Source organism: Euprymna scolopes, chromosome 18 (genome assembly GCF_053919585.1).
Source record: "Euprymna scolopes isolate OS-2025 chromosome 18, ASM5391958v1, whole genome shotgun sequence".
Lineage (NCBI taxonomy): Eukaryota > Metazoa > Mollusca > Cephalopoda > Sepiida > Sepiolidae > Euprymna > Euprymna scolopes.
In genome coordinates this window covers 31,919,867-32,197,366 of record NC_136499.1, presented here as the reverse complement: position 1 = coordinate 32,197,366, position 277,500 = coordinate 31,919,867, and the positions used below count along the sequence as shown (strand labels likewise).

Genomic DNA, 277,500 nt, shown 5'->3' with positions numbered 1-277,500 from the left:
GGGTTAATAACACATTTCGGAAAACCAAACAAAAATAAGATAAATTAATATAAAATAATGCAAGATAAAATATTTTTTTATAAGATTTCCTTCCTACTGACATTGAAGAACCAAATAAAAACTACATACCAGCATGACAGAGGCTCTAAGATAAAACAAGAAAGTGAGAAAAAAAAATAAAGTATTTACCACTCAATTGAACTTAGTAGTTCGATTTTATTTTTCATTTGACTTGATGTCGTGTTATTCTAAAAACGAAACTCGAATTTTCACTCGAAATGATTCATTATTTAATATTTATTAATAATAACATGAATCAGTAATATTTAACTAAATCAATAACATAAAACAGTTTTTAACGCCTATACTGAACTTTTATTGCAATCTTCAATCATTGCTCAAAACTGGAATAAAATATTCTCAGGCAACGCTAGTTAGACGTTTTTTTTGTTGTTGCTGTTGTTGTTGTTGTTGTTGCTGCTGCTGCTGCTGCTGCTGCTGCTACTGCTGCTGTTTTTTGGTTGGTTGTTTGTAACTCTGTTAATAACTAGGAATACTTTTGTTACATTAAAATACTTAAGCAGGAAGATTATTTCTTGTGACTCACTTCAGTTCATTTTATTTTATTTTTTATTTTTGTCTTGACATGATCTTGTTGTAAATACTTTGGGCCAGATGTTAATTTATCATACATCCTTGTTGCCAAGAGAAATGTTTTTTCTGGCCCAAATTGAAACTCAACCTTTTCTGGGAAAATAGAAAAATGAAAAGATAAAACAAGAAAATGAGAAAAAAATGAAAATGAAAGACTCCCGGGCAACGCTGGTTAGATGCAGCTTTTATTTTTATTCTTTTTAACGTTCGGTACATTAAACTATTTAAACAGGAAGAATTTCTTTATCATCTGGATTATTTCGAATACTGTTTTGATTTTGGAGATGACTGTGATTTAGTGGTTAACGACGTGGTCTGACGAGCTGGATGTTCCAAGTTCGTTCCACTTTTACTTAGGGTGTTGGCAACCTTCATGTGGTTCCTCTTGTAAGTGCTCGATGTTTTTTCTAGAAAGAATTCTGCATAGAAAGAATTCTGACTAGAAAAATGTTGAGAAAACCAATAATAGGATCTTCGGATACATACATGATGATGATGATGATGATGATGATGATGATGATGATGATGATTGTTAAGTTTGCAGGTTGAAACAAGTAACGTAGAAAGCAATACAAATGACGACCCAACAAACAAAGGTAGATCAAATAAGAAATGTATTAGGAAAAGGTATATTTACAGGATATTTACATAATGGTGTCAAATAAGAGAGTCTTTTCTGGAGAAACATATCTGCTCTCGGCGGCCTTCGGTGGCTTCTGGTGAACACACGCTCAAACTAACTGAGTCTTCCTATTTATGTGTAATTACTATCCACATATGCAAATGAATGTGTGCCACCACAACACCCTCCTACCAAGATTTGAAGTCGCACAGATTTCAATATCTTTTTCTCTTGGGATTTAACATTAATGGTTCATTAAACTTTCTTTTTCTACCTGATCTTCGGGGTTCAGGTGTATATTGAGGCGCTTCCAAATTAAAAGATTCGTATATGATGTCCATGGTTTCCTCCTCTTCGACTGCTGTTGTATAATCACCATCTTGAATGTGGCGTTTTTTATTTGGTTCAGGTGCCTTTTATGTATATTTTGTGGACCTTTAATCATGTGTGTACAATCACCAATGCGTTTATCCACTACGCCACATTCCCACTAAGAAGTGTTATTCCTGTAGCACTTGAAATATACTCGATCTCCCGAGTTATATTTCTTTCTTATCATGTGTGTATTGTTTCGGACAATTGCCTGTCTTGACAATAGTTTATCAAACGCTGATTTCACCTTTCTGGCAAACATTAAATCAGCTGGTGATATGTTTGACGGGGTATTAGGGTGCGGTGTTATCCTCTAGGTTTGCAAAAATTGTTGCAAAGCTTTTTCCGTTGGTATCCCAATGGATTTTTTTCAACGCTCGTTTTAACGTGTCCACGAACCTCTCCGCAAGGCCGTTCGATCTTGGATGATGCGGTGGAGTAGTGATATGCTTTACTTGGAACGTGTCACAAAATTCCTTAAAGTCTGTGGATGTGAATTGAGTTCCATTGTCAGTGAGTCTGGTACACCAAATCGTGCAAATAACTCGTGTAGGAATCCTATTGAGTTGTTCGTTGTTGGATTCCTGCAACGCATTACCTCAGGCCATTTTGTATAACTATCTACTACAATTAAGTAGTAATTTTTTCCTACTGGACCAGCGAAGTCTATGTGGATTCTCGACCATGGGTGGTCGGTTTTCAGCCAAGGTTTGTGTACTATAGGTGGGGATTTTGTCGCTAACTGGCATCCTTCACATCTATTTATTGTTGAAGCTATGTCGACGTCCATGTTACGCCAGTATACGTAGTTTCTCATTAAAGACTTCATCCAATTTATCCCCGGATGTCCTGTGTGGAAGTCTCTCAAAATCCTCTTCTGCAACGTTTTAGGTATTACTACTCTCTCGCTATATAATAACACATCGTTACATATGGAAAAAATTTCCTGAACCTTTTTGTCATTTATAATTTTTTCTTTTATATCATTTATATATTCATCTTTATCGGCTTCTCTTTTAATGTCCGACAATGTTACCGGTAGTTCTTTAATGATGTTTGATATCATATTTTTCACTTCGACGTTTGTTCGAATTGCTGCAATCACTGGTTCTTCCAAATTATGTTTCTGTGGTATCAGTCTTGAAAGTCCATCCGCATGGCAAATCTTTTTCGATGCTAGATGTTGTAGCTGGAAATCGTAATTCAGTAGGATCGTACCCCAGCGCAGCAATCTATTTGCGGCGTATACAGGCAATCCTTTTTTTTTTTTTTTTTTTTTGATCCGTAGATTGTGACTAGTGGTTTATGGTCGGTTTCAAGTATGAATTGTCTACCATATAAATATCGGTGGAATTTAGTCACTGCAAAGATTATATTCAACGCTTCTTTTTCAATCTGTGAATACGCCTTCTCTGCTGGAAGCAGCGTTCTTGAAGCGTAAGCTATTGGCTTTCTAGATCCATTAGGCATGATGTGTTGAATGCATGCTCCTATGCCGTAGGAACTAGCGTCACTAGCGACGACTATATTTAATTTTGTGTCATAGTGAGTTAGAAATAATTCAGATGTTAGTGCACTCTTTTTTGTCAAAAGCGGTTTAACATTCTTGCGTCCAGTTCCAAGGTGTGTCCTTTTTTAGCAGCTCATTTAAGGGAGCTCGCAAATTATGCATCCCTTCAATAAAAGATTGGTAAATTTGCGAGTCCTAAGAAACTCTGCAAGGTTGTTACGTTATTAAGTGCTGGCATGTTTTTTATTGCCGCAGATCTTTCTGGGTCTGGACGTCACCCATGTTTATTTATTATATGTCCAAGATACTTAATTTCGCTCATAAAAAAAGTCGCATTTATTTTCTTTTACTTTAAACTCGAATTCTTGTATTCGAGTGAATACTTGTTTTAAATGCTCTTTATGTTCTTCTAGGGATTTGCTCCTGATAACAATGTCGTCCAGGTATGCACATGCGCACTCAATACCACTTAGCATGGTGTCCATCGCTTGTTGAAAAATGGCAGGCGCTACTTTGATGCCAAAGGGCAACCGGTTGTATTTGTACAATCCCTTATGCGTGTTGATGCATAGTATTTTTGAGCAATTCTCCTCGACCGGTATTTGTAAATACCCGTCGCTCAAGTCTATCTTGGAGAAGATATTACCACCATTCAACTTTGTGAATATTTCCTCTGGGCTTGGTAGAGGGTAATGGTAATCTTGTAATATGGAGTTTAGACCTGTCGAAAAGTCTGCGCACACTCTGATTTCATCATTCTTTTTCTTTACATATACGGTGGGGGGGGGGCTGCCCAGTCGCTATGTTCTATTTTTGATAGTATTCCTGTCTGTTCCATCTGTCTAATTCTTTATTAATCTTTTCCAACCCAGCGAACGGAACGTTTCGCTTTTTTCTAAAAATTGGGCTGTTGTTTTCTTTAAGTTCAAACGAGGCCTTAAATTTATTGCAACGACCTAATTTAGTCATAAATACATCAGGGAATAATTTTTTAAGTCCTCTTTTATATTTTCTGTTGTTGGAGTAGTACATTCTATTTTTTTACAGAATGTATTAATTGGCTTATCCCAGAGTCCAAATGTCTCAATTAAATCTATTCCAAACAGGTTTTCGCTATTTTTCAATACGAACATTTTTAATTTCTTCGTAATCCCTTTCAATTTTATCGGAAGGATAACTTCTCCTTCAAATTTTATCTCGCCACCAGTTACCGTCCGAGCTGATTTACTTGTTTTCATCATGGTTGGTTTACCCAAATTTTTCCATGTATTCAAGTGTATTATAGAAATATCGGATCCTGAATCCAGTTGTAATTTTATTGGCGTTTTAAATATTTCTGCTTTTATGTATTTTCGCCGATTTTTGTCTAATTTTTCATTTGATTTTGTTTGCTGTACTCTCTTTCTGGTGAAATCTTTATATCTGCAACAATCGCTTTTGTGTCCGACTTTCTTGCAAATGTAGCATTTTTTCATCTTATAAGGGCAATACGATTCCCAATGTCTTTCTGCGCATCTCTTAGAGTTATATCTAGGAAGAGACTTGTTATATTCTTTACTATAATTATAAGTATTATATTTGGAATATATCGTTCCATTTTGACTGCTTTTATTCGTATAGTTCTTGGTTGGTGTGTATGGTTTTCTAACCTTTCTTACATATGCCACTCCGGATTCTTCTATCTTTTTTTGAATCTATTTTTAGTGTAATGGCCCTTTCACAATCCTCTGCTAATTTCTGAAGTGTTAAATCTTGCTCAGATTCCAGCTGACAACACTCGTCTGCGTATTTCTGCATTTTTCGTGGAGACAAACCCTTGTGCGAAGATTAGGCATTTGAAATCTTCTACTGTTTATTCCGCTAGCTTAAAATTATCACAGTTTTTATTGACAACTGATGCAAATAATCTTGGTTGTCCATCTTCCTTAGATTCATACACAACCATCTCTTATGAAAAAGAGATATATTCGGATTAAATAATTCTTTTAGTAATTTTACAGCTTCCATGAAATCTAATTCCGTAGTTTTTTTTAGGTAGTATATAATCTACGAACTTGCTGTGTTCTCTAACACCCAACTTCCTGAGTAAAAGGCTCACTTTCTGGCTATTTGGCCAACTTTTGTAGTCCAGTTGAAAGACATCTTCGTATCTTGTATAGTATGTTTCAAAAGTCTTTTCTTCCTCCGGCACATAATTAAATGTGTCCATGCTATTAAATATAGTTTATGCGAGAAATTAGTACTGTCGACATTTTCTCGATTAGTCTTTAATAGTTCCAGTGTTTTAGCAAAACGTTCATTTTGCCTTTCTTCATATTCAAATTGTAATTTCTTCTGCCTTTCTTCTTGTTCAAGTTGTAATTTCTTCTGCCTTCTTATTCAAATTGTAATTTCTTCTGCCTTTCTTGTTCCATTTGCCATTTCAATAATTTCTCCTCTCTAAGTGCATCTAGCTCGGATTGCGCCTTTTGTTGCGTCTGCAAAAATTACATTAACATTCTAGATAAATCTTCCATTTCTTTTGTATCCTTCAGTAGCAGTAATGCAGTTACGAAGAAAAATTGTACAGTTTCACATGCAACACAATACCCGTACGATATAAAATGGCTTGTGTTACAAAAAAAAAAAAAAAAAAATGTTCATAGTTCCTGTTTTCAATAGTAATATCGCTGCTCGAATAATATTTTTTCACTGCGCTAGCGAGTCAAGCTCATCCAACCACAACATAAGAACTGAGGCTTTTGCTGAAACCACAAAATACGATTTACTTTTCCGTTTTAGGCATTTCCTAATAAATAACAGCCGAACTTAAGTACAACTCTTTCCATAGGAAAATAAAAGTTTTTCAACTCGAGTCACAATTGAAAAAATAAAATGTATGGACTGCATTTAAATTTTTTTTTTTTTTTTTTTTGCGTGACGTTTTACTGTCTTATATCCGTTATCCCGTGACAACTTTAGTTTTAAAAAAAAATCTTTCCTTGATTTTAGTTTTAACTGTGGTATTTTTTTTTTAATACCGAAGAGAAAAATTTGGTTTACCAAAAAGTCTTTAGTTGGTATTTACAGCAATTTAGGAAATCCACTGGTGAACTTTTTTTTCTTCGTATGTTACTTCCTTGTAATTTAGTAATACGAATCTGTTCTTCGTAATTTATTAATACGAATCTGTTTGTCGTTTTACAAAAATTCACTTTTACAGTTTGTTATTTCTTTTTTTAAGATGGATTCCACTGGAAACGGCGTAAATCGTCGCTTTTTTTTTTTTTTTTTTTTGCTTTTTTCTTTGAGACTGCAATTAAAGGTTTTGGTTTGTCTCTTTTTTTTTCGACTAGTATTTTAGTAAATAAAATACTATTAATCGAGGTTACTTTTTTTTAACCTGAATGTAGTTTTTGTTCTTGGAATTTGGGAAACAACCGTTTCTTTCTTTTAGTGTTGTACTTCGCGAGGAAAATATTTTACAGCTTTCCAATGTTCGCTGAATTATTCATTTTTTTTTTCGCTTGAATCGAACGTCTCTTTAGCGTAAAATCCGTTTCTACGACTATTTCGTTTGTCAAAACTTGTATTCCTTAGAAATGTCAACCGTTGCGTTGTACTTTTTTTTTAGTGAGTTCTTTCCATTTCTTCGTCAAACTGTTATATTTGACGTCCATCCTCGTCGTCACTGTTAAGTTTGCAGGTTGAAACCAGTAACGTAGAAAGCAATACAAATGACGACCCAACAAACAAAGGTAGATCAAATAAGAAATGTATTAGGAAAAGGTATATTTACAGGATATTTACATAATGGTGTCAAATAAGAGAGTCTTTGCTGGAGAAACATATCTGCTCTCGGCGGCCTTCGGTGGCTTCTGGTGAACACACGCTCAGACTAACTGAGTATTCCTATTTATGTGTAATTACTATCCACATATGCAAATGAATGTGTGCCACCACAACAATGATGATGATGATGATGATGATGATGATGATGATGATGATGATGATGATTCTCACACAATTTCGACTGATGTTACCATCCGACCTTCTTCAAGTGTATCTTGTCGAACTCAGGAATCTTTGTGTTGAACTCGGGAATCTGTGTGGAATTTTTAACGATAACTTCATCTATATTTATTTTTATTTAATGTCACTTATAACTGAATTTTGCTTTAGTACTAGGCAAAATGCAATTCTAAGTGACGCTCTTCTGGGCGTTGAAGCTTTAATTTTCAGTGAGGGCTATACTAAGCATACAATTTCAGTGAGGGCTATACTAAGCATACAATTTTTAGTGAGAGCTATACTAAGCATACAATTTTTAGTGAGGGCTATACTAAGCATATAATTTTCAGTGAGGGCTATACTAAGCATATAATTTTCAGTGAGTGCTATACTAAGCATACAATTTTTAGTGAGAGCTATACTAAGCATACAATTTTTAGTGAGGGCTATACTAAGCATATAATTTCCAGTGAGGGCTATACTAAGCATACAATTTTCAGTGAGAGCTATACTAAGCATACAGTTTTCAGTGAGAGCTATACTAAGCATACAATTTCAGTGAGGGCTATACTAAGTATACAATTTTTAGTGAGGGCTATACTAAGCATACAATTTTCAGTGAGGGCTATACTAAGCATATAATTTCCAGTGAGGGCTATACTAAGCATACAATTTTCAGTGAGGGCTATACTAAGCATATAATTTTCAGTGAGGGCTATACTAAGCATATAATTTTCAGTGAGGGCTATACTAAGCATACAATTTTTAGTGAGAGCTATACTAAGCATACAATTTTTAGTGAGGGCTATACTAAGCATACAATTTTTAGTGAGAGCTATACTAAGCATACAATTTTTAGTGAGGGCTATACAAAGCATATAATTTTCAGTGAGGGCTATACTAAGCATATAATTTTCAGTGAGGGCTATACTAAGCATACAATTTTTAGTGAGAGCTATACTAAGCATACAATTTTTAGTGAGGGCTATACTAAGCATACAATTTTTAGTGAGGGCTATACTAAGCATACAATTTTCAGTGAGAGCTATACTAAGCATACAATTTTCAGTGAGAGCTATACTAAGCATACAATTTCAGTGAGGGCTATACTAAGTATACAATTTTTAGTGAGGGCTATACTAAGCATACAATTTTCAGTGAGGGCTATACTAAGCATATAATTTCCAGTGAGGGCTATACTAAGCATACAATTTTCAGTGAGGGCTATACTAAGCATACAATTTTTAGTGAGGGCTATACTAAGCATATAATTTTCAGTGAGGGCTATACTAAGCATATAATTTTCAGTGAGGGCTATACTAAGCATACAATTTTTAGTGAGGGCTATACTAAGCATATAATTTCCAGTGAGGGCTATACTAAGCATACAATTTTTAGTGAGAGCTATACTAAGCATACAATTTTTAGTGAGGGCTATACTAAGCATATAATTTTCAGTGAGGGCTATACTAAGCATATAATTTTCAGTGAGGGCTATACTAAGCATACAATTTTTAGTGAGAGCTATACTAAGCATACAATTTTCAGTGAGGGCTATACTAAGCATACAATTTTTAGTGAGGGCTATACTAAGCATACAATTTTCAGTGAGAGCTATACTAAGCATACAATTTTCAGTGAGAGCTATACTAAGCATACTATTTCAGTGAGGGCTATACTAAGTATACAATTTTTAGTGAGGGCTATACTAAGCATACAATTTTCAGTGAGAGCTATACTAAGCATATAATTTCCAGTGAGGGCTATACTAAGCATACAATTTTCAGTGAGGGCTATACTAAGCATATAATTTCCAGTGAGGGCTATACTAAGCATACAATTTTTAGTTAGGGCTATACTAAGCATATAATTTTCAGTGAGAGCTATACTAAGCATACAATTTTCAGTGAGAGCTATACTAAGCATACAATTTCAGTGAGGGCTATACTAAGTATACAATTTTAAGTGAGGGCTATACTAAGCATACAATTTCAGTGAGGGTTATACTAAGCATACAATTTTCAGTGAGAACTATACTAAGCATACAATTTTCAGTGAGAACTATACTAAGCATACAATTTTCAGTGAGAACTATACTAAGCATACAATTTTCAGTGAGGGCTATACTAAGCATACAATTGCGAATTATTTAATACCCAATGATGACTGTCAGAACACGAGCATGCTAATCCCATAGATTAAATAAAAGGTTCTTTGCGGGTATGTTTGAGGAGATAAGAGACAGAGGAAAGCCAAGGAGAAGGCAGAGAGAAAATGTTTTCGATTGAACATCTCTCAACAGTTGGGCGTCCATCAATCAACATGCCCTGGATCGGAAGGAATGGCGAAAAGTTAAGTCACGTTGGTTTGCAATCGGCACCAACCGGGAGATGTGACTTATGATAACTTATTTACAGGAATTTTTTTTTTTTAATAAGTAACGTTGGTTTGCAATCCGCACCAAGCAGAAGATGCGAATCATGATCTGTTTGAAATTCCCTGCAGATTCCCTAGTTCCACAGAGAGATTCCCAAGTTCGACAAGATACATCTGAAGTCGGAGGTTACATCGTTCGAAACGTTGTGATAATAACACTCAAGATGAGAACAATAGTCCAAATAATACAAATTTTCAATCTTTATTTCAACATTTCAGAAATATAGGACAATATTCCGTGAGACTTACTTCAGCATAACTGAAATATATTATAATCAATTGCTTTTTGTTTTGTTTTTTAAATTTTGTTATTTGTGGGTAGAAGTTCTCATATGCTGTCAGAAACCCACCCAGTAAATGTCACGGTAACATATATTGAGTGGGGTTTTAACAGTATTTTTTTTTTAAATTCTTAAGTAATTATTAAAACTTTAAATATTTAGGTGTCAATTCTTTTTTTTTTTGTTCTCATCTAATGCTCGACACTATATGTTTTTCGAACCGAATAAACGTTTTAACGCGAGTAAAATTACTAAAAAAACTTTTCCAGAGAGGTAGAAAAGTAACTTATCCTGTATTACATTGTGGGGGGGTATAATATGTACGTGTATATAAAGTAGGTTGGATATATGACGAGTTGTATACATAGTGAAGTTTCTTCGTATCCTCTAGTGTCCATAAATCCTTGTGGCTATGTGTTACATGTGTCATATGTGTTACAGGACATTTACAATACGGGTAACACAAAGGGGGTGAAATACAGTTCTGGGTGGTTATACATCTTGCCAATAAAGAAATCATTGTTCATTCGGATTTTGGTTGATGGATCTGCCAAAAGCTGAAATGAATATTTCTTCCAAAGAAACGGCCATAAGTAACCGAAGGTTATATTTTAGACAGATTTTATTTCACTGTGTTTCCTTGTTAGAAGAGATTGCAGGCTTGTATTAGACTTTGCTTCACCCCCGTACGGGGCCATTACGGCCCTGTCTCCAACCTCTTTTAGCTCATCTAGCCCTCTCTCTAGCTTTGTCTCCTCTTAACTCCTAACTCTCTTGTATATATGTAACTATTCCTTTGTGCTTACGTCACTCGACCAAACGAGGACCCAGCTCATGACCTTCGGTCATGTTTTCTGACCAAATTTATTGTTTTAAACTCACTCTACTTATGTCACCCACATTCTTTCTAAGTTTACCCAAATATTTTACTAAAATTTCCTTTGTTTCAATAACATTTTCTCTGCATACTTTTTTCAACATAACAATTACAAAACAATAATAATGTTCATTATCTAACATTTTACTTTTTTAATACTAAAAGTTGATGTTCGAAATCGACTATCAGCAAGGCCACCCCAGCATAACATAACACTTGCCTTTGATATCATTTATTTGTTATATTTGTTTTTGACCATTTTTTATTGTATCTCTGTGGATTGTAAAACAAACCCGACAAACAAGTATATGAACGTTACCGATTTAATATAATATCTCCCTTTTCTTTCTTTATTCGTTCGGCTTACTCTTTCTTCTTTTTTCCTTTTCACTTTTTTTCATAGCAACTTGACATCGGACTTTTATATAGAGATACTCTTTTTAGCATAACTTAGGGATAATATTATTATTATGTTTTGTTGTTGTTGTTGTTGTTGTTCCTGCTGCTGCTGCTGCTGCTGCTGCTGCTGCTGCTTCTGCTGCTTATTTTATTTTGTTTCTTACTTTTTCCTGGCATGGATTTTTTGTGAAGGTTTTGGCCAGATGTCAATTTAGCATACATCTTTGTTTTTCAAGGGACATTTTTTTTTGTTTGTTTGTTTCTGCCAAAAATTGGAACTCAACCTTTACTGGGAAAATCGTTTTAGCCAAATTGATGGGAATGGCAAGGAACTACTCTAAAACTTTAGTCATGGAAAATCATTTACAATCAAAACAACGGAGATTAACATTTAACATTGGCAGAATAGCAGCATATTTCAAAGACGTATCCTTCCGGTGTAATGAATAACCAATTTTCGTCCTACACAGTAATCAAAAACAATTTATCTCTTACTAGAAAAGCTAAGAAGACCTTAATCGGTGTCTTCTAGTATATATCGTAGGAGCGCAATTCGAAAATCGAAATATTGAATTTGAAACAAATGGTACCCACGTAATTGTCATGTCGCAAAATTACGCAAAACAATAAAGGTAGCAAAATAATCATTAATAAAAAACAGTTTTCGATTAAGGTTATATGGAAGAACAAATGTATCCGACATTTTGAATTGCGTCACATGACAAGAGCAAAAATGGAAGTAACTCTGTTGTAACTGAATTTGTCGACTCTTCTATTTATTTATTTTTTTTTTTTTTAGTTAGGGAAATGGAGTGATTTCGCTGGATTTCACAAATTTCTTTTTTCATTGATAATTATTTTTCTACCTTATCGTTTTTTGTAATTTTTTTATATGTTACTGTTTGCGACATGACAATTACATAGGTATCATTTGTTGTACTTGAAATTCAGTCTTTCGGGTTTCGAATTTCGCTCTTATGATAAAGAAGCATCGCGTAATCAAAAACAATTTATCTCTTACTAGAAACGTTAAGAAGCCACTTGTTCTCCGATGATTATATTTATAAACTAAATCATTTAGCTTCAGATAAGAAGAAAGGAGCGTTGACTTAATTCATAGGAAGAGAAGAGGGCGGGCACGATTTCCATAAGAACCTTGCATCATTATATCTACCAACTGGCGTATCTGTTGTGTATTAGTAGAAGAAAGGATGTTTGTCCGTCGGGACGTCGAAGACCATCAGATCATCCTAGGAATGATGGATGAAATGCGCTGGAAGTTTGTGTTTAAGTGGAACTGGTTTTCACAGAGCCAGCCTCACTCTCTCGCTCCAACCAGCCTGATCCAGTGGCAAGACAAGTGCTAGAAGTGTCGACGCCCTCCTACATAAAACGTCTGGTATTCCCAAATGATCACCCATTTGGTGTTGACTGGACTCAACGTTGCTTAACGTAAGTAATCTAATAAGAATAATGTGATTATGCCGCATATAATATATTTGCATTAGTAAATAGGTATGCAAGACAAGCGAATGTGAAAAAAATGCTAGTTTGTATAAGCTACTCACGTTCTTTCTCCATTCGTTCATCTGAATTTTTCCTTTCATAATGTACAAGTTTACATGGTTTTAATTTCCTTGGTGATTCTTTTTGATAACAGTTACATTTGAGGCCTATACTGAATACAGAAATAATCTAATATCGCAACATTGGTGACCCTGATGCGATGAATTCTTAAAGTGCAACTGATTAAGATGCCCCCCCCTAACTTTTTTATTATTATGTCTATCATTCAAAAAAATTTTTTATTATTCTGTTTATTATTGAAATTGTTTTATTATTCTGTTTATTATTTAAATAATTTATATTATTATGTCTATTATTCAAGTAATTATTATTGAATCACAAGGCGCTTTCACACAGATCTCATTGAATACAGCCTTTGGCGTTCTCTGGAAGCTGAGTGACAACAAGTCTCCCTAGATTTTCAAGTACTCTCAGCTATTTCGGTAACATTTGCAAATAAATTTGCATCATCGCAACAGCTGCTTGCCATTGATTTCTCGTTGGTAGCAGCCATTGGTCTTTACTGGAATTTAAGTGACAATAAGCCTCCCCACTTCTCTTCACACTTAGACAGTGAAGGTCTGGTCAGTGCTCACTCCTCAGTCTTTCCTTTCTCCTTGTCTACTTGGCTATTTAGTCTCACTTTTGGGGGGAGGGAAGAGGGCAGTGATGTGGTAAGAGGGTGGGGCTAGAGAATTTATAGTTATGCAGCTTCAATGTTCTTGGTTAAATGTAGCGCTTTTGTCTCTGCAGCAGTTTGTCTGGTCTGCGCTTGAGGTTCGTGTGTATTAGTCTCCACAATCAGGGGTTTCCTTAGTATTTCAACTATTTTCATTATTGTTGTTTGTTGTATTTTTCCAGTCATTCCTCTGATTCCAATTTCTCCCGTTCTTTTTTCAAATTTTTTCGAGATTGTTCCTTGTGCTCCTACTATTATAGATATTGTTTTGATTTTCTTTATCTTCCATATCCCTTCCAGCTCTCTGGCTCTGTGTATTTGCTCTGTTTCTCCTTTTCTTTGATATTCACCCTGTGGTCAGCTGGAAAAGCAAAGTTTACAATTTGACAGGATTTTTCAATCTTATTACGACATCTGTCCAAGTGTTTTCGTTGTTCTCATCTTTTGTAATCCTTATGAATCTTCCATGTAGTTGTTTTTCTTCCCATTTTTCTTTTCTCGTCTTATCCTTTATCTCTGTTTTCTGTTTTGTCGATTTTCTTAGTGTCCTTCGCTGCCATGATTATCCTTTCCTTATGTTCTGCGTTAAGTATTTTGCAAATTATTTTTGTGTCATGCACACAGTCTTTTATGCAAACTAGTCCTCTCCAGCTTTCTTTTCTTTCCACGTAGAGTCGGTCAACATCGTCTTTTGGGTGTAGTGCATTGTGCATAGTTATGAATTTCCTGGTCTTCTGATCGATGTGTCTCAGTTCTTTTTTGATCCATCCAATGAACGGTCCTGAGTATCTTATTAGTGATACTGCCCATGTATGTATACCTTTTATTAGGTTTCTGCTATATAATTTAGTTTCTAGAAGTTTTCTTGTTCTCCTTGTTTTCCAATTCTCTCTTTCATTTCTGTGGCTTTGATGGTGTCTGCTTTCAGATCTCCCAGGTATTTATAGGCGTCTTGTTCCCCTAGGGCCCTCATCTCCATTTTGTTGGGTAGTTCCATGCCCTCTGTTGTCTACAGTTTTCCCTTTCTTATAACTAGTAGTGCGCACTTTTCCATACCAAACTCCATTTGAATATCCTGGCTGAAGATCCTGGTAGTGTTTACTAGTGTCTCTAGTTCTTTTCATTATTTAAACAATTTTAATTATTAAAGTCTATTAATCAAGTAATTATTCTTATTATTTTGTCTACTATTTAAATAATTTTTATTATTATGTCTATTATTTTTATTTTTTATTATTATGTCTATAATTTAAATATTTTCTTTAATATAATGTCTATTATTTAAATATATTTTAATTGTCTATTATTTAAATTATTTTTTATTATTATGTCGTTTATTTGGATAATTTTTTTATTATTAAGTCTATTATTTAAATAATTCTTATTATGATGTCGATTATTCAAGTAACTTTTTTGTTATTATGGTTATTATTTAATAATTTTATTATTATTATTATTATTATTATTATTATTATTATTATTATTATTATTATTATGTCTATTATTATGTCTATAATTGAAATAATTTTTTATTCTGTTTATTATTTGAATAATTTATATTATTATGTCTATTATTCAAGTAATTATTATTATTATCATGTTTATTATTTAAATAATTTTTATTATTAAAGTCTATTATTTAAATATTTTTTATTATTATGTCTATTATTTAATTAATTTTCAAATATTTTTTATTATTATGGTTATTATTTGAAAATTTTTTATTATTATGTCTATTATTTAAATATTTTTATTATTATGTCTGTTATTTAAGTAATTTATATTATGTCCATTATTTACATTTTTTTATTATTTATGTCTATTACTTAAATATTTTTATTATTATGTCGTTTATTAAAGTAATTTTTTATTATTATGTTTATTGTTTAAATAATTCTTATTATAATATGTATTATTCAAGTAACTTTTTATTATTATGTCTATTATTGAAATATTTTTTTTATTATTTTGTCTATTATTTAAATAATTTTTTTATTATTATGTTTATTATTTGAATATTTTTTACAATTGTTTCTATTATTCAAATAATTTTTTATAATTGTTTTTATTATTCAAATAATTTTTATTATGATGTCTATTATTCAAATAAATTTCATCACATAGAATCCTAACTTTGCAATTTTAGGATTTTAAAGATTTTACACAGATACAGAATTTTATCATGTCCAGTTTGCCACTCACTGCTCCTAACAAAATCAGATGACATTGGGATTATACTATCAGCAGCAGCCGACCAATCAATACAAAACAAAGGTGTTTTCACTTAGGGTGTTCATTCCGGCGTCATTATCATATAACTTAATAGTTTACAATAAGAATGACAACAACGATTGAACATCCTCAGCATTTTTTCAACCCTGCACTCAGCATCTGACAACAAATCAACAGCAGAAGCAACTTTCTCCAGCTTGCTGTGACGTTATTACCTTGCACTGACCTGACAACTTGTTATCAGCTCCCATTTTATTAAAAACACAATTTAGCCACAGCTTTAATTGCTTGGAGACCCTGGACTGGAAGGTACCAATCAAAGATTCCCTCTCTTCAGTTTATCCAAGAGAAATGGGACCATTTTGGTGGCTTTTATCTTTCAGGCAGAGGTATTCATTCTAGGTAGTTTTAAAGATTCATTCACTTAGATCTTGCTTTCCTCTTTGGGTTTATTGCTTATTGCCTAGGGCGCCCTAACAGGGAAATGTCAACGGGGCTGCCCAAGCAAATTTTTAGTTGGTTCGGGTGCTCCTTCTTTAGGGGCACTAGCTTGATTCTTCCCACCTTCCAACCTTGTGTCACATGTTCCTATAGTTGGAAGAAAGTAAATACCCAGTCTAGCATCAAAGCTAATAATCTTAGCTAGATACCAAACAGCGCTGTATTCATCTTGTGATGAGCTAACATTTAATCCACTTCCATATAGCTGGCGACTTTTCAATGCTGCTATCATCACCATCATCCGTTTTCCTATCTACAACAAGCAGCAGCAATCCTACTCTCTATGACTAACAGCAGTTCCTGATTTTTCATGCATCTTTCTATTCCTATCTCCAAAATGGCAGCAGCAACAAGGATCCTACCATTTACGGCTAGCAGTAGTTCCTGATCCTATCCGCATCATCATCATCATCATCATCATCATCATCATCATCATCATCATTGTCGTCTTCATCATTCTTTCTGCCCCTATTTATAATTAGCAGCAGTGATCCTACCCTCTACGACTAGTAGCAGTTTCCGATCATGCCCATGACAATCATCATCATCATCATCATCATCATCATCATCATCATCATCATCATCACTATAACTAGGAGCAACAATCCTGTCCTTTATGACTAGCAGCAGTTTTCGACCCTGCTCTCGGCATCATCATCATCATCATCATCATCATCATCATCATCATTTGTCTGTTCCTTTCTACAACTACCAGCAGCGATCCTGCACTCTGCAACTAGCAGCAGTTTCTGTTCCTGCTCACATCATCATCATCATCATCATCATCATCATCATCATCATCATCTACTCCAACAGCTCTTTCCTAAAGACGTATTTTGTTTCTATGAAATAAAAGCACTCTATCTTCGTTGTACATCAGAGTTTGTTCACCTTTCTTTCTTGTCATGTTCATAACACATCTTTTATTTATTATTCTTTTCGCTTGTCAGCAGGAGTCGTCTGCTACACCAGACAACCGTCCATTGTCTATCTCATCCGGCCCACCGCAGTTTGGATTTATACGTACAAGTAATCACATTCCAGATTCAGTTTTCAACTAGATATTAACTGGCAAGAAATAACAGTGTTTTTTGTTTGTTGCAAACCACAACACAAATACGCATTTGTCACGAGCTTCGAGTCATTACTGTGGTTTTATATCCAAAGTTTGTCAGTGGGTCATGTTTAGTTATAAAAAAAAAATTTGTACCTATTTACAATGCCTCCCCACGGGACAGAGTTAGACACCAGGGTCGTTTTTTTAATGTGGAGAAAAGGAACAAAAAATAAAAATTGTCTCAGTCATAAAGGATTTCTTCTCCACTAACAGAGAACAAGAAATTGAAGTGTAGCATCTGAAGAACAGATACTACACTTTGATCTTGACCCAAACGCCAAGCAAATAATTTGTATGAACTAGAAAAATATTCAAAGCTATGGAAAATAGTAGTAGTAGCAGTAGAAGTACTTTTTTTTTTGTTGCTTATTTATGGCATATCAACCCATTTTATTATTAATATTTATTATATTTTGTATGTCGATTAGGATTAAACCTGAAGGAAACATTTCCAATTTATATGAGTACGAAACTAATCGTACATATGTCAGAAGTATTGCTTTCGTATTTTTGTGTAGTATCTATTCTGATGCTACACTATTAAGTTAATTTACCCTTAATCAATGTAGGAGTAACCCTTCTATACTTTGGCAATTTTTATTTTTGCCTACGGTCAAAGTGCCCCTTTTTGGGAAGCTGGTTCTCCCCCCCACATTAAAAACGACCTTGTGTCACATTTTGTTCTCATGGGGAAGCAAATAAAGAAAAAATCCTGCTTAAAAACTTACGTTAGTTACTCTACTGCTTAAATTGGGTTAAATTGTCTGACATATTTTGTTGCCAATATGAGAGGTTCATTTTTAAAGCATGCTTAGATTCTCCTTGTGGTTCGGTTTTTTTATAAATCACATTTTCCAGGAATCACCTCTCACAAATTTAATAATATCGACTATAACATGTGCATATTCATATTTGTTTATTTGTGTTATACTATTTATTTACTTCTAATTTTTAAAATTTCTATTCCCGTCTACTGAGATAGCGTTGAAATTTTAATAAAGAAATAATTTTTATTTATTCTTTATACACCCACATTCAACATTCGGCATTTAGGGAAAGGAACGCACTCTTTGACCGGCCGTTTGCAGGTCACTTTATCATCATCATCATCATCATCGTTATAATTCCCTTCCAGCAGTCTGTTACTCTCCCTCCCTCTAGAGAGGGGGATGAGGAAGGGAGGAAGAAAGGGCCTTTGCCCATTTTCATCTGTTCGAAGATCACCTGCCGGCGAGGAGGAGGTTTTATTTCGGGCTCCGTCAAAGAGATTTGACGTTAAATTCGTCACGGTTTTTTTTTCTTTCTCCTTTAGAAAGGCTTATGAAAGTTTCATTGTAATTTTGTTCCAGTTATTAAAAAGCAACAAGGTTTTATCTACTGGAAAATTAGTCGCAGTTATTAAAAAACACAATGTTTTATCGATTGAGACATTAGTCTCTAAAGTATTAACAGAAGAAACTGGCCGTGTTTTGAGGATTTCTTTTCTGTAAAGAACAGAAATTAATTTCGCCGTCAAATCGAGCAGATTATCGGCACATGTGACCTCCAGGAAAGATTATTCAACCTAAATTTCCTTCACAAAAAAAAATTCCATTAATACCAGAATTTATGCCGTGAATCGTTTTATTTGTGCACATAAAGCCTACAAAAGCGGCTTTATTGTTTTCGTTTCTTTCCTTTGAATTTAAAAGTATCTGAGCCTACATCAAGGAAAAATATTTTACCTCTTTCTCCCATTTAAGGTCAAAGAGACTTTATTTGTTTGTGATTCCTTTCGAAAAAAAAAAAACATTTTGTAGAAAGACTGAACATTTTGTTAAAAGAAAGACTGAATTTAAACAAGGGCTCAAAAGAACTGTTTTGTGTTTTTTTTTATATGTTCTTTTCTTTCAGCCTTTCTTACAAGTAAGAATTGTCGTCTTTTTTGTACTATTTTTTTAATTTATTTTAAAGGTTTCTTAAGGGGTTTTTTAACCCTAGCTTTTAGAAATAAAAGCAATTGATAACTCTTTGTTTTAATAAATTTGGATCATTTTAAACACATTCGGGTCTGTATTTCTTTTGCTCATTTCTATTAGTTTCCCATTTCCGAGAAATTTGCTTTATATGCTTTTTTCCTTTTTTTTTTTTTTTTGCTTTCATTTTTGTTACCATGAAAAACGGATTTTGGTAACGAAATCTAGATTCCGTTAATAGTTTAAACTTGAAGACCTGAAGATTTAGATATGCACAAACATTGCATGTTCACCATTACGTCGGGAGTCGCCAAACTGTTAAATAAGAAAACATGGTGTATCATTCTAACGTCTAAGGAATGGCTTTATTGGTTAACTTCGTTAGTAAGAATAATGAAACAGGTTGTATAGAGAAAGGGTTGATCGTTGAAAGTGTTCCTGTATGGAGACGTAGATTAAAGATTAGACAGGCATGTTGAAAGAGAGAAGAGTTCAGTGAATGCGTGTTAAAGCTGATAGTAGGAGCGTGCGTCCATGTATAGACGGGGCCAAAAGATTAGAGAGTCCTGTAGTAAAAAGAGAGTATGTGCGTGTCCCGCATGTGGAGATAGCCATGTTGGCTTGTTTGTATTCATGTTAGCCCGGGGCTCGAAAGGACCTGGGCGAAGTTGCACTCCAACAGAGGGGTGTGCTGTCAGCAAGAGCCGGGAAGAAAGATAGAGTGTGTTGCCAATGAACCCTTTTATAAACTCTGTCACATGACTGAGAGTTGGTTTCTAATTGGACAAGTCAGGAAAGAAGTGTATTTAAAAATCTCCAGTCGCGGGAATTCATCCCCGCTTGTACACACTGCCACTTTGGTGTAGGGGGCTACTATCAGGGGCAGCAACTACTGGGGCACTATGTTGGGATTTGGGCAGCAAGATGTCGGTTCACGTTGCACTTGAACTTCTGCATGTCAGTACAGTTAGGGAAGCAGGAACCTGGAATGGAATTCCAGAGTCTAGCGGTTCTGGGGAAGAAACTACTAGAGTAGAAAGATCTTTTACATCTAGGGATCCCTACTGTGTGGGGGTGGGATTTAGCTGCCTGTCGGGTTTGTCTTGTAGAACAGGCAGAGGGATGCAACGTTTCGTCGATGGGACAGAGGCTGAAGCTTAGATGCCAATTCAGGGCCTATCAGATTGGCGACTCTCTTTTGAACCTTGTCTAGGAGCGAGAGACTTTTAGCAGATGCACCAGCCCAAATGTGACAACAATACTCCATCCATGGGCGAATGGTGGCCTTATAGAGGTACAGGATACTTTCAGGTGTCAGACGTTTTCTAGCACGGTAGAGAGAGCCTACCTTTTTCGCAGCGGCCCTGGCAATGTTTTCAATATAATTGTTCCAACTCATGTTTCCTATGAACGTTAGGCCAAGCAGTTTGAAAGATGTATTCTCAGACAGGGAGTCACTGGCCATTACTATTGGTGGCAGAGAAGGTTTCTTGTAATTATTGAAGGAAACCAGTTTAGTCTTGGCAGCATTGAATGTGACCATCCATTTATGTCCCCATTCCACTACAGATTGGAGGTCATCCTCTAGTATTTTTGCCATTTCTTTAGATATGTGTTCATTTGTTTTCCTGTCATGCCTGTTATAGAGTGTAGTGTCATCAGCATATATACCCATCTCAGAGGCAGTTTTGTCGGGGAGGTCATTAATAAATATTAGGAACAATAGTGGTCCAAGAATAGACCCCTGAGGCACTCCCACATTTATATCACACTATTTAGATGTATGACCGTCGAGGACAACCTGGATTTTTCTCTTATCTAAGAAGGATTTAATTATATTAAGTATTCTACAAGTGATACCGTATGATTTAATTTTCCTGAGGAGGCCCTTGTGCCATACCCTGTCCAAAGCCTTAGATATATCTAGAGCTACCGCTCTGCCCTCCCCCGCTTTGTCCAGTGAATGGTATATACGTTCAGAGATTACAGTGAGGATGTCAGCTGTGGAACGGACTTGTCTAAATCCATATTGTTTGTCAGTCAGAAGTTTAGCATCTGTAAGGTGATGGACTAGAGCATGGTTAATTATGGTCTCAAATATTTTGGCGAAAAGTTGGAGGAGGCTACTGGGGCGATAATTTGATGGGTCAGCTCTTTCGCCAGAATTCTTGAATACTGGTACCAGATAAGCAGTTTTCCAACAGCCCAGAAAGCATGATTCATTAAGGCATTTGTTGTAGAGTTTGGAGAGAACTGGAGGTACTTCAGCTGAGCACTTTTTTAATAGCACAGCTGGGATGAGATCAGGTCCACATGCTTTTGAAGTGTCAAGGTTTTTTATGATATGTATCTGAGCAGGGGTGATTTTTAGATCGTCTAGCGTGGCGTCTGTCCGCAAAGGAAAGTCAGGCAGAGGGTGGTTGGAAGGTTCCAGTGTGGAGTTCGAGGCAAACTGGCTGGCAAGCATATTAGCCTTGTCAGTTGCTGAGCAAACAACCTCGTGATTGTTGGTTAGCGGGGGAATTGTTGATTGCCGATTATTTACTACACTGTTGTAGATTTTCCAGAAGTCACGATTTCCTATATATATATATATATATATAGTAATTTATAAAATATATATGGCGATTAAGCTACACTGAATATTCCGCGTTTCATCCACTCTAGGACTCTTCAGGCTTATGCGCATAAGCCTGAAGAATCCTAGAGTGGATGAAACGCAGAATATTCAGGGTAGCTTAATCGCCATATATATTTTATAAATTACTAACTAGCTCTACCTACGTATTGAGCACTTTTGAAGTACATACTTAAAGTTTACGCATAAATCTATACTTTTGTATATTAATTTCATTTAAGTAAATTAAGTAGTTATATATTTATAGAGAGAGAGATATATATATTTATATATATATATATATATATATTTATATATATATATTTATATAAATATATATATATATATATTTATATAAATATATATATATATACATATTTATATAAATATATATATATATATATATATATTTATATAAATATATATATATATATATTTATATAAATATATATATATATATTTATATAAATATATATATATATATTTATATATATATATATTTATATAAATATATATATATATTTATATAAATATATATATATATATTTATATAAATATATATATATATTTATATAAATATATATATATATATTTATATAAATATATATATATATATTTATATAAATATATATATATATATATTTATATAAATATATATATATATATTCATATAAATATATATATAAATATATATATATATATTTATATAAATATATATATATATATATATATATATTTATATAAATATATATATATATATATATATATATATTTATATAAATATATATATATATATATAGCTACTTGTATTTTCTCTACCGCTCTCCCTCAAACCAAGACTGTACCCTAATAAACAAAGTCTCAGACAGCATAGATATAGCACTCGCCCTCGATACTAGCGCACAAATACATGTATTTGGTGACTTCAATGTCCACCACAGTAACTGGCTAGGATTCTCAAGTCACACAGACGTAGCTGGTAGCGCAACTCATAACTTCTCTATATCTCATTCCCTATCTCAGTTGGTTACATTTCCGACACGTTTCCCAGACCAGCACGATCAACATGCCTCACTTCTAGATCTCTTTCTGACAACGGTTCCCAATGACTGTACAACAAATGCCCACAGCCCACTCGGGAATGCTGATCACGCTGTGATAATGGTAGAAATTAGCCTAAATTCTCGCCCTAAAACTGAAGACCCACTTCTCAAAACAACGAGGTATTAAGAAAAGGCTGATTGGGAAGCCATCAGGGAGCTAATCAGAGATGCCCCATGGCAAAATATCTTTACTCTTCCAGCGGAACAGTGCAAATGAGGCAACTGAATGGTTCAAAACTGCTATTGAAGCACATGTTCCCGCACGGAAATTCTATAGCAAGCCCCACTCTCCCCAATGGTTTACTTCTGCTTGTGCAGCTGCCATTTGTCAAAGGCAGCATGCGTTCCACAGATTCAACCGACATAAGTCCAGCTCAAATAAACAGAAGTTTATAGAAGCTAGAAATAATTGTAAGAGAGTGATAGACACAGCTAAAACAGATTACTCTGAAACCACCAGAAAGCGCATCGAAGCACAGAAATTAGGAACCCGGGATTTTTGGAAAATCTACAACAGCGTAGTTAATAATGGACAGTCAATTATTCCCCCACTAACAAACAATCATGAGGTTGCTTGCATGGCAACTGACAAGGCTAATCCGCTTGCCAGTCGGTTTGCCTCAAACTCCACACTGAACTCGGTACACCACTCACTCCCTGATTTTACTCTGCGAACAGACGCCACACTTGACGATTTTAAAATCACCCCTTCTCAGGTACATGCTATTATAAAAAACCTAGACACCTCAAAAGCATGTGGACCAGATCTCATCCCGGCTGTGCAATTAAAAAAATGCTCTGCCGAGGTTGCTCCAGTTCTGTCCAAACTTTACAATAAATGCCTTAACGAATCTTGTTTTCCCGACTGCTGGAAATCCGCCTCTGTGGTACCAATCTTCAAGAATTCTGGTGAAAGAACTGACCCACTAAATTATCGCCCCATTAGCCTCCTCCCGCTTTTCGCCAAAATATTTGAGTCCTTAGTTAATCAAGCCCTAGTCCAGCACCTAACAGCTGCTAAACTCTTGACTAACAAACAATATGGATTCAGGCAAGCCCGTTCAACAGCAGATATCTTAACTGTAGTTTCTGAACGTATATACCGTTCATTGGATAAAACAGGGGAGGGTAGAGCGGTGGCCCTTGATATATCTAAGGCTTTTGACAGGGTATGGCACGATGGTCTTCTAAGGAAAATTAGATCATATGGAATCACTGGAAGAATTCATAATGTAATTAAATCCTTCTTAAGTAATAGAAAAATCAAAGTTGTCCTCGACGGACATACATCCAAACAATATGACATAAATGCGGGAGTACCTCAGGGGTCTATCCTTGGACCTCTGTTATTCCTGATATTCATAAACGACCTCCCTGATAATATTGTTTCGGAGATGGGTATATTTGCCGATGACACCACTCTCTATAACAGATATGAGGGGAAAACAAATGAACACATATCCAAGGAAATGGCAGAAACACTAGAGGACGACCTCCAATCCGTAGTGGAATGGGGACAAAAATGGTTGGTCACATTCAATGCTGCTAAGACTAAGCTTGTTTCCTTCAATAACTACAAGAAACCTTCTCTGCCACCAATAGCAATGGCCAAGAACACATTGCCTGAAAGTACTTCTTTTAAACTCCTCGGCCTAACGTTTATAGGGAATATGAACTGGAATAGATACATTGAGAGCATTGCCAAGGCTGCTGCAAGGAAGGTTGGCTCCCTCTACCGTGCTAGAAAACTACTTACGCCTGACAGTATCCTATACCTCTATAAGGCAACCATTCGCCCATGTATGGAGTACTGTTGTCACATCTGGGCTGGTGCATCTGCTGCTTGTCTCTCGCTCCTGGACAGGGTTCAAAAAAGAGTCGCCAACCTGATAGGTCCTGAACTGTCATCTAGGCTTCAACCTCTGTCCCATCGACGAGATGTTGCACCCCTCTGCTTGTTCTACAAATACTTTAATGGTGAATGCTCTGACGAACTGCAAACACTTGTACCTCCCCGACGTAATTACCCCCGACAAACCCGACAAGCTACTAAGTCTCATCCCTTTACAGTAGAGATCCCTAGGTGCAAGAAAGCCTTTTACTCCAATAGTTTCTTCCCCAGAACTGCGGGTCTTTGGAACTCCCTTCCGGGATTCTGCTTTCCCAACTGCAATGATATACAGAAGTTCAAGTGTAATGTTAACAAACATCTTTCTACTCTTCTCCCTTCATAATGACCCCGCTAATTAATTCTCTAATAGTAGCCCCCTGCTTCAAAGTGGCACTGTGCCTTGTTTGGGGTGAAAATTGAATAAAAAAAATATATATATATATATATATATATATATATATATATATATAGTACAAAACTTAGTTAAAATTCAAAGACTTACATTTTTCTTTTTTATAACTTTTGTTTATTTCGTCTTGAATCTCTTTATTACAGCCGTTTCGTTAATTGGATGACAATTTTATGATTTTATGTGTTCATAAAAATCTCCTTTCTCATAAAAATCTCATAAAAATGTACATGATAAACCTGGTGCTTTCGTTTGGGGAAAAGAAATTCCATCCCCACGTTGTTACAGGTCGGCCATCGTGTACCGTGGCACGTGGGGATGAAATTTTTTTTCCCCAAAACTCATGCTCTCTACTGATCTAAATTATGACAACAGGATCATTGCCAGCACCCTCAAAATGCTGGATTGTCACGAATAATAGAGACGTGCCCAGGGTATGAAAACCAAGTTTCTGGCCACGGTTATGGTCTTTGGTGTAGTTTCAAGTTAGGGCCACATCCTGCTACCTCACATCTTCAAAGTCGGCTTGGAAGTCAACACCAAAGTGTACCTAGATGTGCTGAAGAGTGTGGTGATCCCCTGGTGCAATCAGGTAGCCGCTGGCAGACCCTGGGTGTGGTAGAAGGATTCGGCGCCGGCCCACAAGTTCAAAGAGACCCAGGCTTGGCTTCAGAAGGAGTGCTACGACTTTGTACCCTTCTCTCACTGCCCTCCTCCTCCACCGACTTGACCCGCTGGACTACTTCGTTTGATTATACATCAAGAACATCACCAACATGACCTCGCACAACACCAAAACCAGCCTGATCGCCGCCATCCGCCGAGTATTAGCCAACTGGAAAAGGCAGGCTCCCAGTTTTGGACTTGTATCGAGACGGTGATTGAGACTGAAGGCGGCTACATTGAATAGACATTAGCTTTATAATATAATCAAGTTACCTGGATTGATTTTTTCAATAAAAAATAAAGTTGTTGTTTTGTTTAGGGCGACACTTTTATCGTTCTACCCGGTACTTTGTTCAGACCACATCTAAAATTAACACTGTTTGCATAGATACACATCTATATATATAAAAGGCAAAATGTGTGTGATCATTTCGTGTATGTCTTCAAAAGGCTTCTTTCGCACGCGCACCCGGGGTCGTTACTATCGCTTAAAACTGTGTATATAGGTCCTATATCATAATATCTAGGAATTAGGAAAGCACGTAGCGTATAGATTTATTTACGTCGATTTTTACAAAATTATTGTTATTTTGGCTTCTCGCGTGTTGATTGGGCTTTTTAGTATAAATAAAATGAAACTAAACTCAAACGGACGTGTTCGCGGCAATGCGCCGGGAACAGACGCTTACGCTGCGTGACTTGTATTTGACCTTCTTAATTAGGTCAAATGGAAGCAGCAAAGTTAACTTTTATCACGCACGCCTGTTTTTATAGTTATAGTTAGATAAATAAATTCAAACATGTCTGCGCTGTATGTCGCGGTGGCCCAATGGTAACATCGCACGTTTTTTTTTTTTTTCACACATTAATTTCCAACTCAAGGGTACAGGTTCGATTCTCATACTCACCTACCAAAACATTTTTTTATTATTATTTAACCCCCCCCCCGGAGTTTTGATTTACCCCAAGACACCCGGGCATCGCCGGGTACCCCCCCGCTAGTCTATAATATAAATCTCACTTGTCTGTTTAAATTGTATGTATGTATGTATGTATGTATGTATGTATGTATGTATGTATGCTTAAAACTTTCTACAAAGGCAACGGATTTTCACGAAATCAGTATCCTTTTGAAACTCAACCCTTCGGATGACAAATATCAAAACATTGGCTAAAAACATTAATTTCTTCTCCCTCAACTGGGTAGTTTTCTACAGGGAGTGTGGCTTTTTCGCTGATATTTTTTACAAGTAATTCAAAGCTCGTGTAAACGACGTCACATAAAACGCGATATTTCTACCGTCCATGACGTCACACCCACGGTGGACTCATCGATAAGAGTGTTTGTTTGTTTGTTTGTTTGTTTTGTTTTGTTTTCACCTCTTTTTCTACTGGCGCATTATGGGTTCGAGCCTGCTTACTACTCCTATTTTTTATTTATTTATTTTTATTTTTTCTTTTGCACTCGCAATTTTCCTTCTTTTTTTTTTTTGCTCAACCAACACCCTTACACACACACACCTTTTTGCCTTCGCATCACGGGTTCGAGCCTTCCTACCTACTACAACTTTTTTTGTGCTGAACACATACATCCAAACACCCGGGCAACGCCGGGCAACGCCGGGCAACGCCGGGCACCCAGTCTAGTCTCACTACAAGACAATAAAAGGCAAAGGTAAGTTGATAGAATCTTATATATTATACTAGCGGGGGGTGCCCGCCGTTGCCCTGGAGCTTAGGTGGTGTAGTAAGGAACCCCAGGGAGGGGTAAAAAAAAAGTGTAAGTAGCGGGGGAATCAAAACAACAGTAGGCAGAGGTGTTAAAAAAGTGCTCGTAGCGGGGGATCAAAACAACAGTAGGTAGAGGTTTTAAAAAAGTGGTAGTAGCGGGGGATCAAAACAACAGTAGGCAGAGGTGTTAAAAAAGTGGTAGTAGCGGGGGATCAAAACAACAGTAGGCAGAGGTGTTAAAAAAGTGGTAGTAGCGGGGGATCAAAACAACAGTAGGCAGAGGTGTTAAAAAAGTGGTAGTAGCGGGGGAACAAAACAACAGTAGGCAGAGGTGTTAAAAAATGTGGTAGTAGCGGGGGATCAAAACAACAGTAGGCAGAGGTGTTAAAAAAGTGGTAGTAGCGGGGGATCAAAACAACAGTAGGCAGAGGTTTTAAAAAAGTGGTAGTAGCGGGGGATCAAAACAACAGTAGGCAGAGGTGTTAAAAAAGTGGTAGTAGCGGGGGATCAAAACAACAGTAGGCAGAGGTGTTAAAAAAGTGGTAGTAGCGGGGGATCAAAACAACAGTAGGCAGAGGTGTTAAAAAAGTGGTAGTAGCGGGGGATCAAAACAACAGTAGGCAGAGGTGTTAAAAAAGTGGTAGTAGCGGGGGATCAAAACAACAGTAGGCAGAGGTGTTAAAAAAGTGGTAGTAGCGGGGGATCAAAACAACAGTAGGCAGAGGTTTTAAAAAAGTGGTAGTAGCGGGGGATCAAAACAACAGTAGGCAGAGGTGTTAAAAAAGTGGTAGTAGCGGGGGATCAAAACAACAGTAGGCAGAGGTGTTAAAAAAGTGGTAGTAGCGGGGGATCAAAACAACAGTAGGCAGAGGTGTTAAAAAAGTGGTAGTAGCGGGGGATCAAAACAACAGTAGGCAGAGGTGTTAAAAAAGTGGTAGTAGCGGGGGATCAAAACAACAGTAGGCAGAGGTGTTAAAAAAGTGGTAGTAGCGGGGGATCAAAACAACAGTAGGCAGAGGTGTTAAAAAAGTGGTAGTAGCGGGGGATCAAAACAACAGTAGGCAGAGGTGTTAAAAAAGTGTAAGTAGCGGGGGAACAAAACAACAGTAGGCAGAGGTGTTAAAAAATGTGGTAGTAGCGGGGGATCAAAACAACAGTAAGCAGAGGTGTTAAAAAAGTGGTAGTAGCGGGGGATCAAAACAACAGTAGGCAGAGGTGTTAAAAAAGTGGTAGTAGCGGGGGATCAAAACAACAGTAGGCAGAGGTGTTAAAAAAGTGGTAGTAGCGGGGGATCAAAACAACAGTAGGCAGAGGTGTTAAAAAAGTGGTAGTAGCGGGGGATCAAAACAACAGTAGGCAGAGGTGTTAAAAAAGTGGTAGTAGCGGGGGATCAAAACAACAGTAGGCAGAGGTGTTAAAAAAGTGGTAGTAGCGGGGGATCAAAACAACAGTAGGCAGAGGTGTTAAAAAAGTGGTAGTAGCGGGGGATCAAAACAACAGTAGGCAGAGGTGTTAAAAAAGTGGTAGTAGCGGGGGATCAAAACAACAGTAGGCAGAGGTGTTAAAAAAGTGTAAGTAGCGGGGGAACAAAACAACAGTAGGCAGAGGTGTTAAAAAATGTGGTAGTAGCGGGGGAACAAAACAACAGTAGGCAGAGGTGTTAAAAAAGTGGTAGTAGCGGGGGATCAAAACAACAGTAGGCAGAGGTGTTAAAAAAGTGGTAGTAGCGGGGGATCAAAACAACAGTAGGCAGAGGTGTTAAAAAAGTGGTAGTAGCGGGGGATCAAAACAACAGTAGGCAGAGGTTTTAAAAAATGTGGTAGTAGCGGGGGAACAAAACAACAGTAGGCAGAGGTGTTAAAAAAGTGTAAGTAGCGGGGGAACAAAACAACAGTAGGCAGAGGTGTTAAAAAATGTGGTAGTAGCGGGGGAACAAAACAACAGTAGGCAGAGGTGTTAAAAAAGTGGTAGTAGTGGGGGATCAAAACAACAGTAGGCAGAGGTGTTAAAAAAGTGGTAGTAGCGGGGGATCAAAACAACAGTAGGCAGAGGTGTCAAAAAATGTGGTAGTAGCGGGGGACAAAACAACAGGAGTAGGCAGATGTGTTAAAAACAAAAGTGGTAGTAGGCAGGTAGGCTCAAACCCGTAACGCAAAGGAGAAAAAAAAAGTTTTTAGAAAACCTTACGTATTAGCCAATGTCTCTATTTCCCGACCGGGATTTCAGAATGTTGAAATTAAGTGTAGTCAATCTAATCGATGCGATGACTTGCGAAAATGGCGACGCAAAAATCGACCACTACTTGTAGAAAACTGGCGAGTTGAGGGTGAAGGAATTAATCAACAGTAGGTTCTTTTATAAAACAGGGCCACGTCTGAAATGAATTTAGAGCACAATTGAACCATGATACTTGACTTTTGTACATTGGTTCTTTGATAAGACACAGGCGCGTTCGAAATGAATGTTTCTGTTTAGAGCACAATTGAGACACGATACTTGACTTTTGCATTTTAAATTTTAAGTGAAGCCATTATTTACGGATAATTTTATTCTCTACAGTGCAATGTAGACTACAATGTATTGTGAACTAAGTCACTGCGGGTAAGCATGTGAAGCTTCTTCTTAGTACACTCCGGTGGAGGGTGGTCCCTAACTAGAGCAAACAATAAATCGATTTGATTAAAAAGTGGGCGCTTCATCGATTTTGCTGACAATAAAAGCATGGGAGGGAGGAATATTTGTTGATCCTCATTCAATCCCGAACAACGTCGAGATTCTATGCTAGTATATATATATATATATATATATATATATATATATATATATATATATATACTTTTCGCGTGTATAATCTATTATCTCTGAGCTGAAATCATGCACATAGCATTACACATGCACAAACACATGTGCACAAGTAGATGTCACTTGTTTTCGAAATCCACAGGAAATGGTATTTGTGAAATTGCAAGAAAATAAAACCATTTCAATAACACCAAAGAATTAACAACATTTCATCACATGCTCCCACCATAAAAAATAGTTCATGGGAACTCAATTTTTCCCCTTTCGTTCTTTGCTAAAGAGAGGATAAAGAGAAAATAGTTGCATGCAAAATAGTCATAAATTGGAACAGCGACAAACAAATGTGTGGGTGGGGCAGCGAAGGAGAGGAGGTAAAGGTTGCTCTTAAAACGAAATTCTGTTGCTGCGAAAAAAACATTTCGGCATAATGTATACAATTTTGGAGTTCCATTCATTCACTTTTGTCTTTGTCATTGCCTATCATCCCTCATCTTTATCTTCTTCATCGTGTAAACATGTAACTTTCTCAGTTCAATGTTTTCTACGATTTTTTTATCTTCATTTGAAAATATGACTTCTTGAAAGATGGATAAAACCTGTTCCTGTCGGCTGATATGAATCGGTTGGTTATTGTTATAACCAACTGGACCAAAACATAATTTTAATTGTGCAGCGACATTAAACTAATGTTTACTTGAATATAAATCAAGGTACACCTTGAATACTACTATATAAATCTCATTAAATTCATAATCTTTAAATATTATTAGCTTGTAATTATACATTATATACTAGCAGAACCCGTTAACCGGCGTTGCCCAGTGGAGCCTGCCCCTCCCCCTCGCAAAAAATGAAACTACAGTTGCTGGTGGTGACCACTGCCGTCCCTGAACAATTGCAGACATTGGCGGCCGTAGCCAAAATGAAATAATCTGGCTTTCATTGGCGATTAGTGCTGGTTTGGGGCGATAACATGCAGGTACTGTTTGAATTTTAAAAAAGCAATTAACGAAATGCGTAAATCAGTATGAATTAATAAAATTACGAAAAATGGTCCATTAGAATAATAATGGAAAGTACAAACAGAAGTTTTAGAAGTTAGGGATTCTTACTGTATATGAACTGTTTAGACTGATCGAAATCAGTGGTAGCAGTCCTAGTTGTTTCCGTTTGCCGTTCAATTCTTCCTTTTCTTTTCAACTCTTCCACTAATAGTATTAAAGTAAATTCCAGTTTTATGTCATCTTTTTTAATACAATTACGGCTTTTTTCACTTCACTTCTTTGAGTATTGTCATGTTAAGAACGGTGTTTGTAATAGACTTCCCAAACTCCTCATGTTAAGAACGGCTTTCGGAATAGATACTACCGACCTCCCAATCTTAAAAATGACGTTCGAAATATAATCCCATATAAAGAACGGCTTACAGAGTAGACAACTCCCTTGGTAGGGGGGGAATAGTTCCCCCAAATTTAACTATGATAATCATACATACCCACCCGCAAATGCTAAAAAAAAAAATTAAGATGGAGGCAGTGTCGGTAAGAGAGAAGTAGATCTGTGTGTACAAACCTGGTAGCCATTAAATTATAGGCCATAATACAGGTCTTTATATCTCTACAAGTACTTGTCTTCGTAAAACTTGAATAAGATTTTCTTAATCAACATAGTCGAAAACCAATAAAAGTCGTCATTTTAAAGAAAATTGTGGAGGTGGACCTAATATACAAATTAACCCCCACCCCCAAAAAACATAAGTTAACGTGTGCGCAATCTCGAGAATCAGTCAAAAAAGAAAATTAAATAAAATAATCCACAGAATTCAAAATTGGTGAAAACACAAGTCTTTGACAAATAATTGTTTCCTTATGTAATGAAATAAACTATTTTATGTTTTACATTAACCTTTTTGAAACTGCTAAAATTGTGAAAAAATGTAACACATTCATTGTTTTCTTTTCATGTTTCTGTAAATAAATATATTTTTAAAATATCTAAACAGTTTGAGAAAATATATAATATATTAACTTAGATAAACATAGTTATTTGAAAAGATATGCGATTAAAAAATAAAAAAATCAATTGATAAAAAAGGTTATGTATTTTTATATATTTTTATGATAAGAGGGGGGTGAAAAAATAAACATAAAATATAGTTAACTATAAAAATAATTTAAGAGTTTTAAAATATGAATATTTCACATATGTTAAAAAAAAGCATTAAATTCAAACAAGACAATAAGTACGAATCCATTAGATGATATTGCCCAAACATTTCTTTTTAAATCAGCGGCAATCGTAATATATTGCGCGGGTTTAAATAAAGTATATTTAAATAAAGTGCATTAAAAAAAAAGGTAACTATGTTTGAAAAAATATATTAACAAAAGTATCTTAATCTTTTGCCCAAATATATAAGTAAGCAGTTTTGAAGAATAACGCAAGTATTGTATTGATATGGTTCTTCCATGCCTCATGCGGCGTGTTTAAAAGTTAGGTCTAGTTTTATGCACAATTAACCAGCTTTTATTCTCTCTCTCTCTCTCTCTCTCTCTCTCTCTCTCTCTCTCTCTCTCTCTCTCTCTCTCTCTCTGTATATTCTTCCCAACTCTCCCTCTCGCTCGCTCTCTCTCTCTCTCAAAAACCTATGCAGACAGGATTAGTAACACGATTGAAATCTAGCTAATCGTAGAAACATATTTAAGTAATTTAAATCGCCTACATTAAAAGCAAATATAAATAAACGTATAAAAAGATATTTAAAAAAAAACGCCCCGTTATAAAATAAAGTAAAAGAAAACAAAACAATAGCATCGGGTAATGTTCGCTTAGTCGCCCCAAAATCGAAAAATCAACCATGGTACCTGTACATATATTTTTTTCAGGATTTATTTCTTTTTTAGTTGATAGTGGCGTGTTCTTAATGTGTGCATAGGTTAGTGTAAGGATATCTGTATTTAATTTTATGTTTATGAGCGGTTGTTATATTTGTATTTGGTTTATTTTTTTAAAACAATTTCCTCTTGTAGAAAGTTCCGCCATATTTGAAAATTTCTGTAGCGTTCGTTTATGTATTAAGAGGAATATTCTGGAATAATCGAATTGTCAGCTTTCAGCCAATGAGAATAGGCGGAATTTGAAAAAGGAGAATTTGTTATTTTTTAATCGGGAAATGGAAGGATTGTGTTATGTGAGTTACGAAGGGGGCAAGCAGAATATCTGTAGAATATGTATATTTCCTCCCGGTTTTGATGAGGGCGGTAGGAGGATTTAATATTTAGGGGAGAAATAGGAACTACTTCCTCTAGAGATTCTGCGATTGTGATGGTATTGCTCCTATGATGAAATGTAGGATTTGATTATAACGACTAAATGTGTATAAAATGGTGTTCTAAAGTTACATAAGATAGTGGTTAATAGTCTAGATATAATAAATTTGTATGTGGCATTTGTTGTTGCAAACCTATGGCACTTTAGTCCAGAGGGAAATTTATGCAATCAAAATATTGTAAAATACGCTTAAATATATTTTAATTTATGCAGATATCGTATTTATTCTCTATAGATTATTATATATTGGACCGAAACATTATATTAATTACGGGTCAGTGCATGCATCTCAGGTCAACATGGACGCCCGGTTCTATGACAAAGCATAAGAGTGAATCAGATGTGACACTCGGAATGCTATGACCTGACAAAAGTGGATGAAGATCACGACAGGACCAAAGTATCTACTGGACGAGAAGTGGGCAATCATTAGACGAGAATAGAGTAAGGGTATAACTTGCTGTAGCACACTAATATATTTATGGTAATATATGCTAGTGACACACTGCCTACTAAAATCCCATCACCACAATGTTGCATCCCTGTAAACAAGTACTTCAACAGAATGTGCTCAAACAAACTTGTGTTGTATAATAACCGCGCAGAAATTAGCTAATATATAGATTTAGGAACAGGCTCCATTTTAGTTTGACGAAGTTATTGAGTTCAAAACTTGTCGTAAAAACAGCCGCAAGTTTGCTTTAACAAGCTGTTACACTAAATATAGGTTGACCAGTACTTCGTACACATTTGACACATGGTGTGATTTAGTGATTTATCACCAGATTGTGACGTCACAGGATCAGGTAACTGAGAACGATTTTGGAAAGTTAGGGAGTCAATTTTGTTCTTACGAGTGAAAGAACGACACCATATTTTAAAAATGTAGCCTACCGAATTGCAAAATTTCCCGCAACCCAACCAAGGCGTAACAGCTAGCGAATAGAACTTGACAATGTGTTTCCAAACCAGTGTCTTGAAGTCCACAATGAACTCAACTGTTTCAAAAATACAGAAAGACTTATGTATTTCATTATTGCTTGTGCCTGAAGAACAATCCCTTGCAGATAAGAATCGGGTAGAAACAACCAGACAGAGCGATTCGGTCCAGTAAAAGGTGGTCCTCAAAGGTATGTGATTGAATGACTATGTACAAAAGAAAGACGATGACAGGTTAAGGGTTAAGTGAACTGTCTGTGAATTGGGTTACTGAAAATATGCCACTGTTGCTTAAATAACGTTTATAATTGAATGAAATATAAAGATGTTATGTAATACTTGTTGTGCTTGTGCCTCTCAATGTAAATACCCTAACAAACCCGACAAGCAGCAAAATCACACCCTTTCAGTGTAGAGATTTGTAGACGCCAGCGAGATTACTACTCTAACAGTTTCTTTCCTGAAACTGCTTGTCTTTGCAATTCACCCCCTGCTCCTTGTTTCCCAGACTGTACCAACATGCAGAAAAGTAAATGAGATGTGAACAAGCACCTTGCTGCACAACTTTCCGTTTAGTATGCCCCCTTATAAATCTGATCCCGAATTCACAGTAGCCCCTTACACCCCGATGGTACTATACCTGGTTTTGGGACGAATAAAAGTTTAAAAACACCCCTGGTATTATTCTTATCTTGATTGTTAAAATTTTGCCATTTAACCAACAGTAATTGTCAGCCATCTAATAGATATGTTGCCTTTCAGTGAATGTTAAACAGAATATGTTATTCAATCCAGATGGGCATAATTTAAGACGATTAACTCTTCCTAGATTTGTTTTCGTGATTTTCAAAGAATGCACAGATTTGGGTTTTACTAAAAAATGTGCGACCAAAATTATGCCCAATTAATGTACGACTGACTGCTCCTGTTGTTTGTCATATAGAAACAACGTGTAAAATTGCTTGAATCAGCAGGAGCTGAATCGGACATTTTAGTTGTGCCGAATTTTAATTGGACATAAAGAGCTTTATTAAAAATGTACGACTAAATAATTTACGAATATTTGCTCCTGCTGCTGATTTGCCATTAAAGCAACTTTGATGCGAATGAACTACTGGGTTTCTCAGTGTAAAATATTGTAAAAATCTGTTGTGGTATTATTAAAATAAACAATAAAATAAATTTTTTTAAAAGTATTCTCTCTCAAAGGAGAATGTAAATAGATGCATCGATATTTATTTACATAATGAACTCCTTAACGACTGAAACAAGTTTTTTCCAATTCTGTGTGCTATTTCTTTTTCGTTAAAAATCTTTGTTAAAAAAAAAATGTTAATTTTTTAAATCAGCCGTATTTTGATTTACTAATTATGCACGACTAAAAATTAAACACGATTTTATGCACGTCTAATTAAGATTAAAAAAAGATTGAGACAATTATTTGGCACGCTGTATTGGAAAAAACAATTCTCAGTCGTTAAGGGATTAATTAGTCAAAGCAACTTCGACGGTTTCAAGTTTAATTTAAAAAAACAAAACAAACAAAAACCAAACAATAGTCGATAATGATAACTTTTAAAAAATATTTGAGAAAACTTTAAAATGATTTTAAATAATTTTAAATTATTTAATTTTTTTCTTTTTAGAAATGTACCTGTTGTGCTCGGAGAAATGGGATGTCAGGATCATTGGATATTCTAATAACAAGTAAACCAGCTCATTTTATTTTTTAATACAATTTGCAGCAGAAACATTAAATTATTTACAGAACGATATTCAATGTCCAACAAAACCGTCACCTTGCTTTTTTCTCCTCTCTCGGAGGATGATAACTCTTTCTTTCTTTCGTTATTTATTCCTTCTTTTATCGCTATAGCAGAACCAAACTCACGTTATAATAAAACGGAACTTTATGCGATATTATTTCTAAAAAATGCGTAAGATATTTGATCTCACATGTTTTTGCTCAAAGACGGTCTCAAAATAAAACAAAATACAACAAAGGCCTACCGTAAAATTCAATACACATTTTATTAGTTCTTCGATTACAAAGAGGAATGTCCGTTTTGCCTCTGAAAAAGAGCTGTTAACAACCTCGAAATAAAAAGTCTTTTATCTTCAACAGGAACTGGATGCAGATTCATCTGTCTTCGAAGATCTGAGTTTACAGCCATTTGAAGGGGGTCGTTATGATGCCTTCTGATGAAAAGACACAATTCTCGCCTTGAGATGATATTACAGAAGTTCCTAATTAATGTTCATTGAAGGAAAAATCCTTAATAACAGGTCGACAATTCAGACCTCAAAGTCTCTGGGAGGCCCATATAATAATAATAATTGAGCCAAACTATTTAGGCTTAAAATAAAAGTTTCAAGGAGACACGCATAATATCTTAGCCTAATCATTTAGGCTTAAAGTTGAAGTCTCAAGAAGACGGAGGTTGGAGGCTCCAAAAATACCTTATATGCCGTGGGTGACTTCCATTGATCCTTCTCATACGGCTGTCTTGATCAGAACTGAAAAAGAAAGGAAGGCATGCAAAAAGCCCGCCAAGGTGAATTGCCCCGCAACAAATACAATCGCCCAATTTGATTGGTCTAAAACAAATACAATGGGAGGCATAATGTAATTGTCAAATGTCTGACAAAAGAAAGAAAAGAAAAAGAAGAGAAAAATAATAATTTTTAAAATAATTTTTAAAATAATTTTTAAAATAAGGCAGTTAGACACTAATGTGAAGAAAACTAGTTCCCTCAAAAGTGGAAACATTGACTTAGTCTTTAAAGATTTCTTCTACTTTTTACAAAGATTTTCTGGTGTTACATTGTTATTGTGTTAGAAAATTCAAATTTAATTTAATTTGCCCCCCAAAAATATTTCTGCTAAAAGTTGTGACTGTGCCTAATTTTTTTTTTTTGTAATAATAAATAAGTCAACTTGTTTATTTATTTTTTTATATTTTTTACAAAGATTAAAAAATTAAAAAAGTGGCACACTAGGTTGAGAAAAAGTTTCAGTCTTTAAGGATTTGCCAAAAATAATCGCGACTGTAACTAAAGTCATTTTATTGTTTATTTCAATAACATTTTTGGCGCTAACGAACACAGTAGATCGCCCGTGTAAGAGAGAATATTTAATATTCTCAGTACAGGCCAATAAGTCTCCTGTGCGTCATGAGTAAGTTGCTAGAATCTGTATTAAATACAGAAGTAATCAAACATCTCAACAAAAATAACCTTCTTAGTGACACTCAATATGGTTTCCGTTCTGCTAGATCTACAGCAGATGTCCTTACAGTTATATCGCATAGGATTAGCAAATCTCTCGACGGTGGCAATCTTTCTAGGGCAATTGCTCTTGACATATCTAAAGCCTTTGATAGGGTATGGCATAAAGGTTTACTTCATAAGATCGCTAGCTATGGTATAGCTGGAAAAGTCTTCTCAATTATTAAATCATTTCTTTCTGATAGGTTCATAAGAGTAGTAGTTGAGGGGCAAAAATCAGAAGCTCACAATATTAATGCCGGTGTCCCTCAGGGATCCATCCTGGGCCCAACTCTTTTCCTGATCTACATTAATGATCTTCCAAATCATATCCTTACATCATTTGTAGACATTTATGCTGACGACACTACCATTTATGGTACCACATCTAAGACAGTAAACGAGCAAGTTCTCTCCAATTCTCTCTCCTCTGATCTTGAGCACGTAGTACAATGGGGAAAGGAGTGGCTGGTTACTTTTAATGCATCTAAAACCAAGCTTCTCTCTTTACATCATCAACATTCTAATCCACATTTGTCATCAATTGAAATGAATGGCTCTCGTCTTCAGGAGGCCTCAAGTTTTGACAAGCTTCTGGGCTTGACCATTACTCCTGATCTTAAATGGAACACGTATATCAAATCTGTTGCCAAGGCCGCTGGAAAAATGGTGGGATCTTTCTATCGATCCAGTAGATATCTCACTGCTGATGCTATTCTCTATCTATATAAGAGCCAGGTACGTCCAAGGATGGAATACTGTTGCCACATCTGGGCAGGAGCTGCTAGAAAGAACTTGTCCTGCCTTGATAGAGTTCAAAATAGACTTCGTAGCCTCGTAGGAGATGTCCTTTTCTCCTCCTTGCAACCTCTATCTCACAGAAGAGATGTTGCGAGTTTGTCTCTGATGTATCGTTATTTTCATGGAAAGTGTTCAACTGAGCTTCAATCTATGGTCCCCCCTCGCCAAACTTTCACAAGAAACACTCGTCTAGCTGTAAACACTATCAATAATTTCCCCCACTCTTTATCTGTGCCTAAACCTAAACGTAGATTCCATGAACAAAGCTTCTTTCTTAGAACTGCACGCCTGTGGAATTGTCTTCCGTTTTCCTGCTTTCCGGCTGACTACAATATGGTTTTGTTCAAGTCTAAAGTAAATAAGTTCTTGATGAGCCGTTCCATATAAGTTATTAAATTTACCAAATTTTCATTACTAATGATTACTATATTGACCAACTTCTACTGTACACTCTTTAACCCTTATCCTTGAGTGGCCTCTGGGCCTTGATAATGTGGTGATGCCTTTGTAAAAAAAAAAAATAAATAAATAAATAAAAAAATAAAAATCGGGAGTTTTCTTTAGTAAATATATTTTTAGGTATGAACTTAAAAAGATATTTACCAAAAATAACCTCTCGAAACTTCTAAGTAAATTCATTTTATTGTTTACTAGCCTGGGTGCCCGGCGTTGCCCGGATGTTTGTAAGTGTGTGTTGAACAAAACAAAAAAGTTGTAGTAGACAGGCAGGCTCGAACCCGTGACGCGAAGGCAGAAAAGAAAATAGAGGTGTGTGTAGGGGTGTTGGTTGAGCAAAAAAAAAAAAAAAAAGGAAAATTGCGAGCGCAAAAAAAAAAAAAAAAAAAAGTGGTAGTAGGCAGGCAGGCAGGCTCGAACCCGTACCATGAAGGAGGAAAAAGTGAAAAAAAAAAAAAAAGTGACACATTAGCTGTTACGCCCATCGCCAAACCGGAAGTGACGTAGGTTTAATTAAAGCTAAACAATCGAAAAGAGGCGGTGACTTTTGAAAATATTGCCGCAAAAAAGCGACCTCTCCCTGTTAAACAGACAGGTGAGATTTATATATAGAAGATTACAATATTATTTTACGATAGTTTACGCTGACGGACCCAGTCGATCGCCTGTGTCAAAGTTGCTTTAATCAGCAGCAGCAGCAATTAGTCGTACATTGATCGTGCCTCATTTTTAGTCGTACATTTTTAGTAAAACCGTTAGTCTGTTAACAAAGTTACTAATGTGAAGTTACTACTCATTGTTAAGAACTCTGGTAATGTTTCTAGGATGAAAATCCAACCAAAAGAAACTCCTTAAAGGCCAACCTCCGCATCATTTGAAGAAACTGGAATTTCGGTAAATACAAAGATTTCTGTATATTTTCTCACTGACCAAAGAACTTTATTTTAATTTTTAAATTTTAGATTTACCCACACATAAAATGTTTGATTTGAAGTAAGTAGTTATTATCTTTCTTTCACCATCGACGCTAATAAACCTTCTAATTCCTTTCAAAGCTAGTAGCAATAGTACTTATAAATATTTTGTACTAGCAATGGGGGGGCATTTTCCGTTCGCAAAATCTGCTTAAATATGATATTTTAATTTTTTTTTAATTATTACAAAGGGGCGGTCGTTAAAAAAATACAAAAATGGGACTTGGGTGTCATCAGTCAGAAGCAAAACTGACAGCAAAATTTTGTAAGCAAAAGAAAAAGAAAAAATATGCCGTGTGCTGGGCACAAACGCAAATAATTTAAGTTAATAAGCGAACACTTTATCGATGGGCCGACATGCACACCGATGTTATAACATGTCAAATTTAGCTATTTAAAACGAAAGAACGTAACTAAAGGTTCGCACATGCACGGTTTGCAAACTATATCGTAAGCAAGGTTTTTATCTGACCCCCCCCCCCGCTTCAAAGAAAATGACATTTCAACATGAAATAATTGACGATTTTTTCCAATTATTTATATTTCGTGTCCAATAGATCGCTCTTTCTAATGATATTGCGTTTATGCCTGTACGATGTAGATGACAAAAGTTTTTAACAGATGTACAAACACACAAACACAGACGTTCGCCCTTTTTATAATAGACTAGCCTGGCTACCCGGTGTTGTCCAGGTGTGTCAAGGTGTGTGTAAGAGGGTTGGTTGAGTAACCAAAGCCCTAAAACAAAATGATTTAAAACAACTCAAAATAGTAGCAAGCTTCCATGCGAGCACAAAAAAAATAGGAGTAGTAGGCAGGCTCGAACCTGTAATGCAGAAGAGGAAAAGGAGGAGAAAAAAGCAAACGGTCTTATCACCACGTTCAAAATAACCTGTTTTATGCAGCGTCGTTCACGCGAGGCTTGAATGACTTCCAAAAATGTCGACAAAAAAATAACGGCCCAGTTGATGGTGAAAGAATTAATGTTTTAGGCCAATTTTTAGATATTATTCGGCCGAGAGACTGAGCTTTCAAATAATATCAATTTTGTCAGTGTTGGTGGTGTGTCGAAAGTTTTAGTGAGACATACAAACATACATACACATATATATTGAAATTTATATAATAGAAGATGTTTTGTTATGCATATTTCTTTATTTCAACTCTGAGTTTTATCAGTTTTTCCTTTTAATTTGTTGTGTGTTTATATCCCTAGACAGAAACATAACAATAACACTCTTCTGGAAATTGAAATTCAATCCTCAGTGCGGGTTATATGACGAATACAACAATGAATTGTTTAAGACTTCTACTTAAGACGGAGTAAGAGTATGCTACCATCATGGATTAAATAATAATAATTCCATACAGATTCAAGAATTTAACAGAAATATTCCAGAGTTCAACAAAATACACTTAAAGAAATTCAGAGGTTACATCGGCCAAAACATTGTGAGAATAACACTCAAGATGGCAACGGTAGTCTGAATAATTCAAATGGTACAAATTATCAATCCTCATCTCAAAAATTCAGAAATATTATTAACAATAATAAACAGTGACTTAATTCTCTTTTGATGGCCGCATGACAAAACCATCAAACAGAACAGGCGGCAGAGAACATCAGTTGAGGCATGGTCGACCTGCAAACAACACAAGATTTTATGGAAGCAGTCATCAAAAATTCCCAACTTTCGCTGATGGACCATCCTCATAGCCATGTTTTACAACCATAGAGGAAGATTGACTGGACGAAAGATTCTTAGATATGCTTCTTTAATGCAATCAAGATTCCTCGGGGCCCTCATAATAACTGTTGGAGGCGAACAAAGGTAGATTTAGTAATTTTGTGACATAATCCTTTTTATCTCTTTGACTGGGGATCAGCTGAGGATCTGGATAACAACTATCCAAGACTTGCCTAAGCTCTCAGATCACAGGTGGTCGGTCTTTGGCTATGGTATCATGATTGGTTAACCATCTTGTGCGACTTTGCTCAGGATTGTTGTGCATAGGATGTCATGGTATAATTGATTAATTGTACAAGGATTACTAATAAACTATGGTCTATTTATTATTACTGTGATATTATTATTGTTTTACAATTCTCCCTTGATACTGAAGAATTTTCCCTGGTAATATAGACTTCATGTAGTAGTAGTAGTAGTAGTAGTAGTAGTAGTAGTAGAGTTACACAAGACAATCAAATTTCGCTCCTCTTTGAATGTCTTGAACCAACTTGGGGCTAATGGGAGACAACTCTGTGTTCGCACCCAAAATAGAATTATATCCGACATTGAAAGAAGACCCTGTCAATGAAATTTCCTTTCACCTCTGCCGGCAGATTTTTTGTCAGTAACCCGAATCGTTCAATGTCTGAAGTATGCAAAGGTCAACTCACCTGCACCCTGACAGTTGTCGACAGTGAGGTGCGGGGGTCGGTGGATAAACTTTCTTTTTGTTGATCCTGTCTTTCTTTCTCTCTTTCTTTCTCTCTTTCTTTCTGCTGGACGCTTCTTTGTTTCTTTTTGTTGTAATAAGAAAGAAGATGTCATACAAGCAAGAAGCGCTTCTGCTCAGCACCAGCGATTTTAGTTTTGCAATTTTCAAAATGCAGCGATAAAAATAAATACTATTTTTATACAAAATTTTTATCTTTCTAATATTGTTTTATATACTAATTTTTAATACTATTCTTTTATATACTAATTTGTGTCAACGGTGTTTCCTACAAACAGCATTTATATAGTCTTCAAACACAGCTCATTTTTATATCTAAGTTGTTTTTTTTTTATCAAGTATTCAGTTTTCAGTTGCTATGATTCTGTTCCTAAAGTCAAAATAGTTAATTCTTTGCAAAGAATTAATGGCTAACCTTAATGTGGCTGACTATTATCCATTTAGCAAGGCAGCAGACTACAAACTGTTGAGGATTTTAAAACAACGTTGGCTCAAGACAATAGTCAACCGCTGCTCTAAACAGGGATATGACTATTGTATTCCAAGATCTTGTAGCACCGTGCCAGGATGATAAGAGTCCCCCAAAAAAATATCTCTGCCGGTGCATCCACACACATCACACCACAACAGTTTTACAGAAATAAGAATAATTAGTAAGTTTTTTTTTTTTTAAAGTTCTTTCAATAAAATTATTTTAAACTACAGTTTTTTTTTATTTCAAGCTGATTTTAAATTTCCAGCAAAAAAATTTTTTTTAAGTTTTCAATAATTCACAAGTAAATAATAAGTAATTCTGTCTTGAAGCAATCATCATCATCATCATCATCATCATCATCATCCATTTTATCGTCTTCTTTCCCTTGGTCAGGAGTCTGACGTTTTCTGGCCACCTGTAATTTCAGTCTCAAAGTTTGGGGTTCAAATTCCTCTGTCTAAGATCCTTGTCTGTTGGTTTGCATCCAAATTTTCCTGGGTCGCCCCACTTTCCCTTCCTATGTTGAATAAACGAAAAACACATCTATCTTCTTGGGTAATTGAATGCTTTCTCACCCTTAAAAGATGGAGTGGTTGCAGCTTTAGTTGTCACTGTAACAATCGCCACTTAAATGCGTTAAGTCAACCAAATAACATCAACTTACAAACATTTGTTTCTTAAACAATGGAATCACAGAATTTATATCTTTCTTCAAAATAAAAATATTCAGAAGTTTTCCTTAATTCCAGGTGGCTATCCATTCTCTATTCTATAGTGAAGCGCAGTATATATATATATATATATATATATATATATATATATATATATATATATATATATATATATATACTGCGCTTCATTATAGAATAGAGAATAAATAGCCACCTGGAATTAAAGAAAACCTCTGAATATTATATTTTAAAAACAATATGTATGCCGCTCCCCATGTGAGGGTACCAATTTGGTTAAAGAGAAAATTATTCCCAACTCGCATTTAGGTAAAAATGCACTTTCATAAATAATTGAATTCATTCAAAACGTATCGTAAAAACAAAAACAAATAACATCAATATATATATATATATATATATATATATATATATATATATATATATATATATATATAAGTGCGAAAGTGTGTATATGTGTGAGAACACTTCTCAACCTATATACACAAAGAATTTTTTTATCTACAGACTTGAAATTTGGTATACAGTATATTAAGATATGTGAAAAACTTTTTAATCTGTTTTCATCCGAAAAAAGAGTAAAAATTGAAAATTGAGTAGGTGGAGGCCGTCGGATTTTTATTTGTTTGCTAACTGTTTCACGACTGTACATGCACTAATCGTTCACATTATGCTAAGAATAAGAAGATTTGAAAACACTTTTTAGGGATCATGTTCAGTTGGGTTAATGATTATGGCACTTGACTCCCTGTCTTTAGGTTTTGATTTCAATCTCACCTCAAGTATTTTTACTTACAAGAAGTGAATTGTTTAGAAAAAACATCATATTTGCCTGACCATGCATCGGTTTTTTCCCCATTTTTTCTTTAAGCAATTTAATGTTGTGATTAATACTGGGCAACGCCAGGTACATCTGCTAGTATATATATAAAATCAAGAAGTAAAAAATTAAGTTTACAATATATATATTGTGAATATATTCTCTCTCTCTCTCTCTCTCTCTCTCTCTCTCTATATATATATATATATATATATATATATATATATATATATATATATATATATATCGTTTTTTCTTAAATTTAAATAGACATTGTTAAAGACGACAGAAAGCTTCTGTTTTGTAATTCCTTTTTTTTTTTTTTCAATTTTTCGTATTATCTTTTTGTATATACATCCAACATATGGATGTATAGTCCAAGCATTTTTCTTCTCAACCTGTCTGCGTTTTTTTAACTTAAATTTTTTTTTTTTTTTTGTGTAATCATTTACTTCAGGAATTTGTGAGAGGCTTGGAGGGAATTATGGATAGATTTTACCATTATTATTATTATTATTATTATTATTATTATTATTATTATTATTATTATTATTATTATTATTATTATTAGCATCATTATTATCTCCTTTTATTATTATTCATTTATTTATTTATTATTATTATTATTATTATTATTATTATTATTATTGATAACAGCAATATTATTATTATTATTATTATTATTATTATTATTATTATTATTATTATTGCTATTAAGATTATGTCTATATTAACGTCAATATTATTGAATCATTTTATCTGTATTCTGAAATCTATTAATATCTGTATCCCTCAGAATGCTTTTGAGGCCATCCTTGTAGCGCTTTCTGGGTTTGTGTTCTGGACGCTTACCACTCGCAAGTTCTCCATAGAAGAGTCGCTTCAGGATATAATCATCACCCATGCGTACAATGTGACCTACCCAGCACAACTATGCAGTGGTAACCATGATTTCAAGGCTCAGACACCATGCTTTTTCTAGTACCTCTGTGTTCCGTATGTCCATTTGCCACTTGATATTCAAAATTCTTCTCAGATACTTAAGATGGAAATGTTCTAGAATCTTAATGTGTCTCTGGTGGGTTGTCCATACTTCTGCAGCATATAGAAGCACTGTAACAACACACGCAATATACACATCCACCTTGGACTTAATGGTGAGTCCACGATCACTTCACACCCTCTTCTCTAGTTTCCCAAACACAACAGAAGCCTTTTGAATGCAGCTGTATATCTCAGCATCCAAGGAGCCATCCTGGATAATACACTTCCAACGTAGACAAAGACATCCACCACTTCAAGCCTGGTACCGTTAACCAAGATGTTTAGCTCAATGTACTCCTCTCCAGGGAGAGGCATGAACATCATTTCAGTTTTCTTCAAGCTGATTTGGAGCCCAAATGCATCACAGGTTTGAGAAAAGTCGTCCATAATCACCTGCATGTCATACACAGTGTGAGCGAGGAAGTCTGCATCATCTGCATAAAGAAGTTCACTGATCAGATCTTGGAACATTTTTGATTTTGCATTGAATCTCCTGAGATTAAAAACCTTTCCAAATATCCTGAAGAGTAATAGGACACCAACGTCACAATTTGAGAATGCATACCTCAACAGAACCGCAACATAGAAAAAAGAGTTGGGGCAGGAATTTCCCCTTGCTTTACATCGTTGTCAATAGATATTTCATCTGAGAGCTGACCATTGAATGCAACTCTAGCTTTCATATCCCATTGCAATTCCCTAAACATATGCACAAATGTCGGTGGACAACCAAGATTATCAAGCACCCTCCACAAAGCATCTCTATTAACTGCGTCAAACGCTTTTGTCAGGTCTACAAAGATCTGATACAAGGGCACTCATTGCTCAATACATTTCTCTTGTACCTGGAGAGCAGAAATTATCATATTCACATGGCCTCTTCCTGATTTAAAGCCGCACTGACTTTCAAACACAACCAATGGGCAGGTTTCCTCTTGCAATCAGTTAAATAAAACTCATACAAGAATTTTACCAACAGATTCAAGAAGAGTAATTCCACGGTGATTGTCACCGACCGATTTTTCTCCTTTATTCTTGTGTAGAGGCATCAGAATTCCATTAATCCAGTCTTGTGGAATGGTTTCACCTCAGTTCTTCACAATGAGGTCAAAAGTTGCCCAACGCACATTCTTACTACCAGTTTTTATGAGTTCCACAGTTATGTTTACTAGTATGTATGTATGTGTATGTATGTGTACTGGTATGTGTGTATGTGTATGTATGTGTATGTATGTGTACTGGTATGTATGTATGTGTATGTATGTGTATGTATGTGTAATCAATCACTGCCATCCGTAGTTGTTGTCGTCTCACCACGTTACAGACCCAACTATGGAAGATCAGATAATCTATAAATAATAATAAACGTGGATTTATAAGATCAAAGAATCCAACTTTGATCGCCCTTCAGGGCCCGTGGTGCAGTTGATAGAGACGTTGAATCTCTATGGTTCCAGATGAGCATTGTCTGAAGATAGCGGTTTCAATCCTACACAAAGCCGACCAGAGGTTTACATGGCCAAAACGCGGTGAGACGACAACAACTACGGATGGCAGTGATTGCTGAGAATGCAGTTAGGAGATTCGAAGTTCCTATCCATCGCGGTTACCACCTAACAAAGGTCAAACAAATAGTTGGCCAAAACGTCATGAAACAACAACTAATGAATATGAGAATAATAGTCCGAAATAAATAAATTAATATAAATAATACTCGTCTCAATAATGAATTCCAATTAAAATAATATATATGTCCAAGTAGTTTTGTGCTTATCTTTCTGATGGAAGAAAGTATTTCAGAGTACCAATGACTGCTCAGAATAAAATTCCAGCAACCTTAATCCACCGCTTTTAATTTTACCAGTCCCATGACGCTCCTGAGCATCCCATGTCTCCCAGTCCTTCCTGACCAGCTTAAGTTGACAGGCAATGTTTTATGCACCTTTTCTAGCATCTTCCTACAAGAGATAAGCAAGCGGTGCTCTCCCTGAACAGGGCTGCTCAGCCACAGAAATCTCCACCGAAATCTGTCTCTGTTAATGAAGACAAGATAGCTATGTTAAGATAAGACCCCTGCCGCCTACATGTAGATTTGTGGCTATGCACTCCCACCCTGTTAAGTCTGTGCACATCGCCACTCTTCCAACGCCATACGATTTTGAAAGGACAGCTTCAACAGCTGCAGAATCGAGACATCTGTACATGATTGGATTTGAGTGATTTCAGCTTGTACCACACTTACACCATTCTCTTAGCTTTAAAAATAATGATCCAGTGACAAGTAGAAGCAAAATGACTGGTAGTTATTTCAGCTGCAGGCTTTATATCAAAGTTTTCCTTCTTCTACATGAATTGCCTTCATTACAGCTAAAATTGTGGAAAGACTATCGCACATGCTGAGACTGTCCAGCACACCAGGCACTTGATGGGTTTGAAGTTAGAGTTTTCCTTCTCCTAGATGAAAGGCCGACCAAGGCTGACGAGTTCCATCTACCCTTGCTAGTTAACCCATAGTTACATACATACATATACATATATATATATATATATACATACATATACATATATACATATACATATATACATATACATATATACATATATACACATATATACATACATATGCATATACACATCTACATATATACATACATATATGTATACACACACATATATGCGTACATATACATATACACACACACACACACACACACACACACACACATATATAGGGGGGGGAGCAAGTGAATCTACTCCATTTTTTTTCTCCTTTCCATAACGATTCATACGTTTTTTCTTCTTTCTTTTTGCATAACTTTCCAGTTTTCTTTTGTTCATTCTTATTTCTTTTTTTTAACTTCATCTATTTATACGTTATTTTAGATAAATATGAATATTCCTACGAACATAAGTGAATGATAATTTTTCCCTTCATTTTTGACGGTAGCTGTACATTCGTTTTATTATAAACTAACTCTACATACTTACCTGGAGTTGCCCATTAGTATATTTACTTGCAGTTTGTTTTGCTTTACTGTTTTGGAAACTCTGTCTCTTTCTCTTTTTCTTTTCTCTTTTTTTTTCTTTTCTTTTTCTTTTTTTCCTAAATTTTCTAGTTGTTCTAAAGGAAAGGGAAATAAGTCTATATTGGATGAATACAGAGTTGCCTCCCTTGTTTTTCAACCTATTACTTTTCTCCTTTAAGAAAACAGAAAAAAATCTTTAAATGGACATCCACAGAGTTAACTTTATATTTAAAAAAAAAAAAAAAATAATAATAATAATAATAATAATAATAATAATAATAATAATAATAATGATATAATGGTGATTATCTACAATAAACATCATAATACTCAATTTAACGTCTGTTTAACTTGCTTTAAAACAAACTAACCTATCTCTGATCAGGTCTTTATTTATCCCTTTTTCTACATATATACATACATATACATATACACACACACACACACACATATATGCGTATATATACACACACATATATGCACACACACACACACACACACACACACACACACACACACACACACTGACCAGGTCTTTATTTATCCCTTTTTCTCTCGGATCCACGTTTATAACTTTCTTCCGTGTTTTTCCTGGCCTTCCTCCGCTACTTTACACTACTACTTCAATTCTGCTACATTTAATGACCCAAGAACTCTCATCCATTCTTTCTATGTGACTAAACCAACAAAGTCTCCTGATCTATACATATCTCCGTATACTATCCAGATTTAATCTTCCTCTGAGATCATCAGATCTAAGACTGTTTTTAAAACTCACATTCATCATTTCATTCTCATATTATTTCTCTGTATGCCCCACATGTCCTCAACACTCACTGGCCAAGTTTCACTTCTGTCGAAACTCGACTGAACACATGGAAATAAATAACTACAACACAAAAGTAAAATAGAACATATATATTGAAAGCAAGAAAGTATATACACTATTTACATAGAGTCCATTGGTATAGTCATGGGGAAACTGTCCCTGGAGAAGATGTCAGCTGGGTAGTCATCGACTCACGATCTTGTTGTCTTTCTGAGTCTCTTGTTGAGTCTCTTATTGGGTCTCTTCCGTCTTTATGGTACCAACCATATTTATATGGTTGACACTCCATGTATGCTAATTAGGTGAATCCTACCACAACAACTTCCATGCATCATCACACTGCATACACACGCCTGATAGATTCTTCCTTTGGTCGATAGTGATAATGCTCTGGTGGTTAGTTATGGCAGAATTTCCCTGAACTTACTTCATCCAATCTTAACTCTTTATAACCACACAAGCTCCTTGATGTGTGACAATAGTATCATGAAAGTAACAAAATTCTTAATAACTTCATCTTCCAAATATATATATATTTTTTTATGTTTGAGTTCTTATCCGTCTTCATGTCTTTACACTTCTTGTTATCATTTCTTAACCTACCAGTAATTTGGTGATACAGAAGAATAGACAACACTTGGTCTGCAGCAAACAGTGCCAGATATAAAAAATTATTTTTTTATTTTTTGAAATTTAATATTTGAAAGACCAGAAAAATGCAAAATTTATTTTAATAAACATATCTACTTATTAAAATTAAATTAAAATTTTTCCAACCTATGAGGATGTGACAGGCTTTACCACCAGCATGACACAAAAGAAAAAAAAACTGTCGAAAAATATTTTACTATTCGTAAATTTGAAAAATTTTAATTTAATTTTAATAAATAGATATGTTTGTTAAAATAAATTTTGCACTTGTCTGATTTTTTCAACAGTTACATTTTAAATTCTGAATATAAAATGCTTCTTAACAGTGTATTTCCCATTATTTTTTATATTTCGAAAAAAAAAAAAAAGATATAAAAAAATTAATAAATATTTCATAAAGTAATAAACATATTTTTAATAATACTAGAAACAAATTCAAAACAACGAAACAATAAAATTTTATCGTTTTATGTAAAAAAATAATTAAGTATATTGCAATTTTTTTTTTATCTGATATTGTTTGCTGTGGACTTTGAGTCAACTATTCTTCAACATCACCAGTAATACCACTGTACTTCTTGTAAAGCTAATGTTTACAAGTACGACAAGTAATTAAGTTGCTCTTAACTTTCTTTCCACAAATTGAGCAGTTTTCCTCTTTTCAACACTACAACCATTTATCATCATTTTGGCTTTGGCAACGTTCACTCTCAGATCTTTATTTTCCATATCATTCCTCCGGTTTTCTTCAAACAAATTCGCCCAACGGTTCCTTATGTCCCTATTCCGAATTTGTGTTTGTAGGACGCCATCAGTGGACTGTTTCTCACTGATATAAATGATTGCAAACTAAAAATAATTAATTTTTTTTTTTTAAATCAGCCTTTCTTCAAGCAAAGATGGTTGCTGAAAGTCTGTCAGACTAAATGGTAAAAAAATTAATTTCATGAACATATTTTTAAAGCCAAATAGTCTTTACCTGAATTTTTATAATAAATATGAAATGAGTTTTTTACTGCTTTTACTGATGACGTTCTAAAAACACAAATTCAGAATAGGGGCATTAACAACCGTCGGAGGGCGGGGTAGCTTGAAGAAAGCCCATTCCTCCAAGCTTTTAACTTAACATGTAGTCCTTCAATTGTTTCACAGGTTAACACTAAATTATTAACAAAACGCATAATAATAAGATCTCAATTTTTTTTTAACAATCCATTATTTTTATGATCTGATTGGTCAATGCCTATTTCACCCACTGCTTTCAACACTTCTGCAAGAAAATCTGGGGATTCTGCAGTTTTACATTTCTTCATCTTACTCACAGCTTCCGCTGTACAAAACTTTTCTCCAAAGCTACTAATATTGTAGATTGTGTGTTTACTGTCACACTGTGCTTAGGGTTTATGTTGGGTTTCATGAAGAGCATTTGTTTTTTGCTATAAACACACACACACACACACACACACACACACACACACACACACACACACACAAATATCGTCTATTTTGATCTTTACAAATGTATGTGTGTGTATTTTTTTTTATTTTGTTTATTTTATTTTTTGTTTTTGTTGAAATGCACTCTGTTTACACACTCATCATCATTTTTTGATGATATCGACTTTTAACGTTCCCTAAAAATTTAATGGTTTCCAACAATCTGTAGCTTAATGTTCTTGATCAAACTTTAGTATCAAAAGATTAGTCAATCTTGGAAAAAAAAAAAGTAAAGGATACGGTGTGTGCGTGAGTGTGTAGTGATTATAGATATTGTAGATTAACACACTCAGACCCAGAAAACCCCACACCACACTCAAAAATGAGATGCTACTTTTTTAGGCGATTAAATGTGAGCACCCTGAAAAACTTTACAGAAAAAAAATATTTTAGAATTTAGAATACAGGATTAATTTCACATATAAATCTAATATAAAATAATTCCTCATTTTCCGGCCATTCTTGCAGTTAACTTTCTATTTTCACTTTTGCTATGGGAGATAGCTGGGCAGACGTACTTTTTGGGGGGGAGGCGATTACATATGGTTTTACTCCAACTTAATGTTCCTATTTACTTGCCTCCCCATGAGGACAGAGTTTAATGTGAGCAAAATCCAGCGCCTCAAAACAGGCACTCTGGATAGGAACAAAAATTTAAATTGCCTCAGTCTAGAAGGATCGCTCGTCTACTGACCGAGGACAGAAAAAGTGAAGTGTAGTACAGATATTACACTTTGTTATAAGCCAAAAGGCCAAGGAGTGTTTAACTGCCCTAAAAAATAAGAATGATCTGGAAAGCCACCAAAGACATTGTTTGGTGACTTGTTCTCTTTTGGCTGACGTATGGTTCTGAACTGTTTTAGGAGCTCCACTCTCCCAGGTTTCGCCTTCTCACCCCTTGAGAAGGGATTAGTATAGTCATAATCGTCTAATGCGCCCTTACCGGCAAATGCCAATAGCTCTGTTTGGCTATTTTTTGTAGGCCAGTGCATCAGAATTTTTGTAGGAATGTTTGACACCCCTAACATGAAACTGCGAATAAAATATAAAAAAAACTCGTAATTTTTCTTTTAAAAGTTGGTTGTTTATTTTCTTTATGGATTATACTTCCAAAATAAACTATTAAAGTTGTATAAAAAGTAATAGAAATATTATTTTTTTATTTTTTTAAAAACAGTAATGAAATTAATTGAAATTTACGAATTCAGTATTTTTCAATTTTTAAACTTTAAAAATCTATAAAAAATTTTCTATTGATTCTATTTTTACGATATTTTTAGGGTCAATGTAAAATTTTATGCTCTTTCCAATAAACCGAATATAATATTTTAGTCAAACGTTTCTTTTTTAATTCATGCCTCCCCCCTATTTTGAAATGTCTATTAAAAAGTAAATAATTAATTTATGTACCAAAGTTTTATATATCACAAATTGAAGATAAAAGATCGATAAATAATATATTCTAATTTAAAACAAACAAAAAAGAATAGTTTTTTGGAAATTTACCTGTAAAGTCCGAAGTTTAAAACCTTTTCTTTTCTTTTTTTTTTTAACCACGTTGTTTGTATTTTTTTTTTAATGAAACTTTGGTCCTTGCTCGTTTAATTGAAAAAAAATTAGGATTTGAATTACATTTTTCGAGTAGTTATAAGCTTGGAAAGACAGGGACACGAATTAATTCACGCCCCACCCCCATTTTGAAATGTCTATTAAAAAGTAAATAATTAATTTATGTACCAAAGTTTTATATATCACAAATTGAAGATAAATGATCAATAAATAATATATTCAAATTTAAAACAAAAAAAAAGAATAGTTTTTTTAGAAATTTACCTGTAAAGTCCGAAGTTTAAAACCATCTTTTTTTAATCCCATTGTTTTTTTTGTTTTGTTTTGTTTTTTGTTTTTTAATAAAACCTTGGTTCTTGCTCCTTTAATTGAAAAAAAATTAGGGTTTGAACTACATTTTTCGAGTAGTTATAAGCTTGGAAAGACAGGGGGTAGAATAATTCAATATTTTTTCAGGAAGTTTCTGACACACCTACCAGTGCTCTTTGGGGACACTGACTTTCAAATTTCATGTCCCCGACCATGTGTCACATCTTTCCACTGTGAAGAGAGTTAAAAAAAAATATGTCAATCTTGAGAGAAAATGAAGCGAGATGTGATTATAAATTTCATGCCTTTAAAAACTCCTGGGCGGCGTCGATGACCACTTTATTTTATTTATTTTTATCGTATCAAGGGAGATAACTTATCTCAACTTAGATTTAGACATTATTTCAACAATTGGTTTTTATTTCGACTGGAGTTATGTTTCACAATATATTTTTAGTGGCATGAAGATGTTCATAATAAAAATATTAAATTTCAAAAGCCAATGAAAGTGCATTTTTAGCGATTTTTTTTTTTTAATTTTTACTTTCTACCAATGGAAAAATTGTTTTTATTTAACTACATCTCCCAAAAGAAAAAGGTACTTATGAAGAATATCGACCATGCTTTTTTTTTATTTTTTTACAAACGCATCACCACTTATCAAGGCCAAGAGGCTACTCTAGGTTAAAGAGTGTACAGTAGACAATTGGACCATAAAGTAATCGTTAGTAATGGAAATTCAGTAAATTTGTTAACTTATATGGAACAGCTCATCAAAAACTTGAAGACAATCATATTGTAGTCAGATGGAAAGCAGGAAAATGGAAGACAATTCCACAGGCGTGCAGTTCTAAGAAAGAAGCTTTGTTCATAGAATTTACGTTTAGGTTTAAGCACAGATAAAGAGTGGGGGAAATTATTGATAGTGTTTTCTGTTAGACGGGTGTTTCTTGTGAAAGTTTAGTGAGGGGGAACCATACATTGGAGCTCAGTCAAGCACTTTCCATGAAAATAATGATAAAGCAGAGACAAACTGACAACATCTCTTCTGTGAGAAAGAGGTTGCAGGGAAGAGAAAAGGACATCCCCTACGAGGCTACAAAGTCTATCAAGGCAGCATAAGTCCTTTCTAGCAGCTCCCGCCCAGATGTGGCAACAGTATTCCATCCTTCGATGTACCTGGCTCTTATATAGATAGAGAATTGCATCAGCAGTGAGATATCTACTGGATCGATAGAAGGATCCCACCATTGTTCCAGCGACCTTGGCAACGAATTTAATGTATGTGTTCCAGTTCAGATCAGGAGTAAAGGTCAAGCCCAGAAGCTTGTCAAAACATGAGGCCTCCCCAAGATGAGAGCCGTTCATTTCAATTGATGCCAAATGGGGATCAGAGCGTTGATGATGTAAAGATAGATGTTTGGTTTTAGATGCATTAAAAGTAACAAGCCACCTCTTTCCCCATTGTACCACTTGCTCAAGATCAGAGGAGAGAGAATCGTAGAGAACTTGGTCGTTTACGGTCTTAGATGTGCTACCAAGATAGTAGTGTCATCAGCATAAATGTCTATGAATGATGTAAGTATGTGATTTGGAAGATCATTAATGAATATCAGGAAGAGAGTTTGGCCCAGGTGGATCTCTGAGGGGCCATCATTAATACTGTTAGCTTCTGATTTCTGCCCATCAACCACTCCTCTTATGAATCTATTAGAGAGAAATGATTTAATAATGGAGAAGACATTTCCAGCTATACTGTAGCTGGAAATTTTGTGAAGCAAACCTTTATGCCATACTCTATCAAAGGCCTTTGATATGTCAAGAGCAATTACCCTAGAAAAGTAGCCTCCGTCGAGAGATTTGCTAATTCTATGTGATATAACTGTAAGCACATTTGCTGTAGATCTAGCAGAATGGAAACCATATTGCATGTCACTAAGAAGGTTATTTTTGCTGAGATGGTTGATTACTTCTCTATTTAACACAGATTCCAGCAACTTTCTCATGACACACAAGAGACCCATTGGCCTGTACTGAGAGGGAGATAAGCGATCACCTGAGTTTTTAAATACAGAGCATACTGATGAGATTTTTCAGAGTGATGGGAAGCAATTCTCCTTAAGACAACGTTTAAACAGTATTGTAAGTATGCGCGCTAGTTCTGGTTGAAGTTTTTTGAGTACTATAATTGGAATACCGTCAAGGCCGGTTGCTTTACTGGAATCAAGGTTTTTGATTAGCTTGGCAACATCACGTACAGATATATCACATAGCATGTTTTCTGATACAGGAGGAAATATTGGGAGTTGGTGGCATTGGTCGCAAAGGGTAGAATTAGCTGCAAAGTTCTTGGCAAAGAGTTGGTCCATCAACCGCTCAGCTTGGGAGCCGAATCGAAAAGAAGGAAATAGCTTAGGTCTCTTGCTTTTGTAGTTGTTTCCGGTGGTCTTTTGTGTATGTGTGGATTTCCTTTAAAGGGAAGTGATGTTGACCATGAGTGCGCATGTGTGTGCGTATGTGTGCGTACATGTGTGTACATTAGCATGTGTGTGTATGCACATGAATGTGAGTGTATACACGTGAACGTGAATATATGTACGTGTGTGTACGTGCGCACATATGTTTGTGTGCATGTATGTGTATGACAAGAAACGTGGTTTGAAATGTGCATGCATGTTTTTGTGTGAGACTAGAAAAGGCTCGCACAATACTCCCCTTCCCAGGAAAAAAAATATGCAGTGTATATATATATATATATATATATATATATATATATATATATATATATATATATATATATTTTTTTTTTTTTTTTTTCCTGGGAAAGGGGAGTATCGTGCGAGCCTTTTCTAGTCTCACACAAAAAACACGCGTTCACATCTCAAGGCATTTTTCTTGTCATACACATACACGCACACAAACATGTGCGCACGTACACACACGTACATATATTCACGTTAACGTACATACACTCACATTCATGTGCGCACACACACATATGCTAACGTACACACATGTACACACACATACGCGCACACGTACGCACACATGGACAACGTCACTTCCCCTTTAAAGGAAATCCACACATGCGCAAAAGACCACCGGTAACAACTACAAAAGCAAGAGACCTCAGCTGTTTCCTTCTTTTCGATTCGACTCCCAACCTAAGCAGTCGACAGACCAATCGCTCCTTTTCGGGGCGCGCGCACCCGCATGCGTCACGTCCCCTGCTACTATGTGTGGGGCAAGAGTCAACAGACAGTATGTACACCTTACACACTTTCTCTCGCCATGGCCAGGATTGACTTTCTCACTCTCTCTCTCTACAACAATAGACTTTCCTTCTCACCAGTTAACAGCGAGAGACGCACACCAAACTAAACACATGCTGCACCCTTTTCTTTCATTTGTTTCTTCATGAAATAAATTCTAGTTCATTTATTTCAATAAATGCGTTGTTCGTTCCTTTCTCAATTCAATTCATTTTTCCTATTTTGTACGACTGGGGGATATATATAATATATCCACCAGTCCACTACAGCTTTATCTGATGCTGACAAGATTACCTCAGGTCCATTGATGATAGTTGGGATAGAGCACACGCTTCTGTTCAGGATTCTGTTTGCTATTTGCCAAAACTGGTGGGAACCAAGCCACTGCTCAGCTACTTTGGACTTAACAGACTGAGCATACAGCTCTCTTGCATTCTTTATTACTTTTTTACAGTAATTGCTGGCAGTCCTGAAAGCGGCTTTAGTCTCAGTACATCTATTATGTTGGAAGCAATGGAAAAGGTGATTTGTGTGTGCAATGGCAGCAGCACATTCTGGGGAGAACCACGGTTGGCTATTAGGTTTTTGCTGGAACTTTTTTGAGGGTATGAAACGGTCTATACCTACAATTAACCATTCTGTCAGGTCTGATACTATAGAGCAGGGGTCGGCAACCTACGGCATGCGTGCCACAGGTGGCACGCCAAGCAATTCTAATGGCACGCCGAGCCTCCAAATCTTTTAAACTTCATACAGCCAAAAGGAAACAGTTCTCCTTGGAATTATGAGGATATCTGCGATCTCTTGCGTACTCTTGCCACCTAAGTGCATGCCCACAACAAGAAAACGCGTTTTATTTTTGTCCGTGCGAACCGTAGGCGTTAGATGCTCCATGCTCGTTCAAAGTATGTTCTGTCAGATACTATAATTTTGAAATGCGTTTTGAATTGAGTCTGGTGACTCAGTCTCACCGACCCAGATGAAATACAACGTAGCGTGAGAGAGTTGCAAATGTAAAATTTAGTCAAAAATCATAATAAAAAAATCTAATAAATATATAAAAAGTAACTTATCAGACGAAAATAAATGACCATTAAGTAAATGAATGATTCCTCTACAAAAATCAACAATAAAAATAATCAAGAATTCATAAATTTGGAAATTAAAGCAATATTTTCAGAGATAGGTTGATAAAATCCGCCCAAAATTTCAACGAATCGCCGGAAGTTTTGTTTACATCAGCAGCAGCGCTGACATTTGAAATCTACGGATGCCTTGAAGTGTATATAAAATTTAACTTGAAATTATAAAAAGTGTATATGTAAACCAAAAAATCTTTTGACTATGATTATCTTAATTAAAATAAAACACTTACCAGTGATAATAACAACACGTGTAACATGGAGTTTATTTGTTTTTGTTTAAATTTATTTTAATATTTATACAAATAAAAAAACAATGCCGGAAAAAAAGTTAAGAAAAGTATATAAATTTTTATTTGTAATTATAAAACTTTTGTTTTTAGCTTTTTATTATTATTTAAGTTTTGTAATGAAACTAAGTATATGCTACCATATTCAAAATATGATAAACCTTATTAGGAAACAAATTATTTTTTGGTAGTCATTTTTTTTTCAATATCTGTCTGGCTGTCTGTCTGTCGTTCGTTTAGCAGAAAGAGAGAGAAAGAGTGAGAAATGATTATAATGTTCTGGAACAATATGTAAAACCCCTCCTTTTTTCACACTAAATGACACTATTTACCATCCCTTGTGAAGAGACGATGACTGGCAATGGGTCATTTTGGGGTTAAAGCTTACCAAAACAAAACAAACTTCCATTTTTGTTATCTCCCTATACTGTAACTCTCTAACTTACCACTTACCCTTTCTTTCACTAAGCTTGTCATAAATCTGTCATCAGCTCTAAGAGAGATTAAAAACACGTGGACTCTATTTGAAAAAAGGAGAATGTTTGTTGTGAGTACTTTAAGCTTTAAATAATGATTATAAATAGAAGGGATAACTTTCAGTTTATATTTTTTTTTTGTTTTTAAATATTTTTACATGGTTTTTTTTTTTTCGTAACATTTACTAAGTGTTCCGATACAGATAAAATAGCTATTTTAGCAGATCTTCGAAAGAGCAAATTTAATTTTAAGGGAAAGACTAAAGAAACTTTAATTTTTTTAGCATGATAAAAATAAAAAAATTACACAGCTCATAAATCTTTTTTAAAAAATAAAAGAATGTACATATTTTAAACTTTAGCGTTTATTTTCAAAATGAAGGGATAAAGGTTTAAAAAAAAAACAACACATTATTTTATTCATTTTTTTATGATCTTTAAATAAAGATATAAATTAGAGTGTTCCGAGACGAATTTTTAATAGAAATTCATACTTTCATACTTTTAGACAGAGGGGGGGTAAAAATAAATAAAAGAAGTATGAAAATGAATTTTTCAGAAAATAATTTTATTTCCATTCGAAAGAGCGTAGAATTTTACATAAAATCTGAAAAAATGAAAAGGATTTGATGAATAGAAAAAAAATTATCGATTTTTAAAATCATAGAAAATTTTCAAGAATTTACAAATTTACAAATTGAAATTGAAACTATTACGTGAAAACGCTCACGCGCAGTAAGGAAGCTTTGACTTTTTTGTGATATTTTTTACGATAAAATTAATTATATGAGATTTTATTTTAAAAAGTTTTACTTTTCTTTAAGAAAAATCTTTCCTAAACACAATGAGCTAAAAAATTTTTGAAAATTATTAGTTTTAAACATTTTATTTGCTGTTTGAAATTGAGGGGTGTTAAATTTAGGAAGGGTGCTAGAGTTACAGAATTGTTCAGTGGTCAGAATATGAATACAAGATAAGGTATAATTGCCTTTCAAATTCTTGAAATTGTACTTTTAATTTTCAAGCTCGTAACTGGGATTAGAAGAGATGAGCAATTTCGATCATCTTCATACTAAACAAAATGGTATGATTGGAGGAATACGTGGATGAAATATTTTTTTAAAATTGTGAATGCCACGCACGAATAGGATCCTAGCTCGAGCTAATCAAAACCTTTAGACTTTTTCTGGGACACCCTGTACATAATTTTTCTCCACAATTTTTATTAAAATGTATCCTGGTTCTCCCACAGCAAAGGCAAGAATAATTTGTTTGGTATTTTATATATATCATAATTGATGTTTACGTAATTAGGCCTATTTATATTTTCAGAATACCCCTGCTGTTAGATATGACTGAAAAGAAAAGAAAACTTGATCATCGCCCATTTCAAGACAATTGGACAATAGAATATGGATTTGTGGAACAAAAGGATCGTGCTGTTTGTGCTTTCTGTTGCGAAAGTGTTGTGTGTCGCACATCTAGTGTACAAAGGCACTTTCAAACCAAACATCAATCTAAGTTTAAAACTTCAGAAGAAAAAGGTGAAGCCATCAAAAAAGCTATTTCTGGTTTCAAAAAACAAACTGTTATTTTGAGCCAAGCTGTTGGAATGAAGAGTAAAGCTACTGAATGTAGTTACAAAATAGCCCAGTGTGTGGCTTTAAATGGTAAACCTTTTACAGATGGTGAATACATCAAAGAAGCTTTTTTGAGTGGTGCTGAAGTTTTGTTTCGTGATTTAAAAAATAAGGACATTATACTCTCTCGAATTAGAGAAATACCAGTCTCTGCAAGATCAGTTGAGAGGCGCATATCTGACTTGGCTGAAAATGTGACAACTAAGCAAACAACTGGATTAAAGCAATCCCTTGTATTTAGTGTCGCTCTTGATGAAAGCACCGATGTAAACGATGCGTCTCGCCTAGCAGTGGTTGCAAGATATCTCGAGAATAATCACATTTATGAGGAGTTGTGTTGTTTATTACCCCTTCATGATACAACCAAAGCAGAAGATATTTTGTGTGCATTTACTGGTTATTTTTCTAAACAAGACATTAACTTGAACAAATTATTCTGCGTAACAACCGATGGTGCTGCTGCAATGGTTGGCAAGAAGAAAGGATTTGTAAAACTTCTGGAAAATCATGTTGGACGCAAACTGTTAAGTTTTCATTGTATTATACATCAGGAGGGCTTATGTGCAAAGACCTCGTCTTTGGATTTGGTCTCTGTGATGAAAACTGTTGTTGAGATAATCAACTTTCTTATTTCTCGCTCTTCATTGGTTCACAGGCAATTCAAATCGCTTCTACAAGAAGTTGAGTGTGAATTTGGAGATCTTCTGTTATACAACAATGTTCGCTGGCTTAGTCGAGGCAAAGTTTTAGCTAGATTTGTTTGTTGTCTTGAGGCTATTAAGATGTTTCTTGATGAAAAACAGAAACGATTCCCTCAGCTGAATGATGAAAGCTGGTTGTTGAAGTTGATGTTTATGACCGACATAAACACACATTTGAATGAGCTTAATTTGAAATTACAAGGACAGGGACAAACAGTCCTTGATCTTTTCAGCTATTGGAAAGCGTTTACAATGAAACTTGACATTTTTACCCGTGACATCAACATCAAAGCATTTAAGTACTTTCCAAATGTGAAAAATCATGCAAATCAATTCGAAGTGAACACAGATGAGCTTCAGGAGTACGTGAAAGCACTCAAAGCAGAATTCGAAAAACGAAGCCAGGACTTCTACATTCATAGATCCTTATTTTCATATCTGATTAAGCCCGACATGCTTGATTTGACAAATGCCCAACTGGAACTTTTTAGCTGGATGGACATTGATGATTTTGAAATGCAACAGATTGAATTTAGGTCTTCAGAAATATGGACATTAAAATTTGCTGAACTAAGAAAGTCTCTGGAAGATGAAAATTTTGAAAAGTCTGGTGCTATTCTGAACTGTTGGATCTCCCTCCCAAGCTCATTCATCTGTTTGAAGAAAATTGCTTTTGCTCTTCTCTCAGCTTTTGGTTCAACTTATTCTTGTGAGCAAATTTTCTCTCACATGAAAGCAGTGTTGTCTCCACGTCGAAGTCGTCTAACACCTGAACATTCAGAAAACTGTGTTAAGCTCAAAGTTACAAAGTATGTTCCCGACATTGAGGAATTGGCAAAGACCATGCAAGGACAAGGGTCCCATTAATAATAAAAACTTTTCAGAAACAGTTTTTTCACATTATTTATAAACTTTGACATTATTATATATTTTATGAAATAAATATAGAGAACAGGTATATTGACCTTGATCGTTATAAATAATAAATGTTGGCACGCTGAATAATTTGAAACCCTAAGTCGGCACACGCTAAACAAAAGGTTGCCGACCCCTGCTATAGAGGACACATACTTTTTAAACATGGAACGCAGAAGTAGATCTGATATAAATGTATGGAAGTTATCCCAGTCAGCCATAGAGTATCGATATACTGTACGATGGAGAGTTACATTTGAGGACTTATTACATTTCATTTTTATCTTAACTGATACAACAGAGTGGTCGGAAGATCCAAGTGGAGACAGAGCAGAAGCTGAACACAGTTTGGAGCAAGTTGTGAGAAAAAGGTCTAGGAGACTTGCATACAGGCACACGAGTAGGTTCATGAACAATCTGAGTGAGGTCATAAGCATAACCGTGCTGAAATAATAACCTTATCATTTAAAAACCTATTCTTAACATGAAAAGGGGGTGCATTTTGTAAGTATTCTGTACTTTCATGTAACACTTTAATAAACAAAAGATACCGTTAAAAAAAAATAATAATAATTAATTTAACCTGAAAATCCAGGCATTTTGTACTATAGCCAACAAAACTAAAAAGTGATCATAAACTAAATATATAACAAATAAATGTTAACAAATGCATGGTAAGTTATTTTTCTACCTAACTAGATAAGTCTTTAGTGCATTAATTTATTTTACAGTGTTTATTTAGTTTGAAAAACAGGTAGTGTCGTGTGTTACTTTAGAACGAGAAAAATCTTGCGGACATGAGACAGTTACATATTTAAAGTCTCGATAATCGCTCAAAAAATAAAAAATAAACAGGATACTGGTAGAAACTCACCCAACTTATCTTGTCTTTGATAACATTTATTTGTTATATATTTGTTATTTTTCAATCATTTTTTAGTTTTGCTGTCTGTAGTATAACATGCTTCAAAGTACTAGCTAAAATATAGCACGGTTCGTATCATACAAAAAAAAAGTTGATGTTTTAGTAAATTAAAATAAATTGTTGAAAAGGTTTTATTTAAAAAAAAAAAAGCAACTGGCCCTGACGGCATTCCAATCATTGTGCTGAAAAAGCTTCAACTAGAACTTTCTCCCATACTTACAAAACTCTTTAAGCGTTGCCTTAAAGAGAAGTGCTTCCCAACACCCTGGAAAACCTCATCAGTATACCCTGTATTTAAGAACTCAGGTGATAAGTCCTCTCCTTCTTAGTACAGACCAATAAGTCTCCTGTGTGTCATGAGTAAGCTGCTGGAATCCATATTAAATAGAGAAGTAGTCAACCACCTCAGCAGAAATAACCTTCTTAGTGACACGCAATATGGTTTCCGTTCTGCCAGGTCTACAGCAGATGTGCTAACTGTTATATTTCATAGGATTATCGAATCTCTTGACAAAGGCTTCCTCTCTAGGGCAATTGCTCTTGACATATCAAAGGCCTTCTATAAGGTATGGCATAAGGGCCTACTTCACAAGATGTCCAGCTATGGTATAACTGGAAATGTTTTCTCGATCATAAAATCATTTCTCTCCTATAGGCTCATAAGAGTAGTAGTTGATGGGCAGAAATCAGAGGCCATCAATATTAATGTTGGAGTCCCTCAGGGGTCCATCCTGGGCCCAACTCTCTTCCTGATCTACATCAATGATCTCCCGAAACACATACTTAAATCATTCGTTGGCATCTATGCTGATGACACGACCATCTATGGCAACACATCAAAGGCCGTAAATGACAAAGTTCTTTCTGATTCTCTCTCCTCTGATCTTGAGCGCGTGGTACAGTGGGCGAAGAGGTGGCTGGTTACTTTTAATGCATCTAAAACCAAGCTCCTATTTTTACATCATCAACGCTCTGATCCCCATCTGGCATCAATTGATATGGGTGGCTCTCGTCTAGGGGAAGCTCCATGTTTTGATAAGCTTCTGGGCTTGATCTTTACCCCTGACCTGAAATGGAATACGTACATCAAGTCAGTTGCCAAGATCGCTGGAAAAATGGTAGGATCCTTCTACCGCTCCAGAAGATATCTCACACCTGATGCAATTCTCTATCTGTATAAAAGCCAAGTACGTCCAAGGATGGAGTACTGCTGCCACATCTGGGCAGGAGCTGCTAAAAACAGCATATCCTGCCTTGACAGAGTACAAAATAGACTTCGTGGCTTAGTGGGTGATGCCCTTTTCTCTTCCCTGCAACCTCTCTCCCACAGGAGGGATGTTGCGAGCCTGTCTTTGTTTTATTGTTACTACCATGGCAGGTGCTCGTCTGAACTCTGTGGGGGTCGCCTGGCCTTTTTTGGGGAACTGACTTCCTCCACAAATAATAAAAATAAAAATAAGAAATCTTATGGGCAACACAAACGGAGGTTTATTTCCGGAATAGAAATAACAAATAATAACAAGTTAAAACATAGTTCTCAATATTTCAGAGTTCTTTTTTTTGAGTTCATATGAAAGGTGGAGAGTCTCTTTTTTTTTTTTGTGTTCTTTGAATGTTCAAATGTGTAACATAGACAATATTAATGTTCGTCTGTTAAAAGAGAGTATTAATGCGCGGAGCAGTGGAAATGAAATAATTGATGTTTGCACGCGTGGTAAGTCCTAATGAGAAAGCGTTGAATGAGTCGGAAGAGTTTAAAGAGACGAAAGAATGCTCGAAAGGCTAAGAGACTAAAGAGATAGATTTTGTGTTTGTGCATGTTTATATTTGGTTTGATTGGCTCCAAACGAGCTCTAGAAAATCAGTTTTAAAATGTGTCCTAGGAGGAATTCCATTGGACGGAAGACATCACATGGGGTGCTTTCAACTACGTACGCACCTTTGGTATATAAAGGTCACGCCGGAATTTGCGTGGGTGTCATTTTTCATTTTTTTAACGCGCCGAAACAATCAATTGCACTGCGCGCCTAAATTGTATTTAACGATTTTAAATTTGAATATTAAACTGTGCCAACTGGCACAACTCCAATCTCTGGTCCCCCCTCGCCAATCTTTCATGAAAAACACCCGTCTAGCTGAAACCACTCCTTATCTGTGCCAAAATCAAAACGTAGATTCCATGAACAAAGCTTCTTTCTTAGAAGTGCACGCCTGTGGAATTCTGTTCCGGTTGCCTGTTTCCCACCTGACTACAACCTGGATGTCTTCAAGTCCAATGTGAACAAATTCCTGATGAACCGCCTCCTTAAGTAAGACACCTTATCAGATCTCCAAAACTAACGTACTATACACACAATAACCCTTATCCCCAAGTGGCTTCCGGGCCTTGATAAGTGATGACTACCTTGTAAAAAAAACAAAAAAAAACAATTCTTGAAAATAAATAAATTAAGTTGAAACAAGTTATCTCCCTTGATATGATAAGCTACTACACTAAAGTAAAAAAGAAAAAGAAAAGAAAAAGTGTGGCTGATGAAACTCGACCGAGCTCGGTAGCCGTGATGAAACACGTTTCTACAGCTAAGGCGGATACTGGAAAGAATGCACGCAATGCGCATGTCTCTAACGTTGGACTTCCGGTGTAAACATCGACCACAACAATGAGTGTTCTCATCGGTAAATATTGTTTTCGTTAAAGTTCACGTTTTTCTAAAACTGTCATTGTCATATTGAATACGCCATCACATGCATGCGTATTCGTCTGCTATTTCAATTGCAATGATTTCTTTAAATGCTCAGTTTAACTTTTGTTGTCTGTTGAAACAAAATATGAAAATGTCATATTTTATTTATCGGGGTCGAAAAGGACATGACTCATAAAAATATTAAAAGGTTATGTTCGTTTGTAAAAATTTGATAAAAACTATCAGACAAGATTTCGTGTTTCTCGCCTACGCAACCTATTTCAACCAACACGTTGAATTATTTAGTATTTTTTACAACCTAATCCAGCGTAGTATAAACATCTCCAACCTCCCCATGTTAAGAATGGCTTTCGGAATAAGCATCCACCCCCAACCTCGAAAACCGTTCTTAACATAGGTAGGTTGGGGATGTTTATACTACGCTGGGTTAGGTCGTAAAAAAATACCAGTTATTTACTGTTTACTGCTATAATCAAATGTTGATTGAAATAAATAAATAAATAAATTTTAATAGGGAAAACTAACTTGAATGTTTTAAAATCCTAATTTAACAAAAAATATAAACACGACTAGCTTTGGAATTAGCAAACCACGTTGAAAATTGTTTAAGTTATGTAATATACATTATATAATATACTATACATTCTATTATATAATGTATATTATATAATATCTACATTATATAATGTATATTATGTAATATCTATATTATATAATGTAAATTAAACAAAAACAGTGGTCTGTCAATTCCAAAGCTAGTCAGTAGTCATGTTTATATTTTTACAATATAACTGCTATATTGTTCTAAAGTGAAGGTTTAAATGTTGCCGGTACTGTTATTATTATTATTATTATTATTATTATTATTATTTTACTGAGATACTTGCGAAATATTCAGCTCAAAGTAAAATAAAATAAAATCTTGGTAAAACCGCAGTTTAACGTCCTGAACATAAAGGCTATGAAAAAATTGGGTGCTTGTTAAGATATAGTCGACAGACCGATTTGTTTTTAAATATGCAGCTTTAAGCAAAAACAATATTACGTACTTAATTGCTATGCTGAAAATAGTAATATATCCAAAAAAATTACGAAAAATCAAGGAGTAGAAATTTATTTCTAGTTAAAAGTAATTTTTATTTTATTGGGCAAAATCGCATTTTCTTAGACGTTACAAAGTAGATAGTAGGAGGCTATACACAGGGGACATAATTCTGAAAATAATATTTTAGATTACTTGTGTCATGGCTGCAATATTTTCTTTCTAGCGATAGACTTTTTTTTCTTTTTTTTTACTAAAAACACAGCAATTGTTCTAATCGTGGAATTTTCGTAATTTTTGGATATATTACTATTTTCGACATGACAATTGTGCGGTTAAACACACTTAAAAATGCTTCCATTTCTTGTTTAAAAAAAAAAAATCTCTTTTTTTTTTTTTTTACTTTCAATCCAATGAACAGTCTAACTAACTTTTGCATTTATAAGAAACTGTCTATCAATGTACACTTTTTGGACATGGAAAAATGATTCGTTTTTACTTGTTATTTTTGTGTAAATAAACAAATTTTATTTCACGTATTTGATTTTTTTTTAATTATTTATTTATTTGTGGTGGAAAAGGGATCTAATCAGACCTATACAATTAATTATGTAATATTGTTTTTGCTTAAATATTTATAAATGAGAAACCATTTTGAGTTAAAATCTGATCTTGATCACGTGGTACAATGGGGAAAGGAGTGACTGGTTACTTTTAATGCATCTAAAACCAAACATCTATCTTTACATCATCAATGTTCTGATCCCCATCTGGCATCGATTGAAATGAATGGTTCTCGTCTTGGGGGGGGGGGGCTCAAGTTTTGATGACCTTTACTCCTGATCTGAAATAGAACACATACATTAAATCCGTTGCCAAGACCGCTGGAAAAATGGTGGGATCCTTCTATCGATCCAGTAGATATCTCACTACTGATGCAATTCTCTATCTATATAAGAGCCAAGTACGTCCAAGGATGGAGTACTGTTGCCACATCTGGGCAGGAGCTGCTAGAAAGGACGTATGCTGCCTTGATAGACTTTGTAGCCTCGTAGGGGATGTCCTTTTGTCTTCCCTGCAACCTCTATCTCACAGAAGAGATGTTGCGAGTTTGTCTCTGCTTTATCGTTATTTTCATGGAAAGTGTTCGACTGAGCTTCAATCTATGGTTCCCCCTCGCCAAACTTTCACAAGAAACACTCGTCTAGCTGAAAACACTATCAATAATCCCCCCCCCCCCACTGTGCATAAACCTAAACATAGATTCCATGATCAAAGCTTCTTTCTTAGAACTGCACGCCTGTGGAATTGTCTTCCGTTTTCCTACTTTCCAGCTGACTACAATATGGTTGTCTTCAAGTTCAACATAAACAAGTTCTTGATGAGCCGTTCCACTTGAGTTAAGAAATTTACCGAATTTCCATTACTAACGATTACTATATTGTCCAATTGACTACTGCACACTCTTAACCCTTATCCTCAAGTGGTCTCTGGGGCTTGATAAGTGGTTATTCCTATGTAAAAAAAAAATTTTTTTTTTAAATTCTACTTTGTATTACAAGGTGGACCTGAAGTAGCTTCCCTCCACCTCCATATATATTTTATTTTCGTCTTTGTTTTATTTTATTTATTTATTTTTTTTTTTCAATTTTTCTCAGCAGATGATTATCGAATGGACATTAGTCTACCAGATCATAAAAAAAATGAAAAAGAAATCAATATTTTAATATTTGTATGGAGTTTTCAGTTTCTAATGCAACGTTTTAGTAAATCGATCACCCATTTTAGACCCACAACGTTTTTAGGCGAAATTTCGCGAATTTAACCACTTTATAAATTGAAATATGTATATATGCTGAAATAATCAGCAGTGCTTGTTTGCGTATTTGTATGGAATGAGTATCTAGAGGATTTCAATACTTCTTGCATCCTGAGCGAGTACCAGGAATGGCCAAAGCAGCTGATGCTTTGAAAGCCACAAAAAAAATCGCATTTCTTAACCTCATGTTCTTAGGCCAAGTGCTGATAAAGACGGGCAGCTTGTTCCATGGTAGAATGCGATTTTAGAAAACCGAACTGAGATAGATGGATGAGCTTATTTCCAGTGAGATGTGAAGGAAAATGTTCACAATGTACTCTATGACCTTGTCAAGACAAGAGGTCAGAGAAATTGGACAGAGCTATTAGGTTGGTGCAAAAATAATGTCATTTTTGACGTTCAACTTCATGTCAAAAAACGACATTATTTTTGCTGATGCAAAAATAATGTCGTTTTTTGACATGATAACCTAATAAATAACTTTGATCTATCACTTTTGCACTTGAAGACCGGAACCACGGTGGAGGTCTTCCATAGAAGAGGCATGTGACCAGATACAAATGACAGATTAAACAAATAAGTCAGAGCTTCAATAATTCGTGAGCACACCACACACCAGTGTGCCACACCACCGATTGGGCAGAATATTGGGCATAATATTTGGGCTCCATACTCTTTTCAGTGTCAAGTTTATTCAGTTTTGCAAAAACAATATTTGGCATGAACTATATATCAGTAAGTTGTACCTGCATAGTGCCGATTAAGAAGCGTCACTTTATCAACATTGATGTACTGGTGGTAATTGTTCCATCAGACAAGTCAGGGATGGCATCAGGTGCCCAAAGAGAACTTATAGAGATTTTTGGCAAGCTGCCAATACTTGCATGACAAGGGATAATCAACGATATATCAAAAACGCCCAACAGAACATAAGACAAATAAATAAACAAAAAAAATGAGGCACAGTTTTTTTAATGAAAAAAAATTTCTCCGTCAGTCATACTAAAAATGTTTTTTTGTTGTTTTTTTTTTAATGTACCCAGTTTAATTTTTCAAAGATAATTTAACAATGCTGAAGTTTATTCAACCGAAAGTAGATAAAGCAAAGAACATATGAAAGTTTGAAAGAAGATATCGAAATAAACAACTGATATTATTTTTTAAATTGTAAATTTTCATTTCTTTTATTGACGTGCTTGTCGCACTAAAATATTATTTTAAACAATAACTTTCTATAACTTTTAAATAAACAAAAACAAATCCATAGTGAAACAAGTTGTTTACGTTTTCATTGGATTGTGTTGATTTTCGTGGTGATACTTCGTACTACTTCGGTCACTTGGCATTAAGTTGTAAATCTCCATGTGTAGGCACATTCACTTTTATTAGTGGCGCTCCTTGATTTATAAGCCTAGTAATATGACACCAACAGATTATTAAAGAGGAGATATTTCTCTACAAAACGGTGCGATTTTCGGAATTTTTTTCAATTGAATTTCTTTCATATTGCACGCACCAAAGTTGAAAAACACCAACATTTTTTTTGTGTGTAAAAAATAAAGCCGCGTTCACCAAAATTAGTGACATAACTTGAAGTAACCTGGAAAAAAAACTATTAAAGACACAAGAAAAAGAATTATATATCGATAAAGCAAAAAGATTAAATTTTATTTAACTCAAAACTTTATCAAAATAACCCAAAAAATAAACGAGATATCGCAAGTTGAAGTTAAGGGAAATTTAATTTTATTTACCAGTTTTCGTATCCTAAACTAGGCTAGTTTGGGATACCTATTAAAAATGGCATTGTTTTTAACATAGATCAGAAGACGCCCTGAGAGGCATTAACGTGTCGATCTCTGCATAAAATAATATATCCAGGAATATCCACTATACTAGAATTTAAGAACGTTTCAGAAATAAAGGCATACGGAGGAAAGCTAAACAAAGCACGTGACTTGAGTTCATAAATTACTAACCCGTGAATATTAGTCTGCCAAAGTTCAGATATTTCAAGCAGAGAATGTTGAATCTCTCAATGTAGCTGTATTGAGTGAGACAATGAAAACTCTAGCAAAACAAATTTGTTTTCTGTCATTTTTGACAAAGGTATACATGCATATATGTTTGTTTTATATATGTTCTTTATTTGTATATCATATATTGAGTACCAATGTACATGTTTTGTGTGTCCATTTTTTTGACAAACCCATTGATATGAGAATAAATGTGCATGTATGCAAATCCAATTATTTCTTTATTATCTTATATAAAAATAAGGAGTGTTTTTGTCTGCCTCTGCGTCCGTCTGACTCACATTTTTTTTTTTTTAAATTGAAGAATTTGTCTCACTTTGGAATATAATAAGGAGAGTAGAAATTATTTTGTCTGAACTCTGGAATTTGGACGGAATTTCAAATGGAACCCTTTATTTACTTAAATGGTGGTTCAAAATTCCATCCAAATTCCTGAGTTTGACAGAAACATTCTCGAGTTTGACAAGATACACCTTAAAAAAATCGAAGGTTACATCTACTGAAACGTTGGGAAAATAACACTCGAGATGAGAACAGTAGTCTGAAGAATCCAAATAATACGAATAACCAATCTTCATCTCAAAAATTCAGAAATTAAAAGATTCTCAAGTTCAAAAGCATTCACCTGAAGAAGGTCGGAGGTTACATCAACCAAAACGTTGTGAAAATCAGAACCAATATGAAAATATTAGCCTGAATAATACAATACATATTATATTTGAATATTAAATACCCTCTCTAAAAAGGTTGATATGCCATAAAATAGAAACACTAAAGTTGCAATAACCAAATTGTATTTTTTGCAGGAGGAGGAACTGGTTTTATTGGTCGAAACTTAAGTAAGCATCTGAAATCGATTGGTTATGATGTAATACTTGTTTCTAGACGACCGGGTCCTGGGATCATCACATGGGTAAGTATTAAAAAGGATTTAATGTTCATTTATCGCTGATAAAAAGAAGGCAAAAAGGGGCACTCGGGCAGAAAAATAATAATTGTCTCAGTTTAGAGGGTTTCCCCTCCATTGGCCGAGACAAATTAACTTAAGTGTAGCATCAGAACAGATACTACACTTTGAGATATTAAATCTTTTATTCACTAGAAAAAAGAAATACAAAATGGAAAAGGAACAAAAAATTTAGGCACAAGGCCAACTCAAAAAGAAGGGAGGGATGAGGTTGGTTGGTCCATCTCATCTCTGTTGGAAATTTAAAAGGATTTCTCTCCGCCAGCATCTTTTATCATAATTACCCTTTAAAAGTTTATTTGTGTGTGTGTGGGGTGGGGTGGGGCTACTTAATCCCAATTTTAAAACATTTTTTATTTATACAAAAAATCCCAAAAAGATAACAATATTAATAAAAATTTCATTTGTGTCGAGGGTGTGGGGAAAATAAAAAATAAAAATGTGGTTATACTACACTTTGATCCCAGCCCGAAGGCCAAGAACATTTTTCTATTTCATTTTTTTTTTTTTTTTTTTTTTTTTTTTTTTTTTTTTTTTTTTTTTTTTTTTTTTTTGGCCTGAAAGCCAAAAAAAGAAAATATAACTTTGTTATATATGGTTCATTGAATTGCATTTATCTGCAAAAGATCTAGTTTATTTGCATATATTTTTTAAACATCCATTTTAATTAATTCCTTATTAGTTGTTTTTGGTTTTCTTATGGGATGATTATCTTTAGTTAACTATTACGTGTAATTATATTCATGCAGATATTCTACATGATTTATACTTGTGTAAAAAGATTATAGTAAACACAAACCTCTTTCTATATATATATTTATGTATGTGTATATATATTTGTTTAAAAAAATTTGCCTACAAAACTCCTCTGTCAGTTTTTAGTCTACAGACATGAAACTTAATATATAGGGTATTCAAACCCATGCAAAACTTTGTTTGGTTTTAGCCGAGGGGAAAATCGTTACAAAAGTGTGAAAATTAAAGAAGTGGAATTTGCCAGGTGAAGGTCAAACAACGGCATTATGAATATGCATGCGTGATGTAAAAGCTATTGGTTCATGGCGAATTGGGTTGAGAATTTCATTTTTAATGCATTTGATATAAATTATGCATTTTCTTTTTTTTTTTTTTTTTTTTACGATTCTAGGCTTTTGCTTTTGTTTTAATTTGTTTTTTTATATAAAGTTTTAAAGACATTTCGAATTCTTTCGCAGAATTCCCCTTATATTAAAGATCAAAAATTAAGAAAAATCTGTATAATGTATTTACCCATCACGAAGCAAAAGTATATTCTAAAAATCACGTAAACTGGTTTTATTTTTAAATAAGAAAATCAAATTTTATGAATAACACAAGAGCAGTTGTCTTGTCCACTATTTTGAAACAATATAAAAAAAAACGGAGATAACTCAATAAGTCAAATTTGTGAGATTTATGTTGTAATGCCTATGAATTCCCATTAACCACCTAAAAATTATTTTCTTTATAAAAATAAAACTACTTGGTTAATTTACGTCATTTTTGGAATGCGATATTTTCATTCCATTACAGGTACATACATCATACTGATCTTTCTTTCTTTCTTTTTTTTTTAATATAGAGGAAATTCTGGATAAGAACCGAAGTGTCTTCACTATTTTCAGTTTATATATATATTATTTTTAGTATAAATCTAAATGTTTCTCTGCAGATCTTGATTTGAAATCGATTTGATAAATGAAATCGATTTCAAATCAGGATTTTTGCTTTTATGTTGTAAATGAAACTTGATGAGGGCACCACCTGCACCCTGAGTAGTAGTACAGCAAACACGACTCGCAAAAAGCCAAAGTTCTTTTGTAGGTTTGTCGAAATGTTAAGAGGAGGGGAAAAAAAGTTGACTGAAGAAAGCAACTTCTCCCAACTTACAGTCGATACAAATAGCAGAAGCAATGTTACACACATACACTGCAAAATAATTTTCCTTCAAACTCTGACTATGAAGTCCAGAAATCTAATGTCGAATGTTGAATTATTCCTTTTTTATTGAACTCAAAAATGACTTATTCATAAAAAATGTTCACAATTCAGTTTATGGCGCAGGATATTTGCATATCACTGCAAAACAAATTATTTGCATAAGGCTGTCCACGATGTTTGGAATGGTCAACGTCCTCATTACCAGACAGCACACAAGATGTGTAGGTGTCCATTATCATCGGGAAGATGTCTAAATCATCTCGTACCCGATCCCGGTAAAATATCTTCCTCATTTTCCACAATGAATGTTGCAAAAAGCATGCATTTTGTTGCTGGGCCACTCACGCTCACATTTGTTACAGTTTATTATTATAGAGTAGTGTATCAGATGTATTTTATGCAGGAATTTCCTTTGACCCAATACTCGTTCATTTTATATAAATCAGATGATTCCATTGTTAGCATTGGTTTTCCTGATATCTTTTCAGTTAGAATTCTTTCCAGAAAGTCATCTGGTATTTACAGGAGGGGCCATGTGAAGGTTTCCAATATCCAAAGTAAAAGTGTTTTTGGAGCAATTGGATTTTCATACACCCAGGTTGTCAGTCCATGTCGTAAATCACTGAGCCACTGTCATCAATTAATATCAATAACCCTTCAAAATTATTGGATTAATTGCTTCTCATTTCGTCCTTTAGTTTTCACATCCCATGAGAAGAAAGAATTGTTGTTTTCTGGTTCAGAGTCTATCAAGTGGCTTCATGTCCTGCCATGAGCGATTTTCATTTTTAAAAAAATCCATCCACATAATAATAATACTGACATAATTGTATACAATGCTCAGGTGTGCAAATTTCGGAAAGCATAAGAGTTTTAAAAGATGCACTATTTTACAAGTATTTTAATGGTGAATGCTCTGACGAATTACAAGCCCTTACACCCCCTCGACGTAAATACACCGACAAACCCGACAAGCAGCAAAATTCCATGCCTTCACAGTAGAGATCCCTCGATGTAAGAAAGCCTTCTACTTTAATAGTTTCTTCCCCAGAACTGCTAGATTTTGGAATTCCCTTCCGGGTTCCTGCTTTTCCAACTGTACTGACATGCAGAAGTTCAAGTGTAATGTAAACAAACATCTTGCTGCTCAACTCCCTACATAGTATCCCTGCAACTTATGTCTCTGATATTAGTCCCTTGCATCAAAGTGGCACTGTGCCTTGTTTGGGGTGAAAATGTAATAAAAGAATTTTTGTTAAGTATCTTGACAACCAACAAGTGATGCAGGCAATTAGTTTTATGCTTCAGCAGTTTTGAGTGTGAAAGAATGTTTCTGAAAGTCACAGAAGTTGTGCTGTTTTCTGACTTTCTAGACATGTCCACATATGTTAGACACATGGACATCAAAAAGGTGGCGATGAAATGGTTAATCATTTTTACTAAGCGCAACATTTTACAAAAGCTGATAAATGAGGTTTAAAGGTTAGAATATTTCTTAGCCTAATTCATCAAGATTAGCAGCACGTAGGTAGAGAATCAAAAATAATGGAATGTTGCTAAGAATGGTTGTGCATTACATTGACAGCAAGTACAAGGACATTTACTTACATTTCTTTGTGACTTTTATTCTGTTCAGGAAAACACTTCGAAGGCAATGTTGACAGTAGTACTTCTAAGTGGCAAATGAGGAAGAATTCTGATCTTAATTCATGATCACCTATTCATACAACAGTTCTAGACTCAAGGGGAGTAACTCTAGTCTCTATATAAATAAAATGAACTCATTTTTTCCCGTCTGATTTTGACATTAATAGGATTAAAAATCAAGATATTTCATGCAAATATAATATGCACAAACGGCAGAACAATATCTGAGGTGTGTTATAGGCTTATTATTTCTCAAATTCCTCGATAATCTTAGATTTCTATACTTTTTCTGCTGAGAAGTCACAGCCAAAATCGGTTAAGATCAATGGAAGTGGTAAAATATTTTCTCTCTAATAAATTCCTCCTCCCCCTGCCACCACTTAACACCGTTTGGGGATCGTTCACAAGGAACAGTTGAGAAGAGAACACCGGTTTGGCTTCGTAGTTCTTTCATGTGAAGTTATTTAAAATCACTAAACTAAGCTGCAGTGCTCTGTGGCGTAGTGGTTAGCATGCTGGACAATTCACATTATATTTTCACGTTCGCGCCGACCTACCATAGTCGTTTTTTTTTTGGTTTTTTTTCCTAAACAACTGGAATGGACTTTTCTTTTTTGTTTTTTTTTTCGCACTTTATTTTCCTACTTTTACTCATGACTCCGGGTTTGATCCTTCCTACTTACCTACCATAACATTTTTTAAAACTCCTCCCCCCGTCCCGGAAACAAACACTCGGGCAACGCCGGGTACCCCCGCTAGTCTATAAAATAATTTCTTCTTGAAGGAGCATAACTCTAGTTCCTTGATCTGTTCCATACAAACAACTGTAAACCTTCCTCTGTAAAACAATCTTAATTTATTATCTGAGAGAGGAACACTTTACACCTGTTCACTCTAACTGTACAGTTATCACATAAGTTTTTTTAAATATTTCTCTTTAGAATGTCCTTGCTGATAGATTCAATACATAGTGATAGCATAGACAGTAAAGATCTTTAAACTTTGTAATTTGTTTTATGGTCATCCTTTGTACTTCTCTTTAAAAAATCCAAATTAAGATGTTTTCTTTTTGTGACACAGTGATCATCTTCATGATCATGCACCGATAAGACAACAGAAGACGAGTACTTGATGTAAATCAATTAAGCTCTGTGTGTGCACGTGTCTCTGTGTGTGCCATACCGTCACATAGCATAGAAAATGTTATCCGTTGTTAACTAAAAAAAAAATTGTACAAAAACATAAAAACTTTAATTCTAAGATAAAATGAAAATTACAAAACTTTTTTCTTTTTAGAAAAATTTAAAGCAAAATGGATTACCCCCAAATTGTGAAGCTGTCGTTGGTTTGGCTGGTGAAAATCTCATGAACCCCCTAAAAAGGTTGGTGAAACTCTTTTTACTAAAGAATTATTGTATTTGAAAAAAGCCATAATTGCTGCAGTTCCTTTGTTTGAATTCACCACTCCTAAAAAGTTGAAGTTTCATTGTAAGCCTCACCCACAAACAAGCAACCTACCCTAACCCTAAGCCACACTCACAAACAGCCTACTCTAGCCTAAGTCACACCCACAAACCAGCAGCCTACCCCAACCTTAACCTACACCCACAAACAACCTCCCCTAACCCTAAGCCACATCCAGAAACCAATAACTTACCCTCATTCTAAGCCACACCCGTAAACAAGCAGCCTACCCTATCCCAAGCCACACTCACAAACAAACTCTAGTCCTAAGCCACACTCAGAAACCAGCAACTACTGTTGATAATGGTGGATATTTTTCTACCTGTCACCAATGATCCTCAAATAAGAATTTCAAACATTTTTATTCCACTCAATCGATACATAAAACTTGCCATATTCACTAATGGGCCAGGAGATCAGGGTTCAATTCTCGATCATAGTCATACCAAAGTCTTTAAAAAAATAGTCCTTGATAACCTCTTGCTAAATACTCAGCATTATAAGGAAAGGATCAAAGGCAAATGGAGTAATCCAGGGAATGGAGTAGCACTCTTCCCTACACCTTGATACAGCAGCTAATGAAAACAAAGCTTTCGGATCACTTTTGATTATTGTCAGCAATTTAGCTTGTCTTTTCATATTTATTGTAGTTCAGTTGCCTAATACTTCATGTAAAGTAGACCATATATCTGTGAACCAGGATTTTTTTATTGCATATTCACCCCAAATTAGACACAGTACCACTTTGATGTAGGGGATTACTATCTGGGACATAATTTGCAAGGGTACTATGTAGGGGTTTGAGCAGCAAGATGTCTGTTTACATTACACTTGAACTCCTGCATGTCAGTACAGTCAGGAAATCCCAAAGTCTAACAGTCCTAGGGAAGAAACTATTAGATTAGAAGGCTTTCTTACATCTAGGGATTTCTACTGTGTAGGAGTGGGATTTTGTACCTTGTCTGGTTTGTCGGGGGTATTTACGTCGAGTGGGTACAAGGGCTTGTAGTCCGTCAGAGCACCTACCATTAAAATATTTGTAAAACAGACAGAAGGATGCAACATTTCATCTATGAGTAAGCAGTTGACGTCTAGCTGTTAGTGCAGGACCTATTAGATTGGTGACTCTCTTTTGAACCCTGTCTAAGAGAGAGTGACTAGTAGCAGATGCACCAGCCCAAATGTAGTAATATGGAAGAATGGTGATCTTGTAGAGGTACAGGATACTCTCAGGTCTATGTAACTTTCTAGCATAGTAAAGAGAACCCACTTTCTTTGCAGCCTTGACAATGCCTCTAATGTATCTGTTCCCCATGAACGTTAAGCCGAGGATTTTGAATGAAATATTTTCAGGTAATGTATCATTAGCCATGGCTATTATGGTTGAGCAGGTTTCTTGTAATTATTAAAGGAAAGAAGCTTAGTCTTGGCAGCATTGAATGTGAACATCCATTTTTATCCCCATTCCACTTCAGACTGGAGGTCTTCTTCTAGGGTTTCCGCCATTGCCTTGGATACGTATTCACTCATTTTTTTCCCTCATGTCTGTTATAGAGCATGGTGTCATCAGCAAAAATATACCCATCTCAGAGACAATTTTATCAAGGAGATCATTTATGAATATCAGGAATAATAAAGGTCCAAGGATCGACCCCTGAGGTACATCCGCATTTATATCATTGTATTAACATATGACCATTAAGGACAACCTGGATTCTTCTAAGTAGGATTTAATTATATTATGTATTCATCCAGTAATACCATAGAATCTGATTTTCATGAAAAGACCATCGTACCATACCCTGTCAAAGGCCTTAGATATTTGTAGGGCTACTTCCCTAGCCTCCCCTGCTTTATCCAGTGCATGGTATATGCGTTCAGAGATTACAGTTAGGATATCTGCAGTAGAACGGGCTTACCTAAACCCATACTGTTAGTCGGGCAGAAGTTTAGCTGCTGTGAACTGGTGTACTAGAGCTTGGTTAATTATGGACTCGAATATTTAGTTAAAAAGAGGGAGGAGGCTAATGGGGTGATAATTTAATGGGTCAGTTCTTTCACCAGGATTCTTGTAAACTGGTACCACAAAAGCAGTTTTCCAGCAATCAGGGAAGCAAGTTTTGTTAAGGCATTTGTTGAAAAGTTTGGAGAGAACTGGAGCAATATCAGCGGGACATTTTTTAATAGTACAGCCAGAATGAGATCAGGTCCACATGCTTTTGAGATGTCTAGGTTTTTTATGATATCATGTACTTGAGAAGGAGTGATTTTCAGATCATCGTGTGGTTTCTATCCTCAGAGAAAAATCTGGGAGAGAGTGGTTTGCTGGATCCAATGTAGAGTTGGAGGCAAACTGACGGGCAAGCAGATTAGCCTTCTTGGTTGCCATGCAAACAACTTCAAGATTGTTGGATAGTGGGGGAATTGTTGATTGTCCATTATTTACTACACTGGATTTTCCAGAAATCACGAGTTCCTAATTTCTGCGTTTCAATGCGTTTTCTGGTGGTTTCAGTATATTCTCTCTTGGCTGTGGCTATTTCCTTCTTACAATTACTTCTAGCTTCTATAAACTTTTGTCTATTTGTATTGGATTTATGTCTGATAAATCTGTGGTATGCATGCTGCCATTGAGCAATGGCAGCTACGCAAGTAGAAGTAAACCATTGGGGAGTGGGGTTTGCTATAAAACTTACGTGTGGGAACATGTGCTCCAATTGTCGCTTTAAACCATTCAGTGATCTCATTTTTGCTATGTTCAGCAGGAAGAGAGAAGATATTTCCCCATGGATCATCTCTGATGTGATCCTTGATGACATCCCAGTCAGCCTTATTGTAGGACCTTGTCATTTTAAGCAGTGGCTCTTCGACTTTGGGTCAAGAGTTTATGGTGATGTTTACAATTATCACAACATGATCAGCATTTTCGAGAGGGTAATGGGCATTTGTTACACAATCCTCAGGAACTGTGGTCAGAATTATGTCCAGAAGTGATGCTTACTGATCCTGACAATGTGAGAGACGGGTCAGAAACATTACTCTGTGTCAAGGAATGGGATATAGAAAAGTTATGTGTGATGTTACCAGCTGTGTCAGTGTATTGCATCATTTAATAAGGAGAGGAGAAAGTATATCTTTTGGCAGCCGCATAACTCTCACTTCCCTTATTTTGTTCTTTAGTCCTCACATTCTATGAGCGTTTTTTTTTTTTTTTTGACAAAAAGAGAAGAATTGCTGTTTTTTTTTTACCATAAAGTAGTACTTTTTATTTTTAGCTCTTTACATCAAGTAGCTTCATGCCTTGTCTGGAGCGATTTAAATAATATATATCTGATGAGACCCACAACTGTTGTAAAGCATTTTGGAAATATAAGTAATCTTTAGAATAAGCCAGATGGATTAAAAACATTTCCCACCCCATCTTAGCTGATATCAACTCTTTGGATGGGACTGCATGAAGCGCACGCAATTGTGCTTTAAACAGAAACATTCATTTCGAACGCACCCCTGTCTCCTCAATTAACCGTTTATTTTATGAAATTATTTTCACATAATCACTTGAATTAAAGGTAAACATACAAAAGTTAAGTATCATGATTCAATTTTGCTCTGAAAAGAAACATTCATTTTGAACGCGTCCCTGTCTTCCAAAAGAATCTATATTTGATTTTGTAAACTGGTCCTTTCTGCTTGCGCAGTGATAAAATTCACAAATGCATTTCTGATGTTAGGCTGTATAAAAGTGTCAATTTTGGTCATCAAAATCAGACATTCTTCTTTAATTTAATTTTTTTGACGATTAATTTTTGATACTTACCAGACATATTCCGATACAAAACCTACATAATAACACTCCCAGACACATCAAGTACCTTTGTATGAAATTTAAAAATAATTGGCCCAGCCGTTTCAGAGTTCATAGGGAATGAATTCACACACATGCATACAAATTTTTTTATATAATGATACATATAGAGATAACTAAATTAAAATGTTGAAACATTCATCCCATCTATTTAAAATACTAGCATGGGTGCCCGGCGTTGCCCGGGTGTTTGAAGGTGTGTGTTGAGCAAAAAAAAAAAAAAAAGTGGTAATAGGAAGGCAGGCTCGAACCCGTACTGCGAAAGAGGAAAAGAATGTGAAAAAAAACTGACGTTTTTGCTGTTACGACCATCGCCAAACCAGAAGAGATGTAGGTTTAAATTAAGGCTAGACGGTCGAAACGATACTGATCTTGTGAAAATCCGTCGCCTCTGTCGAAAGTTTTAGACAGACATGCAAACATACATACATTTTTATATTGGTAGCTCAAATTTTCGACCCAAAGTGATTAAAAAGCTTGCCCTATCTCTGAATACCCTTTATGTCAAAACTTTTATGTTTAGAGATCGCAGAGGTCAATTTTTTTTAACTTTGACTCCTATTAATGACCCCTTAACATTTATTGTTTTGGGCTCAAATCAAGTTATTAAGTTAGATCCATGTCCAAGGAACCTATATCTAAAATTTCAATTGTTTATACCCAAAATTGTCGGAGGAGTTTGGTAGAGTTCTCAAAGGTCAAATTGTTGAACTTTGACCCCTTAGCAGCCAAATTTCTGGCCGAAAACGGATTACAAAGATTTCCCCAAATCTCAGTACCCTGTATATCAAATTTCGAGTCTGTAGACTTAAAATTGACAGTTATTGCATAGGGAAATGTACACAGACACACAGACACGTTCACTTTTATAAATATAAAGATTGTTTTAACACAAATAGATCTGAAATGGATAGGTAAAGCAATAAAAGAAAGAAATTTTTTTAATTATCCTTAGCGTATCTGCTTTAAAACAATGTATGTCATTAATAGTAATTTGTTTGATGAAATTGGTGGAGAAAATTTTATTAATGCTGATTATTTAGCATATATATATATACATACACACATATATATATATATATATATGTACATAATTTTTTTCTTTTTTGTAAATTTTTGTTCTTTCATTTTTATTAGAGTTTGTTTTCACCAAACAAAATTCAGATTAGTGGTCTACTTAAGAGAATTCGACAGCAGCTTTGTTGCTGTTGGCCTAAGGTATATTTCTGTTCCATTCTAGACGCCTACTCTTCCAGGCTGTACTTTATTATTGGTTTATAGCTGATCACTGCCGGGAAATGTGTAGTTGACCTTGTGTCTAACCTCCTGCAGAGTTAGCAAATAAACACACTAAAAAATAAACCCAATATTAATCTGCTTTTGAATATAGAAGATTGCAATAAGCATTATATTTTAAAATTGAGACAGATACTTGCTGATTGATACAACTTGATGGTTAATCATTAATGTTAGGAATCAAATAAAACATACCTTCTTTGTTTTAAGTAGGATTCACATTATGGAAGTCAATCCAATGTCAACAAAAGGGAAATTAACATGGAAGCATGCTTTGTGTTTAATACGCAGATAGGATACTGGAGAGAGAGACGTCTGTTTTTATTTACATTTCAAGACGAAAAGAAAGAAAAACATCAACTCGCTCATATACAGATCACCTAAAAAGTACGTCATCACAAATCCATACACAGACAAAGGGAAGCAACTCTTTACACGGTCCAACAGATCACTAATTTTTAATAAAAATAACTAAGATGAATATATTTTAATAATAATAATAAAACTTTTTAAATAATCGTGAATATGGCCCTACTTCTAAGAAAAGAAAGTCTTTGTCACCATGTATGGATAATAACTTTTTTTTTTTTTTTCTGTTCTAGAATAACAAAATACCATGTAACAAAACTAAAGTTCAACTCCCCCCCCCGTCTTCCTAAGACAAAAGAAGATGAGACTGAAAAAAGAAAGCAAATGAAGGAAAGAAAAAAAAAAGAAAGTGAAAAAGAAGGGAAACGTTACTGAATTGAAAACAGCACAGTTCATTGTAATAATTGCTATTACCGAATGGATTATTATGAGATGCCATGTTTAAATTTCAATGTTTGTTTAGTGTTTGGAAATCCTATTCGATTATTCCAGAATAGAATTACAATCAAGATGCTGTAAAAACAGAAAGTGTACACTGTAGAGAGTGGCCCATGTTTACTTAATAAAAGTATAATAGGTAAAAGACAATAACAAGAAATGAACAATTTATTCTAGGAAGAATATTTCCCTGATGTAAGGTGGTGGCAGTGGAAGTAAATTTCAGCATGTGAGTGAAAATTACTCCGACTTCTTGTATGTATGACTATTTTAGGAGTATTATTTTTTATTTATTTATTTATTTTTGCAGACTGTTTTCCTCATCTTCATAGTTGTTGTTTCATCACATTTTGGCCAACAAAAAAGAAAAAGAAAGAAAAAAATGAATACTCAAATTATGAAGCCTCATCTCAAAGGATTCAAAAAAATAAAATATTTTAGGAGTGTCAGGCAAGCTGGAAAAAAAATGTAGAAATGACTGAAAAAAAGTAAAACGGATGCATATTATCTGAAAACATGCATTAGTTCTTGGCAGAAAGCATGACCATAATAGAATTCTATATATATATATATATATATATATTGTTGGTGTTTACAGACCTATAATAACTGATGGAAAAGGAAAAAAATTGACTTTACTTATTATATAGATTATATTAGCTGATAATGACAATTATTTTTACATCAGAACAAAGAGACCTTTTTTTTAATATTAAATTTTAATTTATTATTTCATAGGAAATATTATCAACAATAAATTATGCAGATAAATGAAGAAATCCATTTTTTTATATTTTTCTTATCATTATTAGATGGGGACCAAGTTTTGAAAAAGAACTTTATGACAGCCGAATCAAAACAACTCGAACATTAGCCGAAGTTATTTCAAAAGCCGATAATCCACCAAAAGTGTTTGTGAGCACATCTGCTGTTGGTAAGTAATCTACGTATTCTCCAATTTTGTATCAAGAAGCTTTTTTTTTTACTTTCCTATTTTTATTTGATTGTAATCCTCTCAAGTTACAATGTATGTCATTCTAATATCAAATTTTCCTTTTCTTGTAAAACTTCTTTTCTATAATTTAATATAGACTATAATTTATTAAATTGATGATTTTAAAATTAATTTTATACCTATGTAGTAGGTAATCCTAACATAAACTGTATGATCAACTTGTATGATAATTTATATAAAAGGGCAGTTTTCTGGCTGTCTGTATAGTACAAAACAAGCAACTACAAAGTTGGTATATTCTTGATCGGTGTTATCCTGAATAAATGATTTATAAAATTAGGGAAAAAAAATTATTCACTTTTTTAGGGTCAACTGAGCTAGGTTTCATCAGAGTGTCATTTTTTTTCAGCCATTTCTAATGTTATCTATTATATAAATCTCAAACATCTGTTTGTTTGTGTGTTCGTATGTCTGCTAAAAACTTTCACCGGCCGCATCAGACCGAAACCGATACCATCTGAAAGAGTGGTCTCTCTGATGCATAATATGTGAAAATTAGAAAAAGATTAATTCTGTGGTGGTCAGCTGGACCACTTATTGCACTTTTCGCAATCCGATTTTTGCAAGTCACATATGCGTAGCAAATTGAAAGTATTTTAAAAATATTATTTTGCAGGATCATGATGTCATAAGTCGTCGTGGTCTGATAGGTAAGCCAAAGCATGTTCGTGCTAGGCTTGATTTTGCAAATGAGTATACAAGCAAGCCTCTAGAGTTTTAGCATAACGTGCTTTGGTCAGATGGGACCAAAATGACTTGTTTGGCACTCCAAAAACACATAAAATTTGGAGGAGGATCCATTATGATCTGGGATTGTTTTAGTGCAGGAGGTGTAGGAAAAGTGGAAATAATAAAAGGAAAAATGAATGGAGCAATTTATATGAGTATCTTGGAGAAAAACCTTAAAGAAAGTGTGAAGTTGCTCAAATTGAAATCAGACTGGATCTATCAACATGATAACGATCCAAAACACACTGCAAAACTCACAAAATTGATTTAATTCAAATAAAGTGAATGTTTTAAAGTGGCCTAGTCCATCTTTCGATCTCAACCCTATAGAGAATTTATGGGTACAATTTAAATTATGGGTCCATAGAAAAGAACCTTCAAATCTGCCAAAATTGGAGAGAATTTGTGTGGAAGAATGGAATAAAATAACACAAGACACATGTAAGAAGTTCATAGGAGATTACTCAAAACGTCTGCATGATGTAATCAACAATAATGGTTATGCTACAAAATACTAGATATTATTTTGTAAATGTTTTTAAACTTTTGTGTTGCTAATTACTAAGTTTTCTTTTCGCGTTGTGTTAAATTGTTATTTTTTATTTTTCCCACGGTTCCTATCTTAGTTTCAATACATTTTCTATGTTTATAAAAAAGTTTCATTACCATTTGGAAGCTAGAAATACAAAAACTGACAGTTTCAAATGTGTATTGTAAACTTTTGTAAATGCACTGTATATTATTATCTATATATTAATACCATAGTACTTTTAACGTACGTAGTACGTACATGTGTCACACTTTCCAGATTATGAATTATTCGATTGGAAGATCCTATTTATTAAAATGGAGGATAGAAGGTGATAACAAACTATGAACATTAAATTGGTATATAGATGCGCTAATTTAATATTCATAGTATGTTATCACCTTCTATCCTGCATTTTAATAAATAGGATCTCCCGATAGCACATCTCATGCTCAGGCATTCCTCAACTGGAAGGAGCTAGAAGATCCGACTTGTTGAACGAAAAGTAATTGACAAAGTAAAGCAAAATCTTATTGAGAAGGAAACTAAGAAGTGGTGGGAAATCCTAGTTAAATTGCTGGGCATCATCAGGTTTCTTGCCAAGCAGAACTTGGCACTATGATGAAAGAAGTCAAGAAAACAAGGAATTTTTTAGAATTAGTAAATTTATTGGCCAAGTATGACCCTGTGCTCCGTGAACATTCAGTAAAATTCAGCCTGGGAAAGAAATCGCTACTTCACCAGAAATTCAAAATGAATTTTTAAGCACTTTGGCAAAGCAGGTGAAAAAGAAAATCATTGATATTTTTGCATAATTTTTTATAGCACTCCTCATGTATCTCACACAGACCAGATGAGTGAGGTGTTGCGCTACGTAAAAATTAACGAAAATGAAGTGAAGGTGGAGGAGACAAAAGGTAAAAACATGGAGGAAATTTCTGAATTGATTTTGAGAGAACTCAAGAACGCTGGGATTCAGATTGGTGACTGTATTTGCCAGGCATTTGACAATGCCACTATTATGGCAGGCCACCAATTGAGTGTGCAGAAACGCGTCTCCAAAATCAACCCAAAAGCTATATTTGTGCCAGGCACAAACCATTCACTAAATCTGGCTTGTGTATATGCAGTGTCTGTAGTTTTTTGACACAATGGACCAGTCATTCTCATTCTTTTCTGCATCTATACATCGCTGTGACATCTTGATTCAGTTGACCGGTATCAAGCGGGCTATGGAAACTAGATTGAGTAATCAAGCAGACGCTGTAAATGTGATAAAAAAAATCATTGGAAGTTGCCATTACCATGGAACAGCTCACGGAAGAAGGAGAAAATGCAACCACAAGATCAGATGCATCTTTAATTCTCAACTCGGCAATGTTGTTTCCGTTTCTTTTATTTCTGAACCTTTGGAAAAATATTCTCCCAGAAATTAATGATGCTCAGAAGTATCTTCAACCAAAAGGGCTGGATCTGCAACAAAGTTCTGTCAGGCTGATGGCATTAAGAGATTGCCTTCTTCAGAATAGAGAAAAGATGGTGGACACTGCCATAGACAAGTCAAAAAACTCTGGTCTGAAATGGGGATAAGCATGGAGCATCATGTCTGCAAAAAGAAACAAATGGATGGTGAACGATTGACTGATGCAACGTTGGGATTTGATACTGAGTTGAGATGTGAAATGCTGTCTGTCATAGACAGTTTGACTGAAGAAATATCTTGCACATTTCAGCAAGTTCCCAATCTTGCAAGTAAATATGCTTTTTTTAGACTGTCAAATCTGCTTGATGATAATTATAATTATCAGCTTGGTGAAGTTGATGAAGATATAGAAAAAGAGGAATTCTTTGCCGAAAGAAGAGATTACAGTATTTTGTGAAAGCTTCAGTAAAAGATAAAATCAATGGACCTCTTGAACTTTCAAATTTCATACAGAGATACCACCCTGGGGACTTCATCCCTAAAATCGTGATCTTGCTGTGCATTTTCCTTATTCGAGCTATTAATGTTACCAGCTGTAAGCAGCACTCTTTCTCGAAACTGAAGCTCATAAAGAACTACCTTTGATCAACAATGAACTAGACAAGGCTTACAGACTTGGCAATCCTCTCCATAGACAGGGAACTTGTCGATGAAGTGAATTTTGATAAAGTTATTGATAACTTTGTTGAAAAAAGAGTGTGAAAAGTCTGTTTGTAAATTTTCAACCAACTTGATACCTTGTGGCAGTTTTTTTTTTTTACGCAATGGTCACCACTTATCAAGCCACTCAGGGATAAGGGTTATTGCAAGTACATTACGTTAGTGTGGAGATTTGATGAAGTGTTTATTTAAGGGGGCGGTTCATTAGGAATTTGTTAACGTTGGACTTGAAGACATCCAAGTTGTAGTCAGGTGGGAAGCAGGCAGACGGAACAGAGTTCCACAGGCGTGCAGTTCTAAGAAAGAAGCTTTGTTCATGGAATCTACGTTTTGATTTAGGCACAGATAAAGAGTGGGGGAAATTTTTCACAGTGGATTCAGCTAGACGGGTGTTTTTCATAAAAGATTGGTGAGGGGGGACCAGAGATTGGAGTTCAGACGAGCACCTGCCATGGAAATAACGATAAAACAAGGATAGGCTCGCAATGTCTCTTCTGTGAGAGAGATTGCAGGGTAGAGAAAAGGGCATCCCTCACTAAGCCACAAAGTCTATTTTGTACTCTGTCAAGGCAGGATAGGCTGTTTTTAGCAGCTCCTGCCCAGATATGGCAGCAGTATTCCATCCTTGGACGTACTTGGCTTTTATATAGATAGAGAATTGCATCAGTAGTGAGATATCTTCTGGAGCGGTAGAAGGATCCCACCATCTTTCCAGCAACGTTGGCAACAGACTTGATATACGTGTTCCATTTCAGATCAGGAGTAAAGGTCAAACTCAGAAGCTTGTCAAAACACGGGGCCTCTCCCAGACGAGAGCCATCCATCCCAATTGATGCCAGATGGGGATCAGAGCGTTGATGATGTAAGGATAGGAGTTTGGTTTTAGATGCATTAAAGGTAACCAACCACGTCTTCCCCCACTGAATCACGCGCTCGAGATCAGAGGAGAGAGAATCAGAGAGAACTTTATCATTTACAGCCTTTGATGTGTTGCCGTAGATGGTCGTGTCATCAGCATAGATGTCAACGAATGATTTAAGTATGTGTTTAGGGAGGTCATTGATGTAGATCAGGAAGAGAGTTGGGCCCAGCATTAATACTGCAGGCCTCTGATTTTTGTCCATCGACCACTACTCTTATGAGCCTATCGGAGAGAAATGATTTAATGATTGAGAAAACATTTCCAGTTATACCGTAGCTGGAAATCTTGTGAAGTAGACCCTTATGCCATACCTTGTCGAACGCTTTTGATATGTCAAGAGCAATTGCCCTAGAAAGGAAGCCTTTGTCAAGAGATTCACTAATCCTGTGAGATATAACCGTCAGCACATCTGCGGTAGATCTTGCAGAGCGGAAACCATATTGTGTGTCACTAAGAAGGTTGTTTCTGCTGAGGTGGTTGACTATTTCTCTATTTAATATGGATTCCAGCAACTTACTCATAATTGGTCTGTACTGAGAGGGAGATGACTTATTACCTGAGTTCTTAAATACAGGGCAAACTGATGAGGTCTTCCAGGGAGTCAGAAAGCACTTCTCCTTAAGGCAGCGCTTAAACAGTTTCGTAAGTATGGGAGCAAGTTCTGGTTGAAGCTTTTTTAACACTATAATTGGAATGCCGTCAGGGCCAGTTGCTTTACTGGAATAAAGGTTCTTGATTAGCTTGGCCACCTCATGCACGGATATTTGTATGTTACCTAGCATGTTCTGTGTTATAGGAGGAAATATGGGGAGTTGATGGCCTTCGTCGCATAGGGTAGAATTAGTTGCAAAGTTCTTTGCAAATAGTTTGGCCTTGTCTGATGCTGACGAGATGACCTCTGGTCCATTGACTAATTTTTTAGATGGTATGAATTGGTCTATACCTACAATTAACCATTTGGTCAGATCTGATACTATAGAGGACACTTCCTTTTTAAACATGGAGTGCAGAGGTAAATCAGATATGAATGTACGGAAGCTATCCCAGTCAGCCATAGAGTATCGGTATACAGTACGGTGGAGGGGTACATCTGGTGACTTATTACATTTCGTTTTTATCTGAAATGATACAACGGAGTGGTCGGAGGATCCTAGAGGAGAATGAACGGAACATGAACATAGCTCAGGGGAAGTTGAGAGAAAAAGGTCTAGGAGGCTTGCATATTGACCGGGTGTATCGGGCACACGGGTGGGTTCGCGAACAATCTGAGTGAGGTCATAAGCAATGGCAAAATCATGACAAAACCTCCCCTCATCGTCTGTCTTATTTGAATGGGTCAGCCATTCCACGTTATGGACGTTGAAGTCACCACAGATGTGGATGTTAGCCGAGGGATGTGCAGACAGGATGTGGTCTATTTTCTCAGATATGCTCTTAAAGATAATAACTCCGCTGTTGTGGGGCCGATAGAGGGCAAATATAAATGCAGTGGTGTTAGCAAGTGCAACCCAGAAGCACATATAGGGTAAGTTAGGATCTTCTCTAGAGATATCCCTACCACACGGGAAGCCATCTTTAATGTAGGCACATATTCCATGCCCATGGCGATCTTGGGGGTCAGATTTAGCTGTTAAGTTAGAGTATCCTTTAATTATGAACTCATCTAGGGAAGTGGTCGGCCCTATTCCAGTTTCGCTTAAAAATAATATGTTCAGTTTCATCTCCTGTAATTCGGTTTCAACCTCTGGAAGGTTGGAACGTAGACCCCTGATGTTGGAGAAGGAGACCTGGTAGTAGGGATCTACGTTGGAAGATTGGGTTCTAGGTTTATTCGAGTTTTTTTTTTCTGGAGATGTTTCATGTTGAGGTTTTGGGATTTGTGGAACAGGTCGGCATATTTGGTTAGAGCAGTACAGAGAGGGAAAGTAAGAGAGAAAAAGACAGGAATCTTTTTTTTTTTTTGTTGCACACGAAAAGGTAAAGCCGTAACAATTACCCACCAGTATAGCATCGAGAGGCCCCACCAGAGACTACTGCATGGTCCAGATCCACTCACCAAATGGCAATACAGCAGTCCCAGTACTTTGCGCCTGCTGATAGGACAGCCTCCTTAGTGGTTAATCCAAGGTTCGGGTCCCTGACTATCAGGCGGATAACGTCAGCCCAGACAAAACGTTTACCTCCAGCACCCTTACTAGTGACATGGCCACAAGGACAGACATAGAGACAGAAAAATTTCTGACATCTTAGATTACTGTTCACCAAGTACTACCGACCTTTAAGCAGCTTTTTCTTCACCCTTTGTCAGAAAAAACACTCATTGAATGAGGACTGAGGGACAAAAAAGGAGAAGCGAGAGTTACTGGAGCTGCCGATAACACATCCACTATATTATCTACTCTCTATTTAAAAAAAAAAGGGGGGGGTACAAGTGACTTATTTATATCTAAGTAGTAAGTCCGGTGCTAAGTTATCAATTCAGGATACTTTTGATGATAATCTTCCCCTCCCATATTAATGGGTGGAAGTTTGTCATTATCTATCTCGAGTTTGAATAATGGAGCTTCACCTTTATAATTAAAATCCAATAATTAACTTTTATCAATTTGTAAAGTCGGCTTAATATTAATTTACATTCGAGTTTAGATAATTATTCAAGGTTTTAATTTAGGAGGTTCGTTTTCATAAGTGACTTTTTCTTTGCTAATGTCACTGTATTATGTTTAGAATATAATAGAAAATAAGACTAACTATATTAGATGGTTTGATTGGCTAGCCAGGAAGCAAGCATTTTCAATATAGGCAAGCTTGCAGTAATAGTATATATTAAGTATATTACTTAAATAAAGTCCTAACTTTATCTACTCTAATAGAGAAAAATAATTCTCGGCATTTTGTTTTCTCACAAAAAATAAATTTATAGCATTATTTTATCATTTCATAACATTTTCAGGTTTTCAAATGTTCTTATTCAAATTTATAAAAAATGTTTTCTAACATTTGTGACTCTGCATTTCTTAAATTTTGTGCTTAAACTGAATGATTACACACATGGATTTCAGGCAGTACCGATACAAGATGTTTTTTTTTATCTCTTCAGGAGGCTCAACCTCTTAATAACATTATGAAGAAAAAGAAAAACTACATTGGACAATTTTCTCCTTGGCAAAAGTTTTGCCTTTAACAACAACAACAAAAAAAAATAAAGTAAATAAAAATGATTTTATCATTTCATAACATTTTCAGGTTTTCAATTTTATCATTTAAATTTATTATTATATTTGTTTGTGTAGCCAATTAATTTAATTTAACAATCTTTTTCTATAATTTGAATTATACGTTTTTGTTTTGAAAAATATTTGATTTCCTTTGTTTGCATATCCAGTCTTTATTTACTTGTTTACATAGCAAGTTAATTTAACAATTTTTTTATAATTTGAATATATTTTTGTTTTGAAAAATCTTTTGTTTTCTTTGACAACAACTGTATATGTATAGGAGTACTGTATATGTATAGGAGTGCTGTATATGTATAGGAGTACTGAAATAAGATGAAAGTCTGGGACTAATAGCAGATCCTTGATTGTAATTCCATGAAAAGAAATATTTGGAGGATTTTCTGGAAATTTGAAAGTTAACAAATTATCAACCGTCAGCAGGGGTGAAGGGTGGTGGCAAATCTTACGACCACCCTGGATGACAAAAATACAGGGTGGTCAAAAAGTCAGGTAACATGTTAAAGGTAGAAAAATTACACAATCAGTGGTTAATCGCTTCCAGCGATTGATAGAGAGAAATGGACGACAATTAACAAAATAAACATATTTCATGTTTGTTTCATTTTATATTTCAATGTATGGTACTTAAATATACGTGTATTGCTAATATCGTTCTTCTTTACAATGTTACCTGACTTTTTGACCACCCTGTAGTTGCTACGCCACTGTATCTAGGTGTGATTGCAACACAAATGTGCACATTTGCAGCATATATATTTAACAACAATAAAACAAAGACTGTTGGATATTCATGATATAGATTTCGTGGACAAGTCAGACATAGACTGAAGTTTATTTGTATCAAATATGGTTGGATTGAAGAAAGGATTGTGAATTTTATTGATGATTTCATTTTAGGTCACCGTGTAGACAAAAAAATTATTAAACTAGATTTTTAAAAAAATGAAACTATTCACTTATAGAAAATGTGAAACAAATAATTTGATGTAAAAATCATTCTTGTTTTTTTTTTATGTAAAGTATTTGATATTAATGCAGAAGTTGAAGCATTTAAAATTCGGGAATTGCAATATATAAATGATCATGTAGTATTCCTCAGGGAACCAATCTTGTGGTAGCGTGTTCCAGTGATGGGAAGTTCTGTTCATAGAAATTTTGGTTTAAATGTAAAGAATCCATTATCAACACAATGGTTGAAACTTTCAAAAAGACAGTTTCTCATTCTGGGAATGCAATGCAATCGCCAACATTTAGATTTCTTCCATGGTTCTATTTTAAAAGAAGGAAAAATGTTTTTGCTTTCCAGGTTATTATCCGCCTGATCCCGAGAAGGAATACACCGAAGAAAGTCCTGGCGGAAATCATGATTTTCTTGCACGCCTGGCAGCTGACTGGGAAGCAGCAACGAAATTGTCTCCAGGTGCAAAATCTGCAATACGCCATTCTATCGTCAGAGTGGGTAAGTGCAGTTGACCTACCTTGATAGATTCACACAGGAATCCAAGATTAAAAAATATGTATTTCCATTTTGAAATGTGTGAATAAGAAATAGTTTGAAAATAATCTAAATTTTTTTTTTTTTTTTTTTTTTTTTTTTGCTTTGTTTTCTCATTCAACTTTGAAGTTGTTCTTTAACAATTTTGGGCCAATCGATATATTATCTTAGATTATAATTGATAAATTTTAATATGCTGAGGAAAACAACTCCTTAGAATTTTACCTAAATGTAATTTTACTAATAAAAGTGTTTTTTTCCAAAAAGTGGGTACATATGAATCGTTGAATGTTTATGTCCCTAGTTGGATTCTAATATTTGAAATTATGATTAATGTCTTAAACTTTTTAAATCTACAGCATTAATATATATATATATATACACACGCTGTTATTACAACAAAATTATATTCATATATCAGTTCTAAACAGATTATGAAAGTTAAACATCATTGAAGCTGGTTCATATCCAAATGGGTAACCATTTGCGAACATCAGTTGCTATAAAAAAAACATTTCATATATTTCTTATAAAGAAATTTCTGCAAATAGAACTAGTGACAGATCAGCATTCTACCATCGAATGGTTGGGTATTGTTTATATGTATTGATTTTATTTTTTTATTATTAATTTTCTTATCAGTTTGCTCAAGCTGGGGATGGGGCATCCTACCAGATGCCAAACGTTCACCCGCTATCTTATAAATTCCAACCGAGAGATTTTTTTTAAATATTAACAATTAATATTTTGATTGGCCCTTTAAGTGCAATTGCTTGAATTACTCTTGCACTTGGTTCACTGGGTATATTTTCCAGGCAGTTTTTAAAATTAATTTTCATGGGTCCAATTGCTTCTATAATTATTGGAATAGTAGGGATCTTCCTAAGATTCCAGTTTCTTTTCATGTCATACATAAGACCTTGGTATTTATCTTTTCCCTCTCAGCTCTGTTGAACCCAGCATCACTGGGGACACTAACCTTTTTCTTTATCTCATACCACTATGTCAGCTTTAATAGTTCCGTTTGCAAACAGCTATTAAACCTGACATAATGGTATGAGATAAGAAAGCGAAAGAAGCAACCTTATTGATGTGTGTGTGTGTGTGTGCGTGCGTGCGATCCATCGTTTACTGTTGAAAAGAAATAAACAGCACTTGTTGCTGTTGTTATTACTTCATTTACATGGGAATGCGTGTTTTTGTTAGTTACAAAAAATAAATCTAAAAGCGTTTTGCATTTTGTAAATTCCAGGTGGTCACCCATCCTCCTGGCTAGGCTTAACCTCACTTAACTTCAGTGATCTTATAAAAACTAGTGTATCAGCATGATTGTGCTCAGTAAGGAAAACATACATCAAGATCAATAATTTTTAACTTTTTTTAGCCCGTGAACACTCTCATCATTTTTAAGAAAGATAATCATCCTTTTTCGGTAGTGATGGATGATGCAAAAAAATTTTTTTTATTTTTTATTTTTTTATTTATTTATTTTTTTTTTTTTTTAATTCAATTTTCACCCCAAACAAGGCACAGTGCCACTTTGAAGCAGGGGGCTACTATCAGGGACTTAATTAGCGGGGTCATTATGAAGGGAGATGAGTAGAAAGATGTTTGTTAACATTACACTTGAACTTCTGCATATCATTGCAGTTGGGAAAGTAGAATCCCGGAAGGGAGTTCCAAAGACCCGCAGTTCTGGGGAAGAAACTATTGGAGTAAAAGGCTTTCTTTCACCTAGGGATCTCTACTGTAAAGGGATGAGACTTAGTAGCTTGTTGGGTTTGTCGGGGGTAGTTACGTCGGGGAGGTACAAGTGTTTGCAGTTCGTCAGAGCATTCACCATTGAAGTATTTGTAGAACAGGCAGAGGGATGCAACATCTCGTCGATGGGACAGAGGCTGAAGCCTAGATGACAGTTCAGGACCTATCAGGTTGGCGACTCTCTTTTGAACCCTGTCCAGGAGCGAGAGACAAGAAGCAGATGCACCAGCCCAGATGTGACAACAGTACTCCATACATGGGCGAATGGTTGCCTTATAGAGGTATAGGATACTGTCAGGCATAAGTAGTTTTCTAGCACGGTAGAGGGAGCCAACCTTCCTTGCAGCAGCTTTGGCAATGCTCTCAATGTATCTATTCCAGCTCATATTCCCTGTAAACGTTAGGCCGAGGAGTTTAAAAGAAGTACTTTCAGGTAATGTGTTCTTGGCCATTGCTATTGGTGGTAGAGAAGGTTTCTTGTAGTTATTGAAGGAAACAAGCTTAGTCTTAGCAGCATTGAATGTGACCAACCATTTTTGTCCCCATTCCACTACGGATTGGAGGTCATCCTCTAGTGTTTCTGCCATTTCCTTGGATATGTGTTCATTTGTTTTCCCCTCATATCTGTTATAGAGAGTGGTGTCATCGGCAACAGTTTCTGTCTATTAATTGTGGTGCTAATTCTTCTCTTGAAGCCCTGAAATTCCTCTCTAAGGGAGAGGGGGGGGAAGTATCCCCAAATTAAGAACCACTGGTCTAGATAGTATAGTATGAGTATGTACTTCAGGTTATTAGGTGCAAGTATTACATACTACAGAAAGTAACCCAAGTATTTTTACTGACAAATAACTTGTTATGATGATATATTTTGTCTTCTAAATAAAACAAGAATTGAACTTGTTGGCACATGTCCCCCTATGACAGAAGATAAAATACAGTTTAAAAAGACAAATGGTGCTTCTATAGCTGGAGAGCCATACTGACCTGAATGTTTCTGATTGCAATTTACAGAACAAATCAAAAATGGTCAAAGCAGTTTACAATTTAAAAGCCATGAAAAAAAAAATGTAAGAAAGGCAGATGACAGTAAAACATACAAATATTAAGGTTTAAAATTTTTTTTTATCCCTCCTAAGAATTAAATAAAATTGAAAAAATGTCCTCAAAAATCACGTGAGAAAAAGAAATTGCTTAACTTACTGATTTGAAGAAAATTATTAAACCTGTTCTTAACTTAGGGGAGGGAGAGAGGGGAGTAGGGTAATTACATTGTTTCATTTAACATCGATACTGACTGACTATTGGGTGATAACTTGGCAATTTCTAGTTTGTTTCTGTAAATCACAATTGGAAACATTTGGGTTGCTATAAGTCCCCAGCTATAGAAGTGCTAGACAGTGCAAATATAAGAAGTCCAGAAGTTACTCAGACAAGATTGGAAAAAACCTATATGATGTATAATCCGTAATATCACTCGCACAATCCCAATCCAAACTAATAATAAAATAAACTTTAAGAGGTGAAACACACTACGCAACATACAAATATCTCTGCGTGAATCAATAACCTTGATTCCAGTAAAGCAACTGGCCCAGATGGCATTCCAATTATAGTGTTGAAAAAGCTTCGACCAGAACTTGCCCCCATACTTACAAAACTCTTTAAGCGTTGCCTTAAGGAGAAGTGCTTTCCAACCCCCTGGAAAACCTCATCAGTATGCCCTGTATTTAAGAACTCAGGTGATAAGTCATCTCCCTCTCAGTACAGACCAATAAGTCTCCTGTGTGTTAGTAAGTTGCTGGAATCCATATTAAATAAAGTAGTCAACCACCTTAGCAGAAATAACCTCCTTAGTGACATGCAATATGGTTTCCGTTCTACTAGATCTACAGCTGATGTGCTAACGGTTATCTCTCATAGGATTAGTGAATCTCTCGATAAAGGCTTCCTTTCTAGGGCAATTGCTCTTGACATATCAAAGGCCTTTGATAAGGTATGGCATAAGGGCCTACTTCGCAAGATTTCCAGCTACGGTATAACTGGAAATGTTTTCTCAATAATTAAATCATTTCTCTCTGATAGGCTCATAAGAGTAGTGGTTTATGGGCAGCAATCAGAGGACCACAGTATTAATGCTGGAGTCCCCCAGGGGTCCACCCTGGGCTCAACTCTCTTCCTGATCTACATCAATGATCTCCCAAAACACATATTTAAATCATTCATTGACATCTATGCTGATGACATGACCATCTATGGCAACACATCAAAGGCTGTAAATGACAAAGCTCTCTCTGATTCTCTCTTCTCTGATCTTGAGCGCGTGGAACAGTGGGGGAAGAGGTGGCTGTTTACTTTTAATGCAGCCAAAATCAAGCTTCTATCTTTACATCATCAACACTCTGATCCCCATCTAGCATCAATTGAAATCGATGGCTTTCGTTTTGGGGAGGTTTCATGTTTTGACAAGTTCCTGAGTTTGACCTTTACTCCTCATCTGAAATGGAACACGTATATCAAGTTTGTTGCCCGGGCTGCTGGGAAAATGGTAGGATCCTTCTACCGCTCCAGAAGATATCTCACTATTGATGCAATTCTTTATCTGTATAAAAGCCAAGTATGTCCAAAGATGGAGTACTGCTGCCATATCTTGGCTGGAGCTTCTAAAAACAGCCTATCCTGCCTTGACAAAGTACAAAATAGACTTTGTGGCTTAGTGGGGGATGCCCTTTTCTCTTCCCTGCAACCTCTTTCCCACAGAAGAGATGTTGCGAGCCTGTCTTTGTTTTATCATTTCCATGGTAAGTGTTCGCCCGAGCTCCAATCTCTGGTCCCCCCTCACCAATCTTTCACAATAAACACCCGTCTAGCTAAAACCACTGTCAGTAATTTCCCCCACTCTTTATCTGTGCCTAAATCAAAACGTAGATTCCATGAACAAAGCTTCTTTCTGAAAAGTGCACGCCTGTGGAATTCTCTTCCATTTACCTGCTACCCACCTGACTACAACTTGGATGTCTTCAAGTCCAATATAAACAAATTCCTGATTAATCGCCCCCTTAAATAGGACACTTTATCAAATCTCCAATACCAACTATTACTACAATATTATCCCATTGATTACTGTACACACAATAACCCTTATCCCTGAGTGGCTTCCAGGCCTTGATAAGTGGTGATCTCCCATGTAAAAAAAAAAATTAAATAATAAAGACGGATTTTGCCTTGCTGACAAAAGTAGAAATACTGATTTTTTTATTTATTTTTTTTTTCTGTAATGTAACGAATTGAGTCAATCCCCCCCCCCTCTCCCATCATAAGCAGTATAAAATTGTATTATACACAAAGAAAATCATGGGTATGACTATATCCGACATGCAAATATCTTTTATTTATTTATATATATATATATACTAGCATGGGTGCCCGGCGTTGCCCGGGTGTTTGGAGGTGTATGCTGAGCAAAAAAAAGGGAGTAATTTTTTAAACTTTGACCCCTATTATGACCCCTGAAAATTTATTGTTTTGGGCTCAAATCAAGTTATTAAGTTAGATCCATGTCCACGGAAGCTATATCTAAAATTTCAAGTGTGTAGACCCAAAATTGTCGGAGAAGTTTGGTAGAGTTCTCAAAGCTCAAATCGTTGAACTTTGACCCCTTAATCGCCAAATTTCTGGCTAAAAACCGATCACATAGATTTTTCCAAATCTCAGTACCCTGTATATCAAATTTCGAGTCTGTAGACTAAACATTGACAGAGTTATTTCGTAGGGAAATGTACACAGACACACACTTTCACTTTTATAGATATATAGATTTAGAATTTGAGTCTGACAGAATGACAAAATTATATTGCAAACCGATATATTAAACAAACGAACTTCAAAGAGACAAATGAACACATAAGTAAAAACAATTTGTATTAGAAAACATTTATTATTCCACGTCTTTTTTTACAGACCTGACGACTGAGGTTCGCTCTTAATAAAAATTGTTTTTTATAGTCTTAATTTTGACTTCCTTTTTCATAAAAAACTAAAAAAAAATCAAGAAAGAAAAGAAATTTAATTTTATTTTTTCATTAATTTCTTTCTGTGCAAAGCAATTCTTTCAAACTTACTCTGTTTCCAAAATGTTTTTATTTTATTCCCCTCCCCCTTCATTCATTTTCCTCCGCATCCTGGCAAGTATTAAAATAAACCATTTATAATATTTATTTATGGATTTATTTACTTATCATTTCTTTTGTATCGGTAAATGAATTCCATTTAAAAAAAAAACTGTAAAAGTCACGTTAAAGGTGATTAAGTTGGAAAGTAAGTAAAAATTTACCCTTTTTACTTTTATACGATTTCTGATCACTTTGAAAAAGGTGTGTGTGTGTTTTAAAAATGTTTTTTAACTGCTATAATCTCATTTATATATATATATATATATATATATATATATGTATATATATATATATAACAACGTGAGTATTCATATTGTGGGTTTGTATTACTGTACACATAGATTCGAAAAAATAGTCAAAAACAAATATATAAATAAATGTTATCAAAGGCAAGATAAGTTACTTTTCTACCTAACTGGATATATTTTTTGTGTTTTTATTCAATGTAATATATTTATTCAGCTCGAAAAACATACAGTGTTTACCGATGTGTTGGAAAATTCAAGATGGCGTCTCACACCCTCTTTAACACCGTAAGTTTGGGAAAAGGTGTTATAAATAAAAAACTATACAAAATACTATTAAAAACCCACCGAATATATGTCAACCTATGTCACGGTAACATATATTGAGCGAGTTTTTAACAGTATTTTAACAGGGCACATCGTAAAAACTGACCCATTAATTTTCCTTAAGTAAAAACTATATAGTTTTTAAACTTTTAAAACTGTACATTATAAAAAGAAAACTGTTCGAGTGATTTTTTTTTTTTTTTTTTACATGGGTGTCACCACTTATCAAGGCCCAGAGGCCACTCAAGGATAAGGGTTAATAGGTATACATTAGTCATTGTGATTTTAGTATAGTAAACAGTGAGAATTTTGTAACTTGGATTACTTGAAAAAGAAAACTGTTCGAATGATTGAAAATGAAAACAAAATAACAATGTAAATATATTGATAAGAAAAAAACAAAAACAAACGAAGTTTCCGTTTCAGGAACCCGAGTTTAATTTTATGTCGTAATCATTCAACTCGTTAGCAGTTTTATTCAGCGATTAGGGATAACCATACGACATATCTAATTACCAAAGCGATTTAAAAAAATTTTTTTTTTTTATTAAAACTAAACCTGTTTAGTTTTAATGAACCAATTTTTTTAAAGCCAACACTTTAGTTATTTTGAGAGCGTGCAACTGCACCCGAAAGGTTGATTAGGAAACTCCAAATCCTTTTATGACTCGAAAAAAAAAGGGCTTTTTATCGGCTTAAATGATAAACTAATGTTAAATATTAGTATTTAATATAATGAGATATCAATCTACACAATTTGCCATCGATTCTGAAATAAAATGAAATCCTGACATTGTGATCATTTTTGCAGGTGTTATGTGCCAAATATTGAAATAAGAATGTTTAAATTCAATTATTGTAATTTAAGTCTTTAATTTTAAAGTCGATTTTATTTATAAAATATCTTTTTAGAAATCAATCTCAAAAACAATCTGAACAATAAATCTCTTTTGTTATGGCTAAGTTTTTGTCAAGGGTAGAAATTATAATAGACAAGTATTCATCCATGATGACATTTTACCGATTTCCTGGTTTACAGGTATTCTTGCTAAATTTCTTCGAAAGAATTGACATAAACAATACTTCAACTAAATACGTATATTTCATGCAATAATGACTTTTGTTTCTTCTGACTTTTCCTAAACTAAACATAAAACATCGGTTAGGGTTAGTTTAACATTCTGTAAAAGTACCTTCCGTTTTTTTTTTGTTTTTTTTTTGTACTTCTGCAGAGAAGGTAAAAAACCGATAAAAACTGGATATATTTTTCGTGTTTTTATTCAATTTAACATGTTTATTCAGCTCGAAAAGAATACAGTGTTTACCGATGTGTTGGAAAATTCAAGATGGCGTCTCACACATTCTTTAACACCGTAAGTTTGGGAAAAGGTGTTATAAATAAAAAACTATACAAAATACTATTAAAAACCTGCCGAATATATGTCAACCTATGTCACGGTAACATATATTGAGCGAGTTTTTAACAGTATTTTAACCGGTTTTTTATTTATTACACCTTTTTCCAAACTTACTGTGTTAAAGAGAGAATCGGCCGCCATCTTGAATTTTCCAATACATCGGTAAACACTGTATGCTTTTCGAGCTGAATAAACATGTTAAATTGAATAAAAACACGAAAAATATATCCAGTTTGGTAGAAAAGTAATTTATCTTGCCTTTGATAACATTTATTTGTTTTTTGGCAACTTATTCGAATCTATGTGTACAGTAATACAAACCCGAAATGAATTTAAGACCACGAGTGAAATGAGAAAATGAAGAAAATCACATTTACTGTGTGTGTTTACTGTTTATGTAAGTCAGCGGGTTTGGTTGCCATAACAACGTGACGGTAGTGAACGTGTGTGTGTGTGTGTGCGCGTGTGCTTGCTAGTACTACTACTAAGTTTGTAGGAGCGTTTGATTTCGTGTAGTTTAGTTTCGTATAATAGTTTCGTATTTTTTTAATTTGTAAATAACAAGTTATTAAAAAATTAAACCCTTCCAAGATGGACAATAAATAAAGCCATAATATTTTATGGTAAAGGTAAGAGCGTAGAAACGATTGTTTTTTAGGAGATGTGATTATTGGATTAACCAATCAGAAATCGTCTGTGGCACACACATCTCTGTTTTTATAGAGATATAGATAGATATAGATAGATATATCAAGTTGAAGGTATTCAGGAGCTAAAACCCACAAATTAAAACGAGATCATTAAAAGTGCTCAATAAAAAGAGCAGAGTATAATATTTCTATTTATATAGACAAATATTACATAGTCGCTACACTGAACATGCTAATGTTTCGGAACGATTGGTTTATTATAAAACCAAAGGCTCTTCATCAGGCAACAGAATTAAATTTATCCGCTATTCATCACAGCTGATCCTTAAAATTTAATATAACTATATAATATATATATATATATATATATATATATATATATATATACACACACATATATTCAAAAAAACGTTATTATATAAAACAGTGTCTTTGTTTAATAATTTTTTTTTTTCTATCTTTCATATGATCCTTTGCACGTTTCTGTTAAATTGTTGTAGATAGAATCTGTAGGTGTCTTTTTTGTCTCAAGTAGAAAAATTAAAACAACGAATAATTAAACGGAGACACTGAGTGTTATATAGTGTTTGTTTGAATGAAAACATGTTGCTTAGATACACACACACACACTATATATATAAACTCCTCTGTTCCGTCCTAAAAGTCTATGGTTACACCCTGTAAGAAGTTGTTGAGCATGTAATTGTGAAGCAAGGGTTGCACAATCTTCAACCACACCTTTCTTGAATCGGCACTGCTTGAGTCCAGTAGCAAAGGAAAATCAAGGACAACTGGAAACGATGCAAAGATAAGCAGACAGCACCTGGAATTTCCAAATGGTCACCCATTTTAATACAGACCAGGCTCAACGTTGCTCGACTTCGGTAATCTAATAGGAACCGGTGTTTTACGTGACTATGTTGTGTGTGTATATATATATATATACATATATGTATAAGAAAACATACAGTTTATGTGTGTACTTTTAGTAAAAGTATTTATTTTTTTCATTTTTGATGGGTACTTTGCTAATTATTATTGTGTATAAATAAAATTTGTTTATTTCTAGGAGTTGTTCTTGGACGTGATGGCGGCATGATCCAGCAGTGCTACATTCCTTTCTCACTTGGTCTTGGAGGAAGAATTGGCTCGGGGAAGCAATGGTTCCCCTGGATCCACATTTCTGATATTGTTGGAATCTACAAACATGCGATCACTAATCCAAAAGTGTCTGGTGTCCTCAATGGGGTTGCACCTGAACATGCCACAAACAAGGATTTCACCTCTGCGTTTGCTAAGGCACTGCATCGTCCAGCAGTTTTGCCCGTTCCTGGTTTTATGATGAAGTTGGCACTTGGGGATGTACGAGCAAATGTAATTTTGGAAGGTCAAAAGGTCACACCTAAACAAACTTTAGATTCCGGCTATGAGTACGAGTTTCCGGATTTGCAATCTGCTTGTATTCAATTAGCCAGTTGAGGAAGATTATGATTTGCTTTTGTGTGATTTGCTTTAGTTTGGTGTTGTGCCCTTTACAAGCAAAATAAATAACGCTCAAAATACTGAAAAATATTTAAACACCTGTGAATAAATAAATAAAACTAGACGTTTTGACCATTAAAAACGCGCAAAAGTTATAAACTGTTGACTTAGAATGCTTTAATGCCAAATTGATGGTTGCATATGGTTAAATTTGTGTCCATTTTTGCATTAAATACTAATCCTTATTAATTCCTAACTGTGCATTGAATAGATACCATAATACTTTGTCTGCTACACCTAATCAGAACAAAGGTCCATACAAAATTTCAGCTAGATTGGCCTAGTAGTTTCTGAGAAAAAAGTAAAACGGACAGACAAAGAGAAATATAGTGTCTAAGCACAACAATAATCGAACAGGAAGTCAACTAACATTTCTCTTGATTTTTATAATTCTTAGTTTAATTTTATCTTTTTTTTTCATGGAAATTGCTCGATACAAGGCATGAAGCCACTTTATGTAAAGAGCCAATGAGAATGAAAAATGACTTGTCAAGGCAAGAGATGCTTATTAGCCAAAAGAGAACTAGTGGATGCAAAATATTTATTTCTATATATAAAGGCCAGTTGTCTGTGTGTGTGTACATCTGTAAGTCAGAAACTACACAAGACACACCTACAAAGCTGATATATTCTTTTTTTCAGTATTGCATCAGACATGATATGAGCACTTTTTTTGTAATATTTATTCTTTCGTGGTCAACAAACACAGTTAGTGATTTATATAGATTTTCCATCAACTTTTGGTGTGAAATCATACTTTTTGTTCAGATATTTAAAAACATAATATATTTCTGACCATATATAGATGTGAGGAGCTGAGATAGAAAAGGGGACATAGAGGAAAACAGAAGTTTTGGTTCTTGTCCAGAATTTTTTTTATATAGAAAATAATTTTTAAGCATTTAATAGTAAATCGTTGCCATTTCAAGCCTGAAAAAAAAAAAAAAAAAAAAAAATCTCAGTTCAAATTGAGTTATCTCTATTCAAGATAGTTGAGTGAGACACTCTGTCCTCGCTTTCTCATAAAATAATTTGTCTTAGTAAAAAAAACAAAAAAAAAAAACGCCTACTTGACAATTTATGTGAATTTGGGAATATGACATTTTCATTCCGTTACGGGTACGTATATCATACAGATTTTTCTTTAATTTTTTTTATGAGGGAGAATTCTGGACAAGAGCTGAAGTTGTAAAAGAAAATTGCTACATGCATATTTTAACGTTTTGTTGTCCATGTCCCCGAGCAACCATGCTAGTTAAAATGAACAAACATTGATATTGAAATTCGTTTTTGCTTATGAACCTTTTAATCCTCTTTCCCTGTTAAACTCGTTAACCATCAGAGAAAGTGGACATACCAGATGATCGTTGTGCGAACATTAAGCCGAACATTTTTTAATCTAGATTTTTTTTTTTTTTCTCTCAGATGAGAAATCTATTTTGAGTGTTAAAAAATGGTCACAGTTGGCAGGTCATGTTGAAGTGCTGTTGGTGGTGATGGTTCATATGCATTTGAGGAAAGGTTCAAATTCTGGTGGTGGTAAGTCATGTGCCGTTTGGAAAGGTATGAACTAGTGTTAGGATGATTCCAATATAATTACAGATTGTTCTAAAATCCCATTAGAATCTCTAAATATTTTAGCCACAGAGTTTTTATTTTTTTCAGATTACCGTAAAAACTCGTGACACAAACATTAAAAAAAAAATACTTGGTGATAATCTGTAGATGTTAATTTGACTGGTATTTTAAAATCAATAAATATTTATATTTATTACCAGTAATGTCAAATTAAGTTTGAAACAAAAAATAGAATCGTTTTTGGCATTGGAAAATAGTCACAAAAATTTTCTGAGTTCAATACCGATTCTGATGCCCCAAAATAATTTGAGTTTTATAATTTGAGATTCTGATTAATCGTCCCAACATTAGTATGAACCCATCTTTCCTCTCCTTAAGCTAAAGGTGGAATATTACAGCAACCAATCACAAGAAAACTCAAAACCTGCAATTGTAATAATGTTACACTGTGAGGTTGTCCGACCACATCAGACAAGTTTTCCTTTTTTATTGCGACACACAATTCATTTTTGTATTTTAAAATCATTTTGAGAAATAAAAAAAGTTTGAAAATAAAATAATCTTTATTTTATTTCATCTTTGACCTTTTATTCTAATGGCCATGTTGAAAGATCAGATGAGAATTCATTTTTGTTTTTTTTTTTACTCGAAATTGATCCAGATAAGGCATGAAGACACTTGATGTCAGAAGCTTACAAGAACGAAAGAGGACTTGAAAATATTAAAGCTATAGGTAGGAGGAAAACTGAGCAGGAAGAGAGTTCCACAACCTTGCAGTCCTTGGAAAGAAGCTACTGGAATAAGTTGTATTATAATGAGATATTAAAACAACGAATTGATGAAGAACACTAGACTAACAAAGTCAAACAAGCTGGAACAAAGGAAGCAGGAAATAGATCAGACAATTCTGAAGAACACATATCATGATAGTATTTATAAAAGAAGAAAAAAAAGATTGAAACTAACAACATTATGTATGTGAGAGAGATGTAGAGAAAAAGTAGATGTAACACAGTTGAGGTAGCAGGTTCAGTTCAGAGAAAGAACAATGAAAAAAATTATAAAAAAATGGATCTGATGGAAACAGATCGGTTATTTTGGAAGTCAATTTATCTAAAGCTGTCCAACACATGCCAGCATGTAAATCAGATGTTAAACTGACTATGATATTGATCAGTATTATCTGTTCTAATAAAACTACCATCTTGTGTGTCTCTCTTACCTATACATGACTTTGATAAAGGCATATTCAATTTTTATTATTTACTATTAATCAAATATTTATTGAAGAAAAAAAAAAAAAAAAATTTTTTTTTTTTTTTTAATAAGAGAAAACTAAAACATTTTGATGTCATCTTATAAAGATTTTGTTGGAGATGATAGTGGTTTAGTATTGTATAAAAGAATAACGACCCCCCCCCCCATTTTAAGACATTTTAAGATTAGACAGTTATCTAAAAACGAATTCCTTCCACGATTTTGAGGTTTTAAATAGAAAAATCTACAATTTATTATATAGTCAGGTTGTCAACACCAAATCATCTATATTTTTATAAAGTAATAGGGTTCGTGTGTTTCTGTCTGTGTGTACAGCTCTCCATCATCAACGAAATATAAAGGAGGTAAGAGGGTAGATCTCTCCTGGTAGAGAAACATTAGAACCCATTTTAGGATGTTTCTGTTATAGGAGACATAAGAATCTTTGCCTAATTTCTTTATATACTAGTCTACAAACCACCCCCATATCGAATGACTTATGCTCATTTGCATATCACATTATATTAAATCTCTTTAACTAATTACCTCGACCTTATTACATATTGGAAATATTCTAATCATTTCAACTGTACTATTTACAAAATCTATTTAACATTTAATTATTTAATATATTTTCATTTAATTTTATATTCGATTTATTTCACTTTACGTATATTATCAAAACAATTCATTGGCGAGGAAAGCTTTATGTTTTGGGATTGTATTGAAAATGTAATGGAAATTTCAATTTCGTTCCGTTTTAATCGTTTATATTTTACTTGCCAATATAATTGAAAGAATACAATTCAACTATCGTAATTTTAAAAAAGAAATAATTTTATTTTTAAATGAAAAAAATCAATTTAGTAAAATAATTGTATTAAACACCCCCAGCCTTGTCAGCAAACCTGTAAACCTATAAAAGTTAACATTTCGAATGTAAACAGTGATTTTTCGATTTTGTTAGCGCTTGCCGCAATTAAAGACAATTAAAACGGAACTAACTTTATTTCCATTCTATTTTTTAAACAACCCCCAAAACATAACGCTCTCTTCCAGTTATAGCCAATTTTTTTTTTTATTAAATAAAACAGGTCAAAATAAACAGATAAGCGCATTTTCTTTTACATTTTTCTTACAATCATTGTCATTTAACCAACTGCAGGATACCGTTACTTTTGTGGGGTTGTTTTGAAAATGGCACGGAGATTATAATTTCGTTCCAATTTAATCTTTCTGGTCGAGCCTATTTCGAAAGCCTGTCTTATCATAGATTTGAACTACAAATAATTTATTACATTTTGATTATTACTATCTTAAGACTTAAAGCTTATATTTATTTCATTTTTCTATTTATATATTGAATTAGTTATTTCCAGACTTATTTAAACTTAGTGCTTTCTTTAAACCGGATGAACCTTTTATAAAAATATGAGTTTAACGTAAAGAACACGAACAAGGTTTTATTCAACTGAATTTCTTCCAGTTTACTAACAAAATATATAAATTTAAAAGAGATATAAATAATAAAATAAAAAGGTTATGTAATTTAAAAGAAATACACGTACTCACAAAAGCAGAACTTTTTTTACACATTTTTTTCTTTAAAACCATAACAATGAGACTAACAATTACCTAGATCTTAGTAATTATTTGTTTTAATAGAACTGTTTTAATTGTACTGTTTACTTAGTTAACCTAAGTTGGTATCACATTTATTTTACATTTACTTTTTTTTTTTAATTATTACTTTTAGACTGTGACGTTTACACCCGGAAGTAATGAGTCACACGTAGGTCGCTTTTATTCATTCCTTTTGGTCAAGATCAAAGTGTAGTATCTGTTCCTCAGATGCTGCACTTCATTTTCTTGTTCTCTTTCGGTGGAGGAGAAATCCTTCACGACTGAGACAATTTTTATTTTTGTACCTTTTCTCCACGTTAAAAAACGACCCTGGTGTCTAACTCTGTCCCGTGGGAAGGCATAGTAAATAGGTACAATATAATTGTTTATAATTGTACTATTCAGAAATATTATTTATAGTTCGTCCATTTCAGTTAGTATACATTTCCTTTACGCTTAATTAATTTACAATCATTAATATCGTTAAACAATTCCGTTTAAAACCGAAATTATGCCACCCAAACGAAGTAGAAACGAAAGTGAGGAAGAAAGAATGGAAAGATTGGAAGCTAATAGACTAAGAGTTGCTGCAATTCGCTCCAATGAAAACAATTCAGATAGAGAAAGACGTCTAGAACTTAACAGGATACGTCAAAGAGAAAGAAGAGCAAGACTGTCAGATTTGGAAAGAGAAACCCAACGTGAAGCTAACAGAACTAGACATGCTGTAAGGCGGTTAAATTCATCACAAGATGAAATTCAAGAAAGGCAAAGATATGCACTGGAAAGAGAAGCAATATTACGATCGAATGAATTATATGAGGTAAGTAGACGTACACAAGGTCAGTTGAGAGTGGCTCAACGACATCAGAATGAATCGGAAACCCAACGAAGCTTTCGCCTATACCAAGGGCAACAACGAGAGGCTGCATGGAGAGAGAGTATGACTTTGCCCCAGCAATTGACAGAAAACGAGGCAGCTAGACAACGAATGACTGCTTTGAGACACCATGAAATAGAACACTGCAATAGAAAAGGATTGCTCTACAACAAAAATGACTCTCTCACTACAGCTGATATAGGAAAAATGGACAAAGTATGTCAACATTGCTCAGCTGTAAAATTTAAAGGAGAAACGCCTGGTTGTTGTTGTTCTTCTGGCAAAGTTGTGCTTGATAGCTTTCTACCACTGCCTCAGTTGCTTCAAGATTTGCTCTCCGGCAATGGTCCCATCTCTAAAGATTTTCTGCAAAATCTACGCAGTTATAACAATTGTTTTGCAATGACATCATTTGGTCACAAAATTGCGGCAGTACATGGGTGGAATCCTTCTTTTAGAATTCGAGGCCAGGTTTGCCACCAGATTGGGAGTCTTTTACCACCTGAAGATGAAACAGCAAAGTTTATTCAAGTCTACTTCTTGGATAGTCTGGAAGAGGAACTACATAATCGGGGACGTGACAGTAGACTCAATAGAGACATTCTCCAAAGTCTGACTGAATTTTTACATGAGAACAACAGCTTTATTTGTCAGCTGAAAACAACAAAGGAGAGGATTGAAGAAGAACACTTGGTAGAACATAAAGTTGTCATAAGGGAAGACCGAAGGCCGCAAGAAGAGCATCCACGGCGATTCAATGCTCCAACAACAACGTATGAGATTGGAATATTAATGGGGAATGAACCAACAGCTAACCGGGATATTGTCTTGCGTTTTAGAAATGATACATTAAAATGGATCTCCGAACTACATCCCCTCTACGATACTTTAATGTACCCGTTAATGTACCCCTATGGTTCTCCATCTTACAACATCTACATGAAGGCATCCAATGGGCGAAAAGTTACCCAACAGCAATTTTATTCGTACCATTTAATGACTCGGCCTGGAAACTATTTTCTCTGGTACCGAAGGCTATTTCAACAATGGCTGGTGGATGTGTACTGCAAGATTGAAACAGAACGTTTGCAGTTCCTGAGGCGTGAGCAACAGACCCTGAGAGCTGACAATTATAGCAACTTGAGAGATTCAATTCTTAGGGAGGATGGGAATCCAGAACAGTTTGGTCAACGAGTTGTACTTCCGGCAACTTATACAGGAGGCCCTCGATACATGTTTGAGCGTCAAAGTGATGCCATGGCATATGTTCGGCGAATGGGCCGAGCCGACCTCTCCATCACGTTCACAACAAATCCAAAGTGGACAGAAATTACAGAAAATTGTCTTCAAGGGCAAGACCCTCAGGATCGTCCAGATATTGTTGCCAGGGTTTTCAGGCAGAAGCTAAAAAAGTTACTTGAATTTATTAAAAAGGGAGGATTTGGCAGGTTGAGGGCTTTCCTGTACAGTATTGAATATCAAAAAAGAGGACTGCCGCATGCACACATCCTCACCTGGCAGGCCCCAGAGGACAAACTTCTACCAGAAAAAAATGGATCTCTGCATATCTGATCTTCATGCTAAAGTGATGGCACATATGGTGCATGGACCTTGTGGACCATTTAATCCAAATTGTCCATGTATGATTGACAACAAATGTTCCAAAAAATACCCAAAAGAATTTCTTCAGTGTACCGAGCAAGGCCAAGACTCTTACCCCAAGTACAGGCGAAGAAAACCAGAAGATGGAGGCCAGACTGGTACAATAAGGATGAAGAGAAATGGTCGGTATGTTAATCAAGAAATAACAAACCAGTGGATTGTTCCGTACAACAAGGTCCTCCTTCAGCAGTTCAACGCTCACATTAACGTAGAAATGGTCGGTATGTTAATCAAGAAATAACAAACCAGTGGATTGTTCCGTACAACAAGGTCCTCCTTCAGCAGTTCAACGCTCACATTAACGTAGAAATTTGCAGCTCGATCCAAAGCATCAAATATGTCCTCAAATACGTGAATAAAGGATGTGATCAAGCAGTGTTTGAACTACAAAGAACTGATGGAGCAGCTAACCAACAAGGCCAAGTACAAAGTCACATTGTGGATGATATCCAGCAGTTCCAGAATGCAAGGTATGTCGGCAGTTCAGAGGCGGCCTGGAGGATATTGGAACATCCCATCCATGAACATTTCCCCCCAATTGTACAACTTTCTGTTCATCTTGAAAATGGGCAGCGTGTCATGTTCTCAGCTGATACTGCTCTGGAACGAGCCCAAGGTCCACCGCCTGCCACAACTTTGACAGCATTTTTTCAACTCTGCCATGAGGATGACTTTGCAAGGGGTCTCAAATACGTAGAAGTCCCTGAGTTTTACACTTGGAACAAATCGACAAAGAAATAGATGAGAAGAATGCGTGGGGTACAAGTTGAAGGTACTGAAAATGATGATGTATGGAAGGCACCATGTATTGGGAGAATCTACACGATTAGTCCAAAAGCAGGGGAGTGTTATTTCTTACGCCTGTTGCTCAATGAGGTTGCTGGTCCAACTTCATTTCAAAATTTGCGAGCATACAATGGTCAGGTGTTTGAAACATACAGAGCAGCGTGCCTTGCTCGAGGCCTTCTAGAAAATGACCATCACTTGCATCAAGCAGTAGGAGAGGCAAGTGCCACTCAATCACCTTCAAATTTGCAAAGCCTATTTGTGATAATTTTAACAGCCTGTGAGCCAAGAAATCCTCTTGAGATCTGGATGGCTTTTCGTGATGTAATATCTGAAGACATTCTTCACAGATACAGGCAAGAAGTTAACAATCCAGAAGCAGATTTTAATGAGGACATCTACAATAAAACTCTTTGTCTAATTGAAGAAAAAGTTCTCCTTATGTGCGGTCAACCATTGGCAAGCTATGGATTACCTGCACCAACGCAAGGGAGAGATGAAAGACTCGCGAGAGAGTATCAACGTGAAGTTACTTATAATCTTGAAGAACTTTCCCTACAAGCAGAAAATATGCAAGAAAAACTGACCGATTCTCAAAGAGAAGTTTACAATTCATTCATGGCAATGTTGGAAGCACAAGGTGAAATGAACAAAAACATGATGTTTCTTGATGCTCCAGGTGGTACGGGCAAGACTTTTGTAATCAATTTGATCCTTGCAAAGATTAGATCCATGAGAAAGATTGTGCTTGCAACAGCATTCAGTGGCATTGCTGCTACTCTACTACAAGGTGGCCGCACTCTTCACAGCACTTTTAAAGTACCCTTGGATACTCATCGAATGGATCAGCCAGTTTGCAAAATTACTGGTAACTCAGCCTTGGCAAATGTAATTAGAGACACCTCTGCAATCATTGTAGACGAAGCCCCAATGACGCACAAGAGTGCTTATGAAGCAATTGACCGAACACTGCAAGACATCACAGGAAACAAGAATCCCATGGGTGGCATTCCAACCTTATTTTGCGGTGATTTCCGTCAAATCCTCCCAGTGGTTAAAAATGGCACAAGGGCTAACATTGTCAATGCAAGTTTGAAACAATCCTATCTCTGGAGGCACGTTATAGTGAAGAGACTGACTACTAATATGAGAGCCTATATCTCTGATAACACAGCTGCAGCAGACTTCTCAAAATTGCTTCTCCAAATCGGTAATGGTCAGTTTCCTATCACTTCTTCACCTGACACAATTAAGATTCCAACTGCGCTTGGTAAATGTGTCGGTAATCAGAAGCAACTGAAAGACAAAGTGTACCCAGACCTGCAAAACAATGGAAAATCACCGGATTGGCTTGCTGAGAGGGCTATTATTTCGCCATTAAACAGCAATGTGAATCATTTGAACAATTCAATAATGGATGAATTTCCAGGAGACACAAAGCAATACAAGTCAGTTGATTCGGCTACTAATGAATATGAAGCTGTTCACTACCCTGTGGAGTTTTTAAACTCTTTGGAGATATCTGGAATGCCTCCACACATTTTAAATCTCAAAATTGGATCGCCAATCATGATTCTTCGATCCTTGGAACCGCCAAAAACAACAAACGGAACCAGATGTGTTATCACCAGATTGCACACCAATGTACTTGAGGCCATCATTTCTTGTGGTCCCTACAAAGGCGAAACCGTTCTACTGCCAAGGATCCCCTTAGTTCCATCGGACTCAGAACTTCCATTTAAATTCCGGAGACTCCAATTTCCTGTGAAGGTGTGTTTTGCAATGAGCATAAACAAAAGTCAAGGTCAGACATTTAACACCATTGGCGTAGACTTGACATCAGACTGCTTCAGTCACGGTATGTTCTACGTCTCCATCAGCCGGACAGGAAGTTCAGAAAAACTCTACATTCTGGCTCCAAATCAAAGCAGCAGAAATGTAGTTTACCCTGAGGCTCTTCAGTGAAAAGTTCGAGAAATGGATATGAGGAAAAACTGACATGATCTGATTGTGGTAAGTTTTTAGTATTGAATGTGCAAGATAAAATTTAAGCAAGAGTTGAAAATTACTTCAATGAAAAATTTACTATGTAACATCAAGTAACCTTCCTTTTGATGAAAATGTTTTGTGAAGTTCCTGATTGAATTTCAGTCACTACAAGAGGTAGTTAAAATGTTAATCACCTTATGCAATCGTTGCTCTTACAACATCAACTTACTGGAAAGGTGCCCACAGATTTTGGTACCCGAGTGCGCAACAAAGCTCCGTGCGAAGCACGGGTATCTTTGCTAGTATATATATATTTGCTGCATATCATTGTAACAGACCAATTGTCTGGTGATTTGGGGTTAAAAGCTCTTCAAATTAGACACTTCTGAAGAATTTTGTACATGGAATTTATTGGGTAAACAGTAAAAGAAGTGAAATCATGTTGAACAAAATATACAAAATAAATTGGATGAACAGAAGCTTCCGGGATGATTTTTAAATTGACAACTTGTTCTTTATTCAAATTCTTATGGTGACACGGAAGGAGGACTAGGTTTGTTTTAATTATTCATTTAGATAGCATTTCTAAGTTTCGTTTAATTAATTCACAAATTTTTTTGATGGTGTCTCATTATGTGATTCACACTTTTTTCAATTCCCATTCCCATTTTTTTTGGACCATCTGACCTTACCAGAGATCCTTTGCTCCATCTGTCTTTAAATGCATTTTAAGTCCATTCAAACAAAAAAAAATAAATAAATAATTAAATTATACTAGCTGAAATACACAACATTAAGTATACATCAAAATGTTATAAAATTCAAGTGTTTTTCTAAATTTGTTTTGAACTTATAAGTAAACAAAAAAAAAAAGCATTTCGATAGATATTTATCTTTTTTTTTTTAATTAAAAAAATTAAAAAAACGTGAAAATATTTCTTGTAAATTTTATTTTACACAACATAAACAAAAACACACAATTAACATTCAACAGGAAATAATTTACATACAAAAATGAAAGTGTAAAAAGTTTTTTTTTTGTTTTTTTTCTTTTCTTTTTTAAATATTTTAATAGACGTCTGGTTATCTCCAAGCTCTATTTAAGGCCTTTCTGGCAGCTAATTTTTGAGAGATGATTGAAACAGCAATCATCCCAATAAGAACGCTACTGATGAAGATATAATCAAAGTCATCTTTGAGCACATCAAACATTTTGGAAGGATTCACTCGTGTGTAGAACAGATCTGAGGAAGAAAAAAAAAATGTTATGACTACATACAAATCAAAGTTTCGATTTAGGATAAATAATATATTTCTCACCTTGCCTCATTAGTATTAAGTTGGAAAGTTTTGTTTATTTATTTATTTTTTTAACTAACGAGTTATCACTTATCAAAGCCAAATGCTATTCAAGGATAAGGTAAGATGAATTGTTGGTTTCATGATGATGAATATTATGAGAGGATTGAAAATGATATAATTGTCATTTTTTATTGTATTTAAAAACATTAAAAATTTTACTTGATATTTTACTCTGTGAGAACATATGTCCACCCCCACCCCCATTCAATAACTCGCAAACCCCAACATTATGTGCCATAGATTTTTCTTTCAGGTTTTCTCATTCTGGTTCTGGCCATGTTGTCTTTTATGCATTGGCAGCTGCCAAGTGGGGTGCACACAGGTTCACAAGTATAAAAATAAATAGAAAATACAATTCCAAAAGAAAACACAGGATAACACTGACTAACACATACTGTGTATATTCGTTGGAATCTGAGTAGGTGAGTGTCACATTATCACGAGAAACGACCCTCTAAACCCTAATGCTTACATCTACGGCCAAGGTTGTATTATCTGCTCAAAGCCACGAGAAAAGTCTGCTATGACTGACCATATATGGAGGGAAAAGGGAAAACATCTACCCTTATGGAACAAAGTAAGAATTATAGATAGCGAAGAATGGTGGAGAATAAGACAACTCAAGGAAGCAGCACATATGATGGGTGACAATCACGAAATAGACCTAGAACATAACATAGAAAATATTAATTATAAATAATAATGTAATCGTGACTCCCTGCACTGAGGATTCCAAAAAGGATGAAACACTAGTGTCTGTAGGTATTCAAATTATTATAGTAATTATATACTAGCGGGACCTGTGGAAATTCCACAGAGGACTCATTCAAATGTAATTTATTGATGTTGGCATTCTGTAGATGTTCAACGTAAATGGAGACACTGTGATATTATTGTAGCTTTTTTGTTAAAACTGCAAAAGTATTTATCTAAGCTAGCAGAGATGCCCGATCGTAAAATACGCTTAAATATGATATTTTAATTCTTGCAGATTTCATATATATCATTATAGAGTTAATGTTCCATCGATTTTTATATATTATAAAGTTGCAATTTCAAAAATAAAAAATATATCCATATGATTTGGTTGGGTGCATCAGCTTGAATCAAAACCAAAACTTAATTCTTGGTAAAATTATTTATAAAAAAAAAAATAGATAACTTCAGTACCATCAGCTATAATTAAAACCAAAACCAAAACTTATGAAAAATTCTTGGTTAAATTATTTATTACAAGAAATGGAAGTCCATAATAATTAAATGACAGTCACTTGGATGTAAGCGTGACACACAAATACATAACACACACGCTATCCTATCAATATATAGATGTGTGTGTGTGTGTGTGTAGTAATAAATAGTGATATTTATATCCAGAAATAAAATAGGTTCAAGGCTCTTAAAATTCATACTAGAATTGTCTGCAAGGGCCCGTAACACAATGTACTTAAAAACATTCAATTGTAAAGTGATAGTCTCCTGAAGGTTGAAGGTTCAATCCTCGGTGTGAATAACTGAAACATACAATTGTGAATTATATGGACCCTCTATTCAGTCATGGCTGACAGAAGTAAATAAAGGAGTTCCATTTAAAATTACGTATAGATTCCCAAGTTTGATAAGATACATCGGAAGAAGGTCGGAAGCTACATGAACCGAAACATTGCAAAAGTGACACTCGAAAACAGTAGTTTGAAAAATCCAAATATGACATTAAGGTTAATATATTAAGGATTAGGTTAAGAGCTGCTAGTCAAGTTGGTCAGATATATTTACGTTGAGGGAATACAATGCAGTAGGTTCATCGGAGCACATTCTGTGAAAATACTTGTGATACAGCACTGCAGCTATGGGAGATGGGTGAAGGCTTGGTAAAATACCATCAGGTTAGAGACACGTTTCCTGTTTTGCAGCAGACTTGATAGTATCTTCTATGTATTTACTCCAACTTATGTTACCTGTGAATGTCAATCCAAGGAACTCCTAATAGAAAAAAATGGGGGAGGCGTAAACATATCAGCAATTAAAAGCAATACTTACCAAGACCATAGGCCAAGATCAAAGATGTGGATTCCAATCCAGCAGAACCAGTATGGATTCCATTTATTCTATAAACACTTTGATTGTAATTAACAATGGCTTCCATATTGATTGGAATTTCTGGGACATACGGAATGGTTCCTTCCTCCCTAGAATAACAATATATATATATATTTTTTTCTTTCAAAACAATAGAAAATAAATTTTCACAATTGCCATAAATCAAACTACAAATCACGAGAAGTAGAACCAGGATGCAAATCACTTGCCCATCTACAAAGTTACCAACCTAATCTTTTTAATATCACATATTTCTCTACAGAAATAAAGAGTGAGCTGCGAATGATTTCATACTCAGATTTATACCATACTAGCAGGACTACATGGCATTACCTGAAACCATAAGAAAACTAAATAGAAAATGTTAAATAGCGTTAAGTTTCTAAACCCCACCCTCTCCCTAGAAAAATATTTTTTTTTAGAGAGTGAAAAAAATAAAACTGCCCATGTTACCTGCCTAGTTGCCTAGAATACATATTTCATAAGTTCAATAGTTTTAAATTTTACCAAACACATTTTATTGATGCCCATGTGTATGCCTCAATCCTTTAAAAAAATTATTACTTAATAACTCAAAATTTTATGTATAGCAATTTGTTTAAATTATTTTTGACTTGTTTAAAAAAATGTTGGATGGTGGGAAAGATGCAAGCTTGAATTAGCGCACCTAAATATTAAAGTTTAAAAAAAAAGCCCATGTTACTTAGCCTGTTGCCTAGAATATATATTGCAAAATTCATAATGATTGGTTAATTACTTTAGTTCATCCGGAATAATGATATATATATATATATATATATATATATATATATATATATAAAAACAAACTTAACATATATGCAATCTCTAAATGTTAACATTTACCAAACAAATGTGCCCATATTACTCACTGTGTTGCCTAGAGTATATTTTCAAAAATTCATAATGATCAGTTCATTAGTTTAAGAGATTATCTTGTACATAGAAATATGCATGCATACCTAACTTTATAGAAAGAAAGATTAAGAAAACACTTACATATGTTGTTGAGTGGGAGTTACTGGTCTGCGAGGATCAAGGAATGCTTTCGGCAGGGAGAGAAGTCCACCAAATTTCAATGAAACTATAAAACAAAAAAACATTTCAAGTGTTAGTCCAAACAAAAAATTCAAATGTAAAAAGTTGTGCCTTTTAAATTATGAAAAAAAAAATTATTAAATTATAAAAATTGAACTGAGAAAATTAATAATGAACTCTGTTCCTTACCTATGACATGTTTGCTCGTAATTCCTTTTTCGGTTATCGTGGCTGCCATTGTGGAGATGTGAGCTGGGAAAATATAGGCTTGACGAGTTACTAGCGGCACAGGTGGGGAATTGAAAGAAGAGAAGGCAGTAGAATTGCTCTGTTCTTTTCCTTCGTACATTTCCAATACGACCATCTCGTTACGACGATTCTTCTGGCTGTAGAAATTGTACTGAAAATATTAAAGAAAGGATCCATTAAATTTTTATATCAGTTTTGAAAATCATTAAATAATAAGCATAAAATACTCAATTTTGTTAGCATTTTTAAAAAATTTTGAATTCAATAAAATGTAAGGAATTAAAAGGAATTATGCTTCGTTTAAATTACAATTTTTGTCATACAACATTACATTAAATTATAACAAGCCGAACATGCAAGGTCCCACTTCATAAGTGAAAAATTTACTTTCACCATGACTAATGTTTGTGAAAAATTTATGAAAAAAATCCAAGGTGTCGTTATTGAGAATTATCCCAAAAAATCCATTCTGGCAAAAATTTACTTTTACCATAATTAATGTTTGTGAAAAATTTAAAAAAAAAAAAAAAAAAAATCTAAGGCATGGTTATGGAGAAAAGTGCGAACAAACAAACGAATGAATGAATGGGAGTGAATTACTAGGTCCAATCCCTCTTTGTCGGGGAACCAAAAAGAAATGTTATTCTTTAAATGAAAATTTTTTAAAAATTACTGTTTACTTTATGAATAAAGACTAACATTTATCAAATATGATAGAATGCGTTACAGCTATTTTAAGGATTTCACCCAAGAATGTGTTACAGCTAATTTTTGCATTTCACTCAAGATGGTGTTACAGTTATTTTCCGGGTTTCACCCAAGAATGTGTTACAGCTATTTTTTGCGTTTCACCCAAAAATGTGTTACACCTATTTTCCAGGTTTCATCCATGAATGTTTTATATTTTTGTGAGTTTCAATAGACAACATTGTGTACACAATGCTTAATAATAATAATAATAATAACATTGAAAAAGTAAATGTATTTTCTGTCCAAAATAATCAAAATATCATAAAGATATATTTTGTGTATTGTCTGTCCTTTGTTTCTTTCACTGACCTCTTAACTATTGAAAATCTTACTCATCTTTCCTTAGGATTTATACTCTCTCTCTCTCTCTCTCTCTTCCTTCCCATAATTCACCACTTCCCTAAAAACCACTTCTGCCTATCTAAATAAATTCTCCATAAAAGAAAATTTTCAATGAGTTTTATTGACAAGGTAAGGAAGATTAATCATTCATTTAAACCACGCACACATATTTTAAAAGTAATTCTACTCATAAAATTATCATTCACTCACGATTAAAATTTGTTTCTGTATTACTAACTCCCCCCCCCTTCACCAGTACACTATTTAGACAGAAGGATGTATATGGGGGACATTTTATTTAATTAATTACAAAACAAAAGAAAAAATCATTTTACTTACAACAACCCAATTTTCAGAATGTACAACATGCACAGGACCTCGAACTCTACGATGAGTAGCATGGAATACAATATTACCTGAGATGAAATCTATCAGGTAAATATTTAGGAAATTAGAAGGCGCTGTCAAATGAAAAACAAAAAAATTAAAAATCAAGATGGATGCCTTTTTATTCCAAAAGCTACAATAAGAAAATTAGCAAATTTGGGGAAAAAAAAAAAAAAAAAAAAAGAATTTTTTTTCTGAAATACCTGTTGGCGTTAGGTATGCGATTATAACTTTAAAAATAACATCCTTTATATTGTTTTGAATAATTCTTTTTTAACCATTTCACTTCTGCTAATATCTTTAAAGTTAAAAAGTCAATTTAAAAATGGTATCTTCTTTAGGACATCAGAAATGATAGTTTGCATATGAAAAATTGAATTATTTACATACAAATTCTACAAGTTTTACATAAATATTTTAATATATCTACAGCAATAACATGTGAGAAAACTAGCAAAGTATTCCCCCCCCCCCATAATTTTTGATGAAGGGTGTACACTAATCATAAAATAACAAAATTGACAAGGAATAAAGTGTAGTATCTGTTTTGATGCTACACTTAGCCTATTTTCTTTTCGGTCAGAGAAGACGAAATCCTTCTAGATTGAGAGGGATATAGGCTCGATCCCGAAACCTTGAGGTTAATAGCCTGATGACATAAGCATGACACCAAGAAGCCAGGGACTTGGAAAGAGTCGAAAATAAACATTTAAAAACCCAGGTTTTCTAGGTCAAATATCATGCCATAGTAGCAGCAGAAGAGAAAAACGAATTCACATCGCGAATTTTCTAAGATAAAAGTCGATGAAATAAAAGACTTTTATGACGTCGTTTCGTAAGTGTTACATATTATGAGCTCGATAGCTATAAGAAATAGTAATTCCCCCCTAGAATCCCGACGAAAAAGCCTTTGGTGGACATACAGAAAAAATGCACACACACACACACTAACACACATTTTCGCTTTTATATATATATATATATATATATAGATAAGCTGGTATACCCACTTCATGAGTAATGGATTTACCCTGAGTCTACAAATATAGTTATATCAAATACATCATTTGAGAGCGATTTGTGGCAGTTATGGCCCTAGAATTATGACGTGTACTTCTGTAACATACTAATACATATTTTGTTAATTATACCACTCTAGATGTGTTGATTATTACCAGTCCACAACACTGGAATCAAGGAATTCTAAACTTACACTACTACAACAAAAATATAAGATAATTGCATTCTATGTGTATGCGTGTGGAAAATATGGTTTCACCTACCTTTTTGTGAAGGAAGTGGAGGTTCTTCACCTTCAGCGGTGACCACAACCAAATTAGGGTTCACATATTTGTACAACACACTTCTGTCCCCAAGTACACGTCCTTGAGAATGAACAACTTCTGGAAAAGAAGAAACAAAAAAGAAACTTTAGCAAATTATCTTATCAGGTTTTATTTTGCTGTTCTTATTTTTGTCCTTTAGTCCTCATATTTCATGAGTGATGTTTCTGACAAAGGGGAACAATTGCCGTTTTCTAGGATAGACCATATCATATTTCTCTTAATCTGTCAGTGTGTTTCACTTTTTCTCCAGCCAATCTGGCTGAAATTTTGTACGGATCTTTTTTATGATAAAGTGCAGTGGACTAAGTATTATGGTATCCATTCAATGAAAAGTTAGGGATTAATAGAGATTAGTATTTTATGTAAAAATGAGCACAGATCTAACCATATTGAACTATCAATTTTGCATGAAGCACTCATTCTAAGTTAATGAGCTATAACTTTCGCCTATTCTCATATTCATTTTTTTGCAGACTGTTATACTCATCTTCATAGTTATTGTTGTTTCTCCATGCTTCGGCAAACTATTCCTCAGGCTTTCTTCAGGGGGTTAACTGCGACAGGATAGGAATGCTGAGTCTTGTAATTGTATCCCAGTAATTACTACCTTCCATAGTTGTTGTTGTCTCACCATGTTTTGGCCAACTAATCCTCTGGCCTGCTTTGGGATAGGATTGAAGCTGCTATCTTCAGACATTGCTCATCTGGAACCTCTATCCACTGAGTCAGTGGCCCCGAAGAAAAAAAAATGAATTTAAATTAAATAACTTTTGCTTAGTCTATTCATAATACTTTAAAGTGGTATTTTTTTTTATTTATTTCTTACATCAAATGGTTTCATGCCTTGTCTGGAGCAATTTCCAAAAAAAAAAAAAAAAAAAATGATGGATTGATTGTTTTTATTATGTTTACAATCCAGATAATTCATTATCAATCTTTTTTTTTTCCTTTTTATTTTTATTCAACCAAAATAAGGCATATATTGCCACTGAGACATATGGGACTGCTATGATTAGGGGATCAGATTTATTGAAGCCATTCTAAGCGGGGAGTTGGACAAGAAAGTATTTGTTCATATTACATTTAAATTTCTGCACGTTGGTACAGTCGAGACATCAGTGAGTACATTTCAAAGAAGCTATTAGAGTAAAATATTTTTCAGCATCAAGAGTGAAGAGGTGGGATTTTGTTGTTAGTTAAGTTGGTTGGAGATATTTATGTTGATGGTGCACAAGAGCATTAAATACGCAAGGGCACATTCGACAGAAGTACTTGCTAAATCAGCATAGGTACGCAACACTGTGGCGTTGGGACAGAGATTAGTGCTTCGGCAACAACAGTGTAGAACCTATCAGGTTTTTTTTAGGTTTTTTTATTGCATTTTCACCCCAAAGAAGACACAGTGCCACTTTGATGTAGGAGGCTACTATCTGGGACATAAATTTGCAGGGATACTATGTAGGGAGCTGAGTAGCAAGACATCTGTTTACGTCTGCATGTCAGTGCAGTTGGGGAAGCAGGAACCTGGAAAGGTAATTCCAAAGTCTGGCAGTTCTGGGGAAGAAACTATTAAAGTAGAAGACTTTCTGATATCTGGGGATCTCTACTATGTAGCGGTGAGATTTTGCTGCTTGTCGGGTTTGTCAGGGGTATTTACATTGAGGTTGTACAAGGGTTTGTAGTTCGTTGGAGCATCTACCATTAAAATACAGACAGGGGAATGCAACATTTCATTGATGGGACAGAGGTTGAAGTCTAGCTGACAGTTCAGGACCTATTAGGTTGGTATCTCTCTTTTGAACCCTGTCCAAGAGTAAAAGACTAGTAGCAGATGCACCAGCCCAAATGTGATGACAATATTCCATACATGGGCGAATGGTGGCCTAGTAGATATAAGTAATTTCTAGCATGGTAGAGAGAGCCCACCTTCCTTGGAGCAGTCGGGACCCTTTTCTGCATCTTGTCCAAGATGAAGAGACAAGTGGTTGGTGCACTAGCCCAGATGTGGCAAATGGTGTCTATATAGGATACTGGGAGGTGTTAGATTTCTAAAAATTTTCTTGGGAGCAGACTTTGCAACATCTACTATGTAATTATTCCAATTAATGTTGCTGGTGAATGTTAAGCCAAGGAGTTTAAACATGGGACTTTCAGGAAGGGTGCTATCAGCTCTGGCAATCTATAGTTGGAAAGGTTTCTTATAGTGGTTGAACAAAAAGAGCTTTGTCTTGGCAGTATTGAATATAACTGTCTACTTTGGACCCCATTCTACTACAGAATGGAGGTCATTTTCAAGCACTGCCTTGGATATTGATTTTTCTTTTTTTATTCTTGTCCATCCAAAGTTGTACTGCCGCCTGGAACATAAGGGGCAAATTTGGGATTGTGTATCTCAAGAGACTGTGGGAAGTTGATCAGTGAGATGTCTGTTAACATTACATTTTAACTACTGCATGTTAATATGGCCAGGGAAGCAGGAAACAGGAAGGGAATTCTAAAGTGTAGCTGTCCAAGGGAAAAAATTATTAGAGTAGAAGGCTTTTCAGCATTTAAATTCTTTATAACAGTGAAGGAGTGGGATTTTGCTGTTTGTCAATATGCGTGTGTGTGATTTACTGAACATCGAGAATAGAGTGTCATTTCATAAAAAAATATATTGATCTTGAGTGATTGCAACTTTGTCAGATAATAGTCATGCAAAGAATAAACAAACTAAAATGAAACAATTGAAAATTCGGTCCATTTCTACAAAACTGATAGTCGCAATTCTCTTGAAGATAAAAATCTAAACTTGATTTACCTGACGGCCTTTTCGGCACAACATTTGTGACGGTCTGCAAATTCTTCTGCATGTTTATTGACCAAATATTTTCCGTCTGGATCTAAGGATTTAAAAAGAAAATTAATTTAACTGTGTAAAAAGAAATAACCAATCTAATAGACTTTGCTTAATCTGGCAAAAGGCGACACATTATTGAGCACTCATTGCAAATCAAACTCACTAATGATACCAACAAAATTACATTACAATTGGTTACAAATAATATTTCACAATATGACTAGTAATAAGTAACTAAATATAGAATAAATTCACTAAAGAAAAAATTTAAAAAAAAAAAAGGAGACAAACAAAAAAAAAAAGGAGACACACGAAAAAAAAGGAAACAAACGAAAAAACGAGACAAACAAAAAAAAGGAGACAAACGAAAAAAAGGAGACAAACGAAAAAAAGGAGACAAACGAAAAAAAGGAGACAAACGAAAAAAAGGAGACAAACGAAAAAAAGGAGACACATGAAAAAAAGGAGACACATGAAAAAAAGGAGACAAACGAAAAAAAAGGAGACAAACGAAAAAAAAGGAGACAAACGAAAAAAAAGGAGACAAACGAAAAAAAGGAGACAAACGAAAAAAAGGAGACAAACGAAAAAAAGGAGACAAACGAAAAAAAGGAGACAAACAAAGAGAAAGGAGACAAACAAAGAGAAAGGAGACAAACAAAGAGAAAGGAGACAAACAAAGAGAAAGGAGACAAACAAAGAGAAAGGAGATAAAGAGAAGGAGAAAAAGGGAAGGGAAAAAGAAAAAAGGGGAAAGAAAAAAGAAAAGGAAAAAAGTAGAAAAAGTGAAAAAAGAAAAATGAAACAAAAAAATGAAAAAGAAATGAAAAAAAAAGATGAAAAAAAAAAAAAGGATATTTTCCCAACAGATTTTTCTGATTCCTTATATTGTCACAGCTTTCTAAAGCATAAAAATTCCTTAAGAAATATTTATGTTAAATGGGACAGTTTGAACAGGTCTCGATTTCCCAGATAACTAGAAAATTGACTCTTTGGTACCAGTTTTAAAGAACTTTGGTGAAAAAAACTGACCGGAAAATTAATTTGTACGGTATTACTCAGCAAATATTAAATATAGTCAGATCCTTCTCTGAAAGGAAGTTCTAGATTATGCTCAATGGTCGTATATCTAAACAATATCACATTAATGCCTCAAGGATTGATATTTGGAACTTTATTATTCCTGATTTTCTGAAACAATCTATTATATTCAATAACATTTGAGATACGGATATTTATTGAGGACACCATGCTTTATTCTGGATGAGGGTAAAACGAATGCACACATATCCAAGGTAATGGCAGAATATTTAAGAAAACGAACTCCAGTCTGTAATGGAATAGGGCAAAAAGTGGATAGTTACATTTAATGCTACCAAGAAACAAAGTTTAATAATTCTGAGAAACCTTTCTAGCCACAGATTAACACAGCTATTCCCGAGAGTCCAACATTCAAACTCCTTGATTTAATATTTATCAGAAAGGTAAAGAAAAAGGGAATAAAAGGAAAGGAAAGAAAAATGAAAAAAAAAAAAAAAAAAAAAAAAATGAAAAAAGAAGAAATGAAAAAATGAAAAGGGAAATGAAAAAAAAGAATGAGAAAATAAAGAAGAAATGAAAAAATGAAAGCAAAACATGAATATTTATAAAACAAACACAAGTCTGAATTTACCACAATGTAAATATGCTCAACTAACCCAACTAGCAGCAAAATCACACCCCTTCACTGCAGAGATCCCCAGAAGCTGGAAACCTTTCTACTCTAATAGTTTCTGTCCTCAAATCACTTGCCTTTAAAATTCCTTCTCTGTGCCCGGGTTCCTCAACTGTACCAATATGCAGAAATTTTAATTTAACCTTTATTCTGCCAACCATAGAATTTACTTTTCGATTAATTTTCTTTTCTTTTTTTTTTTCAATATAAGTTTATCATAGCTTGGAGACTACATAAATAATTTTTGCAGTTCATGTGAAAGCTATATACATGAATTCTGGGAGAAAAATAAATCAAGTTCGTTTAAGTGCAAATATGTAACAAAAATCAAACTTGGAATAAAATTATAAATTCTAAACTACTTAAAAAATTATGTTCCATTTAAGGGACAATGGTAGGAAAAAGGTTAATGCAAATAAAAATCTCACTGCCCAACTCCCCATTTTGGATGTTGCTTATAAATTTGGAACCTAATCACAGTAGCCCTTTATGTCAATGAGAATGTGCCTTGGTTAGGGTGAATAAAATATAAGGAATTAAGTCTGTGAATTTGTTCCCTATGGACTCGAAGACAGTTGGGTTGATCTTTATGAAATTTGACACGAATGGTACTTTATGTGCCTGGCAGTGTTCTTATATAGGTTTTGTGTCAGAATGTCTTTGATAAGTATCGATAATTGAAATAATCCGATGAAAGAAGGAAAAGGCGATTTTAACCAAAGTTATCATCTTACACAGCCTAACATCACAAGTGCATTTGAGAAGTTTTATTATCACACAAGCCGAAAGACCAGACATATAAAATCAACAGTAGATCCTTTAATATGACAGAAGCGCGTTTGAAATGAATGTTTCTGTTTAAAGCACAATTTCACAATAATTGTTTTTATTTATTTTTTTTTTACTTTAAACTTAAATTTAAGCCATTATCATCAGTAATGCCAAACATATAAAATCAGCAGTAGGTTCTCTACAGTGCAATGTAGACTACAATATATTGTGAACTTAGTCACTGCGAAAGGCATGTGAGGCTTCCTCCTAGGTGAAATTAGAGCAGGCAATCGATTTGATTGAAAAATAGGTTATTTCATTGATTTCTATGACAAAAAATATGAAAGTATGAAACAATTGTAGGTCATCATTCAATCCTGGGCAACATCGGATCACCCTACTAGTATATATATAATGGCTTGAATTAAAGTTTAAAACGCATAGTAAAAAAAAAAAAAATAATTATATATATATATATATATATATATATAAATAAATAATTGGTACTTGTACAGTTTAATGAAAATATTGAAAAAAGGTTATATTGTACGTATCCGTTTTGGACTGAAGATCTCCGAAAAAAAATTTCATTTAATTTGATCGAGTATTTTTTTTTTTTTTTTTTTTTTTTTTTTTTACAGCAGAAAAAACACGTTCTTATGAGAGCGCGTTGAAGTCAGCCATTATGGAATTTGTTGACATGCCATGGAGAGATAACTCCATGCAAAACGCCGGTACTCCCTCCCCATCTTTATTACTAGCTTTTCTTTAAAAAAAAAAAAAAAAAAAAAAAAAAAAAAAAAAAAATCGAACTTTTTGCTCGGTATCATAAATTGTTTTTTCGCTGTAAAAAAAAAAAAAAAAAATACTTGATGAAATAAGTGAATGTTTTTTCTGAGAACTTTGTTCCATAACGGATACGTACAATATAACCTTTTTTCGATATTTTCATTTTTTAATGTCTTCATTAAACTGTACAAGTACCAAATAATTTTATAAAATCAACAGTAGGTTCTCTACAGTGTAATGTAAACTACAATTATTATGAAGTTAGTCACTGCGAGAGGCATGTGAAGCTTCATTAAGGTGCATCACGATAGGTCCCCACTTAGAGCAGGCAATCAATTGATTTCTCCCAGCTTCCAAATACAGAGACTATTCTTCCATACCAACTTCAACTCTCCCACTGACTCCAAACTAACTCCTGTACATCTCAAATTATCTCCCTGCCATTACATAATCAATACATGTAGCATAAAGATCACCTGACGTTTTTATACAATCAATAATGTTTATCTAGAAATTCCTAAATTTGATAACATTCCTAAGTTAGCATTCCCAATACATTTCTACCATAAATATTTGTAAAATACCTCATTCATGTCTATATATAATTTCTCACATTCTATTTTCGAAACATCAACAATAATCATAACAATAATCGTTCAGGTTACTTGGCATCCCCTGGCAGCGCTCTATATAAACTAACCAGCAAAATTTATAGCTTGCCTGTGAATATCATTTTGCTAATTACTTTTTTCTGAGGACAAGAACCATTCTTTGAAACTCCATGAAATAAGGAAAATTTTTAAGTTTTGAATTTGTATTCCTTGTCGAATAATAAATTTGTTGTAAATTCTAATTTACAGAGTTTAAATTTAATTTCTCACACTTTCTCTCTATGTATATATATTGTAACTTTTACTAAATTCTTTTTACTTTGGTCAAAGGTTATAATAATTGAACATGGTGGAAATCAATTTCATTAATGCAGACTTCAAAATTTATCCAATTTATACACTCAGGTTTTATCTCATATGTTTTCTTCATTTCCATTACAAACTGCTGAAGAACAAGTTAAATACATGCATCTCTTTTCTCAATAACAAAAAAAGATCAATTAACAAAAAAATAAAAATTTCAAGCCAATTTCACGACTTATGTTCGCACAAAATTAAAAAAAAAAATCCAAGGCATGGTTATTAAGTGTGAACAGACGAATGATTTAGGGGCAATTTTATCCCTATAATACCCCCCCCCCCCCAGGGGAGTAGCCAGAGTTATCCTGGAAAATTTGTTCTGGAAAAAATTTACTTTCACCATGACTAATGTTTGTGCAAAATTTCAACAAAAAAAATCCAAGGCATGGTTATTAAGAAAAGTGCAAACAAACGAACAGACAAACTGTCAGGGGACCAATAATTCCTTTTTATATAAAAAAAGTAAACTTACCTTGCCACGATTGTTTACGAGCCGATAACCTAGGATTTCTCCATCTACAATGTTGACAGTGTGGAAGAACACAGTAGGTAGAAATTGTTTCAATGTTTTTTTGTAGCTTGCTGGGTATGTATGCACCTGTAAAAAGAAAAAAATGGACAAAATGAAACGTAACAAAAAAAAAGTCAATTGAAACAAGTTCTTGAAACAATGACTATCTTTAAGAAAAAAAAAAAGAAAATTGCCAGACAACATTGTCTGCAGCAATTCACATCGAAATTAAAACTTTTTAGATTAACTTTTTAAAAATATAAATTAACATTGTGTAAGATAAAAAAAAACCCTTATTATTGATAATCAAGACAATATCATTAATAATTTGTTTAATATTAAAATAATTTTATTTCTACCTTCTTTAATGGACTATATCTTTTTTTTTTTTTTTTTTTTTTTACACAGTGATCACCACTTATCAAGGCTCAGAAGCCACTCAGGGATAAGGGTTATTGCAAGTACATTACGTTAGTGTGGAGATTTGATGAAGTGTTTACTAAAGGGGGCGGTTCAGTAGGAATTTGTTAACGTTGGACTTGAAGACATCCAAGTTGTAGTCAGGTGGGAAGCAGGCAGACGGAACAGAGTTCCACAGGCGTATGTACTTACTGCTTTTCTATCAGTAAATTTATTACAAATATAAATCTTTTCTGCAGAATTAACTTTTCATAAGAGTTCAATTAAAATTCAGGTTCTCTCTCTCAATATATATATATATATATATATATATGTGTGTGTGTGTGTGACATAATTACAACATACATTTCAATAATTTACTACTTAGCTCTACTCGCATATTGAGCACTGTTGAAGTAAATACTAAAAATCAACTCATAAAATATTACGTCTTTATAATATTTTATGTGAATATCTGATAATATTTTATTCAGTGTGCAAATTTATTAAAACACATTCTATATATTCCTACTATAATAGAAAAGTAACTTTGTGTATGTGTGTGAGTGAGTGAGTTTCCTCAGAGGTTCTGAAACGGTTGAGCCTATCTTTTGCAAATTTCACACAAAAGTAATTTATATGTCTGGCAGTGTTCGGAGATATGTTTTGTACAGAAATTCATCTAAGTATCAAAAATAAAACAAAATTGATCTTAAAAAATCTTTCTTTCTCTCTTACAGATAAAAAACAAAAGAATTTTTACAGGGGAACATTTTCTGCTACACTAGCCAAGGAAAATAAAATCTCAGTAAATCATTTCTTAAAAAAAACAAAAAAAAAAACAGATTTATTGTCATCTGGAGATATAGCTCAGTGGTATAGCATTCGACTACAGATTGAATGATCTCCTGTTCAAGCCCGGGTGTACCTTACCATTTTATTTTAATTTTTTCTTATTAATGAGTTCAATTTACAATAAAAGAAAATGTACCATTGAAAATCGCTGCAAATCATTTCTCTGTTTGCATATTTTAAAACTAAACATTAATCAGAAGTGACGTTTCCAGGGCATTCATCGTCAAGCCCAAATATCAGCTGACATGATATTGTAAAGCTAACAGACGGAATTTGATGAACGACATTATCATTATTTTTACAAAAAATTTTTTTGCGAATTAGTTCACCAGGCAAATTATTCCTCATAATATATAAAAATCAATAGAGGATTGATTCTATAAGACATATACAATCTGCATGAATTAAAATATCATGTTTAAGCATATTGTACAACTGTATGTATGTGTATGTATGTATGCGTGTGTATATATATATACACACACACTTGAAAATTTATATTTTAATTAGAATTTAGTTGATTGTGTATAGATATACTTTATATGTTTACATGATGAAATTGACAGGCAATTAATGTAATAACCAAACAATATTGTAAATAATTCAGTTAAATTTTATAAAAATCCGATTTAAAAAAATAAATGCAGAAAAAAGCATACAGTATTCAACAGCTATTTTGCTGTTAAAAAAAAATATTATCAAGCGTGATTTTTTTTAAATGTATGTTAAACTTTTAGATAATTTTAATTAATTAATATAATGACAATAATACATTAAAATTAAACTTCACCAAAATTCGATTTTTAAAAAAAATGGGAGGGAGGGGAGTGAGCAACAGCTGTTTTAAATTATGCCTATACATTTCAAATCATGTTTATTTTGTTGTTTACAAAAAAAAAAAAAACATTTATGGGATTTAAATTTCAAGATTTCATAAAACATTCTATTAATTTTATTGTAAAAAAAAAAAAAAAAAAAATTATATTATAAAGTAATCTCTATTTTGCCTCATTTATTTCCAAACAAAATAGCTACATAAACACAAGCACTATGTACAATTTCAATATAATTGCACTTTTTGCCTATAATTGATGTGTGTTTTCAGAAATCATTCAATGGTTTATTACATTAATTCCAGCAAGAATGACTCTCACAAAATAATCATACATAGAAGTCCACCTTACTCATATGCAGAAAACTATTACACATTTGGGACCTTATTCAGAACTAATTACAGAGTATTGACATTTTATTATTATTAGTAGCAGTAGACATTTTATTATTTGTTCCTTACATAGCAAAACATACTATCTTAGCATTAAATCCAGATGCCTTCCACCAAAAAAAAACAAAACATCTGAATGAAAAGAGAAAGACAGAGCGTACTTACCATCAAGACTTAGGGTTAGTGATAGGGTTAAATGAAGGTGTTGTTGCTGAAATCTTAATTTGAAAAATGGGCGCTTCTACAGAATTGGGACAAGATTTTGTAGTCGATAAATGGAGTTTTCAGATAAAAAAAAAAAAACAATGGTTTCAACTGATTTTTTTGTCAGTTCGAATAAGTTAAAATGGTAGCTTCCAAATCATGCAGTCAAAATTACCTGAATATTACTGAATTATAAAAAAAAACAAAAAAAAAAAAAACAACTTTAATCATGTTAGCAGGTGAAAAATTGCCACCATCTTGTTTAAATCAACACTTTACATCTCAGTAGCAATTTGTTTGTTTGCGATGAATACGAGTAAAAGAGAGGGAAAAAAAAAGCGATAACAAACTTACAGTGTAAGTGTCATCAAGAATCAAGACACCTTTGAGGAAATTGTTATCAGGTTCAGAAAACATTGACGCTTGAAGCACATTATATCCCACGTTCTTGCCACTGGATGGAATGTCAGCCACAGGAGCACCAGTGACAGGATTGAAGGCATATAACAAACCTTTACCATTAACCTTGACAGATAAATAAAAATGGGAAATAAAAAAAACAACTTAAGCATAAAATACAATTTCAAACAATAAAATGATGAAAGAACTGCGCCCATCAATCTCCTCCTGCTCAATAAATCACAAACTTTGACAAGGTCTAGCATGAAGGTTGTTATGTAAATTAATTTGGACAAACATAATACAGGGTGTCCAAGAAGTCACTGAAGGGTTGAAAATCTTTGTTATTTTAATGATTACATTTTTTTCTCTATTTCAGATATTTTACAGATATTCTAGAAATTTCTAAAATATTATCTGTAAAATATCTGAAATAAAGAAAAAAAAAAATCATTAATGGTAAAATGACAAAGATTTTCAACCCTTAAGTGACTTTTTGGACACCCTGTATAATCAGATCCTTTTTAGCCAAGAAAAACATCTAGAACATCCTTGATGGCCGTACATCACATTAATGCCGATATAGTACAGGGAGTTGTTTCTAGGACTTTTGCTATTATTCCTTATTTTCATAAATGACCTTCCTGATACAATAGCATCCGAGATGAATATATTTGCTAATGGCTGTTTTGTTTGTTCGTTGTATAGCATTCACCCAAGGCAGGTTCATCCAAAGGAGGAAGTGTCAAGGGAACATTAAACATCTAAACAACATCACATCAATGCTGTGTGATCAAGGGGTCAATTCTTGGATTTTTTGTTATCCCTGATAAACGACCTTCCTGATACAATCGCATTTAAGATATATTTGCTGGTGACTATTCTGAACTTGTTAATAAATCAAACGCACACATATCTAAGGCAATGGCTGACTTCTTAGAAAATGACTTCCAGTCTGCAGTGAAAGTGTGCAAAAATAAATGTATGGTTACATTTAATAGTACTAAAACAAAGAAAGCTCTTTTCCTTTAACAATTATGCTCATGATATTCCAGGGAGATAACTCCTTTTTTTTTACTTTGTGTTTGACCCCATTTCAAAACATGTAGTTAAATGGGCTGGTAAACAGCAAAAAAAATAAATAAATAAAATAAACAAAAAGTTCAGATTGAATTCGTTACTGTCAACTTTGTCACAACTTTTTCTCTCAACTTCCAGCACGCGTTCACCCTCACCTCTGCCAACAGGCATTTTATTAAAAAACTGACTCCATTTCATTTGCATATGTCCGCAGTGTGATCTCATGCGATTCCACAAGACTACACCTTATAAAGCCACGGCCACCATCTTTAATCTCTCTTTCTCAGATACAAGCTGAAGGCAAGTTGTATAGCCACATAATGTACACACACGTGGGCATCTTTGATTATTACATTCAACTCTACAAAACAAAAGAGGTTTTTATTTCTCTCACAAAAGTTTTAATTATCCCCCTTGACTTTCATACTAATGCCAATAAGGGTTATGATATTATTCAAAGTTTGGCTAAAAATTCAGTTTATTTTCTAAAAACAAAACTACTGGATAAATTTATTTAATCTTTTTGTGACTGATATTTATTTCCCCTCAAAAGTAAGTACATTCATACAGGTTTGTTATATTTTATTAATATTAACCCCCATTTTCGATTTATGTGGAACTATGGAGAAACACGGTTACATCTATCAAAATATTGTGTATATAACAATCAATAACATAAATAACAAATAATTAAGATGAGAAAAAAAACTAAACACGGAAAAGAAGCATTCTTTTCTTTAAAGTCTCTTTTTACTTTTTTTTTTTTTAACGCAAACAAATTTGGTTGTTCTGTTTCATGGCATATCGACCCCTTTTCAGACTATTTAATGCCAAATCCAGTCATTTTATAAAAAAATTTTATGCTTCAAGTTCTTTATATCTCCAAATATTTATTGTTTGAATTTGGTTTGGTGGTTTCGTAGAGGAAAATTGTTTTTATGTTTGACTTTACAAAATATGATTGACTTTTGCAAAGGAAAAGGAAAAATAAATAAAAACAATAACATTAAATGTTTGGTGCAGTCTGATTTGGTAGCACCAGTACACAGAAAAGAAGAATTCAAGAAAGTTTACCTTGCTTTTTCCCAACACCATGCACTGAGGATGAAGCCCAATGTGTGCTGTGGTTCTCATGACAAAAAGAAGCAACTTGTATTTTCCATTGCTGTCGAACGGAGAAATCTTGGAAATGTAGTGGTGCCAAATGATACGGCCATTTTGGCTTCTAATTCCAAACAACTTTAAAAAAGGAAAAAAAAAAAAAGAAAAAAAAAAAAGAAAAACTATCAATTAATGGACAATATAAAGTTATAAGAATAAAACATAATTTAAGCTTTCAACAAATATTAAAAAAAAAAAAAAAATCATCATTCAGTTTTGGTATTTAAGGGGGTTACGAGTACCCCAGGCTTCAAGCTAGTCAACATCTCACACATTCTTCCAATGTGGTTTGATCCAAAGAGTTGATACTAGCCAAGTCATCTCTTATGCACGCTAAATCAAATCATCTCTTATGCACGCCAGATCTTCCTTGACCGACTATCAACTTCTTTTTCTTTTTTTTTTTTTTCATTTTTCTTAAACTTTTTCTTCTAGGGGATGGGACATCCAACCAGATGTCTGACATTTACCCCTATTTTAGTGAGTCCAACCAAGAGATCTTTTCAGGATTCTAGCCGTCCCTTTCAGTGCAATCGTTTGTATTTCACTTGCACTTGGTTCACCGGGTATGCTTGCTATGTACTTTTTAAAGTTCTTTTTCATAAGCCCAGTTGCTCCTATGATGACTGGTATAATTGAAACGTCTTTTAATTTCCAATTTCCTTTCATATCATACATAAGTCCTTGATACTTTGTTATCTTTTCCCTCTCAACTCTGTTAAGCCCTGTATCATTGGGTACACTGACCTCTATTACAGTCGCTTTTTTGTTTGCTCTGTCCCAAATCACTATATCTGGTTTAACCGCTGCGTTTTCTAGATATGTAGCAGTAGGGATTATGTAGTCATAGTGAATAGTGTAGTTGTCATTCCCAACTGTTCGTTCGGGTATATGTTCCCAGGATTTTTTACTACACTGAATGTTGAGTTTCTTACATATCTTCCAGTGAAGGTATTTGCAAACTCCGTTATGGCGATCTGTATAATAACTATCTCCAAGTAGGACTTTGCAACCAGAAATCAGGTGGCCCACACTCTCAACCTCAGTGCTACAGAACCTGCATTTCTGGGGTCTCAAATGTGTTATCAAGTTGAATCAGAAGGTGGCACACTGTACATGGCCAAACCACCTGAGACTCCAGCAGTCAAGGCAGTAAAAATTTTACTAAAATGAAATTTATAATGAAACAAGGTTAAAGGAATTATTTGCTCCAGTTTGCTGCCATACATCAACTTGACCACGGCACACTCATTATGCTGAAGCCATTGCAAATCCGAAGCATTTTGTCTTCATACAAGATGGTGGAGCTAACATAAAAGCCCTTGTCTCATATTTTGAAAGAAATGTGTATAAATCTAACAACCTTTCAGAAAAACACAACAGCAAGCAATGGTCACACATTCGCAACCACCACCACAAGTATTCAACATACCATGAAGGTAACAGAAATTAATTTTGACATCATTAGGATGCCATCTGTTGATTTGGTGGCAACATCCAATCTACAACAAACATAATCAAATTTTAAATATTTCAAAAAAAAAAAAAAAAAAAAAAAATATCTATCTCGCTTTTCATAGTTCAGAGTTACAGATCATTGGATTATAATTTTGCATAATGAAAAAAAGAATGGAAAACTGGAAAACTATAATACAGGGTGGAACAATAAAAGTGTCGCTCTAAGGAAAACAACACTACAGCTTTATTTAAAAACTTTTATTGAAAAAAAATCCATTCAGGTAACTTGATTATGTAGTAGAGCTGACATCTATTCAATGTAGCTGCCTTCAGCCTTAATCACCGCCTCGATATTGGTCCAAAACTGGAAGCATGCCTTTTCCACAAGCGCCGGCAGGAGCTCGGCAGATGACAGTGATCAGGCTGGCTTTGGTGTTGTGCGAGGTCATGTTGGTGATGTTCTCGACATATGAGCAAATGAAGTAGTCCAGTGGGTTCAGGTCAGGGAAGGGAGGCGGTGAGGGTCAGTGAGAGAAGGGTACAAAGTTGCAGCACTCCTTCTGAAGCCAATCCTGGGTCTCTTTGGACTTGTGGGCCAGCATAGAGTCCTGCTGCCACATCCAGGGTCTGCCAATGGAGACCACTACACTATTCAGCACATCCAGGTACATTTTGAGGTGGACTTTCAAGCCGTAAACTTCGTTGAACTGTGCCCTAAAGCGTTGAACCGTCCAGATTTGCATTTTGAAGGTCCTGGCAATGGCCCTGTTGTCATAACTTGGATTGGTAGAGAGCAGGAGTTGTACCGCGGCGCATTTCCGATCTCGCTCGTTGAACATTGTTTCCCTTTCAGACATGATAAAAAACTATCGCTCAAGATTTGCACACAACTGGCCAACTAGTAGATGATCTACAGCAAAACAAGAAAACTGGTTTTCATCAAACGGAAATGGAATCATATCATCTTTTCTAAGGTGACAATTTTATCGTTCCACCTTGTATATAATTTTGCATAACAAAAAGATGTCCAAGAGAAAAAACAAAATTAGTCACAATTGTTTTACCTTTCCAGGTTTTGTAACTGCCAAAATGATTTTATTCAAATTAAATTCATCCCTTGTAAGGTCTTCATCGTCATCCTCATCATCATCCTCCTCAATTTCCATCTCTTCATCCACATCCACACTTGTAGACGGCTGATGGTGACGGTGGCCTTGAATTCTTTGAAGAATGTACTGCATCAGTGACTAAAAATTAAACGCACAAATAATTAAATACACAAATAATTAAATTAATAAAATGAAAGGTTCAAATGTGTTCTTTATCAAGATAAGGAAGTTGGTCAATCATTTTTTTTTTAAATACATTTCATCAACATTAAAACAGACAATGCATAAAACAACCATTGAACACAGACCATTCCTCCAGATTAAATTCAACTTTCAACACCATTCAGATTATTACTTGTTTTGTTTTTTTTTTTTTTAATTTTTGTTTTTTTTTTTCTTTTAAAAACTCATTCACCCCAAGCAAGGCATACTTCCACTTGGATATAAGGGTTATTATTCAGGATCATGTCTACAGGGGAACTATATGGGAGTTGAACAACGAGATGTCTGTTCACATTACATTTAAATTTCTGCATGTTTGCACAGTCAGGGAAGCAAGAAACAGAGAGGGAATTCTAAAGTCTAGCATTCCAAGGGCAGAAGCTATTAGAGTAGAAGACTTTCCAGCATCTAGGGACCTCTACAGTGTAGGGGTGGGATTTTGCTGCTTGTTGGATTAATCAGGAGTATGTATGTTGAAGGAAGCACAAGAACTACAAGTTCATCAGAACACATTCCATTAAAGGACTTGGTTGGAGCCTGATAGCATGGGATCTATTCAATTGGAGACTTTTTTTAGATCCTGTCTAAGGAGAGACGAGTGCTAGATGCACCAGCCCAGATGTGGCAAAAATACTCCATGGGCGAATGGTAGTTTTGTAGAGATATAGGATACTTTCAGATGCGAGGAAGCCAACCTCCTTTGCAGCAGCCTTGGCAATGTCCTCGATATATTTGTTCCAATTCATGTTGCCAGTGAATATGAAGTGGAGGAGTTTGAATGATAATCTCTCAGGTAGGATGTTATTAGTCATGGTAATCAGTCGCCAAGAAGATTTCTTGTAATTGTTAAAGGAAAGAAGCTTACTCTTAGTAGCATTAAATGTTACCATTCATTTATGGTTTAATGCATCATCTTAGTACTCTTCAAATGAAAATTCTTTTTTTAAAATGTGTATTAGAGTAGGTTAAATTTTCAATTTCTTTTTCTAATATCAAATATATCCATACAGAGAAAGTTGAATAGCTGTGTACATACATCAAAAAAACTAAACTTGCACCAATTTTGAGGAATTAATCCAAGCACTCAAAAATCCTTGTTGGTAAAACATCTGTGTGTTAGATACGTTAGGAATGTACAAACACTCGGAGTTGTATATATACGTACAATAACTCACGGAGTTGAACTCCCTCATTTTGTACAATTCTAGGTCATCCTTGGGCAAGATGTAGCACCTGTTAGCCTCTCTGGTCTTCCAGAAGGTTACTATAAAGGAGATTTTTTTTTTCTTTTTTTTTTTTTTTACATAGGCATCACCACATTATCAAGGCAAAGAGGCCACTCAAGGATAAGGGTTAAAGAGTGTACAGTAGAAATTGGACAATATAGTAATCATTAGTAATGAAAATTTGGTAAATTTGATAACTTATATGGAACGGCTCATCAAGAACTTATTTACGTTAGACTTGAAGACAGCCATATTGTAGTCAGCCGGAAAGCAGGAAAACGGAAGACAATTCCACAGGCGTGCAGTTCTAAGAAAGAAGCTTTGTTCATGGAATCTACGTTTAGGTTTAGGCACAGATAAAGAGTGGGGGGAATTATTGATAGTGTTTACAGCTAGACGAGTGTTTCTTGTGAAAGTTTGGCGAGGGGGGACCATAGATTGAAGCTCAGTCGAACACTTTCCATGAAAATAACAATACATCAGAGACAAACTCGCAACATCTCTTCTGTGAGATAGAGGTTGCAAGGAAGAGAAAAGGACATCTCCTACGAGGCTACGAAGTCTATTTTGAACTCTATCAAATATCAAATCAGATAGATGAAGCTCAGCCATGGTGAAAGTAATACATATAGAAGAAAACTCTGATGAACAAAATAAAAACCGGATAAAAAGAGTCAGCAAAGCAATCTAATAATGGTGTCACAAACAAAACACCTTGTTATGAGTCAGCATGAAAGTAGTAAGGCTTAAAAAATGTTGATATTTGCATGGATGAGGTTATCTGGTTGCCAGCACTCAGTGTGAACAAACCATCGGAGATGTCATGAAAGGAGGGTCTGTTTGAGTGATGGTATCCAGCAGCGTGAATAGATAGTAGCATTTGGGACAAATTGGTACCAGCGAACCTGAAGGATGCGGCATAGACATTGGTGGTCAAAAACTTCCAGTCTGCGCAAGTCAAACTTGTACTGGCCAGGTTTCGCATCCGTATATGAGAATGGTGCTGACAAGAGCTTGGTACATTTGAATTTTTGTACAGAGTGTGATTTCATTTCTGGACCAGAGTCGGGTGCAAAGACCGCAGAAGGCGTTGTTGATACGGTTGCCAATATCCTCTTCACCTTGGCCTGTTGCGGTGATAATAGAGAACAGGTATTTGAAACTTTGGACCTCTTCAAGGATTTCTCCATCGAGGAAAATTAGTTGTGAATCATTTGGGGAGTAATTTTATCTTTGTCGCGTTGACTTTCATTCCTATCTTTGAAGCAAAAATGTGCATCTGATAATTGGCTGCTTGAATGTCATCAAAGCTTACACCCCTAAGATAGCTATATCATCAGTATAGTCGAGATCAGAAATGTGCAGGTCATGGCTCACCGTGAATGCTGGGAAATTGACTAGAGAGTTAGATCACCTTCAACTCTCTAGCTTCAGGCTTTTACAACCATGGCATCAAAAGAGGCTGGCAAAATTTTCCGTTTAAGATTAGAACACAGCTACGTATCCTGGCTATGACGTCACTGGCATAATAAATGGATATAGTAAATTGGCAAAGAGAATTAGATCTTTTGGCTGTACCACAAGAAATGGCGGTCAAGATTTTTTTTTCGTAGCTCTTCAATGTTTTAGCATTTTAGTTAAAAAATAGGTCTTACTTTTGGAACAACCCATGTTTTTAGTTGAACTTATTTTTATGCAAGAGGTGCAAAGAGGATTTAAAAGGCCTTTGTTATAATTCAAATACATCTCATTTTTGTCAAATTCTAAAACTAGGTATTAGACATTCATTAATGCATATTGCTCAATGCTTTAACATTTCTAATGCAACAAACTTTAAAATTAATTACTTAGATGTTAGTGCCAATTAGAAATCTAGTTTGTAATGTCAATACTCATTGATCAATACCCAATTTTCTCTGCATGGACATATTTTATATTCAAAAGATGTAAAATATCAGACTATCCTACATGTGTATATCATTTAAATGAAAATTTTTTTTTAAGGAAAAGTAAAATTTAATAAGTAAATAATAATTCTGTGAATTTACATTTTTGTGAAAAATAAAGAAAATAATTATACTTGTTAAACAAATACATACATTTGAATAATTAAATACATATATTTGAAAAAAAAATTAAATTCATATATTTGAAAATAAAAATTAAATACATACATTTAAAAAACAAAAAAACTTTAAATCTTAAAATTAGAAATGTCAAATGTCTAAAATCAACCTTACCTTAATTTGACCAATTTGAGAAGTCAATCGATTCACAAACATCGTCAATACATCATCTAAAAGTTGAAAAGATGGAATTTCAGAATAATAAATATACATGTATCAAGATCTTTCAACAAAACTAAAACAAAGTTCAACATTGCAATGGACATACAGTGGTAAGCTGATAGAATGAATAAGTTTATCATAAAACAATTGACGTCCTTAATATTTCTTGAAAAGTATTTTTTATAGATTAGACAATATTCTTGAAAAGTATTTTTTATAGATTAGACAACATTCTTGAAAAGTATTTTTTTATAGATTAGCCAACATTCTTGAAAAGTACTTTTTATAGATTAGCCAACATTCTTGAAAAGTACTTTTTATAGATTAGCCAACATTCTTGAAAAGTATTTTTTATAGATTAGCCAACATTCTTGAAAAGTATTTTTTATAGATTAGCCAACATTCTTGAAAAGTATTTTTTATAGATTAGCCAACATTCTTGAAAAGTATTTTTTATAGATTAGCCAACATTCTTGAAAAGTATTTTTTATAGATTAGACAACATTCTTGAAAAGTATTTTTTATAGATTAGCCAACATTCTTGAAAAGTATTTTTTATAGATTAGCCAACATTCTTGAAAAGTATTTTTTATAGATTAGCCAACATTCTTGAAAAGTATTTTTTATAGATTAGCCAACATTCTTGAAAAGTACTTTTTATAGATTAACCAACATTCTTGAAAAGTACTTTTTATAGATTAGCCAACATTCTTGAAAAGTATTTTTTATAGATTAGCCAACATTCTTGAAAAGTATTTTTTATAGATTAGCCAACATTCTTGAAAAGTATTTTTTATAGATTAGACAACATTCTTGAAAAGTATTTTTTATAGATTAGCCAACATTCTTGAAAAGTATTTTTTATAGATTAGCCAACATTCTTGAAAAGTATTTTTTATAGATTAGCCAACATTCTTGAAAAGTATTTTTTATAGATTAGCCAACATTCTTGAAAAGTATTTTTTATAGATTAGCCAACATTCTTGAAAAGTATTTTTTATAGATTAGCCAACATTCTTGAAAAGTATTTTTTATAGATTAGACAACATTCTTGAAAAGTATTTTTTATAGATTAGCCAACATTCTTGAAAAGTATTTTTTATAGATTAGCCAACATTCTTGAAAAGTATTTTTTATAGATTAGCCAACATTCTTGAAAAGTATTTTTTATAGATTAGCCAACATTCTTGAAAAGTATTTTTTATAGATTAGACAACATTCTTGAAAAGTATTTTTTATAGATTAGCCAACATTCTTGAAAAGTATTTTTTATAGATTAGACAACATTCTTGAAAAGTATTTTTTATAGATTAGACAACATTCTTGAAAAGTATTTTTTATAGATTAGACAACATTCTTGAAAAGTATTTTTTATAGATTAGACAACATTCCAATCATGATTGTAAGAAATCTAAACATATAACAGAGACTAGACATACTGTTGTTGCCGCAATGGTGTTCAGTGGTATAGTTGAACCAGCTTTTTCCCTGGTTTACTCCATATTTCAAATCATGGCAGTTTGGAGCAGTTCTGTAGAACCGAGAGCTCAGCCAAGTCAATTAATTTGTAACATAATTTTTTTTTTTTTTTTTTTATTCAATTTTCACCCCAAACAAGGCACAGTGCCACTTTGAAGCAGGGGGCTACTATCAGGGACTTAATTAGCGGGGTCATTATTAAGAGAGATGAGTAGAAAGATGTTTGTTAACATTACACTTGAACTTCTGCATATCATTGCAGTTGGGAAAGCAGAATCCCGGAAGGGAGTTCCAAAGACCCGCAGTTCTGGGGAAGAAACTATTGGAGTAAAAGGCTTTCTTGCACCTAGGGATCTCTACTGTAAAGGGATGAGACTTAGTAGCTTGTCGGGGGTAGTTACGTCAGGGAGGTACAAGTGTTTGCAGTTCGTCAGAGCATTCACCATTAAAGTATTTGTAAAACAGGCAGAGGGATGCAACATTTTTATCAATGGGACAGAGGCTGAAGCCTAGATGACAATTCAGAACCTATCAGGTTGGCGACTCTCTTTTGAACCCTGAAAATCAAATCCAGAAAAATAAGGGCACCAGGAGAAACCTTTTAGATTGTGATATTCGGAAAATTTGTAAGGAAGTCCACCGAAAGACAAACAGCACCAGTGTTTTCGTTTTAGCAAAAGCTGGAATCGCTCTAAGATCCAAGCATGCCCGATACAATGTGTTGAATGAGATTGCAAGGAACATCAAAACTATTCCAAAGACCCGCAGCTCTGGGGAAGAAACTACTGGAGTAAAAGGCTTTCTTGCACCTAGGGATCTCTACTGTAAAGGGATGAGACTTACTAGCTTGTCGGGTTTGTCGGGGGTAGTTACGTCGGGGAGGTACAAGTGTTTGCAGTTCGTCAGAGCATTCACCATTAAAGTATTTGTAGAACAGGCAGAGGGATGCAACATCTCGTCGATGGGACAGAGGCTGAAGCCTAGATGACAGTTCAGGACCTATCAGGTTGGTGACTCTCTTTTGAACCCTGTCCAGGAGCGAGAGACAAGCAGCAGATGCACCAGCCCAGATGTGACAACAGTACTCCATACATGGGCGAATGGTGGCCTTATAGAGGTATAGGATACTGTCAGGCATAAGTAGTTTTCTACTTCCCAACCTCTTAGCCTGGATGTCGCAAATGTGTTTGTGAACCTGGACAATTAGTATATGTCTTCTACTGTTTGTGTATTCATGTCCAGCTAAAGTTAAAAAACTAACTCCTACTGCTGACTTAAAAAATTACTTGGACGTGTTTTATGCTGTTGTTCTCATTAGCTTTGCTTCCTAGTGAAATTGGTTATCTGAAACCTCATTCTTTTAATCATTTTTGGCAGGCTGAATCTGGCCCGCGAACGGTAGTTTGGATACCTCTGATTTTAGTGATTGATCCATGTGAAGAGTGTCACGAAACTGCATCTTTTTATCATAAAAAAGAAAATTGTCATTTCTCATACTTTCCTTTCATATTGAATGATAATAGCATTTATTAATCAATTTAAGGTGAATATTTTTGCTATCATTGCAACACTGTTCATACTGGTCGGGTTGAGCCAGCTTCCTACCTGGCCTGCATCATATCCTATAACATGGCGGCTGATGCCCAGTGATCCTGAGCGACACTGCAAGAAATGGTTAGCCAATTATTAATTCCACTGTCAAAGACCAACCACTTAAGTTTTATCATATGCCCCTGTACCGTAACCACTTGCCTGATAGGGAGCATAGAGCTTGTTCTCGACATGTATGTAAACAAATATGAAGGTTGTCCATCAATTTGGAGTGTCAACCGTGTGATTGAACCTCAGTCATCATTATTGTTGTAATGGTGTTCATTCTGGTTGGGTGGAACTGGCTTCTTCCTTGGCTTGCACCACATCCCTAACAATGGTGATCCTGAGCAGATCACAAGATGGTTAATTAATCGTGATTTCACCAAAGCACAGTCATCTATGGACCTGAGAGCTCAACACTAAACTCCCTAATTACAGTTGTCCACATCCTCAGCTACTCAGATACACTTGTGCCATCCGAGCAGAGAGGTAGGCAGATATCGTTGCCACAAGAGAGACAGCAGAGACTTCAGCTTGAGGTGTTGGCATAGAATAAGTTAGGAAACGGTTGGCCCTACAATAGAAGAAGTCATTGTCAAAAGCTTCAAACTTCTGCTGATCAATCTTCCTCATTGGCCATGTCTTGCAGCTATAGGACGATTGACAAGACAACAGAATGGTAGATATGCCTCTTGGTTAATATTGAAGTCTTTCGACACTCAAGCAAGGTGTAACATTGTCCTGGAACCAACATGTTGTAGTCTCAGTCGTAGCCAAAAAAAAAAAAAAAAAAAAAAAAATAGAAAAGAACTTCAACTCATTTTTTTTCTTGTACAACAACATTTCTACATTTTCTCGTTACCACCGCAACATTCTTCATGTGGTCATCTGTTCACACATGCTCATGAACGTCATCCACGCCTCTAACGTGATCTCAAACGTTATTCTCGTCTTGAACAGGATCTCCTTTTTGAAAGTCTTTATTTTTCCCTACTGGTGACATCATTTCGCATACATTTGTATAAGCGCATCCATGCTATGTTACAAAGGGAGGCACACAAAAGATGGATATTGTGGCCTTGTCTCAGCTCAACAATCAACATCTATCAAACGATACTTATTGTCCAAAGTAACTTCACTGGTAAATAATATTTGCTCATGATCTATATAGCTATACAAGTGAGAATGTGTGTGTGAGGACACTTCTCAACCTATACTCAACAAATTTTTAATCTACTGACTTGAAATTTGGTATATAGGGTATTCAGGCATGTGGAAACTTCTTAATCGGTTTTCATCTGGAAAAAAGGGCTGCCAAGGGGTCAAAATTGATACGTGGGAGTCATATGATTTTAATCTGTTTGTCAACTGTTTTACGAATGCACATATGTGAATCATTCACATAATAGATTAATTATGTGAAGAATGAGTAGGTTTGAAAACACCTTTTAAAGATTGTGGTTGGCTGGCCTAATGGTTATCATACTTGACTCACTGTCATTAGGTTTTGGTTACAATTTTTTTTTTTTGATCTTACAAGAAGTGAACTGTTTAAAAAAAAAAAGATAATACTCGCATGCCCATGTCTCTGTCTCTTTGCGATTTTTAAGAATTTTTTAAAAGGAATTTAATGTTACGTTTAATACCAGGCAACGCCTGGTACATCTAGTTTTTTAATATTTTAATAGCCTAGAGAGATATGAAAAAAGATGAAGATTGTCTAGTGTCAGCTTTTGTGATAATTACAGCAGAAAATGATTAAAAGACAAATTTGATTTATTCATCATAAAAAAATAAAAACTTTTCTTTAACAACTCAAATTCTTTTTCATTTTCCAACTTCTAAAAGGAAATTCACTTACTTTGTTGTGACCCAAATTCATCTTCAAATTTAGCCTGCGATTCAGACACTGGAAAATCAACCATTTCCACAGCTAAGATATATGCTAAAGCTTCTTCCCGACGCCATGCAATTCGACCTGAAAAAGATTTAGATATTTGTATTTATATGCTAACAAACATCTCACAAATAGATAATAGATTTAGAAATCGTGTCTATCCATCATTTTCTAATACATTCGAGTTGAACATTTTTTTCCTTGATATGAATTTTAAAAAATTCATTTGACGAACCAAGAATTAAAAAATAATAAAAGTTATCAATTCTATTTTTTATGAGTCATGAAATATCAAGGCTAAAACTCCTTGAAGACAAGAGTTAATGAGATGGATGCATTGACAATTGAATGAAGATTATGAAAATACTGAAAATGATGAATAAAATTTGATTAATTATGAGACCGGTTTATGACAGCATTTCAATTATGATTTTCAATAAACAGAGATACATTCATTTTATTCATTTAAAGAATATTTAGTTGACAATGGCAATTACTTTTATGGGAAAGAAAAGAGACAATTTTTTTTTTCTAACAATTATTAAACCTTACATTATTTCAAGAAAAATATTAACATTAAATTATATTATTATAATACAAAAATATTAAAATTAAATTATTCAAATAGATGGAAAAAGCAAGGTCGCAGAGTCAGGAGAATGCTTAGAATCAGATTCAGATCAATCGAAAAATTAACAGTCTGAATATTGGAAAGATTTTAAAATAGTCAGTCAGAATTTTTGGAATTCTAGGAGTCTACCTTTATACCTTCCAATTCCAGAAACTTCATACGTATACACAAAGTGTAGTTTATATTATCCGATTCCACACCCTCACTACAAACACACAGAGAGTGACATGGCTAGAGTAACGTTAACGTACCTGCTTTGTGTACTAAATGCAAAGTATAATCTTCTGAACGAATAATGGCTTTGTAGCCAACATGGCCATCCTTCTTCGTAAACAACAGAGCATCATACTAAAAACAAAGAAATACAATATATACATAAGAATAAGATTTTATATTTGTGAATTTTAAAAAGTAGAATTGCATTATTTCAATTACTATTCTTATTTTGTAATATTCACAATACTGGTGTTACCAGATCAGGTTGTCTGAAAACACTGACTTCTTGACCTAAAATGCACTGAACATCGATGTTACTGTTTTTTTTTTTCTATTTGCAAAACTCAATCATGTTCTGCAAAGGCAAAAACAAAAAAAATTTTCTCTATAAAACAACCAAACCAAACACCATGAATAAATATTTAAAGAAATTGAAGTATAAAAACTTTGGTACTAAGACAGAATACGAACCTTACTGAAACAACATTATTTATAAACTCATTCTTAACCTGAGGTGGGTGTGGAGGCTTTTTTTTCTTTCTTTTTTTTTTTTTTGTTTTTAAACTATTCTGTACTTTCACCTAACAATTTAGTAACAAAAAAAAAAAAAAACAAACAAAAAACAATTTAACTTGAAAATCATCTAAAAAGATGGCACAGTTAGTTTTCCGCATAAATACCAAAACTTTTATCAAAGTGATCAGACTCGACATTAAATAACGCCAAAAGGGTTGATGTGCTGTAAAACAAACAAAACAATCTATATTCACAACGTCGAAGCTGATGTAACCTTCAACTTTAAATTAGTTGAAACATTGTAACAATAACAACCAAGATGAAAATATCAATTTTCATGTAGAAAATTTCAAAACATAATATAAAATCAGTGCAAACCTGAAATAATACAACAATGAAAGTTCGAAGATGACATTGACTGAAACGTGTTGATTATATCAACCAAGTTGAGAAGGGTTCTCCCTATTTACTTGCCTTCCCACAAGGGCAGAGTTAGATACAAGATCAGTTTTAATGTGGGGGTAAAAATCCAGTTCTTTCAGAAGAGGCACTCTGGATCAGGACAAAAAACTGCTTGAGTTGAGAAGGATTTTTTCTTCACTGATTAAGAACTGAACAGATACTACACTTTGAAATATTTGCATATTTAAAAAAAAAAAAAAAAAAATCACATTTGAACAAATTAGGCACAAGGTCATTCGAAAGTGTGAGAAAAATTGGTGTTATTGGTCATTCTTGGTCACAATAACTAAAAAAAAAATGTCTGTCCTACTCTTAACTAGGATCACCAATCACCATAATACCACATTTACTCCAGGGGGTCTGTCCTATTTAAAATTTCCCCAAATGGTTAAAAATTTTATTTTTCATGAATATAAATGAATCTGTACACAATAATTTCATTGACAAAAAGCATGGAGTAGGGGAAAAAAAAAAAAAAAATTTGGTAGTAAGATTCTTTCAATCCTTTCTAAATAATAGACCGTCTACTGTTTTCTGGTTTGTTCTGAACCGAAAACAAGCAGGCTAATCTTTAAGTGGGGATGGGATCTAAGTGGAAGAGAAAAGAAAAACGGATGACAAAGGTGCTTACTTGTTATAAAATGATCACAGGGACAGATACTACACTTTGATCCCAGCCTGATGGCTGAAAAGTAAAACTACTTAAATGTTTTTTTGTACTCTATTTCTGTCAGAAAACTGTAGACCAAAGGGAAACAAATGTATTGCAAGAAAATATCTTACCTTAATTGGCTGCCCATAAGATTTCGGATAAGTGATTTTATGGGATAATTCTTTCAAGGAAGATCCAGTGGAAATATCAACACCAGACATCTTCAGAATCTGTAAACAAGAAAATTCAAAACAAATCAACAATTAGAACATTTCTAAAGCATACATGCATGTTGCAATGTTATGTTCAGCTACGCCAACGCATCAACACGAAGCACCCTATCACAACTGCATGTGTTCTTTCTTATCTTATTATTGGCCATCTTGAGATTATAGAGTTGTGTTGTATATACGTATTTGTAAGGATCCAATTCTGTTGTGTGTGTGTGTGGGTGTTTTTAAATGTTCTTCTAATGAATGTGTGTATACAGCCGTGTATGCATGGCCTAACTGAATGTCTATTGGTTCTACACTATCTGGACCATATGTTATCTTATCTACGTATATCTGTAACAGTCTATTTTATGGCCCATGATCACTCTAAGTGTTGATGCGTGAGTGTGGGTCTGACATGTATTTACAACATACTTTGTCGTTAGCCCTGTGTCTTTTAGCCTACCTGGAATGTTATTTGTCCTGGATGGAGCGGGAACCTGTTGGATAAAGACGTTCCAAACAATCCAAGACGATGATTGGTTTTCTATAAAGATTTAATTTCACTTTCCAGATGTCGTTGCGCAGAAGAATGGAAAGTGAGTATCACTGGCCTCTGGATTTCTCCTAGTCTCCATTTTCAGACACGTCACCTCCCTCTCAGGAAGGTGAGGGGGGGGGGCAGCTAACCTATCCACTCTATTTGGAATCCAACTCCACACTATCTCTAGAAAACTGGAACACGTGACAGACGACACGTCCTACCGGTCAGCTGTTCAGACCTTCCGGTGCAAACTTGATCAGTTCACAGTTTGACAAGGTCTGACATGTTTTGATAACCTTATCAAAACATAGCTTCACATCTCTTGTTTACTTCCAGATAGATAAATAGATACATGGATAGATGCACCGATAATTAGATAAACTGACAGATTAACAGATAACTTACTGTTCTGCTCGGCCAACTATATAACAGTTGGTAGTTGCAGAAGACTGCAAAGTCAGCATTCATAATTTACATAAGACAACAGGCATAGGCATTGTGTATACACTCAACTTGTTGAATAAAGAAGTGTGTATGCATATCAATAAGATTTGGTCGCTAGCGTCTACATCCAAGCTAAACTTCCCATTTCGCAAATTCAAAACCTCTGCTAAGACTGAAATTTTTTGTTGCCGATCTTTCCATTGTAATTGTTTACCTTCAAGTACCATTACCCATCTGCTGCTAAACGCCAGTGTCCTCCAAGCATATTTACTTTCACCTGGAAACCATTCTAGTTTTCCCCCTTAAAAGGAAATTGAACAATAAAAAAAGATATTAAGTTTGTTAGGTATATGCTATCGATGACAACATATGCAAATAGAAACGATCCTCTATAAGAAAATATTTCATGTCTGCGAATGACAAAAAGTTAATACAGAAGACAAGCATTTGAAAAATTGTTTCAGATAAATTTATCTCTTACCTCAGTGTCTACCGATTCCAGGGTTAAAAGGACCTGCTTGTCTCCGTGCCTGGCCACTTGTGCAGTCAGAAGCTGAACAAATGAAAAAGTAAAGTTGAAAAACATTTCTATCAGAAAATACATTAGTTACATTTAACTGTTAAATGATATTTATATCCAAGTATTAAAGCAGAATATAGATTTTACTTTGTTTTAAACTTTGAATTTCTAAAAATCTCTCATAATAAAACATTTATCTTTTTCAATATCTATATACTAGCAGGGAGACTCGACATTACCTGAGATTGAATGAGGATCAACAAATGTTTCACCCTCCCATATTTTATTGTCATCAAAATCAGTGAAATCGCCCATTTTTCAATGAAATCGATTAATTACTGCTCTAGTTGGAGGCCCACCTTGGTGCACCGGGAGGGAGTTTTACATGCCTCCCTGCAGTGACTGAGTCCACAATATATTGTAGTTTACACTACACTATAAAAAACCTACTGTTGATTTTCTAAAATTATTTTATAGATAGAAAGATAAATATAGTTATTTCTTTGCATGTAATACCAAGGGAGGTAATTCAGTAGATATTCGAGTGAATATAATAGGTTTTAATTAAAAAATAAAGTTAACATTAATTTTAGAGAAATAGTGTCAGGCAATTGTTTTTAGCAAAACTGTTGCCTGGAATTATTTCAAAACATCTATCAAATAAAATTTAAATATAATGTTTATACTAAAAAAATACAGGTAATATAATTCAATGAAAAAAAAAAATTACACTGTGTTTAAGAAGCCATTTTAGATGTTCAATATGGTGGTGCTGTCTTGTATACAGTTTTACTGATGCACTATTTCTTGTTTAAACTTTTACTGGTGCACTATGGTTGAACTTTTCTTTACAGAAAAATAGGTGCTTATGCAGTTTAGCAAAGATATTAAAAAAATGAAGATAAAGAAAAATCTTTATGATGTCCATGCCGTGCAGTGCCATATCCATTATGGAATGAAGTTATTAATAAAAAAAAAAAAAAATCAAAAAAAAAATCGCTTAATTTGATCAAGTAGTTTCTTTTAGAGAAAAATCAAATTTTAGTGAAGTGATCAAATTAAGCAAGTTTTTTTTTATAATAACTTCATTCCATAATGGGTATGTACATCATAAAGATTTTTCTTCATCTTTGTTTTTTTTAATGTCTTTGCATAAGTAGCAAATAAAATTACCAATTTTAGAACAGAAATGTGTTCAAAATAGATGCATTAAATAAATTGTGCTTACTCAAAGAAATTCAAGTGAAATATGGCAGTTCAAAATAAAATAACAGAAAAATTTATGGATATACTTATCGCTGAACAATATTTGTGTACACTTAAAATTATGGAAAATAAATGAGTAAAATTTTAATTAAAAATAGAATTAATTCTATTTTTATTCAGAGTCAATGAATTCCGAACCACAAGACCATCAAGCTAGCGCTTCATAGATTATTTCCCTTTTTATAATATGAAGACACCATGCAGTCATTATTTACTTTCTTCTTCCCACAGGAAGATGTGACACAAGGCCATAAAGGTGGGGAAAGTGACGCCAGCGCCTTTAAAGGAGGAGGACTCTGACCATTTAAAAATTGTTTGGGCAATCCTGTTGGCATTCCCCAGTAGAAGCGCCTCAGGCAGTAAGCAATAAAATTACTCTTCCAAAAGCCAGGAGGCTCTAGCCTAGAAGGGTGGACCTCCTAGGACTACACAGGACACAGCCTTAACCACAATCAACAGGGAACAGATCATAAAAAAAAAAAAAAATGGTTCATACTCTGTTGACTTCAAATTCTACATGAAAATGGCACTGTGAACAACAACAATTATGGAAGGAAGCAATTACTGGGGATACAGTTACAAGACTCAGCATTCCTATTCCTTTTATAGTTAATCACCTCAAGAAGGTCAGACAAGGAGTTGGACGAAACGTGGTGAAACAACAACAAATGAAGATGAGAATAACAGTCTGCAAATAAAAATTAGTATAAAACTTGGCAAATCAGTCGTGCAAGTGAACCAAAACCAGGAAGCCATATCAGGAACAAAATCTGACCAAACACAGTTTGCTGCTAATAGAATCGGGTACTCTTCTGGTTTGGCAAAACTAGTGATATAAAAAGTTTAATGTTTGAATGTCAATACATTTTATTATACTTGATTGGTTCAAAGCATCTGACATCATTTGACAGAAACGAGTATTTTAGTCATAATAATAATTGGTCATTACTTACTTTTGGAGACGCACTCATCGACGTAATCAATCCAGCTGATCCAACTTTTAATAATCCAATGTAACCAGATTGAAGACGAGACACAAATATACCGGCCTTCACGCTAACGTGATCATGGCCAGCCTTCTCTAAACTAGATACAGGTTCTTTAATGCCAATATCCTGAAATTAATTAAATAAAAGAAATTAAAAACATTTGAATTAAGCACAAAATAGTTCAAATACAGAAACGGATGAACAAGTCTATCCTGACACATAAGTTCAATTTGGACTTGAAAATTTTTACTAATATATATATATATATATATATATTAGTTATTTATTATTAATTATTATTTATATTTTTTTATATATTAGTATAAACAGTAACCGTATTATTGTACATTTTCTTATTGGAGAACCATGTATTTAACAGCTGTCCTGTTTTTAAATCTCCGAAACAGTTACATGGTAAACAGCTGAGGATCCCCGTTTTCTATTTACAAAATTTTAGTTAAAGTTTTCTCTTTTCATTCTTATATAGTTCAATTCTTTTTTATAATTTAAACCTTTGAGAAATTGGTTTATGTAAGTGCTAAGTCTTTTTCTATTAAACAATTTTAGTTATAGCTTTTTTTTTTTTTTTCCTCTCCTTATATAAATGAATTCTATTTTGTAAACTCTTTAGAAGTCGGATTATGTAGGTGGTAATTTACGATAGGTTAAAGTTAGTTTCTTTTTTTTCTTCTTTTTCCGGGAATTTAAACTGCATTCTTCATTTTTTACATTTTTTTTTTTTTTTTATTCAAAACTTTTTTAGACATTCATATATCTTCACATGTTATGTTGTTAGTTTACCGGAAAATACAGGAAAGTAACATATTTACATTGAATAGTGCCCAGGAATGTTAACTTGATTGATGGAATTTAAGCTAACGATAACATAAACAAAGATACGTGACAAAAACCAAGCAAGGATCTCTAGGCTACGTGTAGTGATGATATAATGGAAAACATAGATTTTGAGAGACATAGAATTTTAATTACGAGAGAGAGAGGAGTTCAATATGCAACACATTAGCGAACAGACAAAGGTTTTTGATTTTGACAACCATGAAAATCAAAACAAGGTGACTTAGCAAGATGCAGTCGTATACAAAGCGTGTCAACCCTGAAAAAGAACTCAGCAGGAAAAAATGAAATATCTATATACAATTCCAGTTTTGGCGTTTTCACTTCTCGGAGAAAAGTGCTTTTGATTTCAAGATGCATGAAAATAAGATTTTAGGTACGTGTCTTTTATGGTGTTTCCACTGACAACAATGTTTCATACAATAGAGAATACTAGACAATCACAAATCACAACATGGTTAAGACGATCATAAATGTTATATGTACTGTTATAAATATACACTAAACGAATCACATATCACAAAACGTTTACACTCATAAGTTAACGGAGACATTATATATACACTGACAATAGTGTTATATATACACTGACTACATTACACACAAATATGTTAATCATGTGTATATGCTTAAATGTTTGTGTGGTTTGGTTGTTTTCATTTTACGGCATATCAACCCGTTTCAGGTTATTTAACGCCAAATCCAGTGATTTTGAACAAAATTTTTTATTAGAATATATTTGTTTTTTTTTTTAAGTCGGTTTCTATTTAATCCATAGTTGGGACCCTAACAGGTACTACCACTCCAGGTAAGAGTGGACCTGGGAGCAATGGCAATTAAAGGGTGACTCCACATTCCTCAAAGCCCGCAAGTTGGGGCCTTACCATCAGATATAGTTTAAGGTCATATCCAGGATCTACATGCTTGTGTGAGGTAGATACCAAAACTAATTAATTGATCATTATGAATTTTGGAATACAGCTGTCTGGTCTAAGGGTGGGTAATATGGGCTATATTTAGTTTAATTTAGTTGCATGCAAAGAGAGGCTGAAAACCCTAAGTAAAATCCAACTACAATTCAAGTTTTGAGAAAGCAATAGAATTAATGTCTTAAAAAGAAACTGTTTATGCTATATATATACATATATATATAGCGGTACATAAATTAAAAAGTTTCTTTATCTGGAATTAACACTGATTTGTTGTTGATGTGTAACAATCTTGCATACAACATTCTCAAGTGTTGTTTTGAAATTTTCCCTTTTTCCAGGTTCTGGTCCCCCAACAAAAGGAGGGTGGACCTGTAAATTCAATCTTATCCATTCGTCTGTCCGCACTTTTCTCAATAACTACACCTTGGAATTTTTTGAAATTTTGCACAAACATTAAACATGATATGAGTAAAAAAGTAACAGAATGGATTTTCTGGGAAAACTCGGGTTGATCCCCTAGGAGTGTCTTCCGGGTTAAAAATGGCTAAAATTGACACTTTTGTGATTATTAAATTATTTATGCCTCATTCAATGTGCACTCATGGGGAACCATGCATGCTTCACTTGTTTGGTCATTGCTTTTGTCACGTTGTAGATGATTTGACAAAGAATTGAAAGTACGTATGATACATGTGAATCGTTTGTGATTTTGCAAAAAAAAAAAAATAAATAAAAGATATAATTAAGCAGAGGAATTATGTTGTGTTTAATGTTTTCTTAAATGAAAAACTGCTGCCTAAATACAGACATATATATATATGAGTATCAATAAAATAAGAAAACGACAATGTAAAAATATATACTAATATATATAGATTTATTTGTTTATTCAATTAGGATGATAGATTAATTAGGTGTGTAGGATACGTAAAACTCTTTATACCATGGTATTTCAAAGCCTAATGCTTCTCATCAGAAGAGGAGAGAAGATGCTTGATAACATAATAGGGACGCAATATCTCCATCATTCCGGTAATCTTAGGAGCAACCGGACTCCTGAAAAGGAATTTCAAAACTACCCGGTGAACCTAGTGCAATACAAATACAAGCAATAGCACTTAAAGTAACAGTTCAAATCTTAAAAAGATCTCTATGTTAAAATATATGAAATAAATCAGATAATAGAACAGCTTTGATGAGAAAATTACAAATAAAAATAAACAAAACATTCATTTATCAAACTTATGGCAGAGTAATTCTGCAGGGGGATAAAATATTGAAACTGTTCGGGTAGGGAATTGGAGAACTAAAGTGATCTGTGATAGAAGAGGAATACAAGTTTTATTATTATATAATAAAGATAGGTGTATACCACGTATGTCATGGTGAGCTTAATATATGTGTACAGCTGCACATCTAAACTCTCGGGAAGAATATAGGATAAAGGATTGAAAAAAGATGTTTATTTAATATGTATTTATAGGTTATAACTATGGTAGGGTTTACTTGAAATTGGGGATTTATGCTATGTCTGCATATATTAACAGAGGTATATTGTAACTTATTTTTATATGTATAGTATATGTGTTTGTACCTTGCATGACTGCATCAACCCATGTTGCATTGTATAACTCTGTACATTTTTGCCTGATGACTTACTTTAGATGGAATCTGTCAGGGATGCATAGTCTGGACAGTAGCTGCTAATAGCCAGCCTCAAACAGACTTATAGATGCTCATCAGTTATAGAGGAGCAGTACTTGGACTTAATGATCTTGACATGGGAAAAAGCTGACTCATATAAATAAGTACATCCAAATAATGCAGTCAAGAAGGTAGCACATTTATTGATGCTGGGTTCCTCTGTGAGTAAGTTCCATAATTGTCCATCAGCTCAATGTCGGCTTACAGTATCAAAATCTCATCCCTCACTCTAAAAGAATTCAGGTGAGAGAGTATTGCAATTTTCAATGCGACTGGAAAAAAAAAAAAAAAAAAAAAAAAAAAACGCAGCATCTTCCTGGAAAAGGTAGCACATAAAAGTAGCGATTAATTAGAGTAAAACAAAGTTTTGAAATCGTTTATCGAACTCCGAAAGACAACTGCCAATTTGTTTTATCTTGTGTGTACTAGCAAGCTGCTCTTGTGTCTCCAATTCTGCTGCAACGTTCTGAAAGTTTACCAGCCCAACATTTTTTTTTTTTTTTTTTTCAATGCTATGCAATCTACCCACAATGCCTTGGCAATCGACCAGTTGATAGTGATCGATGTAATGTGCCCCCCTGGTCTGGTGTTATGTAATTCTTCACTCTATAATAAAGATCAATGTGTATTTATTTGTACATAAATAAATATGTTCTTCCATTCAGTCACACAAAGGTTAGAAAGTAAAACATGCATCTTTTTCTAAAACCCCAAAAAAAAAAAAAAAAAAAAAACAACAACTTACTGTTAATAAAGTAGGAATAAAATCTTCCCCTCCTGCCAATCTGAGTGTTTGGATGCATAAAGATGTGGAATCGTGACAAACCAAATTATCAGATGATATTAAGCAGCTGAAAATACAAACATTGGAAGAGAACAAGGTTGCATGATTATCTGTATTGTACATATTTCACATACACTTTATTTTTATAAAACGCTCTATATTTCAGTATAACAGAGCATACATATATATATATATATATATATATATATATATATATATATATATATATTCACAAAAACAAGACAATAAAAATCAAAATGAGAGCATCATGTGTATTTTCACATTCATTACAATTGTTTCATGATCATTCGGACAATTTCAAACATTATATCAGTCAAAAATCTTCCAAAACAGCCTCTCTAAAGACGGTGAAATACACTATTTTATATATATATATATATATATGTGAACACATTTTGAATTCTATTTAAGAGATCAAGCAGTTGAACCTACCTCCACCCCTTTCTTACAAGTTTTTTGGTTAATTATTTCCCGTTTACCATGGAATTTAAAAATCGCCCTATTTCCGTATTTCTACTTTTTAAATTCTATTTTAACAAATTATCTATCTTAATGTTACACTAATACTCTTTTTAATTTAAGTGATTATTTTTCTTTTCTAAATTATTTAATTGATTTATTTTCTAAACACCTCCAAAATCTAGTTTAAATTTGTACATCACAATTGAATTCGCTTCAATTTACGAAAGTTTTGTATCATTTGTTCACATTTACAATCTCATAATTGATTTTACTTAATTCTTTTATTTCTTAAAAAGGAATTATAATTAAAGGTTAATTGAAAAAAAAAATAAGTTAACATTCCATTATCAGTTAATTTTTTAAATTGACGTGAACACTAGGATACTTCAATTAAAAGTCAAATATGAACAGGTAAAATTATAGAAGAATAAAAGGTGAATCAAATGAGGTGTAAGTTGTTTAAACAATTACATCAATTTAGCTTAAATTTTTTTTAAAAAAATTACAAGTGCGGACTTTCTGTTTGGCGTCACTGTATACATACAAGTGTTAAAATAAATAAACATTTTAATCTAAGCTTCTGAAAAATTAACATTTTCAAAAAAGTCAGAGAAAAATATTTTTTCTTTCATTTTTTTTGTTATCAAATATAAATGGACTTCTTTGAAAGAGGAAAACAACAATTACAAGATGCCTCTCCAACCCCCTATATCCATGAAAAATAGCACTCTACCTGAAAATTCTACCTTCAAACTCCTCGGCCTAACATTTGCGGCCAATATGAACTGGAACAAATACATAGAGGACATTGCAAAGGCTGCTGCAAAGAAAGCGTGTTCCCTCTATCGAGCTAGAAGACTACTCACACCTGAAAGTATCCTGTACCTTTACAAGGCCACCATTCTCCCATGCATGTAGTATTGTTGCCACATCTGGGCTGGTGCATCTACCACTAGTCTCCCCCTCTTAGATAAAGTCCAAAAAAGATTTGTCAATCTAATCGGTCGCACTTTATCAACTAAGCTCCAGCCCCTGTCCCATCGCCGCAATGTTGCATCACTGTGCCTGTTTTACAAATATTTTAATGGAATGTGTTCTGATGAACTTGTTTCACTTGTACCCCCTTGACATACATATCCCTGACAAACCTGCTTAGCAATAAGATCTCACCCCTTCACTGTTGTTGTCCCTAAATAGCAGAAAGCTTTCTATTTTAATAGTTTCTTCCCTCGAACAACTAGACTTTGGAATTCCCTTCCTGCTGCCTGCTTCCTTGGCTGTACTGATATGCAGAAGTTTAAATGTAACAAATAAATATCTTGTTAATCTTTCCTAGACATGGCCCCAAATAGTAGCCCCTTACGTCCAAGTGGCATATGCTTTGTAAGGGGTGAACCTGAGTAAAAAACAAAAAAAAAAAAAACAAACAACAATCCAGTTATGTCTGTTAGTGCAACTACACTAGTTTAAATCAGTAGTAGACATTTTTTTTAAAAAACATTTTGTAATAAAAGTATTTTCAAAAAGTCAACTTACATTGACAATGAAAAAGAAAAAAAAAACATTGATACTTATTTAGAATTACACTTGCTAACAAAAAAAAAAAGAATATAGAAAAACCTTTATGATGTACATACTTAGCACGGAACGAAGATGTCACATTTCAAAAATCATATAAATTGATCAAGTAGTTTTTTTGTTTTTTTTTCAATTAAGAAAATCAAATTTTGCAATTTTTAGTGATTAAAAAGTTATTATTTTAAATGCAAACAAAATCTCTAGTCAAACTAAATTGTTGCCCTTGAATTTTGACAAAATTTAAAACATAGCCACTCCCAGTCTCCTCTCGCTTCATCATAAAATTTGATTTTCTTAATTTAAAAAAAAAAAAAAAAAAAAAAAGTACTTGATCAATTTGTGATTTTTGGAATATGACATCTTTGTTCTGTGACAAATATGTACAATACAAAGAGTTTTTTGTATTTTTATTAAATTTAATTCTAAATAAGTACTAAATAATTTGCTTTAAAAAGGAAACTTGTAATTTTCAAAAGCTTAGATTAAAATAAATTTTATTTATTTTATCAATACATATTGTCATGGTTTTCTAAAAAAAAAAAAATTAAAAAAAAAATAAAAATAAAAAAAAAATTTAAAAAAATAAATTAAAATAAGTAAAAAATATCTTAAAAATACTCTTATGAAACAGTGTTTTAAAAAATGTTTATACTTCTACTGGTGTGTATATATATATATATAAGGGGCGTTTAAAAAGTAATGCCTCCTATTTTTTTTTATTCTGTCTGAATGGATCAGAGGGTATTACAAATTGCATTGTTATGATGATTGAACTCATTCATGAAGTAAAAGTCTCATCTCTGTTGCAGATATTGACGGTGTGAGACTCTAAGAAAGCAACCTCTGTCATGGATGTGCGTCAGAAGCAGAAATGTGTCATTGAATTCCTCCATGCAGAAAAAATTGAACTAATCAACATTCACTGAAGAGTTGCATGTATAGAAAATCTGGTTGGTTGGTTGTGTTTAATGGCCTATCAACCTCTCAAGGATTATTTAAGACCAGAATCATTTTTTAACCTATTGGATCTTAAAAAATAGTTTATAGGGAATACTCTTTAAGAACAATATTATTTCTTTATCCTTTTGTTATTGCTTTCAAAAATAAAATGTCACTTTCTTGAAAAGCATTGTTTTCAAAAGTAAAATATTGTCACTTTCTGGAAAAAAAATTGTTTTCAAAAGTAAGATGTTTCAAGTTAGTAAGTCAGTCTCTTCAGACAGGGGAATAGGAGAGAAAGAAAAAGAAAGGGAGGGGGGGCATGATTGATGATTTTGTTTTTGGCTTTGCAAAACATGATTAAGTTTTGCAAAGAGATAAAAAAAAAATTCAATGTGCAGTGCAGCCGAATCAGGAAGCCGATATCTTCAGACAGCCTGATCTGGTAGAAAATCCAGGATATACAACCTTTTGTTGTTTATGTCTAGACCAAACAGTCTGTCAAGTACATGGATTTTTTGGAAGGTGAATAAGAACATAGTTACTGGATTCTAGAAGTAATTTAATCCCAATGCATATGACATTTTTTGAAGGGAATATTATACTAAAATAAAAGTCAATTTAATATTGTGATGTAATTTTAATTCTTTGTTCAACCCCAATAGGAAAAAAAATACTCCCCCTCTTTCCGTGAAATGTTTATTCTAGTTCCTCCAAGAATAAAAACCAAGCATCTCAGGTCACTTACCTTGTTTCTGCTTTTAACCAGGGAGCCTTCACAGTGCTTGTTGATTTGATTTCTCCTTCAACATTGACGACAACAACCACCACATGTGAGCCAGGAACCATACCAACAACATAACTCTCACGATCAATGCTATGTAATTGGGTGTACTTCACCGTATTACTATAAGTAAAACAAAACAAAAATTAATGAGTAATTTGAAAATATTCACACAAGACGATAAACCTATGAAGAACTAACAAAATTTTTTTAATTGGATTTTTCTTAAAAAAAAAAAAAAATGTTCAAAGTAGCTTTGCTTCTTCAACATCTTCAAATTTGCAAATTTATAATTTATGCAAAAGATTAATTAGATTGAGATAAAATTCAATCCCTAGAGAAATTAAATGTTTCAATTTTTTTTTTTTTTTATTTTAAATTTCAATCATAAATGTAGTTTTTTTAATTTTTCCATTGAAATAAATCTAACATTTCGGTTGGGGAGAAAAAAAATTATTCATTTTAAAAAATAAATTCTGTTTACATAATTTGTTTAAAAATTGGACCTGGAGATGAAAATGAATACTGATGCTTCAGATATATCCACAATGGCTTTTTAAACTTAGAAGTTCAAACAAATAGTTTAGTGAATATTTGAGATGAGGATTGATAATTTGAATTCTTCAGACTACTATTCTCATCTAGGATGTTATTCTCACAACGTTTCGGCCAATATAACTTTCAATCTTCTTCAAGTGTGTATTGCCTAGCTCAGGAATCTATATGGAATTTTGAACTGGATCCTTTATCAAATCCATGGGGGTGGATTATTTACATTTCATCAGTCATATACGAGTAGAAGTTTGAAATCATTTTTATTTTATTCTTAGTATTGCTTTTAGTGGGGATTGAACCTTTAAACTCCACAAGAGTGTCACTTAGAGCTAATCATTACTTAACTTTATCAATTACATCATGTATCTGTATGGATTCCAAATGCACCTGAAGATCATAAGTTATAATGTGAGAATAATCTCCAAGATAAAAATAGTAGTTCAAATAATTAAAATTGAAACAGATTATCTAGAATAGGATTGATTGATTGGTGAATAATTTTCAATAAAACAAATCAATTCTATCATCAAAGATTCCAATCAAACATAATACTTATTACACATCGTGTTTTCATTAGTTCAGGAATTAAAGTTTACAACATGAAACATTTTGAGAAACTTAGTGGATATACAAACATTAATACTAATATTTATAAGAAAATTCTAACCAGATGAAAATGCTCAATATTTGGTGTATGAAGGAAGTTAAAATTTTTACAAATTATATTTTACAACATTTGTTTGTTTGTTTGTTTGTTTGTTTGTTCTGTTTTACTGCATATCAACCACTTTGGGGTCATTTAATGCCGAAAGGTTAGTTATGATGTGTTAAATATTGGTTTGTTCTTCTTAAGGTTTTTTTGGGGGGGAGGGGGTTCCTTATATTTTAGAGTATATTTTAATCTCTTTCAGAAAATTGATAATTTTTGGGGGATCACTCTTGTTTAATATTGTTTTCAGATTTTTTTCTTGGTAATACTTTGTTCGAGTTTGTTCAAGGTCAATGCAGTTTGTCAGTATATGGTTTTTACAACATTTATTATTTGAAACAAGAGATACAGATTATAAATGTTTCCTTAGTTCACGGAGTTTCAAAGAATCGCACTTATCCTCAGAAAAAAAAAACAGCAAAATAACATTTATATAGACTATCTATAAATTTGCTGGTCAGCAGCTTGAAAACCTCAGACTGAGAGAAGTAACGTATTAAGATAATATAGAATCATATAGATCAAAAAGGATATTCAAGTTGAAGTCCACATTTGAAGATGAAAATGAAAAATAGAACTGTAAAAGAATTCAAAAACAGTAGAATTGATTCAAGCTTGAATGGGTCTACCCTTAACATTTGTTCCAACCAATTTCACTGGGTTTTTTTTACAGTTATATTTTTCATCTTCAAACGTGGACTTCAACTTGAATATCCTTTTTGATCTATATGATTCTATATCATCCTTAATACATTACTTCTCCCAATCTTTGACGTTTCCAAACTATGGCTAGCAAAATTATTTCTTACAATTCTATTTTTCATTTTCATACATGGACTCCAGATTGAATATCTTTTTCATCTACATTGTTCTATATTATATCTATTAACATTATATCTCTTATACTCTGAAGTTTTCAAACTATGTGTTAACTAGCAAAATTATAGAAAGTCTATATACATGATATTTTGCTAACTATTTTCCTCTGAGGATAAGAGTCATTCTTTGACACTCCATGTAATAAGGAAAAAATCTTTTAACTCTGCATACCTTGTTTCGAATAATAAACGCTGTAAATTCTAGTTTGCAAAATTATGTTCTATCTTGAATATTGAGCATTATTATCTGATTAAACTTGTCTTATACATATTAATATTTATATATCCTCTTAAAGTTGCCAAAATTTTTCAGTTTGTAAACTTGAACTTCTGAACTATATATAAGAATGGCTTTTATCCTCAGTGGAAAATAGTTAGCAAAACACCATGTAGATAGACTAGCTATAATTTTGCTTCATATCTTGGCAATGGAAGTGGACCCTGAAAAACTATCCTTCCACGGATTTTAACGTCATTGTTAGCGCCTTATTCTAATTTCTTTTGACCTTTCAAGACATAGCTTTAACACTGCAGAACTTCATGGAAGAATTACAGATTTATAGATCTATATGATTTAGATTTCACAAATTAACAAATGGATATTCCTCTAATTGGATTTACGGATAACACCATCAGATCCATGCATACCATTCGGGATCCAACCATCCCCATTGCTTTCGGATTTCCTACAGTTCTATTTTTCATTTTCATACGTGGACTCCAGATTGAATATCGTTTTTATCTACATTGTTCTATATTATCTTTAACATTATATTTCTTATACTCTGAAGTTTTCAAACTATGTGTTAACCAGCAAAATAATAGCTAGTCTATAAAAATATTATTTTGCTAACTATTTTTTCCTTTGAGGATAAGAGCCATTCTTTGAAACTTTTGTTTAATGGTATTCCAACTGTAACAGAGCATGCACGCATGCATACAAATGCATGCAAAATGATGTCACGGGTAAAGGAAAAGACTATAAAAAGGAGAAAAAGCATGTTAGAGAAGACGATCACGTTAGAGACATGGATGACCTCACAGCTGTAACGAGAAGTCACACATGGCAGGAGAATGAGGAAAGAAATGTCATTGTTACAATGGGAAAAAGCAGTTGAAATTATTTCCTATTCTTTGTCTACTTTGCGACTGAGGTTACGTGTTGGGCAACGTTACACAACCTTGCTGATCATTTTATGCCGAAAATAGCTTTAAGTGACTTTAAAAGAACCTGAAGTTAGATGTGCTTCTTGGTTTGGGTAGAAATTTTGAAGTATCTTAGCATCATCAAGTAGGCAGCTTCATAAAGATTGTTATGTTTGTAATTATTTCTATCTTTCTTACCCAGTCATTCTTTAATATAACTCCCTTGTCTGTTTAAATGTATGTATATATGTATGCATGTCTGCCTAAAACTTTCGACAAAGGCAACAGATTTTCATGAGATCGGTATCGTTTTGAAGCTCTACCCTTCGGATGACAAATATCGAAAAATTTGCTACTGGCAGGGGCGTTTTTTTTTCACTGACATTTTTTACAAGTCATTCATGCAAGTTTGAGAAAAGTAACACAATTAGTCTTTACTTGCAATTAAAATTAAAAAATAAGTTTTTATTCTATTTGAAATTTTATAAGAAATGTTTATGAAATTATAACAGTTTTGTTAATTTTAAAAATAAGTTTTTATTTGAATTTATATAAAAATGTATATGAAAGTATAAAAATAAAATTATTGAAATCAAAATAAAATTTCAAACATCACAAAAAACGTACCCAATACATAATATTCCCAAAATAGTTTTAAAAGGCGTTTTTAATAATTCTTAAAAAAAAAAAAAAAGAGAGAGCACAAAAAGGTTTCCAATAATTCTTAAAAAAAAAAAAAAAAAAAACTAATTTAAAAAATTCTTAATTAAAATAAGACAAAAAAGTTTTCAATGATTATTAAATAAAAAAAGAATGATTGGAAAAATGTAATAAAAAAAGGAGTACATGCGCTGGGGAGATATAGGCTTGAGAGAAAAAAAGTGACAACACTTCCGGTAGCAGCCACGCCAGAAGTTAGGAAATATATTAGCTAACTATAACCATACAAGTAACAACTGTCACTAATCAGTTAAATATTTAATTTTTGACAAATCTGTATATTTTTAAATTACTAAAACTATTTTTAAGTTCTTCTTTATTGCCAAGTACTTTGTACTATACCAAACAATCCGATCTCACATTGACACACTTTTCTCAGCCTTGCAGATAGTCATAGAAAATCTACAAAACAAATACTTAAAAACATTTCCAAAACTTAAAGCTACACCGGGGTTCATTTGACAAGTTGAGTCTCTCACTGATAGGTGTGTTTGGATTTATAGCCAATGCCAGCAGATGCACAGTTCTCAAGGCAACTTTACGATTGGTTGAAATCTGGTATAGGCAACCAATCAAGAAGGAATATTTTGATAGACTTAACCAATCCATCTCAAGTATTTCAGCCAATAAACATTGACTATTTTACAAAGATCATTTCTTTCTTTGTTGTTGAAACAGATTTCACAAGGATAACGAGAGAAAGAAAAAAATTATGTATTTTTTGATTTAAGAATAGTTTATTGATAGATCACGTGATGAGTTAACATCAAGTTAAAACAAGTGAAGCATGCATGGGCTCTCATGAGTGCACAGTGAACAAGGCATAAAAAACTGACTAAGTTCAGCGTTTGTGTCCCCACCCCCTTTAGGTCCAAAAGTCCACAGAAAACGTCAATTTCTGATGAAAATGAACAAACGGTGAAGTTTTAGGCCTTAACATATGTAAATTTGAGTTCTGCACCATGCCAAAAAAAAAGAAAAAAAAAGAAATGACTGAGTCCATCATTTGCACCCCCCCCCCATTTAGTCCCAAAAGTCCCCAAGGCCTTAACATATTTAAATTTGAGTTCAGCACCATGCAAAACTGCTAATAAATAGACATACACAGAAAATTTTGGACAAATATGGTAAAATAGTCTCAAAAATGGAGTGTTTTTATTAGCCATAAAAGAGCCCCTGGAGCACATCCAAGAGTTATCACGAAGTATAGACAACCAAAATTATGTAGAAATCAGTTAGTTACAACTTTCCAGAAAGTTTTATAAAAATCTAAGGTATCTTTTTTTAATAATATATTTTAATAATATTTAATAATATACTTTTTTTAATAAGCACAAAAGTGTCAATTTTAACCTGAAAGGCACCCCTGGGAGTTGGGGGGGGGGGGCCTCCGGAGTTTTCCCAGAAAATCTGTTCTGTTACTTTTTTATTCATATCATGTTTAATGTTTGTGCAAAATTTCAAAAAATTCCAAGGCGTAGTTATTGAGAGAAGTGCAGACAAACGAACGGACGAGAGTAAATTTACAGATCCACCCTTTTTTTGTCGGGGGACCAAGAAAGATTTGTCAGAAGTAATTAGATAATTACCTGTCAGGAAGGAGGACGCTAAATATTTCACTTCCATCTGTTGGTTTGAGGTTGAATAAGATTTCTCCGCTGAGAACAGCAATGCTATCAACTAAAAGTATGAGAAATAAAAAAAACTTTTTAAAAATCAATGAAATCTGTATATCAATAAAATGTTTCATACATACAAAAGATAAAACTGGCTTATGTTACCAGTATACAACTGATGAAAATAAGATAGACATCTCTTTGTAAATTTAATTGACACTAAACTTTTTCTAAAAACATGACCATAAAATAAGACATTTAGAAAGAGACTTACATACGAAGGATGTTCCAAAAGGCCTATTTTTAGAAATCAAATTTTACAATGTTTAGTGATTTTAATATTCTATGTATCAATTATAAGGCTTATTTTGATCTCAATAGTTTGAATTGAGTTGTCGCCCTCTTATTTATTCACCATAGCCAATAAAACTTCTACATCTTGTTTCATCATAAAATTTGATTTTCTTAGTTAAAAAAAGAAAAAAAAAAATACTTGATCAATTTATGATTTTTGGAATGATATCTTTGTTCCATGACGAATAGTACATTATAATAATTTTTCTGTATTTTTTTTTTTTTTTTTTTTTTTTAATAAGTGTAATTCTAAAGCACCAGTGGTTTCAACATCAAGTAATGCACCATCTACATGAACCTCAGCTCAACCAACACTACATGTATAGAAAGCATAATACGGGTTAACTACCAGCTTCCCAGTAAAACCACTACACTCGTTATGGACCCATATTTTATACTGTGAGCACTCAATGAAGTTTACATCCACTCCTCTAATGCCAGGTCAATTTCTAGTATACCAGATCTGATATTTAACAATAATTCATTTAAGAATATTATAGAAATGGCTAAAAAGATGTTTCTTCCATATAATAAATTTTTCACCTATTATAGCTTTTGAACACAAACCTTTATTGATTGAGATTGTCGGACTGACTTCCTCATCTTGGTTGTTATAGACACACCGTTTCGGCCGTTTTACTCTCCTGCCTTCATCAGGTGTTTTGTATCGAACTGGGGAACCGTTTGTTAGGAGTCTCGAACCCAACCCTTTATTATTACGGGGGTACCGTATTCAGACTCCAGCTAGGCTCTGGGACATAGTTGCTGATTCTGTTTTTGAATGTTACTTTTCACTGCCTTCGTTCAGGATTGAACTCAGCACCTTTGGGTAACTGTAAACTTTGATACAACGTGCAAAACTGAATCAGCAACTATGTCCCAGAGCCTAGCTGGAGCCCGAACACGATACCCCCGTAATAATAATAAAGGGTTGGGTTTGAGACTCCTAACAAACGGTCCCCCAGTTCGATACAAAACACCTGATGAAGGCCGGAGGACAAAACGGCCGAAACGTTGTGTCTATAACAACCAAGATGAGGAAGTCAGTCCGACAATCTCAATCTCAAAAATACAGACAATTACAAACCTTTATATGCTAATCTGTTGAGTCAGCCATAATGCTTTTGCTATAATTAAATTTGGAAATATATAAAAAAAAAATAAGAAAAGGCAATGTTAATTCTCACCTCGTCGATTCCCAACAAATACTGCAGTTGCTCTGAAACAGAATTTAAGTCAAATGAAGCTTTCATAAATTAATAAATAACTTTCCACAAAACAAATCAATTCTATCATCACAAAGATTCCAATCAACCATCACACTATATATTGTAGTTTCGTTAGTTCAGGAATTAAAGTTTACAACATGAAACATTTTGAGAAACTTAGTGGATATATAAACATTAATACTAATATTTATAAGAAAATCCTAACCAGATGAAAATACTCAATATTTGAGATAGAGCATTGGTGTATGAAAGGAAGTTAAAATTTTGCAAATTATATTTTACAACATTCATTATTCGAAACAAGGAATACACATAAATATTTCTTTATTTCATAGAGTTTCAAAGGATACTCATGTTTGAAGATGAAAATGAAAAAAATCATAAAAGAATTCAAAAACAGTGAAATTGATTCAAACCTGAATGGATCTACTCTTACCATTCAAGTTCCAACCAATTTCACTTTTTTTAAATTCTTTTATAGTTACATTTTTCATTTTCAATCGTGAACTACAAGTTAAATATCCTTTTTGATCTATATGATTCTATATTATCTGTAATACATTACTTCTCCCAGTCTTTGAGGTTTTCAAACTATGACTAGTAAACTTATAGCTACTCCAAATAAATATTATTTTGTTAACTGTTTTTCCTCTGAGGATAAGAGCCATTCTTTGAAACTCCATGGAATAAGGAAATATTTTTAATCTGTATCCCTTGTTTCAAATAGATATTGTAAAATATCATTTGCAAGATCTTAACTTCCTTCCTTCATATATTTACATATATAACATACACACAAATATTTGACAAAAGGTCTATATTCCAAATTTCAAGATATTGTCCATCTTACCATTTATTTCTTGCAGCATGTTAAATGTTTAATTCTGACAGCACCTGTTTCATAGCGTAGAATCATTCATGTAATTATTTTTTCAATTTTTATTTAATATTGTCAATTTATTTCACCATTATTCATCAGAAGGATAGGAACTCATCAACTCTGAACAATTGCGGACACAATAAGACGGTCAACATCTTGAAATTTGGAATATAGACTTTTTCCTCATGTATTTGTATATGCTCTGTAGTTACATCGAACTTCATAAATTAATGGATTGGTATAAATAAGGGGTGAAATATAAATAAACATTTTCCCCATAAACATATATATAAATTTTCCCCATAAACATATATACAGGCGGTAAAAAGAAAGTCTGCACTTGTAATTTTTTCAAAAACTGCAAATTGAGGCCAATTTAGCTTAAATTTGCAGTTTTTGAAAAAATTACAAGTGCGGACTTTCTTTTTGGCGGCACTGTATATACACACACACACACACACACACACAGGATGCAGAAAGTATTTGAGAATGTACATATTTTTACTATTTTGATGCAAGAACAATGAACTTACATTCACAGAAGGTTCTATCAAGATAAGCCGAAACCTACTTTTTCTGGATTTAAAAAAAGTGGAGAACTCACATTACTGGTTGACGGAATATCATTACTTCCTGACATTTTTATGAACGTCTCATTTGACTTACCATATTTTCTATTCTTATTCATCTATTAAACTAAAGAAAAAAAGAATATGCAATTTCAGGCTTTGACCAAAAGGTCACACCAAAATTACTTGGGAATCAAATATTTCCACACACAAATCAATTCACAAGTATAGAAAGGTAACTTACGCACTAGAGTCATCGTGTTTGAGAACGGTTTCCCACTGAAGAAATCCAGAGCTTGGAATCCAACTCCGGACAAATTTTCCATTGCCAGAGATACTAACTAGACCTAGTGAAAAAAATTAAAATAATTTTCTCAAAAAAGATACTAAATAACTTTGGTGCTTGTTAAGATATAGTTGATAAATCGATTTTTATTTTTTTTTTTTAAATATGTTGTTTTAAGCAAAAACAATATTACGTACTTAAATGTCATGTCGGAAATAGTAATATATCCAAATTTACAAAAATTCATCGCGTAGAACTGCTGCTATTGTGTTTTAGTAAAAAAAAAAAAAAAAAAAAAAAAATTATATCGCTATAGCAATACTATAGCAATATAATTTTTTTTTTTTTTTGACAACAAATATTGCAGCCATAAAGAAGTAATTTAAACTATTCATTTCAGAATTATATCCCCTACATGTAGACTCCTACTGTCTACTTTGTAATGTTTAAGAAAAATGCTATTTTACCAAATTTTCAGTAAAAATTACTTTTGTAATTTTTGGATATATTACTATTTTCGACATGACAATTAAGTACATAAGTTTTTGCTTCAAACGACATATTTAAAAAAAAAAAAAAAAAGAAAAATCGATCTGTCGACTATCTTAAATACCATAACTTTTGATAAAAATCACAATTTGCATCTTAAAAGCAATAAATTTTCTTGAAAAGTTTTTAAAAGTTAAAATTATAGAAAGAAAAAAAAAATTTCCAAAAACCTTGAAAATATTTTGTATTGATATTGAAGTGTTGATTATGCAAAACTTTACATGCTCTATGTGAGAAAATTGACATAAAATAAGCAGATATAAATTCTGGTCATAATTGACCTTCAAGTTTTACATGAATTTTAATTGGAAAAGCAAATTTTGTTAGTAATAAATGTACACTTCTGTTAAATTAATGCATATAAAACTAACAAGGAAGATCGTTTGTAATGAGAATCTATGCTGAAATTATAAAATACAAGAGACTTCATTTTTTTATTTCATCTTTTGTGCTAGTTGGTGAATTGTTTGTTTGTAACTTAAAGACTCAAAATAAAATTCTAAAAAATAAAAACTTATTAAATTACATTTTTGGAAAATATGCAACTTTAGCTTATGCTATGCATGTTTGAATTAAAAAAAAAAAAACTTCTTTAGCTAGTATACTTCTAAGAATTTTTATTATTACTACTTCATTTTTTTTATTTCATCTTTTGTGTTAATTAGTGAATTTTTTTTTAGTTTATTTTTATGGAAAGATTTTTGATCTTAGAGTCTTGCTTTTTCCAACTTTTCTCTTAATTTAAAGCTTCCAGTTATAATTCTCTTATGTTAAAATATGAAAACCCGGAACATCAATCACAAAACAATTTGAATGTGTGAATCTATCCATTATATAATGCAACTGTATGAAAATTTTTGTACGAATAAAACCAAATGCTATAAATGAAAACTATGTTTTGTTTTTGTTAGCGATACTTTCTTGAATGAATTCAAGTATTTATACGGAAGTGCATTTTTGCCTAAATTCTTGTTGGGAATAATTTTCCCATTGACCAATCTGGTACCCCCTTTAATGCATATATATTATTTTTTTAAATATAATTATCCACTGACACGTGTTTCGTAGACACGCGGTAGAGGTTTAGGCTTCTTATCACGAGGTGCCGATTTCGAATCTCACTAGAGTCAGCCACTCTGATGAGTCGTGGACGACGAAACACGTGTCAGTGGATAATTATATTTTAAAATATATATATATATATATATATATATATATATATATATATATATATATACACACACACACTTAGACATCTTTCCTAAAAAGAAAACAAAAAAAAAGACAGACCATACTGAAATAACATTATTTACAAACCTATTTTTAACAGAGATGGGGCGTTTTTTTTTTAAATTATTGTGTACCTTCACCTAACAATTTAATAAACTAAAGATACTGTAAAAATTAAATTTAACTTGAAAATCCTACATAAGTACCTTATTTTCTAATGTTTATTCAGTGGAGGGAAAAAAAATAAATTAGCTTTTTCACTATCACCCAACAACTGCTTCAATATAAAGTAATAGACAACCCGTGACCCCTTCGTATATTATGCATTGTTCTTTTCTTTTATTACTTATCTACTCACTATGCCATCCTTTAACTCTTTTCTTACACTACTGCTACTACTTCCTCTATCCTCCTCCTATCACCATGTAAAACATTTGATGTGCAAACAAGATTATCAGAATTTTAATATCACATCAATAAATGATAATATTCAAACCATACGTGTCAACTCATTCCAAACTACTAGCGTTAAATATCAGACAAATCCAGAAATAAAGAACTAACTTTTGGGTCTTGAGCTCTTAAAATAGAGGATTTTTTTAGTGCTTGCCCAGAATTTATTACATTAAAAAATAAAAATAAAGAATATTGTTCATACCCGTGATGGAAAAAATACTGTATTCCAACATTTAGATAAATTGATAAAGCAGTTTTATTTTTATAAATAATGCTAATAGATCTGTACAGATAGAACAGTGGATGCATGTATGTGTGTGAAAATACTTAACCAATTACTCTTAAACTACTCGTCAAATAACACTGAAATTAACAGGAAATAGTAATCATACACCAATGATAGTCTATAACAAATAAAATCTTTGTTTGGATGAATGAATAACGTGTACAGACATATATTGGAAAGTACAAATGTAAAATGTTCATTTCAACTTGCTAATATTTCTATTAGTTTGCACAATTCATTCATAACTTGAAATGGTTAAATTTTAAATCTTTCTTATTGTCAATGGCTCAAATGGTAGGGAACATGATTGGAACACTAAATGTTTTGGTTTTGATTCTGTCTGATGGCACCCATATAATTTCTTTTTTTACTTTTGAAATCAGTAGTATATATTAGGTACGATAAATATTTAATAGAGAATTAGCTCTGTAATAATAAATACAAAATTTGCATGAATCAAAGTATATTTTACGACTAGGTAAGGCAGGGCACCTTCCACTGGTGATGAATAATAATAGCTTTCTTTAGCAAATTTCAGTTTTTCCAATGACTTCTTTCCCCATGTTAAGAATAGCATTCTAAAAGCTCGCAAGTTTAAATTATTTTGAGTTATATCCCTTGTTCTTGCAATCTTTTCAAGATGTTGCTGCGAGATCGTCGCTCATAGTTAAGCCATAAAACTTGATTTTCTTATTTAAAAATAAAAACTACTTGATCAATTTATGTGATTTTTTGAAAGACAGTATTTTCTTTCGATCACAAGTACATTACACAGATTTTTCCTTTAGTAAAACATATGTCTATTACAATTTGATTTACTAAAAAGCCAATTTCAAATCAACTTACCATTTCCTTGATGAAGAAGTGCATTTATTCGACCTCTTTCACCATCTTCAAAGATTTGACGCCAAGCTACAAAGACAAAAAATAATAATTTTCAACAAACTTTAAATTAGACATCTTCATATGTGATAGCGACTCATTTGGTATAATGATAACCATATTCGATAATAAACTGAGGTTCAATCCTCTTACCTTTTATTTTATCTTTAAAAATAGAATATATATATATTTTGTAATTAGTTTCATATAAAATTAAATATATAAACATGTTATATATATTACAATTATTAATATTGCCTAAGTAAATATATATAAATCAATTATAAATAGTAAGTTAATAAAATGCTAAATAGAATATTTTTTAGTAATGTACACGAGCAGAGCTTCTTTCTCAGAAGTGTATGATTGTGGAACTCCGTTCGCCTGTTTCCCACCTGACTACAACTTGGATGTCTTCAAATCCAACATAAACAAATTCCTGACAAACCGCCCCCTTAAGTAAGACACTATCAAATCTCCAATACTAATGATTACTACAATACTATCTCATTGATTACTGTACACGCAATAACCCTTATCTATGAGTGGCCTCCGGGCCTTGATAAGTGGTGACCCCCCATGTAAAAAAAAAAACAAAAAAAACTCAAAATTAATACAATTTATTAATATGAACATTCAAATTTTAGTGACTTTACTTGAAAATTCAAAATGGCGTGATAAAAGATAAAATAAAAGGTAATTGCAACTTCTCTTCCAATTTTTGGATTTTGCAATCATGCTTAAATGCATTTTATTTTGTTTCGGTGGATTGATAGTTGCTATTTCTTCTGATGAGTTAAGGGCAAAATAGATTCACTGATTGATATAATTAAATGAATGATTTTGCGCTACAAAACAGTTACTGTCAAGAATTGTAAATGTCAACATAAAGGAATAAATTGTAAGATGGTCAAAATCATGAAATTTGGAATATAGACTTTTGTCTTTGTTATATATATATATATATATATATGTGTGTGTGTGTGTGTGTGTGTGTGCACATGAATACTAGTCATCTGAATATCTAATTGTGTATGCTTATTTTACATGATATTCTTATGTGTGGCTAGGTAGTCTGTGTATTTATGCAGGAAAGTAGGCCTATGTATACAGATATTGAGAAATCTGCTTTATTATACTAGTAGAATATCTACCCTAGGATGGATAGTAACAAATATAGCATTGATTTTAAATTTTAATTTAATGAGCATATTGTATAGTTTCAGTAGTACATTCCAAAATGGTAAAGTTTACAAAAAAATAAAATAACACATAAATACAGTTTCAAAAGACATATTGAAAAATATTTTTGATAACCTTATCTATATATAAAAATGTATATAAAAAAAAAAAAAAATAGAAACAAGAGTTGAAGTATTTCAATGATAATTGTGTGATATACAAGTTTTACAAATAAGTAATTATTTATTATGTACTTACCGATGCTTCCGTTGTGGACATTGATAGCTGCCAAAGTATTTTTGTCTGTCCCAACTATGACCCTTTTGCCCATGTAATGTGCCTGGTCCCAATAAAGAAAATCCACTCGACCTACATATCTTTGCATCCTAAAAAATAAAAATTGAAATTTAATCAATTTATTCCCTCAAAAAAAAAAAAAAAAAAGTTTATATATATATATATATATATATATATATATATATATGGTGACTGTCACTTCTTGACAGAAGATCATCTTTCCCTTGCTTTATTGTTGATTACTCATTTTCATGTATGTTTTTAAATATCATTTTTTTTTAAATATATACACTTATACACACATACATATATACATGTGGAGATGTGATCAAGATGCATAAATTCCTATTTTCTATGGGAACGAAGGTGGCTCTTCAGACCAGCCCTGCTCTTAAACAGCCTGTTGCAAAGGTCACACTTAAGCTGAGATTGAGGGATGCCAACTGGTGCTGCTCTACTGTAGACGCTCATAAGACGCTTCAGGCCTCCACTCGATTTACAGACTACAGAGCAAACAGAACATCTGTGCCCTGCAATGTTTTCTCCATCAAAGAAAGATTGATCTCCATGTGAACACTTGTGGCTAGCCAGGCCAGCTCCGGATAAAGTCATTTTACCGCATAAATCACAGGTGTGGTTCTGCATGAAATCCTCTGACAGACCTGATATATCTGACAGATTTTTCTTCCGGATATCACACTTCATTTTTGCATGCTCATATTTTTTCTTCTCAAAACTATCACAGCCATGATAAACCAAGGAGCGCCACTTTTTACGATCATTGGAAGCACTTTCCTAACTGAACACGTCAATATCAAGAGCTTTAAGATTATCTTTGATGTTATCCTTAAAGCGTTTCCTCGGTTTATGTTGTGGACACTTTCCTTGTATAATTTCACCATAGAACAGGTGCTTTGGCAATCTATCGTCGTCCATCCTTGTCAGATGTCCAGCCCACCTCATCTGGTTGTGTATAATCAACTTCTCGATACAAGGTACGTCAGACCGCATGAGAACATCCATATCAGGTATAAAAGTGCTCCACATGATGCCCAGAATGTGTTTCAGGAATTTCTGGTGCACTCTCTCCATGACTTTTATGTGTCTACCATCTATAAGTTGTCCAGGCCTCAGAAGCGTAAAGCAAGGATGGTAAAATACAAGATTGATAGACACCGATCTTTGTATGAATAGTTATACCCCTGTCAGACCATACTCGCTTCTCTAAGCTACCAAAAAGCCTTAGTGGCACGCTGTATTCTATAGTTGACCTCAACATCCAGAGTTTCATCTCTGGTGAGAGTACTACCCAAATACACAAATGTGTCAACCACGGCAAGTCTCTGGTTGTTGACAAAAATATTTGGTTCCACATACAAACTACCGGGTAGAGGTGTGAACATGACCTTAGTCTTCTTAAGAATAATAGTAAGCCCAAAAGACGCACAGGACTCTGAAAACAGATCCATGATAACCTACATATACCTCTCACCATTGGCCATGAGATCGGCATCAGCCACATAAAGCAGTTCACGAACCAGGTGCTGAAAGGTCCTTGTAGAAGCATGAAAACGATGAAGATCAAAGATCCTACTTGGGGTTCTGAAACGCAAATAAACACCTAGAGAACATTCCCTAAAGGCATACGATAACATAGTCGCAAAATAAATTGAAAAAAGTGTAGGTGCTAGGATATCACCCTGCTTCACACCATTGTCAACCGAAATGGGTTCCGATAAGCATCCGTTGAAGTTCAGGCGAGCCTTCATATTAGTGTGAAGCTCCCCGAGTAATCGTAGAAATTGAGGTGGGCATCCCAACTTCCCCAGAATTATCCATAAGGCATTTCTGTTTACCGTATCAAATGCCTTAGTCAAATCAACAAAAACCTGATAAAGCGGAACACAGTGTTCAGTACATTTCTCCTGCAACTGCCGAGCAGAGAAGATCATGTCCGTGGTTCCTCTGCCCAGACGAAAGCCACTTTGGCTTTCTGGAATGACGGATGGACAAATATACTTTAACAATCTATTGAGTAGAACTCTGGAAAATACTTTGCCAACTGCTTCCAACAAACTTACCCCACAATAACTTCAACAGTCGGTCCTGGGCCCCTTTCCCTTGTACAGTGATATAAGAATTGTATCAACCCAATCCTGATGGACATCAGTGATAAGATGAAGAATTTCATGAACAAGTTTATCACCCCCATATAAGAGGACTTCCACAGGAATACCATCAAGCCCTGGAGCCCTCCCAACGTTCACTTCCTTGATTGCATCTCTAATTTCATTCTCAGATGGGAACACAGACATTTCATGGATAAGCTTCTGTTGTGATAAAAATTCATTGATGACGTCCTCATCAACATTAGAGGGGTTGTCAAAGAGATCAGAATAATGCTCGGTCCAACGAAGGAGAGTCTTGTTAGGATCCTTTATCAGGGCAATTCCATCACTTGAGAGTAGGGGAGATGTAGATAGTGTTTGAGGACCAAAAGCTTTTTTAAGCAAATGGTACATGCGTTTGAGGTCTTTACAATCAAAAGCCATCTGGAATTGGTTGGCGAGTTTAGCCCACCACTGATTCTTCATTTGGCGGAGTCGCTTTTGGAGAATACCCTTGTTTGCTTTAAGTGACAGTTGGAGGGATACTCGACCTCCATGAGAGGCAGACAACATCTTATGGTGCAACTCATTTTTAGCACTTAAGAGTTGAGTAATTTCAGAATCATTATCATCAAACCAATCCTGATGTTTAGATTTGCGGAAGCCAAGAACATCTACACTTATTTCATAGATTGTATTTTTAAAATGCACCCACAACCCATCAAAATCAGCAGAATTAACTACGGATCAAAGCCTTTCACATACACTTGGATCATCCAGCCTGAAGACATCAACCGGTCTGGGAATCCCAACACTATCCAACCTACACTTCCTCCTTATACAGATTTTAAACTTCCCGCGTACCAAAAAGTGATCTGTGCTGCATTCAGCTCCACTCATAACACGCACACTACAGACGTCCCGCAAATCTGCCTTCCTGGAAATAATGTAATCAATCAAGTGACCTTGTTTTGAATGAGGATGGGTCCAGGTAAACCTATGGACCTCTTTGTGGCTGAAGAAAGTGTTACAGATAGCAAGGTCAAACTGAGTGCATAGATGGAGAAGATGCAGACCATTTCTGTTGACCCTACCTCCACCAAACCGGCTGAGTGAGTCCCAGGTGTGATGATCCTTGCCAACCCTTGCATTTAGATCACCCATGAGTAAGATCTCAAAAAAAATTAAAAGTTTATTTATTTATTTATTTATATATATATATATATATATATATATACACACTAGCAGGTCGTCCAGTCTTGCCCGGTTGTAAAATAAGCGTTATATGATATTTTAATTCATGCAGACTCCAGATTTATTATTATAGAGTCAATTCTGTATTGATTATTATATTGTACCCAATATATAGTAATGATTTTGAAAGTTAAAAAATATAACTTGCTTGCCCTCAGCTAGAATTGAAACCAAAATATTAAGCGCTCCAGCCTTAGTTGTTACCATTTGAGCTATCAACAGATAGATAGTAAAATGTTAAAAATTAAACAACTTTAATGTAGAAATGTATATTTGCATATGCGTAGAAGTAACAGGTTTAGTCGACTCACTAGCCAAATTCGATTTTTTTTTTTTCAATTTTGATTCCTTAGCAACCATTTTTACAAGCTCAAAACCAAATTGAATTTGTTTCACAGCTCTAAATCTCCTAAATACCATGTTTTAAATCTGTAGTCCAAAAACTGAGATCAACGTTTGGTAGAGACCATTCCACACCACAGAAACAAGGCCACATATATATATATATATATGTGTGTGTGTGTGTGTGTGTGTGTATGCGTGTGCGCGCACATGTTTAGAACTTTTTCATCTGAAATGCTGCGCAATTATTCACAATGTAGAAAATACGCATAAATAAAACGGAGTTAAGTTAAATGAAACCACTCATCCAATAAGAAACGATAAAACTAATAATTAATTAATGAAAGTCCGTTTTTCAAACGAATATGTAAATTAGTTAACCTTTATGAAGTTGCACCCATATCCATGACTGAATATATGAAGTTTGTTTTAATAATTTTTAAATAGAAAAACTAGGCTTTTAATATCAATGTCAGTGGAACAAAAAACTCAACTTTAGATATATTAGCTTTGCCTTCACTTTCCTTTATTTTTCAAGGTTGGTTGCACTTGGGTTGCTGAGTTTTAATTTGAGTGCCTGGTTGAGATGTTCTTTTTGATTTCTTTATCATTCTCGTTGAACCAGTCGGCATTTCATCTTTTTGAGTAACCAAGTATTTCTGCAGTCGCTTCAAAGGTTACTTTGTTTATTTTATTCCACATTTGTTCGGATGTGGGATCTTCTAACATGTAGTTACTTAGTGCTCTAGTAGTCACTGCTCCTTCCAGGTTATTCTGGTGCCTTAGGTCATTAAGTTATCTGCACCTAATTCAAAACGTAGATTCCATGAACAAAGCTTCTTTCTTAGAACTGCACGCCTGTGGAACTGTTCCATCTGCCCGCTTCCCATCTGACTACAACTTGGATGTCTTTAAGTCCAACGTTAACAAATTCCTAATGAACCGCCCTCTTAAGTAAACACTTCATTAAATCTCCACACTAACGTACTGTACTTGCAATAACCCTTATCCCTGAGTAGCTTCTGGGCCTTGATAAGTGGTGATCACCATGTGTTAAAAAAAAAAAAAAACGGTTTTATGTTAAAATTGAAACTAAATTAATTAAATACTTATTTACTTGTCTTCTCAGGAGTTAGATACAGGATCAGTTTTTAATGTGAGGAAAATCCAGCTCCCAACCCCCCCCCCAAAAAAAAAGAAAGAAAAAAGCGACACTGGGTTGGGACAAATACAGAATTTTCCTCAGTCTAGAAGGAGTTCCCCTTTACTGACCGAGGACAGAAAAGATGGAGTGTAGTATCAGAACAGATACTAGACTTTGCTCTTAGCTAAATGGTCAATAATAATTAGTTTAGTTTTTCTACTTACTCCCCTCCCTCTTCAAATGTTAAAGAGCCTTTTTTATTTTAATTGAATATTTAATGAGATCAGAGTAAAAAAAAGATTATAGTCAAAATGCCTGAAGCATATAAGGTTATAATGAATAAAAGGATTTTTTTTATAGTAAAGATTAGATAAAGTAGCACAATCATAGTTTGTAGGTTTCATAAAAACAATGATTGCAAAATGTATTTGTTAGGGTTACTCTTCAAAACACATGCCAGTATGAATGCCTACTGGAAAGAATTTAAATGCCTACTAGGCACTAACCTTGAATATCTAAAATCTTTCTGTCTAGGAATTTATCAAGACAATCTGGCATAAGAATAGTTTCTCTTACATGTAAACCCTGACCAAACATTCAAAATACCATAGCTTGTTTTGTTTTATGGCATATCAATCCTTTTGGGGGTTATTTAATGCAGTATACAATCATTTTGGTAAGTCTTTATGCTTCAAGTTCTTTATATTTATTCACGGTGTTTGGTTTGCTTGTTTTGTAGAGGAAATTGTTCTTTTGCACTTTGCAAAACACAGTGAAAAAAAAAAACAACAACAATGACATCAATGTTTGGTGCATTTTTAGGTCAGGATTGGTTGGTTGGCTGTTTTTGTTTTACGGCATATCAACCCTTTTCGGGTTATTTAATGCCGAATCCAAAGATTTTGAAGAAAAATTTTTTAATAGAATATATTTGTTGTTTTCACGTCGGTTTCTATTCAACCCATAGTTGGAACCTTAACAGGTACTACCACTCCGGGTCAGAGTGGACCTGGGAACAATGGTAATTAAAGGGTGGCTCCACACTCCCCAAAGCCCACAAGCTGGGGCCTCACCACTGGATATAGTTTAAGGTCATATCCAGGACCCCCATTGAGGGACTTTTACCCTCTGCAGGGGGGCAGTCGGCGTATTCTAATGCCCCACCGACAGAGCCATTTAGGTCAGGAAGCCAGTATCTTCAGACACTATTAAAATACAACAGTATTTGAAACCAAATAATTTCTTCTGATTTATACAAGGAATGGCTCGCCTTTTCCAAGGATGTTGCCTCTTTGTAACAGCACAAACCAGACAAATTTTTGCTGTGGAATCCAGCAAGACCAAGAGACCACAAGAAAGATATACTACAACATATTTAAATGGCCAGTCGGAGAGAAGAAAATTAATGTTCTTCACTAAGTCAACATTTGCGAGATAAAGGTTGGTTGGTTTTGTTTTACGGCATATCAATCCTTTTCCAGGTTATTTAATGCCAAATCCAGTGATTTTGAATAACAATACTTTAATAGAATACATTTGTTTTTTTTCAAGTCGATTTCTATTTAACCCATAATATGGACCCTAACAGGTACTACCATTCTGGATCAGGGTGGACCTGGGAGCAATGGCAATTAAAGGGTGGCTCCATACTCCCTAAAGGCCACAAGCTGGGGGGGGGGGCTCACCATCGGATATAGTTTAAGGTCATATCCAGGATCACAAGGACTTTAATGGAATATTTGAATAACTATGCAGACTTTAATGGAATATTTGAATAACTATGCAGACTTTAATGGAATATTTGAATAACTATGCATCTCATATAGAGATCAAGTGTTAGCCCCAGAAAGTGGGGTGAGGTGGGGTGGGTCTTGATTTCTGAGAACTTAGATTTAAGTAAAATGAAAATAAAAAAATAAAACAGATGTGATAGTGATGACTGATATGATGCTGGTGATAACAGTGGTATAATGTGGTTAGCTATTTTTAAATATAACCCTTATTTGAAATAAATATGAAAAAAAGAAAGAAAAAAAACAAACAAATAAAATTAATCCTAGCTTTTTTTTTTTTTTTTAACTATTATTTCACCCAAACAAAACAGTGCCACTCTGATGTAACAAGTTACTATTTAGGACCAAATATACAGGGACACTATGTAGGGAGTTGAGCAGCAAGATATCTGTCCACATTACACTTGATCTTCTGCATATCAAAACAGTCAAGAGGAAGGGATCTGGGAAAGAATTTCAAAGTCTAGCAGTTCGAAAGAATAAGCTATATGAGTAAAGGTTTCCTTGCATCTCAAGATCTCTACAGAGTTGTGGTGACATTCTATACTGCTTGTCGGGTTAGTCGGGGTATTTCCATCAACGGGATAGAAGTGCCTCAAATTCGTCATAGCACATTGCATTAAAATAGTTATAAAAAAGCACACAAATGCAACATTTTGGTGGTGTGACAGATTAAAATTTGGTTGCTAGTGCGAGACCTATTAGATTAGGAACTCCTGTTTGAACCCTGTCTAATAGAGAGAGATGTGATAACAAGACTTCATGAATATGCGAATGGTGACTTCGTAAAAGTACAGAATACTCTCAGGTATGAGTAACCTAGCATGGTAGAGAGAGGCCACCTTCTTAGAATAATTCTTTTTTAAAACAAAGATAAATGGATATTAGTAAGGAATAGACATTCAGAGGGTTTCAGTTCCAAGTATTGACAGAGAATCCTGAATACTCAATATTGAAAAGAAGTTTTAAGCTTTACAGTAAATACTCATTGACTAAAATAATTCAGTAGCCATTTTAATTCTAGGTATTAACTAAATACATAACCGAAATGGAAGCGAGTAAGAACTGATTATTCGACTTTTGCATTTTTGGCCATTGCTTGCTTTTGCTGTAGTAACATACTTAGTTTCCGTCCAGAATCGGTAATGATTACTAATTTTAAATCATAACCTAACCCTTAACATAGTAGCCTTTTTTTTTACTTTTTTTTTTGTGGCTATTGTAAACTACACCATTCATTTTCATGTCTGATTAGGAATTATCCATCAATAATCGAAACTTACTTTTATAAGAATTGAAATCTTTTGATTGTCCCAAAAATGTAAAGAACTTTGGGCTCACAGGTTGTAAAAATAATTTGCATTGGATTTCTTTTTTTCGTATAATTATTAATCGGTGCTATATTCCTCTTTATCTATCTGTCTGATTGTCTGTTCCACTTTTTCTTGGGTACTACTGGGCCAATCTGTATGGACCTTTGTTATGATAAGGTGCAGTGAACTAAGCATTATGGTATCTGTTCAATGCACAGATAGGAATTAATAAGGATTAGTCATCATAATATAACATTTATTCTCACCTTTTCTTGGAATCTACTGTTCCGTTCAGGTCAGACTGAAATTTTGCATGGACCTTTTTTAATGATAAGATGCAGCAAACTAAGTATTATGGTATCCGATGCATAGTTAGGGATTAATAGTATTGAATGCAAAATTGAGCACAAATTTAAACATATTCAAATCATCAATTTGGTGTAAAGTACTCATTCTAAGTCAATGGGCTATAACTTTTGCCCGTTTTTATCAGGCTAAAAGTCTAATTATAAACAATCATGACATTTTTATATTATTCAAATAAAAGTTTAGAAAAATATTGTAAAGATATCAACACTGATTATTTGAACGTTCAGAATCGACTTTAGTATAATGAACTGAACCAGGTAAATGTTTCCAAAATCCATTGGGAGAATATAAAAAGTTGGGTTATGGTGCTCTTTTCAGCTTTAAGATGATCATTTTTTTTTTTTTTTTTTTTTTTACATAGGTATCACCACTTATCAAAGCCAAGAGGCCACTCGAGGATAAGGGTTAAAGAGTGTACAGTAAACAATTGAACAATATAATAATTGTTAGTAATGGAAATTTGGTGAATTTGTTAACTTAAGTGGAACGGCTCATCAAGAACTTGTTTATGTTGGACTTGAAGACAACCATATTGTAGTCGGCTGGAAAGCAGGAAAACGGAAGACAGTTCCACAGGCGTGCAGTTGATAGTTCTAAGAAAGAAGCTTTGTTCATGGAATCTACGTTTAGGTTTAGGCACAGATAAAGAGTAGGGGGAGAATTATTGATAGTGTTTTCAACTAGACGAGTGTTTCTTGTGAAAGTTTGGCGAAGGGGGACCATAGATAAAGCTCAGTCGAGCACTTGCCATGAAAATAATGATAAAGCAAAGACAAACTCGCAACATCTCTTCTGTGAGAAAGAGGTTGCAGAGAAGAGAAAAGGACATTCCCTACGAGGCTACAAAGTCTATTTTGAACTCTATCAAGGCAGGATAAATACTTTCTAGCAGCTCCTGCCCAAATGTGGTAACAGTACCCCATCCCTGGACGTACTTGGCTCTTATATAGATAGAGAATTGCATCCGGTTACGTATTCCGGTTTCTATAACTATCCTCCTCACAAACAGAATTTCTTCCCTCATCAAACACGACAAATTTGATCATCTCAACATGTGCTTGTGTGTGATCACGTCTATAAACCAACTTGACAGCTGAAAAATCACAATATAACTGAAATTTGTGTTTTTATCCAGAATTCAACCTAATAATAATAAAATACAGAAAAACATTTATTATATACATACCCATGACAGAAAAAAAGATCATATTCCAAAAATCACAATTTTATTTTTATAAATAAAATCATTTTTAAAAGATTTTAAGAAATTAATGTGAAATCGTTAACATTACAAGGTTGATCTCGCAAGTTTGAATTATTGTGGAGTTATCTGACCTTGCTTTTTGTTGTTGTTTTTTTTTTTTTAATGGTGACGCAATGACGCATGTCAGTCCCTTTTTGCTTACTCATAAAATGTTATTTTCTTAGTAAAAAATAAATCTACTTGATTAATTTACATGATCCGTGGAATATGACATTTTCATTCCGTGAAGGATACGTACAGTGTACACTCACTACAGTAATACCGACTTTTCAATATTTTTATTTTTTAATTAGGTTGAATTTTGACTTTGCGCCGAAATTTGATGTTTTAAAATTCAATAATACAGATTTTGCTACTTCTACACAATCTGAAGCGAACTATTTTTTTTTTTTTTTTAACCAGAACCTGATCCAAGTTTTAGATTTAGTTCGGCAAAAGTCAATTTGGTTCAGTTCAAATGCTGTAAAACTAGCGAAATTTTAACAGAGAGGGTCAGGATCACAACACTGAAATTTCAATAGTTTATCTAATGGCAGAACTTGAACTACGTATATCGGTTTACTTTAATTTTTCTATAAATTAACTTTTAAAAGAGAAAAAGGTTTAAAAAAAAAAAAAAAAAAAAAAAAAAAAAAAAAAAAAAAGATTAAAATGCAACGAAATTTAAATTTCCGTTCCAATTTTACAACTACCGTAAAAACAGCATTCTCTGCAAGTTTTACTTACCGAGAAAAATTGCCGTGGTTTTGGAGGGGTATTATTTCGAAAAGTTTATGAATTAATTTTTATTCATTATTTTCAACATTTTTGTTAAATCATTATATTGAAGCGGTAACTCAAAAAAAAAAAAAAAAAAAAAAAATAGCAGTAAAATTCTATCGACTAGTTTGATCCGGTTTCCCAAGTGACGACCAGGTAAATTTAATCCAATGTATAAATTTGTTTTTATATTTTTGCGATAATTTAATTTAGCCCCATCATCACCGCAGTGGAAAATCAGACAAAACTAGTCGATAAAACTAATCGCTTCAATATAAACAATTAATCCCAAGAAGCGTATACTTATCGATGCTTCTCACTGCAGCAAAGGTAGACACAAGGTCGTTTTATGTTGGGAGGTAACAGCTCCCCTAAAAAGTGGGGAACTATGGGTATAACATTTGCCATGATCGGGCCAGTCAGCATTTGATAAGGAGACAGGAAGCCTCAGACGACCATCACTTAATCAACCTCCCTCTGGAAGGAGGTAATGCCCATAAGAATGGCCTCCTGAGACCGCCCAGATGACTTCACTTTTTAGCCGAAGGGCCTTTGCCAAGAAGAGACGTATCGATATTATTTTATCCCTTAACCTACATCTACAAATTAACAAGGGACACGTTGTCTTATTCTGAAAGAGATATGTTTTATATCGAAATAGAATAATAAAATGCGAATAAAAAAATGATAGCAAAGAAATGGCCCCTATTTTTAACGAACATCATAAAATAGGCCGCATGGATTTCGTTTTTAACTAGATAAAAACTAAAAAGAAAACGAACATGAAAAACTATCTAAACGATATTATAAAGAAATAAACATGTGGAAACATTGCATTATGGAAATAAATAAAAGTACCAGTCAAACTTCCCGGCCTGGTCTTCGAAGAGTGCAGTAGCCCCTTGAAGAATAACCAATGAAACTACGAATGACCGGAGAGACAACATGTTTCTGGTCTCCATTTTTTTTTTTCTCTCTCTTTTTCTTCACACGGAGTAATGTTGTTTTCTTTTATCTGAAAAGCGTTATACTCAAGTTCGATAACTCTATGAACTTTATTTCATTTTTGTAAGGAGAAGAATTCGTGAAAAGTTTTCTATTTTCGAGGAGGGAGGACCAAATCGGGGGAGGTCATGTGTTCGAAAGGAAAGGTCAACGGAAATTTCGTGCGCGCAATCCTAACTTCTACCAATTAGTCTCATTTTGAACAATAGTTTATAATTTTACTAATGGTCAAGCCCCATCAAAAGTGACAGAAAAAAATTACGCTTTGCCAATGTTCGTACTCGTTATTTAGCTTAGATATATTACTAAAATATCCATTAAAAACACAGAATTACATCAGTCAGCATGATCGTCCAATGTGCACTTGTTTTCCAACCTGCAAAGGGTGTTTATTCTGAAAGCCATTCTTAACATGGGGAGGGTGAAAAATAAGAAAATGCTTTTCAGAATAAACCCCCTCAACCTTCATGTTAAGAACAGCTTTCGGAATAAACACCCCCAACCTCCCAGGTTAAAAACGGCTTTTGGAATAAACACCTTTTACAGGATGGACAACTGGTGCACATTTACCGATTATTATAATCATTTCTAATGACAAAGCAAATAAAACACTCAGCATTGACTTTTTATTATAAGATTTATTTTCAAATTAATTTCAGATGGTGGGGTAAGTCTGAGTTGGTTATCTTAAGATTTGTTTTTCGCTTCTCCTAATCACTTGAAATGGTTTTCTTGGAAGCAACAGTGAATGATGTGTTTACACACTGACTCTTTATTGGACAAAAAATCATCAGTTTCTGTCAATCAATCGTAGTACAAGAAATATTCACTCCCACAATTTTGTCGTCCTATAAAAGCCCAAACACAGTGTTTTTCTTTACCTTTCCTGTTTTTCTTTCAGAGACAATACACTTGCATATATGATACATTTTGTGTAGGTCTTCTGGGACAAAGCCTTTGACAGTCACAATGAGACTAACAGACAAATTACTTAACATATTAACAGTGTATACAAGTTGCTAAATGAAAGTATATATAATATATCTCTCTCACTAACAAAACAGGTATGCTAATATACATGTGTCTACAATGTCTATCCCATTTACACACATGGTCACATGTAAATGCACACGGCACCAACTGAAATGAACATGTCTACTCATATTCCTCTTACAGTGAAACAACTTCACCTCATTTGAAACGTATTGGGCCTCTCTGAACTGTTGTATTCATTATCATACTTTATTTTCGGTTGCCACAAAATTTGTTAATACTAAATTAATATATTTTCATTTATATCAACTCAAATAATAAATAATACAACATGCTTGATAAGTAATTTAAAATGTCAATATAGATTACTGAAACAAAGCAAAAAAAAAAAATGCTCATCTATAGTTTCATTGGAAGGCTAGAAAAAGACAACTGCTTTTCTCATTAACTTTTGTTTGAAACAATAGAGCTACATATATTTATTCATATACAAATAAATACATACCAGTCTTTATTATAGACTAGCGGGGGTACCCGGCGTTGCCCGAGTGTTTGGAGGTGTGTATGTAGGAGAGGGTGACCCTGTTTTAATATTATAAGAAAAAAAGCACGATGTTAAAAAAATTGGAAAAACCAAAACAAAGCAAAACCGTGAACAAACGTAAAAAAAAAAAAAGAAAAAAAAGGTGTAAAAGAGGAAAAAAGTTTAGGTAGGAAGATAGGCTCAAACCCGAAGCATCAAGGATAAGGCGGAAAAAAAAGCCTGACACGTTAACCCTACGCCAAAAAGACATACAATTGAGAATGGATAAAATTAAACCTTTAAAAACACTTGCAGGTGGTTTAAACTAACTTCAATGTTTTCTAGGTCAAACATGACGTCATTGTCGTAGTAGCAGGAGGAGAGAAAATGAAGGAATGATTTTTTCGGCACCCCTCCTTGTAGAAAAGGGTCCAGTTTAGGGTGAAGGAATTAATGCTTTTGACCAATTTTCCGATATTTGTTGGGCAAAGGTTTGAGCTTGAAAATGATACCTATTTGGCGAAATCCGTGGCCTGTGTCAAAAGTTTTTGCGAGACATATAAACACACATACATACATACACATATTTTCGCTTTGATATATATAGATTAGCAGGGGTACCCCGCGTTGCCCGGGTGTTTCAAGGTGTGTGTGTGCTCTTAAATAAAAAAGAAACTGGGGGGGGGTAAAAAGTTTTGGTAAGTTGGTAGGATCGAACCCGAAGTCCTGAGGCAAAGTTGGAAAATAAAATGTGGAAAAAAAAACATGAACCATTCGGCCAGCCAAAATGAGTTACTGAAAGATGTTTGAATTTATTTAAGTAAGAACAAAATTGACAGGTGCCCGCACGGAAGTCGTAGAGTTAACATTTTGTGCGAGCGTTACGACGACGACGTATGCAATAGCTATTCAGCAGTTAACATTTTCTGCGGGAACGTTTTTAATGAGGTCAATGACCAGGTTTGTTTGTTTTTACCTACCTGGCGATGCCCGGGTGTTTTGAGGTGTGTGTACTCGGGCAGGGGAGGGGGGTGTTAATCAAAACATAAGAATAAGCGAAGTAAAAAAAGAAAACAGAAAAACGAACGTTAAAACTTATCCGAAAAATAAAGCAGGGGGGGTAATCAAAACATAAAAAAAACTAACGTAAGGCAAACGAACGATGTTAAATGTAAAAATCTGAAAAACAAAAACAAAAAAGAAAACAGAAAAACGAACGTTAAAACTTCTGAAAAATAAAAAAAAATAAAAATGTGAAAAATGGCTTAAATAAGCCTGTTTCGATATTAAAATTTAAAAAATCGGTGGGTACCCGGGTGTTTTTGGGTGTGTGTGGTCGGTCGGGGTGAGGGTGTTAATGAAAACCTAAGAATAAGCAAAGTAAAACAAAAACAGAAAAACGAATGTTACGTGAAAAATGGCTTAAATAACACTGCTTCAATATTAAAATTTAAAAAAAAAAAAAAATCTCACACCACAATTCAAATTCAAAATGTTTAGATAATGAACCAACGCTCTAACCAACTAAGCTAACATGATATACATGAAATTTAGTCAGTTCTTCAACTATTTAAACTAAATCAGGTCATGACGTCATCTGACGCATGCGTAGAACTGATCTCGTCATGAGAGGACGTTTTGTGTTGACCCCCCCCCCTGTAGAAAATTGTTGATTTCAGGGTGAAAAAATTAACGTTTTTGGCCAATTTTTCGATATTTTTTGGGCAAAGGATGGAGTTCCAATATGATACCAAGTTTGTTCATTTTTGTTCTGTCTGTCAAAAGGTTTTAGCGGACGCACAAACACACATACATACATACGTACATACATACATACACACATAGATTAGCGGGGTGGGGGTACCCAGCATTGCCCCGGTATTTGGAAGTGTGTGTGGTTTTAGGTAAATCAAAGCACTAGGTGTTTCTGTTGGGGGGGGGGTAAAATAAAAAAGTTTTGGTAGGTAAGTACGAAGGATCGAACCCGAACCCTTGAATCGAAGTTGGAAATTAAAGTGTGAAAAGAAACGTGCGACGCCACCACGAAATATAATGATAACATGTTTGAATTTATTTAAGTATTAAAACTTAGCAGGTGCCCGTACTTAATGAGGTCAACTTTGATTGCGGGGCGGTATTTTATTTACTGTGGGGCAGGAATTTTTTTTTTGTTTCCCCAAGATGTTGTGAGGAAAACCAGCTCCCCATAAAAAGGGGATTGTCCAAATTGAATAGCAATTGTCTGATATAAGGAGAAACTCCACATTGATCAAAGCTGATTGCTTTCGGACGTTTCCAGAAAAATGCCGCCAGAATTAGTTTCGCTTTTATTATACGAAAAAGCTTAATGCACATGCGGCAATCGAAAAATGTTGAATATTTATCTTTTCAAAGTCAAGCAAATTAAATAGACAGGCGACCCGAATGTTAACTTGTAGATATTATCAATTAGACATGATATAAAAAGTTTTAAGAAAAAGTGAGTCGACCGATCGCTTCTCGGAAAAAAGCCTTTCTCGGACATACACAAAAAGCGAATATACATGCATACATACACACATTTTCGCTTTTATATTTATAGAAGACTAGCGGGGAGGGGGTACCCGGAATTACGCGTGTGCTTGTAGGTGTGTGCATTGGGGGGGGGACAAAGAAGAACAAAAAGGAAAGTTAACCCTGTTTAAATATAAAAAAACGATAAAAAACAAATTTTAAAAATGGAAAAAAAATAGGGGGGGGCTTGGTGACAGGTCGACTCGAACCCGGAGCGTTGAGGCCCATAGGCTGAGCCTGAACCTCTGCACTACAGCGACAGTCAATGTAAGAGCGATTAAAAAGTGAATATCAAACATCACGCTATTCCACAGTTTTTAATAAGATCAAATCGTTTTACTGTGGCATAGTCGACGGTGAGGTTTACATCCGGTTTGAATCCAGTTTCGCTGTTTTTATACTGAAAAGTGAGAGCAACATGCGGGGATCCGGATATGTGAAATATTTATCTTTTGAAAGTCGGGCAAATTAAATAGACAGGCGACCCTCATTGTTAACTCGTACATATTATGATTTAGATGTGATATAAAAAGTTTTAAGAAGAAGCGACACCCACGAGAAGGCGTCGGAAAAAAGTATTTCTCGGACATACATGAAAACGCACACACACACACACACACACACACACACATTTTTGCTTTTATATATATATAGATGGAAGCTGCGCATGTGTCCATTATCCTTTTTAAAGCGTAGCAGCAATATATTACATGTGTTTAAGAATCAGTGATAATAACAATCCACCTCTAGACACAGAAAATTTCTTATTAAGAAGATCTCTATTAAGGGAAACCTATCCTGAAAGGAAAAGGAATTCCAGTGAATAAAACAAAAAGGTTTTGGCCTTCAGGCCAAGATCACAGTGTAGTATCTGTTTCTGATGCTACACTACACCTTTTCTGTCCTCGGTTAGTGAAGGAGAAATCCTTCATGACTGAGACAATTTTTATTTTTGTTCTTATCCAGAGTGCCCAATTTTGGGGAGCTGGATTTTACCCACACTAAAAACCGACATTGTGTCTAACTCTGCCCTTGTGGGGAGGCAAGTAAATAGAAACAAAAGCAGAAGCACAGAAACGAGGCAAAGTCCATTTTTAATATTCAAAACAACTTTTTTTTAAGTTGTGTTTGTTAACAAGTAAATAAAAGGAGAAATGAAAGAGAAGAGTATTAGTAAATAGGGATGAAAATAAAAGATTAGAAAGTCTGCATGGTCAGATAAATGTCCCTTTAGTAGAGAATAAAAAAGAGTTCATATATGAAATGTTTGTGTTCAGCACATAAGTGTTGAAGCCACGGCCATGTGCATGTTCATATATATGTTTAGGAGAGGTAATGGTTTTATCTTCCTAATAAAATATGTTTAAAGAACACCACACAAAAGAAACACAAACTTCTTTTTAACAGTAGCAACGAAGAATATTTTATTTGTAGCAGCAACTGGCAGGTCGGACTGCAAAAAAGGAAAAGGGAAAAGAAAGTTCTTTTGAGGTTGTCATCGGTCAGTCAGTACTGTGTCGTCCCCAGCTAATACCAGTTGTCTCCAGCTGGACACCGTCAATGCTAAAGCAAGATGTCCGGTGGACAGGGGACGAGAGAGGATAAGTGTTGTTGGGCTGTAGGTCCGGTTCTGACTGACTGATGTTCCCTCAAGACTTTTTAGGGAGCAGATGAATCAATGTGCCCCGTTAGCTGATAGGTCAGCCTGTGGCCAGAGAACTCAGAGGGGGGGAGGACATTGATTCACCAGAGGAAGTAGTTCACTGTGACTGCTACATATGTTTGTATGTTTTATTAAGTCCATATGCATCTAACAGTAGCCATAATTGGAATAGTTTTCTTGTTAAACTAGGGCTAGAGGGCCGGGGTTAATCCTGTTGTGCCTCAAGAGAGAAGTTTGGGGGTTGGTCAGAGCAACATTGAATTGCTGTCAGTACTATGTTCTGGCCAATAAAAGAGTAAAAGTTCAATTGGCACTGGCTTTTATCAACTTCAGTAGTGTATTCAGCTCATTTGAAACATGGCATGTGATTAGACAAGCCAGAAAGGAAGTTGAATGCTTGCACCAATCAGCCAGAATTTCTTTTGTTTCTATAAATCAATTTTACTTAACAAGGCCCAAAGGCCACTCGAGGATAAGCGTTAATGAGTGTACAGTGTTCAAAGGGAAAATGTCATAGTAATCGTTAGTAGTGGGAATTGGGTAAATTGGATTACTTAAGGGGACGGCTTATCAAGAACTTGTTTACATTGGACTTGAAGACAACCATGTTGTAGTGAGTTTGAGTAAGTGTTGCTTTGTTCATACAAATTAAGGATACATCCTTGACGATTAGTTCGATAGTGGCCTATTTTCTTAATGAAAATCGCTCCATACAAGGAGCCATTTAATGTAAGCAGCTAAAAAAAAAAAAAAATTCTACTTCAAGATCAAAGCCAACGATAGATTTTGATCCAAAAAACAGCAATTCTTCCTCATTTGTCAGAAACATCACTCAGAATGTAAGGACTATAGGACAAAATAAGAATTGAGAATATGTTAGTTTATTGCAGATCGCCTGAGGCACCTCAACTTGAGAAAGCTGACAAACCCACTCAAATACTTTTACTTGAATCAGCTATCATCTTGGTTGGGTTGTGCCAGCGTCCTCCAGAACGAACACAATGTTTCTTACCATCAAAGTCACTTTTCCCTCTTCTGAGCTGGGTCACATAATATGGTTATCCAATCCTGATTTCATAGTCAAGGACTACCTATTGACTGAAATATGGCTTTGGTTCTGTGCAGTTCTAGGAGGTACACCCTCCCAGTCTTTGCCTTCTTTCTTTGAGAAGGGGTTAGTTTATTGCTAATTGCCTGAGGTACTTCTACTTGAGAATGCTGACAGGGCCACTCACACATTTTTTTATAGGCTAGAGTGCACTTTTTCTTGTTTCAAAACTTCACCTGACCTGAGGAGGTAAATCAATAAAACGAATATCATTTTTTTATATATTTATTTATTTAAAATTGCATTGTTTTAGTTGATAGGCAAAATAATTTTATTTTAGAACTAGCAGGACCCATTCACCGGCGTTGCCTGGTGGAAGCATGACAGATCCGAAACAGAATAGTTAAAGGACCTCTCCCCTCGAAAACAAATAAAACTATGGTTGTTGGCCACTGCCATCCCTGTAAAATAGCGGATACTGGCGGCCATGGCCCAAATGAAATAATCTGGCTTCCACTGTCAGGCATTGTTTTCCAACAGCAACTAGTGGAAGCCACTGTCTGTGATTGTCAGCACTGTTGGTTACTGGCGATTAGTGTTGGTTTGGGGTGATAATCTGCAAGTATTAGCTGATTATAAAGAAAGCATTTATTTATTAATTCTTTAGATTGACCGAAGGAAGATAACTGCCTTCTACCGATGACAGTATCTTTCAAGTTAGCCATCGTTTTTTTTTTCTCGGTATGCTGCATACATTTTTTTCTAAAAGTAGCTCTAGCACATCTTTATATGTGTTCGGTTACATTTTATGTTCCATGCGTGCAAGGAAAGATTTAGCAATGAGTATTAAAATGCCAATAATTCTCAAACCTTTTGTTAGAGCTCTTTGTAGTAAAATTTTAATGGTTCCAGCATTTAATTTTAATAATTCTGAGTGATTATAAAGACTTCAAAGATGCTGCATATGTTTTTTTAGCAAAATTGCATCATGTTTAGAAGTTGATTTAATTTTATATGTTTGTGCGATTATCAAGTATTAAAAGATGTTATGTATATAATTTTTTGATACTTGTACAGTTTAATCAAGACATTAAAAAATGAAAATATCGAAAAAAGGTTATATTGTACGTATCCGTTTTGGACCGAAGATCTCTGAAAAAAAAAATTCATTTAATTTGATTGAGTATTTTTTTTTTTTTACAGCGGAAAAACATGTTTTTATGAGAGTGCGTTGAAGTCAGCCATTATGGAAATTTTTAACACATCCAGGGGAGATAACTCCATGTAAAGTTCCGAGACTCCCTCCCCATCTTTATTACTAGCTTTTCTTCTTAAAAATCGAACTTTTGCTTGGTATTATAACAAATTTTTTTTCCGCTGTAAAAAAAAAGAAAAAAAAAAACTACTTGATGAAATTAAGTGAAAATTTTTTTCGGAGAACTTTGTTTCATAACGGATACGTACAATATAACCTTCTTTTGATGTTTTCATTTTTTAATGTCTTGATTAGACTGTACAAGTAACAATTTTTTTTACTTATGCAAGTATGTTAACATGCTGAATCGTTCCAAATAAGTTGCCATTATTTATGAATAGGGCTATGACAACAGCATATTCTTTTCATTGTTTTGACTCTCGAGTACATATCCGACAGTTAATCAACCGAGAACCACATCACTCTATATGAAAGCATATAAGATATTAATGGACACACACCCGAGATTCAAAACAATGAAAAGAATATGCTGTTGTCCTAGTAAATGCAAAAATTCAAAAAGAATAGAATGAATGTCAAAAGAGAAAAAGAATGAATTTATAAATAAAAATAGCATTATGAACATTATTCATCAAACCGTGACATATATGTTTTGTGTAAACATCGTCCTCCACTTGTAGGCGATCAGAATGAGAAAAGAAAGTTTTATCTTAATAAATTAGCTAATGGGTACTTCTGCAGTTTAAATCCTGTTTTTCCGTGAGTCTCGCTTGGCAACACCCGGTGCACGATGAAAACCACCTGATTATACTGAGTGAGCAAAAAGAGATGTGGCCAAAAATAAGAAAAAAAAGAAGGAAAGAGTATATATGTTTTACAACTTAATCCAGCATAGTATAAACACCCCCAACCTCCCCATGTTAAGAATAGCTTTTGGAATAAACACCCCCAAGCTCGGAAATCATTCTTAACATGGGGAGGTTGGAGGTTGGGGGGGTGCTTATACTATGTTGGGTTCTTTGTAAAAAAAATACCTTTTTAAAGGTTGTTTAAATGTATTATGCAAAAAAAAGTAGATAGTTATTTATTTTTAGGGGTAAAGGATGTTGGGTTATGTCATAAAAAACACCACACTAACTCATCAAAAAATATATTTGTTCACTAATTCAAAGAAACAAAACTTTTATAAAAACAAAACAGAAAAAAAAAAATAGTTGGCAATAAAAAAAAACAAAAAAAATTAGAATTTATGAATTTATTATGGTAGGTGGTTGTTTTATTTCATTTTTTTTGTTTTTTTATTGACTGCAATTCACTTAGTATAATCTGGTGGGTTTCGTTGTTTGCCGGGTGTTGCCAAGTGAACAGAAAGAAAGAAAGAATGCAGAAGATACATTTACTACTAGATAGTATAGTATGTTTGTGTATGTTTTAGTTTTAGCAGAGAAGCTAAACAGTCATTAGTTAAATATAAGCGGTGGTATATTCGTTCACTATTGTTGGAAATTAAGTGTCTATTAACGGAAATTGATGCCGTGCAAATCAATATTTGTCCTAGTGATGCCATATTGTAATGTTTTGAGGTGTTCGTTCAGAATGATCTAATTCTGGAATAAGAGAATTAGTGAGGAAACCAATCAGCAACAGCGGACTTTTCCGAGGGAGACTTTATTTTTTTTATTCTACTATGAGAAAGTTAATAGTATATCTGTGTATGTATAAGCCAGTTACAGGTGGTGTAGGCGTAAAATCAGTGCACCATGTAGATTTCATCCCGGTGTTGACTGGTGGCAGTGGTAGGACTAAATATTTAGATATTTAGAGGGAAAAATAGGTACCTCTTCCTCTAATGATGTTGTGTTTGTGATGGTGTTGCTCCTAGGATGTAATGCAGTATTTTATTATCACAATTGAATGTGTCTGCAAAGGTGTTCGAAAGTTACATAAGATAGTGGCTATTAGCCTAGATGTATTAAATTTGTATGTGGCATCTGTTGTTACAAACATACAATATTTTGGTCCAGAGGGGAATTTCTGCAGTCATTTTATTATACATGGAGATAATTCATTTTAAAATAGGTAACGTCAAAATTGGTTACCTTAACGACATCAAAATAATAACCAATGACAATCTTTACTCAATGGACGACTGTTTTTTTATGCATGTGAAGGGTGATAATGTATGCATGAACATGAAATGCCTTAGCAGATCATTATTCCAACTATTATTTACTCATTATCTTCACTGGTTGCTTTTCATTGATTGCATCTTCCATCAGGAATGTACCATATTACTTGGAATATGATTTTTAGACAATGGAAGAGTTTTAAAAAAGGAGCTTCTTTGAATCTTCTGTGTTTCTGTAACATAACTCCTTAACTTTCTTAAGGGAGAATCATGGCTCCAAGTTGTCAATAACACAGTGGACAAATTCTTACCACATAAAACAAATATAGCCAGCATATGTCAACTAGTGCAATTCTGATGCTCTATCTGTAATACTCCTTACTGACAGAGTCACATTAAATCTTAGAGAAAAACAACTTTCTCCTAAGTGTTTTTCCTTGTTGCCTATTGCTGCAGGAAACAATTTAAGTAACATTTATATATTCAGTGCATTCGTATATTTGCCCTGGCAATTCATGTACGTTTTTCTTTTATTTTATTTTATAGAGAACTAATGTATTCTTTGTTTAATAATAATGTCTGAAGCTCTTTCTGTGCATACTGTTCTATATGACATGATTCATAATTACCTTTATGTTTGTTCTCAACAAACTATTTAACAGTAATTGAATGTATATGTTATTGAATCCAACTATTTCTTCTCTATTATCTTTTTCCATTTTCTGGCAAACACATGTGTCATCAACAATAAAACCACATGTAAAATGGTGACCAGGTGTACAAGTAAGATATTCCTGAGAATATGGTTAGCTCAATTGATTATCCAACCTGGGATCTTTTTTACCTCAGCACCAAAACCAACAGAATCTATACCATTTCTGAAATGGCCTTTTCTCTATTTACTGTGGTATGTTGGGAGTTCTCAGTTCTAGGAGGTCCACCATCTCAGATTTTGCCTTCTGTTTGAGAAGGGGTTAGTTTATGGTTATTCACCTGAAGCGCCTATGTGAGAAATGGCGATGGGGCTGCCCAGATATTTTTTGGCGATCAGGGTGCTCCTTCTCTAGGGCAGTGGCTCTCTAATCCCACTTTTCCACGCTTCTGTCACATCTTTTTGCCATGGGAGATAGATAAATACCCAAAATATTCTTAGTTTGTAAACAGGCACACTGCTGCATGTTTAGTGAGGTGACTAGTTGTAATGCATGCAGACGACAAGCCTACAATAGGAGAAATATTTAGCTAAGAGAAGAGAAACCACTAAAGACATTGGCTGGCTCTTTGAAGTGATAATGTATTCTTGGATACAAGGTTCCATGCAGTGATCATAAACCATTTGAAACTTTGGAAAAAATAATGTCCACTTAAGAGACAGGACCTCCTAGTAATATGCTTTTAGACAATACAATCAATACAATATATATAGTGAGAAGGAACACAGATTTATACACCCAAGATTAGTTTCTCAATACACATAATCTCTAGATTTGTAGTCAAAGTGAAACGGATGATTCCTCCAATGTTTGTCTAGTCTGGCTTTCAAGGTATTGAGTGACTCTGCAGATACCACTTCTTCCAGCAGTTGCACACGTTAACCACATGTTGGGAGAAGAAGTGTGATGTAACAGACCAAGCTGTATGCTTCCGATGTCACGGGTCTTGCAATCTTATTTCAAAAGAAGCATCTTGAAACAGTCCACGTTGTACCCCCCCATGCAGATATTTAAAGACTTGGATGGCATCCCTTCTCATTTGATGGAACACTAGAGTTGGAAGATTCAGTGGTTTCAGTCGCTCCTTGTAGGACAAATTATGCAGATCTGGGACCAATTTCATAGACCTCTTCGGCACCGCTTTATGTCTAATGATAAAAGTTTTCTTTTTCAAGTGAGGTAGCTATGTAGTTTATCCAAAATGAGATCAATATCTATATATATATATATATAATCCAGTGGAACAGGCAGAATGGGTTAGTTGGATTACTTTGGGTTTCAGAGACATATTAAGCTGATAGACTGTTTGCGTTCAGTTGGAAGATATCTTGATTTGCACATTATTCGATAAAGGAAAACAAGTTTCATTGTAACTTCTGAAAATAAATCATTCCTTGTTTTAAACTATAGTTGTGTTTTGTTACAACAGTGACAGAGATCACATGACTGATACTGTGACTGGTGTTGGAAGCGAGCACCTGCTTTGGATGAAAACAACATGTGGATGATCATAATCTGTGCAGTGAATGTAGACAAACGCAGATTCACATTACAATTAAAATATACAATGTGACACGCACACAGATGCAGGTTTTGATAACTTTTCAATGCTAAGCATGCTTGTTGACTATGCACTTGAAAAAAAAATTTATTATATTTTTTATTTGTAACATATTTTTATTACTTTTGTATAAATTATTAAAAAATATTACTTTGATTCAGAATGTACATGAAAAGTGATGTGCATTCATTGTCTTTTTGTAGTTCAAAGAGGATGCTGAACACATACCAAACAATAAATGACATCTCTTTTTCCTTGCTGCTCATTTTATTATTACTCCTCACAAGCCGAGAGACTGGCAATAGAATTTGCGAGCGACTTTATGCAATGGTTCGTTTCATCTCACATGGGCATCATCAACAACATCGTTTCTGAATTTTTGAAATGAGGATTGATAATTTAGATTATTTAGACTACAGTTCTCATCTTGAATATTATTTTCACAATGTTTCAGTCAATGTAACTTCCAATTTTTTTCAAGTGTCTCTTGTTGAACATGGAAATACACATGGAATTTCAAACAGAATGCTTTTTTTAATCCACAGGGTAGCATGCTCTTGTTCCATCAACCATGACTGGGTAAAAGTCTCAAGAAATTTGTAGTTGTATTCAGAGTATCGCCCGTACTGAGAATTGAACCTCTAACCTTCAGAAGAGTGTCACTTAGAACTGGATTTTATTCAGTACTTTATTTGTTATGCCATGGATCCTTGTGGTGTAACGGATAAAGCAGTTGGTAAAATTCAGTTGTAAGTGACATACTTGTCAGAATACAATCGCAAATTACCTAACACTTCTACCTGGTCATGACTGACAGAATCAGGTATCCTGTTGGAGTTTCGTTTGAAATTCTGAACAGATTCTTGAATTCAACAGGAAGCTTCTCAAAATTCAAAAAGAGATACTTAAAGAAAGTCTTAGGTTACATCAGCTGAAACGTTGTAAAACTAACTCTTAAGATGGGGATAGTAGTTTGAATAATCCAAATAATTCAAATCATTACTTTCATCATAATTCTTTGATCACATTTCAAAAATGTTTGGCTTAATCTTCGTTTTCATAAAAAGATTCCTCAACAGACTGGAATGTCCATTTAGATCAAGAGAATTCCTGGAAAAGATAAATAAAAAAATTAAAAACAAAAAAAACATTTTCTAGAAAATTGATATTTAGTATTAAATTTTGTTACAAATTTAAATAAAAAAACATACCGAATACAATGATTCAATAGTAATTATCCGAGTTGATCACATAAAAAACAATTACTCTTTTTCATTAGATTTAATTTTTTTTCTATCACACACATCCTCACAGAGATGCTCTGATGTTGCCTGACGACAGACCTCAAGATGAAGTGAAATGCTATGATGATAATGATTAGATTTGATATAACAGTTGTGGCTTTAAAAACTAAGATAACGAGGAGGTAAAGTTAAAAGTATTTTCATTTATCTCTTCACCAAGTTAGACACAAGGTCAAGTATGAGTTTGAAGTGTCAGTGCATTAGAATCAGCATGTTCTGGCCTACAAAAAAAAAAAGAGTATATATTTACAGAAAGTACAGAAGTTGCCACAGAGTTTTACTTGCTCATAGCAACTATTATCACCTTATCACTCTTCATGGTGTTGGAGAGAGTTGATGTAGAGTCGCAGTAGGGTAAATTATCTTAAAATATAAATATATAAATATAAATGCATAAATACTTATCAAATGTTTTAATTTGGCACCTTGCCTCTCAAGTGGAAAACACTCAATTGCCCGAGAATAGGAATGGGAGTAATCAAAAGTTGCTATGACCAGATGAGGCCACAAAACTGATCCAAATGCGTAGAGGAGGGCCTAAGATGCGATACTGCCATGTCTACCCGCTTCTACCTGCATCTCCTCACAGGCAAATGTGAGATGGGAAGTTGCCAAGTAGAGATCACAAAAATTATCAGTGATTAATGCAATCTTCTTCATGCATGTGAATTAGCAGTCCAATGACTGAAATCAAGAAGAAGCTTCATCAGCCATCTTGGACCCCTTACAACATCTCAGGAAGAGACTAAACTACAGCTGTGGGCCAGACTGCTAGAGAAAGTGCTCCCCACTCTCACTGACTTGGGAATCTCATCTTCTGAGGCTCTTCCTCATGGTTTAGAAGCACTCTAGCTCTAGTGGAAAACCCTAACTGCACTGAAATTAGGGATGATGCAATTAAAAGCTGCTATTATTAGATTGGGCTACTAAAATGACCCAACCATCTGTGAATATGTAGAGAAGGACAATACAATGCAACCCTGTCTTGTCTGCCCTCTACTGTCCAACCGGTGCAGCTTGAAAGATCTTACAGAATACAACAATAAAGCAAATGTACTGCATAAAAAAAGTTTGAAACTGTTGTAAGACACCCAAAGAAGAACTTGGCATTTAAGAGGAATTTTTTTTTTTTTTTTTTTTTTTTTTTTAGCTATTTAGGACACGAAAGTAATATCATATTGCTGTATTGGGTGATGAACAAAGAATGGACATAGATTTAAAAAATTAACCTATGCATTTTTAAATTTTTATCTTCACTGAACGCATACACAAAGTTATTTTATGAGATTTTAAAAGTTGAACTTAAATAGCATTTAAGCTGACACATCAAACTTTGATTATATACTATACATATTATAGAAAACACTTCAAATTTTGATTATATATCTATATATATTACAGAAAACACATCTACTATATAAAAAGGAAAATGTGTGTGTGTGTGTGTGTGTTTATATGTCTGCCAAAAACATTTGACAAATGCATCGGACCGTGACAAAATTGGTATCGTTAGAAAGATCGATCTCTTGGATGTAAAATATCTAAAAATTGGCCCAAAAGATTAATTCTTTCCTAGTCAATAGAGCCATTTTTTGAAAAGAAGGGTCAGTTTTTGCATAAACATTTTTGCAAGTCATACACCTACCAATATCAACGGAAGGCCCATGAAGTTATAAATCTCTGTGGCCAAGACAACTAGCGTGTTAGCTTTTTTCACCTCCTTTTCCTCTTTTACGTTTTAAGTTTGAGCCTGCCTGCTTAATGCAGCTAATTTTTTTTCTTTTTTGTGCTTGCATGGATACTCATTGCTATTTTAATTGAAAAGATTTTTTTTCTGGGAGTTGGTTGCTCAATAGCCTTAGTATACCATCTCTCTCCACCCGGGCAATGCTGGGTCGCCATGCTAGTCAAATATAAGGGAAAAATTCTCACAATTTTTCTTGAAGAGGTCATTGTAAGTGCTTGTAAAAAGAGAGTAACCCCTGCAGACAGAAAAAAAAACTGTATTACATTCAGCATTCATTCATTCTTTATATTTTGTTTCAGTATATATCAATCCACAAAATATCTAATTTTTCATTTCTTCTTCAATGAAATTATTTACATCTGTACTTACAAATCATACCATGTGCCTTAACCATCCAGCATAATTGCTTTTATTGTTTGCCATTGATGTTAGTCTTTGCATTTTCTTCCTCATTCTAAGCTTTGCTTACCCTTTTGTCAGGTCGTTCTTTTTTTCATGTTTCTTATTCAAAGTTCATAATTACATTGCTTTAATAGTAATTCTATATGCACTTTTTTAAAATTATAGCTCTAGTCTTATACTATCAAGCTATTGGAAAACTTTCCATTATAAAATTTATATATATATATATATATATATATATGTGTGTGTGTGTGTTATTTTAATAATAAATATTTAAATATTTATGTATATGCTTTATCCTTCCAGAATCATAAGTTTAGAAATAACCATTCACATCAATCGCATGATTTGAACCTCAGAATAATATTGAACTCCAAATCTCAGCATGCTAACCAATAAGGTTAATATAAATGACTACAGACAAGATTAGAAATAAATCCTATATATGTTAAAAAGAAGTAGACAGCTATAGTCGGCTGTCATAATAGCATTCAACATATATATCATAATTTAGGAATTTAAATTTTATGAAACGGTTAAATTTCAAATATAGAATTTTTATTGTATGCAAAACAAAGATTACAGTTTAATAAATATATTTCCTTAAACCATGAATTTTCGATGTTTATCAATCTCCTCAGGGAAAAATATGAGTAAATATTATAAATGGTTTGTACCTTATTTGCTAAAGGTAATAAACATAGAAAAGTTAAAAGTTTTTAAATCATTTTAGCTACATAGAATAAGGGAAATTAAATATTGATGCAGAATAAAAAAAGGATATTAAGCTTCAGATCCAAAATGTATGCTAGATCCTGAAATTAAAGTTCTTGGTGGCAGGGAGCTAAAAAGATCTAACGCATATTGTAATTCTTCCAAGGCACCAGATAACAATCCGATGTAAACATGTCTCCTCAGTTTCTCCTTTTGTTGGATAAGATATCCGGTAAATATTTGATTTTATCAATACAGTAAAGATTTATTAACAAGTATTTTTCATAATGTATAACTTTCGTAATTCAATCCAAGTGTTAAATTCATATGTGAATAAAACTAAAATATCAGAGGACAGATAAATGAATAAAATAAAATAAAAGAATTGCTTTTTGTTCGGCAAAATAATCATTAAAAATCAGATGCAGCTTTGATGATTAAAATTATATTTATAAATCAGCAGAATTGAAAAATCAGCACACATAGTAAACTTAACTAAGACTAAAAGGTATCCAGTTTAAAATCCTTAATTTAAAAATTTAATGTTAATAGACTAGTGGTTTCAAAATAAATTTGAAGGAAAAAATAAAAAAATAGAGATATCGACGAACATACAATAAAAATTTCTATATTTGAAATTTAACCATTTCAAATAATAAAATTTATATTCCTAAACTATGATTTATTTGCTCTATCTGGTATATTAAGCAATTTTATTTAGCTGGGATTGTCTTATATAAAATATTACATCCCATAATATTTTATTAAGACTGATAATCACTGGATATGCGTACCAATAGATTTATTGCATTTCATTATTCTGAAGTATATATATATATATATATATATATATATATATATATATATATATATATATATACACACATACTTCAGAATAATGAAATATATATATATATATATATATATATACACACACACACACACATTATAGAATTGCCAACAGTTGCATAGACAGTCAACTTTCAATCCTGGCATGAGGCACTTGCTTATTTAAGCACATTAAAGAGTTTTTATGTAATAGAACTGCCTGTGGTTGACTAAATTGCTCCCAACATACTTGAGTTGAGCATTGTGGTAAGAAAAATCACCAGTTAGCATTAGCATTCATAAAAACGAACGGAGCACTCTTCAGTTAATGATAGTGTTTATATAAACATTAAGACTTGTGCAGATGACTTAATGGTTACGATCATTGACTCATGAGTTAAGGGTGAATATTTTGTATCTTCTAATTTTCAAATAAAATACGCATTTTTCACTCACCTTCTGGACAACATTTTGCAAGATCATCAGAGTTTGAGCAGCTAATTTTTGAGATTCAGCATGGGGATTTTTTTCAATAATATCTAAAAGAAAAAAGACAAAAAAAAAAGGAAGGAAACAATTAACTTATCAGTAATTACAATTATCATTAGCCGTTTAGCAACAGGTAGCATGTGTCCTCCTTGTCAAAAAATGTAGAAAATGAAAATTTCCACCATGAAATTATTATCGTTCTTTTAGATATTGAGGCAATCTAGCATGCCGACCAGCATTGCCTAATTGTAAAATATGCTTAAATATGATATTTTGATTCATGCAGATTTGGTATTAATTATTATAGAGCCAATTCTCCCTTGAATATTATATTGTACCCAATATATAGTAGTTATTTACAAAATTAAAAGTATAAATAAAAATATGACTTGGGTCCCATCAGCTAGAATCAAAACCAAAACATATAACCCTCCAGTATTATTCTTTACCATCTGAGCTAAGTCCATACACATATAAAAACTTAAAAATTAACATCAAAGGTATAAATACATATTTGCACATGTGTAGAAGTAACATGTTTAGTTGACTTATGCTTACAAGTTTCAATATTTTTTAATTTAAATAAAAATTTTTACCGGCTAAAAATCAAATCTGTTCCACAGGGCAAATCTCCTATATATATAATTCAAGTCTGTAGACCAAAAATTAACAGAGTAGTTTAGTAGAGATCATTATGCATACAGACAAGGTCACTTATATATATATATATATATTCTTCCGAATCGATTTATTCAACACTCAGCTGTTATGGAAACCTGTGATTATAAGATGTACAAAATATTACTGGTCGTAATATTCTACGTATTATCCCATCTAAATAGGAATTGCTTGTATTCTTTGTCTTACTTGGAATAATAATAAAAAATCCTTGATTTGAATAAAGGTTTTTTTAATTTCATTGAATCACTATAATTTGCTATATATATATATATATATATATATATATATATATATATATATATGACTACTTAATTTAATCACATAAATTAATATACGAAAGTATAATTTTATGCGTAAACTAAGTATTTACTTCAACAGTGCTCAATACATAGGTAGTAAGTTAGAAAAATATATATGGCAATTAAGCTACACAGAATATTCCGCGTTTCATTCGCATGAGAATTCATCATTAAGGCATAAGCCTGATGAATTCTCACAAGAATGAAACGCAGAATATTCTGTGTAGCTTAATTGCCATATATATTTTCATAAATTACTACTATATACATAGGGAAATCACTTAGGATAGATAAATACTCACTTCCCCAAACCTGTAAAGATTTGGATTTTTAAATAATTTTTAAACGTATTTCGAAATTTTAAAACGCGATTCGATATAATTATAAATATTTTTTTAAACTTTAAACATATTTTTGGAAATTTTTAAACGTAATTCGATATAATTAAACAAATTTTTAAGTTTTTAACCGATACCAATACAGATTTTAAAGTTTTTTATACATAAGAAAAGAGATTTTAGAATTAATTTGGGTTCAAATTAAAATCGATTTATATAAGGAAAATTTTTTTCGAAATTAGATCTTAAATTTAAATAATTCAAAGTTTAAAATTAGGTATTACATCATCTGATAAAAAAAAAAGGGGGGGGGAATTTAACAAAACGAGATTTAAATGTGAACTCGCGAGGTATATATACTTCACACTTCCGGTTATAAGATAGACGAATATTGGCTGAAGAGAGCTTGATAAGGATACCTTAAACGGGCCTTATTATCGGGCTTGAAACCGACGGTACCAATGATCTGTCTCAACTAACAATTTTCTGTACACAAAATATAAAAATATATATATATATATACTATATACACACACACACACACATATATATATAGAGAGAGAGAGAGAGGTCTAATACTTATAATTTTTTTCTAAATTTTTTAGATGTAGTATTGTAATCAAATATGATTTTATTCAAGTTTTTTGTAGTTTATATAGGATCCATTATAAAAATTATCTCAGTCGTGAAGGATTTCTCTTCCACCGAAAGAGAACAAGAAATAGAAGTGCAGCATCTGAAGAACAGATACTACACTTTGATCTTGTCCCGAATTATTTATTTTAGATGTAGTATTGTAATCAAATATGATTTTATTCGTTTTTTGTAGTTTATATAGGATCCATTATAAGTAACTATATATTTTCTTTTGTTTGTGACTTTGTTGATAGAGATTTTTTTATGTGTCATTCAAAAACATAAATCATATATTGCTTTATTATTGGAATCCTTTGAGATGAGTAATTTGTATATTTATTTATTTGCGGACTGTTATCCTCATCCTCATAGTTGTTATTTTAGAAACTCAGCATTCCTATCCTGTTGCAGTTAACCACCTGATGAAAGACAAAGGAATAGGAAGATGAGGATAACAGTCTGCAAATAAATAGATAAATATAAATCATATATTTTTGTAGTATTATTGAACTTAAAGAACAAGTCTGACCTGCCATTGCTCACGTGCCATTGGAGTTGTGTCCAAAAGTATTCTGCTCTCTGAGAGATGATTAGCAAAGTGCATTAAGCTCCATGGAGCAGATACAATGATTAAATAAATCGCTTTATGTTGCAAACAAAATCTAAAGTGCATCCTTTGTTAGTTTCTATTTTTCAGTTGTGTAACATGTATTATGCTGAAATAAAATTATATACTTATCTATGGTGAACACATATATATATATATATATATATATCTGGTTGTGGAAATAATATATATATATATATATATATATATATATATATATATATATATATATGTATGTATACTAGCATTTAAGCCCAGCGTTGCCCGGGTGTTTGGAAGTGTATGTTGAGCAAAAAAAAAAAACGGTCAATTTTTTTTTAACTTTGACTCCTATTATGACCTCTTAATATTTATTGTTTTGGGCACAAATCAAGTTATTAAGTTAGATCTATGTCCAAGGAACCTATATCTAAACTTTCAAGTGTTCAGATCCAAAATTGTTGGAGGAGTTTGGTAGAGTTCTCAAAGGTCAAATCGTTAAACTTTGACCCCTTAACAGCCAAATTTCTGGCCGAAAACTGATTACAAAGATTTTTCCAAATCTCAGTATCCTGTATATCAAATTTCGAATCTGTAGACTGAAAATTGACAGAGTTATTGCGTGGGAAAATGTACACACACACACACACAGACATGTTCACTTTTATATATATGATAGATAGATTGGATGCAATATATAGTAATGATTTAAAAAGTATTAAAAAAAGACTCATGCGCCACCACCGAGAATCAAAACCAAAACGTTCAGCTCATGATTTATTTTGCCTCTGCCGTCAATGACTGGGCTATGAAAACATATTTACTGCAAGGCTAAAAATTAAAAATGAACCAATAGCTACTGCATTCTGCATTCATAATGCCGATGTTCGACCTTCACCTGGCAAATTTCTTTTTTTTTTAATTTTCACATTTTTTTTCCGGGCTAAAACCCAAATATAAAGTTTTGCATGCATTCAAATACCTTATACATGAAGTTTTATGTCTGTAGACCAAAAACTCTTGGAGGAATTTGGTAGGCAAAATTTGTTAAACAAAAATATATACGTATACATAAATATATATGGAAAGAATTTTGCGTTTACTATAAAATTTTTACGCAAATATTATGCAAGCATGAATCATGTAGAATATCTGCATGGATATAATTACACATAATTAACTAAAGATGATTATTCCATTAGAAAACCAAAGCAACTAATAGGGAGTTAATTAAAATGAATGTTTAAAAGAATATGCAAATTAGCTAGATCTTTTGCTAGTGAATGCAATTCCACACCCCATATATAAGAAAATTGTATTTTCTTTTTAAATAAATAGAAAAAGGGTTTTTAATATGAATATCAATACACACAAAGGAAAAACCAATTCATAGGAGTATAGATTACACACACAGACACACACACAAGGCATTTGAAAAATCGCTGACCCAACTCTGAAATTATACCTTAAATGTGTAAATAGTTCAGAAAATGCTTGTTTTCAAAGTTACAGGCCATTTAATTAAAGACTGCAGAATGAAAGCAACGCGTGATCCATTACTAGAAGTTCAAAGAAAGTGGACACTTTCGAATAATTAAGTGGAAAATTATACATGTAGAAACTTAGATGACTCATGTAGATTAAATCAGAAATTTGAAATTCTAAACTTTAAAAACTCCCGAAACCTATTAAACTGTGGAAGTGAAGTAGCAAATAACTGTATACACGGAATAATTTTTAATTTAGGATAACAATACATGAGAAAAAGAAAATTATTAAAAAAAAAAGGAAAAATGTACTCTAGCATGAACCTACTCAGCTATTAATTCAACACATTCACAAAAGAAAAAGGTGCATCACTCTATAGAAAACAGAACAATAGAATAGAAAGTAGATATTAACCAAACCTTTGTCTGAGTGAAGCATGACCATTGGCTAATGAACACTTCAACTCACAGGCAGAAATAATAATGAATTTAATTAGTTAGCTAAATTAAACAAAATGTTAATCTATAAAAACAAGTAGCATGAATTGTATGCATTTTAGCCTGACAATTCCTTATACCGCTAAAACATGGAAAATAATGTGTAGCTTAATTGCCACATATTTTCATAACTTTCTATATATGTCACATAGATGAAAGGATATTTGAATTGAGTCATTAGATTATGTATTCAAGATGACAAGCATCACTTATGCAAATTAGATTGAACTAATTTGCATAATGTTAAAGTATATTGAATATGCAATAATATTCATATTTTCATCAAAGTGTCCATCAATAAAAGTTCAAGTGCTATTATTATCCTTGATAGTAGATCTGCCCAACTATGACATGAAAAAGAAAATATCCAATAGTTCAAGATTTAATATGATAAAATAGAAATGTATATTTTTACCAACCTTGTAACCATTCTTTAAATTCCATCGTGTCTTGTTGCATTTCTCCCAATAAAATATGAGAAGGTACAGACAAGTAAATCATAGACACGCCAAATATTAAGGCTTGACAAACAGAACTAAAAAAAGAAAAAAAAAACATTTGACAAACAGAACTAAACAAAAAAACAAACATTTATACACATTTACAAATGTGTGTGTGTGTGTATATATATATATATATATATATATATATTATTAAAATTGCATTATTAAAAATGTCTTATTTACACACACACACACACACGTGTGTGTTTTCTTAGGACATAGTGCTCTACTAGATATCTAATTTTTACAGATGGTCCAGTGGAGATATTTACACACTCCATTGTGTCAGATTGTATAGAATCCATCTCTCCAACAACTGAATGTCAGGTGTCTAAAGTTATGAGTAGGGCTATGACAACAGCATATTCTTTTCATTGTTTTGATTCTTGAGTCTATATCTGACACAGTTAGACACAGTTAATTAACCGAGAATCACATTACTATATAAAAGCATATAAGATATCAACGGATACACATTCAAGAGTCAAAACAATGAAAACAATGTGCTGTTGTCCTAGCCCTAGTTATGAGCATACACATTTATACCAAAATTCTCTACATATATAGATATATATACTGAGACACTGTGTGTGTCTTTCATATAAAAATATAAAAATCAAAACAACATATAATCATAATTGCCAAATCATTTAAATCGAGGGAGGGGGGTAAATTTCTACAAAATTGGCTAAAAATCAACTAAATTTTTATTCACTTTTTAATATCTTTGATTGAATTAAAAGATAGTAAAATTTCTGGAAAAATTATTGAAATAAATTTTATATTTATTTGAGTAACAGAAAAAAAAATAAACATCTAATGTTCTTAAAGTCAAATTAACAAAATTATAAACAAAATTTTTGCTTTAATTTGCTTAAAATTTATTTAATTTTTACTTCTAAATGATGGCAATGGTTTCGATGGGAGTGATTATTTTGTGTAGCAAAGTGAACCGAATTCATTATTAAACAATCCTTTGTTTTGTTTGGAGGGAGAGAGGAATTGAAAAATTGGTACCTTCAAATTTGTTATATTGTTATATTGTAAATGAATTGTCTTAGACATAGATTTGTATCAGATTTCTTAAAATTTTAGTTATAATAATAATTGTGTATATATATATATATATATATATATATATATGTGTGTGTGTGTGTGTGTGTGTGTGTGTGTGTGGAAATGTGATTATTTTTCAATTATATTTCACTTTTTTATATACTAATCCTTAAATTATGAAGCTCAATATAATTACAGAGCACACACAAAACAAATGACAAAAGTCTATGTTCAAATTTGATAATTTGGACCATCTTATAATTTATTCCTTTAATTACCTTGACATTTACACTTCTTGACAGTAATTGTTTTGTAGCGCAAAATCATTCACTTAATTATTATATCAATCAAGAAATCTATTTTGACCTTAACTCATCAGAAGAAATAGCAACTATCAATCCATCAAAAGAAAATAAAATGCAGTTAGGCATGATTACAAGATCCAAAAATTGGAAGAGAAGTTGCAATTACTTTTTATTTTATCTTTCATTATGCCATTTTGAATTTTCAAGTAAAGTCACTAAAATTTAAATGTTCGTATTAATAAATTGTATTAATTTTGATGTACACTACTAAAAACATATTCTATTAGTATTTTATTAATTTTCTATTTATAATTAATTTATATATATTTACTCAGATAATATTAATAAATGTAATGTATTTACTTAATTTTATACAAAACTAATTACAAAATATCTATATTCTATTTCCGGTTATACTAATAATAAAAGATAAAATAAAAGGTAATTGCAGCTTCTCTCCCAATTTTCGGATTTTGTAATCATGCCTAACTGCATTTTATTTTTTTACATATGTATATATATATTTATATAATAGTTATATGAATGGTTCTATGCTAGAAAACAAGTGCTGCACATTTTAACATGCTGAAAGAAATAAACGGTAAGATGGACAACATCTGGGAATTTGGAATATAGACTTTTTGTCATATATATATATATATATATACACACACACACAGACAGAGAGAGAGAGAGTGTTGGAAAGTAACCTCCTAGTATTAAGTGTTCACAATATATTTTTTTTCTGCAACACTCACCCTAGACGGGTTTAACTGGCTTCCTCCAAGGGAAGAAGTTTCATAGGTCTCCAGTTGCATGTATATCCCGGAGGAGATGAAGACTTGAGGTTTTCTGTAAATCTTGCAAAGAAGTGTTGATATCCTCCTACATACAGCGCCTGGTATTTCCAAATTGGTCACAATTTATTATTGAAATATAATTCTTACAAGAAATGAATAAGATGAAAAAGTGTACAGCATTGGATTTTATTTTGATTTCAATATGAGAGCCAGTATTTTCTTATGGAAGTCATTCCAGACAAGGCACGAAGCCACTTAATGTAAGGAGCTATAACACTATTTCACAGTCAAAAACTATCCAATGGTAAGCATTATATGGATAGATTACAACCCCAAAAACAGCAATTCTTACCCCTTTGTCAGAAACATTGTTCATGGAATGTGAGGACTAAAGGACAAAATAAGTGAAGTTTCAAGGCTATTGAAAGTAAACTTTAGCTCTTCTCAATGGGAGGGGGGATATAGTGATAGTGTTAACTCTGATGTTATCACAAACTTAGGAGAAATCTATAAATTAAAAAATAATTTTCAAGGTGGACCAATTATCCCCACAGACTAGTCTAAGATATTTTCGTTATCCAAAGAAAATTCCGTCATTTGATCTTGTGTCGCACACAGGTATTAAAAAATTTCAAAACAGAATGAAATGCAGAAACAAACCTTTCTGGATGGTAGCGTAAACCCCAAATGAAATCAAATAAACTTTGGCCCATCTGTTTTACAGCCTACAAATGAAAATGTTTTAAATATAATACATTTCTTAAAAATAAGGAAATTTAAAAAAAAGACATTAATAAAATTACCCTTTGTTATGGTGAGATAACCATAATTTTGAAAGAGAAGATAATCCTGTAAAATTCTGAAATTGTAGGAAATTCTAAAATCAAAACATATTTAATTCACTGGCATTAATTTTTGCTTTTTTGGTCAAAACATTTTTTAAAATCCAAATCAAATTTTACAATATTACAATTACATATATTGTTTCGTTTTAAGTTCCTATAATATGATTCCTTCCCCCTTTTATATAAAGTATGTTTTAAAATAAAATTGTTACTGTTCTAATTAAATTCATATAGAACACTTCAAAATGGTTTTCTATTGTTACATTTTATTCTATACTAGCAGTTCCGCCCGACTTTGCTCGGGCCATATGTACTGTTAATAACTTTATATGCATATGTATATATTAAAAAAGTGTGCATATGTATGGTAATGCCTTTCTATATAATAGGCTTCCTTAACTACCATAGAGAAAAGTTGATAGAGACAGCAGAGGTCAAATTTTTTTTTACCATGACCCTAATTTTGACCCCTTAGCATTTATTGTTTTGGGCTCAACTCTTTCAACTTTGACCTCTTGGCAGCCAAATTTTCGCCCAAAAACTGATTAAAAAGCTTGCTGAAAGTCTGAATACCCTTTATGTTCAGACTCAAAATTGACTGAGCTATTTGTTAGAGACCGCAGAGAGCAAATTTATTTGAACTTTGACCCCAATTTTGATCTCTTAACATTAATAATAAAATTTATTGCTTTGGGCTCAAATCAAATTATAAAGTTAGATCATGTCCAAGTAAGCTATATCTAAAATTTCAAGTGTTTAGACTCAAAATTGGTGGAGGAGTTTGGTAGAATTCTCAAAGGTTAAATCATTGAACTTTGACTCCTGAACAGCCAAATTTCTGTCCGAAACCCGATTAAAAAGATTTTCCCAAATCTCAATACCCCGTATGTCAAATTTTGAGTGTGTAGACTGAAAATTGACAGAGTTATTTGGTAGAGAAATGTACACACACACATTTTCACTTTTATAGATATATAGATTAATCACACATACACACACACATAAACCTTCTCCTTACGATGTCACATTAAGAGCACATCTGGATACTCTACTAGACTAGATGAATCCTTGTCCTGGAGTCCAGTTAGACCAAGGGACCACAAGGTAGATAAACTACAATAGAGTCAACTGATCAATTAGGGAGAGGAAAAATAATGTTATTAATCACTTTACTCACTCAATATTTAGCAGGTAAAGAAGACTTTAATAGAATATTCAAATATCTATGTATCTCGTATAGAGATTAAGTGTTAGCTTTAGGAAGTGAGGATGATATCTGACTGCAGCAAAATAAAACAAGAAAGAGATATAAATATCTGGTACTTGTATAGTTTAATCAAGACATTAAAAAATGAAAATAACAAAAAAAAGTTTAAATTGTATGTATCCGTTATGGAATGAAGTTCTCCGAAAAAAAAAATCCACTTAATTTCATCAAGTAGTTTTTTTTTTTTACAGCGAAAAAACAATTTGTTATGATGCCGAGCAAAAGGTTCGATTTTTAGGAAGAAAAGCTAGTATTAAAGATGGGGAGGGAATGTCGGCGCTTTAAATTATCTCCGAGTGGCATGTTCTAAACATTCAAAAAAATTTTTTTTAAATTCAAAGATGTCTACCTTCAACGTGCTGTCATAAAAACGTGTTTTTCCACTGTAAAAAAAAAAAAAAAACTACTTGCTCAAATAAAGTGAAAATTTTTTTCGTAGATCTTCAGTTCAAAACGGATACGTACAATATAACCATTTTCCAATATTTTCATTTTTTTAATGTCTTGATTAAACTGTACAAGAGCCAAATACTTATTATGTAAACATTTAAATTGGCTAACACAAATGCAATTACATTTTAGCACCTTTGTGCTTTGTCAAAGTTGAGAGATGATAATGAAAATAAATTCATATAATGGGTAATAAAGAAACGAAATCAGAAATAATAAAGCTCTCCAGAAGAACAACAATTTTCTCTATAATACAGTAAAGTCGATTTTTTTCCCTCTCTAATCGAACATTATAGGTTTCGAACCAAAATCTTCACATACTGATCTGTTCAGCCTGCTACCTTGTGCATGTTTTCAGAAAATATGCATTCATTTCATTTTCTTTAAAAGTGAGTTGCTTCGTCCAACTAAGATTTCGAAAGAGAAGGTTCCAACCATTTTCACTCGCATCATAATATCTACTCCTCCTGCCACCATTTTCACATTACTCTTTTTCTGTGTTACCTACACTACATTTTTAATCAAAATAATGACTGCTCCCTTCTTCCATCCACATTCCAAAAAACTAACATACTCAGTTCATTATTAATACCTACACATTAACTTTTTTCTTTTTTTTATGTTCATTTCATATGTTTAACATCATACAATTTATGTAACAATAAAATAATTACATTACTGGGGCACTCCAGAAAAATTAAGTTAATTCAGATTACTTATTTTATTCAAAAACAGAAAAATATGCTTTCAGATTCTATTTCTGAAGAGTTCACATTCATTTTCCTGCAAAAACATTAATCTTTCCATTTTTTCATTAGGTAGGAAATTATCCCCTATTTAAAGCTATAGTGGGGGAATCCTAGTCTCCCAAATCTATTTAATTTGCCTGGAAAGCATAAATATTTATTTTAAAATATTTTAAAATACTGGGGTAATTACTATTTACAACTACAGGTAGGGAACCAAGCCCTTCCACTCAAAACTTGGATAAAGTGCTTTTATTTACTCATGTACAAAAATATTTTTATTACAATTTTTTCATATAAAAACATTGTTGAATCCTATTTTAATCACTTGAATTACTTACAGTGAAACAGATTCTTTTCTGACTATTTTTCAGAATTGATATGTTAATATTTATTTTCAAAATTAAATCAACATTTTATATTTTCCCAGGCAACACCAGGACAGGTCCTGCTATAAAAAAAAAACAATTTATATATGTGGAAATATGTTTCTTCAATTATATTTCACCTTTTATTTATACCAATCCTTTAATTTATGAAGCTCGATGTAATTACAGGGCATATAACAAATAAATGACAAATTCCAAAACATTGACCATTTTACCATTTATTCCATGTTGTTGTATGAACCATGTAATTTGTCCAAAACGGTGTTTTTATAAGGTTTTAAATAAAACATCTGATGAGTATGTTACTAAATATGCAGCAACAACATAATTTTGCAGACGTGTTAGCTGCAATATGAAACAATATTGTAATGGCTACCTTTTGAAAAGTAAGAAATGATCATATATATATATATATATATATACACACACACACAGAGAGGGTGGAATGATAAATGTGTCACTCTAAGGAAAAGAACACTACAGCTTTATTTTAAAACTTTTATTGAAAAAATCAATTCAGATAATTTGATTATGTAATAGAGCTGATATCTATTCAATGTAGCCGTCTTCAGCCTCAATCACCACCTCGATACTGGAACATGTCTTTGGCAGGAGCTTGGCAGATGGCTACAATCAGGCTAGATTTGGTGTTGTGGGAGGTCATGTTGGTGATGTTCTCAACATATGACCAAACAAAGTAGTCCAGCCGATTCAGGTCGGGGGAGAAGGGGGGGGTCAGTGAGAGAAGAGTACAAAATCGTAGCATTCTCTTCTGAAGACAAGCCTGGATCTCTTTGGACTTGTGGGTTGGTGCAAAGTCCTGCTGCCATACCATAACCATGATTGGAAACTTTGTTTTTATCACCTTGGGCACGTCCCTGTTATTCGTGGCAATCCACTGATGCATTTTGAGGATGCTGGCAATTTTCCTGTTGTCATAACTTAGATTGGTAAAGAGCAGGAGTTGTGCAGCAGTGCATCTCCAGTCTCGCTCGTTGAACATTGTGTCACTTTCAGACATGATAGAAGGCTCCTATTACTCTTGGAATTTGTACACAACTGGCCAACTAGTAGATGGTTGCAACAAAAAAAGAAAACTGGTTTTCATTAAATGGAAATGGAATCATGTCATATTTTCTAAGGCAACAATTTTATCATTCCACCATATATATATATTTGTATACTTCTGTACACTTTTATGGACAAAATATATTTATTACATATAATACTATGATGATAATGATTATAGAGTAATATTTTGATTAGACATTGATGACTATGATTTCAGGAAGAATGTGAAATCTTGCCTGTTGGATAAGGAAATACCACATGCACTCCATTTGTTAGTCAATAGTCTAATGGCAAAAAGATACAGGGCAGTGGAACTCTTCACACAATGTAAATGAATTATCATTTTTTTTAATTTTCATTTTGCTTAGTTTTATCTTCTTTATTTTCCTCAATTTCAACCATTTTTAATGAAGAAAGTTCAAAACAGAAAAATAAATTAAACTTCTCATCAGAAAATATAATTACTGACAGCACTTATGAGATGAATATAATATAATCAGATGAATTTGTGGATTGTCTATATTTTATCAGAATTTTTAAAAAATTTCTTATGAGAAGTTTAATTTATTGTTCTAATTGTTTCTAACTTTCTTATGAAGCAAATAGAAATGATAATTTGCATTTATTTGTTAAAATATAAGTTTTAAAAACAAATACATTTTAAAACAGTTGTAAAAAGAAAAACTCTTGGAATAAATTTTTTTTTTTCAGATTAGCTAAAACAGCTGTCTATATTTATACACACATATTTTTAGTTACTAAATCTTACCATTGTGTTTGTGGCTGAATATAAAACGATTCCCAAAGTGTACAAGAGACGTTCTAATATGGCAGGATCTTCTCCAACAATATCAACTGATGCATCTTTACTGAAAAAATAAATTTAATACAAAATAATTTTTTATTTCTCTTAAATGTTCCTGTAAATTTTACAGGTTTAATGATTAATAAAAGTTTTTTTTACAGGTTTAATGATTAATAAAAAAAATTTACAGGTTTAATAATCAATAAAAAAATTTACACTTTTAATAATTGATAAAAAAATTTTATTAGGTTTAATGATAAATCTTTTTTACAGGTTTAATAAATAATACAAATTTTACAGGTTTAATAATTTTCAAAATAACATTTAAAAAAAGGTTTAATAATTTTTTTTCTTAATGTTATCAAACACAAAAAGAATAACTGTCACAGAATGAGTAAAAGCAAAACACAAAAACAGATTTGCATCACTATTATGTACCCTTAAAAAATCATGATATAAAAGCTAGTAGAGTTTATTTCAATTTTTATTCAATCCATAACATGATTTTGATTCTTAAAAATGTATAAAATTTCCAGCTTAACCTTAAGAAATATTTAGAAACAATTGAAATTCAAAGAATCTTGCTTAATTTGTATATAATGACTATAAATCACTTCAATAAATATATAATTTGTATTATTTGTATTCTTCAAACTATTGTTCTCATCTTTAGTGTTAGTTGCACTATGTTTCGGTCGATGTAACCTATGACCATCTTTAGATTTGAGACTTCTTTTTGGACTCTGTCTAAGAGTGAGAGACTAGTGGTAGACACTTTAGCCCAGATGTGCGAATAATACTTTATGCATGGGTGAATTATGGCTTTGTAAATATATAGAATACTCTTTGGCCTGAATAATTTTCTAGTACAGTAGAGGGAGCCCACTTTCTTCACAGCAGTACTTGCTTCAGTTTTTCAAATTTTAGAAAAAAAATATATTGTATTCAAAAACTGATTAATATCACTCACGTGTCATAGTTTTTCAAAAGTGGATAAAAGAAATAGCCCGCAACCGAGGAAAATTTGTTTGGCACTGCCTGTGGCTCTGGTTCCGTTCGTCCTTTGGCAAAGCGTCGTGTTTTGCTGTCAATCCTTTTCTGAACAATTTCTTGCCAGTTATACACTTTCTTTTCTGGTTGAATCAACTGAATTTTTACATCTGTCTGAGAAACCGTGTCATTGCCAGATTTACATTTCTGGGGATTCGGTTTTGCTAATTCCATAGCAGCAGCTCCTAGCACCTTTGATATTCAATAATAAATTAAAAAAAATAAAAAATTACATTAAGGAAATATTTCTTTAAAAATAAAAAAAAAATGTACAAAAGAAATATTTTTGCAAAAACAATAAAATTCTGAAAAACTTTTGCACATATGCATTACATATTACTAGAGGGCTACCTGGCATTGCCCAGTGTCCTAAATTATGTAAATTATATAGATTACAAGTAAAAAAAAAAAAGAAAGTAAAACTAAACAATCTATTTTAATTTGAAATGTTTAAACTCATTTTGGATCAAAATCATAGTAAAAATATTTATGCCCCAGGTAAGGTTTGAATTCACCATCTCTGTTAGAACAGTGTGCTAACTAATTGAGCCACTTCAACTTTTAGTAATAAAGCGACACTACTAACTATATAGAAAAGAAGCTGCTTGTTCTTGGTTTTTCTAAATTCCTTCTATCTTTACTTTCTTTAATTTCCTCTTTCCCTTACTCTTTATAGTTGAATGTGGGTCTGATGAATATTAAAATTACTGCAAACTTGACTCACCCATCCATTTATTTTTTTAATTTCTTTATTTATTTTTAATATTTGATCTTAATAATCAAAATTTATAATCATATAAATGTTTTTGGTTTTTACATTATCTGTTTACAAATGTTCTATTTTGATAATTGTTATAAGTTTAAAGAAAAGAATTTTGTAGAAAATAAAAAGTCTTTGCATTTTTGTAAACAAAATTCCTTTCTTTAAATTTAGTAAAATATCAAAATAGATACCATAGAAAGCACAACCATAATTGAAAAGATTAATTATTAAAATGAAATATTAAATTATTAAAAATTGAAATTTTAGTATCTTAGCACTTTGCCCACCAGATTTCCATAAATATTGGCTCACACATTAATTTTCCCCACTCTTTATCTGTGCCTAAATGAAAACGTAGATTCCATGAACAACCCTCTTAAGTAAGACACTTTATGAAATCTCTAATACTAACCATTACTACAATATTATCCCATTGATTACTGTACATGCAATAACCCTTATCCCTGAGTGGCTTCCGGGCCTTGATAAGTGGTGACCTCCATGTAAAAAAAAAAAAAAAAAGAAAAAGGCATGACGGGCCGTTGACATAAACTGATGGAATATGCAGAGTGCCAATCAAGTTGATCAGCCAATAAAAAGATGATAAACACGTTTAGCCAATAAAAAGATGATAAACACGTTTAGCCAATAAAAAGATGATAAACACGTTTAGCCAATAAAAAGATGATAAACACGTTTAGCCAATAAAAATTGAAGCAGATAACTGTTAATAAATTGGGAGGAAAAATATTTAATTTACAATCACACACAAATTTAATTATTCCAACCCAACCCTAAAAAATAAAATGTTTCAATTTCTTTAAAACAAAATTTTTTTTTTTACTTATTCATAAAACTTCTTTTTTTTTTTTAAATTTTTTTTTTTTTATTACATTTTCACCCCAAACAAGGCACATTGCCACTTTGGTGTAGGGGGCTACTATCAGGGGAAACATCTACTGGGGTACTATGTAGGGATTAGGGCAGCGAGATGTTGGTTCACGTTGCACTTGAACTTATGCATGTCAGTACAGTTGGGGAAGCAGTGACCCGGAATGGAATTCCAAAGTCTAGCAGTTCTGGGGAAGAAACTACTGGAGTAGAAGGATCTTTTACATCTAGGGATCTCTACAGTGTGGGGGTGGGATTTTGCAGCTTGTCGGGTCTGTCGAGGGTGTTCACGTCGTGGGGGCACAAGTGCTTGCAGTTCTTCAGAGCATTCACCATTATAATACTTGTAGAACAGGCAGAGGGATGCAACGTTTCGACGATGGGACAGAGGCTGAAGTTTTGATGCCAGTTTAGGGCCTATCAGATTTGCGACTCTCTTTTGAACCCTGTCAAGGAGCGAGAGACAAGTAGCCGATGCACCGGCCCAAATATGACAGCAATACTCCATACATGGGCGAATAGTGGCCTTATAGAGGTACAGGATACTTTCGGGTGTTAAAAGTTTTCTAGCACGGTAGAGAGAGCCCACCTTCCTTGCAGCGGCCCTGGCAATGCCCTCGATGTAACTGTTCCAACTCATGTTTCCAGTGAACGTTAGGCCAAGGAGCTTGAGAGACGTACTCTCAGATAAAGAGTTGTTGGCCATTGCTATAGGTGGTAGAGAAGGTTTCTTGTAATTATTGAATGAAACCAGTTTTGTCTTGGTGGCATTGAACGTTACCATCCATTTTTGTCCCCATTCCACTACTGATTGGAGGTCATCCTCTAGTGTTTCTGCCATTACTTTAGATATATGTTCGTTTGTTTTCCTGTCGTGCCTGCTATAGAGTGTGGTGTCATCAGCATATATCCCCATCTCAGAGGCAATCTTGTCGGGGAGGTCATTTATGAATATCAGGAACAGCAGAGGTCCCAGGATAGATCCTTGGGGCACTCCCGCATTTATATCATATTGTTTAGATGTACGACCGTCGAGGACAACCTGGATTTTTCTCTTATCTAAGAAGGATTTAATTACGTTAAGTATTCTACCAGTGATACCGTAAGATCTAATCTTCCTGAGGAGACCCTCATGCCATACCCTGTCAAAAGCCTTAGATATATCTAGAGCTACCGCTCTTCCCTCTCCCGCTTTGTCCAGTGAATGGTATATGCGTTCAGAGATTACAGTGAGGATGTCTGCCGTGGAACGGGCTTGTCTAAATCCATATTGACGGTCGGTCAGAAGTTTAGCATCTGTAAGGTGCTGGACTAGAGCATGGTTAATTAAGGTCTCAAATATTTTGGCAAAAAGTGGGAGGAGGCTAATAGGGCGATAATTTAATGGGTCAGTCCTTTCGCCAGAATTCTTGAATACTGGTACTACAGAAGCAGTTTTCCAACAGCTTGGAAAGCAAGATTCATTTAGGCATTTGTTGTAGAGTTTGGAGAGAACTGGAGCTACTTCGGCTGAGCACTTTTTTAATAGCACAGCTGGGATGAGGTCGGGTCCACATGCTTTGGAAGTGTCAAGGTTTTTTATGATAGCATGCACCTGAGCAGGGATGATTTTCAGGTCGCCTAGCGTGGCGTCTGTCCGCTGTTTTATTGTTTTTCCATTATTTATTTTTTATATTTTGTTTTATTGTTTTTCCATTATTTATTTCTTATATTTTGTTTTATTGTTTTTCCATTATTTATTTCTTATATTTTGTTTTATTGTTTTTCCATTATTTATTTCTTATATTTTGTTTTATTTTTTTTTCCATTATTTATTTCTTATATTTTGTTTTGTTTTTCCATTATTTATTTTTTATATTTTGTTTTATTGTTTTTCCATTATTTATTTCTTATATTTTGTTTTATTGTTTTTCCATTATTTATTTTTTATATTTTGTTTTATTGTTTTTCCATTATTTATTTTTTATATTTTGTTTTATTGTTTTTCCATTATTCATTTTTTATATTTTGTTTTATTGTTTTCCATTATTTATTTCTTATATTTTGTTTTATTGTTTTTCCATTATTTATTTCTTATATTTTGCTTTATTGTTTTTCCATTATTCATTTCTTATATTTTGCTTTATTGTTTTTCCATTATTCATTTTTTATATTTTGTTTTATTGTTTTTCCATTATTTATTTCTTATATTTTGTTTTATTGTTTTTCCATTATTTATTTCTTATATTTTGTTTTATTGTTTTTCCATTATTTATTTCTTATATTTTGTTTTATTGTTTTTCCATTATTTATTTTTTATATTTTGTTTTATTGTTTTTCCATTATTTATTTTTTATATTTTGTTTTATTGTTTTTCCATTATTTATTTTTTATATTTTGTTTTATTGTTTTTCCATTATTTATTTTTTATATTTTGTTTTATTGTTTTTCCATTATTCATTTTTTATATTTTGTTTTATTGTTTTTCCATTATTTATTTCTTATATTTTGTTTTATTGTTTTTCCATTATTTATTTTTTATATTTTGTTTTATTGTTTTTCCATTATTTATTTTTTATATTTTGTTTTATTGTTTTTCCATTATTTATTTTTTATATTTTGTTTTATTGTTTTTCCATTATTTATTTTTTATATTTTGTTTTATTGTTTTTCATTATTTATTTCTTATATTTTGTTTTATTGTTTTTTCATTATTTATTTTTTATATTTTGTTTTATTGTTTTTCCATTATTTATTTTTTATATTTTGTTTTATTGTTTTTCCATTATTTATTTCTTATATTTTGTTTTATTGTTTTTCCATTATTTATTTTTTATATTTTGTTTTATTGTTTTTCCATTATTTATTTCTTATATTTTGTTTTATTGTTTTTCCATTATTTATTTTTTATATTTTGTTTTATTGTTTTTCCATTATTTATTTTTTATATTTTGTTTTATTGTTTTTCCATTATTTATTTTTTATATTTTGTTTTATTGTTTTTCCATTATTTATTTTTTATATTTTGTTTTATTGTTTTTTCATTATTTATTTCTTATATTTTGTTTTATTGTTTTTTCATTATTTATTTTTTATATTTTGTTTTATTGTTTTTCCATTATTTATTTTTTATATTTTGTTTTATTGTTTTTCCATTATTTATTTTTTATATTTTGTTTTATTGTTTTTCCATTATTTATTTCTTATATTTTGTTTTATTGTTTTTCCATTATTTATTTTTTATATTTTCTTTTATTGTTTTTCCATTATTTATTTCTTCATTGTAATTACTACCTGAGAAATTGTTATTTTTTTGTTTCCTAGCATTTTAAAATTTGATCAGCGTTTGGCGTATTCTGGTGGTTTACGTCAGCTTCCAGTTAAGCCCGAGCCAACATGGAATTTTTACTCAAAATAATACAAGGGTATGTCGAGTTTTGCAATATTTGTATGCATACTAATTTATGGCAAATATATCAGTTGACCAAAGCAGTTCAAGCAAGGAAAGATGCCTGCAGTCATGAATATAATAATATAGTGGATGCACTGACATGTGCATTGTTTCACACTGCATGGTTTTCAAAAGCTGAATAGATGAACATGCAACACATTTTAAGTGTTTGGGCAGGACCATAATGCAATAAAAACAACAGAGAGAAATCTTTTTGTGTGTGAAAGGTGAAGTTGCAGATAATCACTGTATAATAATACAATGTCTCAAAAATGTTGCTATGGTTGCAGGTATCGTAATGAGCAATCATGGTCAGATATGGCCTAAAACTGTAGATTCCAAGAGAGAAACATATGATCAATAATCTGACGGTGTCAGAGGCCAAAGTTTGCTGTGGAAAGTGAGATTAGGCTACTTCTTCCCTGTAAGCCTCAGGTTGAATACATCCATGCTCTGAGCAAGGTAGTGAAACTTTGGATCATTTCACCTTTCACCTTACTTGACTGACTACAACCTCTTGAAGTTCTGTGTATGAGATGTAGTGGAATGAGACACCAACAGATCCAACTACAACATAAAGTACAGGATCACAAGGAATTTATGAGTGAAATCAACAGAGTAAAAAAAAAAATAAAAAAATGAAACAACTGCATTATTTTTTCTTCGACAGAAATCTCGCGAACAAATATGTCCACACAATGAATTTACTTTCCACTCAACCTTGGTGACATTAAATACAACATCAGGTTTTAATGTGAAGATTCCAGCTCTAAAAAAAGGTGAACTAACCTAGGAAGTATTATTTAATTAACTTGGAATTCTTTTTGAGATGAGTAATTTATATAATTTATTTTATTTAATTATTTGTGGACTATTGTATTGTTGTTTCATGACATTTCGGCCAACTCTGGCTTTCGTCAAGTGGTTAACCGCAATGTGGCATAGTGGATAGAGATACAGTATATCTTTGATTCCAGATGAGCATTGTATGAAGGTAGTGGTTTCTATCCCACCCAAAGTCGGTCAGAGGATTAGTTGGTCAAACCGTGGTGAAACGACAACTACGGAAGGCAGTAATTGCTATGGATACAGTTTGGAGATTCAACGTTCCTGTCCCTTCGCGGTTAATCACCTGACGAAGGCCAGAGGAATAACTGGCCGAAACGTCGTGAAACAGCAACTAGAAGATGAGGATAAAAGTTCACAATATTTGAATAAAATAAATTAAACTGGGAAGATTCCCCCTACTCAGAGAGGGTAAAACAGATACTACACTTTGATTTGTTTATTCCCAAATAAAAAATATAATTCATTTACAAATGAGTCCCTCTTCAATATGGAAGACAAACTGATCACTGTTTAATGGATAAATTGAAAAAAAAAACAACTAAATTATGAGGTTATTTTTTCTTAGACAATAATCTTGCAAACAAATACATTCACACATTGCATATGTAATTTACTTTCCACTCCACCTTGATGACATAAAATACAAAGTTGATTTTTAATGAAGAGATTCCAGCTCTGTGAAAAAAAAAACAAGGGAACTCTGGACTGGAAACAAAAATAAAAAAAAATTGACTCAGTCTAAGAAGATTCCTGCTATTCAAACAGAGTCAAATCAACAGACCAAGTCAAGAAGACAAACTGACCAAAGTTTGATGAATTAATATAAAAAATTCAAAGACAGTTTTGATTAATGTATAAGTGAAATATATTAATTCAAAATAAAATAACAGGAAAACTATTTGATATATTTACACATCAGCCATAAGTGTGCGTACACCAAAATTTTGCAAGTATATCTTGAACTTGTGGTGTAATGGACACAGTACTAAGTAAAATTTTAGTTCTGACACATTTCTGAACTTTGAAGGTTCAATCCTCAATGTGGACGATACTAAGAACACAACTGCAAATTACTTAAGAATTATACTTGGACATGGTTGATAGAACAAAAGCATGCTACCCAACCTCTAGATTAAATGAATGATTCCGTTGAAACTTCCACAGTTTCCAGAGTTAGACAGAAAAATTTCTGAGTCTAACAAGATACATCTGAAGAAGATCGAAGGTTTCATCAGCCGAAACGTTGTGAGAATAAGACTCGATATGAGAATAGTAGTCCGAATGATAGAAATTATCCAAAATAGTAAATTAATTTTGTTTTATTTCAAATGAGATTTTCGGAGATCGTAAAGTTTAATTTCACATGAAAACAATGGTATCTACGTATTCCTCATATTTTTAAGATGATCATATCCAAAAATTATGAAAATTGATCAGGTAGAAAATTTTTTATTAAAGAAAATAAGAAATAGAATTTGATGAAAATGATTGTAAAACACAGAGTTCAACAGGGAGGTAATTTTCTGTTCAAATTAAACAAAGATGGCAGCAATTTTTCACCTGCTAACACAATTATAGTAGTTTTGTTAAATAATTCAGTAATATTCAGGTAATTTTGACTGCATAATTTGGAAGCTACTATTGTAACTTATTAGAATTGACAAAAAAATCAGTTGAAACCATTGTTTTTTATCTGAAAACTCCATTTATCGACAACAGAATCTTGTCCCAATAATGTAGAAGCACCAAACTATTTGATATCTTTATGTATCAGGCAAAAAAGATTTATGTATACCAAAAATTACAGAAAATTATTGAGTAGATTTTTAATGTTTCTTATTATTCTATTTTCAAGAAACTTCAAACCACAAAACTGTATAGCATTTTCATATTAGAAGAACAAAGATAATCTTCTATGGTATGCTGGCTTAAAAGTCGCTTCAACATATACTCAGAAATATGAGTAAAAAATTAATTTTATTTATTACTAAAATTCTATTTATATTATTTGAATTCTTTGGACCACTCTTCTCGTCTTGAGAGTTATTTACACAATGTTGTGGTCGATGTAACTTCTGACCCTCTTCAGGTGTATCTTGCCGAACTCGGGAGTCTTTCTACTGAACTTTTAAATTCGCATGCAACCCTTTATTCAATCCATGCAAGTAGCATGCTCTCGTTTCGTCAGCCATGACTAGGTAGAAGGGTTCCATTCAAAATTCTGAGCAAATTCCCAAGTTCAACAAGATACATCTGAAGAGCATGGGGGGGGGAGGTACATCGACCGAAACGTTGTAAAAATAATGCTGAAAATAAGAACAGTAGTCCGGAGAATCCAAATTATTAATCAATCCTTATCTAAAAAAGTAAGAAAGACTAAAAATCTACTCGATAATTTTCTGTAATTTTTGGTATACATAAATCTTTTTTGCCTGATACATAAAGATATCAAATAGTTTGGTGCTTCTACATTATTGGGACAAGATTCTGTTGTCGATAAATGGAGTTTTCAGATAAAAAACAATGGTTTCAACTGATTTTTTTGTCAATTCTAATAAGTTACAATGGTAGCTTCCAAATTATGCAGTCAAAATTACCTGAATATTACTGAATTATTAAACAAAACAACTTTAATTGTGTTAGCAGGTGAAAAATTGCTGCCATCTTTGTTTAATTCGAACAGAAAATTACCTCCCTGTTGAACTCTGTGTTTTACAATCATTTTCATCAAATTCTATTTCTTATTTTCTTTAATAAAAAATTTTCTACCTGATCAATTTTCATAATTTTTGGATATGATCATCTTAAAAATATGAGGAATACGTAGATACCATTGTTTTCATGTGAAATTAAACTTTACGATCTCCGAAAATCTCATTCCAATTCTGTAGAAGCGCCAATAGTTTTCCTGTTAGTTTATTTTGAATTGCCATATCATACATTAATCAAAACAAGCAGTAATTGTTATTTTCTTTACAAAATAGTTAAAATTACCCAGAGAAGAATAAATCTTTTAGTCTTACCTCAAGTATATCAAGACGTTGTCTGATGTTATAATTCCTAGCATAGATTTGTTCTGTTAAATAAGTTGTTGCCTGTGGATGATAAAAAAGAAGTACATTACAGTATATTAAAGTTATAACTATTTATTAGATTGGATTGGAATACTTATGGTCACCATTTTTTTTGTTCCGAGTGGACACATTTCTTTTGAACCAAAAAATGCTTTAAAATATGTTAATACACAAAAAACTTATCCAAATAGGTTGAAAGCTAACTTATCTTGCCTTTGGTAACATTTATTTGTTGTATATTTATTTTTTCGACCCTTTTTTGTTTTGTTGGCTCTTGTGAAAAAATGCCTTTAAACATATGTTTACATGTATGTTGCGGTTTCCACCAAAGGAAACCGCTCACCAAAAAAGGATCCAATTCAAAACGTAAAAACCACAGCTGACGGCCCTTTGACAAGTACTTCGACGTGAATAATTATTCCATGGAACTCTGAACAGTACAATTCTCGCTAGAATAATATTCACAACTTTCCCAGCTTCAATTTGATATGACACATGAATATAAACTTCAAACAGATGACTCCCTACAGCATTTTAAAGACACAAAAACACACACAAATCAAGAATAAAAAATGACGACCAGTCCTGCAAAGTCACAGTGTCTACAACTACATCCACCGGATGAGTATAAATACAGCGGTTTTTTTTTCAACAAGCAGTCAGTCGCAGCTAGATCACCACACGGCGAGGTTGGGCCCATCAACAGCCCGACCCAACTCAGCAGCAGCAGCTGCCATATCCATGAAGAACAGTTTAGACTACCTCCCCGACAACGACCGAACCCAGTAGCAGCTGCAGTGATCACTTGCTGTCGACGCGCTTGATTCCCAGTAGCCCAGCTTCTCAAGCCAGCACGTGTTTCCTGTAGCGACTAGCGATGACCTTGTAGGTGTGCCAGATCAAACACCAGCTGGACTCCAACCCTCAGCCTGAGACCTCCTGTTGAATAGCAGGGGTATATATTATATAGATGATGCAGAGTTCATATTGGGGGACATATATAACAGGACTCATGTAATACAGACATAACGATAGTGATGATGAGGGAGAGAAGACATTTATATTACAGTTCTTTTAACGCATATTAGAGGAGAGGGTGATATGATGCACCGTTCGTAACACAGAAGAGAGAGAGGAAGCATTTATAGACATTACTTGTGATGGAGGAGATGGGCCACATAACTTGGAAGGGTTTACAATGTTCATTATAAGATGATAAACACAATTACCTTTCGTTCGTGATGAAGGATGACACAAAACGACAGTTACAAAATAATGATAACTTCTTTATTCATCTGATTTGGATTTACATAGTCTAAATGTTCTTTTTTCGTTTCCAAGGGATCAACTGACAACTGACTGACTCTCAACTGTCTTGACTAACTAACTCTTAGATCCTATACTGAGAATTTCCCTGATCTATGACGTCAGAAGTGTGTTTTTCAAAATGACCAATTTCACATGGCTTTACATGTTTGTCCAAACACACCCCTGACAAACAAAAGAATCCTCAATTCTAATCTAACCTATTTTAAACAATATGATTTAATTCACATTGTTCATTCTTTTACTGACATATTTAATATTCAAATTTCTAAAAGAATTAACAATAGACTTAATTTCTAAGTTCCATTTCTTAACTTTGCCTACAGGGTTCGATTCTAGGCTTATCCTAATCTCATTTTCACTTATCTAATATTCTTCTTATTTACATGGGAAGGGGACAACCCTTCCCTGTAACACTCTTACCATCATTCAGTTTCTTTTTGAAAAATAAACCTGAACAGATTCATATTCGTTCACGACGGTATCTACTGCATTTGTAATCTCTTCTTTGCCATTGTCGTTTTTTTTGTCTTCTTCTTGCTTGTGTCAACTTTTAGTTGTAGGGTCGATTGCCACCGACATTCAGTCCCTCAACATATATAACCATTGGGAATATAGAAGAAAGAAGCAAGCAAACTTATCTACTCCTTTTAAAAAAGAAACTGGAGAGTTCCAATCATAACAAAAGGGAGGTAAATATTTTCTGGAAACTGAAAATCTTTGGTCAATTTAGCAAGACTTAATTTTTGCTAATTTTTTTTAATAACTGTTTTCATTAATAATTAATTTTCTACCTTATCGTTTGAATACATATGTTTACATATATAAACATTAGGAATATAGCAGAAAGAAGCAAACAAACTTATCTACTTCTGACATACTTTACATTGCCAAGATTGGTTAAGGAAGCATCAAATTTGATAGTATTCAAAGACTTGTATTCTTGAATATATTCAACATAATTTATAAAATAATTTAAAAAAAAAAAAACAATTCTTTTAATAAAACTTACCACAAAATATTGTTAATAAATATTTGAGATTGATTATTAGAAAAACATTTGGGTTTTTCTTCATTATAATAGCAAAATTCAAAAATCGAAATATTGAATTTCAAGTAAAACTAATCGTATCACCAAACTCCTAGCCTTACATCATCAACGCTCTGATCCTCATCTGGCATCAATTGGGATGGATGGCTCTCGTCTGGGAGAGGCCCCGTGTTTTGACAAGCTTCTGGGTTTGACCTTTACTCCTGATCTGAAATGGAACACGTACATCAAGTCTGCTGCCAAGGTCGCTGGAAAGATGGTGGGATCCTTCTACCGCTCCAGCAGATATCTCACTACTGATGCAATTCTCTATCTATATAAAAGCCAAGTACGTCCAAGGATGGAATACTGCTGCCATATGTGGGCAGGAGCTGCTAAAAACAGCCTATCTTGCCTTGACAGAGTACAAAATAGACTTCGTGGCTTAGTGGGGGATGCCCTTTTCTCTACCTTGCAACCTCTCTCCCACAGAAGAGACGTTGCGAGCCTATCCTTGTTTTATCGTTATTTCCATGGCAGGTGCTCATCTGAACTCCAATCTCTGGTCCCCCCCTCGCCAATCTTTCATGAAAAACACCCATCTAGCTGAATCCACTGTGAAAAATTTCCCCCACTCTTTATCTGTGCCTAAATCAAAACGTGGATTCCATGAAAAAAGCTTCTTTCTTAGAACAGCACGCCTGTGGAACTCTGTTCCGTCTGCCTGCTTCCCACCTGACTACAACTTGGATGTGTTCAAGTCCAACGTTAACAAATTCTTAATGAACCCCCCCCTTAAGTAAACACTTCATCAAATCTCCACACTAACGTAATGTACTTGCAATAACCCTTATCCCTGAGTGGCTTCCGGGCCTTGATAAGTGGTGACCACTGTGTAAAAAAAAAAAAGAAAAAAAAAAAAAACTTAACCATGTCATAGTAATGAACATATACAAAAATTACAAAAAACAATAAAGTAGAAATTCATTATTAATGAAAATAGTTTTCGAAGACAATGAAAATTGAGTTTTGAAAAACAAGAAAAGAAACAAAAGAGTTTAAATTACAAGATGGAACGATAAAATTGTTGCTATATAAAAGACAACATGATTCCATTTCCATTAGATGAACACCGGTTTTCTTTTTTTGTTGCAGACCATCTACTAGTTGACCAGTTGTGTACAAATCCCAAGAGTGATAGGAGCCTTCTATTATGTCTGAAAGTGACACAATATTCAACGAGTAGGATCGGAGATGCATCACTGTACAACTCATGCTCTCTACCGATCCAAGTTATGACAAAAAGACCATTGCTAACACCTTCAACATGCATCAGTGGATTGCTATGAATAACAGGGACAAAGTTTCCAGCCATGGTTATGGTCTTTGGTGTGGTTTCAATTGAGGGCCACATCATGCCACCTCACATCTTCAAAGTCGGCTTAAAAATCAACACCAAAGTGTACCTGGATGTGCTAAAGAGTGTGGTGATTCTCTGGTGCAATCAGGTGGCCACTAGCAAACTTTGGGTTTAGCAGCAGGACTTGGCGCCAGCCCATAAGTCCAAAGAGACCCAGGTTTGGCTTCAGAAGGAGTGCTATAACTTTGTACCCTTCTCTCCTTGTCCCCCTCCTCCCTGACCTGAACCCGCTGGACTACTTTGTTCTGTCATACATCGAGAACATCACCAACATGACCTCCCACAACACCAAATCCAGCCTGATTGCTGGTGCTTGTGGAAAAGACATGCTCCCAATTCCAGACTCGTATCAAAGCAGCTACATTGAATAGATGTCAGCTGTACAACATAATCAAGCTACCTGAATTGATTTTTTCAATAAAAGTTTTAAAATAAAACTGTAATATTGTTTTCTTTGGGCGACAATTTTATTATTTCACTCTGTAGAACAAAAGGGAAGTAAATATTGTCTGAAAACTGAAAATCTTTGGTCCATTTAGCAAAACTTAATTTTCACTAATTGTCTTCGAAAACTTTCCATTAATTTTCTACCTTATCATTTTTCATCACTTCAGATTAAGCTTTAACTTTAAAAAAAGTTTTAAAATTTTTGCAGATATTTTAGAATGAAAATCATGTAATGGATTTGGATCAAATTTGAAATAAGTCTTCTAGACATAAGGTTTAGTAGAATCCAGATAAACATACAGAATACTATACAATGTGGCATGTTTTGTAGATATGCATAGATGCATGCTACAAACAGTGAACTTGCAATGTTAAAAAATATTTAGCTAAGAAAAGAAGACTACCCAAGAAATTGGTTAGGCTCTTTGAAAAAATGATGACTTCTTGAAAACAAGGGTTCACACTGAAGAAGCAGACCATTTTAGATCCTACATAATTTACAGAATACCTTAATTTTAATCCTCAGAAAGGGGGACATAAAACTATTTCGTTTAGGGAATTAATTTTACTTATCCTGGAATGATATTCTTCTATTAATCTATATACAGTAGCACCCCCGGATACGGCATTAAAAATTAGTAACAAAATACAGTATAGTATATAATACACATGTATATAATCAAATAACATTATAAATAACACTGTAAGTCAGGGGGCAAATACTGCAACCAGGGTCCGGAAAAACATTGTATTCCACATCGTAACCTGAAAAAAAATGTATCCTAGGGCCACCGTATCCTAGGGTTCTACTGTATGTTTATCTGGATGCTTGCAAAAAAAAAAAAAAAAAAAAAAAAAAAAACAGTTCAAGATGATAGTGAATAACATTAGTTGAAATTATTAAGACTATGATGCAAATTTTTTATTTTCTTTGAACTCACCTCAATGGGACATAATACTGTAATGGCAACCAGAGCTCGAAATCGGCTTTCTATTAAGCCAGTACAGGAGGAGATATTGGTCAAATGCAGGAGAATCCGAGAAAACTCAACAGCAACCTAAGAAAAAAAAAAGATAAACAAAAGTTATAAACTTTTGACAACATTTTTATTTACAGTTAATGACATTTCCATCGAATTTCATTGTTTGGTGGTTTTGTTTTATGGCATATCAACCCTTTTCAGGTTATTTAATGTTAAATCCAATACTTTCGAAAAACAAGTTTTATGCTTATATTTTCAAATATTTATTCATATTGTTTGGAGAAAAATTATTGACTGAGTTTTGCAAAAAGGAAAGAAAAAAAAGCAATAACATTATTATTTGGTCATTTTAGATCAGGAAGTCAGTATCTTCGTACAGCCTGATCTAGTAGCACCAGGTCATTTCGATCTGAAAAAAAACCCGACATTTATTGTTGACTAGCATGGGTGCCCAGTGTTGCCCAGGTGTTTGTAGGTGTGTGTTGAGAGAAAAAAATATTGTAGTAGGCAGGCAGGCTTGAACCCATGACGCTAAGGTGGAAAAGAAAGTGGAGGTGTGTGTAAGGGTGTTGGTTGAGAAAAAATTTAAAAAAAGGAAAATTGTGAGTGCAAAAAAAAAAAAAAAAAAAAAAAAAAAGCGGTAGTAGGCAGGCAATGAAGAGCAAACTCTTTAAGTATGTGTCTATTTTGTCATCTGCATTACAGATATCACGGTGTAAGTAACTCGGTTCATATGATTGAGTAAGGAAGTGTAAATCTGGTGGATGGGATTTATCAGCAGACTGAATACATTAGTGTAGATCACTGTCATTCAGAGACCAATATCAATGTATGAAGATGCCATGAACTTCTCTATGATGCCGTAATGGAAATGTGATCACATTGTCTGAAATATTAACAATTTTAAAATGTAATACGCTATATTTTTTTTAAAATAAAAATAAATATATATATATATATGATTGTTGAGCTGGATTAAATCCGACGATATGAAATAAAATGGAAGTGGAAGGACCTGGATACTCAACGTTTCGCCCGATTTATGCGGGCTTCTTCAATGACCATCCCTCTTGAAGAAGCCTGCATAAATCGTGAGTAACCAGGTCCTTCCACCTCCATTTTATTTCATATATATATATATATATATATATATATATATATATATATATATATATATATATTAAATTTATTTATACAAACATTGATGGCTACATATGTGCATACATGTTTCTGTAATCACCCGCATTGGGGATTATGTCTTCAAGCCAAGAATTAATGTTTGTATAAATAAATTTAATATACCTGCTCTGTTCACTCATTGAGCACTCTTTGGTAGACATATGTTTCATTGGATGTACTTCTAGGAAACTAAACTCTACTGGCTAAATATATATATATATATATATATATATATATATATATATATATATATACATCCGAATTGAGCGTTTATTAGTTATTAATTCCTTTCATTCTCGTGGCAATTGTTTGATGGCCTGGAGGTAGAGGCTTTGAAAATGGAGTCAAAAGTGGTTCTGTGGCTGGGTTTGAATCCCCTAGCCAACAGGAATTGTCATCCAACACTGATGATTGCATAAGCATGAAACACTAGTGTCTGTAGGTATAAAAGATTAATTATTATTTAATTATAATTATATATTATTCATATATATATGATAGATAGAGTTTTTTTACACAGGAGTCAGCACTTATCAAGGTCTGAAAGCCACTCAAGGATAAGTAACTAAGTGTAATGTGGTCAATGAAACAACAGTGTAATGATCAGTAGAATTTGATTATTTAAGGGGACGGCTTAACAAGAAATTATCTACATTTAACTTGGAAATGACCATGTTGTAATCAGTTGGAAAAGCAGACCCATGGTATAATGCTCCACAGATGGACAGTTCTAGGTAAGAAACTTTGTTCATGGAATTTCTGTTTAGATTTAGATATAGATATAGATAATGAGTGGGGGAAATTGCTGGCCTGGATTGTAGCTAGATGAGTGTTTGTAGTGAATGTTTTGTAGATTGAAGTTTAGTTGAGCACTTGCCATGCAAATAACAATAACAATAGTCTTGGAAAGTAATTGTCTGTATTTTTGAGATAGTAACACACGGCCGAGTGGTCCTAGACTTTGATACACCGTCTAGGACCACTCGACCGAGTGGTCCTAGACTTTGATACAACGTCTAGGACCACTCGGCCATGTGTCACTAGTGACACATGGCCGAGTGGTCCTAGACGTTGTATCAAAGTTTACAGTTACCCAAAGGTGCGGAGTTCAATCCTGAACGAAGGCAGTAAAAAGTAACATTCAAAACAGAGAATCAGCAACTATGTCCCAGAGCCTAGCTGAAGTCCGAACACGGTACCCCCGTAATAATAATAAAGGGTTAGGTTCGAGACTCCTAACAAACGGTTCCCCAGTTCGATACAAAACACCTGATGAAGGCCAGAGGGCAAAACGGCCGAAACGTTGTGACGATTACAACCAAGATGAGGAAGTCAGTCTGACAATCTCAATCAATAGTCTTGGAAGTTTTCCAAACTTTTAAAACTATATAAAAACAAAAACTTTTAATCCCAAGTAATTTCATTGGAAAACTACTTTGCTTATAAGTCAATTAATCCTTTCCAATCACTGCTTTAGTTTACTTCCAAGAATTTATGCTAGTCCTATTATAGGGATCATCAGTTGTTTACCATGAAAAACTATTTCAGGGATTTAATATACGAGGGATGTTCCAAAAGTAATGCCTTCTTTTTTTTTTTTATTTTGCTTGAATGGATCAGAGGGGATTGCAAAGTTTCATCTCTCTGTTGTAGGCATTGATGGTGTGAGACTCTCAGAAAGCAACCCATCATGGATGTGCATTAGAAGCAGAGATGCATCACTGAATTCCTCCTGTCACAAAAATTGAACCAATCAAGATTCATCAGCACCTGTTGAATATACATAAAGCTGATGCAGTTGATGTTAGGAGATAGGTTTCTTGATTTCAGAGTGGTGACAGAGATGTGGGTGACAAAGTATGCACTGGATGCCTATGTACAGCTACCACCCCATCGCTAGAAAAAGTGCATTGAGAATTGTGATGACAGAATTCTGGAGCACAAAAGGTCACTCGTTTTAATGGTACCACTCCCGTCTCCATAGCTCTTCAATGTTTTAGTTTTTTAATTAAAAAATAGGAGGCTTGCCTTACTTTTGGAACGACCTCCATATATATATATATATATTTATTAGAGTTGGATCGATTTATCTGGATCAAAAATAAGAGGGGGAAGTCGATTGTCTTCCCTTGTTGATCCTACATTCCTGACAGGTGTCGCTAGCAGTGTATCATTTCAAATTAAGATGACGTCCAGAAATTCTTTGATAAAATGTGTCATATTTGATTTTTTTAAATATAAAAAAAAAAAAAAACTACTTGATTGATTTACGTGATTTTTGGAATATGACATCATGTGGTGACAGGCACGTACATCATAAAGATTTTTCTTGAAAAAATTTTTTTATAGGCCCAACTGGAGACAAACAATAAAAAACATATGAATAGAACTAGATAGAGGAAACTTACTATATGTCTCAAAAACACATCAAACAGAAGTGGTCTGAATTTATCAACTACTGACCACATATTATCACATCAGTGGTCAGAATGAAAAGGAAAAGAAAAGGGCTAACATTGCCAATCAGACCAAAAAAAGAGAAAGTAAGCTTTGAATTATGTCTTTTAGATGGGTGGCCTGATGGGTAAACCAACCAATGGGAGACAGTTATAGATTATCATATAATATATAACTATGCATTAGAAAAACCCAACTTAACAAAACCAAATGTATGTTTAGGTAAGAGCTATTATTCTACTTATATACATGCTGATAGGCTATCAGATGATGATAGTTGTAATACAAAACTTACCTCTTCTAACCCATGCGGACTTGAACGAATAAGATCTTCAGCAACAGTAAGACAAACCTCAACTCGATCAACATCTTCAGTGTTGATTAATCCTAAAACAATAAACAAGAGAAACTAAAAAAATGCCCATGTAAGTAAATAAAGAGTACAGCAATTGTATTTTCATTGTCAAACAAAATTGAGAATAGTTGAAGAGTAAAAATAAATTAAATGGTAGTAAAATAAGTCACGACTAAGTATATTCAGAGTTATTTCCCTTGGATCAATTTAAATTATTGTCCTTAAACTATATTGGTCATGGTAAGAAACGAATCTCCAGTTTTTGAAGTCATATTAAGATTGCTCATGCCTAGTGCAAGATTAGAAATCAGTGTCTCTTTCTCAACTTTTGTAGCAGTGATACTGACAACAAGAACAACAGCAGTGCTATTCACAATATTTGAATCTATGTTTGCTCCTAAGCTGGGCTCTGATTGGTGTATACATTTAACTTCATTTTTGGTTTGCCCAATCAAAAGCAATCTCTAATGCAAGTAGACTGGTGTTCAGAATTGATAATAGGGAGTGCTCATTACCTTCTCCCTTTGTGTCAGGCTGTGTGTATGTAGGTGCATGTGTGTGTCATTAAGTTTACATTTAGGAGCCTTGTTGACATCAGAGCCATTGTTACAGTGAGTTTGGGGATTAAACAGAGTGCCATCGAAGAATGAGATAGCGGCACCATCTTGTGGTGAAAAAAGAAGAAAGTAGTGGGTGCTCCCTTTTATCAACTCTGGAACTAATCTTTGCTCGTATTAGAGATTGCTTTTGATTGAGCAAACCAGAAACAAAGTTAAATGTTTGCACGAATCAAAGCCCAGCTTAGAAGTCAAGCATAGATTCCAAATCTTGTGAATGGCATCTTGTTGCAGTCATTGCTGTTGTTGTTTGTAGTGCCGTTGCTACAAGTTTACAAGTAGTTGTTTAAATTGTCCTTCAATTGATTGTTGATACCAAATTGTTAGGCAAAGCAGTTCGTATGAATATATCTTACCCATGTAGATTTCATTGACCTGCCCTTTAGAAATGTACATTTGTGTGCGTCTATTCAGATTGAAAATCATGCCCCAGGAATGGCAGAGATGAATAATCCAAGACTGACAACCAAAGAATGCATTTTTATAGACAACCGTTTTACAAAATGGATAACAAGAGTGTAACTTCATGAGGGAAGAGAGATGGATCCCCCACCCCGCTAAAATATATAATATATATATATATATATATATATATATATTCTTATTACATGTGGTAGTACGAATGCGACAACCATTAAGTCAGCTGAACAACAAACACAAATCGAACGCTTCTCTTTACTTTTACTTAACATGAACAATACTGTCGATGCGAATCACTTGCATCAACACAACCCGGCATGGTCCCAAACAATTGTCGATAGGACCCAATATGGTCGTGTGTGGCACAATGGCGTAGCCCATTTTGAGGGAGCTAAGGGCTTCTCTATTAATGAACCTTGTGTCTAACTTGGCCTGCACACCTACACACACATATCCAGTGCGGACATATTTTTCTTAAAGGTTAAAACTGTTGCATTCGAAGATTGGCATATGTTTATGAATTCAATGCATAATAAAAGTTAAACAATGTTGACATTAATAAATTGAGAAACAAAACATTGCGTGAAACGCATCGTTCTCTTTCTTTCTCTCATTCACTCCCTTTCTCCCTTTCTTCATTGAAAGAGAGAAATGAAATATAATTTCATTGTTTTAAAACAGTTGAGGCTTTGCGCACTATACGCGATGGGTTGACTAAATGTGCTCCTGATTGTTAAATCTTAAATAAATTATATTTTTATAAAAATACATTTGTTGCTATTTTTCTACAAGTATTCGATTTCAGCATACCATTAATGCCGACAATGGGAAGATGCCTGCAATGACCACAGAAGATGCAACATATGCCAGACAGTTATAGCCGACGATGTATTGACCCATTTTCATTGATGTTTCCAGCATGTGTCTATCGTTTGAATATTGTTCATTCCCCGTAGAGCTGGTTGCATTCCCAAGATGTTCATCAACCAAGTAACCCTCCCGGGGAGGCAATAGTACCACACCTGAACGAGTCCGTCGATATGATCCAACATGATCCTGAACAACTCTGTTGATATGATCCAACACGCTATCAAAGCAACCTCAGCAGTTACTCCATGAACAATTCTGGCATCATCTATATGTAGCTCTTGGACAAACTAATTTTTCACCGTAGGTAGGACCAACTAAGACACTGACACACAAATCTTGATCGCTTTCGCGTATGCCTGTCACCTGAATATGATGCCAAATTCAAGAAAAATTAGTCAACATCGTCTACTCTTCCTGATTTCTGCAGATAGAACAAATGAAAATTTGGTTTCTATCTGAATCTATTAATGTAATATCTTGTTCATCACAATGCAATTCATTGTACTATTTAAGACTAATATTCTATCTTTCAATGCTCAATTCAGGAAAGTAATGTAGTATCTGTTCTGTTAGCATGATACCATCTTCTCAGGAATTGCTCATTATTTCCTCCAATTTTTTTTTTTGGGGGGGGGGGGAGGTTAGTGTAGCATCTTTTCTGTGGTCATGATACCTTCTTCCCAGGGATAAATTACAATCTTCTTTTGAGAGAGCAGGGGATAAATAATATACTAATAAAAAAAGATAACATTAAATATAATTATTTACAAATACTACATCTATTATTCTTTAGGTAAAAGGCTAGGCCTGTAACACGCACTTCATGTCTTGTCTCCTTGTCACTGATACTAATGTATGCATGAGTTGGACAGAATGACCAATGCATGTCCAATTGTCCCATAAATCATTGGTATATACAAGGGGTGTTCAATAAGTAATGCCCTTAATCCACTTCCCATAGCAGTAGAGCAATGAAGCTCGGCAGTTATTAATCTTTCCCTACAAATAAACCACCCGGAGTTATGTATTTCTCCCATTGTTTAATATAGCTCTGGAGATCGTTTTTGTAGAACACTCCAGGTTGGTTCTCCAACCATGATATGACCTTGCATGTGAACGACTGAACTCTTATCTTCTTTGGAAGTGGTGAGACCCAAGTTTCATTCTACATAATCAGTCTTTTGAAAAACTTTGACTCATTTTCTTGATACATCTTCAAATTCATCCTTGAGCACTCAATGTGCTCTCGCTTCTGAAAACGTGTCAGCAACCTAGGAATCCATCCGGCAGACATTTAATCTATATGCAAATGGTCATGAATGATAGTTTCCACAAACACTACTAATTTCGACTGAGGCTATTTAACAAATAGTCACGCGTAGATCTTCCAAAATGGCAGCCTCAACTTGACTGACGGATGCCTCATCAATGGAAAAAGGGAAGGCAACCAGATCTGGGAGCTGTTTACAGTTTTCTGGTCATGTTTGAATTCACAATGCCAGCGTTTTCTAAAGTCATATGATGGGGCATCATTACTATAGGTCTTCATAGACAAAAGTTTCCTGTAGTGTATACCCTTTCAAATACAAAAACTGGATCACTGCACAGCACTCAACTGGATCCCTTTAATACTTGATTCAAGCACCTGTAAATCAGAAACCACAATTAATTCAGAGGTGTAATTTGCTACATAACCCATAGAGATATAAACCATTGCGCATGCAAAATTTTAACTACATAAAACAACTGGAGGTAGGTCAGGGGCATTACTTATTGAACGTCCCACATATTGCTTATTATATCAATATATTTGTCACATGTTAACAATAAACAGATATACCAGAAGAAAAAGGTTTAATAAATCTTTTTTAATTTTATTCTGTCATGTGATGTTTATAATGATTTTTTTTTAAGATAAGATTTTCACAGTAGCAATTTTGGTGTACGTTTAGAATTACATTTGATTAAAAAAACAAAAATACAGAAAAATCATAATGATGTACATACTTGTTATGGAACAAAGATATCATATTTCAAAAATCACGTAAATTGACCAAATACTTTTTCTTAAGAAAATTAAATTTTACGAATTTTAGCTATTAAAACAGTTTTAATTATTTTGAATACAAACAAAATCTCTGTAGTCGAATTGAGTTATCACCCTTGAATTTTGGCAAAATTTAAAACAATATGGCCACTTCCGGCCTCCAACTCGCTTACTCATAAAATTTGATTTTCTTAATTTAAAAAAAAAAAACAATTGATAAATTTACATAATTTTGGAATATGATATCTTCATTCCAAGATAAGTACATACATCATGCAGATTGTTCTGTATTTTTGTTTTTTTAACTAAGTGTGATTCTAAATAAACACTGCAATTTTAATAATCAATCTACCAAAGCAACTAATGCTAGAAAAAAAAAAAAAAGTAAAGAAAATAATTCTTACCTTCCATGCAATCTCGTAGATATTTTGGAGTTTTCACTTTGGAAAGTTCTTTGTCATTTGACATGTCATATGGCTCAAATTCATCATCGTCACTAATATAGAGTTTGAAAATATTTTATTTTCAAATAATATTCCAAAAGTTTCATAAAAAAAAAAAAAGATTTCTTCACAAATAATAGAATATTCTTTCAAATAAAAGTCAAAGAAATATTATGATGAAAACAAATTTTTACAAGAAATACTGAAAATATTTGATTCCTGTTAAAAGCCATTGTATATGACTTTTTTCTCAAAATATTTTTTAAAAATTGACAAAAAAAAAAATTTTAAAAGCCTTCAGAGCGTAGTCAAAATTATCCTTTCCAGAGAAGGTAAATTTTGTATCATCCTGTGAAACTATGTTGCTGCAAATTTATATAATTTAATATTATATTTAAAATGTATGGTAATAAAAAAACAAAACTAAAGAGGCCTCCTGAGTGTTGAGCCAGAATAATTCATACAGAGAAAGCAGGCTTTGGCCCACACGCGAAAATACAATGTTACAGTCAAAACCACAATCTATGAAGAGATTGGAAATGATAGGATATACAAGGCGGAATGATAAAATTGTCTCCCTAGAAAAGGCAACATGATTCCATTTCCGTTTGATGAAAACTGGTTTTCTTTTTTTTTTTTGCAGACCATCTATTAAAAGAATATGATAGAAGGCTCTTATCTCGCTTGAGATTTGTACTAACTGGTCGACTAGTAGATGGTCTGCAACAAAAAAAAGAAAACTGGTTTTCATCAAATGGAAATGGAATCATGATTCCATTTCTAGGAGGATAATTTTATCATTCCACCCTTTATCTCTATCGAAATCCATCAAGAAAGAAAAACGACTGTATTTTTTAAACTCTTACATCAATATTTTTCAAAAGGTAACATTTTAAATTTGATAATCTACAAACCTGTCAAGTTCATAATCTTTTGATTGTGGATTGATTTCGTTAACATCTTCGTCTCCTTTCTCAGCTTCCTGGTTGACTGATGATGGCTTAGGAACATCAATTGACAAGGATTCACTTAAAATAGAGATCAACATTAGTAAATTGAATGTTTTTATTTGTAAAAATAGAATTAGAAGTCAACATGATATATATCGATGTGATTTTTAAAAAGAATTTATCAGTTTGTTCAAGCTGGGGATGGGGCATCCTACCAGATGCCAAACGTTCACCTTCTATCTTATATATACCAACTAAGAGATTGTTTTAAGATTCTGACCATTCTTTGAGTGCAATGGTTTGAATCTCTTGCACTTGGTTCACCGAGTATATTTGTCACATAGTTTTTTAAATTCTTTTTCATGAGTCTAGTTGTTCTTATAATTACTGGAATTATAGAGATCTTCCTAAGATTCCAGTTTCTTTTCATGCCATACATAAGACCTTAAATTTATGTGAATAAAGAAACAAAATATTTAATGTTTTATGTGAACATAAAAATATTTAATGCTTTAGTCTAATAATCATGTTTTTTATTTGAATCTGTATTTTGTATTTTCTGCTTGTCCACATTTACATTTTGTTTATCTACGTTTGTAATAGTGATGCAGCAGTTTTAATAGTTTTCTCTGATTACAATTACCGATTCTGTTCTAAATTCCTGATTTTGCTTCTTTTTAAATCTTTAAATATTCATCTATAGAGTTGTTGATATTTTTTTTTGTTATTTTTAGTTTTCCGATTATTGTAAAAGCCCATCTAATATGTGCATATATTTTTGCAAATATAAAAGTACACTTTTGTGTGGTCATCTATAGATTTTAGTTTTAGTGATAGTTTAAAATTTATGAATATTGGTCATTATTACTGTCATGTTTTCGTGACGTTACTTATTTCATCAGGGACAAATTTACTTGTCACCATGTCCTGTGTTTATATTTAACTTCTCGTTTTGCTGCGATGTTATTTTATTTATTTTTTAATTATTCTTTATTTTTCCTTTTCTCTTCTCCTTTGTGTCCAAATCTCTATCATACAACCTTGAGTGTTCTTCTAGTTATTTTTAATTCATAATACATTTTGTATCCATTCTCGTCGACGCGATTACAATAAAACGTGGTCATAGTAGCGGATTTTTCAAGCACAAGCAAGCCTTTTCTGCTCTAGCCAGTCCAACGTGGATGGACATATTTATTCCTCACTCCCTTATGCCGGTCACATAACAGGGTATGTTTCTATTTTAATTTCTCTAGGGGTTTGTTTAAGTTGAATTTTCTCAACTTTCTTCCATTCATAGAAAATATGCTTACTACATTTCGACACAATTAAGTTTATTTAGACTGCCACTAATTTCTTGAAGCAGGCTAATTCTTGCTATAGCATTTTTGTTCCCTTTACGTCATAGACTGTTGGCGTCCAGTTGTTCAAGGGAAGAAGTAGAAAACTTTCTGTCATTTAGGGACCTCAACAGTGAAGGGGTGAGATTTTATTGCTAAGCAGGTTTTTCAGGGATATGTATGTTGAGGGGGGCACAAGTGCAATGAGTTCATCAGAGCACATTAAATTAAAATATTTGTAAAACAGGCACAGAGATTGGGATTATTCGGCCTGTTCTCATCTTGGATATTATTTTTACAGCATTTTAGCCGATGTAACCTCCAACCTTCTTCAGGTGTGTCTTGTTAAGCTTGAGAATCTATACAGAATTCTGAACGGAACCCTTGATTTACTCAACAGGGGATGCTTGTTTTCATTTCATTAGCCATGACAAATAACATGAAAATAACATTCAAGAGGAGAACAGCAATTCGAATAATCCAAATTACAAATACTTTATATATATATATATATATATATATATATATATATATATATATATAGAGAGAGAGAGAGAGAGAGAGAGAGTTTAGTTTTACTGCTAGTTTAAAGTTTAGAGAGAAGAATGTTCAAATAAACATTAGTAAAAGATGAAAAAATTTTTGGTTGATTTAAAAAAAATATATATTTATATATACCTTGGTTCCTGAGGAGGGTCAATCAGTTTCTGAAGGTCTTTAACTGCCTGTGTTTTTTCATACTGAAAGAATACATATATATAACATGTACATAAATCTTAAAACATATTTTCATAGTTATCTTATCAATGCGAGGTTATTTCTTTGTACTTCAGATACATATCGGCATCGAAGAAAGCTTTACTTACCGTAAACTGGAGTTCTGGTCCATTTGGGTTCAACTTTGCAACCATCAATTCTGTGACAGCCATACCCAAAATATGAATATTGGGGTCGATATTCTCGAGATGATTCTGCATGCCGTACATTATGGAGGACGCAGCCGCTGTAAATGTGTTCACATAAAGCATTAAACCACTAAAACAACTTCAGATTGAGCAAAATAAATATAAAAAATGTATTTAAAAAAATCATAAGAATTTTTTTTTTTTTTTTTAGTAATGAGTTACCATTTATAAAAGCCACTCAAGGAGAATGGTTAATGTAATCGATAGATTGTCAGTTAAATGTTTTTTTGTGTGAAAATCGTTCCAGACAAGACATGAAGCCACTTTATGTAAGGATCTAAAAATGAAATACTACTTCAAAATCAAAAACCAAACAATGATAAGTGTTAGATGAATAGATTATATATAATCTAGAAAACAGCAATTCTTTCCCTCTTGTCAGAAACATTGCTCATAGAATATAAAGACTAAAGGACAAAATAAGGGAAGCAAGATTTATGAGACTGCTGAAATTAAACCCATGGTCTACTTTTTATTCTCCTTTGCACTTTCCACTCTCGCACTAAATAATAAAAAATATTATGAGAGGATTGAAATGAGGAATGGATTGAATAAAATTTGATTAGCTATGGGGATAATTTATGATAAGTAAAACTTTCTTTTTTTTCTTCCTGTGAATAACATCAAACAGAAATTCCATGAACAAAGTGGCTTTCCAAGAACTTTCTATCTGTAGAACACATTACCATGGTATTGCTTCCCTGCAGACTACAGCATGGTCATGTTTTGGAATTTTTGAGATGAGGATTAATAATTTGTATTATTTGGATCATTCTGATTAGTGTTCTCATCTGGGATATTTTTCTTATAACATTTCAGTCGATATAATATCCGACCTTCATCAGCTCATCTTGTCGGACTCTAGAATCTGTACGGAATTTCATGACTCGTGGAATGTGAGGATTAAATAAATGATTTCATTACAAATTCAATACAGATTTCCAAGTTTAACAAGATACACCTGAAGGAGCTCAGAGGTTAGGATGCCCGAAATGTTGTGAAATTAGCATCTAAGATGACAATAGTAGTTCAAATGACCTAAAAATATAATAAAACACAACATGGTCATCTTCATTCCAATGTCAAATACTTGTTATACAATGTCCTCAAATTTCATTCTTCAATTTCAATCCTCTCATATTATTCTTCATCATTCAACTAACAATGTTGGATGTGGAGACGTGGCGGCACATATTTGAAAGCAGAGGTGTACATACATGCACATTCCATATGGATTTTAATCTACATTCTTGTGTCCCATAAAAATGATCGGAATTGTAATTATCACAGAAACAAAGAAGTGTTTACATTCCAGGTCAGGAATGCAAAATAGAAAAGGAGAATGTAATATCTTAATGCTTACATTTCCAGGAATATTAATTGATGCCTATATAAGAGATAACATAAACAGGAGAAGAGAAGAGAACAGACTGACAACGACAAGCATGATTGACATCTTTGACATCTCTCCATTGTTGTGCTACACACACCAACCAACCAACCAACCTACCCCTGCAACTAACCTCTCTCTCTCTCTATGGCAAAAAGCTTAATCGTAAATAAAACTTATATGTTGATAAATTCATCTCTGTGTTGATTTTGAACATAATAACAAAAGATGATATATGATTTTATGAGGTGCCTTCAATAAGCTTCCAGACTTTTTTGTACAGGCATTTAAAATTGTCATAGACTCTTGAAAATTCAGTATGTTATTGCTATATATCTTATCAGATGACTAACCAATTTTTATGATTTTAGATTCAAATGAACAGCTACAGCAGAAATTTGAATACATCCTACTAAATGTGAATTTCAAAAATGCAATCTGAATATGAGGATACTTTGGAAGAACAATATGCAATAAAATTCTGTTTTAAACTTGGAAAAAATGCCACAGAAATGTATGGAATGCTTCAGGCTGCTTTTGAACCATCTTGCATGAATTGAGCATCAGTTTTTGAGTGGCATAAGAGATTCAAGAAAGGCAGGGAGTCTGTGAGGGATGATGAGAGGTGTAGAAGAAGTAAGGAAGTAAGAACACGAGAGTTTATTGACTAAATAAAGAATTTCATCGATAAGGACCATCACTCATTAGAGACAATAAGTGCACAGTTTGATGTCAGTGTGGGAACTGTTACATGATTCTTTGCGAAGAACTGAAGATGTGAAAGATTTGCGCAAATGTACCAATCCAAAACTCCATCCTTGTCACAAACTATTTGACCAAGATGGGTATCAAGACAGTTCCTCATCCTCCCTATAGTCCAGACCTTGTTCCATGTGACTTTTGGTTATTCCTCAAGCTCAAGAAAAACCTAAGAAGCTGTTTTTATGAGACAATTAAGAAGATGAAAGACGTTGTGACAAAGGTCATTGACATGCTCAAACAAGAGGACTTCCATGGGCTTTCCAGAAGTTGTTGGAACGGTACAACAAGTGCATTGCAGTCAGGAACTAGAGAAAATTATATATGTATTCAACAACGCAACAACAATCCATCTGATTAACGTTTAAACTCAAATAGCTCAAAAAAACAAAGAAATAATGTTCACCTTGTTTGTCTTCTTCACGATCCTTTTCGGATATAAAACCAGCGCAGATGAGAATGGCACGAGAAATGTAATGATGTTGTTCATACGAGGTATGTCGAAGAGCACTAGAGTCACCCCAGACATTGACAAGTGTCTTAAACACCTTGGGAGAGAGGAGAAAAAACAAATTACACTCAGGAATAATTATGGAAATATAACATTTACTAGAAGCTGCAGATACTACTAGTTTTATTTTTAAATAACAAAATCAAATTTTATGAATAACTGAAGAGTGGCAGTTTTGTCTGCCATTTTGAAAGCAATTTAAAAAAAACAAAACAACAAAACAAAGGGAGATAATTAAAGAATAATTAAAACTTGCAAGATTTGTGTTCTAATCGCCATGAATTCCCATTAATCACTTAAAAATGATTTTCCTAGTTAGAAATAAAACTACTTGAACAACTTGTGATTTTTGGAATATGATATTTTCATTTCATCACAGGTCCGTACATCATAGAAATTTTTCTTTATTTTATTTTTATTTTTTTTAAATATAGGTGGAATTCTGGACAAGAACCCTGAAATTAAATCAGTCAACTGTTGATTAGTTTTTTTTATTTTTTCTATTATATTTAAGCAGTTGCAAAAGTTTGTGCATGAATTAAAGAAATAGTTAGAGGGGGAGATCTGTTTAAAAAGCAACACGACACAGTAGTTTTAAAAAAATGAGAAATATTAACTTTGATAAAGCTGATATTTTTGATAGCGCAAAAAATTAGTTTTTGGACAGAAAAGTAAAAACATGTAGCAAATATGAGTTTATTAACATTTCTATGAAACTAATGTCCATTGTATTTTAAATATAGAACTGAAGAACTGACCCCAATGAGATAAATTGATAAATACTAATAAATACTCAGAAAGTAATATTGTGCTAAATAGTTCAATACAAATAATAAAATCACATTGTAAGAGACAGTCTTTATCTGTTCCTTCAGTTCAGCACCTCTTGACAATGTTTTTTTCTTTTTTTGTCCTGTTTTTTCAAATGTTTCCTTTATTTACATAACGTTTCGCTGACTTCTTTCTTCAGCGAGTTTCTTCCTTACACCATTACAACAATTATCATATATTATTATAATGATATTCAAAAACGAAGCTACATCAAAAGGATGTCACTCTCATATTCTTGACTAGAATAGCCAGACTGGCCTTTTTAAAACTAAATATCGTGAATTTGGCATTTTTTTAATCAGTTTGGCCATCAAAAATTGTTTTTGACCTTTTTTTCAAAGCATAACATACAGAATAGCTAAGGAAAGAACAAAGAATAATATATAAATAGTAGTGTTGGGACAATTAATTGGAATCGGGAATCTGAAAAATCGGAACTTTTGGGGGTTTTGGAAATGGTATCGAAATCGGAAAAATTTGTGCCTAGATTCCAATGCCAAAAACGAATCCTTTATCTATATTTTTTATTTGATTTTGTTTTTAAAAAAATTATCTACTTCTGGAAGTAATAATAAAATAATAAATATTTATTGATTTTAAACTTCCAGTAAAACTAAAATCTATAGATTACCCCCCCCCACAAGTGTGTTTTTACATTTAAGAAAATATATGCACATTTACGATGTGTTTTTATGATAATTGGGACAAAATAACCATTTTATAGTTAAATATTTAGAGATTTATAAAGAATCGAAATCGGTAATTATATTGGAAGTGGGAAAAATATGGGAATCGTCCCATCACTAATAGATAAATCTCACCTGTCTGTTTAAATGTATGTATGTATGTCTGCTTAAAACTTTCGACAGAAGCGACGGATTTTCACGAGATTGGTATCATTTTGAAGCTCGACCCTTCACATGACAAATATTGAAAAATTGGCTAAAAACATTAATTCCTTCACCCTCAACTGGGCACTTTTTTTTACAAGGAGAGGTCGCTTTTTTTGTCAATATTTTCGAAAGTCATGCCCTCTTTTCGATTGACTAGCCTTAATTTAAACCTTCGCTACTTCTGGCTTGGTGATGGACGCAGCGGCAAAGACATCACAATTTTTTTCACATTCTTTTCCTCCTTCACGGTACAGGCTCGAGCCTGCCTGCATACTACCACTTTTTTTAATTATTTTTTTTTTTGCTCAATACACACCTCCAAACACCCAGGCAATGCCGGGCACCCAGCCTAGTCACTAACAGACAGTAAATAAAAAATTCCCAGCAAATAAAGCAGATAGCATGACCTAAAAGCCAAGACGTTGAGATGTTCAGTCAAAGGTTTTTACTAACTGACCTATTTGATTTTCTTATAAATAGAGTTTACAAGATGACAAAATAATTATAGCTTATAGAGTTATGATTTACATCATGTTTTAAAACATGGATTCAAGCAGAAGTGATAATAAATATAAATAAATAAGTAAACTTTATCAATAGCGTTGGAAATCATTTTAATAGTTTAAAACAACTTTTGCTTTAAGTCTGTATTGTGTGTAGTTGTTTCACAATTATATAATCCTACCAGCCAAGCAAAAATATGCTCCTTCCGGTCTCATATTTTTCTTAGCTGATAAAAAGAAGAAAATTCCAAAAGAGTAAGAAGAAACGTTTTAAAAGTCTCACCTGTATGAAGACTGGTCTTCTACCGGGAGATGAGGCCAGATATCCTAAAGTGTTCTGCAGTAATAAGTTCTAAAAATAAAAGAATGTTGTGCATATTAATCAGTAGTAAATGATCTGCGTTTCTACAAAAAGATAAAGTAAAGTCGATTTGTCCATTTTTATGTTGGATTTGACTCACATATACATTTTATGTAATCACATTTGTTTTTCTACGTGTGCAAAGAAAACATCCATGGTGATTGTAACATTAATGGTGAATTAATGCATGTTTAAATAAAGGTGTAAGGCAAAAAGGCATCAGGAGTGTAACCATAAATTATATATATACATAGGGTGAATCATGGGAAATGGATGTTTTTAGAACACTCCTTGCTCTCTTTGAGTAAGAGATAGGGAGTGAGGACGGTAGCCTTAAAATATTCGCATATTTTCCTTTCACTGATAACAGGGAGGGTAATATTGTTCAAGTAAAGTAACTCACTGAATCTTATAATCAATAATTGTAGTTAATTGATTTAAAATGTAATCAATTTCTTTCTTTTGATTAACTGATCTAGACAATCTAGATTTTTTTTTTGTATAAAATCATTCAGGGCAGAAACACATGTTTGAATTCAATAATAATAAGTAAAGAAGAATAATTAACTATATTAAAGTTAAGTCCCCTGGGACAACCTTTGTTACCTGTCTCTTATTGACAGTTTTTAAATTCATTTATTTCAATTCATATATTGTCAATACTGGCTCATATCATCAGAGGAAATGAAATGTGGTTAGCAAAATATTCAGCTGAACATTTTGCTAACCGCATTTCATTTCCTCTAATGATATGAGCCAGTATTGAAAATCCATGGATTAAGGAAATTAACATAATTCCCCTTTATATATTCCTTGTGTCAAACAATAAATTCTTAATTCGAATATATGTATATATATTTTGATTTTCAGAATTTAACTTTAACCACTAAACTTATATATTGCTCTATTTTTAAATATTGAGCTTTACATTTTTGGCTAGGATCACCCTGAAAGTATTACTTCAATGTAATATCTAACAGGATATTTCACTTGTTCTTTAATCTGTGACTTATCTCGCTTATATATATATATATATATATATATATATATATATATATATATCAGGGGCGGAGATGGGACTAGTGCCACTTGTGCTCGGCACGACCAATAACTCGGTCAATGTTATTCAAAAGGGATTAAAAATCATCCAATAATTTCAAGTAAACATACTTAGTTTGATCTCAATTAAATTACGTATCTATTCAAGTTTCGATAACTAAGTAGCCAAAAGTTCATAAATATATCTGGGAATAATACAACGATGCTGTTTTGAACAGATGGTCTTTGTCCAGCCACCGTCAGATCCATTGAACATTCCATAAAAGCGGCTACAATGTTGAACACACGCAATCCATGCCAAGCACAAAAACTCTCATAATAACAGTAATGTTAGAAAAATCTTGCTTTTGGCTGTAGCCAATGGCAAAATCAAGTCAAAGTATTGTGCTCAAAAACTGAGCACAATGTGCCTGCTGACGCCTGTCTTGAGAAGAATGAGAGACCGAGAGAGCGAGCGAGAGACACACATACGTATGCATAAACACATGAAGAACGATTACTACTACTGCTGCAATATGTAGTAATACGAATAGCTATGTGTAAACATAACCGCGCGTATATATCAGATGTAAATATCAGTGATGAAGCTATTGTTTCATTAATTAATAAAGAACAGGTTTTGAATGAGAGTGAATTTGTTTGTTTTTTTATTGAGGAAGGCTTTTTTCGTAAATTTTGAATCATAGAAATCTACGAAAAATACGGGTTTTAAGTCATTTTATATTAATACTAAGAAAAAACAACCCCTCAAACCAATGAACCTTCATAGAATTCCGTAGTGGTACGTAAATACTTTTTGTAATTTTTTTTCATAAACCCAACTTTATTCATCAATATTACCTTTTATTCTATGGGAAAATTTAATCGCCGTTTTTGGAGAACATTACTTCAGTTGCCGAAAATATTTCAGTCGCTTCACTACATTCAATTTTACTACAGACTTTATTTACAAATTCTTTGAATCTTAGAATTTTTGGATAAAATTATGATTTTCAATGTTCTCAGTGTTTCAACGGATAACTTCAACTGGTCAAGATATATGTTTCAAGATTCATCAGATGAAATTTACATTTTGGAAGTTCCCTCTATTTTGCCTATAACATCACTTGGGCTAATTTTCCTGTGTTTCACGGGTAAATAGATTATTCTCTAAAACATTAAAAAAAAAGTTGTACTGCATTTGCTGTTAATGATCTGGATTTAAAATTAGATATAATGGAAATGGATATTGTGTTAGATCTGAAAATAGATCGTTTGGCCAGAGAACTGTAGCCAACAAGTGAGAAATTATCAAAGTTGGGCGCCCAACTCCTTTATTGGTGAATAAGGTTAGAACTCATTCGTTCCAATCCAAATGGTTTAATGACATTGACTGGTTATGTGCGAGTAAATCTGGGGAAAAACTCTATTGTTGGCCTTGCTTGCTTTTCACGCCTAAATCAGGACAATCATGGACTGATACTGGCAAGGCAAGGTACGTTAGTCAATCTGTGCTATGCAATGGAGAGTCACGCAATAGCAACTATGATGACTTACTTTGGGTCCACGGACCACGGGTTGGGAACTGAAGTTGACAGAGGGCGGGGCGGGGGTGGGTGGGCATGAGTAGCAATAATAGGCTAGAGTCGCCACTGATATATATGTATGTAGGGTGAGTTACGGGGAAACGGATGTTTTTAAAACGCTCCTTGCTCTCCTTCAGTGAGGAAGGTAGTCTTTAAACCTACTTAAGATACTGTTTAATTTGTTGTTATTTATATTAATTTATATAATAATAATTTATATTTATTAATAATGAATTCCAATTAAAATAATATATATTTGTTGTTATTTGTTTATTTATTGTTGTTATTTGTTTATATTTTGTTTTAGTTAGTTGTTGCTACTGAATTGCTTTTCTTTTCAGTTCATCATCCTCAAGCTAACGTGGGTGGAGTCGTGAACACCGTGTGTTTGCCTTAAAAACATCCGTTTCCCATGACTCACCGCGCGCGCGTGCGTGTGTGTGTGTGTGTGTGTGTGTGTACTGCAAATTTACATTCCAGTTAGCACAAAATGTCACTCTACAAAAATGCTTTTTATTTTTTATATTCATTTATTTTTCTTTTCTATATAAACAAATGTTATCCGAGGAAAAATTCCACAAGACAAGTATATTCAATCACATATGGAAAACTGAACAGACATACAATGCATGTGCACGGTATTACCTGCATGGTATTAGCACAAAATGTGAATATTGTATCATTAGATCCAGTAATGAAAATTGTATACATTATCACCTTCATCCCTTCACTAAATTTAAAGACTGTATTTATTTCTACATAAATTATTCAGAGTTCCATAGGCAGGCAGTTATAGGGAAGAAGCATTGTTCATGGAATCTGCATTTAGATTTAGGCACAGATAGATAGTAGGAAAATTTTTGATAGTGGTTGTAGCTAGACGTGTTTTTTTTGTAAAAGTTTGGTAAGGAGGGACCATAGATTGAAGTTCAGATGAGTGCTTGCCATAAAACTAATGATAGAGCAGAAAAGGCTTGCAATGTTTCTTCTGTGAGAAAGAGGTTGCAGGGAAGAGAAATGAGTATCACCTACTAGGTTTCATAGCTGATTTTAAACTCTGCCAAGGCAAGATAGGATAATCTGAGCAGCTCCTGCTAAGATTTGGTAACAGTACTCTATCCTAAGACGTATTTGGCTCTTAGAGCTAGAGGATTGCATCGGCAATGAGATATCTACTAGAGCAGTAGAATGATTCAACCATTTTTCTGGTGATCACAGCAACAGATTTGATGTATGTGCTCCATTTCAGATCAAGAGTGAAGGTCAGTTCAAGAAGCTTGTCAAAATTTGGTGGTGGCCCAAGACAATAGCCATTCATTTCAATTGGGAACAGATGGGGGCTGGAGCATTGATGATGGAAAGGGAGAAGTTTAGGTTGAGATGCATTAAAATCAACCAGCAACCTTTTTCCCTATTGCAACATGTACTCAAGGTCAATAATCCCTCAACTTGTTAAACTTAAATGTTTGCTTACCTTTTCAAAAAATCTGTGCAGCAACACTTTAGTACATAATAAATATTTTACTTTTGGGATTTCAAGTACAGCATCACCAATAAATACTTCTACAAGACCATACCTTCAATAAAATGAAAAGTAACACACATAATATGATTAGCATACAATATACAATTAGAACAACTAAAAAATGATCAGACTTTTTTCTTTTTTTTTTTACAGAGGAGTCACCACTTATCAAGGCCCGAAGGCCACAAAGATAAAGGTTAATAGATGTACAGTATTCAATGGGACAATATTGTAGTAATCATTGGTAGGGGACAGCTCATCAAAAACTTATTTACATTAGACTTGAAGACAACCATATTGTAGTCAGCTGGAAAGCAGGAAAACAAAAGCAAATTCCACAAGTGTGTAGTTCTAAGAAGAAAGCTTTGTTCATAGAATCTACATTTAGGTTTAGGCACAGATAAAGAGTGGGGGAAATTATTGATAGTGGTTTCATAGATTGGAGCTCAGATGAGCACTTTCCATGAAAATAACAATAAAGTAGTGAAAAGCTCGCAATATTTCTTCTGTGAGAAAGAGGTTGCAGGGAAGAGAAAAGGGCATCCCCACTAGGCTATGAAGTCTATTTTGAACAGTCAAGATAAGCTGCTTCTAGCAGCTCCTGCCCAGATGTGACAACAGTGCTCCATCCTTGGACATACTTGGCTCTTTTACAGGTAGAGAATTGCATCAGTGAGATATCTACTGTAGAATGATCCCACTATTTTTCTGGTGATCATGGCAACAGATTTGATGTACGTGTTCTACATTAGATCAGGAGTAAAGGTCAGACCTAGAAACTTGTCAAAACATGGAGTCTCCCCAAGAGGAGAGCTATTCATTTCAATTGATGCCAGACGGGGATCAGAGTGTTGATGATATAAAGATAGAAGCTTGGTTTTAGATGCATGAAAATTAACCAGCCAACTCTTTCCTCATTGTACCATGTGCTCAAGATCAGAGGAGAGAGAAAGAGAATGTGGTCATTTACGACCTATGAAGTGTTGCTTAGATGGTAGTGTCGTCAATATAAATGTCTACAAATGATCTTAGGATGTGATTTGGGAGATCCTTGATATAGATCAGGGAGAGAGTTGGGCCCTGAGGGACTCCAGCATTAATACTGTGGGCTTCTAATTTCTGCCCATCAACCACTACTCTTATGAACCTATCAGAAAGAAATGTTTTAATAATTGAGAAGGTAGCTGGAGATCTTGTGGAGTAGGCCTTTATGCCATCCCTTATCAAAGGCTATTGATATGTCAAGAGCAATTGCCCTAGAAAGGAAACATCCATTGAGAAATTCGCTAATACTATGTAGATATAACCATTAGCATATTTGCTGTAGATCTATCAGAACAGAAACATGCATGTCACTAAGGAGATTATTTTTGCTGAGGTGGTTGACTACTTCACTATTTAACAGATTCCAGCAACTTATTTATGACACACAGGAGACTTATTGGTCCGTACTGAAAGGGAGATGACCAATCACATGAATTTTTAAATACCGGATATACTGATGAGGTTTTCCAGGGTGTTGGGGAGGCAATTCTCCTTAAGACAATGCTTAAACAGCTTTGTAAGTATGGGAGCTAGTTCTGGTTGAAGCTTTTTCAGCACTATAATTGGAATGCCATCAGGGTCAGTTGCTTTACTAGAATCAAGGTTTTTGATTAGCTTGGCAATATCATGCACAGATATTTGTATGTCACATAGAGTGTTTTCAGATACAGGAGGAAATATGGGGGGGGGGGGCGGGTTAACAACCTTGATTGCATAGGATGAAATTAGCTGCAAAGTTCTTGACAAAGAGTTTGGCTTTGTCCGATGCTGATGAGATTACCTCAGGTCCATTGATGATGGTTGGGATAGAGTACACGCTTCTGTTTAGAATCCTGTTTGCTCTTTGCCAAAACTGGTGGGAACCAAGCAACTGCTCAGCTACTTTGGACTTAATGGACTAAATATACAACTCTCTAGCATTCTTTATTATCCTTTTACAGTGGTTGCTGGCAGTCCTGAAAGCAGCTTTAGTCTCAGTACATCTATTACATTGGAAGCAATGGAAAAAGTGACTTCTGTGTGCAATGGCAGCAACACATTCTGGAGAGAACCACGGTTGGCTGTTAGGTTTTTGCTGGAATTTTTTTAAGGTATGAAGTGGTCTATACCTACAATTAACCATTCTATCAGGTTTGATACTATACTATAGAGGACACATTCTTTTTAAACACGGAATGCAGCGGTAGATCTGATGTAAATGCACAGAAACTATCCCAGTCGGCCATAGAGTATCAATAGACTATACGATGGAGAGGCATGTCTGAGAACTTATTACATTTCATTTTTATCTTAACTGATGCAACTGAGTAGTCGGAAGATCCCAGTGGAGACAGAATGGAGGATGAACATAGCTCAGGGCAAGTTGTGAGAAAAAGGTCTAGGAGACTTGCATATAACCATCAATGTCGGGCACACGAGTGGATTCGTGAACAATCTGAGTTAGAGCATAAGCAACGGAGAAATCATGACAGAATCTTCCCTCATCATCTGTCTTGTTTGAGTGGGCTAACCATTTCACATTGTGAACATTGAAGTCTCCACAGATGTGAATGTAAGCTGAAGGATGAGCAGACAAGATGTCTTCAATTTTCTTAGAGATGCTCTTAGGTAGTAATAAAGGGCAAATATAAACGCAACCCGGAAGCACATATAGGGCAATTTAGGGTCTTCTCTGTAGATGTCCCTACCACATGGAAAGCCATCTCTAATGTAGGCACATATTCCATGCCCATGGCGATCTTGGGGATCAGGTTTTGATGTTAAGTTAGAGTATCCTTTAATTATGAATTCATCCGAGGAATTAGTCAGTCCAATGCCAGTTTTGCTTAGGAATAATAGGTCTGGTTTGGTCTCCTGTAATTGGGTTTCAACGTCTGGAAGGTTAGAACATAGACCCTTGATATTGAAAGAGACATAGTGGTGGGGGTTTACATTGGAAGTTGGAGTTCTTGGTTTAATCGTGTATTTTTTCAGGAGACTTTTCATAATGGAGTTTTGAGATTTATGGAACAGGTAACCAAACTTAGAAGAGAGCAGAGAAGGAAAGTAAGGGAGAAAAAGAAATGAAAAAATATTTTTTTGTAGCCCATGATAAGGTAAAGCTATAACAATTACCCACTAATATCGCATCGAGAAGCCCACCAGAAACTACTGCATGGTCCAGAATCCATTCACCAAATGGCAATACAGCAGTCCCAGTACTCTGCACCTGTTGATAGGATGGCCTCCTTAGTGGTTAATCCAAGGTTCAGGTCCCTGACTAGCAGGTGGATAACATCAGCCCAGTTAAAACGTTTACCTCCAGCACCCTTATTAGTGACATGGCCACAAGGATAAACACAGAAACAGAGATTTCCCAACATCTCAGCTCATGCAAACATACTGCCAACCTTCTCACTTTGTCAGAAAAATCACTCATTTTAAATGAGGACTGAGGGACAAATTAGGATAAGTGAGAGTTACAGGAGCTGCCGACAATGCATTGTCTACTCTTCATTAAAAAAAAAATAATAAGTATTCTACTTAATATAAGTTTAATTGATACGTTTAGGGGAAAATATGGCGATAGGTTCCTTTCTTACTAACTGAAATAAAGAAAGAACTCAGTTCTCAAGTTTACGTATGTAATTCTTGTGGCAACTTAGCTGTTTTCCTCGTGTCATTCCCGACTTGATTTAAATGGAAATTGTCTACCTCTTTTGCTAACATATTTGACGCTAGGCAGCTCTTTATTAGTATGACTATTTGAAAAATCTACTAAAGCATAGTATCAATGTTTTTTTTTTTTTGCAACTTGTAAATAGTTCAAGAATAGGGTTAGAACAGAGGATCAAATTCAAGAAAAACAAAAATAAAATTATTGGTTGAATCCTTATAAGGGATTTAACATTTGGAGGGAAAATTGTTTAGTCAGCAGATATTTAACAGTTCATTCTCAGAAAATTTCATCATGAAATGGAATTCTAACCTATCAAATTCATTTCAGCTAAGATTCAGTATCAGAGCATAAATTTCATTTGGATTATAAGTTTGTGAATGTATTGCAAAAAGTTAAAATGACATTTCTTAAATAAACAAAAAGAGAATAAAATGTTTAAGAAAACTTCTACAAAATATGTATGCTGATTTTTTAACGTTGGGCCCTTTGGCTTGTGTGGTAATAAAATTCTCAAATGTACTTGTGATGTTAGGCTGTGTAAGATGTTAACTTTGGTAAAAATCGTCTGTTTCTTTTCTCATCAGATTATTTTGATTATCAATACTTATTGAAGACATTCTGACACAAAAACTTTTCTAAGAACACTGCCAGGCACATCAAGTACTTATGTGTGAAATTTAATAAAAATCGACCCAGCTGTTTTTGAGTCCATAGGGGATGAACTCACAAACACACAGATACACAAAATTCCTGCCCCAAACTATCTACCATCTGTTTTTAATATTAACTAAAAAAAATGTGTGGTAAAAGAGGTAAGAGATACAAAAGAATGCTTGGCAAATACATTTTCTCATTTAATTTCTGTAATAAGTTAAGAATATTCTTTTTTCTAAATCACAAGATATTTCACCTTACCATGGAAGCTTTGCTAGAAGTGGGATGATCACAGATTCAATTCTTTGGTCTGGACCTCCAACCACAAATCTTTTACAAATCCGGCGCCAAATGAAATCTGCTTTTACATTCTTCAAAATTTCTGGAAGAATTTCATTCCATAGAGCATCTGCAAAAAAAAAGGATAAAGTGACTTTATTTGCTGAGAATTTGGATGTTAATATTTTTTAGCTAAGCATCAAAAACAATGAAAACACATTATGTTAGGTAAAAAGTTACAATGAATTTTGAGATTTGGATTAAAGTATAAAACCAATTAGATTAGTATTTTACTGAATTAGTCCAATACAATAGTGTGTGTTATATTGGTTATATTGTGTGTCACACTCAGATCTTTTTTCTTCCGAGAGACTGTCATTTGCTATGACTTAACATTTCTTGTAATAACTAATTTTACCAAAAATTCTTCATAAGTTTTGGTTTCATTTTCGATTATAGCTGAAAGAACTCAAGCTTATATATATATATTTTCTTCATAAGTTTTGGTCTTGGTTTTGATTCAATCTGATGCATCCTAGTCATATAGATATATTTTTTTTATTTTTGAATTCACAACTTTATAATGCACTTTATAATATATAAGAATCGATAGAAAATTGACTCTATAATAATATATACAGAATCTGCATAAATTAAAATATATTTAAGCATATTTTACGATTGGGCTATGCTGAGCATCCTTACTGACTTAGAGAAATCTTTGGCAATTTTAACAAAAGAGCTACAATAATATCAGGGCATATCCACTTATGCTAACCATCCACGGAATGCCAACATCAATATATTACATATGAAAGAGTCAGCTGTAGAATTTCCACAGGTCCTGCTAGTACCTATAAAAGGTCAAGAGATTTAACAGTTGGGGTCTTTTAATGGAGGTAAGATTTTCCAGTCATTTAACTTTCTCTGCTCAAAAAGAAAAATAAAATAATAATAATTTTGAAAGTGAATTCGGTTATTTTCCAGAGTAACCTCTATATCGAAAACAGAAATTATACAAAAACGTTTTTATGTACTTACCTGCTAGGTTAAAAAAAGATTATAAACCAAAAGTTACACAAATTCATCCAGTTTTTGTTTTCAAAATATAAAATTAATTTTAGAAAACCATTCTTAACATTGAGAGAGGTGGGAGCTTTGTTAACTTGCTTGAATTAAAGTATGAATTATATCCCTTATTCATTGATTTTAATGAGGCAGAAATGGCTGCTGACAGCTTCCAGTGATAAAATTTTATTTTATTTTTTTAAAAAGCAATAAATTTAACATAATTGTTGGTGTACTATGTTTTTTTTAATCTAACAGGTAAATACATAATAAAGTTTTTGTACCATTTCCTTTACTTTCTTTTTACGGGCAGTATTACATATAAAGGGTTTAGAGTGGAGAATTACTATGAATTTTAACTTAATTTATTTCAGCTGAGGTTCTAGAATGCATATTTAGTCTGTGACCAGACCATAAAAGTAAAAAAAAAAAAAAAAAAAAAAAATGAATGTTTTAGAAATATTTCTTCACCATTATTAAATTAAAAAATTAAAACATAGTTTTAGTTAGTTTTATATATTTTGTAAAAGTTTCATGCCATAATATTTTTAAGGTTTCCTTTTCATACTGACAGCTTCGTTTCATTCAAGAAATGGAATTTTTTTTTTCACTTTTTTGTTTGTTTTAGTTAAAAGAAAGCATCTTGTTGAAAAACTCAATTTCTTGAGGAAAAACGGTATATAGAACCTCAGCTGAAATAAATTTAATAATTTCCTTTCAGAAGGAAATTTTCTTGTGAGAATAAATTGTTAGCAGCTAACTGGAAATTGTGCTTTTAATGAAAGCCTCAAAATGTATGACTTTTATTAAATAGAATATTTTTAGTGGTGATCTGCTCAATAAACTTATGATTTGAAAATCGTGTAATTTTATGACTGGAAAAAAAATGATAAACAGCATCAATTATAAAAATTAGACCAATACAAGGGCCATAATCCTGATTTATACTATTGTTTATTTAAATACAGTAACTTTCCTTTACCTAGGTTTTTTCTCTTGTAAATCCCAAAATAAGAAAAAAATAAAATAAAAATAAACACATGAAGACTCATTACCAGGAGCAAAATGTAGTATCTGTTGTGATACTACACTTCATCTTTTCTGTCTTTTTTTTTTGAGCTAGGATCAAAATGTAGTATCTATCTTTAGTGAGTTAAGAATTCAATATTGACGTAATTTTTATTTTTGTCTCAATCTGCATCGAATTTCAAATGGAACCCTTTATTTAAATCATGAGGATATCATTTTTCCATTTTGTCAGCCATAACCAGGTAGAAGTCTAAAGTAATTGGCAAATAACGGAAGCGTGTCACTTAAAACTAAATTTAGTTGTGGTATAGCAAATAAAGTCGTGAGTACAATTCAGTTTGAATTGATTATTCAATGCTTAATCCAAGCATTTTTGGTAAAAGTTTTTATGCTTCAAATTCTTTAAATATTTATTCATGGTGTTTGGTTTGGTTGTTTTGTAGAGAAAAAATGTTGTTTTTGGGTTTTCTTTTTTTTTTTTTTATATGATTCAGTTTTGCACAGGAAAATGAAAAAAAAAACAATCACATCAATGTTTGGTACATTTTAAGTCAGCAAGCCGGTATTTGTAATCAGCCTGATCTAATAGAAATGATCTAAGAAATGGAGTTGGCAAAAGGGGAAATGAGATTACTCTGAGGTGATGTTCAGAAAAAGGCAGGATAGTGAATGAATATTATAACTGAGATGGTAATGTGATGTAGCTCAGGATGTGGATAGGCATCATGTTTGGAATTTGACTTTGATTGTTTTGATTATTTACAGTCGGAGAGAGACTAACACTGAAATTGTAAACATTTCATTGCTTTTATTTTGAAATATGTCAATTCGAATAATCAATTAAAATTAATTGTGGAATTATATCGCAGATCAAGAGATAATCGTAAAAGCAAACTTGAAAACAGACTTGACAAAGTAAGCAGATGTTCCATCTTTTGCTCCCCCCCCCCCGACTTAGATCTGATGACCTCAGAAAAAGATTCAATTTGGACAGTATAAGAAGATGTGTACAGAACAGGAGAGAGTGTTGGTTTAGTCACATTGAAAAAATGGATGAGAGTACTTGGTGTGACACTATGTTCAACTGAGGTCGTTGAGTGCTGGAGAGGTAGAAAATGAACAAAGGGTGGATGACAAAAGAAAAGGAAGTAGGTTTAGCAAGTAATAAAGGAACTATCAATAGACATTAAATAGGAATTTGTTCATAACACAGACAAAGAGAACTAAGAGTAGGGTTTAAATTAGGGTGTGATGAATGGTGATAGCAAACAGACTGTATAATGGACTAAGGATCGAACAATAGGAACGACACTGGGGGAGGGGTCAGTGGGATGCTTAGTCAGTTGAGGCCTGAACTCTGAGGTGGACAGTTGGAGTTTGAATGCCTGTGAGGATGGATCATGGTTTTGACCAGATCAAGAGCCCTTGAAAAAACAAAGATGAATTAATCAACTAACCGATAGAAATGGCCTCGACAGTAAATATGTGGATCTCAGCATGTAGAGGACAGTTTCACACACACACACACACAGATTCCAACCAACATATATTTGAAGTATTGGCATCTGTGTTTTTCCTGTGTTTGTTTGATTTTATTTTTATATTTGTGGCCGTGTGCATGGCCATCAACTAACTCCAGTAAAAAATGACGATACGATGTAAGAAGATAAAAAGATGAATGAAAATCCACAGCATACACAACAATGTTTGGGGTCGGTGGCCTAACAGGGCCACGTGGATTAGTAGATGTAGGACAGTTGAGATAGCAAGGTTAGTTGGTAGGAGAAAGCCAAGAAAAATGGGTGGAAGTGATAAGGATGGATTTGACTTGAAGTAGCATACACACAGAATGGGTTGGGCCTGCTCCTCCCGTAGAATACACAGCATCCCAGATGAATGTAGACCATGCACAATGGTCTGCAGTGGTCAAGATAGTCATGAGCACCCAGTCCCTGGACTAGCAATGAATATCGTAAATCTATGGACTGGAGCTAGGTTTAATGTCAGCTTTGATAGTGTTTTCAGCTGGCCTCTCTGACATCTTCGCCAAGTTTGGAGTGGTTCTGGAATCATTGCTTTGTAGATGAACTCTGCTTTGTTGCAGTGCATATTGTAGCTGAACCAGTGAAGTCTTCTCTTTTAAAGAAATTGGTTAAAAAGAATGATTCTGCATCACGTCCTAATTTGTATATTGGAGACGAAATGGTACCAGCAAACGTGCAGAATTTGGTGGAGGCAGTATAGGCCAGCGCTTCTAATATTTTGAGATCCACAGCTCTCATTGGCCAGGTTTCGCAGCTGTAGAGAAGGATTTTTCCAAACAAGTGTTTGATAGATCCAGACTTTCGTGTCTATTATGATCTCGGGTCGATACCACAGATGAGGTTGTACTTGTAGGTGTCTCAAAGCATGTCAAGCATTGTTGATTCAAACATCAATTTCATCATGCCTCTTTACTGTAGGGATGAACACTGAGCCCAAGTGCTTGAAGAAATCAACCTCCTCTAGGGTTTCTTCATTGAGAAGAATTGTGCTTTTCTAATAAGATTACTATCTCTTGAGAGAAAGAGGAATAAAGACCAAAAAACAATAGGTTTATTTGGAAGTAATTTCTAAAAGCCGTCCAACATATGCTATCATATAAAACAAATGTGAAACCAAATATGAACTGATCAAAAATAGTTTATTTGGAAGTAATTTCTAAAAGACATTCAACATATGCTATCATATAAAACAAAGGTTAAACCAAATATAATGATAATAATGTTACCTCCAACAACAGCAACTACTATTCCTTTTCACAGTTATACCAAAGTTGCTTTTGTAAGTTTGAAAGACTAAAAATTTCTCACCTGCAGATCCTGAGTAGCAGATGCTGCTAAAAAGCTGAGAGACAAATTGTAAGGAACAATCTGTACAATTTTTCAACGAATCATGAACTTTGTGGAAGACTTTTAACAAATCTTGAGACAGCAAAGATGTGTACGCGGCTGGATAAAACAATAAACTAGAAGGGAAATAAAGAAACAAAAAATGGCATCTCAAATAACTCTAAACAAATTTTTTTTAAATCAAGTCTTTTATCTCAAATTTCATGGTTCTTGGTTCACATTATTATACTATCAATAAATTGTTTACTGAAATAAACAAATGCTAATATTTTAATTATGAAATTAAATCCACTAGACTGAACTTTGGCTTACTTTTAATTCATCCATTAATCTTTTATGTTTTTAACAAATTTGATTATTTGTATGATTCAAACTACTATTCTCATCTTGAGTAACATTTTCATAATATTTTAGCTGATGTAATCTCCAGCCTTCTTCAGGTATATCTTGCCAAACTCTGGAATCGGAACAGAATTTTGAGCAGCACGCTTTATTTAATCCACTGAGTAGTATGCTCTCATTGCATTCACTATGACTGGGAAAAAATATTAATTCACAATTGTATTTTGAGTGTCACCTACACTGAGAATTGAACCTTTAACCTCCAGAAGAGTGTAACTAACATCTGAATTTTACCCAGTAAAGTGTAAGAACCTGTGGCCTAGTTAATAAAGTACTCGATAAAATTCAGTTCAACAAGATACACCTGAAGAAGGTTGGAGGTTACGTCAACATTGTTAAAATAACACTCAAGATGAGAACAGTAGTCAAAATAATGAAAATAATACAGATTATCAATCCTCATTTCAAAAATTCAGAAACAAATTTTATTACTTTGTGGTACTTCAAAATTTATAACGAATTTGGAAACATTTGATTTGTAGAACAAAATTTAATTTTTCTGGCTTTACAAGTTCATAGAAATAGTATAAACAAAGTAAAAATTTTGGAAGCTATTTACATCCAATAATTTTATTTATAGATAGTAAAATGGCCTCAGATTGACAAAATAAGTTTAACTGGGTTCAATTAATAATGTAATGGCCAAATGATATTACAGTAATGAAACTTAACTTTGAAATTTCTATTAAAAAAAAAAAAAGAACATTTTACTTTGAAATTTTTATTAAAAAAAAATAACTTGCTTAAAGAAAATTTTAGAAATTTTTATTAAAAAAAAAATAATTTGTTTAAAGAAAAAGGTACAGCTAATAAAAAATTAACAGAAAGCAAAACAAAAATAAAAATAAAAGACTCTTGGGCAGTGCCGGGCCAGGACAGCTAGTTATATATATATATATATATATATATATATATAAAATGCTTTTGATATTATATACTGAATTACCATTTTAAGTCTTACACACTCTTCAGTATTATAGGAATATTAACAAGACTGTTCAATTACTTGTGCCAGGGCATATATATTTTTATTTTGATATTTCCCAGAAAGGGATATATTTGTTTGAAGTAGTTGAATGGTTTTGGCTACAGTAATTAATTAATACAATCGAGTAAGTTGCCTTAATGAACGGGTGTTTATGCTCATAGCTGCCAATATCCTTAAGCTTTAGATTTTTAGACATATCTTCGACGTCTACCCCAGGTTGTTCTGCCCGTCCTAATTTATAGTTTACACCAGCGAACCATATTCTTGTGAGGAGGAACCTGGATGTATTCATATTCATTACATCATATTCAATAGACACTGTGCATTATTCGGATCTCCTATTGACACCTTTCGTTCCATGGAAACATTGAGAACTCCACCCACAGGGTTAAATATACCAAATGTGACAGACAAATGACAAATGTGACAGCTGACATTTTGAAAGTGTGACCCACAAAAGTATCTCCATTTGGATTCATCAGAAAATACTGATGGAAGTGTACATTGACTAATTATATATATATATTTTATTTCTTTATTTTTTTTAATTGCATTTTCACCCCAAACAAGGCACAGTGACACTTTAATGTAGGAGACTACTATCTGAGACATATATATATATACTGTTTTAACAAAAATCAAGACATCAAGGAATGGATTGATAGCAACAATTAGTGTATTTCATCATTAGTTACAATTGTTTCAAGACTATTCAGACAAATTAAAACATTATGTCGTTTGAAAATTCGTCAGACTTATTGAATAAAAGACTTTAACAATAAAACATTATCGAAACCATTTTCCTTATAAGGAAAAGAAAACGAGCGAAAATATTTTACCTATATCTCATCCTTGCAAAGTTTTTAAAGATTTATATATTTACTTATTTTCGTATCTCCATTTCAAAAAATTTTCAAACAAATTATCATACAACATTACCACTAATTACCTATGTCCACTTAATATGTTTTACTAATACTATTCATTGATTTCTTAAATTAAATTTCTTTATTTCTTTATTTAATTTAAATTATTTTTTTCTAATCCGTACTAATCAACTAAGTTATATTGTTGCAATTCTATGTTAGTTTCGTATCTGGAATTTTCTTTGTTTATTTACAAAACTATCGGCTACCCTATTTATGTGATTTAAAAAAAAAAAATGGTTTTTGTTTAAAACCTATTCAATAAGGAAAGAAAGTTTAACATTACTCTATACTTAGTTCATTCTCATTCTTCATTTAAAATTAAGGATCTCAATTTATTTTTAATTTTTTATTTTCTTTTGTTCCTTCCTTTTAAGATTTACGATTACCGGATATTTTAGATGTAGAAAGGGAGGTGACTCTATACATTAGAAATTTTAATAGGAACGAACAAAAGAAAATGAAAAATTAAAAATAATTGAGATCCTTGATATTTGTCCGAATAATCTTGGAACACTTCTAACTAACAATGAAATACACTATTTGTTGCTATCAATCCATTCCTTGATGTCTTGGTTTTTGTTAAAACAATATATGAATGCTCAATTATGAAATATGATAATTTTGTAGCTTACAGTTTAATTCATCTCTTTGGTTTAAAAATTATTGGTATATGAACGATTACTAAATTTTCAATTATATAAACCCAGTAAAATTCGGAATACTATAAAGAAGACTACATATATATATAAGCATTTCTCTTAACAAACACCCCGGATATCTTAGTATTAAGTGAGACTAACCTACACTCCTCCATCCCAACTAACTACTTTAAAATGCCTGGATATCTTCCACTCTGCCGTAAGGACTCTGACACACACATGCACGGACTTAGAGTTTACATTCGTAATACTCTTCCCTTGACTAAAGAAACAAACTTAGAATCGGATGATCAAGCCTTTATATGTTTTAGACTAAACATGCAACACAACATTAACTACTTTTATTTTCTCTACCGCTCTTCCTCGACCCAGGACTGCACCATAATAAACAAAGTCTCTGACGGCATAGACACATCACTCTCCCTCGATGCTAGTGCAGAAGTACATGTATTTGGTGACTTTAATGTCCACCACAAAAACTGGCTTGGATTCTCTACTTACACAGCTGCAGCGGGCAACACAACACATAACTTCTCTATATCTCACTCTCTATTACAAATGGTTACGTTTCCAACCCGTTTCCCTGACCAGCAAGAACAACACGCATTACTTTTAGATCTGTTTCTGACCACAGTTCCCGATGATTGTATAACAAATGCTGACAGCCCACTCGGGAATGCTGATCATGCAGTGATAATGGTCAAAATCGCCCTAAACTCTAGACCCAAAGCTGAAGAGCCAGTGCTCAAAACAACGAGATATTATAAAAAGGTCGACTGGGAAGCCATCAAAGATCTTATCAGAGATGTCCATGGGGAAATATTTTTTCTCTTCCTGCAGAACAGTGCGCAAATGAGACCACTGAATGGTTTAAAATGGCAATTGAAGCACATGTTCCCATGCGGAAATTTTATAGCAAGCCCCACTCTCCCCAATGGTTTACTTCTACTTGCGCAACTGCCATTGCTCAAAGGCAGCATGCATACTGCAGATTTAACTGACATAAGTCCAGTTCAAACAGACAGAAGTATATAGAAGCTAGAAGTAACATTAAGAAATAGCGACAGCTAAGAGAGAATTTACTGAAACCACTAAAAATACATATTGAAACACAAAAATTAGGAACTCGGGACTTCTGGAAAATCTACAACAGTGTAGTAAATAATGGGCAATCAACAATTCCCCCACTAACCAACAATCACAAGGTTGTTTGCTCAGCAACCGACAAGGCTAACATGCTTGCCAGTCGGTTTGCCTCAAACTCCACACTGGACCCTTCCAACCACTCCCTACCTGACTTTCCTTTGCGGACAGATGCCACACTAGACGATCTAAAAAATCACCCCTGCTCAGGTGCATGCTATCATAAAAAACCTTGACACCTCAAAAGCATGTGGACTCGATCTCATCCCAGCTGTGCGATTAAAAAAGTGTTCAGCCAAGTAGCTCCAGTTCTCTCCAAACTCTACAACAAATGCCTTAATGAAGCTTGCTTTCCGGGCTGTTGGAAAACTGCTTCTGTGGTACCAGTATTCAAGAATTCTGGCGAAAGAACTGACCCATCAAATTATCACCCCATTAGCCTCCTCCCACTTTTCGACAAAATATTTGAGACCATAATTAACCATGCTCTAGTCCGGCACCTTACAGATGCTTAACTTCTGACTGACAAACAATATGGATTTAGACAAGCCCGTTCCACAGCAGACATCGTCACTGTAATCTCTGAACATATATACCACTCACTGGACAAAGCGGGGGAGGGTAGAGCGATAGCTCTAGGTATATCTAAGGCTTTTGACAGGGTATGGCATGAAGGGCTTCTCAGGAAAATTAGATCATACGGTATCACTGGTAGAATACTTAACATAATTAAATCCTTCTTAGATAAGAGAAAAATCCAGGTTGTCCTCAACGGTCGTACATCTAAACAATATGATATAAATGTGGGAGTGCCTCAAGGGTCTATCCTTGGACCTCTATTATTCCTAATATTCATAAATGACTTCCAACAAAATTGCCTCTGAGATGGGTATATATTCTGATGACACCACTCTCTATAACAGGCACGACAGGAAAACAAACGAACATATATCTAAAGAAATGGCAAAAATACTAGAGGATGACCTCCAATCTGTAGTGGAATGGGGACAAAAATGGATGGTCACATTCAATACTGCCAAGACTAAACTGGTTTCCTTCAATAATTACAAGAAACCTTCTCTGCCACGAATAGCAATGGCCAGTGACTCTTTATCTGAGAATACATCTTTCAAACTGCTTGGCCTAATGTTCACAGGAAACATGAGTTGGAACAATTACATTGAAAGCATTGCCAGGGCCGCTGCAAAGAAGGTAGGCTCTCTCTACCGTGCTAGAAAACTACTGACACCTGAAAGTATCCTGTACCTCTATTCTCCCATGTATGGAGTATTGCTGTCACATTTGGGCTGGTGCATCTGCTACTAGTCTCTCGCTCCTAGACAAGGTCCAAAAGAGAGTTGCCAATCTGATAGCCCCCTGAACTGGCATCTAAGCTTCATCCTCTGTCCCATCGACGAAATGTTGCATCCCTCTGCCTGTTCTACAAATATTTTAATGGTGAATGCTCTGACGAACTGCAGACACTTGTGCCCCCCCGACGTAGACACTCTCGACAAACCCGACAGGAAGCTAAATCTCACCTCCACACAGTAGAAATTCCTAGATGTAAAAGATCTTTCTATTCCAGTAGTTTCTTCCCCAGAACTGCTAGACTCTGGAATTCCATTCCAGGTCCCTGCTTCCCCAACTGTACTGACATGCAGAAGTTCAAGTGTAATGTGAACCGACATCTTGCTGCCCAAATCCCAACATAGTAGTTGTTGCCCCTGATAGTAGCCCCCTGCACCAAAGTGGCAATGTGCCTTGTTTGGGGTGAAAATGTAATAAAAAAAATATATATATATATATATTAATTTCACTCCAAACAAGGGTCACTTTGTCGTGAGAGGCTACTATTTGGGATCAGATTTGCAGGAATACTATGTAGGGAGTTGAACACCAAGATGTCTGTTTACATTACACTTGAACTTCTGCATGCCAGTACAGTCAGGGAAGCAGGAACCCAGAAGGGAATTCTAAAGTCTAGCAGTTCTAGGGAAGAAACTATTAGAGTAGAAGGCTTTCTAGCATCTGGGAATCTACTGTGTAGAGGGAAGATTTTGCTGCTTGTCAGGTTTGTCGGGGTATTTATGTTAAGGGTACAAAAGATTGTAGTTTGTTAGAGCACCTACCCTAACCCTAACCCTAACCTACCATTAAAATATTTGTAAAGCAAGAAGCGGGATGCAACATTTCGTTAATGGAACAGAGATTGAAGCCTAGTTGACAGTTCAGAACTTATTAGGTTGACAATTCTCTTTTGACCCTATCCAGAAGCAAGAGACTAGTAGCAGATGCACCAGCCCAAATGTGACAAAATGCATTATTATGATTAGTTGCTTCAGTTTTGGAAAATAAGCATGCTATATATTCAGGTCGTTCGGAAAAATTTGTGAACAATCGACAGTCCCAGAAGTGTTTGGTGAAACTTGCCGTTGATGATGTAATTACTCCTATTTTTTGGGGAGGTGTCTATTAAGCAACTGTACTGAAGGTTTTATGATTCAAAATCTTAATATCATCAAATGTTTATTAATTTGTCTTGTAGGCATATATTTACAAATAATTTGCATGGATTGATGCCTGGTCAGAGTGGACCTGAGAGTAATGCGAACTAAGTGGTGATACAACACTCACCAAAGCTTGCAAATTAGAACCCTCAACATCAGATGTAGTTTACTGTCATCCCCAGAATCAAATTTGGACAGAGTTTGAGTAATTTGCAGTACTCAGAAGTGAAGTAGGCAGCAGAAATTACAATAAAAAAGAAAAAGAAAAGAAAACTTGAAATAAAAAATTAAGATTTGGAATTTTTGAGATGAGGATTGATTATTTGGATTACTATTTTCATCTTGAATGTTATTCTCACAAAATTTTGGATGATGTTGCAAATCACTTAAGACTTCTACCTGCCTGACAGAATGAGAGCATGCTACTCTCAAGGATTAAATAAAACATTCAGTTCAACATTCTTTATAGATTCCCTAGTTCGATAAAAAGATTCCAGAGTTCAACAAGATATCCTTGAAGAAGGTCAAAGGTTACATCAGCCAAAACACTGAGAATAACACTCAAGGTGAGAACAGTAGTCCAAATAATACAATTATTACAAGATAGAAAAATCAGGGAAAGATGGATTTTGAAGTAGTAGAATGGAGGTGGGGGTTGAACATCTTGCTTAAGAAAGAAAGAAAGAAAATTTGGTACGTGGGAAATAAAAGATAACTTTAAAATCACAACTATAAAGTTAACAATAAAAGAATTCTACTAGAATAATATTTTTTTAATGAACAAAAAAACTTAAAAATCAAAAAATAAATGAGAGAAAAAATACTGAAAGCAATAAATATAAAACACTAAGTGCAAAAAAAAAAAATTAATGAAGTCAAGAAATAAGTTTCTTACCTGTTTTGATCTTTTAATTTGTTTGCAGTTCTACTAGGAAGTGAAACAATTGCTCTAATGAGTTCTTGGTAGAAACTTTCTTCACGTTTCTTCTTGTCTACAACGCATTCTGCCCAAATGATATCAACAAGTCGGTGTTCGTTCAGAAATTGCTCCAATAACGAGACGCATTTATTTACTTGATAACCAAGGCTGGAAAAAAAAATGTTGATAAAAATTTATTTCGTATTGTTGTTACACTAAACTAATCTTCATTGTTTAACACTATTTTCATGTACCAGGCATCACCAGTACATGCTGAGGGTAAAGTGTGGTCAGGGCTGTTGACACTTGGCGAAACAAGTCTCATACGCCCAGAGAAATGATAGAATATTTTTTGTTGAGATATCATGGAGAAAAATCAATTTCTCAACAAAATAAAATAGACAGGTTGACATCAAAAGTCTAGCTGAGTGACCAAAAATATTGGCGGTAAGCCATGTGTCTTATGTCAAGAAAGAGACCATCTTGCAGGTGAGAACTAAAATAACTTAGATGATGAAAGAGAGAGAGAGAGAGAGAAACCGAGTTCAGAAGGGAAGGAAAGAGGAAAGGAGAAAAACAGATTTCTTTAGCACAGAAGAAAAGAGAAGGGAAAAACAAATAAAAGAAGTAGTATCTCCAAATGACAGAGGAGGAAATGCTAATCTCAGAATGATGGAGATCAGAATAAGGATTTGTCCAAAAAAGAACATTGTTTTTAGCAGATAAGAAGAACTTGTCTACTAGCCTCGAACATGGCAGATCATTTTTTGAGCTAACTGCCCAGGACTGAAATTTCTGAAAGAACTAAGTGGAAAAGCCTTTTCATCCTCCTCTGATCGAAAAGCTACTCGAAAGAATTCAAGTTGAAAATCCCACATCTTGAAACAGTTTATGTTGATTGAGTCCAGAAGGATCCAAGTAGTTTTCCTTTCACAATTATATGTAAAATTATCTTATGCAATAATTATTTCCATTTATAAGAAAGTGGTCTCCAAAGTTATTATTGATTATTGTCTGCTTTGATCTTTGGAAGATAATCCAGTTAATTTCCAGATCTATCTTAAAACTTGATACCCGAAATGCAGCTGCAAGAAGCCCATATCTGCTGATCAGTGCACCTGTAAAGGAAGAGCTCAACCACAATGACTAATAACGAATGGCCAGCGAGTTAAAGATCCTGCCACACAGAATTAGAGTGTGCGCATTTTGTGTGCTCTAAGTATCTAAGTAGAGCGTAAGACAGGGAGATAGAAAAAGAAAGGGATCAATATCACCACCTATCAGTTTAAACATGGAACTCTGGAAATAAGGGGCAATGACCTTATATGTCTCAAACTTGAGCGTGTTGTAGATTGTGTTCATGTGTGTGCTGTGTGTGAGCGAGGCTGAATATAGTAGTTGACAAGTGTCCCTATAAATATTATATATTTATTTGGCCTAGGAATTCATTTTCCTGCTGTAATTTTTTAGATTCTAAATATTTGGTTCTTATTTAGAATTACACTTAATTAGAAAAAAAAAAAAAAGAGAAATATATATATATATATATATACTCGTCATGAAAGGGAGATGTCATATTCCAAAACTTATGTAAATTGATCAAGTAGTTTTGTTTTTAATTAAGTAAATCAAATTTTATGAAAAAGCAAAGAGACAGAGAGCAGCCATAGATAAAAATTTTGCCGAAATTCAAGGACGATAATTCAATTCGACTACAGAGATTTTGTGTGTATTCAAAATAATTAAAACTTTTTAATCGCTAAAATCCGTAAAATTTAATTTTCTTAATTAGAAAAAGAGAATAATTAATCACTATACATGATTTTTGGTATACGACATCTTCGTTCCTTTATGAGTATGTACACTATAAAGATTTTTCTGTATTTTTGTTTTTTTTAATCAAGTGTAATTGTAAATAAACACACATATTTTAACTATCCAGAAACTATAACCTAAAGGACAAGAGCTTTTTATATTTGCTTTTTATTTTTTACTAATGAGTCACAACATATAAAGGACAAAAGCTATTAAAGAATAATGATTAATGAGATGAATGGATTGTCAGTTGAATGATGAAGAATACTATGAGAAATTTGAAAACGATGAATGGCTTGAACAAAATTAGATTACTGATGAAGTTTGTTTATACAAAGTATTTGTTGACGTTATATTTGAATACAATCATGTTGTAGTCTGCACTGAAGCAGACTGGTGATAATTTATTTCACGGGAAGTTCTTGGAAACAAAGTCTATTCATGCAAAATTTCATTTGATAATAGGCATACAGATATAGAAAGAAAACTACATTGCAGTTGTGGTAAGGAGATGAGTTCTTGTTGTGAATGTTTTATAAGGAGGCAAAAGAAATTGGAGCTCAGCTGACTAGCTTCCATGAAAGTCGCATGTTAAGAATGAATTTAATAATTTTTTTTTTTTTCCAATTATTAAGTGAATCAACTTGATGTTTTTGAGGGGTGATTTTTTTTTTTTTTTTTTTTTTTAAATCTTAACCAACTGGTGAATTTCTGTTTGAATGTGTTGCTATTTGCGTATTTTTGCCATGAGACTGTTTTGGAGGAGAATGCGATTTGTTCTTCGAGAGACCAAATAACTACTGTCCCTCTTTACTTGCTTCCCACGAGAGCAGAGTTAGACACAAGGCTGATTTTTAAAAAGGGGCTATCTGAATTGAGATAAAAATAAAAATTGCCTCGGTCTAGAAAGATTTCTACTGACCGAGTGCAGAAATGATGAATAGAAGCTATTTGGCTAAAAAAAAAATTAAAAAACAAAAAAATAAAGTAAATAAATAAGAGCTCTCATCACAAATTAATTTTCATTTTGTAGTTGTATGCTGTTGCCTGCCTTTTACATTTTTTTCGCAGTTTTCAAATCTTAAATTGCTTTGGCCATTTCTGGTTTGTTCTATAAATTGCAATTGAAACATTTGGGCCGATATGTATCACTAGTTACAACAAAAATAAATAAATTGTTCAGTTTTTTGTCTTATGTTCTTTTTTGCATGTTGTGAGTCAGACATTTTGTTTAAGACTGTTTAACTTTTGGGGAAGGCCCCCGTGTGTATGTGTGTGTGTGGAGAGAGAGGTCAATGCAAAAAGCAATAACTTTTTTTTCCTAAACAACTCCAATAAGTTTCAACAAAAAAAAAAATGAAGAGAAAAATATTGAATGTACATGCTGAGAGGGAAGGAGACAGGAATTTATTCTTTGACGAAAGAAAAGTCATCTAATTTCCCTACTCCCTTCATAAATCGTTTGAAGTCTTCACTTTTACTGCAAAATTAACAGTTTCAATTTTCAGAAAGAACTGTCATAAGAGGGGAAAGAAAGTGAAAGCAAGACAAGACGGAAAGATGAGGAAGAAGAAAAATGGAAAAAGAGAAAGATAAAGCAAGAGAAAGAGGAAGAAAAAGAAATAAAATCCAACCAAATAGCAACAAACAAACAAAATAAAAAATAATACAAAGTAAGGTTCTAGCGATTTGAGAGAAATGAATTTTTTCTCCATAAAAAAAAAAAAAAGGATTTTAACAAAAAGTGGAGAACTTACATCCATGGAAGGTTCCAGTGAATTAAGCAGCATTCTGCTCTTTCTGGATTAAAAAAAAAAGTAGAACTCTGTTTAAACGCAGAGAACTTACCTTAAAGACACTTAAGGAAAGGGAGGGGGTAAATAAGAGTTACTTGTAAGGAATAGGTGTACAGACTTCAGTATTTACCCAATGCGTTTTGGGTACTTGTGCACTAGTGTGAAAGCACAACTTCTTCAGTTTTGAATTGGGATATTTGGAGAGTGCATAGCAGGAGCAGACAAGTGTATATCAAGGACAGAAAACTATTTTGTGTTTATGATTTTCTTATATTTATTTTAATTCAATAAATGTGTAACAAAAAGTTCTCAACAACAACAACAACAAAAAACACGCATTTGAAAATTTCAGAATTTCTGCTTTGTTACAAAAAAAAAAAATCTCTAATTTGTGTTTTAAAAAACTGTATTTTGTGTTATTATAATTTTCTTGAATCTATTTAAAAAAAAACAAAAAAAAAACAAGCATTTACAGTTGTGATATTTTCGATTCGGTTCTGAAATTGAATTTGTCTTCCCCTACTATGCACTCTCCAAATGTCCCAGCTGAAAACTAAAAAAGTTGTACCTTCGCACTAGTGCACAGTTTTAAGTATTGGCGGAGAAATCAGAGTCAGTTTTGAAATGGCCAAACCAATTTACAATTCCTAAGTCACATTATATTCCTTTCTTTTGAGGAATTGTTGGTTCTTGTTCAGAATTCCCACTATATTAAAAAGAAAAATAAAGAAAAATCTACATGATGTATGTAATCTATGATGAAGGGAAAAGTATCATATTCCAAAAATCGCATAAATTGATCAAATAGTTTTCTTTTTAAATAATGTATTTTTTTTTTTTACTTTAAATGTAACTGAACATTCACATTCAATGTCTTTTACATGTTTTTAGGTATGCTGAATATGAATATCACATTTAAATTTGAAGCAGACAGATAATTTTCTAGATATTAAAACCTTTATTATCCAACATAACCTTTGTCATGCCCAATGGTGCATGGATGTGTATTAATAGATAATGATCAATTACAATTAAGGAGCTGACATGGCATATGTTTTATTGATAAATGTGCATGCGTATTTTTACATATAAAAAACAGATTGACATTCCGGGAATCCAGAACAAAAGAGTAGGCAATATCATTACATCCTCCTTTCTCTGAAACAAAGATCATAATACTAGGTCTTTAAATAATGTTTAACAATTCAATTTTGTAACTCTTTGGTTTGTTCAGTAGTTCCTTTTGTAGTTCAGGTATGGGCGTGCTGGCAATTAATAACTCCACAAGGCGTTTGTTTACTTTGTAAGCAATCGACATCTGTTAACAAAAATGTCGATTATTTCAGTTGATTTTAGTTGATATTTGCTGAATTCCAGTCTACAGATGCGATGGTTGGTTGGCGGTTAAAGATGCTCAATGAAGGCAGTGAATATTATTTATGGGTCGTTGCAGTTGTTGTCTGTCATCGACCAACTGTTGTATCGGCATAGACCTTCTTTGCCAACTGCGAGGAGAATTAGTGGCACCTTATTTCTGTGTTTTGTTGCTTTGACAGTGAAGTAAAGCTCCATACGTTGTTGAAATAGTTTGAACAGTTCGGCAATGTTTGGCGAGCCCCAGTCAAGACTAGGTACTTGTATCGACACTGTAGCCATGATATCTGCTGGTTAGTAGCGATTATGTTATGAACATCACGCGAGCAAGCGAGAATTTGTGTAGCGTGGAAGGTTAAGAAAAAATGAACTGCTGCTTGTACTCACTATTTTATTTGTGTATCGTGATGTCGTAGGGTTGTTTATTGTATTATTTAGTCATGCTGCCATTATGTCGTGCTCAGTGGTACATGGATGTATATTAATAGATAATGATAACACAGACACATGTGTTAATTACAATTGAGGAGATGTAATGGCGTATGTTTTATTGATAATGTGCATGTGTGTTTGTACATATAAAAACAGATTGATGTTCCGGGAATCTGGAACGAAAGAGTAGGCAACATCATTACATTTATGCTTTTACTCTACTATAATTAAATAACCTGCATGTTATTTCTTCTGCCCTTCACATCAACAATTTCTTAGTTAAGTTTGACACTGTTGTCCAAACTTCCAAACTACATAACGCACCTTCTCTCAACTGCAAAAGCACTTCTGCTGATTGAACTTACTTCTTTAAAATCCAACTTCAAAATGAACATGCTCTCTGAAAACTCAACCCTCTTTTATCTCCAACCAGGAGCATCTCATCTGCATATCAGGGGGAAACATTGCAGGCATATAAAGAGATAAGGCAGCCATTTTTGTTTCTTCTTCATTCATTTTGTTCCATGACTAACCCGTTGAATTATGCACACGTGCTAGTTAGGTAAATCACGTGTTTCCCTACATGCGGTCATGTTTTTCCCAACTCAATAAGTACTAATGCGCATACATGTTACAAAACATCCTCCTCCTCGGCATGTTAAGTATGGCAACAGCCACTGAAATTCATTAAGTAATGTGAGAAATTCTACAATTATAAACAGGCCTCTCATTTGGCTGATTGACCACCCACTGTCTGTGTTTAGACCAATCAGATTGGTCGAGATTTTAACTGCCAAGCGATGGACTTGGTTGGCTTTTGAATGCCTTTTCTTTTTTCAGGCAGTTCCAGACAAGAAACATGGAACTCAACTCTCTTTGGATATGGGGCATTTGCGCACTTCTACTCTTCGTCTCCTTGAGACTTTATTTTAAAGCCTAAATGATTAGGCTAAGTTATATATGTCTTCCAGAGACTTTTTAAGGTCAGAATTATTGGTCTGTCATTAGTGACTTTTATTTCAAATGAACATTCCTTATGAACTTCTGTGATGTTGACTCTAGTCGAGAATTGAATCTTTCATCAGAAGGCATCATACCAACCCCTTCAAACAGTTGCAATTAATCCGATCTTCGAACAGTGTTGAACCCGGATTTCAGTTCCTGCTGAAGATAAAGGACTATTACCTTTTGAGGTGTTACCAGCTCTATTCAGAGGCAAAATAGGCATTTCCTTTTTTGCAACGAAGAACGAATAAAATTTGTGTCAAATTTTAGAAGTATGCTTTGTTGTAATTTTTGTTCATTTTTTGCCACTGTCTTGGAGCTAAAACAGGTGAGAAGAAATTTCTCACATTAGAAAAAAAAATGTCTTAATAGCCAGAAAACCACTTGTCTGTCGCACATATGAATGTGATATTCGTTTTCAGCAGATCCGAAAACTTGTGAAAGTCGTCAATTTAAAGCGTATTAGGTTGCAGTTAAAATAAAAGTTTACCTTAAATAAGAAAATCAAATTTTATGAGTAACCAAAGAATGTCTGTTTTGTGTACCATTTTGAAAACAAGCTTAAGTACAAAACAAAGGGAAATAACTCAACGATAATTCAAACTTGTGAAACTTTTGTTGTATTGTCTATGAATTCCTATTAATCGCTTAAAAAGGATTTTTTTATATAAAAATAAAACTACTTGATCAGTTTACGTAATAAGTTAGGAATAGGATGATTTTTTTTTCCGTTTGGTCACGGGTAATGTACGTCATAGAGATTTTTCTTTATTTTGTTTTTAATATAGGGGGCATTCTGTACAAAGGCCTTTTTGTTTAAAAGGTGCTAATTTTATTTTAACTGTAACATGTGTAGTGGCATTATTGGCTCTTTTATGTATTTTGGTGACTTTCAAATCGTAAACTGCTTTAGCCATTTCCGTGGAATGATTCGGGATTCTCCATCGATATTTGGGACTGACTAAGTAATCAAATACTCTGAATGCTCATCCCTTACAAGTACCAGTTTGTTCACGAGATACAGAGGAGTGGGGGTAAAATAAACTTACCTCGAAGTCGTAATACGTCGTAAAAGCGTCAAAAACGATTCTGCATGGTTTGCGTGGAGAAATATTGACAATAGGGAAATCTGGAGTTTGTTTTTGTTCAGCTTATCGACCCAATCAAGGGTCAATTTACTCAATAATAAATCAGCAAACCGAGAATAATGGTTGTTTAGGAAAGACTCCCTGGCCAGTCGCTGATCCACGGTAGTGGGGAAATGTTGGAACACAAGTGCCCACCCGCCTTCCGAGGATGAGGGATGTCTCGTGTTATCCCGAAACTTATTTTCTTTATCCGAAGATGATCTCGTCAAAATGACAACGCTGTCAAGGGCCGAGTGTATGAGAGTCGGACTGTCTCCATCAAAAGACTGATAGACTTCCTTCAAAAAAGTTCGTACTTTCGTATCCACATTTACGTTGTCCACATCCATAGGTGACATCATGAATGTTTTCCGCTCGAGGATTCAAAATTGCATCCGTACGGGAGGAAAGGGAGCTAAATCAGGATTTCTTTTAGCAATCAAAACTCTGAAGACAGACAAATGAACTCACGTGTTAACTGTTGATACTCATGCGATTATTTACGATATTCAAAGAGTGCCGCAATCGAATCTATTGTTATAAATAAATATAATACAAATATGTGGGATATAAAGATATGTAACTCAATTATTTATTGTTTCATAAAACAATATGGCGATTTAGAAACATAAGCGAGTACAAGCGCGACCGTACCGGTGTCAAGTGAAAACCTAGCCTCAATGAGAAAATGTTCCGATTACCAAATCGAACTTCCTGTTTTGGTTTAAAAAAATAAAAAATAAGCAAATTGTCAGAGAGGAAAATATGTGAAACTTTTACACAAGTTTTTTTATTTATTATTATTATTATTTTTTTTTTTTTAATATATTTTTTACAGATTTATTTTAAACTAAAACAGGAAGTCAGGTTTGGTAATCGAAACATTTTCACAGCGATGCTAGCTTTTCACGTGGCACCGGTACAGTCGCACTTGCGTCGCCTATGTATCGTAATCGTCAATAATATTAACGTCTGCGTTGTATATTTTTTATGTACAAATTAGATTGAGTGTCGTAAAATAATGTAGACACTAAAACATCATTTACGGCAAATAATATCGATCAACTCGCATGCCTATCTGTAGCGTTGTAAATAAATGAAGACGTAAACAAAACAACCTCTTTCCAATGCTTTATTGAACAAAATTCACATCAACTAAAGCAAGTCTTTTCGCGTGCAAAATCATGTGGCAAGAAACTGAATTTGCATATCTAATATTTTATTTATTTATTTTAATTTTTTTTAAGCAGTAAGAACAAAACAATTTGCATTAGCGTTTCCTTTAAATAAAAATACAACAATCTCTCCAACTTGTAAAAGCGATTGTTAGGGACTGCCAAAATTCACCACAGAATTACCCCCCCCCCATATGTAACACGATGTAACGTAACTTTATTATAAATTAATATTATCAGTATAACTTTTGTACAATTTAAAAGAAGAGTAAAATAAACCAGTAAAAATTTTTTTTAAATTTTGCCCTTGTACAGTTTAGTCAAGACATTAAAAAATTAAAATATCGAAAAAAGTTTAAATTGTATGTATCCGTTATGGAACGAGTCGAAGTTCTCCAAAAAAATTTTTTCACTTAATTTCATCAAGTATTTTTTTTTTTGTTTTTTGTTGTTTTTTTTACAGCGGAAAAACACGTTTTTATAAGAGCGCGTTGAAGGCAGCCATCTGGGATTTAAAAAAAAAAAAAAAATTTGTTTGAATTTTAGAAATGCCAAAGGGAGATTACTCCATTTAAAGCGCTGACACCCCTTCCCATCTTTAATACTAGCTTTTCTTCCTAAAAATCGAGCATTTTGCTCGGTATCATAACAAATTGTTTTTTCGCTGTAAAAAAAAAAAAAAAAAAAAAAAAAAAAAACTTGATGAAATTAAGTGAA

General features: G+C 33.6%; 4 protein-coding genes across 4 annotated transcripts; 2 read left to right on the top strand and 2 right to left on the bottom strand.

The window, feature by feature from the left end:
* Positions 1-58,698: 58,698 nt before the first annotated feature.
* Positions 58,699-62,066, top strand: LOC145297570 (general transcription factor II-I repeat domain-containing protein 2-like). The gene is made up of 2 exons (XM_080143586.1): positions 58,699-58,797; positions 60,059-62,066. The coding sequence occupies exon 2, from the start codon at positions 60,078-60,080 to the stop codon at positions 61,932-61,934; it is 1,857 nt and encodes a 618-aa protein (XP_079999712.1). The 5' UTR covers positions 58,699-58,797; positions 60,059-60,077; the 3' UTR covers positions 61,935-62,066.
* Positions 62,067-65,394: 3,328 nt separating this feature from the next.
* On the top strand, positions 65,395-104,836 carry LOC145297571 (epimerase family protein SDR39U1-like). Its single transcript, XM_080143587.1, has 6 exons — positions 65,395-65,583; positions 71,316-71,422; positions 76,379-76,464; positions 83,327-83,448; positions 92,398-92,550; positions 102,226-104,836. The coding sequence occupies exons 1-6, from the start codon at positions 65,568-65,570 to the stop codon at positions 102,633-102,635; spliced, it is 894 nt and encodes a 297-aa protein (XP_079999713.1). The 5' UTR covers positions 65,395-65,567; the 3' UTR covers positions 102,636-104,836.
* An 8,570-nt stretch (positions 104,837-113,406) lies between these two features.
* LOC145297569 (ER membrane protein complex subunit 1-like) lies at positions 113,407-183,969 on the bottom strand. The gene is made up of 25 exons (XM_080143584.1): positions 183,795-183,969; positions 172,552-172,679; positions 171,076-171,141; positions 167,667-167,769; positions 165,932-165,963; positions 164,364-164,454; positions 158,731-158,889; positions 154,944-155,049; positions 150,672-150,833; positions 148,414-148,485; positions 146,864-146,962; positions 145,138-145,234; positions 144,220-144,336; positions 139,239-139,294; positions 135,506-135,688; positions 132,897-133,061; positions 130,698-130,868; positions 127,622-127,747; positions 122,866-122,947; positions 120,003-120,122; positions 118,672-118,793; positions 117,181-117,391; positions 116,953-117,037; positions 115,876-116,024; positions 113,407-113,717 (listed from the first exon to the last, which is right to left on the bottom strand). The coding sequence occupies exons 1-25, from the start codon at positions 183,896-183,898 to the stop codon at positions 113,557-113,559; spliced, it is 2,967 nt and encodes a 988-aa protein (XP_079999710.1). The 5' UTR covers positions 183,899-183,969; the 3' UTR covers positions 113,407-113,556.
* A 12,465-nt stretch (positions 183,970-196,434) lies between these two features.
* Positions 196,435-276,273, bottom strand: LOC145297568 (telomere length regulation protein TEL2 homolog). Its single transcript, XM_080143583.1, has 20 exons — positions 275,531-276,273; positions 268,036-268,227; positions 260,471-260,625; positions 255,504-255,651; positions 250,835-250,937; positions 246,659-246,727; positions 244,044-244,185; positions 241,390-241,526; positions 241,202-241,263; positions 239,151-239,264; positions 238,198-238,289; positions 233,780-233,871; positions 229,807-229,923; positions 224,592-224,663; positions 215,556-215,827; positions 214,550-214,649; positions 209,673-209,737; positions 206,768-206,883; positions 201,791-201,873; positions 196,435-197,449 (listed from the first exon to the last, which is right to left on the bottom strand). Exons 1-20 carry the CDS (start codon positions 275,968-275,970, stop codon positions 197,438-197,440), a joined length of 2,583 nt encoding a protein of 860 aa, XP_079999709.1. The 5' UTR covers positions 275,971-276,273; the 3' UTR covers positions 196,435-197,437.
* Between the last annotated feature and the right edge of the window lie 1,227 nt (positions 276,274-277,500).

What these genes read in the sequence shown, in the direction of transcription:
- LOC145297571 (XM_080143587.1), top strand. An exon ending in GTCCTGGGATCATCACATGG is followed by an intron (nt 71,423 to 76,378) that starts GTAAGTATTAAA and finishes TTTTCTTTTTAG; the next exon opens with AAAAATTTAAAGCAAAATGG. An exon ending in CTCATGAACCCCCTAAAAAG is followed by an intron (nt 76,465 to 83,326) that starts GTTGGTGAAACT and finishes TATCATTATTAG; the next exon opens with ATGGGGACCAAGTTTTGAAA.
- LOC145297568 (XM_080143583.1), bottom strand. Translation starts at nt 275,970, where the DNA reads ATGATGTCACCTATGGATGTGGACAACGTAAATGTGGATACGAAAGTA. An exon ending in CTGCTACTCAGGATCTGCAG is followed by an intron (nt 255,652 to 260,470) that starts GTGAGAAATTTT and finishes TTTTTTTTGCAG; the next exon opens with ATGCTCTATGGAATGAAATT. An exon ending in GACCAGAACTCCAGTTTACG is followed by an intron (nt 241,264 to 241,389) that starts GTAAGTAAAGCT and finishes GTATTCTTTCAG; the next exon opens with TATGAAAAAACACAGGCAGT.
- LOC145297569 (XM_080143584.1), bottom strand. Translation starts at nt 183,898, where the DNA reads ATGGAGACCAGAAACATGTTGTCTCTCCGGTCATTCGTAGTTTCATTG. An exon ending in CTCAAATTGGTCAAATTAAG is followed by an intron (nt 135,689 to 139,238) that starts GTAAGGTTGATT and finishes TTTAATTTTTAG; the next exon opens with TCACTGATGCAGTACATTCT. An exon ending in TTCTTGATGACACTTACACT is followed by an intron (nt 127,748 to 130,697) that starts GTAAGTTTGTTA and finishes TTCTTTTTACAG; the next exon opens with GTGCATACATACCCAGCAAG.
- LOC145297570 (XM_080143586.1), top strand. Translation starts at nt 60,078, where the DNA reads ATGACTGAAAAGAAAAGAAAACTTGATCATCGCCCATTTCAAGACAAT.